The 288358-nt window shown below is 42.3% G+C and overlaps 1 protein-coding gene across 2 annotated transcripts; it reads left to right on the top strand.

Moving 5' to 3' along the window:
- Positions 1-34345: 34345 nt before the first annotated feature.
- SMOC2 (SPARC related modular calcium binding 2) lies at positions 34346-168846 on the top strand. Of its 2 annotated transcripts, XM_081855869.1 has the most exons (13): positions 34346-35329; positions 78484-78655; positions 95495-95601; positions 96359-96458; positions 100128-100175; positions 106882-106932; positions 107672-107746; positions 128343-128532; positions 134064-134146; positions 159455-159548; positions 162299-162573; positions 163300-163340; positions 165859-168846. In XM_081855869.1, the coding sequence occupies exons 1-13, from the start codon at positions 35252-35254 to the stop codon at positions 165880-165882; spliced, it is 1338 nt and encodes a 445-aa protein (XP_081711995.1). In that variant the 5' UTR covers positions 34346-35251; the 3' UTR covers positions 165883-168846. The 2 variants fall into 2 exon arrangements, with proteins under 2 accessions (XP_081711995.1, XP_081711996.1); XM_081855870.1 differs by lacking the exons at positions 34346-35329; positions 78484-78655 and adding an exon at positions 92374-92786.
- The last annotated feature ends 119512 nt before the right edge of the window (positions 168847-288358 follow it).

The raw sequence follows: 288358 nt of genomic DNA on the forward strand, positions 1-288358 counted from the left end.
GGTAGGGGTGGAGACGCTCCTTCAGATATACTGGGCCAAGGCCATTTAGGGTTTTAAAGTATGGTTACCAGATTTTTTTCAATGAATTCGGGGCACTTTTTTTTTTTTTTTTTTGAAGCTGAGTAGCAACAGGGAGTCAGTAGTGGGGATGGTGAAGCAAAAGACCCTGGGCCCAAGCACACATGCATATTGTATAAAGGTGCAAAGCCCTTCTTTTGCACCCCATAAAACATAAATGTGCAGAGTTTTTTTAAAAAAAACTGGGCAATGGCACGCTGCTCGCCCATGACTCCCAAGCCTTCCCCTATCCCCTTCCCCCTTCCCCCTTCCCCCTTTGTTTTGACAGATCAGGGGAGGCTCAGGAGTCACGGGTGGGTGGCCGTTGCCCAGGAGGGGCCAGCCTGCTAGTACAGTTGGCTCTGGCTGGATCAGGAGCTGCTCACTGCCATGGCACAGGAAAAATGACGGGCACTATGGCAGCGAGCAGCTCCTGGAGCCAGCCAGAGCCAACTGTGCTAACAGGCTGGCTCCGGGCTGCTGAGGCTGCCGCTGCCACGTTTCCGTGGACAGATTTGCAAATCTGGGGACATTCCGGGAATGGAATTTGTCCAGGGACAGATTTGCAAATCCGGGGACTGTCCCCGGGAACCAGGGATGTCTGGCAACCTTATTTTAAAGATCAGAACTAACACTTTATATTGTGCTCGTAAACGTACTGGGAGCCAATGTAGGTCTTTCAAGACTGGTGTTATGTGGTCTTGGTGGCTGCTCCCAGTCACCAGTCTAGCTGCCGCGTTCTGGATTAGTTGTAGTTTCTGGGTCACCTTCAAAGGCAGCCCCACACAGAGCACATTGCAGTAGTCCAGGCGAGAGATAATCAGAGCATGCACCACTCTGGTGAGACAGTCCATGGGCAGGTAGGGTCTCACCATGGTGTTTCCCCTCTCTGTGTGCCTCCTAACGGTCATTTCACCTCTTGAAAAGAAAAAAAAGACATAAAATTTAAAAAGAAGACACATTCATAGTAATAGGGCCAGAATTCAAAGATTCTGCATGTTGGCCTAGTTTGCTTGACTCGGTAAGCCAGATTTACCAGGACAATGCCAACATACAAACTTCCAGGGAGATGCTCACAATGGCTCAGTTCCCTCCTGGTTTTGTCTATTTCCTCAGAAATAACACATGCAAAAGTGACAAGAACCATGCTGTTTTATTCTAATTATATTTATGTTATTCAATAGGTTGTTTAAATTTGTTTATGATTTAATTCTATTAATGTTTTTTTTTTAATGATTGCTTTCCACACCCCCATGTTTTTAGCTGTTGCTATTTTATCAGGGAGCCACCCTGAGTTCCTATCAGGGGAAAATGTGGAGTGTAAATAAATAAATGAAGAAGACGAAGAAGAAGAAGAAAAAGAGAACCATAAATAAACTGATTAAAATACCCATCTTTTTAAACCCCCTGGAATCAACAGACTCTTTTCCAGGCCTTCCGGGAGATGCAAGGGAATGAAAATGGGACCTTCTGAATGCAAATCTGTAGTCCAGCATTAAGTTCTGGCCCCTTAATATAACAGTTGCAAACAAGAAACAAATTAAAATAGCAACAGAAAAAAATATTCAAAAAATCAGTATTGACTCTACATTGACTGTCAGTCCACCAGGGGGAATATGGAATATGTACAATCATAAGCAAAGCCACCAGGTGTCGCCCTTTCACACTGTATGACTAATGGGTGTCCTTTCAAACTTCTTTTTCTGTAAAAGCCAACGAATTAATGGCTTCGGTGTTTCATTTTGTTTTAAAGAGGCAACTCCTCCCAAAAACTCCAGGGACATGTCCAGAATCTAAAATTAGTCTACCTTTTCCGTAGACTGCTAATAGGAAGAGTGAAAACAATTTGAAATAATTTTTACTCCTGTCAAGAATTGCCCAGCATCATATGATGGGCACACAAACTCTCTATTGCTATTCTGCCAGTGCAATGGAATGCAGCAAAAAGGGAAAACAGAACGGCATTGGTCTTGCTGGAGGAACAGCATTATAGTAACTGGGACAAGGAAGCCCCTTCCACTGCTTTTAGGCAGCGTCCAAATTCACAAGGAAACCAGGGTCTCTCGAAGCCTCTGCAATAAATGCCTTTAAAATGCCGACAGGAATAAATTTGCTCCTTCTGCAATGCTGATTGTGTGTGCAAGTAAGTGTGTTAGATATGGACTAAGCTGTCCCCTTTAAGTTTTTCTCAGTTTTTCATTTTCCCACTTAAATTTTATTCATCATTGTATCATCAGTTTGCAATTTTTCTTTTAAGTCCTCGAAAACATTCTCCAGCATTTTAGCACTCATAATCACATTTTGGGTTGGGATTTTGCCTAATATACAGATATTTCTGCATGCATTTCTCCCTAGTATTGTGCATTTTTGTATGTAATTTCCACAAATATATGCATTTTAATGCACACTTCTCCCTACTGTACACTTTGGGGGGGGGGATTTGATTGGAGACCTGCATCACAAAATCCAGGGAAGTGTAAATGGGGAAGTATACCGTGTGTATTATTCTGGGTTGGTTCTCATCAGCATGCAGACCAAACTGAATTTCTTCTGTATCTCACACTTGTGTGTGCATGTAGGTGGATGCGTGTGTTTGTAATCTCAAAATAACTTGGAAAGCTAAGTTGCTCCTGATTAGTCCTATTGTAGTTTTAAAGCACAGCTTGCCACGGTTTGGTGGAGAAAAGAGTGTTCCAAGTTGCTTGGAGGACTGAAGCTGGCAAAAGAGAAATAGACTGATAGGGGGAGGAATGTGGTCTCATGGTAGGAAAAAGACCATGTATACATTGGCTGGTACAAATCTGTCATAACTATTTGCATTCTTTATGGGAGCTGAAGATAGAGGGGGGAGAAATTCCCTGGTCACTAGCAGCTCCCTTCTACTGTAATCTGATTTTTTTTTTTTTTAATGGACCTCCCAAGGAAGGATTCTTTGTTTTGAAACAAGCCACCCACAATGGGAATTTTTGGCAAATGCTCTGAATACTATGCAGGCAGCTGCTTTGCATTTGGCATTCCCTGCCACCAAGGGCTTCAGCATGTAAAGTGGTTGCAGGATGTGGCTCGTGCCATTCCTTCCAGTTTTCAGTCCCTCAATCCCATCTCCAGACCAGGATCAGACCTTAGACAAATGGCATGTATAGGACCAAAGCCCACAATCCGTCACCTAAGCAGATACATGCAGATACACCCTCACAGCTGTGTGAGTGGAGAAGGAGGAGTGGGGCTTCCTTCAGCTCAGAATAAAGTGAGACCACAGTACCATTCATCTTGCACATGTTGAACATGGTGTCAAGGAACAGCTCCCAGTGAGAGCCAGTGTGGTGTAGTGGTTAAGAGCGGTAGTCTCGTAATCTGGGGAACCGGGTTCGCATCTCCACTTCTCCACATGCAGCTGCTGGGTGACCTTGGGCCAGTCACACTTCTCTGAAGTCTCTCAGCCCCACTCACCTTACAGAGTGTTTGTTGTAGGGGAGGAAGGGAAAGGAGAATGTTAGCCGCTTTGAGACTCCATAGGGTAGTGATAAAGCGGGATATCAAATCCAAACTCTTCTTCTTCTCCCAACATCCTGGAAGAAAGCCCTTGTTGGTTTAGCAGCACCCAAATGACCAAGGTCAAAAATCGACCCTGCAAGGTAGACGACTGCCACCACTCCAATCAGTCTGGGCCAGGAGACTCCCAGAACCTGAGTGGATGTCATCAGGCTCTTTGTTCTCTGATCCTCAAGGCCACCAAGTTAGTCAGTAGCAGGAACCAATATGTTAGGAACTAGATTCAGCACTCCAGGCTTTAGCCAAATAAAGACGACAAAAATAGATGAGGTGGATTTACAGCGGTACCTTAGGTTACATACGCTTCAGGTTACAGACACTGCTAACCCAGAAATAGTACCTCGGGTTAAGAACTTTGCTTCAGGGTGAGAACAGAAAGCGTGCTCCGGCTGCACGGCAGCAGTAGGAGGCCCCATTAGCTAAAGTGGTGCTTCAGGTTAAGAACAGTTTCAGGTTAAGAACAGACCTCCGGAACGAATTAAGTACTTAATCCGAGGTACCACTGTATTGATTTTCAAAAATAGCAGTATGAAAGAGAACCTCAATACCAGTGAGAAATACAAGGAAGAAGTAGAGTTAAGAAATCTATTTGGGAATTATCAAACAGAACCAAAACAAGAAAGCTAACTTGCTAGCTTTATTACAAACCAGAAGAGGAACTGAGCTCACAGAAACACCCAGAAGCCCAGAGGTGTTGTACAGGTGTCAGGAACAAAGGTATGTGGCAAAGGACAGATGATGGCTTTACCTGAGCAGCACAAATCCTGCCATACTCCAGAGCACGTACAGGCAAACTTGGCCCTCCAGATGTTTTGGGCTACAACTCCCATCATCCCTGACCACTGGTCCTGTTAGCTAGGGATGATGGGAGTTGTAGTCCCAAAACATCTGGAGGGTCGACTTTGCCTATGCCTGCTCCAGAGGAATAGCTGCAGAGGTTTTTGTGCAAGGGTGGCTTCCACAGTTCTGGGGTGGATGAAGACGGAATCACATTTGACAGCAAATCAAGGGAAGGAATAAGGTTGTTTTGGGATTTCAACCTGTTGAAAGGCATGGAAGAAGCCTTGAAGCATCACCCAGATATCAGAGAACCATCCCTGAGCGTTAACTGATGGAACAGAGAGAAGGCTAGACAATATGTTCTGCAGTTACAACATGGATGTCTTCCAGGTCCATTTCAATAGCGGCCAGCATTTAACTTTCCCCACAATGCCCTTGATGCCTCAGGGCATTGTGGGAAATGTAAACTGAAATCCTCAATGTGGGGCAACCATTTTATTTTCCCACAATGCCTTGGAGCATTGTTTCTGTATATTGAGGGAAATTAAAATGATGCTGGGTGCTGGATTTTATTTTATTTTTAAAGGGAGGCCCAGGGCAGGCCTTGGCTGGGGACATATACTTGCACTATACCCAATATTGGGGCACTGGAGCCCTGACAACCCCCCAAGGATGCCAATTACTGACACCTGACCTGAGGCAGGACCATGTTTGAGGAACTGATTAAGAAAATATATGCCTTTTATTCAGAGTGTAAGATTGGAGCCTCATGCATCAAAATTTGGGAAGCCCTCCCTAAGCAATCTAAAGAAAGCTGTGTGGTATGCTGAATGAATCCATATGCGTACGAACTTTTACAGTTGCTGTTGCTTAAGAGTCACCCACAAACGTATATCAGATTTTCCGCAAGATTGTCCTCATCTGTTTGAGTAGAAGTGACCTGTTCGCTGGTAGCCCCACAGGACAAAGAGACAGTCTTCTGCTAGGATGTAGTGCCACCAACAGATTCCTTTCCCCCCAAAGGAATGCTATTCTTCCCGTTTTTCCCTTAAGTAGTGGCAGGATGAAAACAGTAACAGGAGAAAAGTATTAGATTTGAACAGATGGTCCCAGGTGACTGATTGCTACACTCCAGACTGAAGAGGGAAATCACATTTTGCTATGTGTGTGGTATTCCCTTTCATAGGTAAACTAAACACACAATTTAGTGCAGAGAAATTTCACTGTTTGACCAATTCACTGGTATTCATCTGTTACCTACATTTCACACTACTGGACTTAAAAAACAACAACCCCATAGGGCTTTGTATTTGAAAGATTGTAAAATTTTGCACCATATGCAGGGGAGTGTCTTGTACTAAAATCCAATTCCAAATATTGTAAATTTTAAGAATCTGGAATAATGCAGCTTGGGAAGTTGATGTTTAAAATTTCAGTTTTGTGAAGCATGTTTAGACAACGAAATCTTAAGTCTTGTTGATACTTTTAAAGGGAATTGTTTTAAGCAGCAGCTGGCCAAGACGCTGCTCTACAAGACTCTGCTTGTAGACACAAATAGCATCTATAACTGAAAATGTTATCAAAAGAACATGCACACATCCCTGGCTTCTCTGTAGCAGACCTTGAAGAGACTGGCTTGGATCCATTCAAAGTTAGCAGCACTTAGTTTCCCCTGAAATTAACGTGACTTCAGTCATGGTGAACTTGCTCTTAAGATTTCAGCAAGATCCACGTTCAATTAAAATAAGCTGCAATTGTATACTTACTGACTTTCCTAGGATAAGCCCATTGAGCTCAGTGGAACTTGTTTATAAGCAGACGTGTGTAGGATTCTGCTGTTATAATATTAAATGTGTAAAGTTCATTAGGCCTGATTTATATTTAAAGAAAGCATTTCACCATATCTCTACTACATAGGTATGTCTTCCTTCGCTCAGCAAATCCACAGTGTTGCCTTTTGGCTGCCACCAGAGGGCAAACATTCCATTCTGCAGAGATCTCAAAAACCGGCAAGACATCAGGAGGTCGAGCCGTTCAAGTGCCCTCTGCCCAGGTGCAAGCCCCGTAGCAGGTGTTTTGGATTAGGCTGAAATAAAATGCTAGGGCCAGTTTGGGCAAACACACTTTCCACAGCTCTGTTGCTGTGGGCTTCTTTTGTGCTGTCAGTTTGAAAGCTTTTGCCCCCCACTCCTAGCTAAACTCAAACCAGATGGTACCTCCCAAAGTGAACAAATGAGTCTTTCTTTAGGAAGAGAAGAATAGCCCACATGAATTTTTTTTAGGGGGAAAAAATCCTGAATACAAAAGCAAGAAGATAAACACTGGATTATGGGAAATACTTCTCCCCGAGAGATTGTGCTAAGAAAGGAGGTAGTAGTTCTAGGTACCTATGTACTGAAAAAGAAATAAAATAAATTATGGTAGGTAGGCAATTTTAACTATCAAATGCTACACAACCCAGTTTCATTGCATTCATTTCTCTTTCATATGTCTTTCTTTTGTACAGCTTTGATAACTGTTTTTACAGGTTTCTCTTGGGACAAAAAGTATATTGTGCCAGAGTTTCTCTGGCAATGTGTAACAGAAGAGTCATGGGGTTTTCCTGAAGTCTTCGTTTTCACACAGAATGTCGTATCTTGCAATTGGGCAGCAGAACTTCCCTTCCTTCTCCTTCACTCCCCCCCCCCCAAATCTGTTCTGGGGTTTTCCCCAACTTTCAGAAGAAGATATGGGGGAAGGCATGGAGGGCAGGAAGAGAAGAGGGAGGGGAACTTCTGCTGCCCAAGTAGAAGTCCTTACCTGAGTGGGACCACTTCATTGGATGCAACCCATTTAGATGGGAAAACTTACAATGAATTTTGCAGTCAGGGAGTCAGGTTTGGTAAAAAGAATTCTGTGTTAAATGGAGAAAGTCACATTGTTTTTTTCATTGTTAGTGTTATGATGTAAATGTAACACTGATTTAAAGAAGGTAAACAAGAGAGTAAGTGAGCAAGCAAGCAAGGAAGACAAGTACAACACCCAGGAAAATGCATGGCTTCTTCATCATGGGAGCAATCACTAGATGTCACTGTGAGACAACACAAATATCTCTGTTATATGCATGACATAGAATGGTTTAATTTTGTTGAGACAGATTTAAGGAAACCACCATTCCTACAAGAGGAATGTTGAGCTCAGTCAATTTCTACATTCACCAATGGCAATTGCTCCTATGAATATTCTCTCTCTTACCAACTTCGTCTTGCTTAGCTGGAAAAGCAGTTTTGCATTCAAAAATAAACATTAGAGAAGATGGTAGCATATTTGGTCATGGTATTGGGAGACGCATAGCATAAACAGTGAACTTTTATGCATTTCTACTCAGAAATAGGCTCAGTGGGATTCGCTCCTCTTGGGAACCCTTCCATGAGTCAACTCATGACTTCTCCAGCTGTATAATAATAATAATAATAATAAATTTTATTTATATCCCGCCCTCCCCAGCCGAAGCCGGGCTCAGGGCGGCTAACAACACTAAAACAATACAACATTATAAAACATTATAAAAATGAGTTAAAAACAAAATTAATGGCAACCATAAGCTAAAGTCTTGAAAAGATTGCCAAAGGAGGGAGTCAGGCTGCGCCCTAACAAAAGGCCAGGTGGAACAGCTCTGTCTTGCAGGCCCTGCGGAAAGATGTCAAGTCCTGCAGGGCCCTTGTCTCTTGTGACAGAGCGTTCCACCAGGTTGGAGCCGCAGCCGAAAAAGCCCTGGCTCTGGTTGAGGCCAGCCTAACCTCTCTGTGGCTTGGGACCTTCAAGGTGTTTTTATTTGAAGACCGTAAGTTCCTCTGTGGGGCATACCAGGAGAGGCGGTCCCGTAGGTACGAGGGCCCTAGGCCGTATAGGGCTTTGAAGGTTAAAACCAGCACCTTAAACCTGATCCTGTACTCCACCGGGAGCCAGTGCAGCTTGTATAGCACCGGATGAATGTGATCTCTAAGCGAAGACCCCGTAAGGAGTCTCGCTGCGGCATTCTGCACCCGTTGGAGTTTCTGGGTCAGTCTCAAGGGCAGCCCCACGTAGAGCGAGTTACAATAATCCAGTCTGGAGGTGACCGTCGCGTGGATCACAGTGGCTAGGTCAGGGCGAGAGAGGTAAGGAGCCAACTGCTTAGCTTGGCGGAGATGAAAAAATGCCGCCTTTGTTATAGCTGCAATCTGCGCCTCCATAGAGAGGGAGGTATCGAAGATTACACCCAAACTCTTAACGGATGGTGCTGGCACTAATTGCACCCCCGCAAGAGATGGGAGTTGCCCCCTCAGTCCCAAGTCGTCCCGTCCCAGCCAGAGGACCTCTGTCTTCGAAGGATTTAACTTCAACCGGCTCCCACGAAACCATCCAGCCACAGCCTCCAAGCATCTGATCAGTGTGTCTGGGGCCGAGTCCGGGTGGCCGTCCATCAACAGATAGAGTTGGGTGTCATCAGCATACTGATGGCAGCCCAGCCCAAAACTCCGGACAAGCTGGGCGAGGGGGCGCATAAAGATGTTAAAAAGCATCGGGGAGAGTATTGCACCCTGGGGCACACCACACACCAAGGAGTGGCGGGATGACAATTCCCCCCCAAGCGCCACCCTCTGTCCCCGACCAGAGAGAAACGAGCGCAGCCATTGAAGGACTGTGCCCTGGATCCCCACGTCGGCAAGGCGATGGTCTAGGAGTTCGTGATCGACCATGTCGAAGGCTGCTGACAGGTCTAGAAGAATCAGCAGCCCCGACCCGCCTCGATCCAGCTGCCTGCGGAGATCATCTGTTAGGGCGACCAGAGCCGTCTCGGTCCCATGACCAGCGCGGAAGCCGGACTGGAATGGATCCAGAGCTGATGTTTCATCCAGAAACCTACCAAGCTGTTCAGCAACCGCTCTCTCAATCACCTTACCCAGGAATGGAAGATTCGAAACCGGGCGGTAATTGGATAGATCTAAAGGATCTAATGATGTTTTCTTTAAGAGCGGGCGCACCACTGCCTCCTTCAGTTCCCCTGGGAATGTCCCAGCGCCAAGAGACAGATTGATGATATCCCCCAGGGGGCCCCGCACCTCGTCTGGACACGCTCTAATCAGCCAGGACGGGCACGGGTCGAGAGGACAGGTGGTGGGCTTTCCAGCTCGGAGGAGTCTGTCCACATCAGCTGGGGATATCCAGTCAAAGTGGTCTAATACTGAACCCGAGGACAGTCGAGGGGCCTCCAGTTCCTTTATTGTATCCAAATTGGCAGGGAGGTCATGGCGGAGCAACAAGACCTTCTCCGCAAAAAAGCTCGCGAATGCCTCACAGCTGTGTGTCGAATTGTTATTTAAATTTGGCTGTCCTTCAAGGGACGTTAAAGACCGAATTATACTAAATAATTGCGCCGGGCGAGAGCTAGCGGATGCAATGGAGGCCGAGAAGTAGGACTTCTTAGCGGCCTTCACTGCCATCTCATAGGTTTTCATAAAAACCCTATAAGATGTTCTTGAAGCTCCGTCACGGGCACCCCGCCATACTCGCTCTAGCCGTCTGAGGTCCCGCTTCATTTTCCGGAGCTCCTCGGTAAACCAGGGAGCCCGGTTTCTGCGGGGTCGCAGAGGGCGCTTAGGTGCGATCTCATCGATGGCTGCCAGGAGCTGGGTATTCCAGGCCTCAACAAGCTCAGTCAATGAGTCGCCAGGGGGAGAAAGGTCCCGCAAGGCTTGACGGAATCTATCAGGGTCCATCAGCCTCTGCGGGCGAGCCCAAATTGGCTCGCCACCCAAGCAGGGTGGGGGTGGAACGTCAATCCTGGCTTTCAGAGCATAGTGATCAGACCATGGCACCTTCATTGAAGGAAACATGATCACATCTATACCGATGCCAAAGATCAAATCCAGCGTGTGGCCTGCTTGATGTGTGGGGCCCGAAACAAACTGGGAGAGCCCTAGTGTCGCCATGGAAGACACCAGGTCCAGAGCCTGTGAGGAGGGAGTGGCATCAGCATGGATGTTGAAGTCCCCCAATACCAATAGGTTAGGGAACTCCAAGGCCCAGCCAGCCACCGCCTCCAGCAGGCCTGACAGGGTGGCTGCTGGTGTGCTAGGTGGCCGGTACACCAGCCAGACAGCCAAGCTCACCTCGGAGCCCCACACTAGGCCAACACATTCAATGCCGGGGATCGATGGCGATGGTAGAGCCCTGAAAGAACAATCTTCCCGGATTAATAACGCCACCCCTCCCCCCCGGCCCACAGTCCGCGACTGGTGAAGGACGGAGAAACCCGGGGGCGCCATCTCTCGTAAGGGAACAGTATCCCCTTCACGCACCCAGGTCTCAGTCACACATGCCAGGTCAACCCCCTGCGAGGTGAAGAAATCTCGCAGGGTGGCGGTTTTGTTGCCTATAGACCTGGCATTGCACAACACCAGTGACGGAGGTGAGTAATCCTTGCTCACCCTACCCTCGTCTCTCGGGATGGGGCGCAGATTGGAAGGGGTACGAGCATATCCGTATCTCGATCCCCTTCGCCTATGACATCTGCCCCCACCGCCATACCTCCCTCGCCCCTGCACAGTAGGAATCCCAAGCCTAATATTCGCCCCCATTTACAGAATATAAAAACAAACAAATAAAAAAACAATTACATGAAAACAAAACCAATCCCCACCCCACCCCACTCCACAACCACCCAACCCTGACCCAAAATAAACCAAAACAAAAAAACCCTGACCCAAAATAAACCAAAACAAAATAAAAATACATAGATAAAAACCACCGCTTATGGTGGTACAACTAAGCAAAAAATAAAAACCGTTTAAAACATATAAAAACACTTCAAACAACCACTGCAGCAGCACTAGTGTCCCCCAAAGCTGCGGCAGTGGTAAGCGTGGGCCCCGCCCCCTGGCCTGATGGAAAGTGGGCCTGCAGGGGGGAAGAGCCCTCCCCACAGATGCACGGCAAAGCGGCAGCAGCAATGATTCCAAGGGCTCCAATGCTGAGATGGAGTCTGGGGCCCGCCCCCAGGCCCAAGGTGGAGAATGGGCTTGCAGGGGGAGCGGTCCTCCCCAAGACTCACCGGCAAAGCGGCAGCAGCAGTGTTCCGGGCCTCCTTGGAGTCTTTTATAAAGGATAAAGGATGCTTTCACACACAGAGTTTGCATTGCAGTGCAGGTTGAATTTATCAGCGCTTATCATGGTGACATGAATTTATTGATTCATGTTACCACTACTGGGGCACTTTTCATCCATGGCATGCTTTTTGTTTCAGCTAGGATACAACATATCAATGTTAAAATGGTTGTCTTTGAGCTTCACCTATTGATCCAGTTTACTGCTTCACTTAGAAAAGACAATTTGAGATCAGAGGCACAGGAATTTAACAAAACAAGAAGAGCTCTGCTGTATCAGACCAAAGACCCATGTACCCAGGATCATGGTGGCCAGCCAAATGTCTTTGGGAAGCCCATGAGCAGAATAGGAGGGCCATCTGTGTACCTAGAAAATAGCACATAGCCATCATGACTAGTAGCCATTAGTCCCACGAAGCAGAGGTCTGTGCTGGAGTACTCAGAAGTTCCCGTGAATCGGCCCAAGTAATTCCTAGTGAAGGCATTTTGTGTTTAGTTCAGTGGGCACTTGATTATATATTGCAGCATGAAGGGAGGAAGTCCAATGAACATCTTCCCATTTTCCTCTTTCCAGAAACCTTTTCAGTTTAATCATTTTCCTTAACCTTTACTTGTCGGGTCACAATAATTATTTTAACCTGCACTGTACATGGTGTGTGAGAAAGTGTTCTTAGTGCATTATATCCATCTCTGTAGGATTCGGTTCTTAGCTGCTAAATGACATTGTCTCTAAGAAGTGTCACTATTTTAAATATGTACAGTGGTACCTCGGGTTAAGTACTTAATTCGTTCCGGAGGTCTGTTCTTAACCTGAAGCACCACTTTAGCTAATGGGGCCTCCTGCTGCCACCGTGCCACTGGAGCACGATTTCTGTTCTCATCCTGAAGCAAAGTTCTTAACCTGAGGTACTATTTCTGGGTTAGCGGAGTCTGTAACCTGAAGCGTATGTAACCTGAAGCATATGTAACCTGAGGTACCACTGTACACGTTTTGAAAATAACATTCTCGTTTTTGCTGCTTCATAGCTGTTTCCCCTCTACACGTTTCAGATTCCCAATGGACTCCACAGCATGTTTGGTTTTAAAAGGACTCATGTCTGTGACACAAAGTAAATGAAGATGATGCATAAAATCAACACTTCTGGAATGTCATGGGTAAAATCCTTCCCTGCAGGTGCAATATCCATGTGCAGAGGGACCCTCCCTGTTTCTGATTCCCCCTCACTGGTGCACACTAAGGACTGCTGGCACGCTGCCCATGCATCTACTCAAAGGTGAAGAGAGACAGGATTCTGATGGCCTCGCAGGGATACCGTTGTGCGCAGGTGCTGTGTCACCCAGGGAGGGATCATCCCCTCAGTATATTTGTCTTTGCGAGTTCTTCAGAAAGAAAAAACAACAACTCCTCTGGTATAAAGTAGACATTATCCACGGCCGCCTCCGCAGGCCAAAGCATGAGTAAACAGATGAGCCATTGCTGTGCCCATAAGGTCAACAAATGTGGATTTTGTCAGACCATAGAAGGAAGCACATTTCAGACCTGACAGCTGTCTACTGACCATCAGGCTATATATGTGCACAATCTAGGCCTGTGAGTCAAAATGCCCTGCACTTACACTGTGGCAAACTGAAAGAGAGGAGTCATTTTGTATGTACAGGGCCCATTTCAAGCATGACCAAACCAAAACAAGCATTCACTTCAACCAGAACCACATAAATTAGCATGTATGTTGTAAAATAGGAAAGAAAAGGGAGAGAACTACTTCCACAGTAGAATTAATTAGCAGTTAATGTTGTTGTTGTTTGTAAGCACCTGGGGGTGTAGAGTGAGGCCCTTCAGGCAGTGTAATCCTTTGTATTGGCCCTGGTCATCAAGCTCTCTATGTGATAGATTATGTTGAATATTTGTATTGATTGTAAAATAAATAAATTAATAATGATAATGATGCAATCTTATATTGGTGGTGGTTTTGTTTTAACTGCTATGCACTTGATTGTTTTGAATCTTGCGTGAGTCACCCATGGAACATTGTTAATGGGCAGGCAATACATGTGAAAAGAATGTAAAAATAAATCGAATAGTGAGGGGAGACACCTCAAAAAATGACACCAAGAAGCAGCAGAGATGGAGAAACTTCATCTTTGAGTTACCAGAAACAACATCAAAATAAAAAAAATGTGTGGGGAGTACCAGACCAATGTATATGCCTCACTTCACCTCAGAAATGATTGCATACAACAGTCCAGCACAGGCCTAAATGGGTGTTCACATACTACATTCAGCCAGTATGCAATCTGTGTACCTGTGTAAACAGCTGAGCTATACACTCTTATAGTTATTCATATGTAATGATCAGTAAGTTTACAGTTGGTGTCCCTGTGACTGAGCAAACCAACAAGTGTACACCCTTTCACACAAACACATGCACATGTGTAAAATCGAAGTGTGTAATATCAACAAACACATTGGCTGTGTTCATATACATTTAAAACACACAATATCCCCCAAAGAATCCTGGGAGCTGTAGTTTGTTAAGGGTGTTACACTTCTCAGGAATCTTTGGGAATGCTTTAAATGTCGGGTGTATTCCTCCAGGTTCCCGAAGGGAAAGACAGTGACATCATCCCTTCCTTTGAAGATTCCATTACTGGTGCTAGAAAATACTTAATGGGATCTGCATGCCACAGAATCCAATAGAGCTTGATGCTCTTTAATTAATGGCCTCTTTAATAGCTGGTGACAGTGGGAGAGTGAACTTCCACAGTTCACAGCCTTTTCCAAGACCTCTTCTGGAATATTTCTTTCTACTATCATCAGCCAGACTCCCCTTTTGACCCTTTTATCGGTCTGTGAGTGGTACCGGAATCTTAACGGTCTTCTAGCCACAGCAATTCACCATAGCCCCTTCTGACAGCACACCATCGTGGAGTGAAAGAGATGAATTTTGGTGAGCTTGTAACAGATCAGTCCATTCATCTTTCTGAAAAGACGTCTGGGACTCTTTCACTTACAGAGGTACCAATATTGCTAAGCAGCTTTCTCAAAAGATATAGTACAGTGAAACTGGCTGTGTACATAGCCCAACACTCCAAGTTTGAGTTGTGTGAGAGATACACATCATAGCTGTCAACGTTTTCCTTTTTTTTAAAGGGAAATTCCCTTATTCCGAATAGGATTCCTCCCAAGAAAAGGGAAAAGTTGACAGCTATGATACGCAAACACACACACACATACAAAGCTGGGATATGAAATTGGCCTCATAACAGAAGCTGGTATGTCATTCCGGGCCTGGGCCAGTCCTACCATTGGACAGTGTGAGAAGGCCATCTCAGGAAGTTGATTTTTGATGCATGTCATGAAAAGGCAGCAAACTGTCTATTATTGCTGTATTTTTCCTGCCAGCAAAAGGGGTGGTTCTTAAGGACTTTTCTGCCTCAGAAGCCAAAATATCTTGGCAGGTCTTCATTTCTGGTGTGGTGCCATTTGCTGCTCTGCCTTGGGCAGAAAAATGTCTTGGGCTGGCTCTGGGGAACACACAGATTCAATGAGATGCCAGATTGTCTCAGAACTGGATAAGGCATATTTGCAGCAGCAGCCAGGAACATAATCAGAATATGGGGCTAGTTTCACAAAACATCTTCCTTTCACACATTTTAACTATTCCCTAAGCAGAGAAGAGGAAATATAAATGGCAAGAAGGATCGTGCCTCTGTTGGAAGAATGCAAGTTTGTGAATAAAATAGTAACATCACTCACCAGTTTCACATTTTCCATCTCATGACTGCTAGTATGCTTTCTTCTGCCTTTATAGCTTGCAATGTATCCCTATGTATGTTGTATTGTCAGGACTGTCATACCCTAACAGCTTGTACACTAAAACATTTATTCATTCACTCATTTTGTCCATTCATCAGGGTTCTTTATTAGTACAGCCTTCCTCAGTGAGATAAACACAGCCAGCCCACCATGTCTTTTAAATAGCAGGGCATCCCATTATTTGATTATTTGAGCAAAGAAACACCTCAGTTTACGCAAAGGTAAACTCTTGACAGTATTGAAATCAACAGAAATTCTGGATGAAAACAAATACAGTCACACAAGTTTTAAACTAGATAGGGATAGTGCAATCATTTTTTGTGAAAAACTTTTATTTTAACTTACATTTGGATGGTAATAGATTTGTGGCTTGTTTGATGTCACCCATAAAAACCCCCACAAAAGGTGAGAGATCTCTTGCTGACACTAGCTTCTCACTAATAGATTGAATGCAATGGTGCCTACTTGGCAACATTGCTACATAAGCATGAAAAGATTATTTACTTGACTATACATCATAATATTGGATTCCGTGAACATGTGTCTGAGCCTTGCAATTTGACTTCGGCATGGCGTTTTCTGAATTACATCCTTAGAGGCACCAAGGGGGAGGAAGGCACTAATTTATTAATTTATTATATTACAACCTGCCTTTCTTCCAAAGACCTTTCCCCTCACAACAACACTGTGAGGCTGAGTGATAGTGACTGGCCCCAAGTTCATCTAGTGAACTTCATGGCCAAGTGCAGATTTGATCATATGCCTTTCCATTTCTAATTCAACACTTTAACTACTATATCATTGCTTCCCAACCCTGATGAAACCTATGTGAATATGACAGCCATGTAGGAAGGGACAATACATGGATTGTGATGTTTCAATTTACTAGCACAGAACCACATTAGGCTACATAATATCATCAAATATTAGTCTTATGTGCAAACCAAGCCCATAAGAAATTCTCTTTTCTTTGAAGACTTGCTTCCTATTTTGTTAAAGTACGCATTCAGAACATTTCACCGATTATTTTTCCTCCAGCCCTAGGATGTGAAGTACGTTTAACAGCTGAAGCTCATCATGCAGAAAACAGTTAAGTCCTGTTGCATAAATCCATCATACGAATCAGTCCTGAAGCTCTTTTAAAACTCCTGTTACGACAGATTATTAGATCGTAAAAAGCTGGTCAGAATTTTAGCTGAATGAGAACTTTTCTCAACAGGTGGATAACAGCAGAATCCTATATATGTCTCCTCAGATGTTTAGTGGGGCTTAATCCCAGGTCAGTACATAGAGGCTTGCTGCCCAAGACACTCTCTTCAAAGAGCTATTGCTTCCGAAACTATTGGAGGAGGAAAGAGCCAGATTTTCACAAGGACTGAGTTCTTTCCTCAGCATCATGACAGCTGGTATTTCCAAAGCACTCAGCACTTACTGACCACTCAACACATTTGTAAGTTCAGCACTTAAGAACATCAGTACCAGAGAGTAGAATGATCAGGACCTGAAACAAGTGAGGGGCTCCTTGTCTGAGGCGAGGCTGAAAAGATGGGGAGGCTTCACAGCCCTTGATTCTAAACTGTAAGAATTATGGATTATATCATTCCAGGCCTTGTTAGAACCGAAGGGTGGGGGACCTACATCACCCCAGGGTGGCAGCAGTGAAGCCTTTCCTGTGCTATCACCTGAAATATGGAGGATAGGAGGTACAAAACTATTAAAATGCAGAAAGCTTATACAAACTCATTTCTATCATAGGTGTGGTAAGAGATTGCTCAGACTGCTCTGCCCCTTCCCTCTAATTTTCCCCAGTATATTGCAGCAATCGACAGAAGAGACTCAGCTGGCATCAAATTGCCTTTCAGTCTTAAACCTCTGTGGGTGTCCTTGGGAATGTCTATCCCTTGGCTTAAAATGCCTCATGGACTCAACATTCCAGCTGAAATGTGTGAATGAGCCCCCTCTCCTTGTAACCTACTTCACAGGGTTCTTGGGAGGCTAAATGAGGTAAAAGCTATTCATTTATTTTGCCAATTTCTAAACTGGTCTTCATCAGGTTAAAAAACCCCAGGGTGGTTTATCACAATGAAATAAAAACATTCCCATGTTAAAAACAATTATTTAAACCCCAAACAACAGTAAACACAGCAAGCAGACAACATCCATAATATATCAGTTTCCCCCAAAGAGGTGCATTTTAAGAAGCACTGAAAGTCAGAAAACAACAGCACTGTATGAACCTTCAAGGGGAGGGAATTCCACAAATGAGGGGCCACCACACAGAAGGCCCTATCTTGAGTCACCACACAGTGGGATATACTGTACTCCTTGACAAGTTGAGAAGAAGGCCATGCACATTTCACAGCTTGGGCAGGCTGATATAAGGTAAGGTAAAGGACCCCTGGACAGTTAAGTCCACTCAAAGGTGACTATGGGGTAGGGCACTCATATCACTTTTCAGGCCAAGGGAGCCGGTGTTTGCCAACAGACAGCTTTCTGCATCATGTGGCCAGCATGACTAAACTGCTACTGGCGCAACGGGACACCATGTGCCATGTGCCAGAGCACACAGAAACACTGTTTACCTTCCCGCTGCAGCAGTACCTATTTATCTACTTGCACTGGTATGCTTTTGAATTGCTAGGTTGGCAGAAGCTGAGACAGAGCAATGGGAGCTCACTCTGTCACGTGTTTTCAAACTGACGACCATCTGATCGGCAAGCACAAGACGCTCAGCTTTTGTACTGTTTCCCCACATAGAGTGCATTGCAATAACCTAATCAAGTGCATGGATTATTGTGCCCAGATTATCCCAACCCAGGACTGGCCACAGAGGGTGAATCAACCATACCTGAAACTAGGTACATCTCATCATTAATACCACCTGGGCCAAATACCAGTGCTTCAATGAGGTAAAGTGGTGAGGGTGTCAGAACCACACCTGAGGCAAACTGCTTCACCTCGCCGCACTGAAAATCTGGGAGAACCTCTTTGTGGAATCCAACCCATTGTGAAGCATGTGGAAGGGTCGCTTTAGATTCCACTGACTGTGCTAAATTATTGCAGTCGGAGCACTACTTTCCTGCCCAAAATTAAGCACACACCTCATTTTTTGGAATTGTGTTTATCTGTTGTGGTGATAAATGCCCCCTCTGCTGCATCCCCAGAAGAAATGGGTTAGGCAGTGGTCTCATTTCCCCAGGGATGAGAATCGAAGAAGTGACTAGATAATGTGACCCAGCATCTGGCCTTTGCCTGAAGTGTTAAGAGGAAGAGCTTTGGAGTAGTTTGTTATGCTCTTCCTTATCAGCATTAGATGTTATCACCTTCGATAAGGTCAAGCTCTAGGTTGTGTCTCAATTGTCTAGAAGAATGTAATTGAAGAGATACCAAAATGTAGATTGTAGGTGGTAAAAGGGGAATCTTGCTCTCTGTTAGTCTTCTCATTTACTCTGTAAATACATGAATACACACACACACACACACACACACACACACGTTCAAATGCAACATTTTGAGTTGATTTTTTAAAATGATCAATGAATTTTGTTAATTGACCAATATTGCATCCCCTTTAAAACTTATCCACTTCATCATCGCACTCCTCCACACTCCAGGTTTTGGTCTTTATGAGCTCTGAACCTTTTCATGTTTGTTTTGTCGAATGGATTTCTTTTGGCTAGCAACAAGCTCAGCATTAAACAGATGGCTGCATCGTGTGCCTGAGGCAAGTAGGGCAGGAAACAAAGAAAACATCTCCAAGGGTGTGTTTTCAGAAATGGAGAGAGCTGCTACTTAGGTCATATTTGGATAACCACATCCATCGAACATTCTGTTGCACCTTTTGAGACTTCTGGGCAATTATTTGATATGAAAGAGCAACAAAGAGCTGCATTTATGTAGCATCAGATTCTAGCCTTTTTCCATTTTGCCAAATCGCATGTTCCTGGCTTGCTCAACAGGTGCTCAAAAATAAACCCATATTAATGACAAGAAAACAAGACAGGAGCAAAGGGGAGGGAGGAGAAAAGAAAACAGCCCAAAGACAGGGAAAAGGTGGGTAAAGGAGAATAGGGAGGGTCATGGGATGAGAGTAGACGCATAGTGTGTTTGCACAGCTCTGTTTGCAGGCAGAAAAAGTGGAGCAGTGCTTTCAGCCAATTCTCTTGGGAGCAGGACAATCTTTTGTAGGCAGTGGCGATGGAGCTGCAATTGGCAGCCCAGTGGGCCACCTTGTTTTCTTATCATGACTCTGTTTGAATGATGCTATGTTGTAACATAGCATTTCTGTAGGATGATTGCTGGAAGCCCATTGGGCATTGGCTTTGTGTGTACCCCAACTAATGAGGTGAATTGGGGTGATTTGAGATAGTCTTTCATGTCACCATCTGCTGAGGCAGATCAGGGAGTGACCAACCTCCTTGGTTCATTTCCCCCCATAGAATTAAATACACAGTATTTCCCTCACCTTTTCTGACAAATGAAACCCAGCTGACTGGGGAAATGCCCAGAGCTTGAGGGGTGGGATCTTCTGTTTTGACAGACAGGTAGAACCTTTAATCACAGTGAGTTATTTCCCAGTGCACTCCAACCATAGTGATTTGGGGAAGGGGAGGGTGTAAGTGGTGGAGTAGACTACTGAGGTGGTCTGCTTCTTTCTTTCTTTCTTTCTTTCTTTCTTTCTTTCTTTCTTTCTTTCTGACTTTTAAGAAATACAGCAATCAACAGCATTAAAACCACAATGTTAAATACAAATAAATTAAAAGCACTAATAGGGTTGCAATCCCATCCACACTTACCTGGAAATAAAGGCCAGTGAACACCATTGGACTTGCTTCTCGGGAAATAAGCAAAGGATTCTGTTGCACATCAGTAAACAAATCTTCCTGGTGTCTCAGCAAAACCTCTGACAAATGAAACTTCCTCAGCAGACTCACTAATAAGCCTTAGGCAAACCACTATAATATTGCTATTTCCACTTTGGGCTATTGTTTGCTTTCTCGTGCCCATACATCTATTTTGATGGTTATAAACTTGGTCTAGTCTCTCCTCAATGCACAAAGTTTGTGAATCTTATTTCCCCCTTGAAAAAATCATGCCAAACCTGCATTTAGTTAGTGACACTAGATACCTTTTATTTAAACAAGCATTCATGATGCTGTCTTCATTTTAATTGGGTAGCTATCTCACTATAATCCCCTTCATGGATCACTGCCTTGTCGTGGCAAAGGGGCTTGAATAACTCAGAGAAGCTATGAGCTATGCCGTGCAGGGCCACCCAAGATGGACAGGTCATAGTGGAGAGTTTTGACCAAACGTGATCCACCTGGAGCAGGAACCAGCAAGCCACTCCAGTATCCCTGCCAAGAAAACTCCATGGACAAAAGCAACAGACATATAAAAGTTATGACGCTGGAAGATGAGCCCCTCAGGTCGGAAGGCGTCCAACATGCTACTGAGGAAGAGCGGAGGACAAGTACAAGTAGATTCAGAGCTGATGAAGCAGTTGGGCCAAAGCCGAAAGGACGCTCAGTTGCGGATATGCCTGGAAGTGAAAGGAAAGTCCAATGCTGTAAAGAAAAATATTGCATAGGAACCTGGAATGTAAGAACCATGAACCTGGGTAAGTTGGAGGTGGTCAAAAATGAGATGGCAAGAATAAATATTGACATCCTGGGCATCAGTGAACTAAAATGGACGGGAATGGGCGAATTCAGTTCGGACGACCATCATATCTACTACTGTGGGCAAGAAACCCGTAAAAGAAATGGTGTGGCCCTCATAGTCAACAAAAGAGTGGCGAAAGCTGTACTGGGATGCAATCTCAAAAATGATAGAATGATCTCGATACGAATCCAAGGCAGACCTTTTAACATCACAGTAATCCAAGTTTATGTACCAACCACTGGTGCTGAAGAAACTGAAATTGACCAATTCTATGAAGACTTACAACACCTTATAGAAATGACACCAAAGAAGGATGTTCTTCTCATTATAGGGGATTGGAATGCTAAAGTAGGGAGTCAAGAGATAAAAGGAACAACTGGCAAGTTTGGCCTTGGAGTTCAAAACGAAGCAGGGCAAAGGCTAATAGAGTTCTGCCAAGAGAACAAGCTGGTCATCACAAACACTCTTTTCCAACAACACAAGAGACGACTCTACACATGGACATCACCACATGGGCAGCATCGAAATCAGATTGATTATATTCTCTGCAGCCAAAGATGGAGAAGCTCTATACAGTCAGCAAAAACAAGACCTGGAGCTGACTGTGGCTCAGATCATCAGCTTCTTATAGCAAAATTCAAGCTTAAACTGAAGAAAGTAGGAAAAACCACTGGGTCAGTAAGATACAATCTAAGTCAAATCCCTTATGAATACACAGTGGAAGTGAGGAACAGGTTTAAGGATTTAGATTTGCTGGACAGAGTGCCTGAAGAACTATGGATGGAGGCTCGTAACATTATACAGGAGGCAGCAACTAAAACCATCCCAATGAAAAGGAAATGCAAGAAAGCAAAGTGGCTGTCCAACGAGGCCTTACAAATAGCGGAGGAGAGAAGGCAAGCAAAATGCGAGGGAGATAGTGAAAGATACAGGAAATTGAATGCAGAATTCCAAAAAATAGCAAGGAGAGACAAGAAGGCCTTCTTAAACGAGCAATGCAAAGAAATAGAGGAAAACAACAGAATGGGAAAAACCAGAGATCTGTTCAAGAAAATTGGAGATATGAAAGGAACATTTCGTACAAAGATTACCATAATAAAACACAAAAGTGGAAAGGACCTAACAGAAGCAGAAGACATCAAGAAGAGGTGGCAAGAATACACAGAGGAACTATACCAGAAAGAAATGGATGTCTCGTATACCCCAGGTAGTGTGGTTGCTGACCTTGAGCCAGACATCCTGGAGAGTGAAGTCAAATGGGCCTTAGAAAGCACTGCTAATAACAAGGCCAGTGGAAGTGATGATATTCCAAGTTGAACTATTTAAAATTTTAAAAGATGATGCTATTAAGGTGCTACACTCAATATGCCAGCAAATTTGGAAAACTCAGCAGTGGCCAGAAGATTGGAGATCAGTCTACATCCCAATCCCAAAGAAGGGCAATGCCAAAGAATGCTCCAACTACTGCACAATTGCACTCATTTCACACGCTAGCAAGGTTATGCTTAAAATTCTACAAGGCAGGCTTAAGCAGTACGTGGACTGAGAACTCCCAGAAGTGCAAGCTGGATTTCGAAGGGGCAGAGGAACCAGAGACCAAATTGCAAACATGCGCTGGATTATGGAGAAAGCTAGAGAGTTCCAGAAAGACATCTACTTCTGCTTCATTGACTATGCAAAAGCCTTTGACTGTGTCGACCACAGCAAACTATGGCAAGTTCTTAAAGAAATGGGAGTGCCTGACCACCTCATATGTCTCCTGAGAAATCTCTATGTGGGACAAGAAGCTACAGTTAGAACTGGATATGGAACAACTGATTGGTTCAAAATTGGGAAAGGAGTACGGCAATTGTATATTGTCTCCCTGCTTATTTAACTTATATGCAGAATTCATCATGCGAAAGGCTGGGCTGGATGAATCCCAAGCCGGAATTAAGATCACCGGAAGGAATATCAACAACCTCAGATATGCAGATGACACAACCTTGATGGCAGAAAGTGAGGAGGAATTAAAGAACCTTTTAATGAGGGTGAAAGAGGAGAGCGCAAAATATGGTCTGAAGCTTAACATCAAAAAAACGAAGATCATGGCCACTGGGCCCATCACCTCCTGGCAAATAGAAGGGGAAGAAATGGAGGCAGTGAGAGATTTTACTTTCTTGGGCTCCATGATCACTGCAGATGGTGACAGCAGTCACGAAATTAAAAGACGCCTGCTTCTTGGGAGAAAGGCGATGGCAAACCTAGACAACATCTTAAAAAGCAGAGACATCACCTTGCCAACAAAGGTCCGTATAGTAAAAGCCATGGTTTTCCCAGCAGTGATGTATAGAAGTGAGAGCTGGACCATAAAGAAGTCTGATCGCTGAAGAATTGATGCTTTTGAATTATGGTGCTGGAGGAGACTCTTGAGAGTCCCATGGACTGCAAGAAGATCAAACGTATCCATTCTTAAGGAAATCAGCCCTGAGTGCTCACTGGAAGGACAGATCGTGAAGCTGAGGCTCCAATACTTTGGCCACCTCATGAGAAGAGAAGACTCCCTGGAAAAGACCCTGATGTTGGGAAAGATTGAGGGCACAAGAAGAAGGGGACGACAGAGGATGAGATGGTTAGACAGTGTTCTCGAAGCTACGAACATGAGTCTGACCAAACTGCGGGAGGCAGTGGAAGACAGAAGTGCCTGGCGTGCTCTGGTCCATGGGGTCACAAAGAGTCGGACACGACTAAACGACTAAACAACAACAAACAATCTCACTATAATAATGTGGGAAAGGGATGAGGATTTACATTCTGGGGATCACCAAAAATGCCTGGAGAAAGCTGATCTACAAATCAGCAAACCAAGCCAAACATACGAAGATTTGTTGAGTTGATGCCCCTCACCTCCATGAGATGAAATAAGCTTAAATCAAATCACTCTTATCCAGCAAGGACAAAGTGTAGGCATAAATCAAGCTTCATTGTGTGTGCCGTGCTTTGCAGAAAAGGGTAGGTGCATGGATACAACTTATTTCCATTGTATACATGCACTTGTAACCTGTTGACCAGACCACTATATTGTACTATATATGGGGCTGGCCATGAATACATTGGTGGAGAATTTGGCAACCGGATTGGTGACTGAGTTTAGCTACCAGGAACATTTTACTCCAATACTGCATTGGATACCTATTTGCTTCTCTGCTGAGTTCAAGGTGACATTTTGATCTTGAAAGCCCTATGTACTCTAAGCCTGGAATACTTGTGAGAGTGGCTACTGCCAAATGTACCTCCCTGATCACAAAGGCATGGTAATAAATCTCTGCTGAGGGTGCCAAGTCTTTGGAGGGTAGCTTGCCTCCAGCCATAAACAGACTTGTCTATTGCTGCCCCACAGTTTGAGAATTCATTACTGCTTGAAATTTGCCAGATTTGAGAGCTTGGCCCATTTAGACAGGCATTCCCCTCTGTTTTAAAGCAGACTGTTAACCTCTTAGTTTAGTTTGGTATATATTATCCACTCACCACTGCTGTTAAGACAACACTGCTGATTCATTTGGCATTTCTTCCTTGAATGTTTTTGTATATCTTTTGGTTAAAATATTGTTGCCTGCATCAAGAACTCATTAAGTTGTTAAGTGATTAGTTGATAAATCCTCAAACCAATCAATAAAAACATGCTTCAAAAAGAAGAAAGGGAAAAAAGCCAAGATTCTCAGATAGCTGATTCAGTGCCACATTGTACACAGTTTTTAGAATGCCACACAGTGGCCTGATTTGCACTTAACACTAAGTTCATTTAGCTGAAATTGGGTTTGTTGGACTGTCCAGCAAACTAATCATGGTTTATTTCTTGGCTAGAAAGCACCATGTGAAGTCACATTGCTGTTAGCCTACAAATCTTGGTTTGTTTTAACAATGGTTTGGCATTAGGTCTGGACCTAACAGCCTTGTTTAACCATAGTTTGGGGTTTTTTGGCCATGCAGCCCCAGACACTTGGCAAACCACAGAGGCAAGAACAGCTGGAAAACAAGCCAAACTCAACTGTGGCTGCACAGATGTTATTGGCCCAAAGATGGAAAGAAGATATAGTTCCTACCAGAGAAGAATGGCAGATGAAGTTGATGGATTATGCTGAAATGACCAAAATGACCAGAAAAAATCAGAAATCAGGAAGACCAAAATTTTAATAAGGAAGGGGGAAAATTTACAACTTATCTTAAAGAACATTGTCAATAGTTAAACTTGTTAGTAGGATTGGAATATCACTTGTAGTTTAAGGGTGAATTCTTTTACATAAATTTTGGATCATCATAAATGATGCAGGAGGAAATGATTAATCATAGGACCCATAAAGGGGAGGATGGAAGTCCAGGAGATTCCTTGGAATCTTGTTTTTATTATTTATGTTTGATATATCTCTGTAAAATTTTAATTTGAAAAATCAAATAAATATTTTTTTAAAAAAGAACTGTGACTTTCTTGTTCATCTGTGAGATGTCTCATGGTTGTGTTCAACAAATCATGTTTACAACAAACCATGGCTTAGATTAATATGTGAATGCAGCCATTGGGATGGATGCTAACAGGAATAGTTACTAAAACAGTGATCATAATATACACAAAATTAAAAAAAAATTCTTTCCAGTAGCACCTTAAAGACCAACTGAGTTAGTTCTAGGTATGAGCTTTCGTGTGCATGCACACTTCTTCAGATACCTAGAACTAACTCAGTTGGTCTTTAAGGTGCTACTGGAAAGAATTTTTTTTTTATTTTGTTTTGACCATGGCAGACCAACACGGCTACCTATCTGTAACATAATATACACAGGTTATGTTTGCCCCTTGTTTGTTTCCACCCTAGAATCCTAAGTAAACTTAAATTTGATTTTCGCTGCAGAAGGAGAATCTCTTGAGTATTAGTGTATCCTTGTTACTGGAATTCATTGAAGACATCGGACCAGGGTAGTGGTGAGGAAAAAGCAGCTGAGAGACAGTGGACAGTTCTGTCTCCCAAACAATGAGAGCTTGAAACTCTGTCAAGAATTCCACAACTCCCAAACATCATTTCTTTCCATTGGATCAGCACCTGGTGAAACCATTCTTGGTCCATCTCCAGCTCATGTGTTTTTCAACCACTTGTTGATTTATTATCTTCATTTTGAGCCTAGGATTTCTTAGCTATTATATAATGACTCCTATTCAGCTCCTTTCCATGATATCATCACTTAATTGAAGCAGAATTTTAAATTCCAGCAAATCCCCTCATAAGCAGTCAGTGTGGAAAGGTCTTCCTGCGATCGAAACCATGTTTTCAACTGGGTAGTCCACAAGGGGCTTTAAAATATACAATTTATTTGGCTTGACGGTATAAAAGGGCTTGCTTAGACATGCCAAGAAATTAATTTGCTCCTTGTTTAATAGAAGCATTTCATATTCCAGTGCCTTCCTACATTAGGAGCCAACATTTCATGTTAGACATTAAACATGCACCAGTTCCTAGAGGTATGCCAGGGAGTTCCATAAAAGAGACAGATATATATTTGTACGTAAAGCTAGTTATAAGCAAGGTTTGTGATTCTTCTCTATACTCAAAGGGCAGATACATGTGTGCAATTTGGATGATCACTTCTCCAAAACACCGAACTCCCCCCATTCCAGGTTGTTGTTGTTGTTTTTAAGTCAGGCTTTTCAAGAGATGTTAGATGTTAGCCAGAGGGTTTTAGAAGTCTCTGGAAGCTTGAATGTGTGCATTTTCTGCAAGGCATTGGGACAAGGTGGGTGGTGGGTGGAGGAAAACACCTGCACTGCCCTAATTAAAGAATCACCTTTGTTGATAGAGAATGAAAGGGGTTGAAGCCAGACCCAAACGCCTCTCCCTGCTCCAAAATCTGTTTACTCTCTGACCTGCAATGTATGTGGGGCTGTGATGGGGAAAACTGCATATACATTACTGGAAAAGCAAAAGCATTTTTTGAACCATTTCCCCACCCCCTTCCTTTTAAAATGTATTTCTTTTTGTTAGGCTGGAAAAATGGGCATTTTTGGTAATGTTTTGGAACAATAAGTTTAATTATAGTGTTCAACCATATGCTGCTTTCAGCCTGCTCTGACTTTTTGAGTATTTTTTTATGCTCTTTATTTTTTGGATTCCCCCCCCCCCCGTTTATTAATAAATAAATTCTTGGGGGGGATATTTATATATTTACATACATTAATATGCCTGTCATAAAACCATCAACTGAACAAGGCTTTTCCATGGAAAGTTTTACCCCATCTGCATTGTGTTTGAGATTGTTTTGGTATGGAAAATTGTTTTACATATGTTTGTATTGTTGTTGCTTTTATCATTACATTGCTATGAGATGCTTCAGAGGGAGCAATTCAAAAATAGTATAGCATAGAATTAGTTCATCAATTGGGGGAAAATAGGAAAAATCAATTGCAAAATGCAATGCAGGACCTATCATAAGCACCAGCTGCCCACTACCATGTTCCTCTGCAAGACACCACCAGCCCTACACCATTGGCAATAAGTGAATCTAACTCACAGCCAAGCACTTCGGAGTACTGGTCTACCCCGTTTGTTGTTCTTTGCAAACTGTCCTCCAGCTATGAGGAAGACTGAGAGCCACGATTGCCACCTTTCATGCCTGTCTGGTAAGGGCTGCTGGTTTTTTAAAAAAGGTTTTTTCAAGAGTTTCCAGAGGTTTAGAGGGTGTTTGCAGGCTTTTCCAATGGTGTTCAAAATATACTCTATTCTACTGACACATGCAGTGCCTCAGAATATAGGTAAAAGGTAAAGGTAAAGGACCCCTGGACAGTTAAGTCCAGTCAAAGGCGACTATGGGGTTGTGGCACTCATCTCGCTTTTCAGGCCAAGGGAGCCAGCATTGGGACACCATGATGGAAGCCAGAGTGCACGGAAGCACCGTTTACCTTCCCGCTGCAGTGGTACCTATTTGTCTACTTGTGCTGGTGTGCTTTCGAACTGCTAGGTTGGCAGGAGCTGGGACAAAGCAATGGGAGCTCATCCCATTGTGGGGATTCAAACCACCGACTTTCTGATCAGCAAGCCCAAGAGGCTCAGTTGTTAAGACCACAGCGCCACCCACGTCCCTGCCTTGGAACGTAACCCCTGGGAGTTGCCTATATGCACAGATTCAGACTGAGAAACTGTAACGACTGGATCCAACATGTAAGCAGAACAGAAGCTCTACTCAAGCATTTGAAGCATGTGCAAGGGCTTAAGCTGAGGAAGAGGAGCAGGTGCACCTACATTGAGAGCCCCTGCACCCTGAACCTTACCACAGTGAGCAGAGTCAGGACTCTGATCAGACTTCCCAGTCACAAGGGGACTTGTAGGAGCATTTAGCACAATATGAATATAAGTTCTCTTCATAGCTTCTGGAATTGAGTGTGGAGGAGCAGGTCACATGGCACACTCAGGAAGATTGGGGGTGCCATGCACCAGCTGCCCCCCTCCTCAGATTAAGCCCCCATGCATTTTTTCTTTAAACCCTTGAATAAGGCTAATATTTCCCTGGTTTCACTTAAACCGCTGCAGTCATGTATTCTCTCATATCTCTTATGGCACTTCCAGATGATCTGTTTGTTGCGCATCTATTCGGATTTGTTGCTGGGGAGGTTATATGATGCTGCTCCAAAGCAAATGTTATCCCACACTTTCTGGTGCACATTCTCATCACTTTCCTTACTGCAAACAGTCTGATCTTAGGGAAAGTGGGTTTTCATCAATCAAGTATATTTGTGCGACCTAAATTTGGTGGTGTGTAACTGAATCCCACCCAAAAAAGAACAATAGGCTGGAAGTGCTTTTGGAGTTAGAAATCACTCAAGACATGTTGGTGCCTGAGGCAGAAAATCTAAATGGTCCCCCAACCACACAAAGTGTGAGGAAAATCTCACAATAACGTACATACTTGGCATTTTGCTGACCTTTAAGAGTGCCCCAAGTTGGGGTGCCTCATGCAAACCAACCATTTGCCAAATATTTAGGATAGCACACATCTCGCTCCTTCAAATGAACTTGAGTTTACACTTTTAACAGCAAGAATCTCTCTTCTCCTTACTCAAGACCCTCCAAAGAAATAAATAGAATCCACAGATCCCACACAAACCCTTGCCATGGGAGAAGAGTTTTAAACGCCTTATGGATTAGTGTTTATATAACCTGTCAGAGATTTAAACCCACAAAGATGAAGGTTTTCTTTAGCTGTGCGAAACCAACCTTTCGTCTAGCGTCAACCTAGCCAGAGAGGAAATCTTGGCAGGTTGTTTATCTTAGCAGACAATTCCCCATTCAATTGTTCCTGACTTTGTTTCCACTTGTTGTTAACCATAAATTCTGCCCTGTGCCTCCTTTTCCTACACTTTTTGATGGTATGCCACAGAAAAGCAGACAGCCATCTCCTCCTCGCCACAAATGCACCCAATGGGAGAAAGCAAGAAAAAAAGCAGTTGTGTGTGCCAAAACACATGAGCACTTCCTAGATTTGCTTGACTGTAAAAGAAGAATTCAACGAAGGCCTTGGTCTCGTGTGGCAAAACATTACCATCCTAAATTATTTTGACGTCGTGTCATGGTCCTGTTGTGGTTTGAAAAATGACAGCTTGGAGCCATATCCACTTGACTATTATTATTCCTTAATCAATGAAATGGTCTCATGCCAGACTGATAGTGCCGCAGGATGAAATGATCCACTCATGTAAAGTACCAGGAACGTTCAGGAAGTACAATGAGAAACTGTGAAACAAGAAGTATGGACTTCTATGCCAGATGCTTAAATCTGTGAAATGTTACCAACTGATGTATCTAGATCTAGATCTTTGTCCAGGGAATGCATTTAAGTTGGTTATTAAGTCACAAGATGAAAGATGTATCGTCAACTCTCTTTACTCCCCACTTCTCTGTTGCTCCAGCTCCTTTTATGGACTCCTTGAATTGCCATGAGGCAAGATACACTGGCAAGAACCAAATGGGTGCAGAGAGAGGGAACCTATTGCCTCCAGTTGCTGTTGGATTCCAATTTCCATCACCACCAGAGAGCATAGCCAGTGCTCAGAGATTATGAGGATTATAGTCTAACAACCCCTTGAGTGACACGGGTTCCCACTCCCTCAGGACTTGGAAGACCTGAGATCAAGCCCGGCTCACCCACAATTAGTAACTTTGGGTAGTAGCCCCTATCTCTCAGGTTATTGTAAGGGATAAAATGGGCTGCCTCCCAAATACACCAGCACGAGGTCCTTCGGGTTGGTCATTGTGGGAACAGGATGCTGGACTGAATGAGCCATTGGCCTGATCCAGCAGGGCTAGTCTTGCGTTCTTGTATTTTTAATACCACAAACCTTCCAGTTGATTCTTTCAGAAACACCTTCATTGTGACATAGGGCAAGAGTGCCCCTCCAGACAGCAATAATGCAGCAACATTGGGGAAGTGCCACAGCACAGCTCACAAAGTGGTATGATCCAGTATACTGCAAATCCACCACTACTGCACTATTATTGTGTCAATGATGTGTAGCAGAATACAGCTGCTTTTTTGCAGGGTTTCTTCCTCGCCTTGTGCCAAAAGAAAAAGAAAGCAAATGTACAAGCAACTATAATCTAAAATTTATTTTCTAAACAAAGCTATCCTCAATAGGTTTGGGCCTATTTGTGGATTGTTGTTGATGACATTAAGAAAGCCTTCAAGGGAATTTAGTAAGTAAAACAGCTATTCATGAAAAAGAATTAAATTCTCTGTGGTTTACCATTGGCCCCAGACCTTGAAAATCAGCCACGGAATGGTTTAAAAGCACCTGTGATAAAAGGGGGGGGGAGCCCTTTGAAACATTCCAAACCCAAATAGTTTCCTGCCAAGCTGAAAAGGAATACCTTCATTTCCAAGAGGCTTTAACCCTTTGCTCTGAATAAATCACATTGTTGCTGTGCTTAGATGTGTCCTTAGCAATTTCTCTCTCTTTTAGAAAAATTGGGGAAGAAGGTACAATCAAGTTGCTACGAGCAGCTTGGCACACAAGGCAAATTCAGAGAGCCAGAAAAATAATGAAAAGAAATGTGGTAAAAAAGAAAAGAAAAAAACACCTTGCAGTCATATTGCATTTTCTTATGCACTCCTCACACATATAGATAATCCACAAATTTATGAAATGATCTGTCTTGGTTTAGGTATGCAGAGTAATCATTGCTAATACTTCATTACTTTTAGTGCCTTTTAATTAAAAGATGTGATAATGTGGGATACTGTTTCTGCTGGGGTGGATTAGCCATATAGGTTTCAGATATTCACCAGCAGCAGACGCAGCTGATATGTTGCATGTGGACCTTAATTTCAGCTGGGGTTGCTTTATGGAATCCATCAAAACAGGTCAAATGCCACTCCAGCGAAACATCCCTAGCTTGGCTTAAGGTCTGGATACTGGTCAAGTAACCGAGCAGATGATGAGAAGTAGGAGAAGGTGGAGGCAGCAGATGGACCCAACATACAAAATGGCTCTTATCCAAATTGAAATTAATGGACAAGGCTAATTTACATCCATTAATTTTAGTAGATCTGCTCTGGGTACAATTTCCTTAGATACATCCCAATATCTTTATATAAATCTATGGTGCGGATGGATTTCCAATATTATGTGCAGCCCTGGTTGGCTCCATCTCAATAAGCATCAGAAGCCGGAGTCAGGAGCAGGTCAGCAATAAGGAGTGTCAATGAAGTTAACTCTTTATTCAAAAAACCCCCAAAGCAGCTCAGGCATAGTGATCATGGCTACTCTTCCCAAGAAGTCTTGCTCCAATGAGGCAGTTAGTCTCCACCTCCCACCACTCTCTAAGGCTCTTCCTCCCTCAGTTCTTTCCCCAGCCACTGCCATTGGTCAGGACAGAGCTCTGGTTGTGCATACATGTTGGGAAACCTGTGGCCTCCACATGTTGTTGGAGTTCAAGGCCCATCAGTTCAAGCCAGCATGACCAGTGGTCAAGAATGATGGGAGCAACATCTGGAGGTTCTCAAACTGAGCCTTAAGCAAATTGCTCCTTCTCAGCCTCAGTTCCCTCATCCAAAATATGGGGATAAAAATATGGACCTATTTATATGGTTATTCCAAAGATTATTAAGATCAACACACATAGAACAGTCTGAATGACCATGCTAAGTATTATACTAGCTGAGCAAATTCAGACCTTGGTTTAACTCATCGGTTTGGTATTGTTTGTAAGCTGGTAACACCATCTTTTCCTCCAGCACATTGATATCAGAATAAAATATGATATGCATATTCAGGATTCAATTCTAAGTTTCAAGTTCAAATAACAGCTGAATCCCTCTACTTGTTTTCAAGGTCAGGAAAGATGTAAAAGACACTGTAATGCAGTATCTGCCATGAAGACTGAGGTATCAGCACAAGACTTGGTATGTATGTTGATGTCTGAATTCTCCAACTGAAGTTCAAATCCCAGCTTCAGCCTGCTCCCTCTTTTGGAGGGAGCAGGTGCAAAGATGCCAGGGGCATTGTTTATGTGAAAGGCTACAGCTTGGTGATAGAGCATATATTCTGCATCCAGGAGATTCCAAGGTTAAACCTTCACATCTCCAGGTAAGGCGGGGAGAAAATTCCACCTGAATGAAGAATATTGACAAGCCGGAACATGTGCAGAAGGAAGGAGACAAAGATGATCAAGGGTCTGGAAACCAAACCTAATGAGGAACAGTTGAGGGAGTTGGGTAGGTTTAACCTGGAAAAGAGGAGACTGAGAGGAGATATGATAGCCATCTTCAATTATCTAAAGGGCTTCCACATGGAGGATGGAACAAGCTTGTTTTCTCCTGCTCTGGAGGGAAGGACTCGAACCAATGGCCTCAAGTTGCAAGAAAGGAGATTCTGTCAGGAAGAACTTTCTGCCAGTAAGAGCTGTTCAGCAGTGGAACAGATTCCCATGAGAGGTGGTGGATTCTCCTTCCTTGGAGGTTTTTAAGCAGAGGTTGGATGGCCACCTGCCATGCATGGTCTGGTTGAGATTCCTGCATTGCAGGGAAGGGGATTGGACTAGATGTCCCTTGGGATCCCTTCCAACTCTACAATTCTGTGAAATCCTGGACAGCCACATCCACTCAGTGTAGAAAACAGAGTTAGAAGAACCAATGGTCTGATTTGGGGCATGTTCACATTAGTGGCCTAAAATGTAGCAAGGTCAACCGCTGCTCCTGCTATGTTTCAAGCTGTGTTTCCAGTGTGTTGTTGTTCATGCCAGAAAGTGGGCAGGGATAACCTGCAGGACCTTTTTGGTTTCCCTGCTGTTGCAACCCCCGCCCCAAACTTGTGAAGCTGTAATTTGTGCATGCACAATGGCTGTTAGGGTATCTTCATTTTACTGCTTCACAATCAGCTTTCTAGTTTGATTGAAGCCGGTTTGACAAAGAAACACATCCAACGGCAATATTTGTCAAGAAGCCTCAGGGTCCATATGGGCTTGTGGCCCTGGCTGCATATACACTACAGTAGAGCATTAAACATTAAAAACTTCCCTAGACAGGGCTGCCTTTTAAAAGTAGGATAGTTGCTTATTTCCTTGACATCTGATGGGAGGGCGTTCTACAGGGTGGGCGCCACTACCGAGAAGGCCCTCTGCCTGATTCCCTGTAACCTCACTTCCTGCAGTGAGGGAACCGCCAGAAGGCCCTCAGAGCTGGACCTCAGTGTTGGGGCTGAACGATGGGGCTGGAGACACTCCTTCAGGTATACAGGACTGAGGCAGTTTATATAGTATGTATATACATATATATATAGTATATATATGTACACAGCCTGTTAGTGTGAATCTAGCTGGAAAATTAGCAGTGGAAGGGCAGTGAATGCAGAATAGGCAGTAACACGAACATGCCTTCAGTATAAGGCAGAATCCTGTGTGATGCAAAACAAGGTTTTTGGAATACTAGGATTTACTAGTTGCACTTGATTCGACAAATTAATCCAAAGCTAATTCTCAAGGCAGACTCTTATTTCTCTGGCGCTTCCCGACCCTTGATAAATTCATCTGAGTCTGCTTTGCTTTCAGAAATATTGTAATCCTTCAGTTTTGTGTCAGCAGCGTTGTGCCAAGTGACCGGCCAAGGCTGAAATATTCCAACAATGCCGCGTTTGAAAGAGAGAGCGAAAAGACACTCTTTAGCGTCAAGGCACACGCACGCACCAAATCCTCTTGCTTATCCTTAAAAGCTAGAGTTACCGAGCAACTGCCCCAAAATGTCACCAGAGCTGGAAGGCGAACAACGCCGAGGGAACACACCAACTGCCCGGCGCTCACCTTTTAAACCCTCTTTTGCAACGCAATCTGCAACAACCCCCAGCAGCGGGACTAGAAGCAAACTCACGCTTGCCTCTTTGCGCACGCTGACCTCTTGCAAACGGTTGCAGGCGGCACGCTGGTGATCGCCTCAAATGGTCCAGTTTGCCCCCTTTTTTGGGTCTCTCGCGCTCTCTCACTCTTGCTGGTTATTCTGCTTTCCAAAAGAATCTGCTAGGAATCTCAGCGATGGGGGCGAGCAAAAACTGGTGTCAGGAGGGTTAATCAATCAATCAGCGGAGGATCTGCAGGTCTGGGAGGAGGCATTGGAGGCCGGGCTCAGAGGGAAGCGCAGAGAGGGGTGTGTATATAAGACATTGGGAGGTTCATACTGCACCTTCCCCATCTCTCCGGCCGCCTCCTTCCAAACCATCCCGAATTCCTGCAGAGCCAGAGACAAGGCTGCTGCCTGGTGCAGGACGACAGAAGAGAGGATTAGGGAAGTCCCCCGCTCTTTAACTGCTATTATTTAAAGTCCCCCCTCCCGTGCGCTCTCTCTCTCGCTCGCTCCCCGGGCGAGCATCAGATGACAGCTCCACACCGAGGGAGGGCAAAGCAAGCTGCTTGGCCACCAGCAGACAGTATCTGATTCGGGGATCCGCAGCAGGCAGCTCCTGTACAACGAGAAAGGCATCGTCGCTCCACAGGCGGAGAGCCGGAGTGGAGCGAGCGACGAGTTCGGGACCCGCGAGCCTGCGGAGGGGGATCCCCAACCCGTGCAGCCCCAGGGGCGCAGCGGAGAGCGGCTTCGTCTCCCGTGCGCGCTCCCCTCTCCAAACCTGAGGAGGGAATTGGCGCGGAAGAAGACCCACCAGGGGAAATCCTCCGCAGGAAGGAGGGCTTGAGCCCCACTAGGGACTGACAGACGGACACCGCACGAGGGCCTGATCCGGCGGCGCCCGAGAATGCTGCTGCTGCCGCTGTGGCTGCTGCTGCCGGAGCTGGCGCTCCTCGCGCCGGCTCAGAAGTTCTCTGCGCTCACGGTAAGGCAGGCGCGGCTCCTTCTTCTTTCCTTCCCCAGCGTCGCCGCGCCGGGGCAGCAAAGCGCCCTCCTGCGTCTCTTCCCCGAGGCCGCTCGTCTCCGCTTGCCATTGTCTTCCCACCCACAAAGGCACTTGCTGAGCGTGCTGTGCCAAGCGCGAATGGGCAGCCAGGAACGAGCAAAAAGTTGGCCTCGTTGTATTCTAGGGATAAGAGGTGTCTTGACCTGGCAAAGCGAGGTTCCAGACCTAGGTAGATTCCCACCCACCCCTACTACCCTCACAGACACACGTGTCACAAACACACAAACACACGCACGCACCTTGATGAAATGTTGACGGGGCGAAATTTCTAAGCCCTCAAGTAAAAGCGAGGAAATGCCACTTTTGCTTTTTTTAAAAGCGAGGCAATCTTCTAGTCCTCAGTATTGCACTAAATATGTGCAGTCAAGTCTCCATCCTCCTTAGCCGCGTTTCTGAAACAGCCAACTGTGTATGTCTTGCTTGAGACTTCCTATAGTTTTAATGCAAAAATCCATGAGAACTTATCTGGAGTTGGAGTGCGTGGGTCTCCTATCAGGAAGGATTTATTTTCAAATGTGTGAGTGCATATTTGAAGACCAGGTAAGATGACAGTCTCCACAAAATTGGTACAACTGAGCTCACACAACATTTTGTTGTTGATACAATCAAGCAGAAATTGTTGTAGGCATACCTGTGCGTAATGAAATCTTTTATTCACAGTGACGACTCTAGACTGATAGTGAGAAGAGCTCTCACTGGATGGACTAATTCCATTAATGAATTTGGAGTAACGTTTTGTCCTGTGTGTGTACATGCCCTAGGACACATGAAGTAACTGAAGCCAATGCAGGTTACAGCTGTATGCACCAAATACCTGAGTTACCAAATCTTCACTTGATCCAGTTTTGGTCTGCTGAGGGTGCTTGGGCTGAGCAAGTTTGAATGCAAGTTTGGTGGTTTAAGTGGTTTGTGTTTGGCAGCCTACGAATTGCTGGCAGTCAGTGGCGGATTAGACTCCTAAATGCTTTCAGGAAAAGGGAGAGTGTGAGCCACTGTGTTAAGAGTTTTGCACATTGATCCTAAATAAGGCTTACTTGAAACAGAAGCCAGTCTGAGAGATTCTGATGCAGTTTACTCCCCTCTAAGTGAGCTTGGAATTTCAGCCTAACAGCAAATGTGAATGTACAGAACTACTTGGAAGTAAAGTTCACACAAATGAATGGGACTCACTCTCAGTTTGGAGGTCTATCTGAAGTCCCGATTGATTCTACTAGAGGAAGTTCTCTATGCATGTATAGGAATCCCTAGTTTCGTGCAGTGTGTGTTTCCCTGCCCATGGAAGAGAACAAGTAAACCTGCACACAACACTAAGCGTTTCAGAACAGTTGGATCACTGCCAGTGGGCAATATCCAATGAAGTCTGGTGACACTTAAACATATTCCATTCAAATCAATGGAACTTAAGCATTAACGGTGAGCTCAGTTCCTACTGAATTTAATGTGACTAAAGCAATTTATGCCTAACTTTCTCTGGATTGCATCCAGTGTGTTATTTATGACCCCTTCAGCCTCATTTTCTCTGCTTCATTCCTTTAAATGCCAACTCTCCAGACATCTTACCTAGTTTCATTGAATTCACTGGTCCTGGAATTCAACAAATGGTCTGAAGAGTTGCCCTTTTGACCAGGACTGCAGGCAGAAACCTTGGTTTTCCCAAGTAGGTGCCCTTAAGAGAGCATAGACTCACTCCTGATTGCTGCATTTTCTCAAATGACTTTTCAGTGATGTTTTAGGCCCAATTCCTTCTTTAAGTGGGCAGTAGCTGTGCCACCAAGAAACAGAATTTTGTAGGCACCCAGCTGTCCTTTGTTGGCCAACATTTCCTATAATGAAAGCCTCCCTTGGTTTTACAATTGGCTTAAACTACTTGGTTAGCTCTTCATACGAACAGCATGAATGTGTTGTAGGGAGGGATGATTGACACACTTCCAACTTGCCTCCAGAACTGACTATGCTTTCCTAGTTCAAGTGTTCAGGTCAAACACTAGAACAAATCTTGGTCATGATGGTCTCTCTCCTCATGTCAATAACCACTAATGCCCAGTGCTATACATTTATTTTTTTTAAAATGATATTTATTAAGTTTTACAAAAGGTAAAAAGACAACAAACAACAAACATCAAAAATACAAACAACATCAAAAATCATAAAGAGAAAAAAAAAAAGAAAACATAAAAAAGATTCAACCTAATAATAAAAATTAAAAAGAAAACTCTGGTTCATTTTAATAGTCTTCGAAACCTTATTTTCCTTACTTCCTCCCACCTTCCCTTCTTGTATTCCACTTTAAAAGTTTTTCCAGCAAGCTCATTCATATTCATTTTCATCCTTTATCTTTCCCTTTGTACTCTTACTTATCTTAATCGCTAGAACCCCATCATTTCATTTACACTGCCCTTAGCACTCATAGATTTTACAATAATTTTGTAGATAAACTTTAAACTTCTTCCAATCTTCTTCCATCAACTCTTCTCCTTGATCTCGGATTCTGCCGGTCATTTCTTCCAGTTCCATATAGTCTATTACTTGTATCTGCCACTCTTCCAAGGTGGGTAGATCTTGTGTCTTCCAGTGTTTTGCGATGAGTATTCTTGCTGCTGCTGTAGCATACATAAAAAAAGTTCTATCCTTCTTTGACACCAATTGGCCAACCATACCCAGAAGAAAGGCCTCTGGTTTCTTTAGAAAAGTATATTTAAATACTTTTTTCAATTCATTATATATCATTTCCCAGAAAGCCTTAATCCTCGGGCAGGCCCACCAAAGGTGAAAGAAAGTTCCTTCCGTTTCTTTACATTTCCAACATTTGTTATCAGGCAAATGATGGATTTTTGCTAGCTTGACTGGGGTCATGTACCACCTGTAAATCATTTTCATAATATTCTCTCTTATGGCACTGCATGCCGTCAGTGCTATACATTTAGAGTACATGGCTTCCCCAAATAATCATGGGGACTGTAGTTTTGTTAAAAGCACTGGGAATTGTAGCTCTGTAAGGATTCCCAAGGTTCTTTGGGGGAAACCATGTACTATTAAATATATGGTGTGGCTGGGACCCTTGAGGAGTTCCCCCGCCTAGCATGAATTCATAAAAAATGCAAGCTGCTCCCCTTCTCCAAGCTTTCTAGCTTCTGCTGCTCTGCCCTCTATCACCAGCCCACATTTTCCAAGGAAGAAGCCTTACCTTGGGAAAGAGGGAAATAGGTGATGACATCATTTCCTGCTGGACACCATATTTGACAGGAAATGGTGCATGGAGTGGCCTTTTGATCCCTATTTGACTTTGGAGCCAGCTCAAAATAGGCCGGATGAAACTGAAAAAATAGACCAGTCTATTCAGTCAAGGGAGACAGTTCCTCCTGAGGTTCTCCCCCTTACAAATACTCACCCCATTTCTAAATTTGGCTCCCTGGCACCAGCCTTGTTGCTTGGATAAGGTATATGAACCTGATTAAAATATAATCTCAGTGAAGTCTGATGGAAGCAGCCACAATTTATTTTGGTAGCTTACCTGTTTGCGCATTGTTACTGTTTCATGACCAAAAAGAGAAAACGGAACCAACTTTAGTTGTGCTTCTCTGTCGTAAGGAAATTTCATTCTATGGCTACAATGCTCTGCCCATCTACATGGAAATAAATCCCATTGAATTTAGTGGGACTTGCTTCTGAGTGAATGTACATAGGCGTGTATGTACTGCTGTACTTGATATTAAGTGTGCTAGTTTACTTCTTTTACATCGTAGCCTGACTCATGTTTTCCTTTTCCCTCAGTGTAAAGAGCCTGTGCTTTTGTGGGGTTGAATTAAGCAAATATATCTTGAACAATCTACCTGATCTCATTTACCTCTTAAATCATATTAAAGTGCTGGAAGAATAGCAAAGTGCAGATGGCTCAGGATTGAGGGGTGTAGCAATTAGTTTCTCAGAACATGAGTCAGGTCTTCGTTCCTTCAGGAGAAGCTTCCCTGAATCCTTATCCCACTCCAAAGAGTGTGTATATTATAGTGAAATAAAAAACACACACAACACCACTAGTTTATTTTGTCAAAGAGTGACTAATGTCTATAATAATGGGTATCCCTCAGTGCTTTTGTTATATTTCACTTTTATTTTACACATTTATAGTCTTGCCCCCATATTACACTCATTCAGACTTCCCCCCAGGAAAACCCAATCTTTACTGCTGAACTGGATTGACTTGCGGCTCAGTCAGTAAAGCATGAGTCTCTTAATCCCAGGGTTGTGGGTTTGAGCCCCATGTCGGACAAAAGATTCCTGCATTGCAGATGACTTTCACAGTCCCTTCCAATTCTATGAAATGTCAGTTGGGTGTACCACAGATGGATGTTTGCTCTGATTCAGCATTAAAGAGCGAGTTTTCCTGGGGAAAGCAGCAGGGCAAACAGAATATGGAAAACTGCTTGGACCCATGCTTTCCAGGTGAGCAGAAGTGTGAACAAGCCCTGAAACACAAATGGGAAACTGGGGCCCTCCAGAGATTGCTGGACTAAACTCCTATCATCCCCGAGCATTTGCCATGCTGGCTGGGACTGATGGGACTTGTAGTCCAATAGCATCTGGAGTGTCATAGCAGCTTCCCCATCCCTGCGGCAGAGGAGAACTGTACTTGCTCCTCAGCAGATTCTTGTCTACCTCTTCAAGCAATTCCCAGCCGCTGGAGAAACGCAGAAGGGCAGCTGCCCAGAAGTAAAAACAGGGAGGTCATTTGGTCAGTAATGCATGTTGTACACCTGGATAAAGGGATCTGCGGGGGGGGGGGCAATATAGTGTGTGTTTACTGGGTTTTGTTTTAATTCATGTGGTTTTGTTGTGAATTGCCTAACGCTTGCAGAACAGCAGGATATAAATGTCTTAAGTAAATACACAAATAAATAAGATCAAGCAGTGACCCTTGTTTACATTTCACAGGCCAGATATCCACACATTGGGTTCTGTGTATGAAGGGCAGCTGAGCCCATTCATTAGGAAAACCAAATAAGCCATAACCACTTTCCTAGCCAAATCTTGCAATGGAAAAGTTCAGCACAGTCTTCTCAGTGACTTTGAATGATTTGAAAATGATAATTGAAGACTCAAACATTTTCCTTGCAGCTAGGTTTAAGCAATAGCTAAAACTCTCACAAGGCCCCTCAGTGCTGGTTTGTTTGAAGTATTTGAGGTGGAGGGTTGTGCTCTTAGGTCGAGCTTTATGACACACATGCAGCTTATGGAAGCAGTAAAGTGGGACATATTTATCTTAGCCGTTCAGCAAATGAACATTTCTATGGCATAGTAAATGTTCCCTCTGCGATAAGTTTGGTGGGGGTGAAAGTGAGAGCGGCTGGGTCACTCATACCTGACATTCTTCAGAAGGGGTCCTGTTCCCCCCATGCCATTTCCTGGAAATAATTTGCTGATTAAAAGCTACTAATTGAAAACCTTAAAAGAAACCATTCACTTCCAAGAACTTTTGTAGTGTGTGACTTCTGCAAGTGCAGATCACATTAAGTCAAGTGTATTTTATCCCTAGCAAGCTGTAACACTACCTTTAAAGCTCAGCTTTAAAGCAGAGGTGCTTAAAATAATAATAATAATAATAATAATAATAATAATAATAATAATAATATAATGTTTCTAGCACAAACTTAATTCTCTCCCTGAATTATCTACTTGCTCTTGCAGTCATACCACAGTCATTTTTCACTACTACATTACTTTAGTAGTTTCTTTTAACTTTCTGTGTTACTTTCTGACACACACACACATTGTCATTAACCAATATTTAGCTGTTTTATGCTAGCCATATCATCTTACAGCTCCTAACACCTTACTTTCCAAATGGTCCGGAGCATTTTACAGCTATCTATATCTATCTATATCTAACAAACTTTGAATCCAGCCTCTTCTGGCCTGGGGGAATAGCAGCAAACATGATGTTTGGTAGTAACTGTGGGGCAGGGGAGAAGTATTGGCCAAGGATTGAGAACAAAACATCATTTTGCAAAAGAGAACAATAAAGGGATACATAGTGACCTTGCACGCCAGGCCTGTTGTGATACAAAATCAAGTAAAAAAAAGGGTGGTGAATGAAGCATGTTGCACAATAGAAGTTCAGCATACATCAATTGCTATAAATAAGATTGTTTACTAATCAGTTGCGGAACACGCAGTTGGAAAGAGCACTAGCTGGAAGAAATGCTCAGCTTTGTGGGTTTGAGCTTGAAGGTTCTGGGTCAACACTTTTTGGATGGGTTTGATGGCCAACAAAAAATGTGTCATCACTAGGACTTGACCTTAAGGGATGAGGGAGCGGGTGGTGCTGTGGTCTAAACCACCGAGCTTCTTGGGCTTGCTGATCGGAAGGTCGGCGGTTTGAATCCGCATGACATTGTGAGCTCCCATTGCTCTATCCCAGCTTCTGCCAACCTAGCAGTTTGAAAGCACACTAGTCATAGAATCATAGAATCATAGAATCATAGAGTTGGAAGAGACCACAAGGGCCATCGAGTCCAACCCCCTGCCAAGCAGGAAACACCATCAGAGCACTCCATCAGAGATAAATAGCTACCGCTATGGTGGGAAGGTAAACAGTGTTTCTGTGCTCTATGGATTCTGTCATGGTCCTCTGTGTGCCAGCAGCGGTTTAGTTATGCATGCCACATGACTCGGAAAGCTGTCTGTGGACAAACGACCTGAAAGCGAGATGACCACTGCACCCCATAGTCGCCTTTAACTGGACTTAAAAGGGGTCCTTTACCTTTACCTTGTTTGTGACCTCTTGTTGCCTCTTTGAAATGCAGCTTGAAGTTATGAACCACACTGGTACAGAGCCACTGAAGTGTGTGGTAGGAGGGTGGGCGCTCTCTGCCTTGGTACCCGAGCTCCAGTGTTCTAGCAGGTGCAGAGGCAAGCCAACCCTTCACTGCTGCTCCCTTCCTGCTCAGAGGGGCAATGAAGGCATGTGGCCTTTCCTGCCTGATGGGTGCTTGGAGTTCTAAATGCCAGGAGACCCAGAGACAATCTTCTCTCCAGGTTTTAGATTGGGGAAGGTGCAAGGATCATTCTGGTGTGGAGCCTTGGGTGTGTGCATGTGAGTGCCGGCCCGGGGAATGTGAGCGCCGGCCTGTGGAACGTCTCTGACTACTGTGGCGCGGGGACGGCGAGCGGCGAGAAGAGCGGCTGCTGGACGGCGAACGGTACCGGCGGCCTCGCGGGGAAACCTCCGCCATTCCAAAAGCATTCCTCCGTGCTTTCAAAAAGCACACAGACACAGCCTGTCAGTTGAGCTGTGTCTCTCAGCGTCTCTCGGTAGAACTGAAAGTAACTCTCACAGACAAAGCCTGTGACGTAAGGCCCTGCTTCCGGCCCCTCCCAGATGCAGGGCACCACGGAGTTTTGACCCTGTCTGTTCCTAACTCCACAGTGCAGTGGGTGCCAAAACTATGATGCAGAATGGAAGGCGAGAGGCAAGGGGTGCTGAACTTTGGCATTGCATGGGGCACCGCTGAGATTTGAGACCCCAGCGCCCACCACTGCCTCTCCCATCTGTGGCTCCAGCAGCCACAGAAGGGAATCCTCAATCTTGTCTCACTCACCAGAGCTCGGTTAACTTCTCATGATGGTGAAGGCGGTAGAGTGATGATGGAATTCTTCTAAAGTTAAATGTAGAAGACACTTCTCATGCTCTGCTACAGTGCACACGCCACATATGAACCAGACATATTATGGTATCCTCATGTACACGCTTTGCATGTTCCTCGTTATGTGCTGTGTTTGTTTCATTTCATCACACAGGTATAGTGTGATGGAGGTAGGGCCTTTTCTGGTTCTTCTTGAAGCATGTATGCTAGGTGCACACATGATAAAAATGATATTTGCCTTACATTTTATGGGACACTCTGAATATTCATGGTGCACCTATAGTGTACCTAGATGCTTTCTGGGGCTGATGAGAGTTGTAGTCTAAAACATCTGGAGGGTGCCAGGTTGGGAAGCCTGGTGTAGATGGTAATATGTGTTGCTATGTATACTACTGGTTGGGAAAGGGGTCCACATCAGACACTTCCTGTCTAAATGTACCTGTGTGTGCAGTCTCCAGTCATCTGACAATGGAATTCTTACATAGGAGCTGCTTTTATAGACATCACTGCTTAGCTGGAGTGGATATCCCTTTGTACAGCATGAAGCTACACTTAGCATTTTGAAATTGTGTGTGTGTGTGTTTTTTAAAAAGCAACAATTTAAGAGCAGAAGAATACTTTATTTGGGGAAAGCTCAACATTTTCTCGCTGAAACATAGATCTTAGTGCTTGGATTTTTGGTGCCATGAAACAGCTTTGTTTCCCAAATTTATTTCAACACATTCCTTTTGAACGCTAGAAAATGACGTATGATGACAAACAGGACTCATATTGATGATTATGACCCCCTTCTCCCTAATAATTAATTTTCTGCGAGATTAGAGGGTGTAGGAGAAGGATGGATATCCCCTCTCTACTAATCCTTCCTCTGACTTCCCAGTGCTTTATGCAGGAAATAAGATGGATCAAAACAACTTACCCCCTGCTTTGCTGTTAATGGATATTGCAGGTAGGCGGAAAGGGAGAAAGAAGCTTAGTTCAGTAGGAGCTGGCGAGGCTGAGCTTCTCTCTCATTTTCAAAATGTGGCACATTGCTTTGCTTACCAAGAGGGGTGGGCAAGGGCAAATAAGAAGAAGAAGAAGAGCTTGGATTTGATATCCCACTTTATCACGACCTGAAGGAGTCTCAAAGCGGCTAACATTCTCCTTTCCCTTCCTCCCCCACAACAAACACTCTGTGAGGTGAGTGGGGCTGAGAGACTTCAGAGAAGTGTGGCTGGCCCAAGGTCACCCAGCAGCTGCATGTGGAGGAGCGGAGACGCTAACCCGGTTCCCCAGATTACGAGACTATCGCTCTTAACCACTACACCACACTGGTGTAGAACGAGCTCAGCATGGGGTGGGCACAGCTAAAAACACAGTGATGGGAGGGTCAGATTAGCTCACCACCAGCCAGTACTGCGTCAGTCCATCATATTCAGAGTGGCATGACATTTCATTTGAGTTATATTTAGCAGTCTTTTGTTGGCATTCCAAAGTCTTGTTGGAAAACATGCAGGTTCCTATGGGAGATTGGTTCCGGCCCATCCAGTAAGGGCATCTCTTATGACTGGCCTGAAACCTTTCCCTAGTTTATGCACGCACCTAATTTTCTAATGGAAATCATTTCAATGGCTCTGATAGAATTGGAAATGTAGAAGTGGCTGTAGACTGTTCTTCTTGAACCTTTGTTGAATGAGCTTTAAACACTGATTTTACAGCTTTTAAAAAATGAAGTAGGCTCGATCACTTCCAATTGATCCAATCCCAAAGCTTTCTTTGAGCATGTATGGCAAATCAGGGGCGACCCAAGGCCCATTCTAGGAATCCTGCTCTATGGATATGACTGTGTTGTACTTCTTTAGGTACAGTCAGAAAACAGTGTGTGGCCTGTTAGGACTCAATATCGAGTTCAGCACAGAACAATGGTTCTCAAGCTGAAGCCACAGAACATGCCTCTTGAATGCAGATGCGGTTTCTCTCCACCTTTCCCCTTTTTCTAGAAAAGGCAAATACTGCTCCACTGACTTGTGTGAAGAAGGTGGAGGAACCTGCCGTTATGGAAAGCAATGTGTAGGATCTGCTGTTGCCAGGGTTAAAGATAAAGGGCAGTTATCAATAGGGATGGATGAATCTGTCAGTTTCCCTCAGTTTCTCATTTTTCCAGTCTTCAGTTCTCCACAAGAATTTATGATCTTTTCCCCATGATAAGACCTTATGAAAATTCATCGGCATTTCAGCACAAATTTCTCCTGACAATACACATTTTTGTTTGCAATTTTTGCTAGTGTACACACTTTTGCAAAGCAATTTCCCCTTTTGTAAAGCATTTTTGCATTTCACTGCTACATGCATTTTTATGCATATTACTTGGCCGGACAACAGCAGTGTAAAATTTGGAGAAGCATGTATTTGGAAGGACTGCTGTGGTTCAGTTCATGTCCTGTTTTGGAAATTGCAGGGGTTAAACCACAGAGCCTAGGACTTGCCAATCAGAAGGTCGGCGGTTCGAATCCCTGTGATGGGGTGAGCTCCCATTGCTCGGTCCCTGCTGCTGCCAACCTAGCAGTTCGAAAGCACATCAAAGTGCAAGTAGATAAATAGGTACTGCTCTGGCGGGAAGGTAAACAGCATTTCTGTGCACTGCTCTGGTTCACCAGAAGTGGCTTAGTCATGTTGGCCACATGACCTGGAAGCTGTACGCTGGCTCCCTCGGCCAATAAAGCGAGATGAGCGCTGCAACCCCAGAGTTGGTCACGACTGGACCTAATGGTCAGGGGTCCCTTTACCTTTACCTTTACATTTAAATGTGAACTAGATTGAATATCTCCCCCGTCCCTGAATGAAACTATGTTTCTGGTTCTCTACCACTGTCTTCTTTTTACTCTGGCTGCATCTTCCCTCTGCAGCCCACAGCCTCAGTGAAAACATCCTGGTGGAAAAATCACACTATTGAACAGCTTCATGTTTTTACCCAGTCTTGCTTTCTTAACTTAAAGAGTACTTTTCTAACTTTATCTTGGCATAGTATTTCACTGCAGAATGAGCAACCTATCTGAGAGAGGGAAAGAGGGAGAAGGGAGAGATCTAAAACTAAAGTGAATTCCCAGAAGACTGCTGGGCCACAGGAAAGCTTGGGAAGAAACTTTGGCAGCATAATTTGTATTTGGAGGGGAAATGAAGCTGGACCTATCACAGACTTACTTTATCTCAAAAGTCTGTCCAGATAAGGAGCCTCTAGATTTGAAGATACCCTAGCTGTTTATCTTCCAATTGGTTTTTCTTCCTCTTCTCCATGTCAAAACATTTGCGCATGCACACACACACACTCACCACAAGATCTTAACTTCAGAAAGAAATTTGCCAAGGTCTCTTACAAGTCCATTTACAGCCTTGGAAGCAACCTCATAGTATGAGATATAATATTCTATAACTCTTGGCATAAATGGTTGGAATATTTTCATGCTGTATTACTTTGTTATGGCATAGGATACTTTTTTAGCATTACAAATCTGCTGTGTATAATTCTTTGTAAATGTAGGGACAGCGTTCAACTGGCCTCCTTCCAGTCAAGGCAATGACATATTCACTAGAGATAAAGATAGAGCTGGCGATAGAAGCTAGGGGTACACCGCTAGCAGCAGGGGTTGCTGTCAAGGCCTAGCAGGACCTGGAGGGGCCGTAGCAAATGTTCACATTTTATATATAATGTGGCCATTGCAATTTGAAAATTAGGCACATTCACGTAATGAACACCAGACTAAAAAATTCAAATCAAGAGCCATCTTTCAAGGCTTGGATCCTGATTAGTTTTGTGAGATCTCAGCTACTTCACGGTGACCCATGAGCAGTTGAGAACCACTCATCTTCTAAACAGGCAGGATGCTTAATCCTGCTGACTCAGCATTCTTTAAAAGCATGAATTGGCTTCTCAGACTCATGAGATTAGCTCAAGAATGACAAGATGGGGAAAGCAAGATGTTTTGAGTTATTTTTCTTCGCTTTCTGAAGCATAGGAGTATAAGAGGCTGCTTCATAACAAATCAGGCTATTACTCTGTCTCTCTCAGTATTGCCTATACCAGTGTTTTTTAAACTTGGGTCACTGGCTGTTGTTGGACTACAACTCCCATCATCCCTGACCACAGCAGGCAAGGAACGCTAGCCTGTGCTGGCTGGCTGCAGCTCTCTGGGGTTTCTACTGTTGAGCTGTGGCCCTTCTCCTGGCAAGTCCTCTTGAGTTCATTGTGGCCTACTGTTAGGTACGTAGGTATAAGATTGCAGCCTAAGCTGTTGAGTCTGTTACATTGGGTTGCTACTGCTCAGTTCTGGACACATCACAGTGTAGAGCGTAGGAAGCTGTGTTATATTGACTCAATGCTTTGGTCCATGTAGGTCAGTATAGACTCCACCGAGACAAGGGGTTTCAAATCACAGTTCTTTCCCAAGATCATGGGCTGAACTTGGGACCTTTTGCTTGCAAAGAACATGCTCTGTCCTGGAGCTGTGGCTCTTCCTTCGTGAACAGGTAACACATTTTGTTTTTAAATGGCCACCATATCTGAAACAAAATGAAGCTTGGGAATGTCTGTGGAAGCTCATGGTCTTCACCATTTTGTTTACTTTTGTGTGATGGCTTAAACCAACAACAGCATACATGTGCAGTATTGTGAAGAGAAGGTGGTGGCAGCGGGAGAAGTAAAGAAGGATCAAGGACAAAAAAACAGGCCAAGAAGCTGTTCAGAGATGTTTAGGACAGGAATGATGAACCCGTGGTCCTCCAGATGTTGCTGGACTCCAACTCCCATGAAGCCCAGCCAGCATGGCCAATGATCAAGGATGATGAGAGCTGTAGTCAAATGACATCTAGGGGACCACATGCTCCACATCCCTGGTTTATAGGGGGCTTGATGTGGTCTGTTGAGAAACAGATGTTGGCTGTTTTTCTGTCAGAGACAACTCATAAACAGCACAAGTAAATCCCTAAATATTATAAATAAGCACAAATAAATATTACAAATACGCAGAATCATCTGTTCCTCAACTTTCTGTGCAACCGCAGAGACCTGGAATGTTTTAAGAAGTGAAAGCTGAGGGCTGTTGTTCACATTGCAAGGCGAGAGATATGGGTGCATTCTTGTGAGCTGGGGGTGGGAAGCAAGATGCACATAACAACATTTGTATCAGCTTTAGAGATACAGCACACACAGGGCAAGCCCAAACTCTTGTCCTTGTTTCAAAGGCAGCCCTGAGTCCTCTAACTACAACATTACATTTTCACATCTCTTCAAACATGCTTGCAATGCCCTTTCGCCTGCCAAGAATTCTGCTTTTGTCTTTCAAATGGGAGATTAGAACCAGCTTGAGAATGTAAGGCAGCGCTTTCCAAACACTTCAACTTAGGGTCCTCTTCTAAGCTTACTTTACCTTGCCCCCCCCCACCTCAATATATTAGTTAGCCAATTCTTCAGAGGAGGATGCACAGATTTTCACATGTATTTCAGCTTCTGCAGCCAGCTTCCGTATGTAAATATTTGTAGTTCATGGCATGAATTTGGAAAAGGGCCCTAGCACATATTTTACTCAGAGAATGCCCTGGGTTCAATCCCTACCATCTCTAGTCAGGGCTGGTGAAAACCTTATCGGAAACTGCAGAGAGCTGCTGCCAAACAGTGGAAAGAATACTGAGGTAGAAGGGCGAACCATTTGACTTGGTATAACCAATGGCCTATTTTTACTACTACTGCTACAACTGCTGCTGCTACTACTAGCAGGGCTTTTTTTTTTTCAGCTGGAACTCAGCAGACTTCCAGAACCTCTCTGTTGAGTGTCATTGCCATTATAAGAGAATGAGGGAAGCATTTATGGTGAATTCTGGCACCTTTTTTCTAGAAAAAAATGTGTGTTTTGGGGTGCCATGCAAGATCGTGGCCCCGAAAAGTGCTATTTTCAGGGCAAGATCTTGTCGCAAAATCATGGCACCCAAAATGGCCACCGTGCTCTTGCATGAGAAAATGGCATGCTCCCCTTTTTTCTGGGACACTTGTGGGGTATGGGCCATCTTCTCCATTAGGTAGAGTGAGATGTTGGTTCTTGCAAGTGGAAGACCTGAAGCTTTCCTGAAGGGGGGCAAATGGTCCCTCATGGAATTTCTTTATTTTTAAACTGCCTTGGGTGCTTAAATGTCCTCTTCCACCCTGCCTGCCTCCTTATTCTGCTCGCACTGTGTAAGAAGGCTGAGCAATTTGCGCTTGGCACTGGAGATTTTTCAACCACAAAAAGAAGTAAAAAATCAGATGCTGTTTATATGACTTTGCTTTTTGTTCTGGTTTCCTCTAAGATGATGGACTGGCGACCCTAGCAAAAAGGGGAAAGTTCTCTTTCACAGCTGAAGAAATTAAAAGAGCACCTCTTTCTCCGTTAGGCATTTCTGCTGCTAGCTACTGAACATTTTGGGGAGCCTTACTGTGTCTGTGTGTTCATTCCCACCCCTAGCACATAACTTTTGTGTCCCTTTTAATACCTTGGATGGGTTCCACAACACACAACAGTTAAGATGGACCACTGAGGTAGCTGAACAGAGGGAAACAAAGCACAATCAAAGCCTTGCAACTTGAGGGACACATTTGGATGGCGCCTACAAACCCAAACATTCGGAAAAGCTCACTTTAATTGTGATTCAAACCAAGGCCATAAATAAAGCTCTAAGTGGCTCCAGATCCTTGAATCAACAGGATTGTTAGAACAAATGGGCATTGGTGTGACCAAGGGCACTTGGGCCTTGAAAATGAAACATTCACAATGAGGCTTTTTGGTGTTGAACTTCCAAGAAACTTTTCATTGGGCGGGGGGGAAGCATTGTGGTTTGCTATTAAGGAATCCAGTTGACTTTTCCACTACAGTGGTACCTCGGGTTAAGTACTTAATTCGTTCTGAAGGTCTATTCTTAACCTGAAACTGTTCTTAACCTGAAGCACCACTTTAGCTAATGGGGCCTCCCACTGCTGCCATGCTGCCAGAGCCCAATTTCTGTTCTTATCCTGAAGCAAAGTTCTTAACCTGAAGCACTATTTCTGGGTTAGCAGAGTGTGTAATCTGAAGCGTATGTAACCTGAAGTGTATGTAATCCGAGGTACCACTGTACAGCTAAACAGTCACCTGCACTAATATGAGAAGGACAATCTTGATGTGAAATGGAGAATTTTGAAACTGGAACTGAATTTTGAAAAATCTCCAGTGCCAAGTACAAATTGCTCTCTAAATGCTTTGACTATGTTTTAGGCCACAGCTTACATTTAAAGCTGTATCATACCACTTTAACATTCATGGCTTCCCCCAAAGAATCCTTGAAACTGTAGTTTAAGGGTACTGAACATTGCTATGAGACCCCTATTACTTTCACAAGGCTACAATTCCCACAGCGGTTTAATGGCCAACTCCTCTTTCCAAGGGACTCTGAGGAAAAATTGGAACTGAACCCTGAAAAAACAGAGGTATTATGTGTTCCAGGTTCTCAAATCCAGGAGGTGGGAAGATGGCCTGTTCCGGATGAGGTTGTATTCCCCTTGAATGAGCAAGTTGGGGTTTCTCCTGGACCCAACATTGTCACTTGAGGCCCAGGTGGCATCAGTGGCTAGGAGTGCCTATTTCCACTTACATTTGATTTGCCAGCTCTGGCCCCTTTGGGGCAGAGATGACTTGGCCACGGAAGTCCATGCTCCAGTAATTTCCAGATTGGATTACTGCAGTGCGCTCTATGTAGGGCTGTAACTAATTTCTTGGTAGTTATACCACTCTCAGAAGTTCAGGGTGGTGGTGGTCCAAGAAAGGATATTCTCTGTGGCCGCCCCTAAGTTGTGGAATTCCCTTCGCTCAGAGGTATGTCTGGTACCTTCATCATACAGATTCTGGTGAATGCAGAAGACCTACCTCTTTACCTCAGCCTTTGACACATGTGTTTTCAGGACCCATTCTACTCCTGTTATTTGTTTTAACTGTTTTAATGCTGAATTCCTAATGGTTGTAATCGACACTGGGACATGCTGAAAGATGGCAGGTGGTGGTGTCGATGATCATGATAAATATGATTTTGAGCTCCATTTTGGTTATTCTTCCACATTGCAGTTCCCCTTGGTCATCAGAAAACCTTCTTAGCTACATACAGATTCTCAGCTACTACCCCCATAAACTGCTTATATTTTACTAGCTATATTTTATTTCCAATACCACACAATTTCTGAAATGACTGGTTGAGGGACATCCTTTCATAGCCAGCTAACCAGCTAGCCTGCTTCCCTGGGCCCAAACTCCATTTCACCTAACCAATTTCCAGTGGATTTACATGAGCTCAGCTCATTTTGTAAACGATAAAAAAAAAAAAATCTGAATTCAAACCATATTTTGAAGGCTTTTCGGGATACGTTCTCTCAACATCTGTACGCAGGCTGAAACATTTACAAGACTGTCTCAACACAGTCAGTTCTGCACAAGTTGACCTCATCCATGAAATGAGATCATGTGAACGAGCACAGTCACTTTACAATGCTTCTGCTGGCATATTGGTCAATGAGTGAACGACAGTACGAGGGCATGGGTTGGCGATGGATAGCTTTTGTTGAGTAAATTTGTCTCATGTTGATATCTGAGATTATATCCACTGTTATTCAACAGTGGCAAAGTATGATGTTATGTCCTGTTTGGCTAGAACTTGGCTCAGGGGGACAGGTTCAATTTGAAGGTTAGATATTTACTTAAACTTTATCTTAATCACATTGGTTTGGAAATATTGATGGAAATCTCCCTAGGATCTGGCTGCATCATGAATGTCCTCACATTCCCAGTGGTTGGGCTGGAAAAGAACTACCGCAGAAGCAACCATTTTTAGTCTCTTGGTTTTTCTTGCTTCCAGTTCTATCTGAGGACAGGAAGAGCAGAAGTGCTTGGAAAACCTGAAACCTACAAGACCATTCGGCCAACAAGCCTAGCTAAGATCAATGGGTCCTTATCTCAACTTGTTCACACATTCTTAATCATTAGCCTTGCCTTGCAGTCTTCTCTCTCTCCATCTCTATCTCTCTCTCTCTCCCTACCTGAGGCAGTAAAAGTCACCTTCTAAGCAGATGGCAGTGATTAACTTTTAAGGAGAAGCTTTCAGAAGAACAAAGTGGGCTCGTGGGATGCTGACACAACCTGCACTAATTTAGGAAAGGAGACTTTATTGAGGATGCAGCAGAAAGCGGAGAGGTGCTTTGTGTGGATTATGCAGAGCAGTAAATACTTCTGGCTGGGACTTCTTGGTGGGATCTGGACAAAGTAGCTTCAACAAAGCTAAGATAAGCTTCACTGAGTGCCAGGGCATTTCCTGTGTTGACTTTTCTGTACACCTCAAACCTGAAAGTGAAATGAAGATCTCCCCTGAATCAAATGATTTTGCTGGCCTCTGCATCTTAAGCTTTAAAAGCCTAGAATGCTTTGCAGAGAAAACAGAGCAGGATTTTACCATTCTATCCTAAAGCAGACAACATCCTTATAATATTAAATGGCTATTGAGGAATAGTCCTCATGGGAGTTTTAATGTTGCAGAATAGACTTCAGCATGTCTGCTAAAAATAAAAATAAAAAGGCCATTTGAGGACTGTTGGTTATAAGCAATGAAGTCTGTAGTTTAATCTGTGCAATGGTGTCTGGAGTGGCTTATTATCCACATATTACTATCAGCACACTGCACCAGAATGCTGGATTTTCCCTGGGTCAAGGCCTGAGTGTGTCCTTCCATGCTTCAGGGTTGGAGACATGTTGTTGCTTATATATAATCATAAAAATTATCTATGAACCCTATGCAATGCCAGGTTGAATGCATAAAATAAGGACTTGAATGTGTCCAACAACAAATGTGTTGCTGTTAATGGTTGAAGGACTATTTCTTTACATGTGATCTGCATTATTTTTCATTGCCTCTCCTACGTTTTGTGATGGGACTGTTCTTGGGGTTTGAACGTCCGAGGTCCATCTTCACTCAGTACTTCTAAGCAGTTTTTCACAGCACCATTTAGTAAGGACAGTAAAATGTTGTTGATTCAACTTCTGAAAGGGTGTGAATTGTGACTGACATCTGCGATATTGCCTAAATCAGCCACTGGAGGGAGCCCGAGAACAACATGATTTCCTACTCACAGGTGGGGTCTGCAAGCATCTGTATCCCATTCTCAGTCACCCACCACCAAACCTGGCAAACACTAGACTTTGAACTAAAGCTCAGTGACCTAAGAAGCTGAAATACAAAATGGAATTCTTTATCGCCAGAACCACAGAACAGTTGGCACCAGCATAATTTTGCTGAAGACTTTGGAAAACATCCAGCTGTGCAGAAGAGCAGCAAAATACCTGAAAGATCCACAGAGGTGGAGCATCACAGATCAAACATCTCTAATGCGGTAGACACCATAGGGGAATCTTCTGTGTCCATTGGATGCACCTAACTCCCGTGTGGTTTTCTCAGACATCCTAGGCTACTCTCGTACACCCACATTAAACTAGGCTCACACTAGAAACACCCAAAACCAGTTGTCACCCTGTAAGGAAGGAGAGCGGTGCAGTGGCACAGTCAGGTGACACAAAACAAGCCAAAAACTAAGGCTTGGAATTTGCCTAGGCTGGGAAAAGCAGCAGAGATGTAAAGTAAGACCAGGAACAGCTAAAGCCCAAGAGGCAGCAGTGGGCTTGGCAGATGCCTGGGAAAAATCTACTCCCTTCCATCCATGGCTGGCTGAGGGAACACATGCCTGGGCAATGCCACCAGGATTTGTGTATGTGGTGGTATGCTGAGCATCATCAGTCTAAAATGTTTCAGGTCATGAGAGCTTGGGGGAAGGTAGAGAAAGCACACTGGAAAAAGCTGGAGGCCTTTGAGAGAGAATCCAAGCATTCGAGTACCAGAGAGGTTTCACAGTGATAAACAATTGTACCTTTTGCTGTTTGTTTATTCCTTTTTCTTTCATATGTGAAAGCATTTCCATGTTGCCTTTTCAGCAGTGAAGTCCAAGGTGGCTGAATTTATTTAAAAAAGAAAGAAAGAAACAGAAATAAAGAACAAATTCAATACAGCAAAAAAGTTACTAAACAAGAGGCAGCCTGACAGGATTAGGCTCCGTTCAGCTTGAAAGCTTGCTGGAATGTGAGAGACAAGTTTCCAAGAAATAGAAACTACATCAGAGAAGGAGCCTGCAGGATCTCTAGCGAGAGGGAATTCCTCTGCTTGGGCATGTGAGCAGAGAGCGGCTCCTTTGTCAAGCCTGTTTTCAAGAAGGGAGGCACGATAATGTAGAAAGGATCTAGTAGGAAGGCACAGGTAACTTAGCAAAGCTAAGGAGGTGCTGGTCAGCACTTGAATAAATATGTGACTGCCTGGGAATCATCTTCACTGCTTTGGGTTCCATGGCAAAAGAAAAATGGGATATTATTACATAATATATTATTACATATTACATATTATTACATTTTATTACACACACACACACATATAGGTGGGTGTGTATGCAATAAAATGAAAAAAAGTTAACATATTTTCTGAATCTTGCTTCATGCCTGCACATGGAAATGGGTGGGGGGAGACATGGGGTGAGTTTAGCTTCAGTAAGAGTATCATGTTTTTACTATTCTGCTGTGAGCCACCCAGAGTGGCTGAGGAAATCCAGCCAGATGGGTGGGGTATAAATAATAAAATTATTCTTATTATTATCATCAACTAGTCTTGAGAGATGCATGCTTGGCTAAAACTAAGAAGGTATTTATTTACCCAGGGATATAAACCAGTAAGGCAGATTATTACCCCCCTTGAATTAACCTAACAGAGTTCTGTTTTGAACAGTAGCCTCATGGGAATAGCTGTTCAAGCTTGTCAGTCATTTTGATGGATTCCACCCAGATGATATTTTTTCTTTAATTTTAGCTGCAAATATGAACTCTGCACAGGAAGTCTGATCTTCAAATAATGCATTTTCTCTTCATAAATCACATTTCTTACAGTAATGAAGTTTTGAGAGAGGGAGTATGTTAAAGAAGTATGGGACCATTTCTTTAGTTAAGCAGAGTAGCCAAAGAAAAAGAGAAAAGTCTTCATTACGATAAGTCTCAAACTTCTATGGAGAATTAAAATGGTACCTGTTGAGCTAATAACTTGTAATTTGGTGTAGGTGATCTACTTGATGAGGTCTACAAATGTACCGACGTGCTAATCTTTAAACTTCTACAATAAAATGTACAATTGTATTTTTTCCCTAGACCGTTTTTTAAAATATAGAGGATAGTTGTTGGGTCACAGGTTCTATGAGGAAAAAAGTCACAATATTTTCATTAGGTTAACTGCAAACCTCAATTTCCTAGTGAAACAAATCCAGATTATGAACCCCAGATCAACTCACATCTTCAATGATATTTAGTGTGCACATTCAGGACATATTTCATTTCAAGCATGGCACTCACCTCAACCCCCATTTCTATTTTCAGACAAGGTAGGAAAGATGTGGAGATGCCATGTCACCTTCTTTGAAGGTAATAACCGAATGTAAGTTGCTGTGCACATTCAAGACCCAGTTCTATATTTCAAGTTAAAACCTGAGCTCAAGCCTCCCTTTCTCCTGTTTATTTAATTCTACTTTTATGGGGTATTGTTGAGTCCCTTTCTCAAATCATTTGTGGATCTAGAAGCCAAGGAACAGTTGGGCATCTCCACCACTGTTGCTACCTTTGAAAGCTTTACTGGTGACACTGCACTTTAGTCCCTTTCCCCAATCCTATCTAGTGGGCTAGGAGAGCTGTAAAAAGATTCACATCTGGTAACCAATGCGTCACTTTGGTTTCAGATAGTACATGGGTAGACAAGTCTAAAAAGCCTGGGACACAAATTTTCTTGGCCCTCTGGTAGCTCATTTACGAGAAGTAATGTATTTAGCATCAACTCTGGAAGTGTATAAAGTGGTACCTTGGTTTTCAGACATAATACATTCAAGCCATGTGGCATGTTTGATGTCTGAGGCATGTTTGAAAACCAAAGCATTTACTTCTGGGTTTACAGCGTTCGAAAACCGAAATGTTTGTCAATGGAGATGTTCGAAAACCGAGGTACCACTGTATTTGATTCTGACCAAACTAAGCTGCCTGGTGTATATTGACCCTCTTCCTGGTTCAGATCTAGCCTTGCATGAAGTGATGAGAAGCCACCTCAGATTCTGGAGCTCTGCCTTAATATGGTCTCAGCAGCCAAATTAACTTTATCTTCTGAGAACACTTTCAAATTAGTGTACTGTATTGACGTGTTTAGATATGAGGGATAGTTGCTGGGATAGGATCTCTGAGAAAAGGTCACAGTATTTTCATTAGTGTTATTGCAAACCTCTGTTTTGTTTGTGAATGTGAAGGCCTGGGAATATCCCTGAGCTGTGACCAGTTCACGCAAAACATTTTCTAGCCATGTGAACAATCCATTTCCCATTGTCCCCAGATATGCTCTCAGATGTACAAACCCTGTCACAATTACAGATACAGCTGTAATTAGCCAATTCACACCTAGGGGTGATTAGAACAGCTCAAAATGTTTTGTGTGAAGTACTTTTGAGTGACTCATTGGTATAGCAGAGTATTCATATCATTAGTTTGGGAGATACTCAATTGTATTAAACAGTTCCCATCTTTAATAGAAATCATATTTCATGCAGCTTTTCACGTTCCAGAAAAAATAGCAGAAAATGCGAGTGGAGCATAGTCTCAGATTTCGAAAACAAGGAATCGTATTTTAAGTCAGCCTTGATGTTTTTGGTTCCTATATCCAGATTTCCAGATGCTTGACGGATACAATATTTCGAATGCATTATCTCAAGGGTTCTTTAAACTGTTTCCAGGGTGTACGTGAGATCTAAATGCAACATGAACTTTGCTTTGCCCTGCGCACTGACCCTTATGGTATTTCCTGATTTTCAGAGAGTTTGATTCTCCACTCAGTCAGTGATCAGTATTTGGTCATCCTTACACAGCAACTAATATTAAAAACCATATCTTTTTGGTTCGTGCAATGCTTCAAAACAATGCCAGACATATTTTGTCATAAATCACAGTAAAGATCTGACTATATTCTTTCCTTGCCAAAACATGGGGCCAGAAATGAAGATCCAAACAACCTGTGTGGTGGTCCAAAATCAAGATTTAAACAACCCCTGGGTAAAGGCCCAGTCTCAGGTAGCCTTGTGGGAGGAAAAAACTATATTCCAATTTCTCACAAGTTTCCTCCTTGTGTAAAAGAGGCTTCTGTTATTGCTCTTCCTTCTCTGTTCCTTATCACTGTAACATGGTTGAGGGATGGTGGGCACATTTTTCCAGCACTTTGGTGCACATCTTAGTTTTGTTTTTAAGGGAAGTTCATCCTTTTGCCATTTAAAAAATAATTCCACACTGATTTCTTCACTGATTTTTTAAAAGTTGAGTTTATATCCCTCTCTTCCTCCTAAACAAGCCAAAGGTGGCAGACTCATTAAAATGAAGAAGCATTTAAAAGCCTTCTAAAAACAATGAGAAACATTCTCTCATCCAGTGATCCTAGGCTTTCCAGGAACAGTGTCCTTCAGCCACCAAATGCACCTGGGTTAACTGGAATGTTTTCAAATTCTGATTGACACCACCAACAAGGCCTGACCTGCTGATCATGGGATGGTGCGCATTTGGGAATGTGCTCTTTTAGGTACTTGGGTCCCAAGCCATTTAATGACCTAGCAATGGAGGATGGTTGGAAAAAGGTGGAAGAAATTTTCTATACATCACAAATTCTGGCTAATCAAAAAAGTAGATGAACAAATTTTAAAAACAGCAATGACCATATTTAGATAAGATACTAAAATATTTCCACTTAAAATTCATCCAAGTGAGCTAAGCTTTTTATAAAAAGAAGGCTGCCTGGAAATGTCATTATCAATGTCTCCCAAGATAGCCAAGATATCTTACTTCAAGTCTGGCAAACTAAATTTGAGGAATCTTGAACTTAGATGGCAATAAATTTGGGAAATTCTTTATGCAATGCATTCTGTTGTATTGCCTAGTCTATAGACACAGCAGAATGACACCTACACCGGTCACTCTGAAGAAATATGCATTGGTCTCATGAGGTTGCACAGGCCAGGCCAGCTCTCTGTCCCCTGTGCACCACTTTCCCAGTGAATGCCCATTTGATGTTCTTCATGTGTGCAGATGTATGTGTGAAAGCTCCTACATATGAAGAGGAACCCTGGTTGGTAGAAGATGGTAGAATTCTGAGGTACAGTCATACCTCGGGTTATGATAATTGCAGGTTGCGTGTTTTCGGGTTGCATACTGCGCCGAACCCGAAAGTACCAGAACGGGTTACTTCCGGGTTTCGGCGCTTGTGCTTCAGGCTGCGAACGCTGCGGGTTGCGAACGTGTCTCCCACACGGATTCCATTCACAACCAGAGGTATGACTGTATTATTACATTCAAGTAGAACGAACTACCATGCCAGACTGTGATTGGAGGGAGGGTGCCACATTTTAATGCTTTTCAGTATTTCAAGGTATATGATAAGCAGAAAACTATATGATAAATAGAAAACAATTCCAGAACTTTTCTCCCAGTTCTGTAATTATTATTATTATTATTATTATTATTATTATTATTATTATTATTATTATTATTTTATTATTTATACCCTGCCCATCTGGCTGGGTTTCCCCAGCCACTCTGGGCGGCTCCCAACAGAATATTAAAAACACAATAAAACATCAAACGTTAAAAATTCCCTAAAAAGGACTGCCCTCAGATGTCTTCTAAAAGTAAGATAGTTGTTTATTGCCTTGACATCTGCTGGGAGGGCATTCCACAGGGCGGGTGCCACTACCAAGAAGGCCCTCTGCCTAGTTCCATGTAACCTCACTTCTCGCACTGAGGGAGCCGCCAGAAGGCCCTCGGAGCTGGACCTCAGTGCTAGCACCCCCCCCTTCAATAAAAACACTTTGGGCAGTGGGACAGTGTTTTAAAGCATATATTCTACATCCTTAATACATCTTCTACCTGCAGCTTGAAGTGGCAGGGCCCACTCTACCATCCCATTTCACTGAATGTGTAGACTCGACCTGAGGCTTATGTTTCTACCTAAGAGAAGGAAATACCAGGTTCTTCAAGTATTAAATCCACATCAAGAGTTTTAGAGTCTTTTATCCCGGTGGCCTGAGGCAAAATCTACAAAGCGAAATTCCTTTGTATGCATCAGTTCCAAAACACTTGGCTATTGGTTGAGTGGAGCAATGAGTAACTGAAAGCCTTCCATGTCCTAATCATATGGACAGTAAAGTTTCATTTCTTTTTATTTGACAGCAATTAAATCAGTGTCAAATAGAGAATTTAAAAGTCCACCCTGGGGCACTTTCCTTTGCAGAGAGACAAACAAAAAAGAAGAGCCTGATTGCTGGAAGGTGTACAGAGAAATGCTAAATTCATTTGTTTAAAAGGCCGTGGTGACCATATGTAACCTGTTGCTCAGCAGATTGGAGGATGTAATGCTTGGAAGAACTTTAAGACATCAGCATTAGGAAAAGGCAAATCAAGGATAACTATAAGACATGACCAAAGGATATAGGACATAATATTGAAATGGCAGCATGGGAACGATTGTGGAAAGTGGATTTGAAATTTACAGCGTATTATGTGATAACAGAAAATTATATGAAAACGATGTATCGATGGTATTTGACTCCCAGTAAATTAACAAAAATATATAAGTTGGAATCAGATACCAGTAGAAGGAGGGTATCTGGGAAATGACTCATAATGAAAAAAATGTTGAAGATAACTTTTCTTATAAAGCTAGAAGCTTTTATTATAGGTATAATTGGTGGAGAGGTACTAAAAGAACAGAAAAAAATATTTATGTGCACTACTACAGCTGCCCAAATGATTTATGCCCAGAGATGTAAAAATATTTTTGTAAAAATATTTGTAAAATGAGAAAATGAAATTTATTTATTTTTTTAAAAGGATGACTATAAGACATACCAGCCTTCAAACCATTACCTGTGGATAGTCTCATTGATGTCACTAGTTCATGATTATTACCAGAACATGTTTTAGAATTATAGAATTTTAGAGTTGAAAGGGATCACAAGGTCATCTAGTCCAACCCCCTGCAATGCAGGAATCTTTTGCCCAATGTGGGGTTCGAACCCCTGAGATTAAGAGTCTCATGCACTTGAGCCATCCTCCAAATTCACAGTCAGTCAGTCAATTTATTGTATATATCCTTTTCCACAAATGCATTGTGCTCAAAATGGTTTACAAAGACAGGTAATTTACAGGACAGACAAAAGCCATGATTGTAGTATATTACAAACTAACATTACCAGTTGAAGCATTCATGTTCATTTAAATTTGAAAAGGGGAATCCATTTGCTTCTTGGAAGGCATGTCGTACCAACTGTTAGAATCTTACATCTAATCCTGCAATCATGAAGGCAAAACCTCAAGAGGAAAATTAAGGCTAAATGGGAAAACAGACACATACATCTTATACAATTTTATTTGTTATTTAAAATACTTTTTTGCCACTTGATAGCCCCAAGAGGCTCTCAAATCGGCTTACAAAAGATTTGCACAATACAATCAATTTGTAACTGCATTAAACATTTTCTGCCCACAAATGGTGGGGCAAGAAGGCAGCTCAAGATCTTGAAACATATACATGGAAATACATAACCAGTCACTAGGGAAACCTAATATGTATAATAGAGTCAAAGACTGAATTTTGTTAACCTCAGGGTGACGCTCATTGAGCAGTGTTCTTGCCAACATCATCTTTATGTGACATGGAGGTTTATCTACCAAAATCAAACAAGGAAATCCCACTTCTTAAGGGGAAAGTACTCAATTTTCCACAGCACTATCTTCAGTTTTGTTTTATGTTAATCTTTTGTTCTAAGGAACATTTAATGTGGAAGAGATTTTTAACTGAGCACATTTTAACTATTGGTGCACATTATGGCTAGTTTCCGACTGCCTTGAAAAGCAGAAACAAGATAGAAAATAGAAGCATGGTCTAGTTTCTGGAATGCTACAAAGGATAGATGAAATTTAGCCATGCATGATTACTGGACTTCTGATGAGCTTTTTGAAACACTCTTGCTAGAATCTCTTTACTGGGCTATAAATGTGTATTTCCTGCTTCCTTCTTCACCTGGAGTCTTAACATGTAAGATGAAGAGAAAAGCCATGAGAGCCCCCCTCAGATTATCTTGCTAGATATTGCTTGATTCCAATGCTAACTGCAGTCTTTGTAGCACAGATTTCTTTGGTGGGGCAATCTCAAATTGTCCTTAGCATGGAGCACCATGTGTTCCCTCATCGACTGGGATTACTCCGGAAAGGAGACCTAACAAGGAAAAATGTGTGGCAAAGAGGCAGCAACAGATAGATGAGAGAATGGCAGGGAACAGTTTAAAAAACAAAAGTGAAGAGAACCTTTCCCAGAACATAGGAGGCAATGCCGCCTGTATTTGAATATACAGCACATATATGTGGTTAAGGTAGCCAGATGAAAAGGCTGATGGAATTTTTGCAGGTAAAGTGTGATGTGTAGAGGTGAGGAGATATGTTCTTTCTGGAATGTCGTCTTATACACAATTGTTAAAGGTACAGGAACCCTGACCTCCTTTGTTTCTGGCCACCTTGCTTATGTTAATCCTACAGGGTCTTGCTTTGTGCCTTTAACAAAAACCACTGACATCTAGAAACTAAGCCAAGTGAAGCCTCTCCTGGCATGGAATAAGTTCATGGGTAATGTTTCCTCTACTGTGTGTCAGACACAGGAACCGGGCCAGTAAACATTGGCAATCCAAAAGTTGAACATGCCGCCACTTTCCACATACCCAGATGTATCCCTCCTTTTCAGCCATTCGTTGGAGCTGCTTGCTACTTGTGGCATTTCCTGCAAAGAGGAAACCCTTGATGACTGGAAAGAAAATACAGACTCATGCATGACTTCCAAGGAACAAAGAGAACTCATCTCCTGGCTCCCTGTTCTCTGCTACCCTTCACTATGAACTGTGGCATCATGATCACCCGGCTTCCAAATCTTTCCATCTCCAAGAGTTTGCGATCTCTGATTTCACCCATCCCATCAGCTGCCACATACCTAATAAAAAATGCATATGTGCTACAGATGGGAACAAAGATAAGGATGTGGTGTGTCCAATGTGTTCCTAAAGCATAAGCTACAATCCAGCTGGTTAGAGTTGTTGGTTCTATTTTATATTGCTTGTGACTTCTTGGAAGCCAAAACTGAAACAAAGTTCTCCCCACAGTCTTGCATCAGCCAGAGAATCCAAAGGGTTTCTCTTCTTGGCATGAATGTGACGTTTTTGTGGTATAGGATCTTCCATCTGCATATGAGGTAGATTTTATTATTTCAGTGCCCAGTGATTGTGGCTAGTGAACATTGGCCATGAACTGTGGGACACATGCTATCACTAACAGATTGATTAAGGCTCCAGGTGTTTTTGAAGGTTGACTGAAGAATACCATTTTATTGTTTAATAAAAACATAAACCTTCTTACTTTTCAAGGCATTGCCTTCAAATGATGCAGACTTAAACTTTGTGGCTATTCGAAGCATGGTGGGGGGAGGAAATCCATTCCCTCTCCTCTGGTTACAGCAGCTATTTGATACAGCAACCATCAAATCAGGAGTGATTAAAGCTGGTAAAAGATCAATATCCACCCTGTTGGCTCCATGAGTCACATAAGCCTCCCCCTTTGTCTTCAAAAGGCTTGAGAGGGAGAGAGAGTTAATTTATAACTGTTTTAATGTACAGTGGTACCTCGGGTTACAGATGCTTCAGGTTACAGACTCCGCTAACCCAGAAATAGTACCTCGGGTTAAGAACTTTGCTTCAGGATGAGAACAGAAATCGTGCAGCGGTAGTGGGAGGCCCCATTAGCTAAAGTGGTGCTTCAGGTTAAGAACAGTTTCAGGTCAAGTATGGACCTCCAGGACGAATTAAGTTCTTAACCCGAGGTATAGAGTTTGGGGGCAGAATTTTATGGGATTTTATCCAGCTTAGGTCGCCCCTTCTGAGGGCACAGATCTTGCCAAATTTCAGAGCAATAGGTGCAGTTGTTTTCCCATAAGGTCAGCCGTTACACTTTTAGGTGGCATTCATAAAAGATTAATCTCCCTATACGTCTTGTGGTGGGCAATTGGTCTGAAAACTTCAGACAAGAGAAAGGCAAGAAAGCTGCCAAGTCTCAAATAGGGCCAGGGGCTTTTGTGCCAGTCTCCTTTCAAGTTGATTTGAGACAGGGGAAGAATGGAAAGGGATTTGCTTTCTGAGTAGAAACTATTCCCTCTCAGTGCCGGCCCGCTCATGAGGTAAACTGAAGCAGCCACCTTGGATGATGGAATCTTGTGGCGTGGGGCCCTGTCTGCCCCTGCCACCACCGGCAGCTGCATCTTCTGGCATGGCCTTACGGGAGGAGGGGAAGCACGACCTCTTTTCGCCTCAGGTGGGCTGGGCTGGGCCACCTGTGTTCCCTCTGGTAACAAACTTGGCTTATCAGTCACAATGAAGCTCTCCCTCATCCCATCGAGACATTGCTTTTGTTTTTAACAGATGCCTGTCTGCAGCATTTTGGGGTGTCTGAATTGCCAAGCCAACACTAAGTGTTTCAGGGGTCCCTGCTTTGATTTGTGCTTTCTCATAAGGAACTTGCTCCACTTATGTCAAGCCCCAAATCTCCCTGAAACATCCAGTTCTGGCTCTGAATCTGATGCACACCCCTACTTAAAAGCCATTGGGATTGTGCATGCATCCATCGCCTGGATAAACCATAAGAAAAAAGGCCTCTAGATGGGCTTGCAATGTGAGTACACCAACATGTGCTTTCCATTTCTTATTAAAATCAATGTACCATGCACCATTAGTGCTTCGGTTTCTGATGTGACTTCTTGGAAGGAGGATTATTTGTAAAGTTTAAGGTTATTCACTGGAACCTTAAGAAGGCTGAGGTCAATAACAGGATTCTGTGGGCCACTGAAGAGTTACCAGATGAGGGAGGTTTTTAGACATTGACTGGCATTAGAAAATATGAGTATGCCTTGAAAGGAAAGATTTTGGCGCTATTAAGCAGCTGAAATAGGATATTTCATGTGTGTATTTATCTTGGGACATCCAACCTTTATTGTATCATACAATATAATTGCTTGCAATTATTTTACCATAAAATATAAAACTGTTTTTCCTACTGTGTGTGGATACGCACACACCTATTTGTGCCTAATAATTTCCAAACCACTTTATGTATCAAATATCTTACAAAGCGGACTCTTGCTTAAACGGCCTTTTGCCACAATACATTTGTTAGCTTTTAAGATGCCATTGGATTCTTTGATATCTTGCATCATTTGAAGCACAGCTTCTGGCAGGTGGCACCGTGTTTTGCTTAGCACTGGGATGAAAGAGGGGAGGGGAGGATGCTCTTAGCAAGTGGTTTGTTAAGACAAAAACAACACATGGATGACTCACACTGGCCCATTCCATGGGGTTGGTTTTTCCTCTTCACCAGTCCTGTTCAGTGCTTGTTGACTGAGAAGGGAGGAGCCAACAAGGATGGACTGAAGCCCCACTACCATTCATAGACTGAGATGTTTAAGTAAGGCTAGATTCAAGAGAGGGCTCAGTGTCTTTTTGCCTTGTTATTCCATGTTAGGGCCCCTCCAGACATCCTCTTTATTCTGCGTTCATGATTACTTGTGCTCATGACATCAAGGCTGTTATGTGCGATCCCGCTTTCAGCAATTTTGTACCTGAAAAAGTTTTGGGGAAGACATACTGCTTCATTCCCAGTCAGTGCATGTCCTGTAACTTCCTGCTGAAATCCTGTAAGTTTTTATAATACCACAAATATTGTGGGATCAGGGGTTTTGTTGTTGTTCTCTTGCTTTGGTTGTGGGATATTGCAAGAGTGCCCCAGCAGGTGGCAATAATCTGATAAAGCTGAATGATGTGTAGGTCCAGTATACTGTAAATCTACCACTTATGCACTATTATGGCATCATATGGCATGTTGCAGAAAGCACCTGCAAAAAAAACCAAGCAACACCTGCAAAAAAAACCCCAAGCAGCACCAGTCTTAAGGGGCCCATAGTAAAATCCTGTATCCAGTATTTTTAGACAAACAACTGCAGGGCATACACACAAACAAACACACACTCACGTATACATGAATGAACAGCATGTGCTACTTCCCTAATCCAAAACAGTCTCCTTGACTGTAATTGGAATTTATATCTGATGTGTTAATGATCATGAGCAACTATCTGGGAAACTGCCTATCCTTACTATTCCAGCATTTCATTGGTCAGTGTGGCTGTATGCATCTGTCCCCAAACTTTTGCCAAATAACCTTTTTCTCTCCTATATTTGTACAGCCTTATTTGCTTTAGGAGATGATTGGCTCATTCCCCAGATCCTCAGATTTCCGTCAAATGTTTATGTGCAAGGAACGTTTCGTCAACATAATCACCCAGAGAGCAGTAGCTGCATATTTCCAAATAAAGAATGCTTTCAATTAGAAGCAGTAGATATGAATTGTTCCACTTCATTATAGTAGTTTGTATACACAGGATAATTATCAGCTGAGCTCTTTATATCATTCAGGTCATACACATGAATGTGTCTGGGTAGGCAGTAGATAGGAGTTTTTCATTTACCCTGCAAATCTGTCACTTATAGTTTACCAGAGCATGGTGCCAAGATTGCAGGTTCAAATCTCATATGGGACAGCTGCATACAAACTTGCTCCATCTTCCATGTGACAGCCCTTTAGATATTTTAAGATGGCTATCATATCTCCTCTCAGTCTCTTCTTCTCCAGGCTAAACATATTCAATTCCCTCAACCGTTCCTCATAAGGCTTGGTTTCCCATTGCTTTATCATTTTGGCTCCTCTCCTCTGCTCATGTTCCACCTTTTCAATATCTGTCTTAAATTGTGGCACCCAGAAAGTACTCCAGGTGTGGTCTGACCAAGGCAGAATAGAGCAGCACTATTAACTCCCTTGATCTGGACACTATACAGTGGTGTCCCGCAAGACGAATGCCTCGCAAGACGAAAAACCCGCTAGACGAAAGGGTTTTCCATTTTTCGAGGCGCTTCGCAAGACGAATTTCCCTATGGGCTTGCTTCGCAAGATGAAAACGTCTTGCGAGTCTTGCGAGTTTTTCCCCTTCCCCCCTTTTCTAAGCCGCTAAGCCGCTAATAGCCGCTTAGCCGCTAAGCCGCTAATAGCGCTAATCCGCTAAGCCACTAATAGGGATGCTTCGCAAGACGAAAAAACCGCTAGACAAAGAGACTCGCGGAATGGATTATTTTCGTCTTGCGAGGCACCACTGTACTTCTGTTGATGCAGCCTAGAATAGCAATGGTAGAAATGTCTAATGAATACCTGGAAACAGTATGTTGATATTCTTCTTGCAGCAAACCTAAGAGAAATTCAGCAGTTATATATTACACCCTGTCAGTTTACAAAATGGGCACAATAAGTCTCATTGGATTAGTAAGAAAAGAAGGGCACTAGATGAACCTCTCTGGAAGGATTAGACCAAAACTACCTTGAGGTTCCTATTCTTTCCCAGACATTGGTCATCCTGATACTTCTAGGGAACGGAAGCAACCTCCCCTTTATGATTATTTTCCCCAGTGACTTTCATTGCAGAGGTATACTACCAGTAAACATGTACGTTCCATTTAGCTGTCATGGCTAACAGACCACTGACAGACCTAGTCCTCTGGGAATTGGTCCAATCCCCCTTTATAGTAGGGCTGGTGAAAAATTGTTCTTCAGCAACAGTTGTTTCTAAGGAAGTAGGGTCGCCACTTACCTATCATAAAAAAGGAAATGCAATATGGAAAAGTATGAAAACGAGCATAGATTTGCAGCGGGAAATTGCTTGTACAAAATGATATGAATATATGCAAATTTAGAGATGATTACTATAAATAGAAGTATAATACATGTCACCACAGTGTGACGCAGTGTGAATCTGCTGTTCAGCTACTGATAGTAGATGGGAAGCTTCAAATCCCCTTCTCTACTTTCTTAGGATTCTTTATCCTTAACCTAGACAGAACAGCTCCCCCTCAAATAGAGGACTGTGCTCTGTAAAGTGGGACGCATTCCAGGGGGTAAAATGCTTGTTGAATTTCAGTCCATCCTTCCTTTAAACTCAGTAATCTTGTTCTTGTAACTAATACCATTGTTGCAATTTTAAACATGTTGTCTACAGCTTTCTGAAACTGAGAAGGAACGTGATGAATACGCAGAAGGAACAAGTTTGCTCATGGAGGGGGGGGGAACCCCCCACTAGGGCTGCAATCCTGTGCATACCTAGTTAGGAGTAAATTCAATGAACTAAGTGGCACTTACTTTTTAATAACTATATGTTTAGGGTGGACAGTTTAATCCAACTAGTTGGGGAATGAATATTGAAGTCCTCTGTTCACAACCGATAGATTACAAAATGTGAACATTTCAGTTTAACTCCAAGCTATTGATCTGATGGTAAAACAATATTTTAAGCAGGGATCAAATAGTCAAGCCTTCCAGTTTCAACGCTCAGTAAATTCTGCTGCTGTCATAGCAGTTTACAGTCCAAATGGGTACAGATCACCATTGTTCCTTAGGATTTTGTTCCTTCTATCCATTGTTCCTTCTATCCCTAAAGATTGCGATAGAAGCACATTCCTAACCCCAGTTCATCTGATTTTATGTGTGTTTTGATGAACCAGGAGATGAAATTCCACCAGATCTATTCCAAATGCTGTCATATCTCTGTGGGAGATTGTGTTGCTGGAATCATTCATTCATTTATACAGACAGCAGAGTGCAATCCCATAAATGTAATTATACCTAGAGATCTCGAATGACCTGCCCCTGTGATTTTGATGGCTGCCCAAGCTGAGGAAATACACAGATGAAGATTTCCATGGTATAAAAATAATGTTTATCATGCCATGTTTGCAGATCATGGTTCTGGTAAAAGCACATGGCTGCGGTGGCCAGGGAGGAAGGGAAGCCTCTTACTTTGTAGCCAGAAAAGAAGCCAAGTGAGCTGGTGGAGAAGGGGCAGCTCAATCTTTCTGTTCCTCCTCTAGCAGCCTGCTGCATTGTTATGTTGGCCAGAGGGGAAAGGGCTTCACTCTTTCTACAGCCAGCATGGAAGCAGAGCCAACCACTCTCTCTCTTGGTTAGAGATGGAATCCCATGCGGTCTCCTGCGTGGAATTCCTAGCCACCTGTGGTGAACAGTGGAGAGGTCAAAGGCATGGCTGGTGACTTGCCTTCCTTTTTCTTATCAGATCCTGCCAGGAGGCCAGTTGACAAGTCTGCATTATCGCTCACCTTCTGCCTCCCTCTCAATGTGGAATTCAGCAGCTTTGCATCACTGAACAAACACAAAATGCACACCTGTTCATTTCGATGAACTGACGTTGGAGCTGTGTGTGCCATGGAGGGCTTTTTGGTCTGTTGTGGGCCTTGGGAACATTCCCTCCTTTTTATTGTATGATATAGCCACAGACAGTGTGGTTTCATTTAAAGCCTCAGCCCAATATGTGTGGCAGCAGCAAGTGTACTGCCATAGTATTTTCACAAAGCTTGACAGGTTTATTATAAGAATAGTGTTTGCAGAGCCATGTGTACTTCAGTGTAACTTATCTACCTAACTTAACGAAAACATACACACACACACCTACACACCTGTTTTCATACCATAAGACAGCACAAATTTATTTATTTAGAAAATGTGTAGACCACTTGCTTAAAAAAAAAATCTCGAAGAGGCATACAAGTTGAATTACATACAAAACAAGACTAAAATACATAAATTCAATGAAAAAGGGACAGGGGGGTGGCACTGTGTTCTAAACCACAGAGCCTAGGACTTGCCGATCAGAAGGTTGACAGTCCGAATCCCCGCAATGGGGTGAGCTCCCGTTGCTCAGTCCCTGCTCCTGCCAACCTAGCAGTTCAAAAGCACGTCAAAGTGCAAGTAGATAAATAGGTACCGCTCCGGTGGGAAGGTAAATGGCATTTCTGTGCGCTGCTCTGGTTCTCCAGAAGTGGCTTCGTCATGCTGGCCACATGACCCGGAAGCTGTACGCCAGCTCCCTCGGCCAATAAAGCGAGATGAGCGCCGCAGCCCCAGAGTTGGTCACAACTGGACCTAATGGTCAGGGGTCCCTTTACCTTTACAATGAAAAACAGCAGCAGCAGCAGCAACAATGTTATTATTTGTACCCTGCCCATCTGACTGTATAACATGATCATTAAAAACAATGATAGATGTGATGGAACATTTAAGACAAATCTAAGTGAATCATGTGTCTGGACTGGTTTGTCAAAACAAGAAAGTTTTCGGCAGGCATCTAAGAACAGTATAGTGAAGGTTCCTGCCTAATGTCCATAAGGCAGGCATTCCAGAGCAGAGGTGCTGCCACACTAATGGAATGACTCTTTGCAAATGTGGGATAAATGTGGCACTAGTTGAAGTGCAAACTCTGGGACTGAATAGTCACATGCGTGGCAGCGCAGTGGCTTATGCAAATTGGTCCCAAGCCATCTACCAACAGCCACACCTTGAACTTGGTCCAGTAACCAATTGGCAGCCAGCTCCAATCCTTAAGCACAGGTCAAAGTGCTCAACAGATCAAATACCATTCTTTGCTGCCTCTACAGGTTCTCCCTGTGGGTTTTAAATCACACTTCCCTTTGTGGGTTCACAAAGTGGTGATGTTTCACTTTTCTTCTCTTTTTTGGTAAACAACCAAGTATGAAGCTGTAGAAACCTGAACCCTCTTCTTTGCCTTGAGAAGATCATTTCTGCACGTTCATTTCTTATCTTTCTTTATCTCTCCATTTCCCCCTTTTAACTGGTACTTCTCACTACTTGCACATCTGGTCTTCCAAAGATTGGCGTGTGCTCTTCCTCAGCCACAAGCCACGTTCCACCCCATTAGAAAGATTTTCCAGTGTCTCAAGTACAGGCATGAAATTATTACCTGACTGTGCTATTATTATAGTCACCAGGGAGAAGAAATATTGTTTATAGTAACTCACTGGACATGCTCAGCGTGTCATAATTTGTATACTTGACACACATCTGATATTTTCTTTATTTGTGCTGAGATCTTTATAACCATCTTAGACCACAGGCTCTAAACCACTTATTTTTTAGTAGTCCCATTGAAACACTTATAGCCCTAATTAAGGGATATAGGACTCATCAAACATAATTGGTTTGGCTCCTGCCGACAGGTGCAAGACCACATCCTGCCTATGACTCTGCCTCCTCTTTTAAACTATCAACCACCCTCAAATAAAGCCATTCTACTGAACAAGGCAGGCAGTAGTATCAGCTTCTGCTTCCAAGTTATTTTAGGATAAACCAAGTTTTCAATCTAGACACATCTTCTATTAAGGGGAAAGTCAATTGCTCTTAATGAGAGCAGGGTGTTATTAATAAGTGTATTTAGGGCAGAGGTGGGCCTCTGGATGTTGATGGACACTGACTGCCATCAGCCTCAGCCAAATGAAGTTGAGGAACTTGTGTAGCTGCAGTTGCGGAATTCAAGTCAAATGATAATAATAATAATGATGATGAATTTTGTGATGTAATGTAGGAAAGTGACAGTTAAAAACTTTGTTCAGGTAAAATATGGATGTAGAGTAAGATTTCCTTGGAGTTCTCTGAGCAGTTAAAATTATAGAGTTGTGGGACGGAAAGGCTCTTCTGGGCATGTTTACTCTCACAGAATTTCTGTAAAGATATTCATGGATGTGAGAACAGCTCAGGGTGTCATGATCTATTGCAGTAATTGCTAGATGTGTTTTTGAGTGCTCAAGGCTTCCTTGAAACTTTTGGAGTTCTGCAGTGAGATTAGTAATGATAGACTGACTGCCCCAAAGGCAGCTCCCCGTCCCTTACCAATCTTCTTCTGTGAAGCATAGCTACAAAGGATTGCTACATTGTTCTCTAGGGTGCAGCAGGTTGTGGAATACAACTAGTTGTGTTGGCAGTTAAACACCAGCAGCACTGATCATGTTTATGGGATGCAGGTTGTGTTCACACATTACACATTAGTGTTAGGGCTGCCAGAGTGTTCACATCAAAAAGATGAAGATAGATTCAACAAATGTGGACATGTCTTGGCGGACTTCCCATCTGCCCCATTTTGCTACTGCAAAACCTGTCCCAAGTGGCAGTTGGGAAGTCTGGCAAGACATGTCCACATTTGTTGAATCTATCTCCATCTTTTTGATATGAACACTCTGGCAGCCCTAACACTATAGAAGAGTACATGGTTCCCATTGCTACATGCTTTAATCATTGATGCCCTCTGTACCTTATCAAGAGGAACTTCCTGACTTACAAATATTGGGGAGAGGGTCAGTGATAATTCATTGACAGTGTTAGCTCCAGGTTTGATTGGGTCCTCACCAAAGTGGACCCCTCCTTCATCAGAAGGCCCCTTCTTCCAGTAGGCTTACCTTGTTATGGTGACAGCCTGCAGTGACCATGCACCTGCCAGGTGGCAGGGTCTACCCACCATTTTAATTTCCTACAATTCCTCTGATGTAGCAGCACTAACAAGGCAGTATGAGGAAAACCTAGATCCAGCTACCTTGGAGTACCAGGTTGTGATTTTTTTGAAAGGAGAAGGGCTAGGATAAATAACAGTGGTAGCCTGTCAGGGACTGAGCAGAGGAGGAATGGTGGAGAGACCGCCTCTCCAGCCTGACCCTTCCAGAGAAGAAGACAGTTCAGAATTATAACAGGGATTTGAGGGAGGTTACAGCTCAGAGGAAGATGAAGGGGAAAGTTGAGAAAGAATGGGAGAGGAGGAGGAGGAGGAGGCAGAGCAGGAGCAGCTGGCTGACATGTTATCATTAGAAAGCATTCCAGACCCACCATCTACCACAACCCGGTGAGCCTTAAAAGTAGGAGAGCAAAGAGCTCAGAGACAGATGGCCCTGAGCAGCCACCGTAAGGGGTGAGTGCTGTTGATGAATGAGGAAGTGGAAGAAAACAGGGTGGAGATTTACTTGGGACAGCACCATTATTCCAAGAGGCTGCATTTCCAGGCCTCTCTCTGTAAATATTGAATAAAAAGCAGATGGTAAGAACATTTCCTTGTCTTATCTGTTCCTGGCAACCTGCCATGGGGGTTGTTTCCCTGCCACCTGACATAGCCCTACCAAAGTATTGGTACCCTACTAGCTGCCGAAGGAGGTCATATGCTGATATCAGCTATAGTCATAGATAAAGCTGGGGGAAATCTTCAGATAACCATGTCTCCTGTTTCATGCCACCCCTCCAAGTGCGACTCCCTGCCTCCAGCTGAACTGCAGTATGGCTGAAGAATCAGCTGCAAAATGCAGAACACCTTTGCATTTGTTCCCAAGGTCAATTCCAAATTGCCTGTCAATTAGACTTTATTTTGCTTTGTTCCCTCAGTGCTGGAGGTTCAACTCGGTTGCTTTCAGCTGGATTTGAGACTGTGTTAAAACTGCAGGATACAGGCACAGAAAATTGATTGTTAAATACGACTCTGCTTTGACTGATATGTTTTACATTGGTGTGTTATTTCTTGAAAGGTTTATTGCTTTAACTGGCTTTTGCTTAAGCGAATTCTGTTATTCTATAATGATGGATACACGACTAGTCTAAACATCAGTGAACCCACTACTTCCCTGGTTTTCTATTCCACAACTGTGCAGAAAAGAGGCAAACTTTACCTAGAAAAAGAAGAAATAAGAACTTTTATTTATGGGATCTGGTACATGAACTCCAGCTTATTGATGCTAGCTTTTCTAGCTTGCTACAAGATGTACAAAATCCCCCAGGTAAGATTGGTTCACAGTTAAGTGTTTTGGGGAAGGACTTTATACTGACATTGTGGGAAATTTGAGGCACACATGCATGTACACACACACACAGTGAATTTTTTTGAGTGAGGAAGAGGCAACAATTGCAATTTTACTCAGGGTATAGATCAAAATCCACCCTGTACACTAATAGCATACTCAGTCTCTGAGGACGGATTCTTATGCTGCCGAAACAGCACTAACAACACATAAGACAATATCAGCAGACTTGAGGGAACCCCAAGGTTTGCAGAACAATGAAATGTTTTAGGAAGCAACCTGCAAGGGTTGTGAATTCCAAGAAGAACACGAGGACGACCGAGCATGCTAGGCATCCACAGAATGCTGAGTGTCTCTTAGGGGAAAAGCTTGAGAGGGGGCATGGAATGGGCTATCCTGGAAACGGCCAGAGCTAGCTGGATGGAACCCCAAACAGGAGCACTCCACACAACAACATATTAAAACAATATGTAAAATATGTTGTGAGCATAGCTTTTCCAGAACCCAATCTATACTTAAATAATGTAGGATCCTGCTCATGGGCCTATCAGGAAAATTTGTTTAACAGCCAGATCCTATAAAATGTTTCCAGGTGTGCATGCTGTAACAAGGCCTTTAAAAAGTGAACCAGTGAGAGTAAAAAGATACATATGAGTGGGATTTTTTCCCTAAAGAATAACACATGGTCATTTTACAGACCAAAATCTTGCCATATAATTCTTTTCTGCTTCAGAAATATAAAAGGTTTGAGCCCTTTAAAAAGCAAACTTTTTTTTTAAGTGTAACAACCCAACCTGATCCTGTTGTGATAGAATAACTCTGAAGAGTTATTGTGTGGATTAGGATAAAAAGCTTTAAAGGACTCAATTATACTAGTGAAGTGTAACAGAGATGCAGATGTGTGTAAATAGAAGCAGAAGGGCCACTTTTCTAATGGTAACTAGGGGCTTGTCAAGATTGATGGGCTGGAGAGGAAGAGGGGTTCAGACCTTTCCCCACCTTTCCCCGTCACTGAGGCTATCACCTCAGGCAGAGCAAGAGGAAGGGTGACGCCAGCTTTTCCAAACCTTTCCTTGTTTTTTGTTTCCTCAAAGCAATCATGGCCCCTAGGAATGCTACCCCTTCCCATCCAAAAGCTACATTTAGTTTTGGAAAGTTTTGGTGGTCTTCATTGGCTCCTGCTCCGCCACCCAAAGCAAATCTTCCTTGTGGTTCAAGTGTGTGAGGAGAAAATTTATCAGAAATATATTCCCTTCCCCTTCCCTTGGAACTTCAGGAAAGGCATTTGTAGTGTCTCTACATTGCAGAGGACAGTCCTATATTTAAAGGACTGTGTAGTCTAAAAAAGGTAAAGGACCCCTGACAGTTAAGTCCAGTCACAGATGACTCTGGGATTGCAGCACTCATCTCGCTTTAAAGGCCGAGGGAGCCGGCACTTGTCTGCAGACAGTTTTTCTGGGTCAGGTGGCCAGCATAAGTAAGCCGCTTCTGGCGAAACCAGAGTAGCGCCTATAGACACTGTTTACCTTCCCGCCAGACTAGGACCTATTTATCTACTTACACTTGATGTGCTTTCGAACTGCTAGGTTGGCAGGAACTGGGACAGAGCAACGGGAGCTCACCCTGTCATGGGGATTCGAACCGGTGACCTTCTGATTGGCAATCCCCAGAGGCTCAGTGGTTTAGTCATGTTTAAAGGTGAGGACCTTGAGAAGGAAGAGTTGTCCATCATTAACAAGTAACTGGCGTAGTGGGGCAGTGCCATGGAGCTATCCTCTCAACACTAGTTTCATGGCTACTTACTGGGATGAGATGGAGATGGAGCAGGTAAGCAGCAAGGTCAGGGTTGTCTGGGTGCACTTTCAGGAGTGTCATACTGGCTCTGCCTGTACACACACACAGCCACAACCAAGCTGTCACCCTGCTCCGTCCTGGCAAGAAGCTGTGACACCACTGTTGGAAGGACATCTCTACTGTACCACACCGCCATGCTGGCTGCTCCTAATCAGCAGTTAGCACCTGTTACCTGGTCTCTGTCTTCCTCATTTTGCTGAGATGTACTGTATTTCTGTTTATAGGATAGTAACTGTTTCTAAATGTGCACGTGCAAATCCTTATGTGAAAACTGAATGCAAATCTGCATCCTCTTTTTTGCGACACAGTTCCTCTTTTTGGACAATGTGTTAGTGGCCACCCTATGCCTGTAAGATCTCTTCAGAAATTACAGTAAAGGTGTGCAGAGAGCATTCTAGAACAAAATCACGATTGTTGACTTGTGTGCTATTTGGGGTTTTTTCAATTTTTGTTTTGACTATGTATATCTATTTGCATTTTGACCAAATGTTCACTTGAGGTTAGAAAGTCGTTATAACAATAGTTTAATAAATAACAATCCTGCACCTTGAATTGTAATTACTGGAAGGGAACAGAAAGCTAGTGCAGACCTTGGTGCATTGGGATAATGTATTCCCCTGTCAGATGAAACTCTGGAACAGTCTTCAGAAGGCAACCACACATGGAGAGGACTTCTGCCTTGAGGAAATAAAGGCATATATCATGGTTGCCAGATCCTCGCCTCTTCATATGAAGTTGGTGGAACTCTGGAAGCAGATTAACAAATAAATTTTTAAAAGTAATTAATTTTGCTATAATGTGTCATTTTTCATTTGGCACATCTGCATTGTGGGGTCAGAAGCCTTCAAAACAACTTGCCAATAGACAAACGAAAACTCATTTTTCAATAAACATTCACTGTATGAAATGATGGTGATATAATTGGTATTGTAATTATATGGTGTGTGCTTCTTGTTGTTTTTAGCTATTTTGGACTGAGAATGAAAGCGTAGGGTCAATGGAGTAGCTGTTCAGGTGTGTATCAAGGAGCAGGCACTGCTTTCAGACTTCTTGAAATTGCCCCAAGCCAGTTCCATTAGCTTGGGTCCAGTTTGTAAATCTTAATGTCAGCTCTGCACTAAATGTTTAACTTGGAGAACGGGGCTGAACAGTCCTGGAGTAGAGATTATTTGTTTTTGCAAAATATTGTTGAGTCACACTAGGATGCAGGCAGGCTATGTCTGGAGTTTAGATGTTTTCATGCAGGCACCAAAATATTTTGTAACCAAATCATTAGTACATGTCTGGAACAGGATCATAACCAGGAAGCGTTGGCTTTGAAAGGAAGCAGGGGATGGAGCCAGCACTGAAATTAATGACAAAGAGATTTTCACTCTAAATAAGGCTGATCGGGTTTCTAATCTCCTTTACAGCAATTTTCTTCTTCCTATGAAATACTTTGATGAAACGTGTATTTTATTGTTACAAATAAATCATAACAAATTGTGCCTGGACTTGGTTGCAAACAATTATTTTCTGGTAGCCAGATATGAAGTCACCAGTTCCACCATGATAGCGCATGGAAACTTAACTTCTAGGTCATTGTTCCTCCACTGGTGGGCCTCAGTACCACAGCCTGCCCTCGCTTACCTGTTGTGCCTTCCAGCTGGGCAGTAGCCTTTTGGTTGGACCAGTGCCAGCCCCAGCATCTCCTTGCATGTGGAGTACAGGTGGATGGAAAACAGAGAATTGTGAAAAGAAGGTCTCCCTCCTCTCAGGGAAAAGGGCTAGAGGAGGTGTTGGAGGTAATTAGAAAGTGAGATAAAAGGTGGTGGTGGTGAATAGTAGTAATAGTAATAAAAAGATGACCTGGGAATAGAAATGAGTGTGCTTTTCGGGTTTGGCCCAGTATTATGTCCGGCTGTTCTCAAAACTGTTTTTATGTGTTAGGCACATCTTGGTTCCTTTCTGAAATGACCACCTTTTATCATGAGTTTTTGTATTGCCATTTCCCCCAAGAACGTCCGTATTTACTTCTATAACTTTATAAGTGCTAGAAGAAGAGAGGGACCTACAACAAAGGTGAAAATGCAATTGAAGGCTGTGATGTTGCTAAAGAGAAGAAGAATGAAGTTCAGCTCAAAGATACTGTAGTTTGGCAGGTGGATGTTGGGGTTTGTTTTGCTTTCGGTGAGCGTTCCGTTCCCATCATGCACTGGCAAAACATGGAAGTCTTTTGTAAGCACTCAAAATGATTGTCCTCTCTCCCCAAATAGAATTGTTTCCTCCCCCAAACTAAAGGACAGTTTATGGGACAACATAATGGATTGGAAAATTATCCCCTTTTGGGAATCTTTATGCGCCAGGTTTCGTCTGTGGATGGGTGATTTCTTTCTTCCTTTGTGACCAGCATCTCAATAATATTTCCCACCATGAATTGACCTTCAAGTCATCCCCTATGCAAACCAGTGGAGACATCTTCTCTACCTGGGCTGTAATATACCAGCAGTATTGAGGAAGGGTATGTGTGCTCTAGGTGCTGCAGCACTTTAACTGGGGATGCTTACAAAGTTGAGCACCCCTACAATGGACTATCACTCCATCCTTAATTGTCCAGTACTGTATTAACTTGAAGTTAAGCCTCAGACAATCCACGGTGGTGTTCAAAAAGTGCTAAACAAAGTAGGAAGTGTCAAAAAAGAATGTTCTTATTGTTTGTTACTGTTCCTTTATATTTTTAAACTTGTGCTAGGATTCCAAGGATATGAATATTGTGCCTATAATGAATTCTGTGATTTTTATTGCACCGTTTACAGAAAATTATAATTATCATGTCTTACTGTAACGCTTTTATATTTGTTTATAATAAAGTGTGATGAAATGCAAGGAGAGCACAGTTGAAGCTCAAAAATTAAGTGGCTTTATTACAGATGCATATTCTTTTTCATTTAAAAAAATGCACACAGGGAGTTAGATATAATTCACAGACTCTGTATGCTTACTTTGGAAAACACTCACATTTAACAAAAATCTGGTGACTGTTTGCCATAGATGGCAATGATTAAGTCTCCTGCTTTTATGCCAGTCCCTCAAGAGTATTTCTGCACTGGCTTCAATTCATAACTTCAGAAATTCCTATGCTCCAGTTCATTGTCATTATTAATGTGTCTGTAAAATACTTAAAAGGGTACCAGGCACTGCACATAATGAAAAGGAAACTAATCTATGTCAAGAGGATCATGATCTAAAAGCTGAAATAGAATTGTGACATAGCAGACTTATCTAAGTAGGAAAGCCACTCCAGAGGGCTGTTTCACCTGCATCACTTCTGCAGAGAGGCAGGACTTGCAGAGATACCCATCTCCCCTATGACTAGACTGGGGAAGAAAGGCCATGGTTCTGTGGCCTGTTCCTGAACCCCTAACTCAGAGTAGTCCAGCTGGTGCTGGGATTCTCACCAGGCTCAGCATTGTGCAGTGCTAATTTGCTGTTTTCTCTCCTTGAAAAATAAATTCACAACCAGGGTTTGCGTTTTGGGGGGAGTGGAGGAGGTAAGGTAGAGATCAGATGGCTGCATGACAGGCCAAATATTATTGGAGAGTTTTAATGCTTGACCAAATTTCAGCCTCTTACACCACTTTGTTTTGTTAAAGTTTTTAAGAGTGGAGCAAGACAAGGACAAAGAATGCAGCCTGGAATGCACGGGGTCCCCCCAAAAGTCGCTGTGCGCCTCAGATGGCAGGACTTTCCTGTCCCGGTGTGAATTCCAACGGGCAAAATGCAAAGATCCTCAACTAGAAATCTCTCACAAGGGCAACTGCAAAGGTAATAAATCTCTTTCTCTTTCTATGGGCATAACAAAGCCTGTTATGAATTAATGCTTTAAGCACACTGCTTAATGTGTCTTCATTTAAAAAGAAGTGGAACCTATCATGAAATGTTGCAGTGCTGAGTGCTCCTCTTGGGGCATTCTGTTCCATTCTTCATCCCCCAAGTTTTCAACCTCCTGCTCCTCCAAAAAAGAAGTCAGCCAATAGTTCATGACCATTGAGCATGAGTACTGCATCTTAAATGGTTTGTGTGTTGAACTACTTGCATATCAGTGGAAGTGGTTAAACAGCACCATATCTATAATTTCTCTTCAACAACCTTGCTCAGGGCTCCCCCAATCCTGCTGATTCTTCCATTTCAGGCATCACTGTTTTGGCTGCATAAGGACCAGCTCTCAGAGAGCCGGGAGTGCGGTTAGTGTATATGGACACTGTAAGGACCGTTGAGGTCCATCAAATATTTGCTGATCCTGAGTATACACATCCTGAGTATGATCTGCCAAAAGCACTGAGCCCATACAGTCCAAATTTACCAAGCTGCTGCCATGTTTTTCATTTAAGAGTATTCACACTCCAGATAACCTTGTCCGTCTGTACAAACCTGCCAAGTGATGAGTAGAATTTGCCACACATTTCTTTAAAATCGCATACCAGAGAACATGTGGCAAAGTAGTTCTACAGGCTGTGGTGTGGGATGGGATAGTGTGATTAGACTGAGAAGATATTAACACTATACACTCTAATGGCTGGCATTGAAAAGCATGTTGTTGGATGGGATTCAGTGCTTGTACACCAGTTCCAATGACTTCAATCAGCAGCTATTCTACACTGCAGCCCTTTAATGTTGTTGATGTATTGCTTTTCTGTAATTAGCTGGAACTTGTAGAAATAGAATATAGTTTCAGCATATACTCATTATGGCACTATATCATCCAGAAATGCCTTCCTCCCTGGTCAAAATTCCCTCATAAAGTTTACTTGTAAGAAGATGTCAGTCGGACTTCCATCTGAGAAGACATGTCTAGAATATTGCACTGTTGGAAAGGTCCAATGAAATGTTCATTAAAAGTGTCGTGTTTGCAGATCCTTAATGATTAAGAGCCTCCTGTTCACCAGGGCTTAGAGATTAGTAATTAATAGCCTCTTAATGAATGATTTTCTTGTACTACTATTTTTTATTATTTCTCTATAAAAATGAGAAGAAAAACATGAGAAGAAATCAGTGATCAGAGACTTCCACCATTGTGGAAACAAAAACTGGCATTTGGGTGATTAAAAGTAGTTGTTCATGACTGATCCCATAATTGGAATCAACAAGAAGCAATAAAACAAGGAGGCCAATCAAACAGGCCTTTTAATTAATTTAATTAATTAAAGACACAAGAGTGCTGAAAAGCCTTGTTAGTGCTTTGGCCAACCACATTGGATAGATTAGTGCTCCAATTATGTTTTATTGCTGGGGTGGGGGGGAAATCACCTCATAGTGTGTGTGAGGAAAAATATCAGAAGACAACACAGAAAACACTGGACTGCAACAATTTGGCAACAGCAAAAATTCTCCATAAAATACGAGTGAATGAAGAACAGTAATTCTATAGAAAGGCACTAGAGCAGGCTTCCTCAAACTTGGCCCTCCAGATGTTTTGAGACTTCAATTCCCATCATCCCTGACCACTGGTCCTGCTAGCTAGGGATCATGGGAGTTGTAGGCCAAAAACATCTGGAGGGCCGAGGTTGAGGAAGCCTGCACTAGAGTGAAAGCAGATTAAATGATATGACTAATGCATCTTTATTTTATTTTTTTTTATTAAATTTTTTCACGATAACATTGAGCAACAATGAAACATTAAAAAAAAAACAGAAAAGAAATGCACAACGACAATATTGAAAGACATAAGCAAGAAAAAGAAGAAAAAAGAAGAAAATTAAAACGAAGAGAAAAAAGAACAAAAAAGAACAAAATACAATCACATCATTTCACACACATTTACAAACTATGCATCTTAAATGGTTTCTATGCTGAACTATTTTCAGATTGGTGAAAGGGATTGAAACAGCACTAGAGAGCCAGTGTGGTGTAGTGGTTAAGAGCGGTAGACTTGTAATCTGGTGAACCAGGTTCGCGTCTCCGCTCCTCCACCTGCAGCTGCTGGGTGACCTTGGGCTAGTCACACTTCTTTGAAGTCTCTCAGCCCCATTCCCCTCACAGAGTGTTTGTTGTGGGGGAGGAAGGGAAAGGAGAATGTTAGCCGCTTTGAGACTCCTTCGGGTAGTGATAAAGCGGGATATCAAATCCAAACTCTTCTTCTATATCTATCATTTCTCGTCAACATCCCATCTTCTACCCACCCTACTATCTTACTTCTTCCCTGTCCAGTTCTGATATTTAGTGTTCTGCTTCTCATTTCTGATTAATCTGAAAGTCATTTGGGCTAACTGGTGCAGAACTATTCAGGTTTTTGTGTTGCCAGCTTGAGGGAAAAATCTTGATACGCTTCCCAGCTTAAATGCAGGGTTTGATTTTCAGCACAATGCTATCCTTTATGCATAAATACCGATGATCACAAAAGGTTTACCTTTGCTCACTCTCTATCCAAAACAAGAGACCACACAGAGACATCCTCCAGGAGACAATTTTCCACGCCATGCATTCCTCATCTCTGTTAGCTCCAAAAAGCTCCTAAAGCACCAAGAATTCGTTAAAGAGACATTCTGTCTCATCCCTGTTCAGTCCTAAATGAAACAATTTGCTTGTTCTCTTAGTCTCTTTCATAATGCTCTGTTGTATTGTCTAATTGGCTCTACCTCCATATTTGTTCAAGGGTGACAAAGAAAACTTAATTGAGTTTTGAAATCCAAGCTCCTGTTGTATCTGTTGACAACACAAAGGAGACCTTTTCATACACTGGAAGTTCTGTAGACCACAATGTACTTGTGGGATTCTTCCTGCTCCTAGAATACAAAGTTAAATAGAAAGTCAGCAAAAGAAGAAAGGAAGTCACACCATAGTTCTAAGGAAATTTTTATTTGCTAGTTGCACTGACTTTTCTCCTTGTTTCCCCAAGGAGCTGAAAGCCAGACCTAAGTGCAATTAATTCATTAATAGTGATTTAATTGTAGTATTCAGAGCCTTCTGTGGAAAGGAAGCATGCATGTGGTTCATATAGTCAGCAAACCTTTTCAGCAGGGGGCTGGTCCACTGTCCCTCAGACCTTGTGGGGTGCCCGGCGATATTTTGAAGAGAAAAAAAAGAAATAACCCAGAGATGCATTTTACATAAAAGCACACATTCTACTTATGTAAAAACATGCTGATTCCCAGACCGTCCGCGGGCTGGATTTAGAAGGCGATTAGGCCTGATCCGGCCCCTGGGCCTTAGTGTGCCTACCCATGATATAGCCCATCCAGGCAGTATACAGAGCCAGATTGTGTTAGCTTCAGCAGTAGAGTTGCATGAAGTGCCTTCAGATCATTCTTAGGGTCTCTTGGTTTTAAAATCATAGTTCACAATTCTCCTAAGGCAAAGATGAAAGCAGTTAAGGGTAATAATAATAATAATAATAATAATAATAATAATAATAATTTATTTATACCCTGCCCATCTGGCTGGGTCTCCCCAGCCACTCTGGGCGGCTTCCAACAAAATATTAAAATACAATAGTCCACCAAACATTAAAAGCTTCCCTAAGCAGGGCTGCCTTCAGATGTCTTCTAAAAGTCTGGTAGTTGTTTTTCTCTTTGACATCTGGTGGGAGGGCGTTCCACAGGGCGGGTGCCACTACCGAGAAGACCCTCTGCCTGGTTCCCTGTAACTTGGCTTCTTGCAGCAAGGGAACCTCCAGAAGGCCCTTGGCTGGGCTGAACGATGGGGGTGGAGATGCTCCTTCAGATATACTGGACTGAGGCCATTTAGGGCTTTAATGGCCAGCACCAACACTTTGAATTGTGTTCGGAAACATACTGGGAGCCAATGTAGGTCTTTCAAGACCAGTGTTCTGTGGTCTCAGTGGCTGCTCCCAGTTACCCGTCTAGCTGCCGCATTAGTTGTAGTTTCCGGGTCACCTTCAAAGGTAGCCCCACATAGAACACATTGCAGTAGTCCAAGCGAGAGATAACTAGAGCATGCACCACTCTGGCAAGACAGTCTGCTGGCAGGTAGGGTCTGAGCCTGCGTACCAGATGGAGCTGGTAAACAGCTGTCCTGGACACAGAAGGTAGGACCCATGAGCCGCAGTCAGCATGGCTAATGATCATGGATGATGGGAGTTGGAGTCTCAACACCATCTAGAGCAGTGTTCCCCAACCTTGGGCCTCCAGCTGTTTTTGGACTACAACTCCCATCATCCCTCGCTAGCAAGACCAGTGGTCAAGGATGATGGGAGTTGTAGTCCAAAAACAGCTGGAGGCCCAAAGTTGGGGAACACTGATCTAGAGGACCACAGATTCCCCACCCCGTATGAGAACATTGAGCCTGGTTTTGAAACTCCTTCACTGTGATCAATCCAAATGGATCTTTCCTTTCCAGAATTTGGGTTTGGGTTTTCAGGGAGCATGTTACAGTGGAAGCATAACTGTCCCATGACATCACCTTGAGGTTCGACTGGCATGAACATAGCCAGCTACACGTGCCAGCTGAAGACCAGATGAAAACTCTTTTGGCAAGCCTTTTAATGCTGTGGGATGCCTAGATCCCAGGAACTGACAGGCTGTTTTTATTTTTATGAGAACTGATATTTTATTGTCATAATTTTTATAGTTTTGTGCAGCTGTTGTTGTAACCTGCCATGGGATTTTAGGATGAAGGGCGGACCATAAGAATTCAAAATAAATAACTAAACAACTTTTTTCTGGGTCCCCCTCCCTTCCTTTTGGCACACATTATGGCCCTCACAGGCACACACAAAACACACTCACAGAGTTTTGTTGAGGGGTTTTCTCACATTCTGCCTTTTCTTTCAGCATGGAAAAGGTAGTCTTCTTCCAAACCCTGAGTAAGCATAGGACACAGAGTCTGTTTAAAAGTAATAATTAAATATGTGCAATAAGGTCAAAATAATAAAAATATGGCACCCCACCCCCCCAAAAATATGAGCATTAGATGCAAAAGCCAAGATTTCAGTGTTACCCACTTCATTTTCTGCTCTGTTTTCCATATTTAGCTAAAATCAGTCAGAGAGCGTTTAGGTTTAGTGACGCCTGCCACAAAGCAATGGGTGGTTCCTAAAGGCCAAGGGAGTCCCAGCCAGCTCTGTTATTCTTTTGTTTTCTTCAGAATATTTATTCCCTTAACCACCAGATGACTAGAATGTCAGATACAGTTCCAGGAAGGGAAATTACTTCTGTTCTTTTTGTTAATTATATTCCTTAAGAAGAAGAAGAAGGTGTGGGTGTGTATATTTGAATAGAATTCCACAAGGTTATGAGGGAAGTGTTATTAAGGCCTGGGTAAAAACTAAAAACAATGAAAATTATTTGCAGGATATCTTTGTTCTTTCTATGTTTCTCAGACCAACCGCTCCTAGCAGATGACCATAAGGGACAGCTTTCAATAACTATCCTTAAAAAAAATTATACAGTCGGGGGAGCATTAAAGGGTTTTGCAGAAAGGAATGACAGAAGGTGTTCCTAGCACAAACCCCCTCCCTGAAAAAACGATTCAGACTAAAACAATAGAAAAACTTGCTCTTTGATTATCCTAAATTATTATTAGTTTCCTCCCTAATATTTTCTGCTTTGGGGGATGATTTCACTTCCTCGCAAGCCTGGAACCAGATGTCACAGTACTAGAGACCACCCCAGAATGCACTTTCTAGCCTAATTTTGTAGATTTAAGAAGTGTAGAGACCAAATTTTCAATTGATAAGAAATACATTGAAAAATGAAACAAAACAACTCCCAGCAGTGTTTGATTTATAACATAGAACACAACTACTTTATAACATGATCACGGGACATCTAGAAAGTATAAAACAATGCAGCTTCATAAGAACAAGAATCATTCGCAAAATAGAATATTGATTGTCCTTGAATTTTCCCACCACACTTGCCATCCTCTTCTGCCACACCAGTGTGGTCTGCCACACTCTTTGACAACCACAGGTTTAATCCATAAAGTAAGGAATAGGGATGGGAGCATCTGATAATTTTCATTCTATCAGCTTCTCATTTTTTTCAATCTTAAATTCAGCCCTCTAGATTTTTGCAGCAATTAGTGATTCAATTTTTAAAAAACAGAATGAAACTAACCCTCATGAAAATTCACCAGCATTGTGAATGTCTCATAATGAACACATATACAATGTGTTCATTAAGAGACATATGGAGTTTTGACTAATGTACATATTTATGCAAGCAATTTCTCCCAGTTTAATGCATTTCTGTAAGCTATCTTCGCTAATCACTTCATTTTAATGCAAACTCCCCCCTAATATATGCCTTTTTATAAACATTGGTTGGCTGGAGAACTACATTGGAAAATTCAGTTAAGTGTGAATTTTGAAGGCTAGCTTTGTTTGGGTTTGCAGATAGTTTCAGAAAGTGAAAATTTAATAAATGTAGCTTTAAATAGGAACTGAATCAAACTTCTCCTCCAGCCCTAGTGAGGAGTCTGTTGCTGAAGCCTTCTACACAAGCCTTCCCTGCTTCTAACTCCATTCCTTCACATTGTGAAGTTTATGGAAAGGGCTGTGATCAGTAGAGAAAGCTGGCAGAGAGCACTCTCAGGCTTTATTTTATTTTATTTTATTTTATTTTTTAAAGGCTCTCGGATAACCCTTGGTAAGATCCCAATATTTCTCCAAAAGTTTTCTGGGAAAGCTTGGAAAAACCTTGCTAATTATGAGGTTAGCCGGAGAGAACTTGCAAACCACAGATTGTGCCTAACTTAAATCTTATTTCTAGGTTGCTGCTTATCCACTGGATCCCACTAGTTCTTTCTGTGTCCATTATATTATAATTAATTAATTTTTATTTCATTTTTACAGCCATTGACTTCTCTTTTCAAAGCACTGGAATAGTTGTGCAGTGATCATGTCCTCAGAGACTAGTGGAAGGCACCTCATAGAATCTGGCATGTAGGCTGTATGAATAAATAAACCACATCTAGATCTGGCCATATATTTTCCCCAAACGTCTCCAGCTGTTGGAAGCTGATGCCATCATATAGCAGTTAGCCTTTAGTTTAATTTTATTTATTTACTTCTTGTATTTTCAGATTTATAAACCATTTCACAGCCGAAATCTGCTGAAGTGGTATACAATAATATAAAAATAAGATAAAATACAAAACAAAACAAAACCCTGAACTCATAAATGAAAAACAATAAAATTGTTTCAATGACTGGATGGGAATATTGCATAGAATGGATGGGTTACATTTCATGGATAGCCTTCTTACACAAAAATGTCTCCAGTTGCTGCTATCAAGGTGCAAGGCACTTGCCTAATTTCAGGTGGTGGTTGAGCTACCTGTCTCTCTAGCATTTACCTCCATTTTGGCAGCTATCTAATAATAATGAAGCAAGAACCCTAATGCAAGGGTAGCGAACAAGGTGTCCCCTAGACATTGCAGACTACAAGGCTCATGTGTCTCTGCCAATATGGGCAATGGTAATGGATGATGGAAGTTTGGCTTTAGCTGTGCACACCTGTTGTTGTTCAACTCCCATCAGCCCTAGCCAGCATGGTCAATGGTCAGTGATGTTGGGAACTGCAGTCCAACACCATCTGAAGGGCCACAGATTCCCCTTACCTTCTGTACAATTTTATTGTGGAATCAAGAGAAGAATTAGATTGTTTTGTGTAGCATTCTATATATGCAAGCAAGAGGCCCGTTTTCTCTCTCCAGGGTCTCACAACTGTTAGCTGTTAATTGAGGTGGAGGGTTTTAGTGCTTGAGTGGCATCTCTTCACCTCACACCTCAGCATCTTCAAATCCCGAGTCTGCAATCGCTGCCAGCTTACTGTGTCTTGTCTCCATGTGCGCAATATCTATAACAGACGTGTCTACTGGAGGAAAAACAGATTTCTCTTTCTGGGGCACTGTCAAGAGAACAATGTTCTGTTGCCAGCGGCTCATTTCCCAACTGAACAGATCCAGTGGGTGGATTGGAAGAAGTGGCATTTTAAGTTGGATCCATTTTAACTTTTTTCTCTCTCCCTAAGATATTTTGGCCTTTCTGCCCATAAATTTGTTTTTTTGGTGGTTCGGAGAGCTCAAATGCAGAACAGTCTATGCCAAGTTTACTTTCAGATTCTGGGCAAAAAATGGAACTTTCAGCTTGGGCTTTCTGCAAGGCCAGTAAATTCCCAAGTGATGCCAACGACTACATATTTCTCGACAACTTTTCGTGTCAGGGACCAGATCTCAAAGCAGCCTTTGTTTGTCAATAATCATGGCCATAAATGTTTCCCTGTTAATTGCACTTCAGTGTTGCTTATGGACACGGAGGTGCTGAATACTACATTTAGCTCTAATGTTCTAGACTAAACGACATCTATTTACGCCTTGTTGGCTTGCTATGTTCCAAAATAAGGAACAGCCTTTTAAAATAAAGAATAAATCTGGCAACCATAAGGTATACCCTAACAAATATGTTCAGTGTTGGTCTCTGAAAAGGGATCTTCATTGTATGCACTGGCCAACGTGGTTCCGTTTTGTTCTGAAATACCATATATCTCACTGGTGTTGGTAAAGCAGTTTCAGTCTGTTCAGGTTTTCAGTTCTCTACAGTGGTGCTGAGGGAACTTTCACCATAACCTGGAAAGTGTTTTGTTAGAAGATTGTTGTTATTGTTTCGTCGTTTAGTCGTGTCCGACTCTTCGTGACCCCATGGACCAGAGCACACCAGGCACTCCTGTCTTCCACTGCCTCCCGCAGTTTGGTCAAACTCATGATGGTATTTTCGAGAACACTATCCAACCATCTCATCTTCTGTCATCCCCTTCTCCTTGTGCCCTCCATCTTACCCAACATCAGCGTCTTTTCCAGGGAGTCTTCTCTTCTCATGAGGTGGCCAGAGTATTGCAGTCTCAGCTTCAGGATCTGTCCTTCCAGTGAGCACTCAGGGCTGATTTCCTTAAGAAATGGATAGATTTGATCTTCTTGCAGTCCATGGGACTCTCAAGAGTCTCCTCCAGCACCATAATTCAAAAGCATCAATTCTTCGGTGATCAGCCTTCTTTATGGTCCAGCTCTCACTTCCATACATCACTACTGGGGAAACCATAGCTTTAACTACACAGACCTTTGTTGGCAAGGTGATGTCTCTGTAAGAAGATTAGCTACAAACAAAGGAATACTTTCACCTGCCTGTGTGCTTGAATTAAGTATTCATACAACTATACCTGAGATAGTTCCTATTTGCGAAGGTACTTGGGTCCAAGGCCATTTTGGGTGTTTATGCCAAACCTTGAATTGGGCCTGGCATTTTCAGCACTTTCAGGACCTGTGACACTTTACGACCAAACCATTGCCATCCTCACAATAGTTGCAGATTCTGAACAGCTTCAAAGGCAACCACTTGTAGAGCCCATTGCAGTATTTCAGGTGGGAAATGTCTAGAGCTCAGACAATTGGGGCCCAGCTATCCAGGGCAAGGAATGGCCATAGCTGGCAAACTAGCCTAAGCTGGGCATAAGCACTGCTAGCCACAGAAGCCAATTGGAACTTCAGAAACAGATTGGAATCCAAGGGTACTCCCAGGCTATGAACTGGTTCCTTCAGGGGCAGCATACCCACTCACAGCACCACCATCTTATCAGGATTCTGCCTCAGTTTATTGGCCTCCATCAAGCCAATAAACTTCCAGTCACCAGTCCAAGACCTGCACAGACTCTCTTGTTTTAGACAGAATTGTGACCCCATCACAAAGCAGAGAGGAATAAACAGAAGGAACTGTGGCTTTCAGGCAGAATTAGAAAAAGCAACAGTCAAACTGTTGGTGCTGAAAGAAGGTGAAAAATATTTTCTCACCGAGCAAGATTCCAGTGGAGCATTCCTTATTTTATCACAAAGATTTAGTAAATATCTAAATTGCTGAGTGGTTGCAAATGGGAATTGCTCAGAGGTAGGCTCTGTTTAGGTGCCAATGGAAGAACACTCCAACTTAGATAACTTTGTCTCTTTGCAGAGATCCAGAATGCACCATTTTGCTTTTTTAAAATAGGTAGAAATGGTCTGTTGCTTCTGGCACTATACACCAGCCCTTCTGTGTATGCATGTGTGTGAAAATGCTGTACTTTTCTGTGAGTGCTGAACACCCCTAGTTTTAATATATGAACGTTTTGGGGTTGTGTGTGTGTTTTAAAATAGCACCTGAAAGTCTAAGGCCAAACTTAACCTCTCTGTAGATGTATAGCTGTTCTCTCCTCATTAGGAGTTCCCTTGCATGTTCAGTGAGTACATGAAAGGGGTGTGTGATTGTTCCTGCTGAGTGTGACACCCCACCTGGTGGCCATTTGTTCATTTTTAGTGAGAGAAGGCCTTACTCAGACATAGAAGACACATACTTCCAGTTCTGCAGTTCTGCCAAAGGTATGAGGGCATGGATGGGCAAATTTGTCAATTTCATTTCCTCTCATTCAGCTTTCCATTGCTCCAAGTCTAGTTCTTCACATTTACACATCAGTTTGCTTGCTTGCTTGCTTTCATTCAAATAAAATCCTCTTAAAAATTGATCAGTCTTTCAGTGTGAATTTTTCCTAACAGACACATTTTTGTATGCAAAAATTGTGCTTAATGCACATATTTTTGTAAAGCAATTTCCTGTGAGATGAGTTTTGGTAAGTTATTTTTGTTAATATATGCATCTTTCTGCAAAGTTTACCCCATTGCCTGCATTTTTGCGCACATTACTTGACCGAAAAACAGCATTGCAAAATTCAGAAAAGTGCACATTTTTCATGTCATGGCTATATTTTAATCTGCATGATGTTTCAGAAAGTGTGAATTACGCAGGTTCATATTGAAATGCAAACTGAATCAAATTTATTTCCCATCTGCGGAAGAGGGGGTGTTGCTAGTGGGTGCATCTGTATTTGGAAATGGCTAAGAGGCAAAATCCTATTTCCCCCTCATGTTCAATGAACACATCAGGGGGTCCATATGAACACTTCTATGAATGTCTCTCTTGCTCAGTTTCTCATTGAGAAAATCAATCCATCAATTCAAGTGTATTGCTTAAAACCACCAATCATCATATTATAAAGTAAAATGAGGAAGGCAGGAAGGAGAGAATAAATGCAACAAAAGCCAATAGTCACCACAAATCAACAAAACAGGGGGAGGAATATATATAATAGAACAAAAGTTATGAAAAATAAAACAGAATTAAGCATAATCAATGCAAAGTGACTAAATAAAAGCTGGTAGTTGACTAGCAAAAGTCCGTCTCAGCCAGTTATCTGCTGAGGTTTAAATTTCCATCATATCTGTTTTTAATTTTAGCTTGCAGGTAACTTTTGGTCAGTATGAAACTTGCAAAAATAAAATTGAGATAGCTGAAACAATCAATCAAGCTTTTATATCAGTATATTTTACCTTGTAAAAATTGGCTCATCCCTTGGCTAGTGCCATTTAAAATTGGCTACTCTTCTCAGTATCTTAATATCCCTGTTAAAAAGCAGGAAGTCTGTGTTTTGACACATTGAGGAATGGGTAAAGAATTTCCACAGGTCAGCAAGCTAGTTCTTGCTAATGTCAGCTAAAAAGTGAACCGGTGTACTTCTCTTATATTTTAAATCCACAAGGGCACTAAGGTAAGCTGCCCCACCCCCAAGACCTGAATTTTTGTGTGAGCATCGTATGTGGATGGTGAAATGTACTTTGAAGAACAGACCACTGAATGCTGAAATGTTGTTACTGTCATTTATGGATCATCTTGCCAGGCTTGTTGCATCCTTCACATTTTGCAATTGCCTGTCTTTTAAAATATGGAAATGGCTCAGCAGTGTGGGGGAGCATCTCTATAAAATTATCTATTTATTATTACATTTATACCTCACCTTTACTCAAGAGACCATTAGCCATGATGGCTGATTGGAACTGGAGGGCCACAGGTCCCTTATCCCTGGTTTAACTGGTATAAAACCAACTTAAAGCTTGTGCGGATGCTTCCACAAGATGTCACTGAAATTCGGCATTCTGAAAACTGGGGTGGCAGGGCGGTGGGGGGAGGAGGAGAAGCCGGAAAATGGAAACATCCATATAAAGTGGGTGAGTGGGTGCAGAGGGAAATCTTAGAAGTATCCAAATGGTGTGACTTAATATTAGTCCCATCTGTTCAAATCTTTACAGATTTAAGAAAATCTCTCCGTTTGGTTCAAGAACAACTAAGCATCTGTAGCTTGCCCTTAGGGTATATTTTACTTCAAACATTTCACTTTAGTCACTTTCTAAGTAGTCTTTTCTCAGTGATAAGTATTATTTTGATCCGTTGAGTAGAAATTTCTGTTTATAAAATAAAAAGATAGATAACTGCAGAAATGAGTATAATATCTTGTACATGAATACTCACTGGCCTAGAGAAAACAGAGTAAGCTTGCTTTGCCCCATTTAAATGGGGCCTGGCCTGTATGGAATTTTTTTGCTGAGGGAAAAAATACCCATCTTTGAAACAAGTCCATTTGTAAAAACATGTATTTTCACCTTTGCCATTCAATTAGATACCTAGGATTAAATGCACAAATCCAACCAGACTGTGACAACAACAACAACAACAACAACAACAACAACAACAACAACAACAACAACAACAACAACAACAACTTATTATTTATGCCCTGCCCATCTGGCTGGGTTTCCCCAGCCACTCTGGGAGGCTCCCAACAGAATAGTAAAAACACGATAAAACAGCAAACATTAAAAACTTCCCTAAACAGGGATACCTTCAGATGTCTTCTAAAAGTCAGATAGTTGTCTATTTCCTTGACATCTGATGGGAGGACATTCCACAGGGTGGGCGCCACTACTGAGAAGGTCCTCTGCCTGGTTCCCTGTAGCTTCACTTCTTGCCGTGAGGGAACCACGAGAAGGCCCTCAGAGGTGGAACTCACTGCAAAGCTAAGGCATATGATCCAGCTCACGGTTGGTTCATGAAGAGGACAAGATGTGGAACTTTCCATATAGCTAAATGTGAGGAAATCTGATGAACCTTTAATAAACACCTGCATTTGAAAACCAGTGCCCTAAACTATGAATAGGAAAGTTATGGCCCTCTAGATGTTGTTGGACTCCCATCATCCCCAGGCAACATGGCCAATGGTCCCAGATAGTGGGAACTGTTGTACGACAGCATCTGGAGGGCCACAGGTTCTCCACCCCTGCCCTAAACAGGCAGAAGAGCAACATTGAAACATTCTTTGTCTTGAGGTAGAAACACGCACTTTAGCTCCATGACAGTAGGAGGCAGCTTCCTGTGTGAAATATCCTTGGGGTTGAGTGTTGATTTCATGCTCTTTATTTCAGCTCATGGTAAACAGTGAGTGAGTGCTTTCCCCCAAAACCTCTGGCTATATATACATTATTTACACAATGAGTCCTGTGTGATTGACTGTTCCTGCAGGCCAATCAGGTTGTTGATTCACTTCCTCCTGGAGCCGGATTGGGCGGCTCCTACAGACCAGTCAGGTTGCTGCCTTCTAAGATCCTACCTGCCTATTGTCCTAGGATCCAAGCTCAGTACATAACACTGTGCTTGAATAATTCCAGAAACTTTAGACTGCAGGTGTCATGTTCCATCAGATTTAACTTTCTGTAAACTCCTGGAATATTAGATAGACTGCAAAGAAGGATGTTTCAGTCAGGGGAAATCTATAGGAATTCATCTCTCTGGCACCCTTCAGTGATAATTCCTATATAAGAACTGATTTATAATACTATCAGCCTTGTATGAGAGAGCTTGGATGCAATCGTTCACACATTCTTTGGGAGAATAGGCGAAATGCATCTCAGTGGGGCTTGCTCCTGACAAAGTGCGTTGAGGATTGGAGCCCTCGCGTCCTGGAATTTAGATCACTTTTCCTTTTGACATTTAAACCACATGCTGCACTAAAAATGAAGACAGAAGTCCACCAAAGGAGAGATTTATTTTCAGTTGAAACACTCTCTCCATTAAAACCACATGCTAGTAAGTAATGTATAAGCAAACTTATAAGCTTAGGATAAGGCGTACGGTATGAAAGCTGGGCAAAGCAGTTGTATTTTATTCTTACTTTTTAAAACATTGGCAGTTGACTACCACAGCACAGCCCAACTACAGCAAGAGCCTTTGGTGTGAATTTAAGAAACTGGCCTTTATAGGGGGAAAAAGTGTCTCATGGCACCTTAAAGATGAATGGATTTATTGTGGCAGATGCTTTGATGGACTAGGGCCCACTTCATCAGATGCCTCAGATATGAGGGATTTTTTTCTTCCAAAAACCAAAATGTACTTCTAATGAGAGTAGGAAGTTTCGCTTTTTGGAAAGCAGAAATTTGTCATTAAATGTTGTCCATATTTAAACTGAATTTTTAAAAATTCCCCCAGTGTTGCAGTTTCAAGCACAGGAGTGCTAAGCCTTTGAACTTCCATATATGCAGTGCTTTTTTCTGGGGGAATGCAGAGGTATGCATACCCCTAAACATTTTGTGATTCTTTGTACTTTTGTCCATTTACTGTATTTATTTTCCCCGATTTGAGCTATAAAATGGTGATTTTCTTGAGTCGAAATGAAAGTACCCCTAAACATTTTATTTTTTAAAGAAAAAAAAACATTGCATATATGTGTATGTAATAAGCCCTCCCAAATATCTTTAAAAGGACTCATGGAGTCTGGGGAGTCCAAGAAAACGAAATGCACTTTTTATTACAGATATTAATGTTGCAGTTTGAAGTGACTAGATGCACAGTAACTGAGTCCTTTTGGAAGAAAAACATTACCAAGGCCATAGGTTTAATTAAATATTTACTTGCAGAACTCCCTTCAAAAACAAAACCATCAAAGACACATAAAAAATATCCATACAATAACTTGAGGTGTCCAGCACAGGCTCAGCATATTAGAAATAACTTTAACGTAATCAGAGCTGATAAACATAGCAGCCTCGCTCTTGCTCTGTCCCTGTCTGTCTGTCTGTGTCTCTTCATTTCCTGCATTCCAGCCCCTTTAGCTTGGAGCTGTTTACCTGGAGAGCTTCATTTACATCCCTACTCCATGGAGCCTCGCCATCTTGAGAGGATGGTGGCTCTTTTCTTTGTTCTCACATGATCTAAGGTTAATCACTCACATGTTAGCTGCTAGAGAACAACAATTAATTAATTATCAACTCAGTTAAAGCTGAGAGAGAGAGCTCTTCTTGTTGTACTTTAGCTTCAGTGGAATATACCAGTTAAACCCTTTCACCAATACAGATAAACATTCCCATTTTAGTGTCAATTAAACCAATTATACTCAACAGTTTTAACAGAAGCAAGTATTGAAAGAAAACACCTAGTCCTGTTGGGGCAGGGGTGGGGGGTGGGGTGGAGAATGATGGGGTAAGGATTTCAGGATAGGCTTCATAGGATTTCAAAGTAAGTTGAACTGTGAATCCAGGGGAGCAGGGAACTCATCACAGAATCAGATATTTTTATAGCATTAATTAAGTATGTATGCTAGTTAATGAATCCATTTGATTTCTACTTGGTGTTCAGATCTTATATTCATAACGGACTTTAATAGTTCAGTACTTAATTACAGTAACAGGAATTGGCTATAGAAGTCTTTACAATATTAAATATGATGCTTGCAAAAGTGCATAGTTTTTTTCTTTCCTTTTGGGCAAATTCCTGTGGTCCTGGTGCTGGTAAAGTCAACTATTTTCCTGGAAGACTGGAAATACAGCTTTGATTTTTCATGCCTAGATCAAAATTCAGGAATTCTGCTGTCCTTCTGATGACATCATCAGGAGCACACCATGGTTCCCTAATCCTTCCCCCACTCCATGCCTAAGTACTGCCCTTTCTGGTTACCATATTTCTTTGTCATTTTCCCAGTCTAGTGGCAGTTACAGAAGTAGCAACAGCAGAAGTACTGAAGGCCAAGCCATTTTTCTCCTTTTCCTTCTTCCTGGAATCTTAGTGTCTCAGTGACCCTGGAAGATGTAGAAAACTGCATTTGCCAGTGTCTCTGGCATCGGGGTGTGAGTGGGAGGCATTTTATAGCTCCTTCGCTGCTACTACTCTTGTTGCAGTTTCCATGGTCAGAGCAGATATGTGAATAGGGGACAGAGAATCAAGGTCAGGGGGCCCTTTTCTGGCTCAGATTAAGACCCAAGCCAGAGAAAAACTTAATGGGATGAGGGGGACTGCTGCTTGATTCAATAGATGCCTGAGCATTACAAGACGAACACATTTCTATTCCAACCCCCCCTCCAAATGTATGAAACTTGGCATGACAGAGAAATATTAACCACAAATGAGATATGTGTTGTTGTTTTTTCAAGCAAGCTGTATTTCAGAGGCATAGTTATATTCAGTACCCCCCCCCCAAAAAAGGCCTTCTGGTACGTTAAGGCCGATCAGACAGCATGTGTGGCTGTTGTTATTGCAAAAATGGAGCAAGGATCCATACAATTTTTCAAAGTATACTTCATGGTCATCTGGATCAAAGGATGAGTATTATATTCCTTTTGGGTGTTTCCTCAATTTCCCTGGCTGAAGACTTGCTCTGAATATTCAAGGAGAAAACTGACAACCCAAAGGAAGCTGTGCAGAGCCAGCCTATGGACTCGGCATCACTCACACCTATTTTATTTTATGGTATTCTGATGTACACAGCACTAACATTGTATTGCTTTCCCCCTCCCTTTCTTTAGATCTTTCAAGATGTGTGGCAGAGAGGAAGTACACTCAGGAACAAGCACGCAAGGAGTTCCAGCAAGTGTTTATTCCAGAATGCAACGATGATGGCACTTACAGCCAGGTTGGCTGAAAACTCTTGACTCTTTATCTGGCATGTCTATCAATTCAGATTTATGTCTGTTGCATTTGGTTGCAACAGCTCATTTTTCTGACTTAGAGTAACTATGGGTTGGCTCTGATGTCACAGTTCATATTTTAAAACAGCTAAAAGGAATATATATGCCTTTATAAACTTGGGAAAGTCAGACCTGAAGTCTTAGCTTAAGGCCACTGAACTGTGTGACGTGTGGGTCTCACACTTGACTATAGTCAACAACATTATGAAGCAATATTTCTTCAGCTCTTTCCTGTCCATCTGGGAGAAAGTACATGATTATGCTTTGAAAGTACAGTTAAAGACTCAATGTGTCCTTGTTGATTTCCAAAGTCTGGGGTGAACATCAGGTTTTGTCCCCTCTCAGCTGAGTCCCAGATTGCATCCCATGTCCTATAGGGGGGGAAAGGAGGTCATTGACACTAGATAAAACTCTGGGTATTAGGACTGAAGCGGCTTAGTCATGCTGGCCACATGACCCGGAAAAACTGTCTGCGGAAGCGGACGAACGCCGGCTCCCTTGGCCTGTAAAGTGAGATGAGCACCACAACCCCAGAGTTGTTCGTGACTGGACTTAATTGTCAGGGGTCCCTTTACCTTTAATAGCAATATAGAGGATTATGGCAGAGTATAGCAGCTAATTGATAAAACTGTTTTTAATGAAAATTTGAAACACTAAACTGTGCATGTTCCGTTACATATACTTTGTGTTGTTTTCTGACAGGTTCAGTGCCACAGCTACACAGGCTACTGCTGGTGTGTCACTTCCAATGGTCGTCCCATCAGTGGTACAGCTGTAGCACATAAAACTCCACGTTGCCCAGGTAAAAACATATATCATGTCTAAAAGAATCTGTTCAACTTTTCATTTGACTGTTTTAATCCGGCTATAAACATATTGTTTACCGGGAAAGAAAAGATCCTACATCTGGTGCAGTAATGGAAATTTCCTACACTCATAGATAGACATTTCAGCTTTCCTGAAAAGCTCAACTAATTCTCTGTTAAGGTTGGCTTTTAAGCCTCACACTGGATTAGATGATTTTTCTTCCTTCTTGGATTCCATGTGGTTTGGTTTCCCATCATTTGAGTGGAGTTATGAACTTTGGATTTGGATGAACCTCATGTCCCAACATAATAGCCAACAGTACTTCAAACAGCAAACTAACTTCCTATTGAAGTCATTCAAAGAAGATTGTAGTTTTATAGATCTTCCGTGCAAAACTTAAATGACCTCAGACCAATATTTAGGGCAGGCCCACATGGGATCAAATCCAATCCCAAATTCAACCCACCATTTGGTCCGCAGTCTTGCAAGCCAAACAGCCAATTCCATGTTTCACCTCTAAGTCCTAAGATGCCCCAAACACCACTTCATGGGGGCATTTGGAGATCCAACACACTGTCAAGGTTTATGAAGGTTTAAGGTGGCCCTACAAACAAACCTGCATTTCTTTTCCCCCACTGCCCCACCTCACTTCCCCCCACTCTTGCCTATGGTAGCTTCTTGGGCTGGATATCTGGAAACTGGGGCAAAGAACATCTCTGAATGAGAGGCATGTTCCATTGATACTGAAAGAGGTGGTGGTACATGCCTTATGGAAAAACCTATTGTTGGATCACTTAGATTTGGATGATTATCATCCAAGCAGTATCAAATACTGCTCTCTCCCCCAAGTGGCTAGTGCCTAGTCAACTCCAGGCTTTCTTAGATTATACTGATAGATCCCTTCTAGTTTGGTTTTGGCTTTTGGGGGGGGGGCAGAAACTGCCTTGGTTACTCTAGTAGATAATTTGCCTAGAATTGCCTTTTGATAAGCAAATAAAATTGGTTCCCAGATCTTAGCCCCCGCCTCTCACAAAGACAATAATGGTCAGATCAATGGGCTCAGGGACTGTGGGCAACAGTGATAAAAAACATATGTGGATGAAGGTTTTCCAATAAATCCAGTGCATTTTTAAATCCTTAAGTGGGCACAATCTAGTCAAAGTTCACCCCTTTTAACTGTGGAGAGCATTGAACTTCTGAGTTAACTCAAAGCCTTGAATCTTCACAAAAAGCTCAAACTGATGGGTTTACTATTGGATGCTTTACGAGACAGAATTCAGTCTGTTTTATATTTATATTTGGTCATCCATGATACTTACTTGGGCGGTAGGGTGGATTGTGTTTCTTGCACAAAACATGGACATGATCCATGTTTAAAAATAAGCTTTATTTGTGTAATACTCATTTAAAATTCATTACCTTATGGAGTTGGGGAAAACATCCCATATTCTTCCTCTGCAAGGATCCTAGAAGATAAATTACTGTATTTTTTGCTCTATAAGACTCACTTTTTCCCTCCTAAAAAGTAAGGGGAAATGTGTGTGCATCTTATGGAGTGAATGCAGGCTGCGCAGCTATCCCAGAAGCCAGAACAGCAAGAGGGATTGCTGCTTTCACTGTGCAGCGATCCCTCTTGCTGTTCTGGCTTCTGAGATTCAGAATATTTTTTTTCTTGTTTTCCTCCTCCAAAAACTAGGTGCGTCTTGTGGTCTGGTGCGTCTTATAGAGCGAAAAATAAGGTAATTACTTGGTTTGGTGTGATACAATAGACTGTAGGTAGAATTCTACATTGCTGAACAATCCTTCCTCTCCCCCTACCACTATTCTAAGGGTTCTCCCCCAATTTAAGCCAATTTCAGTGCACCTGGATCATGGGGAGAGGGGGGGAGGAACCCATTGCACAGGTGAAAGACCTCATGCTGGGCTTGCACTAATAGGACTCATTAGGTAGAGTTGCCATCTTTCAAAAAGTGAAAATCTGTACAGAAAAGTCATTGAGCTTGCAAAATTGCAAATAAAGTGGACGTTTTTGAGCTTTTTTGAGGGAAATCAGCAAAAATAACTTTGCAGACATTGGTTGCCATAAATCCGGATTATCCCTGATAATCTGCCTGGACACTGATTTTGGCTGCAGTATTCCAGGTACGACCAGGAAATTCTGGACATAGGGCAGCCCTACATAAGGTGAATCCTGCTTTCAGTTCTCATACATTTTGGTCCTTCAGTGGGTTTTTTCATAGCCTTGGATGTACCCCTAGAAATTGCCTGTAGCTAAACTACACACCCTGTTGGTATTTCCCCTGAATCCTCACTAGATTCACTGAAGTCTATCTGCATTATGCCACCCACTGAACTCTTTCCACACTGTTCTTGCAGATTAACTGAAATCCCAGTTATTTGTTATCTAACTCATTGCCTTCCACATGAGCTCATGTAGGTCACAGTGTAACTCTATGGATGCAACATTCCTGTGCATCTGAACTCCTGCTTATCTGCATGTTCCCACTGTTTCCTGGACAAGGCTGTTTGGATAAATGAGGCTATGCTGTGTTTGCTACAGTTGATCCATCTTTGAAAAACAGTTAGGCCACCAATATTAAAATCAACTTTGCACACTCCAGTCTTAGACGATGGGCACTAAGCATTATTACAGTTCACAGGTTCTCCAGTGCTCCCCCTGCCCCCATTAGTCTACTATTGTAAGAAAACCAGTCAACTTGAGAGGTACAGAGTAATCAAATGTGCTCTCCTGGCAGCATAAAGACAGCATAAAGATAAATACTCCCATCCCCCACAAACTGTCTGCTGAAAAGTACCAGATGCAACACAGACATTTTTACTGCTCCCTAAGTCAAGATATCAACATTTAGGGAACTGAAAGAAATTCCAGAGCCACTGAGCCCTTGGGAGACGGAACGGAAATTTAGAAACAGGTGTTAAATGGTTGCAGGGAAATGTGATGTTAGCTAACATTTGGTTAGCTAGCAATGGTTGTTAGCTAACATTTCCCCTGAAGTTGTGTTCAAAAATCTTTGCTTCTGCATAGTTTTTTCCTCATGCACTTAGCACTATAGGAGTTGAGAACGGCATCCTGTAAGTGCTTCACAGAATCATTTGTTTTACTTTCCCTCCTCAGTTCTTATATATTACCACAACCTTGCCAAGGTTGCCAACTCGCTCTTGCTCTCGCTCTCCTTGGGGCAGATTGACAGTGTGCATTTTGCGAACACATGGCTTCTGACAAGAATCCTGGGAACTGTAGTTCACTAAGAGTGCTGGGAATGGTAGCTCCGCAAGGGGAAAACTCTAGGTCCCAGGATTCTCTGAAGGAAGTCATGTCCTTTAGAAGTGTGCTGACTGTGATTTAAAAGTCTAAGGTGGAAATCAATGGTCACGCTATGATGAATGCTCTGTCTGCATAAGTATTTCAGCTTGCCAGACAGAATGATCTCCCTCTCCTCCCCCATGCACTGTTCTGGGGGAGTCAGTTTCGGGAGCAAGAGGGAAGAGGGTGGGAAGCATCATTGTACAAATGGCAATCTTTGCACAGAGCTTCCACTGGCGGGGCTTGTTAAGTGAATCCCACCCACTGTGTGGATCTTGATCACACATCTGCTTTCCCCTCCTCTAATTCACCTCCCCCCCCCCTCCTCCAACCTTTTAGGTTCCCTAAATGAGAAGCTGCCACAACGTGAAGGTACAGGAAAAACAGGTAAATATCTTATAATGAAATAGGGAATTTCCTCTCCATTGACTATGGACACATCTTTTGCCTAATAGAAGCAGCACAGGATAAGCCTGGGCACAGACATGATTGTGTTAGATCCGACACCATTCATTCCTAGAAAATTAAGCAGCCATTGCTTTAATGATAGGTCTGCACGAACGGCTTTTCCCTGGCTATATATCCACTGCACGCAGGGAACAATTGGCACAGTCTGCCCTGATTAAGGTGATATACATTTGCCTTCAATGCTTTTTGCCATGTCTAGTTAAACATGACAAAGACATGTTTCCGCTTGATATGGTAGACTCGGGGCTTACTTGTATGTTCCCCCACTTTATCCTTCCAACAACCCTGTGAGGTAGGTTAGGATAGGAGATAATACTGGGCTGAATATTACCCTGGGAGCTTGATGGATTGGTGGTGATTTGACCCTGGGTCTCCCTAGTTCAATGCCAAAACTCTAACCAGCCTGTTGTTTCAAGCAGGTAACTTGATTTAGTTTTGGGTGTAAACCTGCTGGCAAGTAGAGGCCATGTCCTGGTGGATTTCCGTAGATATAAATCTCCTGAAAAATATTCCTGCCTGACATTCTAAACAGCAAGCTGGAGCACATTCCTGTGGGGTAATCTACTGCAAAGAAAAATAAGGTTGGATGCCTACGGACAAGCAGATGTACCGGTATTAACGTTATCTTAGCAGTATTCATATTTTTGTTTTCACTCAGCCTGGAACAGAAGAGTCTCAGAGCTATCAAACATTATTGCCCTGAGACATGACTGTCACATTTCCCCACAACCTTGAAGCACAGTTGTCCTGTGACTATCTAAGGGATGTAGCGAAGGTTCACACATCTGAATATAAAGCTACAAGCATTTGTGCAAAAGAAATCACCCTGCATGAATGTTTGTGAGCATGATTGAGGCAAGCAGGACCTGCGCTAGCCATGTCCTGTGATCGCTGCTGCTTTTTTCCCCTGCCTCAAGGCGCAGTAAATTATTTCCCAAGTTGGAGAGAGATATCCCACCTGGGACAAGACTGTTCCCTGATCTTCTTGTTCTAACTGGACATTCAAAAAGGTATTGAAGCCTTTCAGGGCAGGCATCAGGATGCTCACATGTATCCCTATGCAGCCACATATAGGGGCATCCTAAATGCTTCCAGACAACAGGATTAGTTACCTAATGAGGTAGGTAAGTCATACCCCAGTTTAAAAATGCATTATCCTCTACTTTAATATTTCCCCTTTGTAGACTTCCATTGTGTACTCTGACATTTCATCCTTTGGAATTAATTATTTTTTACATCCAACCTAATTATTTCAGTTCTAGACACATGGAATTAGTCATGTATAAGTGACTTACCGTATGACCATATTCCCAGGGCTTCCCCACCCCCCGCAACCAGAACTTGCTGGAACTCAGTTCCTGCACCTCTCAGGTGGGAGCCATTGAAATTATAAGACAACAAGGAAGGAATTCCGACACCACTTTTTCTAGAAAAACAGCCTTCCATATTCCTGTCTAAGTTATTGGCCTCAGCCATCATTTCAGTAGACCAGCCCAAATAAGTATTGCTATGCAAATGGGAATGGAAATCTGTGGATTTTCCTCCTTGAACTAAGACAATTGTTTCTAACTCAACTGAGATTAAACCTTTTCTAGTTTCAAAATATCAGTTGTATCAAAAGTAGAGTCTCTATTAAATTGTTGCATTGCTGGGTTGTTGTTTTTTTAAATGTCTCTATTAACCCTCATCCTAGTGCATCAGACCATTCTGCACCTTTTTGTAAGGCCAATTTTGGTTTAGGATCAAAATGTCAGTGCCATTATTTCATCCATCACTGTGGCAACTGAGGTTAAATTCTCTTACAATGAGTTATTGTAATGATTTAAACTGATGGATCATATTCAGAGCCAAGCAGTTGCTGTTATTATTAATGATATATCCTTATAGCTTTTTATGTGCTGGTGCTAAAATTATTCATATGTCTGGACCAGTTTACCTCCCACTGTAGTCGGTGGCATTAGCGCCAAGATTAATGGTAATGCATATTCAACTATATTTAATATGTGTGGGGTTTTTCCCTCCCTCTAAGTGCCCAAGCTAAGGATATGTGACAGATGGGAAATTATGTAACTATCCTTAATTTATGATGCTGCACAGGATCCTTAGGAATAATTGCCATTTTATGTTTTACTCCTATGAAAAGAATCAGTAGCTGTTTAAACTGAGTAATATAAATTATGCATATATTACTCGAGGACAATCTTTCTTTGATACATTTGCCAGGCAAATGCGTAGGCTCCAGGTGTTCATAACTTTCTGAAGAAACTCAATACAGATCATAAATTTTGTTGTTTTGGCACTTTGTGTAGCCAGCATGCGCTGTGCCCATCTTTAAAAGTTTCCTGGATTTTGAGGCTGGGCAGCAATGAATAAGTTTTATCACCTGCCCCCAGCTACAAACAGTGCCTGATATATATGGAACAAAACCAGGTGTGAATCTGGAAACTTTATAAAGCCAACTCCTGCCACGGAGGCCAATCAGCTGCCAGACCCTATTTACCTAAACATGGCAGAATTACTGTTAGGCTTAATACTTTGCAATGTTCACCATTCAAACATCTTGAATGATGTTTAAGGGGTGTCTTGGGATCCCAGTTGCCAGTCAGAGCCAACATGTGTTTTGTATGATCAGCATGTTTTGCAATGAAAGTTTTTGCAGGGATCAGCTATACATATTCCATGTAATGTTATCAGACCTTTAAAAGGCACTCAGTTAAAAAAAATGACACTATATTTTTAGTGTCAAACTAAAGTTGGACATAGGATTAGAATTAGTAATATTTGCATTTAGGATTTTGTGGGCCTCTTCTCCCAGCAATGTCTCGCACCCCCCCCCAAAAAAAACCCACCCTCATCTTATAGTCCACAAATATAAAACATGATGCTTTGTTGCCTCCATTTTAAAAATGTTCATATTCATGTAATTTGTGCATCTGTGTTTCATAGAAGCATAGAATTGTAGAGTCGGAAGTGACCCCAAATGTTGTCTAGTCGAACCCCCTGAATGCAGGAATTTCAGCAGGTCAAGGGAGCCTTTTTGTGCATTTCCATGTATGTTTCTTTAGACATGGCCAATATACTTTTGTGCATACAATGACCACTCCCCACATCAAATGAGGGGCGGTTTTTGTGTTGTCATGTGCAGCCCCCCGATCCTACGTGGCTCCCTAAAATACAACCTGGCTTTGCCCCCTCCCATGCTGGGTACCTGGAGGTTCCCGCCTAACCTCAGAGTCATTCTTCCACTAATTTTCACCAGTCAGATGGAGATTCCTTGGAATCTCCCAACATCCTCCCCCTTTCCATGGCATGGGGTTGGGGGGTGGTCTCTGCCTGTCCATGCAAATATATGGTTGCATGCCACCCTAATGTCCAAGCAGTGTGAGGTTCCAGACGCTTGCACAGAGTTCAATTTCCTTGGAATGAGGGACAAAGGAGACTGTGGTGTCTTAGGATATATGGTTGATTTGCACATATATACAACCTGAGTCTATGATGGAGGGGCTTATAGCATTATCACTCCAAAAGGAATGATAATGCCCAGCCTGCTTCTTGCTTTTTGCTAACACACCTCAACTCTGGCTTTTGTCTTTCTAACTACCAGACTGTTGAGGGAGTTGGGCCCACCCATTTCACCTCTGGCAGAGAGACACTTCCTTTGTTACCTTAACAACCCATACTTAGTGGGCCATTGCCAATAAGCTGGCTTGGCTATTCCAGCTATTGGATCCTTGTTGGATCTAGGAATTGGAAGGGACTTGGGCACACAGCCAACCCGTCCCAAACTCACAACTCTATGAACAACCAGCAGCAGAACTTGCAGTGGGATGGAGACACTCTCCTGACACCTGGATAGGAATGGGGATGGGGTGAGTCAGTAGCAAGTTGGGGGCCAGATGGTTGCATCAGTGAGACTTGCCACTGCCACTCTTGTGCTTCTTCTGGTGCAACCTCACAACCCCTAACCCAACAGCCACCGTGTCCAGCAGCAATGATGTCAGGATTTCACCCCACCACATGCACAGCTGAGCAGCTGCCAAGGAAGTAATGCTGGCAGAAGCAACTACATAGGCTGCCGGGGTGTTAGGTGACAATGGGGGTGTTGGACACAGCAAAGAAGGGCAGCAGCTCTCTTAGTGCTAGTCATCTGCTCAGAAGTGCAGGACTAAATTCAAGTTTCCTTCCCTCCACCGACTACTTCATCATTATTATTTTTGGCATTCTTGAAAAAAATCGTGCTCTCTCCGATGAGCATTAATCCTAGCAAACACCTCTGTGATTCTTACCTGAGAAATGTTTGCTGGCAAGCGGAGTCTGTGGGAGATGCCAGTAACTCAGCTAAATATCTAAAACCAGCCATGAAATAATGATTTACGAAGTTGCTTGCATGATGTAAAAAGGCCCTGTGGCACCCTTTTAGGAATCTGATGCAAACAGAAGGGTATTTGTTTCGACAAATTCAAACAAATTTCTCAGCAGCGCAGCCACCGTACACACAAAAAGAGACTAGCTGTCCTCTCTCCAAAAAATCTTGGCTTCCTCTTGTCAGCTTCTTGCCTTTTCTCTCTCATCTGCCAGATACTGTGTTCCTCTCATTTTGTGCAATATTGCTTGAACATTATGAGAGAAAGAAGTCTCTCTCTCTCTCTCTCTCTCTCTCTCTCTCTCTCTCTCTCACACACACACACACACACACACACACACACCAGGCTCTTTCTAGACTCTTCAGAGGCAGCTGTTTCCTTGAGAGGTTACTTGAGTTACCCACAAGCTAGCCTCACACAGAATGCTGTCGGTATTCTCATGGCATCTTTGAATGTTCTCTGGCAGTGGCCACTATTGATGACAAGCCAGTGCAGTTGCAGTGTATACTATTGCTGTACAGGACTGTGACTTGATGATGGCAAGGTTCTGGAGAGACTCACCTGCTCTACACTGGAAAGGCCTTTTAAACATCATTTAGTTAGCTGCATCAGTGCGTTCCTTTTGTTTGGGGAGCATCATCATTATTTTAGTTGGTTAGTTATCAAAATTTATATACCACTTGATTGTAAAAGAAAAACTCTAATAATATTATTATATTCTTCAAAAGAATAAAAAAATCAGAAGAATATAAAATAAAGCACTGAAATTATCTGTAAAAACAGATTAGAACAGTGGTGTTTTTGTAAAGATTAAAATCCACACCAGCTTTGGTTTTGACTACTATCCGGCATCCAAGCAAACTACAGCTTGCAAAAAACACAGTCCACAGGCAACAGCCCTGGTCATTTCAGTAAGGTTTCAAGAGTCTTATTCCAGTTATTCCAGTCTTTCTTCCAAGACTGGAGAACTTGTAGGTTTCTGAAGTGCCATCTTGCATCAGCCCTAGCCATCATGGCTCACAGTAAGATTCTCAATCCTTGCTTATGTGAAAAGATGAATTTCAGACAAACTGCCCCCCCCCCCGATGTAAATAACGAAAGCATTGTTTTCCCAAAGTGCTTTGATTTTGCAAAGGTTTTGTGGCATTTGGTCTTAACTTGAACCAACACATCAATCTCTTTCTATTTTTACTATACTGTATTTTCCTTTGTTGGGCAGCATGAGTATAGGAAATATGCAGGAAGAAAGCAAATCAAAACTTGTCTAGAGAACTTGTTTGTGTAATCTGCAGAAGAATTAGCAGCATTTTGCTGTGCCAAACTCTGCTTTTGTTTCAGGTTTCTGTAAATCCAGTTGCCTGCTGCATACAGGCCATTTCTTTCAGACTGTACACAGACAAAATGGATGGTCTGTATTGCTTGGTCTGAGCACAGAGAAAACGGATGGTCGGCATTGTGTGGTCAGAGCACAGACTGAAGAAGTGCATTTCCCCAACACTTGTGATTTCACAAAAAAAGCACTTTGTGCTCTTGACAGACTATTCAGACAACCTGTTTGCCATGTGAACTCTTATAAAACTCTTTCCTGTGTAGGTGTCTCTCTTTATTATTTGGCAAATGGCTTTTTGTATGGATCTGCCCACATGAACCTTTGTAAAAGAAAACCCTCAAAGCAGTTTTGAATCAAGGAGTGTATAAATGATAAGAAATAAAATAAATGAGTTTTCTCTGACACAGCAGGAATCTCTGCAAATGCATTTTGGATTTAGTGACTAAACTGGCCAGAGCATCAAGAAACGTTACCTCAGCACCATCTCTGAAATCTTTTAATGAAGGGTGGTATATAAATCTAATAAATAAATGAAAAAGAAAAATATTGGCGTGTTTCAGAAGACCCTTCTAAATGAGTGGAGATCCACCCCACCTCCCAACAGCCCAATGAGGGCTGAGTGTGCTCAGGGGCACAGAATGCTGATTGGAAGTCTTGGCGGGGCAGGGGAGACACAGCCAATGACGGGAGAGGAAAAGGATTCCTATACAGGCAGGGCAAAAATTTGTTGAAGGTCCCACTTGTACCATTCAAATGTGAAAGGTTTTTTTTAAAAAAAAAAATTGTATATGATAACACTGATATTATTTGCTTATGTATTGGATGGCTTGGGCTACATGCATTTTTTTTAGTCTCAATCAAGGATGTCCCCTTATTTAGCTTACTCTCATAATTGTAGTCTCCTTGCAAATCTTTTCCATTCTGAATTCAGATGATGCTTCAGTTCCTGCACTGGAGACTCAGCCCCAAGGTGATGAAGAAGGTGAGCATTTCTGGAAATGGGATGGGGAGACTACGGAAACAATGGCTATACTATATATATACCATTTGGTCACAGTATTATGTTGCAGAAAAGATGCCTATTTTTTGTGCATGCAGTGAAGTGGAATCTTTCATGGAGAACTGGGCTATCAGCAGCTACTAGCCACAGTGGTTGTGTTCTTCCTCCACTGTCAAAAGGCAATGTGCCTCAGTCTCTTGGAATCCAAGTAGGGAGAATGTTGTTGAAATTTGGGTCCTGCCTGCTTTTGGCTACTGTGAGAACAGGGTGCTGGACTAGATGGGCCTTTGGCCTGATCCAGCAAGGCTTTTCTTCTCTTTGTATGCCATCAGTGAAAGCTTATGCTACAATACATACACTTTCAGCCTTTAAGGCGGTACAAGAATTTTTGTTGGTCTCCAAAGCTCACATAGCTCAATAAGGAACTGCAATGGACCTCGTAAGCACAGCAGGGTTTATGACTGAAGAATATGAACTGCACTGACTATCCCATTAAATCTTCAATTTATAGTGTCATTTAATATGGACATGATTTCTATTCATAACATGCACTTCATCTCCTCTTAAATACCACTATTTAACCTTTTCTAAACTTGTTTCTCAATAAGAAATCAGCCTTGCTGTGTTTATTAGATTACTTAATATTTTCTTGCAATAAATCTAGTCTGTCATCACTTATACTTTCCATTATAATGATCTCATTTTGTTCTTAATTTTCTAGATATAGCTTCGCGTTACCCTACTTTATGGACTGAGCAAGTAAAGAGCCGACAGAATAAGACCAATAAAAATTCTGGTAAGATGATAGAGCATAATTATTTTGATGCAGTTAATAAAGCTAAAATTAAAACAGAGTCTAAGTTTCATACTTAGATATTACCCCCTCCCCCTTATAATCCTTTCAAGTTAACCAGGATCTCATTTTTGTAGTTTTCCTTCTTTAACACTTGGTGAAGGACATGAATGGCTTGGTACTCATATTTGTTATCAAACAGGTGGCCACTTATGTGTCCCCCCCAAAAAAGGAAATTCATCACCAAACCAAAGGGGGAAATGGGGTACAGATTTGCATAAAATTTGCATATGATTATTCTAATTTAAATTGAAATAAAATATATCTCACCATACTGGAATAGACTGTGACCCTGTGACCCATATGCCTGCTCAGTCTGCTGTAAAGGTGTTGATGGTTGATGGGCAGCTTCACAGCTGATGCTTTTTCTTATTAGGGTTCTTTAAACTGGGCAGTTCTTCAAACGGAAGATGCCTTCAAATAAAGGATTCTTCTATGAAAGATAGAGAAACAGAGTACAGTCCTTTGCAAAGTATGAGTACGGGAGGGTTGAGGAAGCAAAAAATTATTCTGCAGGTTGGGTTTTGATCTGAAGAGAATTCACTTGAGGCAGGCATTGATGAGCCCCCAAAGACTGTATATGAGCCCGCCTCTGAAGAATGTCACAAGTATCTCTAAGCTCTATAAAGTGAAAAAGAAAGACAAAAATGCATGACGTTAGGATAAATTGGGAAACTTGAGAGAAAGTAAAATGGGCAGATTTTTCTAGCCCTCTTGTGAGCATAGAACTTCCATTGCTGAAGCACATTATTTAAGATGGTGATGGTGCGGAGCATCCCTCCATTCTGGAATATCCTCTAATGCCATCTTTTTTTTATTCCCCTTTTCTTGGCACAGAGAGTCAGAAGGAGAATACAAAAGGACTGTTTAGACAAAGTGTAATTGGTGTATTGGAAATTTAGATTGTTATTTTTCTGCCTGATATGCAAGGGAACACAGCATCCTTGAGAGAGTAAAACAAAATGAAACAAAGCCTAGAAATGCTTCATTTGAAGTGGTATTTATTTCATTTTTATTGCACTGGAGATTAGTTAGGGCCAAAAGCAAAGGAGTTATTGTGTTTGGAACCAACTTTACTTATTCAAGAGTCTCACGTGTGCAAATGCAAGAGACCACAAACGAAAACAAAATTGCAACCAGTATTCACCCTAGTGTAGCACTTTGTGGGCTGTAAAAGCCAGCTTAACAGTCCAATCCTATTAATATAGTATAGAGCAGAGCAGTTCCTAGGATCTGGCAGGAATGTTTCAGTTCCTATCTGGGGCATAATAGATGTACTTGATCCAGCCAGGGTGGAGGGCTGTTCCAGTCCTATTGCTGGCATAACTGTTTGCCAGTGCGTTCTCAGCGTAAAGGCTTAAAAGATTTGAGGGGTGAGGAGAAGTGAAGAGAGGTCAGGGCCACCAGCAATCTGGAAGAAATGTCTGGAGATCACAAATGCAGGTGGAAAAAGAAAGAAATTCTCAGGTGCATCAGGAAGTAATTTATTAGACTTAACAGAGCAGCACAGCTGTCTGCATGTTTGGACTCCCCTTAGGGGCGTGGCTGTGGAATCTGTCATGATGAGCTCCTGAACTTTAACATTTGTCACCAGACCCAACATGTTTTGACATAGGGCTTCTTCAAGGGCAGTGTGAATACATTCCCTTTAAAAGAGGGAGTGCAAAAAGCACAGTGGTTTGGCTGTATCTGCAGTTTTGGTCACATCCATGTCATCTATTTAAAGGACCAAAGATTCATGGGAACTGTAGTTTGCTAAGGATGCTGGGAATTGTACCTGTGTGAGGGATAAACTACCATTCCCAGGATTCTTTGGGGGAAGCTGTGTCCTTGAAATGCATGGTGTGGATGTGACCCTCATCTCACAGCATCCTTGAAGACCTTTGTTGAAAAGCACTGGCCTATAAGTCACTTCCCTGGGCACCTGAAGATTGCTCTTTCCTTTTCCCTCATAAAAACTCTGCAATGTGGCAACAGGAAAGCTACCCAGCCAGCCCGGAAGCCAACATTTTTGTTGCTGTCCCGGGGTATGGAGGAGGGTGAGAGACAAGTGTGTTCTCCCTTCACTAACTTTTCTCATGGCATTCTCTGTCCCCTATTAGTTAAAGGAGTAACTGTACCTCACCGAGTTGTTAAGATAACGAAGAAAGGTTCTTGAGCTGTTTCTGAGGACAAAGAAATACTCAGCTGTTTTTACAATTGCAGCCTTTTCTCTTGTCTCTAACAGAGCAAAGGCATCCTATTGTTTCATACAGGACATGGGAAACTTGTTCAAGTAGCCACATCAAACATCATAGACATTCAGTTTTGAAAGGTTGTGTATTTTTATTCAGAAATATCAGAGCTGTCACAGATTTGCCACCAGCAGTGGAAAATCACAGTGGTAGTCAGTGTGAGGCCCTGAAACCATTCCCTTTTTGAAACCAACAAGATAACTGCAGGGAGACCACAGTGTGTCTGTGGAGGGAGAAGAGTAAGTTTGCCCCCCACCTTGCACCCAAGGTGACAGGGGTTTGGAAGCAGCAGATTGTCCACCTCTTCACTTCCTTCCCCAGTTAGAATTGTCCTCAAGGTCTCACTGTGTTCAGTCAGACTTACTTCCAGATCAGTGTGTGTAGGATTGCAGTCAAAGATACCCAGTTACCAGGGGGTAAGTCCCATTGAACGCAGCAGGGCTTACTCCTGAGAAGATATGTATAGGGTGTTCCCATTTGATAAGAAGAAGATATGTACAGGATGGCATCTTCTGTCTATGTCTTTTTCTTGGCCAGGTAGGCAATGGTTCAGTTTGTGGGTTACTCTTGTTTATTTTGTTCTTTGAAAGCCGGAACTGGTAAAATGAATTCTTTGTTCTTTATGTCTTCCTCTCCTTGCCTTTTCTGAGGGGAGATAAGCTTCCTCAGACCTCCCTGGAGCAACTTGTATATATTGCTTCTTTACACAGCCAGTCTGCTGGAATATATGTATGGCAGTATTCGCCCTATCTTCAAAAATCCTGTTTTACGAGCATTTTCATTTATCCTTTAATTTTACATATTAGTTTGAAATACTTATAAGCTCTGGCTTCCAGCATCTCTAGCCTTTGCCTCCCACCAGGGTTAAAGACCCTCCCACCCTAAAACATTTTTTAAAAGTGCTCTGTTTAACATCTAAGAGATACCGTTTGTGTTCAGGATGTTCCACTATTTTATGGAACCTCTACCGTGGAAACATTGGCCGGCTTTCCCCTTTTTGCAAGGCTGGTCATTTTATTTTATAGCGTATGTTAATTTCATGCCAAAAAAGATAGTAATCTTCACTGTAGTATTTTTAATTATGTTATATGACTTCTCTGCAACTCCAGAATGAAACTCCAGTCATTTTTTATTTTCATATGTAGGATCTGCTTGTCCTCCATACTTTATTAAGAGCAACCAGGAAAGCATCATAAATCTGAGGCTTGCATTTCAACAGTTGGAAGTACAGGAATGGCAAATGAATTAATTTACATGGATTTACATGGATTTATTCAGATATGATTGCATTTTTACATTGTGTATCTTAGCGTAAACTAATGAGCTCTCTCATTTGGAAGATAACCTTGTACCTGCATAAAACTTGCATGGTTTGCTTGAATAAAACACACCTAACTTCTAACGCCATCTTAACCATGTCTGAATACCCTATTGAATTCATTGGTTACTTGCTCTGAGATAAGTTGGGTGAAGGTTGCAGTCCAACTCATCAACTGCAGCCCTTCATGACAAAGTCTGACCTTGCCACAGCCATCCATGCCCTTTTGACTTCCAGATTACACTACTGTATTGTACTGTACTGTGCTGTACTGTACTGTGCTGTCTGTGGGGCAGGCCTTGAAAACTATTCCAAAACTGCAAATAGTGGGAAATATGGCAGTCGGAATGCTGACAGGTGCTAGGCGTTTTGTCCCCATAACACCAGCTTTATATCATTTACTCTGTCTGCTAGTTTCTTTCTGAGCTCAGTTCAAGGTACTGTTGCTGACCTTCAAATTCCTAAATAACATGATACCTGAGGATTGTTTTCTTCTGTAGGTTTCTCCTCACTGGTAGACAGCATAATAATAATAACTTTATTTATTTATTTATTTATACATACATACATACATACATACATACATACATACCCTGCCTATCTGACTGGGTTTACCTAGCCACTATGGGCAGCCCCCAACAGAAAATTAAAAACATGATAAAACATCAAATATACAAACTTCCCTAAACAGGGTTGCCTTCAGATATTGTCTAAAAGTCAGATAGTTGTTTATTTCTTTGACATCTGATGGGAGAGCATTCCACAGGGTGGACGCCACTACCGAGAAGGCCCTCTGCCTGGTTCCCTGTAGCTTCACTTCTCGCAATGAGAGAACTACCAGAAGGCCCTCGGTGCTGGACCTCAGTGTCTGGTTTGAATGATGTCAGGGAGGTCAACACAATGTAAATGTAATGGGAGAAGCACCAGATTGACTCCACCAGTGCAAACCCCCTCACCTTGAATATTAGGCAGACGTCATCCTTGTTGCATTTCAGCACCTGCTAAGACCTTCCTCTTTCAAGAAACCTTTTTAAGTCTGCACCTGTATTTGAATTGTTTTAAAGGTTTTTAAAATTGTTTTAGCCATTATTGCATATAAGTTTTTGAAATAAATAATTGCCCTCCATGTAGAGCTATCTCAACTGGTTGCTGGTAAAGCTGGATAATGGAGCAAATCCCATTGACCTAAATGCGGCTTCTATAGGATTGCACTGGGAGCAGGTTAGTTGCATGAACGAGTTTCAAGACACAAAACTGGCTCTGCGTGCCATGCGGTAGGGAAGCAGCAGAGTCAATACTCACTTGTTGAATAACTCGCGCCTGTTTGTTTGAAAGTTAACAGGGATGAATGATGCCCATTACAGTAATCACATATCACTTTGTTTATGGCCTTTAAATAAATCGTTTAATATAGCAACCCACCAGGGAGTCTTAAAGGGGACAGTGCAGATTTCATGAGGTTGAATCATTCTGGGTTTTCTTACACTGGTAGCAGCTTTCTCCTGATAATTAGTTCCTGAAACCTATCTCAAAAAAGTCATGTGGTTTAGGAGAGGCATGTTCACCATGTTTCATTTTTCTTCTTCCAAATAATGGGGAGAACCTTCCCATCTGCTCAAATAACAAAAAAGGGAGGAAAAGAAATGTCTAGGCAGAGCATCAGGGCTGAATTAATGTAAACTGTAATAAAAAATATTGCCTTATTAGGTGACTGAATGCCAGCCCCACTGTTTCTTGAGACACTGCTTGTCTGAAGAAGTTAAACATTTAGAATCTGTTTTGTTTGAACCATCTTGCCAAAACATAGGCCTCGGGATTTTTCCTCCTTGTCACAAATGACTTTAGACATGTGGTGTGAGACTAACAGCAAGACAAGGTGAGGGCCAGAATCAACAAATATTTGTAGCAAGTATGCTAAAATGTATTGCAAAAAGAAGAAAGCCTAGGAAAACACGTTTGTTACGATACATGCCATAGCATCCAGCACAATGGATCAATTAGTGTTTATTTATTCAGCGTGCTTTCCATTGGTATAAGTTGTTTTTGTGGCCAGAAAAACATGCACAATTGTCTGTGTTGCTTCCAAGTTAGATAATGGAATTGTATCAGATACTTGGACTGTGAGTGTAAAGGGAAGCAGATATACTTTGTATAATGGGATTTTACAAACAACAGCAACAGCCCTTTGTTTTGCCTAGCTGCAGTTGGAGTGAAATAAGTAAAGATAGAAATAATCTAAGATTTAAATGAAGCCAGATCCTGATGTTTCCTAGATAAATAAATGTTGTTTATCTATAACAGAGGATGGCCAAACCTTGTTTCGTGGGCTGCCTGCAGTTTGTGAGCATGACTCCCAGTCAATTCAAGAAAGCTGCTGGAAGTTAGTGAAGAAGCATGAGATTGGGGACTACAATACAGTAGAGATATATGTACTTGTTTCTTTCCACACCCAGTTCACAGCCACACCTTGGAGCACAGAGCTGGAGCACAAGAGTCCAGTTCAGATGTGTACAGGGAAATTGGGGTCATTTCCACTAATGGGAGCACGTGTGTTTGGGAGGTCTAAAATAGCCTAGGCTACAAAGTGCATTGGATTAGAATTTAAAGTGTTCGTGCTGACCTTTAAAACCCTACATGGCCTCAGCCCAGAATACCTGAAGGAGTGTCTCTGCCACCATCGTTCAGCCCAGACACTGAGGTCCAGCTCCGAAGGCCTTCTGGCAGTTCTCTCACTGCGAGGTGTGAAGTTACAGGGAACCAGGCAGAGGGCCTTCTCGGTAGTGGTGCCAGCCTGTGGAACGTCCTCCCATCAGATGTCAAGGAAATAGACTACTATATGACTTTTAGAAGACATCTGAAGGCAGCCCTGTTTAGGGAAGTTTTTAATGTTTGATCGCATTTTTAACATTCTGTTGGGAGCCGCCCAGAGTGACTGGGGAAACCCAGCCAGATGGGCGGGGTATTAATAATAATAATAATAATAATAATAATAATAATACCAGAAAAAGCCAGTTCATATACAGTACATAGGCTCTTTTAGACTTTCAACACCATGGGATGGGGGTGGGTCCAATGGCCATGAGCAAAGATGATTCTCCCCACCACCCCACGATAGTCTGAACAGTGCTTTGGTTTGAGAAATGTTGTGGATATGCTAAAATGAGGAAGTTTAGATGGGGAGGCTACTAGAGGAGGAAGTGTTTTCGGCTTAGTGTTTTGTTTCTTTTTGAATTGTGATGTCTTAAGAATGCTGATTGTTGTGACTCCCATAGTGCTTTGTTTTATATAAAAGTGGTATATAAAGAACATATCACTCAATCAACTAGTGGTCAAGAAAGGCAGTAAGCTGGAGAATTCCAAAATTCCCAGCCAGCTTGCCACCCTCCACCATATAATCGGCAACTCCATAATATAATGAACCAGGGATCCTGCTGGCAAGGCCAGTTGTAGGAGGCTCCATTTGTCTGAGACACTGTTGAAAGAGGAAGGCTTGTTGAGGTGAAAGTGATGAACCACATTATTGCCATCTGGAGGGACACTTTTGCTCCACAGAGCCACCAAAGCAGAACAAAAGAACGAACAAACTCTAGAGCATTTGTGCTATATAGAAAGTTACAGGACTGCGATGCAGCAGCAAATTACAAGGTATGTACCGATTGGAAACGGAGCAGTCTGTCTGCTCTAAGCCCTTGACAGGTGCAGTATTGAAAGCAGGATTGCCTGTAACCACCCTGATGCCATCCTGAACACAAATCACAATGAACAGACAAAAGAAAAGAGATGTTGTAGCAGAGGGAGAGCTCCAAGGGAAGGGAAGGGAAGGGAAGGAGGCTGGGAGACGTGGGCCCCCTTGGCCATATGAAAATACTAGTACACAGTTTTTAAGCTTAAGGATGTTGTTGGTCATAGGCATACATTCCTTTCAGAGTAGTTGCATCCATATATGTCATCACAGGATTTGGGCCAAAGTCACTGCCACCACAAAAACCTTCCTGGCTTCAAGAGGAAGTGTGAGGGTTTTTGTTTTTTAAAAAAATTGATAGATCATGTGGAACATTGCCCAAAATGTAGGAGAATGTTTCTTTCTTTCCCCACAATGGCTCCAGGGGAAGGTGGGGTAGAGATGTGTTTTTCATTCATGCCGCCCTTGTTTTGCTCACAGGCCTATGGCAGAGCCAAGCCTTGGGCTTGCCTTTACTGCGGGAGCCAAAATAAAAGCTGAGCCACTGGAGCTGACTATAAACATATGAAAAGTAAACTTTGTGGAAGTATATTTTTTTTAAAAATTGCTGGCGCTGTAAGGAAATAATCCTATGGTATTCTTATTTGGCTTTTTTGCCTTCCTGGAGCATCCTTATTTCTGGATCCGGGTATGATGCCAGAACCAGCCACCCATTTCAGTTGAGGTTTCAGCTTTTTGAAATTAATTTTCTTGCTTCTTCAGGAAAGACAATTCTGTGCGATTTGGGTAAATAAATCCCTGTGCAGAGAGGGCCAGCAGAAGGGTGGTGCACCAACTTGTTCTTTCAAAGTAAGGCTGAAATTGGGTTGTTGTTTTTCCCTGAGCCTAAAGAAAAGGCTGAAAACTGACTTGATAAATAGTGTCTCTGATAGAACAAACAAAAGCCACCGTGACTCAGAAGAAACTTCTTTTGATAATGAAGGGCACCATTGCATTTGTTTTATGTTCTAGACCACCACTCCAGGCCCACAAGTGAAGCCACCTTAACTTTCTGCATGGAAGGGGTTCCTTAACAACTCTCAGCACCCTTAGCAAACTACAGCTCCCAAGATTCTTTGCAAGGAACCCATGATTGTTTAAAGTGGTCTAAGAGTGCTTGAAATGTACAGTGTGGATACGCTCTACAGCAGGCACGTCCAACTCTATAGAGACTGCGATCTACTCCCAGTAGAATAAAACTGGCAGTGATCTACCCATTGTCATTGCCCAAAGTTGTTAAGTGTTGTTTTTTTTGGGGGGGGGAGGCCTGAGTTATTGAGCTTTTGGGGCGAGGGTTGCATTAAATTGCTCACCCAACAGTCCACACTCCTCCCTTCTTCCCCCCACTCTGCTGCAGATAAAGGGGATAAAACATTTAACAGCACTGCCAACGGCGCTGATGGGATATAGCGCCAGGGACGGGGTGCGTCATGATCACTCAGGAGAAACTGGGCGATCTCTTCTTTAACTCCTGCAATCGACCTGGAGAACGCTGCCGATCTACCTGTTGATCGTGGTCGACGGGTTGGACATTGCTGCTCTACAGTATCGCCACACCATTAAGAACATAAGAGAAGCCCTGTGAGATCAGGCCAAAGGCCCACTTAGTGAAACCACCTGTTCTCAGATCAGCCAACTAGAAGTCTGTGGGAAGCCCGTAAGCAGGACATACAACAGCACTCTCTGCCCATTTGTGATTCCCATCAACTGTTATTCAGAGAGTTACTGCTTCTGACACTAGCAGCCACTGGTAGCCTTATCTGCGATGAATTTGTCCAATTTCCTTTTAAAGCCATCAAGTTGGTGGCCATCACTACTTCCTTTGATTATTTGATTTCTGTACCACTAAATATATAAAAATATCTTTATAAGCAGTGTAAAAAAAACCCCAGAAAACTTAAACAAAATATTATGCAGTGACATTAATACAAAGTTGTACTAATATATATAAACAGATATCAATTAATTTTCCTTCCGACATGCTCTCACTTCAATAAGAACTTGCTTATTTGTTTTATATCTAAAATACATTTAAACATGGAAATATGTGGGCTTTGGGCTTGAAATACATCATGTATAATCCTTGAAAATGAAACATTTTAAAAACATTTAATTTTAAAAACATTTCAAGAATTCAGATTTTCTTTTTTAAAAAAATCTGCTTGGATTTTTTTTAAAAAAGAAAATCTGAATTCTTGAAATGTTTTTAAAATTAAATAATTAAAAAAAAATGCAAGAGTCTAACTCAGTGAACAGCTTGTCCAGAAGAGTTATGCCGAAGGCACTTGTAACTTCTGGTTAGATAAGTTAGTTTTATGCAGAATGCTGTCTTCTAGAATGGAAAGCATCTCATCTGCAAGGCATCTGAAAAAAAATATTGAACTGTGCCAGAAACTTTAGCTGTGTAGAGTGACGGAACTGTTACAGCAGAGTGCACTGCAATTGATGCTTCTTGGCACTTCTGCCAGTAAAGTAACTAAGGCCAGATTTCTCAACCTTGTGGCCATATATCTAAATAGTTACTCGGTCAGAATGACCAATTGAAATGATCAAGAGAAACCCCAAATATTTGCATTCACTTCTACCACAGAATTCAGCTCAATTTTAATCACAAGCAGCTGATTGACAATTCTCTCCCTAGCACTGTACAGAAGTTCCCCTTCATGTGTTCCAAGAATGCGGGACGGGGGAAACACAAATGCATACACTGCCCCCCCTTTATCATTCCCACCAGATCCACCCCTAGATCTTTCCGTATTGGTTGGAAATTCTGGAGATGGGATCTATGTGTTTTGGGTTGAACGTGTGCAGGCTTGTCTATGCAACTGGGAGCTGGAATGATCAAGCAGTGAATGTACAGTGGTACCTCTGGTTACGAACTTAATTTGTTTCAGAGGTCTGTTCTTAACCTGAAACCGTTCTTAACCTGAGGTACCACTTTAGCTAATGGGGCCTCCCACTGCCACCCCACGTTTTCTCTTCTCATCCTGGGGCAAAGTTCTTAACCCGAGGTACTACTCCCGAGTTAGTGGAGTCTGTAACCAGAAGTGTTTGTAACCCGAGGTGTTTGTAACCTGAGGTACCACTGTATATTAACTTCTGTATAGGTCTACTTTAAAGGAAAGATCTTCAGAAGTTTGGAGGCCTAGGAAATACCAATAGAATATCTTCTTGCTATAGTCGATTTCCTAACCATCAGTTATGGTCATGCTTATCAAGCTCAAGCTCAAGTTTATTAAATTTGTGAGGTCCATGCCTTTACACAAAATACCATAAAACATTATTAAAAAGATAAACAGTAAAATTATAAAAATAAGCTAAAATTCATGCCATGCTGTCCCAGCAAAGGAAACTACCCAAAAAACACCACCATTCAGGAAAGAAGATACAGCAACAGGTTAGGAGAGCAATGGGAGGGACCTCACCATTTCATCCAGGAACCATACCCTAGTTTTCATAGCCTTCACCACAAAGACCGCTACCACGTGAGAAATCCATGGATCAGCATCCACCAGTAAAAACTTTACCTGGTCCTCAGAGTTGACTATTGATTTGGGAATAGTTTGTAACATTACATCCCTGAAGGCCGAATAGATGGGACAATACAACATGTAATGTGTGAGATCCTCTTTGGTTCTCATATGACAAGGACATATACGCTGCTCTACTGGGATTTTTGCATATCTGCCTGACAGATAGGCCGTAGGAATGGTTTGAAAACGGGCCATGGTGAAAGCTCTCCGAAGGGTGGGATTGGTGATATTCGCCAAGTAATTGGCACAGGTTTTGACTGTTTTCAGTCGGGGAAATGAGTGGGAGGACCCTGGGTTCTGTATTTTTGTGATGTCTAACAGGGCGTCTCTCTCCAGGATCCATTCCCGAACTTTGTCCGGGCTCCACAGTTTGAGAGTATTAAACTCCGGTAGGGTGTATCTAACCAGGATCTCAGATAGGTTTTGACGCCAAGTGGTGTTCTTTTGAAGAGATACAAAGGCTTGTTTGGCCAATAAGGTGTTTGAAGTGTTTGCAAGGTTGATGTAAAATCGTAGGAATCTTAAGTGGGCCCTGGCAGACACAGAGGGTAATCCAACCTCCACCCTCAAGAAAGCTGCCGGGGTTCCTTGAGGAAGGCCTAGAATCCTCTTGAGATAATAATTTTGCAAAAATTCAAGCCGTTCCAACAGCCTCTGTTTCCACCCCCAGAGTTCTATCCCATATAACATCTGGGGAATAGCTTTCCCAACAAAAGCTCTTAATGCCGGGATCACCAATTGTCCTCCCCGGGTATGGAAGAAACTAAGCAGGACACCAATTGTTCTTCGTGTTAGGATGGTTACAGCCTTAAAGTGGGCTAGCCAACTAGATGTAGCCTGGAATGTAACACCCAGATATTTAAAAAAAGGGCACTGTTCAATCACATGTTCGTCTAAAGACCATCTAAAAGTGTGGCGAGCTCTAGTGAACACCACAATTTTTGTTTTGTCATAGTTTATCTTTAGTGAGTTATGGGAACAGTAGGCTGCGATCCCCTCCAACATGCTGCGTAAGCCTCTTCGGGTGAGTGCCATTAAAGCCATGTCATCGGCATATAACAATATATTCAAACGTTTACCTTCGAGGGCTGGAGCTGATGACTTGTACTTTGCCATGTACTGGACAATGTCATTTATATAAAAGTTAAAAAGAAATGGGGCTAGCAGGCATCCCTGTTTGACCCCTTTCCTCAATGGCAGTGGGTCCGTAAGAGTTCCCGATGGCCCAGTTCTGATTTTAACTGTAGTATCTGTGTGTAACTCTCTGAGAATTTTTAAAAGTCGTCTATCAATGTCCGTTTCATATAATTTTTTCCATAGTCTATCTCTACAGATTGAGTCAAAGGCAGATGTCAAGTCTACGAAGGCCACAAAGAGTCTGCTCTTATACGCTTTTGAATATTTAGCTACCAGGGTCTGTAGTACCATACAGTGACCTATCGTATTGTGGCCCTTTCTAAATCCTGCCTGTTCCTGGTTGAACAGGTTAGTGTGGTCCGCCCAGTCTACCAACTTGTTTAATAAGTACCGGGTATAAAGTTTGTATGCGATGTCCAGAAGGCTTACAGGGCGGTAGTTTGCTGGATCTTGAATATCTCCCTTCTTGTAGATAGGGGCTACCACACTTAGTTTCCAGTTTGCTGGAATTTTACATGTGTTGTTTATTGCCGTAAAAAGTTTGGCCAAAAAGATGGCCCACCATTGGGCATTTGATTTAAATACCTCAGGGGGGAGCTTTGCCATTTTTTAATGTTTTAATTAGCTGTAGGCACTCTGATTCCGTAACAGGATCCCAACTAGCTAGATGATCATTCTTCAATTAGCAGGAATTAGCAGTATTTGAGGGTGTGTATAGCTGGGAAAAGTGTTGAAGCCACACATCAGATGAAATACTGTTGTTTACAATTTTTTCTTTTTCTTTTTTTTTTTTATTATGTGATTACTTTATTCCAGCATCAGTTTCCCCTTTTCTAGGTGTGACATTTAGTCCTTGCAGGAAAACAATATAGGCACAGTTACCTTTGGCTTGGTTCAGCCATCCCTGGCCAGCATCTCATTTGCACTGTGCTGCTCAGGATCACCTTGTCAAGATTCTATTTTTTTTTTTTAAATAATTTTTATTAATTTTGCAACATAAACAAAAAACAAACAAACATAACACGACTTCCCCATACCTCCCCTTCACTGCATCCTTGTTTTAAAATTTTTTAGCAATCCTTCATCCATTTTTATATTTAATTCTCTTTAAAATTTTCTTAAGCATAAATTTTTGCAGCTGTAATTCTTTATATCAAATCCCTTGACATCTTAACATTCCGAAATTTTACAACAATTTTTAAGGTAAATTTTAAATTTTTTCCAGTCCTCTTCCACTGTCTCTCTCCTCTGGTCACGAATTCTGCCGGTCATCTCTGCCAGTCCCATAAATTCAGTCACCTTGGTCTGCCATTCTTCCAGAGTAGGTAGTTCTTTAGTCTGTTTACAATTTTTTCCTTTGGATGAGACTTGCCTTTGCAAGTCAGTTATGGTCATGCTTATCAGATATGGTCAACTACACAATGACAAGTTCCACACAAAGTCACGTTCCTTGTCTGGATAGTGTGGCTTCCAAAGGGAAACTCGTTTTCTCATTTATATTTCCTGCTTGGTGTTAAATATCAGCAGATGTTGTCAGTATCAATAGATGATGATTTTCATGCATTCTTAGTAAATACAAGGCTTGCTTCGGCTGGTGCTTGATGTGGCATGTCTTAGAAAACAAAGCCAATTCTGTCATTGCCAAAGCCTCTGTGAGGGTTTAAGTTCAGCTAATATTTGTTTCAAACAATTGTCCAATAAGAATTCTGTGCACCTTTAGGCAGAGGTGAGTCCGACTATGTTCATTCAGGCTTTCTCTTGGGTAAGTATGAGTAACACTGTAGACACAGTCACATTTTGAAAAGTGTATAGAGACCATGCAATATTTTTTTTAAAAAAAAAATCCATCTTTTAAGGTCTAATAACACTTGAAAATGAAACATATTATCAATGGAGAGAATGCTGTTCTTTCATAAAATTGAAATTGTAAGTCTGTACAGCTGTGATTCATTTACTATTACATAGAAATAGATAATATAGATGTGTGTGTATTTATATATTCATTCTCTGTACTGGCATCCCATTTATGGAATGCCCTCCTTTTTGAGATAGGGCTGCTGCCAGAACTTCTGAGCCAGCTTTCATCGCCAGCGAAAGAGATATAAAAATAAACACATAAATGCAACACACATGCACAGGCCATTGTAGAGTTTTAGTACTGGGCCAGTTGCTAGGTCAGCTTATATCATATTGGTTTGATTTTATATTGGCTGATGATGTTACCGTCTTAGCTGCCCTGTTTTATGACTCATTAAACTTTTCTGAAAATATCAATTAAAAAATAAACCAAACCAGACAGATACTAAGGATAAGTTATTAACGTAACCAGGTTAAGTCAGGCCAACAACTATACACAATGATAATCTTAATACTTTTTTCTGTTTTAGATTTTCTTTACAGGGTTTTCTTTGCAAAGTTTTTCTTTACAGGGTTTAGTGAGGAAGATTCAACTCAAAAGGTCCACAGTTTATATTGAGGGAAGGAGGCAGGCATTATCTTTTACACTTGTACAGTCACTAGCACTTTCCATATTTTCTAAAACAGGTATTTTTAGAAAGGGACCTATTTTAGAAAATCCATGCTTTCTAGGCACAGGGGAAAGGCACTCTGAGTGTGCTCAGTGGTTCTTAGCTTCTGTAACATGCATATTCTAAAACCAAGTTGAAAACTGAAAACAGTTTCTGGGGACTGAGCCCTGGTGAGTGTTCACTTACATTACATTTTGCTGTGTGTGTGTACACAAAATGGTATATACAAAATAGTAGAACTAAGCCTGTCCTGTAAAAGAATCAACCATACTAATATATTTATTTATTGTTAATCATGTTTTATAAATACACTGACAGTTCATGTAGAGGACTTAAGAAATACTGTGGTGAACTTTAATCTAGATGAAGAACCTTTCATAAAAAGAGATGCTATCATGAAAAATACAGTTTTCTAATGCTTACTTCAATAAAGCCACTTTTCTTTAAAAAAGGAAATTTTGCGGAAATTTTTTTTTTTTTGATAATATTTATTAAAGTTTTCCAATTAATTACAAATTAATAAAACATCCAATTTCAAATCTTTTTCCAATTACATCCTTTCAGGACTTCCCCTTCCCTCCCCCCCTTGTATTCCCAATCTCTCAAATGATCTCAACAAGTTCTTCTCCTCAATTCAAACTTGTTATCCTTAACCCAAATTTTTTTTTTTTTAAAAAACATTATTTTCCATTCCCCTAAAATCGGCTTATTCCCACCACGAGTTCCCCCCTTTAGAATACCATGTAGATGTATATAGCCTAAATAAAACGTAGTTTACGCCTTTAAGGATTCCACATTTCCCACCCCCCCTTTTCCCGGTTGCGTTCCCAATGTTCCTCAATGTCCGATATTTCCACGTCTCTCTGAATCATAGTCCTTTGCCAGTCCTCTTTAGTTTCGAATGTCCAATCATGGAAGGATTCTGTCTCAAAGAGAGGCCCATTTTTTCCATCCAGATTTTTATATCCAGGAGTGAAAAACTCCAAATTATAATCCTTAAGCTTGTCAAATCTGGATGTCCCAAATGTCCCCACTTTTAACTTGGTCCAATTCTTGTTATTTTGTTGTTCTTATTGATCACACTCCTCTTTCTATTTCTTTCTGTCCCTGTTTTCCTGCACAAATGTCCTAATTCCAAAAGTTAGTTCCTTTACAGAGGCTTGTTATTCAGAAACAAAACATTACGTCAAGTTCCTTTCATTCCACAACAGATGATTCCATTGTCTTCTTCGGTGTAGTGGCCTCTGTAGTCATAATAATGTTCCATTTCTGCAGTTTCCCAGGAGATAAACAGTTCAGTTCCAATTTCCAGCTAAAACTTGTAATGTCCCTCGGCTCCTCTAGGTGGATTGCAAAAGCTGAGTTCTCTTCCAGATCGCATCCATTAGCCCTAGTAACTTTGTAATCCTTATTTAAAACAATTTGTATCCAATTTATAACAAATATAACCAGCAAAGTCCTTGTAACATAGTCTCTATCTTATTTTCCGCTTTGACAGCTCTTTGACAGCTGTCAAAACTTGCCTTTCTCCTCTCCAAACTCCGTCATCGATCGCTCCCGGGGTTCCAGGGGGGGTTGTTTTTAAGTCCGAATTCTACTTTCCTCCTCCAGCTCAATCTCATATTCTTCACTCGTGAGGTTAAAAACTTGCCAAAATGATGTTACTCCGATCTTAGTTATCAGATCCTTTGCTTTGACCCTTCTACAATGGAGGGGGTGGCTGACTTCCTTTTTTGCGCCTCCCCCGCTCGCTCCGAAATTTTTAAAATTTTTGTCCCTCTTTTTAATCCAAGTTCCAATTACTTACAGGTTGTTCTTTTAGGTCCGAATTTTCAAAGGAAGAAGCCAGCGCTCTCCGCCGAATGGCATGCGGCTTCGCACGGCAGGGATAGCAGAGGACTCAAAACACCACGCTTCTCCCCGGCACCCGATCCGTAGCCTTTAAAAAGGCTCCTTCACGAGTCGGGAGGGCGCTAACGGTGTCAGCCGAGTCTCCATGTCCACGGCCCCCGTGGCCGTGGTTTTTAAGGGTCCCCGCATCGCCGGTGCGGTAGGACCCAGCCCCTGCCGTGCAGGCTCCCTCCGGAGCTCGGAGGGAGTCCGCCATTCGGCGATGGCGCCGACCCGGAAATTTGCGGAAATTAAGGGTGACAGACGAGTGGAAAAGAAAAGAAAAGAGAGACTTTAACATTCCCAGAGTTGTGTGAACAGGTTGCATAGCTCTGGTAAAAGTTAATCTAATTTACTTTCAATGATTGTGGCTTAAGTGGCAAATTTCTGATGACACGGTATAGAAGAAGTTTATATTGAGTCTGTTTTTTTAAAAAATAACCTAATTCAAAACTGTGCTAAATATAGATATGGCGAGATGTTACAGGAAGATAAGATTGTGATTGCATTCCTGATGAACCAGAAGTAAACATGTGTTTGGAGTATTCCGTTTCTAGTGTGCATTTTCTTCAAAATGCACTTCCAAAAGGCCAACTCCTATAAACAGCGTGATAGTCCCATAGGAAACCGCAGAGCTAAATGATTGCATCTGCTAGATGCAGCTTCTTTTACTCAGCTGAGCTAGAAAGCATATGCAAATGAAGGCAGGCTGGAGCCCTGAGAATTTTGTTAGGCCACAAGAATGTACCTAAATTCCAAGAGTGCTAAATATCCAACAAGCAGCTGTACATTAGGCATTCTCTGCAAGCTCAAACACAGAAAAGCTCCTGGGTCTCTGATTCTCATGTTTTGATTCACAATAGTCAACATGGGTATAGGAAAGTACCTTCCAGGCTTGAACTGAAATTTCCGATAATGAGGTCTATGCAATTTCAGTCAATTCTTTGCTCATCTGACCTCTTGTGCTACATCCTACACCATTCAGGGGAACCGGTTTCTTGACACCCCCAGAGAGACTTTAGGAGGTGCAGGAGAAGGAAGAAAAGGAAATCTTAACTTTTGTGTGCATTTTTGTAGTTATGTACTTTGAACTTTGTACATAAGTCAACATATACTTTAGAATCCAATCCATAGCCTTTTTTAGGAGAGCAGCAAAAGGGACTCTATTTTATAATGCCTTACAAATATATGGAGAACAAAGATTTATGGAAATGTTTTTTATGTCACTTTCCATTACAGTGGTACCTCGGGTTACATACGCTTCAGGTTACATACGCTTCAGGTTACAGACCCCGCTAACCCAGAATAGTATCTCAGGTTAAGAACTTTGCTTCAGGATGAGAACAGAAATCGTGCTCCGATGGCGCGGCAGCAGCAGGAGGCCCCATTAGCTAAAGTAGTGCTTCAGGTTAAGAACGGAACTCCGGAATGAATTAAGTACTTAACCTGAGGTACCACTGTATGTACATCAAGGGTAATAAACCCTTCTCAGCCAGAGGGTTATATTCCAGTGGTGGGCAGAGCCAGAGGCCAAAAATGGGCAATGCAAAGAATGTAATACTATAGGCTAGTTCCTACACCCACTTATGCATCCCTCTCTATCCAGGCAAGCAAGAGGCCCTATGCAACTGAGCAAAAACATTCACGGAGGGTGTGAAGCAGGCAAAACACTTTCATGGTCCAAACCTAGGCCAGTGAGAGGTCTGGCCTCAGGAGAGTTCTGAGGGCCAGAGAAAGAGGTTTGGGGGCCATATTTGTCCCCTTGGCCTGTTCCCACTTCTGGTGTATATGCACAAATGCAATATATTTTACCATCAATGCCAAATGCCAAGTCTTATGAACCAATCTTTCATGGTTAGTGAAACCTGATGGAAGAATTCTGCCTGCTGCAGCTTGTACTGTCCCTGCTGCCTCAGCATGTGCTAACTCTCAGGGGGCAATGGAACCCAAAGAGCCAGTGGTAGGGTAGAAGGTGGGATGACCAAGGAAAAATATAGGAAGGACCATTGATGTGTGAAGCCAACTAATTATAGTTGTGTCCAGAAGGGGAAACTGACAGCTGTGCCCTCGACTGGTTATAAGAAGGAAAGCAGGTAGAACAGGATGAGGTTGGTGGGGCAGTGCCCCATTGATGCTAATGGACCAGCCTTCCCTGAAGTAGGGCTGTTTGTGAGGCAAATTTTAGAACTAGACTGTCTATCTATCTTCTGAGAGATACACTAACCATTTTCTTACTTTGCTTAGTTGAGCATTTGCTTTAAGTTTGGGAAGTTTAGGATGCTAAGCTGAAATTACTTGAAATGGAAGGGTCACAGTAAAGAACTACAGTTTTGTGATATTTGTGAACCAAATTTAACCACTACAGGGAATTTTTCTTTTTCTTAAATGCTGGACATACTTACATTACTTCACAGTGGTTGACATGTCTCACTTTGCAGGACTCGTTTTTTGTTTTTTTAAAGTCACTGGTGTCTTGTTACTGGGTTTCTGTGGAGCAACTGCATTGAATGTCAAAGCTTAATTAAAGCTCTGGAAAGTAGCCTTTTCAAATTGTCCATTTGTGGCTCATTATATTAATGAGAAAAGGAGAACTATCAGCAAGGGGATGTTATTGTTAATGTTTGTCGTGTGCATGTTCCTGGGATTTAGGCAACTGAGAGGAAATATGTGTATAGCAGTTGGATACGTTAAAGGTGGGTACAGGTGCCCTTGTAATTTTCTGCAGTATTAGGGTTATGATTATTATGACTATGATTATTATGATTTATTGGTCACTTGGTACCTAAGAAGTTCTCCAAGCGACTTACATTTTAAAACAAAAAGATAATTATATTATACCATAAAGGAAAAAGAAAGAAGAAAAGTCCCATTTATGTATGTATGTACAGTATGTATGTATGTATGTATGTATGTATGTATGTATGTATGTATTAAATGTATATCCTGCTCTTCCTCCCAAAGGAAGGAAAGGCAGCAAATAAAACATTAAAATCTTTATAATTCAAAAGAACCCTTCCCAACTGCAACATAAAGCTTTGGCAGCACATTAACAACACAATGTAATCAGCTCAGTCCATCAAAGGGCTGGGGAAGGAAAACATATTTTACCTGAGGCCAAAAAGATGTCCGTGAAGCTGCCAGGCAGACCTTACTGGGGAGAGTGTTCTGCAGTTGGTGAGCCACAACTGGAAAGGCCTTTAGGTTAAGGTTACCAGACATCCCCGTTTCCCAGGGACAGTCCCTGGATTTACAAATCAGTCCCTAGACAAAATCCATCTATTTAGTAGGAAGTTGAAAAGTGCCCCTGGATTCATTGAAAAAAAATCTGGTAACCTTACTTTAGGTTGCAAGCCTATACCCACTTAACTGGGAGTAAGTCCTATTGAACTAGGCAGGGCATACTTCTAAGCGGACTGGTGCAGAATCACGCTTATTGTAGAAGCTGCTAATCTCTAGGAATATGGGTGTTCAACATATGCAGTGAACCAAAGGGAAAACATTTATAATTCAAATGAAGACCTAGTTAAAGGTAAAGGGACCCCTGACCATTAAGTCCAGTTGTGACCGACTCTGGGGTTGCAGCGCTCATCTCGCTCTATAGGCCGAGGGATCTGCCATTTGTCCACAGACAGATTCCAGTTCATGTGGCCAGCATGACTAAGCCGCTTCTGGCGAACCAGAGCAGCGCACGGAAACATTGTTTACCTTCCAGCCGGAGTGGTACCTATTTATCTACTTGCAGTTTGACGTGCTTTCGAACTGCTAGGTTGGCAGGAGCTGGGACCGAGGAACGGGAGCTCAGCCCATTGCGGGGATTCGAACCACCGACCTTCTGATCAGCAAGTCCTAGGCCCTGTGGTTTAACCCACAGCACCACCCACGTCCCTTTCAAATGAAGACCTAGTCATCCCAAAAAACTGACAAAGTGATGCACCTTAAATGAATTGCATTATTGTGAAATACCTTGCAATTTTTTAAAATGAAAGGTGGTGTGCAAATATTTTAAATAAATGAAGGGAGACTTTTGACTGAGCTCACCCTATCAGACTGCCAGTGAAGGTTCATGTGACTGGTGCCATACCTCCAGACTCTATTTTAATTTGGCTGCTTGGCTAATCTACCAGCTAGTTGATCAGTCTATAGGCGATTCCATAGCTTTATTGTTCTTTTCTTTCCAGCCGCGGCATCATGCGATCAAGAGCTTCAGTCAGCATTAGAAGAAGCTAAACAACCTCAGAAAGACAATGTGTTCATTCCAGAGTGTGCCAGTGGTGGTCTTTACAAGCCAGTGCAGTGTCACCCTTCTACGGGTTACTGCTGGTGTGTTCTTGTTGATACAGGACGCCCCATACCTGGTACATCAACAAGGTAAGGGATTTTGGAGGGAGATTATCATTGGCATTTATTCCTTGTTCTATTTCCTAGGGAATAGAGATAAATTGGGGAAGGGGAGGTAAGATTGTGAATGGTGTGACAGACCATATGACACTCATTTATGTGAACCCATGTATAGCATGCTATATTGAGAAGCAATCATGTTAAACAACTATTATGTTCATTGTTGTTGTTGTTTAGTCGTTTAGTCATGTCCGACTCTTCGTGACCCCATAGACCAGAGCATGCCAGTCACTCCTGTCTTCCACTGCCTCCTGCAGTTTGGTCAAACTCCTGTTGGTAGCTTCTATAACACTGTCCAACCATCTCGTCCTCTGTCGCCCCCTTCTCCTTGTGCCCTCAATCTTTCCCAGTATCAGGGTCTTTTCCAGGGAGTCTTCTTTTCTCATGAGGTGGCCAAAGTATTGGAGCCTCAGCTTCAGGATCTGTCCTTCCAGTGAGCACTCAGGGCTGGTTTCCTTAAGAATGGATAGGTTTGATCTTCTTGCAGTCCATGGGACTCTCAAGAGTCTCCTCCAGCACCATAATTCAAAATGTTCATACAACTGCCAATTTAATTGCCTTACAATAAAATGTCAAGAGGCATTCTTATGCTGCTATCCTACATACTTGGGTGTAATTTCCATTAAGCTCAATGGGGCTTACTTATAAGTAGGCATGTATAGAATTGCACAGTTAAAGTGACAGTAACATCACACAATATAGACTAAATAATGGTACTACAAAACAGCATCCCAACAATTCAATACACATCCAAAATATGATGATCCCAAATTTAATTGGTGCATTCAGTTTTTCACCCTAAACTAAATCTTAACCTTGCAATCTAGACTTTTTAAAAATGTTGAAATGCAACATAGAAGTGTGTGTGTGTGTGTGTGTGTGTGTGTGTATAAAATTTTGATTGCACTAACAATACCTTGATTGGTAAGAGGTGAAGACTGAGGGTTACAATCACGATCCATTAAAAACAATGGAAAAATTGTTGCTGACTTTGGTACAATGTAGATTGCATTCTTGTTGCCCAACTGTGGATTCTGATTGCAGCATCATTCTTTTTATTGATCTCCTTCATTAATTACCACCATTTTCATTGATTTCCCTCTTACTTCAAATGGAAAAGTGGCAGCTGTGATTACATCTTGATATTGCATGTAATAACATGAGGCCCTCCCAGCACATATATTAACGTCAGACCCTTGTGCTGTGGCAATGCAAAACTATGCTTGGGCATTAGTAAAAATCTCAGCTTACTTATGGACTCTGTGTATGGCCTTGGGCCAGTCACCATCTCTCAACTTCAGTCCCCTACTGTGAAATTGAAACAACATTCGTGAACCTCACATGGTTAACACAAGAAGCTACAAGACTGTAAAGCAATCTGAGTAGGAAAAAAGTGGCCTGTAAATGATAAAATAAGATTATAAAGCACTTTGGGTAGCAAAATGTGGCATATATATGAGAAAATGCAATCACTTGCTGTCTGGTAGTAAAGGAAAGAAAAATCAGACCTGCCAGGATCCCTGTAAGAAAAGAAATATAACCTCAGAAACATTTCCATTATTTCCCAGAAACAGTCCCCTCAGCCTATTTTCACATGATTAACTTCAATGGAGCAACAGTGCTGGAAGCAGTAGAAAGAAGAAATGTATTTTTAACATGTTGTTAAATAGTAAGTTGAAGTTCATGAATTTCAGCAGAGCCAGAAATGCGGGGAAGAGTTGTGGGCCATGTTTAGCAGATGCAGGCAAGCAAAGTATCGCTTTCCAAAGGAAACAATGTGGGCTTGGGCTTCTTTAGGAATGCTTGTATGGAAGCCCACCAAAAGCCAAGGCAGCATGTTTCACTTGATGCAAGCACAAGTGGTTTTAAAGACCGATCTTTTTCTTCTTCCTATGCAAAACAATGTTTTTGAGAGAATCAGTTTTAGAAGGCCAGACTAGGCATTCATTGTTCAAAATGAATTTCAAACTCTCAGTTGGAGGAGGACTTTATTGCCCCTTAGTAGAGCGCATGCTTTGGATGCAAAAGACTCCCAAGTTCAGTTCCTCCCATCACCAGAAAGGGCTATAAAAATATCCCTGGGAAATCGCTGCTCATCATTGTAGTCCCTACAGAACTAGATGGGCCCAATGGTCTGACTTGGGATAAAGCAGTTTTTTCCTGAAAGTTGTCATTTCTTCCTGCAGATGAAAGCCTACACTCATGACTGAAATATGAAGAGTCTTGTGTACCTCAAAACTATTTTTTGAAAGCTTTGAGGTACTACAAAACTCTTTGGCAGCTTTGTTGAAATAGATTAAATGACAACCCCTCTGGAATTTTATCTTATGACTGAGCAGCAGTCTTTTGAAGCTCTGAAACTGGTAGGGTCTGGGCCATGGATATTTCTATTGTCAGAGAGGGAGAGCCAATGTAGCCTATGGGCCCTCGGACACCCTCCCATGGGTCATAGGATTGTAGTCTTAAACTTTAGGGTTGCCACATTTCTGACTGCCATATTCTGGGAAATTCCAGACGTATGGCAACGCTGTGAAGTTTGAATTTAAAAGGTAGCTCTGCTATCCCTCTTTTCATTTTCTAGGCCCCGAGTGGCTGGGGAAGCCCAGCCAGATGGGTGGGGTATAAATAGTAAATTATTATTATTATTATTATTATTATTATTATTATTATTATTATTATTATTATTGGCCTCCTCTCCCCTCCTTCACATCTCTTCATGGGATGTATGTCTTGTGTAGCCTTTGCACTCTTGTCTGAATTTTGATTACATCAGCTTTACTTTCTAAAAAAAATACAGTCTTCAGCCCTCCAGGTTGGGAGAGCTACCATTATAAATATTGCAGTTTGTTCTCTTCCTACAACTGCTGGTGCAGCCACCATTAACCCTATTTACAAAGAGAATGCATAGAAGGATCTGATGGTGCAGGATAGGGCTCAATAGCAGATGCTAAGCAGGCCTGAGCATTGCTTGGATGGGAGCCGTATGTGTGCCAATCTAAGTCCCTAGATAGAAGAAATAGTGGGGTTTATAATAAATAAATATAATGTGCGCCTCTCTCTCCTCTTCTTGCAAACTGATTTATTTGCCAACAGTGTGCTATTCTGTATAAGACATAGGCAGTTGCTGAGTACAATCCCTCATAAATCTGGACTTGGTAAAAAAAAGAGAGAGAGAGAGAGAGCACAAAGTCTAAGCATGAAATGCCCGTTGCTGTGGGGAATCTGGAGGCAGAGAGAGAAAGAGAAGGGAAGAATGCAGGATGGGGTATCAGATTAATCTGCGTTCAGGCCAATTGCCAGATGCTACATTAGTGCACCCAGTTCAAAGATTTCTCTTTCATTCTTTACTTGGCTGGTTAAAAGAGGTCATGTATCAGCAATTACCATCTACTCCATCGAAAGCTTGCCATCAAAACAGCTTCTGTTCTCCTTACTCTAAAGGTGTCTTTTTCACCCACAGGACACACACTCATCTGAGCATGAAATTGCATTGCACCTTCCTGGAGCAATCTGTATCTGATGGGCTATAGGCCAGTTTCAGAAATGGCTAGTTTCTCACTGACAATGAGAAGATAAATTAAACAATGAAGGCGGGGACTATTTCATTCCAACCAGTCATTTTTCTCATGGCTAGCATGGCGCCCAAGCACTCTATGATTTGTTACGATGGCTTTGAAAGGAGTTTTCAATTTGAGTGTAGTGGAAAATCTACACTCTCTACCATGACTGGGTAAAAAGCTCAATTGCCTGGGTGGTACCAAATCAAACAATGGAGAAACCAGATCAAGCATGTTCAAGCACTAGGTTCTTTAGATTATTGAGTTCAATAGCACAGGAAATGTAACAAAGCCAAGCAGGAACACAAACACCCCAAAACTTTATATTGACACATCAGTCTACAAAATCTTTGCCTAGGAGGAGTCCATCATACAATGGGACTTTTCTAAAAAGACTGCTCCATTTTGAATCCTTCTTGTGGTAAATCTGGAAGTCACTACACAACAGGAAAAAGTGCCTGTCTGAATCCATAGTTCATTTTTCACTCACCTTTCACAGACAACATTCAGTTACATTACTCTTGAAAACTGGAGGGAATCTTCAAAGAAAGTACATCACAGATAAATCTGAGTATTATTTGTTGGTGGTTTTCTAGTGCCTGAGGTATATTCGAACTCCTTTCTCCTTCGATGTAGCTCATATGAATCATCAAACCATTGTAAATTCATCACCATATAGTTTGTGTTAGTTTAACAGCAAACTTCCCGCTCCACTCTCATTGTGCATTTGAGAGAAACACACACACACACACACACACACACACACACACACACACACATATATGCACAGTGGGTCTTAGTTGTTTGGCATCATTCCTTCCAGATAATTAATTAATAATCAGATGAGGATTAAAGCATCTGTCATTTCCTTTGCAAATCTTGTTTTCTCAACACTGACATTTTTAAAGGAGAAGTAAATCTCACAGCAACTGCAAGTGGATCAGCTGTAACACTGTCACCCAAATCACAGCCAATGGCTGGCTTAAATTCCCATTTCCTTTCATTGCTTATGAATTTCTTACAATTCCTTGAGCTCTTCAAGTGATAAAGATGCATAACACAGAACCATAGAAAGCATATTTCAAACTGTTATATCTCAGCTTTTATCTGTGAGCAATACAGATTAAATCCCACAATAAAATACAGCGGTAGAGTTCCAGATTCTTGGTATCTGCCTTTCCTTTGCATGGCCATATATGCCTATAAAGACAGAAGGCTTATATTTTAGCACAATCTCAATTATTACCATTACCATTTATTAAATTTATATACCACCCTTCATCCGAGCATCACAGAGAGGTTTACAGTATAAAAACACAAAAATACATAATAATATAATAACAAGCAACACAATAACCCCCCTGCCCATTGTTTAAAAGTTATCTATAGATAACTAATGAAATAAATTCCAGAATAGCAGCCAACAAAGGATTTTGGGACACTTTAAAGACCACAAAAAGAGTACACTTGTATCAAAGCCTCAGCAAGGGGCTTGCTGAGAATTGTGAAGGAACTGGGCATATTAAGAAGAAAGGGCCATTTTAAATGGGAGATAGCAGCAGATTCATAGCACACTGCAAGCCCAGTTTCTTATAGATGCACAAGGAAAAATGGTTGTACCAGAGATTTACCTAAGAGAGAGGAAACTGCTATACAGTCTCGTGAGATCAGGCACAAGCATTTTCTAGACCCATTTTTGAAATGTCCCCCCCCCCCCACTGAAATTGCTCGGCAGTGCTTATCTCAGGGAATGGCATGAGTCTTAATTAATGGTTTTCTAGCATGTGCTTTATTTGGCATTTGTGCAGATGTGTGGTAGAGGAACGCCTGAGTCTGAGCACTCTGCCAAACTTCAGTGTGACTACATCATTTATGATGTGATAGATTTTGCAAATTAAATTGACTTTACCTTGTTGTCTTTTCTTCTTCCCGTTCTCCCTTCAGATATGAGCAACCCAAATGTGATAACAGTGCCAGAGCTCATCCAAGCAAAACAAAAGATTTGTTCAAAGGGCGCCAGCTTCAAGGTCAGTGTATAATAAATGGTGTTTAGCTAGGGTGTTTGTTCACTGAATTAACCTGGGGAGAGAGACTTCGCTATCTTGAGTCCCAAAGCAAAAGGAGGTGGAATAATTGCTATGCCAGGTTTCCAGTTTGGACATCACTTGTTAAGGTGAGTGTAAGAGAAGTTGTACTGATATTTGCTGTGTTGGATCTTGCTTCTACTGTCATGGAAATCAGATGAAATCTGCTATTAGTAGCAATGGAGCGTAATCCAATTTTTACTGTACGTATGAAACTCAGCATCTAGGTCAGTAATTCCCAAAATGGATCCCTGAACACAAACAGTATATTTGGAAGTTACAAAGCTAAATATTCCACAGCATAATGCGCATCCCTTTGTCTTCTCCAGCACAAGAAATGATTTACGCCATCATTACGATGCCAAACTCAGTTTACGCTCAAAGGAAGTAGATAAAATCTCTGCATTTATTGTTTCAAAGGAGACAAGCACATGACTGACCTTTGGATATTTTAACAATGTTTCTACTGTGCCACCTATTTTGAACAAAGCGCTCTTTGGAATTCAGGCTTCATCTTATGAATTTATTTATTTTATTAGATGGGCTTGTCTTAAAAATAATTTGGGGCTTCGGGGATTTTTTTTAAAAAAAGTTTTCATTGAGAACATTTTCTCTGTCAGAACCTCCCTTCCCCAAACAAAAAACCTTGCATTTGAGAATGGGGAGGGAACATCCCCAGTAGCAATGAGGAGAATTCACCAGTGACAAGAGAAGTGTGGCCAATCTCTCCTGAACAAGGAAATGACAATTTAAAAGAAGCTCCATGTCAGGAGCTAGTATAGTGCAAATTTCACATTTGAAAACTCACCAATAATTGTGCTGGTATACTGCCCCTGCTCTGTAGAGTACTCAGGACAATGTTAAATTAGACTTTGCTCATAGAAACAAAGGAAGCTGCCTTAAATGAGTCAGACCGTTGGTTCTCCTAGACCTGTATTGTCTACATGGGCTGGCAGTGGTGGTTGGTTGACATTCAAGGGAAGTGATTTCCATTTTCCTGCTGCTCAGATTACCTAACTCACTATTGTCTACACTGACTGGCAGTGGGTTTCCAGGGATTCAGACTATATTCATTTCAGTCCTTGATTTAGTTAAGTGAAACATAAATGGTGAGCAGGCCTGGACTGACCTTCATTGGAAAATGCGAACCACGGTCCCAACTTCATCTTAAACATCTTACTACTGACTTTTGTAAGATGCCATGAGAAGCTGCCAAATTTCACACTTCCTTTCACCCTTCCTGATACTACTTTACCAGAAGCGTCCCCCTATTATAGCAGCAGTAATGTTGTAACCACATTCAGATTTTTTATTTTTATTTTTGCCAAAGGCATGATTAACAAAAGTTTTCCAACCTCTCTGTTCCTACCTGGTAATTTCTTTGGGGTTTAGGTTCTGAACTTTAGAAGGACAATGCTTGTTTAAATTCTACCCTTCTGGGCTTGCACTACAATTATTATCAGACCATTCCCTAACCACTGCTGCAACATGAACTCATAATTGCTATGAAGTGGTGAATGGAACATGGATCTGAGTTCTCCTTCATTGAAGTTGCTTACCCTTGGCAACCTCTGGCTTGTAAGTACTTGGTTATTGATGTTATTGTAGGACAATGTACCCACTAGTTACATACTTTCTATTTATATGTAACCTTTTATAAAATTGAGAGCATGAGCATCGTACCTATTACACAGATAGACCTTGAGGTTTTCCTGAGTAAATTATAAGAAGTGCCAAGTTCCTAATCATTCTTCCACCCCTGAGTGGTTTACTGCCTACCTACAAAAGCAGCAAGCATGAAATCATTTGTTCCAGGATAAGTTGCATCAAAGAGGTCACTAGATTAAATATCTCCTGACTGCAGCCAAAGGCTGCTAGGCTCATTGTTCCACCAGGGCAAAGCCTGGTCAAGTCAAGCTGAACTTGGAATGGCATAATAGTTTTGAAAACTCAGTTGTGAAAAATGCTTCTCTCTTACTCTCCTTTTCATTCACTGTCCAATAGTAGGATATAATCATTATGAAATCTTTCCCCCTGACTTCATAAGTGCACACTAACTCTTAAGTCCTTCAGTCTGGGCAGTTTCAAATATTAACATTTGCAGTCGCTGGACATGCCAGTTTTACAATTTACTTTTCTGAGGAGAAGTCTGCACACATGATTTTATGGGCTTGATTCAGCCCTCCACTCCCCACAATTTACAAGGCACACCTCGGCACCAGCCACATAGAATGTGCCAACCACATTAAATATTACTAATGAGGTCATCATTCTTCATTTAGGCATTGGTAAAAGTATTTGCATACTACACCAGTTGCTTACCAGAGAGATGAATAACAATTTAAATATATTATGTGATAGGCTAAATGAATTAATGTGCTCATGTCTTGCATACGAGTTTCCTGTAGGCATCTATGAGAAAAAAATGCTGGATTAAACAGGACTCTTGCTATAGTCCGAAATAGTGTTGGTCAAGGAGAATGCAAAATTCAGGGAGAATTATGTGTTTGTAACTTGCAGTGATTATTCCTTTATGAACAAAGGTTGCACTATGAACATGTAATTGTAACACTTATCTCTTCTGGGGATTGCTGACAACACTGCCTTGCGGCTATTGACCATTCTTCCACTCCCTCCTCTATGCGTGTGATTACAAGATGAGATATTAATGGTGCAATGCTAAGGCCCCCGGAAGAGCATTGTAGGGGGTCATTGGATATATTGGACATCCCTCTCTGATGTTGGAGACAGGACTCAAATGTTGGAGATCTTACTGATGTAAGATCTCTCGCCCCCCCCCCCCCCCGCTACTACTGAAGTCTCCTATGCCCCAGCCCAACCAATGTCAGTGCCCCATTGTCAGCAGGACCAATGTGGGGCTCCAGCAGGTGTCCTCTGGGGCTAGGGTCCCAGTCCTAGGAGGTATAAGCCTCTTACCAAACACTCACAAATGAGGGCAGGATGGCAGGTGCAGTATATACCAAACAAACTTAAGGTCAAACCCAGAAAATCAGTCTATGTCCAAAACAAGATTCAGAGGCAAAGTCAGGCTACATGCCAGGGTCCATACCATAGTGAGTTCAGGGAAGGTACCAAGAAGGGGAAACTAGAATAAGGAACAATGAGTGCAGACTGTGTTGTTTCCAACAACTGGGAGACTCAAGAATAATACTTTATATACTCTGGCCCAGTGTTAGAAACCGAGATATGAAAGCTAGGAGTTAAATGGCACCTTAAACCTAGGTTATGGGCACAACAACGGAATGTCTAGCTGCACTTTTTAACAACAAGAATACAAAGCTGTAAATGAATCAACTGCAGCTAAAATATTATGTTCATTTTTCACATAGTCTAGTCCTTCCCCCCACCCCCCTGATATTCTTAAGAGGGCCTCTTCTCCAGTCTTCAGAGAGTAGCTGGAAGTGGGGAGGCAGAAAAAGGTCCTCCTTTCCTTCCACTCTGCAGTTGTAATCTGAAATTTTAGGCGCAGTACTGCACCCAGAGCTGAGAAACTGCTTACGCTAATGAAATTCCCTGTTGCAAAATGCACCTAGCACAATGGGAGTTTCGAACACTGCTCTGGCCTCCTAGACCACACTCTAACTATAGCTCCAGCTCCTACTCTGACATCTTCAGGGGTTTTTCCGCAGGTGTCCCCCTGCAAAGCCCCTTAAGAAAATCCTCAGCACCAGTTCTGCCTGCTGTTCAAGGTCCTTGACCTGTGAAGTTCCTAGTTTGTTCTCTGAGAACTCAGTATCTGGTACCAAGTCAGGACTAAGTAGGAGAGCCAAAGGGAAGATGTGTTGGGACAGTTTGGGAGCGTACCAGCGAAATCTGGGATACGATTGGACGCCAAAGAACCCAAAGTTGTCCTGGTCCTCTGATATGCCCACAAACAGGGGATAAATTTAGACATGCCCCATAGTTTCTCAGCTGCAATCCTAACCCATTTACTTGGGATTAAACCCCATTGAATTCAGTAGGACTTAGTTCTGAGTCAACCTGGGTAGGTGGTTGCTGTCAATCTCTCTTTCCCCCTTTCCTCCTATTGTTTTCAGCAGAAGCAGTTTTAGGGTAGTAAACCAGTTTGGCCACACAGGGTGATGTCACCACAGGGGGCGCTACAACAGTGATGCTGAATGGAACACGAAAGGGAGAGCTCCAGTTTTTTAGCATCACACAGGGTGCTGATGAAATTTGGGGACCCAAAGTTCGCCACTGTTTCCAGTGGAAGCAATGGGAACCTTTTCCTAAGCCTTGCGGCCACATGGGAAAAAATAGCTTTGTCCAGAACATGATTGCAGAATGAAGGGATTAATATAAATTTTGTGAATAGATACTTGCCCGTTTGTCACCTTTGAAAGAATGTAACAAAAACTGCATTATAAGTTATGAACCATTGAAGAAATTGTATCACCAAATTACAGAATCTAACCTTTGCTAGTCACGTCGTTGAGAATGCTTCATAACATAGTTGAGAATGTGTTCGTTTGACATGCTACAATTTCTATCCTAGTCCAAATGGAAAGGCTAATATTGTTTGCATAGCAGGGACCTGAGCCCTGAGTGGCAGCCAGACTTGAAATCCGCAAGAATCTGCCTGAATATTTCACTTACTTTTAAAGTCATTAAGTACGTGCTATTTCCGAGCGTAACAGAGCATCTGCTTGAGCCGTTGAACGTCAGAGCGACTGCTTCCTTGTCACGTTGCACATTTTTTCCTCCCTGTTAAGATGTGTGAAAGTAAGAGGATTACATCTTTTATGATGCAACCAATTAGTTACAACCAGCGAACAATCACATGTTTAAATTACTGGTTGTGTTACGGAGTTTTAAGTATTACTTTTCATAGTTTCAAAAGGGGAAAAAATAGTTTATTATGCAGGCGAGTTTGTACGCAAATGGGCCTTAAAGGTTTCCCTTCGAGCCTGAGTTGACCTTTTTTGGAAATATTATGTATAGTATTAAATTCAGAGATTAGCAAGCTTAAAAGCTGGCTTTGCATGAATACTTGGGTGAAATTATCAATATATGAATTTTATTTCTATTCAGTAAGCAAATGAGGCCGAAAGCATAGATGGTGTCTTAGACCATGAGGTGGGGAAGGGAAGGAACAAGCATCATTCCAAGAGACATGCTTGTTTTTTTCAGGCTGGATGCAATTAAACACATCAGATAAAGGCCTACTGTGCTATTAAACTAATGCACTAATAAAAAATGGTTTGCAGAAGTTTCTCTTCTCTGCAGCTGTATTCTTTTATGAGTTACCATGGGAAATGGAAGGGAGAAAAAGATGAATGCCTTTTTGTTCTTCTGTATTTATAGGGTAACCTCCTGAGCAAAAGAGAAATAAAAAGGGGTTTCCCATCCCTCTAAAAAACTGGTGGTTCCAGAAAAGAAACCTAACTCATAGTTTTGTTCATGTTATCCCTATGACAACATTCATTGAACATTTCCCTGCATCTACATGGTTCCATTGATTTCAATGAGAAATATATAAACATATGTTTAAATCTCCTGTTGAAATTGGGGAACTCAAAAAACCCTCACTTTTGAAGTTGGGCCAAGTCTATAGTTAATATCTGGCAAAAGATCCATAAAGTGCTTAAAGTAACATATCCAAAAAGTATTTATTATTCATCATGTATAAATATACTACCATTAAAAACACAAGCAATCTCCTGGCCAAAGATTGTTCTCAACCGTGGCCAACCAGATACCTGTGGGAAGCATGCAAGTAACACATAAATGCAGAACTGACTAAATAGCATTCATTTCCATGTTTCACCTATGGCAGCTTACATCAGCTAAATTAGCAACTTAAAGCAAGTCAGTCCAACAAATGATACCATAAACAAGGACACACTAGCCAAGCCTAACAGTAGCAAGAATGCAGGCCAGGATACGTTCTGGCAGCTCATTAGTGATGGGAATTAAGTATGTCAAGTGCTCAGGGTTTCAAAATTCATCCCTTCTTTTCAACAGCTGTCAAAATTGGTCAGCTGTGTGGCTGTGTGTATGTGTATGTATGTATGTATGTATGTATGTATATTTTCTAGGCAAGTTCCTTGAGAAAGCCATTCTTCTCAGAACTTTCTCACTGACTTCATAAGGCACAAGGCCTATAAGATCCTAGTGCATATGCAGGGTTATAGACTAAACTTAATGCAGCTGTTTAATTGAGCACTTTTAGTAGTTGACGAATCCCATATCTATAAAGCACTAATAGAGATTTCTCTCTGAAGTACAAGAGTATACCTGCAAATCTTTGAAAGGGCATTTTTTTCCACATTAGGGATAGGAGAGGAAATGATGAGAAATGGCTCCAGAGTACCATTTAATATAATGAGGTCTTGGATTCCATTCAACCACAGTGCCCTTGGCATGGTTTTCCAGGGAGCAATACTGTGTGTCAGCTCATGAGGAATGGCCAAAGACTGCCAAAGATCCTTGGTTGTCAGTAGTCAGTTTCCTGAAGGCCCATTGTATTTCCATTTCTTTGGTGGTTTTTAATGAATAGGATCTAGGATTTCAGGACAAATAACTTTTGTTTTTCTTACGCACTGTGTTTGTTCATAGTTACTTGCAAAAAGTATTTCTATAGTGAAATCTAAAAATGCCTATGGATGCTAAAAGGGGAGGGTACAAAGTATGTGTATGTGTAAAAAAAATGTAAAAAAAACCCTGGTCATTACGTAATTGGAGGGTACAAAGTATGTGTGTGTATTTTTTTTTTGTAAAGAAAGTAAATCTGGTCATTATGTAATTTGATACCTGGTTGCTAGTTTTCCTCTTCCCTCCCTATACCTTTTTCTTTTGTGATATGTCTTTCACAATTGCAGGGCTGGTGTTATTTTTTAAATCTGTGTATAGCAACTAGAAAATGCTAGGCACTATATAAATTAACATCAATTTGTTTCAGTTTTGTTTGGTTGGTTTTGTCAAAGGAATTTAGTTGTTTAAAATAACAACAACAACAACAACAGTAATGACAACTCTCCTGCCCACAATTATTAGTCATTTGGGTGAAGGAAGAATTGGTGTCCTAGAAGGAAAAAAATGAGTCAACTGCCTTCCATCTTATGAAAGCTTCTGTGCCTGTGTGCAATTCTCTCTTGCCAGGGTGGGCAGACAAATGGGCATTTGCAAGCCTGACTTTAAAATATTGTGTGGGACATTTCCTACCATTACGAAGAGTGAGGAGGGTGTCTTGGGTGACAGATAGGAAATGGGAACAGCAGCAAAACACACACACACACACACACACACCCCAGGTGTTGTAGGATGTGCTGTCCCATCTTCAGTGTTGAAGTGAGGCTGCCTATACATCTGGCTTCTGTATGTGGAATGAGGAGGTACTAAACCATCCTTTGCCTGAGGTAGTGAGGTACTGTGCATATCACTCCTAGAAAATGGTTGTGGATATGGAAACTCATGAGACCAAAAATTAAGATGATTCCAGAGCTGAGAGGGCACAGTAGGGAGTCCCGCCACAATGATGTAGAATGGAAGGTGAGAGGGAAGGGAGGAGGGCACCAAATTTTGGATTCGCACAGTGTGCTGCTGAAATTTGAAAGCCCAAAGTCTGCCACTGACCCCATCAAATGCAGTGAGACTTGTGTATGACTGTGCTGTAAATGAATTAGTGTCTACAACCTATTGCTAAGATCCAAAGATAATAGAAATCTACATTAGCCAGAAATCCACTGCACGTGTAAAGGTAACCTTGCCTTCATTTGCACTGAGAGTTCCTGAAAGTTCTTCAAATGCTCTAGTTTGCCAGTAAGTGTCACCTCTGTTTTATCCTAGCTAAAACTTAAGCCAACTGGCTCTGAGCCAGATCCTGCCAAGCAGGCAGATTATTTTGCATACTTGTGCTTAGTGAGGTGGTGCTGGTTTCTGTTGGTGGCACCAGAATCTGAAGCCTCACAAACTCTCCTTCTCCATGGTTGGTTCTCTTGTTGAAATCTATTTATCAAAATGTTCTGAAAAGCTCAACAATAGGGTGCCCTGAAGGAAGAGGAGAAACGGCTTGAAAAGGGAAACATCAGAAACATTCAGGAATGTTTCCTTGTACATTGGCAAAAAGCTTGCATTTCTAGTTGAAAAATAAACTAGTTGTTTGGTGCCACCTATACTTAATCTTTTATAACCCTCGGAGTATGTGGCCATTTCTCGGGGTGGGGGGATAGCGTGCCAATTACTCAAAAAGCCTGAAAGGGCAATTCTGGGTGATCAATATTATATGCGCGTATTTACATAAAGTGGCATAAAATACTTAACATCTAAAGAGTGATGCACCATAATCAATGCAGTCTGCATTGCATCAATGCAGTCTGCATCAGATAAACCCCGTGTAAATGGGAGAGAGATAGAAATAGGCGTCAGAAGCAATGTACAAAAGGAGTTCGCTTAATTGTAATGGGTAAGATGTTCCACAACCTAAGCCCAAGCATGCAAAATGCCCTCTGCTTTGTAGAAGCAAAGGAAGCATCATGTGGAACCCTTAATAATGACGCTTCAGGTGCGTGTAAAAATCAGGCAGGCCTGTGGCCTTTCCACTCGAAAATGCCAGTTTTTGCAGCTGGCGCTAGCTCTGTACTACTGCCCCTTTGCCCTTGCTCATGAGAGGGAGCTGTGCTCACCTTGAACTGGGGCTGCTCTAATTCAAGCACAGATGTGCACCTATTCAACCCTCCTGTATCACAGCTACATACTGCTCACTAGTGCTCAGCATATTGTATTTCCCACTTCTGTGGTGATGTGCAGCATATATCGCTCAAGTTCCAGTGCTGGCATTGCCAGTCAAAAGGACCTCAGGGAGAGACCTCAGTCTGATACCTTGAAGAGGCACCATCAATCAGACCCAGTATAAAGTTGCTTTGTTATGTTGAAACTTAAGTGCACGACTCCCTCCTTAGCCCCTGCCTGGACTAAACCCAACTTGCTAGGCATTAATTTACAGCTGATCAGGCAGCTTCAACAAAGCTTTCCATTTCATGCCATCTGCCACAACAATGCAAGAACAAAAGTCTAGAAATAAGGAGCAATGTATTACTGACACCAAAGAGCAATAGGCACTCAACTTTTCCGTACATTTTTTTAAAAAAATATTGAAATGTTTGATAAAATCAGTGCCTTCACTGATGAATTTATGTGGAGATGAATTTATGCAACAATCCATTTAAAACTGGCTACTGTCACACAAATAATCTGTGCAGCCAAAGAGGTTTCATGAGGGCCAAAAGGCATTTAGGGTAGGGTTGCCATACCTGGTTTTGGGGGCCAGTATGCCCATCTGGGCAGATTTTTGAATAAAATGTCTGTTTTTTTGGGGGGGGGTATTATTATGGGGGGTTTAGGGGCATGCACATACCACCAAAGGGTAGGAGAGGGCAGACTCTCTTCAGAGTCAGCCACTCTCTGCCACCTTCATGTGCCGCATCTGTGCCGCGGAAACAGAAGTGCCACAGCAGAGTCCGGAGCGCTGCCGCCGCCCCCCTTTTCAGTGCCCGCTCCTGGCTGTGCTGTTTCCCGGAACCCTGTTTGCATGAGGCTCCAAATTGCTGGTGCCGGGGGTGACTCCGGGCCGCTGAGCCACTCAGCAATGGAGCCACCTCTCCCATCCAGGCCTTTGGCCTCCAAGTGGCCAGTGGCAAGGTCGTATCCAGGATCAGGCTCGTCTCTCCATGGCCTCTCTGGTCCTGCCTGGGCCTTCCCCAGCAGCAGTGGCAGCAGCCCCCAACAGCTGCTCAAGCTGTGTTGGATGGGACCTGGCTGGTGGTTGCAGCAGCAGCAGTGGTTCCATGGCCTCTCCAATCCTGCCTGCAGCTTCCTCTTTGACGTTGCTTGAGCAGCCATTGGGGACTGCTGCCACTGCTGCTGATGGGAAAGGCCCAAGCAGGATTGGAGAGGCTCCCTGCCCCGACCTGACACCGGATACAGCCTTGCTGGTGGCCACTTGGAGGCTGAAGGCCTGAAAAGGAGAGGCAGAGCCCATAGTGGAGCCTGTTCAGTGGCCTGGAGTCACGCCGGCACCAGCAAGTGGGAGCCTCCGTGTGAAGGTTAAGTCTGTCAATATGGCCACCCTAAGAGAGGGGAAGGATGGAGGGGGAGAGCAGGTGGGTGAGGAAGGGGTTAGTGGCAGGGAGGGGGCAAGCGACGGAGATGTAGGGTGATGGTAGGGTGCAGGTCCGTCTTACTCATAGAGGCTAGTGGTGCAGGGCGCCATGACACCAAGTCCTGGAGGGCGCCAGGCGAGAGTCCGGGGAACACTGAACGAGCGCGCTGAGTGAGCGAGGGGCGCGTGCAGCGCTCCTGCCGAGCGGCACACATGCCCTCACTCGCTCAGCGCAGGCCCGCTCGCTCAGTGTGCTGCCTGCCATGGCCACCGTGGCATGAAGCAGCCAGCTGAGCCGGGAGGTGCCGCGTCCAGCCTCTGCCTGTTCCCCACCAGAGAGCTGCTGCCTGCCTCCTCCAGCCCTAAAAAAAGGTTGAAAACTCTGGAAATGTGGGGGGGGGCACTGGAGTGATCTTTGCACCACGGTGCCGGATGTGCTTAAGACAGCACCGGATATGCTTAAATTGGGTTTGTGCCCTTCAGAATGTGGCAACCCTAATTTAGGGTGACGTGTGAGTTATTCCTGTTTCTGCTTCTGTGCAGCTCCTATTGCTCATCTTTTCCATTTGTTTATTTATTAATACACCAGGTAAATAACCTGTCATGATGTTGGCTAAGTACAGCAGTCACTGAGCCCCATCCTAAATGCTCCTCGGTGGGTGTAGCAGGGTCTGCCTCTTCCACTCAGCAGCCCTCTCTTTTCTGCAGCATCCAAACTGATAAGCTGACTCTCTTAAGCAGGTGCCCAGCTTGAATTCCTGGATCGATTGAAACCATACAGGAACAGTCCTTCTAAGGTCTAGAAACTGCTTTAAAAGGAAAGGGGGGGGGGGGCAACCTAGAGCTGCTTTGGAAAAATATGCTCCATTGTGGAGTTAGCATTTCTAGTGTTTATAAAACCCAAACTTGCTGTTGGTTTCAAGTCGTGTTTACTTTTGAAGGTCATTAATTTCCCAGAGACAGACAGGTAGATTGATGAAACCAAGGTCATTTGGGAAGAACGAGTGTGCTGGGAGATTAAAAACTCGCCACTTACTCCACAGTGAAAACCTTGTTTTGTAGAATTCCTCAGCTGCCTGGGCTCTGGCCTTGGAGATTTTTGCAGGCACTTGGGTGAATGCTTCATTGTTGCTAACTTGCGTCCATCTGTAACTGTGGGGTGTCATGGGGCAGACTTCACTTAATAGTCACTTCTTGTTAAAGGCTGGAGCTGGGAGAGGGAATGCAAGCAGATGCCCAATGGTCAAATTCTCTTAAGGGTGGAAACGGTGAGGGAGGATGTAGCTCTCGCAAAATACTCCTGCAAAGCAGAGAATAGAACCCAATGTACTTTTTTTCACGCACAACCCCCCCAAAAAAACACAGAGAAGCATATATTTCTTACCACAATATTTTCATTCAAATGAATGTGTCCATTTAAAATGAGAGTATTATGGTAAGAAATGAATGCATTTCTTCATTTCTTTTTAAACTGAGCCAAGGACACTCGTTTTCACATAAAAACTGTGGTGTTTTGAATCTGGGTTTATGAACCTGAACAAAATGATTGACCAAGGAGAGTAGGGGTTGGCCGTGGAGTGAGCATACTTTAGTCCTGTACTAATAATTAAACAGAAATTGTTTAACACTTTCCCCCATACCACTGAGTGCATCCTTGAAAAAAGAAAGAGGCCCCAAATCCATTCATTTTAATACTATCTAGCTTGTGGAAAGAGATTCCTGTTAGAGAAACACTATCAGTCAAAATCTAAAAGCACAATCCAATACATTTTTACTTGGAAGTTAGTCCTACTGTGTTCAGTGCAACCTGGGTTGCAATCCTTGCATACTTAAACTGGAACTAATAGACATTGATATTAGAGACACTGTTCTCTAATATCATGCCACTAACTGTCCCAGAGAACTACATGGCCCAGTGGTTGACCTTACACCCAACAATGCAGACATCTCTCTTTAGGGTTTTGTGGATCTCAGGTGAGATGATCTACTGTACCTTGTAGGGCTAAATAACTGGTAGATTGTCTCTTTGCATATTGCTGGGACTTACTTCTTGTGACTCATTTTTGAAAGAATTCACTTCTGTCTTCTGGGACAGCCCACCTGAAAGAGAAGATTCCTTCCTCTATGCTTTCCTTGTTCAGTTCGACACACTCTTCCTGCTGCACGCTGCATTTCTATCTTTCCATTCCTCCCCTCAATCCCCTATTTTCCCCCATTGCCTCCTAACCCTCTCACCCAAGCAATGCTGGGAACTTCTCATAAAGTTCATGTTTGAGAGGCAGAGGGCTGGTTCATATACTTAACAGCTCTAGTGATTCCATATGTTACCCTACACCCCCACTGTTCATATGACTGAAGGTGGAAGGATTGTACAGATCAGATATACACTTCAGATCACAGGTTGTTTCTTATGTGGGGGGAGCAAGTCCCTTTGTTGCTTAGAGACCATGAAAACAGGCCTGATCTGGAAATCCTTACGGAGCAATACCTTGCTATATGATGGTTTTGGCCTATTCGATGTTCTGGTGGCTTTTACATGCAGCAGGTATGGCTTGGCCAACTGTTCCCTTCTGGGCATAACTCATTAATGGTATGCAAGCTGAGCGCATAAACATGCGCATAAACAGACACACACGATTTCTTATTTGACTTTAACTGACCCATCCCTTTTACCAAACATAATTTGTTGTATTTCTCTCTCCCGCCACACTATCCAAGTTGCAGCACAACAAAGTGAGATGGATTTTCTCTATCTCTGTTTTGTGGAGAGACTCACAGAGACTTTTCTAGAAGGAATACTCTCAGGAATGTTTGATAATTGTCATTGTCAGGGCTTTTTTTTCAGCCGGAACTCACCGGAACTCAGTTCCGGCACCTCTCAGATAGACGCCATTGCCATTATAAGAGAACAAGAGAGGCATTCATGGTGAGTTCCAGCACCTCTTTTTCTAATAAAATAGAAATGTAAAATGGCCATTGTTATAGGCCAGAATATGTGAAGTAGGGGATGCAGCCCTGCTTCCTTCTAAAGCTTGACTGTGAGGCATGGAGTCAGGGAAGAAGCTGCAGCTATCTTGGAAGCCATGGAGATACACCTTGATGGTCAAGAGCATACTGCAAAGGGGAGTGGAAATTTTCCAGCAGAAGGTTCTAGGCTTTATATCTGATGGTTATTTTGCAACCCAGAGATAAAGCTATCAATGGCTAGACATGATGAATAACCTTTCCCTCCACCATTGGTAGTAATGCTTCTGAATACCAGCCACTGGAAGCTGCAGGAAGGGAGAGTGTTCTTGTGCTCAAATCCTGTTTGTTGGTTTCCTGCAGGCCACTTTGAGAACAGGATGTTGGACTAGACGGGCCATTGGCCTGATCCAGCAGGCTCTTCTTGTGTTCTTGTGTGTAGAAAGAAGCTCCGCTTGATTGCAAAGAATGCATAGGCGGCATCAGTGAATTTGAGACGCTCACCACCTTGTGCTCAATTAACCTAACATCCAACGTTGTGGCTCTATGGAGAAACCATCCAACTAATCCATAATGGGTTGCTATCATGTAACTGAATCTCAATGCTGTAAGTGGACCCAAGACTATTAGTAATCAAACTGCACTCAGTAAAGTAGTTTATATGAAGTCTGCTGCACTCCATCCTTTCTGGCAGACACTTTAGAACCATAATTACCATCATCTCTCTCTTTAATACAATCATTGTGCTTCTGTCATTGCAGGATATTCTAGAAGCTAAGGAGGGACTGCTCATTTCCTAGATACTTACTGTGCAGTGCACAAATTAAGGACAGTGTCAGATGTACGTCTCAATTTCCCTACTTCTTGTGGGTTTAACAGAGACTCTTAAAGCTACTCGAGCATTAGCTTATTGTGGTTTAATAAAGTACACTATATTATATTTGGCTCAAGGGACCCATTCCACACAGATGCCAATTTCCAAAGGCAGTTTTGAAAGCACAGCCCAGTTACACAGACCTCTCTGTTAGTGGCTTAGAGGAGCGATTCAGATGCGGGTGGGTCGGCAGTTTTAATAAAAATAACTCCTGCCTGGTAATTATGGCCCCACTTGCACGAGGTGCTGAAGTACCCTCAGCAAGAAATTCCACAAAGCCTTCCCAAGGGAACTGGGGGATATTAAGTATCCTGCAAATTTTCTCCACTGAGGGCAGTGATGTGAGGGGGGCGGGCAAGAATCATAAAGACACTTCACTGAACAATTATAGGTTTGGGGTTTTTCTTCTTCTTGGTGGTAGCTATTTCACAGCTTCTTATCAACCACCCAATGTGGATGGCAATTCACAGTGGTTAGTGCCAGCCTCTCACTTTTTGTGGAAGATGTGGAAAGGCCATGTCAAGATTAACCCACAGCCAGCCAATATAGGGGTACATTTTTGTCATGCTAGGTTCCATTCCACGGTGGTAAAGTAATGTCCCCTCCAGCTATCACTGTAGTGCAGTTTCTGTCAGCGTTTCCATTTATAAACCTCTATTTTAAGCACTGTTGTAAATGCATACTTTGGGTTGCAATTCAGTCCGTAATATATTTGACCAGCTTTAGGTTGTTTTTTTATTATTATGTTAAACTCCTATGAACGATGGGAAAAGGCTGCCTTCCTAATTTTAGCATTTGCCAGCTATGGCCCAGATTCAGAGGCCTGACCTACTCAATGGACACATTTCGTGGTGGTTTTTCTTGAAGAGCACCACTGTGCCCATCCTCATCCTGTGCCACATGGCAATCTGCTTTTCAGAACAAAGTGTCAGGAGAAATACAGCAGGCGAGCAGAAGCACATTCTACAATTGAAGAAGATGAAAAATGACTGGATTTTCATAAGACTTCAGCCCTCTCCAGATGTAATAATAATAATAATAATAATAATAATAATAATACTCTGCCCATTTGGTTGGGTTCCCCCAGTCACTCTGGGCAGCTTCCAAAAGAATATTAAAGACATGATAGAACATAAAACATTTAAAACTTCCCTAAACAGATGTCTTCTAAAAGTCAGATAGTTGTCTATTTCCTTGACATGGAGGGCGTTCCACAGGGCAGGCGCCACTACCGAGAAGGCCCTCTGCCCTGTAAACTCACTTCTTGCAGTGAGGGAACCGCCAGAAGGCCCTCGGCGCTGGATCTCAGTGTCCGGGCTGAACGATGTGGGTGGAGGCACTCCTTCGGGTATACAGTTACTAAACAGGAGCAATAAACATGGAACAATAGAACTCCCTGCTCCTCTCTCTGGCATGCACTGTGCCCTACAGAAATCTGGAAACCCCAGAATAGAGTTTGGGGGTCTGCAAGGAGAGAAGAGTGGGGAAGTTCCTTGCACTGACAGAACAAGTTACTTAGTGCTGCACTGGATGCAACACTATATTTGTAACCTATTTTTAAAAGCCTTCAAAACTTAATAACAGAAACAACATTCTTCGCAAATAGTAATGTCTTTTTTTAAGCAAACTTCAAAGATAAAATACAAACTTGGGAAAATTACAGAGACAATTAGATATTCACAGTGATGAGGCATTTTATAAGACTTCATCAATTTTTCTTGTGGTTAATACCAAATTAATATAAATTTCAGTTGCGTAACAGAAGTGTAGCTTGGCAAAAAAAAAGTAATAAAAGAATGTGCTTACAGTGGTTCCAGTCCTCACTATTTTACTAGTGCTCCAAACCTGAGCACCAAATAACAAGTGAAGTGCTTCAGGAACTATTAGAGCAACGTAAGTCAAACTATTTATGGAAAGGTAGATGATTGCCAATGCTGGTGGTAGTCTTAAACCTAATAAATTTTTCCTCCAGTTGCTGTTGGCAGAAAAATAAATGACCAAATATTTGAATGAGTCGGTCTGATCAATTGAGTGGCCATCTATCATCTAGCTATAACTTTGAAGTTTATGTCTGAAAAACCGTAATCTTCATTTTTGACATCATTAATGGCTAGATGTTCTGCCAAGGGGTAATTGCTAAATAAAAAATAAAAAATAGTAGTCTAGGTCTTCGTAACCCTAATCAATGCTGTGCCAATAGGATTTTGTCATCTGCATACAGCAGAATTATTGTTCTTGGGTAAGAGGCACTTCCTCTTCATTGAAACCATGCCACCAATGTAGAGCTTGACAAAAAGAGAAGCCAGAAGATGCCCTTACCAGACTATTTATTGGACCAGTAATTTAAGCACTGGAATGAATGCAATTTTGGACCTCTGTGTTACAATTTCCTACCTAGCAATAGATGCTTACCTTTGTTTGTCATCCCCAATTTCTGTCACAAGTAGTCTCAATTAATATGATGGACAGCTACCTAAAAATTGGCAGAGAAGGCAAAAAGAAATTGCTTCCCACCTTCAGTTTTATATCTCTGGATGCTTACTCATTCAGCAGAGCATTGTCCATTTTCCCTTGACACCCCAGTTGCTTGGCATTTGCTGTCTCTGCACCGCACTTTGTCAGTAAGTATTTAAATATTTTCTGAAAATGCATCTCTTTTCCTGAGCCAATTTAAACCTTAAACTCAGCCTCTAATATTTAAACTGAAACTTTTCCTGGTCAAACAGTTATATGGGATCATAAGTAGTAAACATTTTCAGGTGGCTTTTCTAGGTTTTGTAGGAAACGGGTTCATTTTTAAGAAGAAGGTTTATCCAGAATATGAACACTCTTTTATTTGGCTATTTTTATGCTGTGATGCTATACCTTGGAGGAAGCTTCTTTGAACCCAATGAGCGTTACTACTGAATAGATGTGTATATTGTGTTGTCAAACTTTTAACAGTGCAATCCCATGCATGTCTACTCAGAAGTAAGCCCCACTGGATCCTTTTCCTCTTGTGGAAAAACATTCAGCTGTGTGGGGCTGCACCTGAAATCTTAAAAATAAAAAAAATACCACTGTTTTAATGATTTTATGATGCTCATATATTTATGAAAGTGCAGATTATAAATATTATAATCTTTATTATATATTTATAAAGTGAAATAAGCAGTCTGATCCAAATATTATAAATATTTCAATAAATAAATAAATAAGCAGTCTGAGCCGCACTTTCAAAGGCTCTCCCTTCTAGGACAGAGAAAAGCAGACACACAAACTCTACCCCAATAGATCATCCTGCTCTCAGCCTGCCTTCCAATTGTTCTCTTCAACCATTGTGATTGCTCACCCCTTGCCCACTAAACAGCTGAGAAGAGTGCAATTTACAATAATCCCACCTGCCGCCCGACAGCAAAATTTGTAGGGACACATGAAAACATGAGTTAGAGGTTTCTCAGTGTACACACACATACCTTGGTGCTGATAGGTAGCCTATGGGTTGCACAGCCCATTTGACACTGGAGAACTTTATGCTATTTAGCTCCTCGCTGAGGTGAAGTGTTTGTGTATATCCTTGTCACACGAGGTATGCATTCATTGGCCTAATTTCTCCATGGTTCATTTTGTGTTTGAATGGAAAACATACTTGTGGGCAAAACTATTTCTAAAGTAAACACTTAATTCTGTGTTACATCTTTGAACCTGCAGGCTAACATCGTGTGGTTTCAACTTCAACCCTTTACAAGAAATTATTAATGTAATCTGTCAAAGCCACACAATATAGGTGGCTGTTCAAAAAAGAAAGAGACAGAGAGAGAGAGAGAGAGAGAGAGAGAGAGAGAGAGAGAGAAGCTGAGGCATGAAAGTTTTGCTCGAAACATTCCTTGACAAGCTCTCTCGCTGCCCTTTTTCTTGTCTGCATAGAGGAATTCACTGAGGGTGAATTATTCCTGACATCCAGCTAGACCTTCCTCAGGTCAACCATTTTATTCCCAAGTCTGTTGAAATTAAGCACAGCACGAAGCTCAGGAGAATTTTTCAGTGTTTGATAACACCTGTGTGGAACAGAGATTCCACTGTGCAAATGTTAAAGCACACTTACTCACCAACACTGTAAGTCAGGGAAGTCGAACATTCACCCTGTGTTTGCTCTAAAAGCTTGGCCTTTCTGTGCTTTCACATTAGGTTAAGCAACAGAGTTATAAAATTCACAGTGACAAGTTCAGTGTTTTGATTGAATATCAGGCTCCCCCCCCCCAATAAAGAGAGTTCTGTTACTTAAATACCATCTCAGTTTTATGTGACAGGCGTTTTCAGGAAACCATAGATAATTCAGTGGAAAGTTCCTTGTCATTCTGAGGTGCATTTTATTTATTGATTTGGTCAAAATAGGAAGACTGCTGTATAAGAAACCTGATCCTAAAGCCACAGGCAGGGTCTTTATGCTGGTATAGTGCACCCACCCTGGGATCAACATATAGGGATTCTTGTGAAATTTGACCTCTAGGAATTCTATAAGGAATTACCTGGTTCATAAATTTCATACCCAGGTGAGGATCCAAATCTTGGCTACTTATAGGATTTTACGCTCTTTCCTAAAGTTGCAACACAACTCAGGGTTTAAATTATTAAAATATGGATTGGAATGCAAATTTTGTGAAAACACACACACTTAAAGACATGTTTTAAGAGGTTTTTTTTAAAATAGCAAAATACAGATTGATGCAGAAAGAGGATTAATCAGAACTGCGGTAAAAACTTGTGAAAGTGATGTTGACATCGTGATCAAGCAAAGCACTTTCATAAAGAAAACAGATAGCCTTTAATTTCATTTTGAGAGCAGTTATTATGTTTTCAATGCACTTCATGTGCTTCATCTCAGGGATGATAATACAGAAGTCACAGATGCTGGAACAGATACCCAAAAGCAGTTTAAGCCTGCAGTTCAGTATTAGTCCAACAATGTTACACACAGCTGGGACTAGGCGGGGTGAGGAACAAATGGGGTGGAGGGTAGGAATTGAGCGGAAAAGTAGTGGGCAGGGGAGGGATTAAGCAGCTTCTCCTCCCTCCAGTCTTGTGTTCTGAATTTCTCACTTGTGGCAATGCGGTGTTCACAAGTAAGTCCCTGTGAGATCAGCTAATGTCCTTGGGAATCCTTCTATCTTCCATTCTGTGGACAGGACCAAGCCAGTATAGATGTCGATGAGACAGGAGTCTAAACACGCTGGAAATGTGGGCTTGGGAGAGAGCACATCACTGTTTGAGATTCTGTCCTGCCGTGTGATGCCCAAAACCTTCCTGACACACCACATGTGGAAGGTGTTGAGGCATCACTCCTGCCAGTTGTAAGTTGCCCACAACCCACTTCCATAAAGCAGTGTGCTCAACACACAAGCCTAGTAGACTTTCATCTTGGTACTGGACGTTAACGTCACATTCTTCCATACCCTTTTGGAAAGACAAGCCATTGCTGTAGCTGCCTTGCCGTGGCACTTGTCCAGCTCTGCATCAATGGAGAGATTGCTGGTTATGGTGGAACCCTGGAAAACAAAATAGTCTACCACCTCAAGTGTGTGATCACCAGTGCTGCTATGTGGAGTGTTGGTGACTTGCTGACCCAAGATGTTGGTCTTTGTAAGGTGGTAAGGCCGAACTCCCTGCCGGCTTGGACGGTTGGTGAATCTCCATAGAACTTCATTTGAGTATGCTGTCAAGACTGTGTCATCTGCAAACAGCATCTCTCGAATAAGGAAAGACAAAGTCCAATTTCCACTGCCACACCCTACTGTAGCTTCATCGATTCCTCACTTAATAATTCCTGATCTACACAATCTGGAAATATTTAAATTGCCCAGAGACTCAGTAAACACCCCAGAGCAGAAGGAAGGAAACAATATCCTTCTGTCCTCTTTAAAAATGATCTATATATCGGGCGGTGAGGGTGGGAATATTAGCAAGACTTTCCAAAGCTTGACCAAACCCCAGAAAGTTCTGGCTCATTCCCATATTTTATTTCTTGCATATTACCAGATGTGAAATGATTAGGAACTAGACTTGTCTGGTTTACATTTGTGCCTATGATATACATAAAAAAATCTATGGTTTCAGTTGTGTTCACAGAAATGTCAGGAGTCACAGGCATAGAGTTAATGTGGTATCATGATCTCAGAAGGGGAGGGAGAAACTGCTAGATTTACTCTAGGCAATTTAAAAAATCTTTTCAGATTTTTAAAGGGTTAGCATGGGGGTGGGATAGTACTCACTTTTAACAATAACCCCTTGACTATGTTTCTTCAAATAGTCTCAGCAATTTGCTTGAGGCTCTAAGTGATTCTGATAAGTACTGTTGTCTTTTCACATACTTGCCTTTTCACACACTGATTTCTGTTGATCTGTCTTCAGCCTGTCACTGTCAACTCCAAGGCAGCCTTCACCAATCCGATGCCCTCCAGAAGTTTTGGACTACAACTTCTGCCCGCCCCAGCAAGCCCTGTCTGAACTGGCTGAGGCTGTTTGGAGCTGTAGTCCCAAACATCTAAATGATACTAGGTTGCTGAAGGCTGTCCCAATGGAACTTGTGGGCCCTTGTGGAGAGAGAGTGAGACAGGGTGCAGAGTATAGGGGGTGGAGGGGGCATCAGCCCCCTCAATATTTGGGGGCATGGGGCTCAGGCCCCAATATTGAGGGAGCTGACACACCCCCACCGGCCTGCCACTGGGTGAGTGCTCAGCAGCCAGGTGGGACACACAAGGGTGAACATCACCCTATGCGTGAGGCCCAGTTGCATGTGATGTCATGCACACATGATGTGGCCCCCCCCCCAATGTTGGGCGCAACTCAGTGCACCTTGGGTGGGATGAAAAGTAGAAGAAGCTTGGGTGACAGTCCTTGAGAAACAGGAACAGTTTGCCCTCCCCCCTCATAGCACCACAAAATATTTTGCTGTGATAGTCCAAAGAAGAGAGGAAAAATAGGAGTTCAATATATTAAAAGAAGCATGTCAGTTTCATTCCCTCACCCCCAAACCTCAGGGTTGTACCCAATCTGTGTATATGAATTTACAGTAAACAATTCTGTACCCTGACTAGATTGTGGCAGCGAGGGCTGCAGAGTATACTGCATACAGGAATGGCAGGTTTCCAGGTAGAAGAGGAGAAACAGATCACTCAGATATGGCTTGTACCTCTTGCCTGGGAAAAACCCAAACTAGATTCTATAGGTGATCACTGCATCAGCTGTAACAAGGTGTATGAGAACTTGGCAGAAGAATACTATGGGTTTTCCTCTAGGTTCAGTGGTGCAAGCCATTACTTGTGCAACTGCAGTTCAGTTCCACTCCTCTCTCTGGCAAGACGGGCAGAGCTGGCTGCCGCCACCCTACTTGCCAGAAAACTTTCACCACGCCTTTGGAAATGTCAAAATTCTGCTGTAGAGAGGAAAATTTTGGCGCCATGAATCCAATCTGTACAGAGATCTTAGCAAGGGATTCAGAGACGACTGTGTACTGTAGATCAGGCTGGATCCCTGCCATAGTTGCTCCTGGAACTGGCCGATTCCCCAAACATGAGGTGTCAGAACATCTGTCACATCCCAACATTTTGTTTTCCTCAGTCCCAGCCCACTCAGTATGGGGGATTTCCTCCTATCACTCAGATCCAACAGCCTTGGAAAGCCAAAACACTAAACAGGTAGCCATTGTGATGAGTGACTGTCTGGATAATCTGTAACGGAATGGGTCTGGACCTGAATATTACAACTGCATCGGTATGGCCAATCCTTTAAAATGTAAAACCTAAATCTCATCCTGATTCTTGCAGCTCATTCTGATTCTTGCAGCCTGGACAGTTTTCTCTAATCCTTATCTACTTCATTATTATCTTAGATCTTTTCTAGTGCTGGTTATTAAGTTCTTCAGCCTTATTTCTATTAACATAACTATTTGTCATTCATTTGTAATTTAGCAAACTCTGCAGATTCTCATGCAATATCTTGGTTGCAAGAAGCAACCCATCTTTTATCATCACTGCGAAAATGTAAAAACTCATATAACCCCTGTTTTGGTTTTGTTTATTAAAAAATAAAAGCTCTACAGGTTGCTCCAAGGAGTATTTAAAACTCCAAATGATGTGAGCCTCAAAATACCTAAAATAAAGCCTTTTTCTCTGTAGGCCGGCCCAGGAAATTCTGATCACTAGAGGAGGTCCTTCTGTTGGTTCAGCTACATTCAGAGGTTCAGGGAGGGGGGTGGCACATGAGAAGGCCTTCTCAGTGATACTCCTAAGAATATGGCTCTCCCCACAGAGGCTCATCTGGCACTATCTCTTTACAGCTTCTGTCGATGGCTGATTTTGGTGCCTTCCTTTTAACATGTTGTATGGATTATAATTCAGAGCTTATCTCCTGTGTTTCTTTTTACTATTTTCATCATGTTTAATTACACACCCTGAAGGACTGTTGTTACTAATACTAATAAGAATAATTATGTAATTGGCATGTTTCAAAAACAAGCAAATTATAGAGCTGGAATGGATCCCAAATGTCATCTAGTCCAACACTAAATGTCATGAACCTGGTTCAACTCTGAAGTTGATTTTAAAGAGCTGACTTTTGCCTATGCTGGAAAAGTGGGTAGTTTCTACATACATGTATTTGAGCTTAGAAAGTAGAGATCATAGAAGAGATCATGGATTCAGAGTTGGAAGGGACCCTGAGGATCATCTAGGCCAACCCCCTGCAGTGCAGGAATATGCAGCTGTCTCTTATGGGGATTGAACCTAAAACCTTGGCGCTATCAGCACCATGCTTTAACCAACTGAGCTGTCAGAGGCCCCAAGAATAATTCCTATACAGCCATCTTTGTGGTGCCACCGCTAGAAGCAACCATGACTGTGGTCATTGATTTTTTTTACAGTGCAGGATTGATGTTTTTGAACAGAAACAGATAATTCAGATAGATTGATGTACTTGTTGTTTCTGCGTAAATAGTAGGGATACAATTGTGTTGGTGCACCAGATAATCCATAGCATCAGCACCTTTCAAAATGCTGTCTGATAAACAACAACATTTCTAGGCAGTCCTAATGTTATCCTTATTTTTGTGGATTGAACTTTCCCCTGCAACATCAGTACTTCACAGAATATCACGTCATGTTTCTGTGGCCATAAATCCAGAATGTTCCCTTTTGTATAATTTTGATATGAGCACCATCCACGATTTTTAGATAATAAATGTTTAGTTGTGTCATTGGTTGGAGATTAATTAGATTCTGTCAAATATAAAATATTCATTGGAAAATGTTTCTTCTTGCCTAAGCATCCTTTAGTGTATTATTTAAAGGTGTATATCATGAATGGTATCATTTGGAAATAGGTCCCATTAAATCACTGGGACTTACTTCCAAATAAACATGCTTGGTGTTGAGGTACCTATTTGTTTGTTTCCCATGTTGTGCATAAACAACTTTCTAAATGATTCTAATAGGCAGCAAATATTATTTGGGGTGCACATACACAATGACTTAATTTATGCCATGGTGAGAGGAGTGTCTGCCACCAACCACCACTGGGGCAAATTTCAAATCCAAATAGATATTTTGAATATTTCAGCTGACATGAACAGGAAAATATTACAGTCCCACAGTTCTGTCGTCATTATACCCAGTAGAAGGCTTTGGGGGGAGAAAGCATGGGGGCTGATTAAACATTTTCAACACCTCACAGTGCCTATTAAACAGTGGGAGAAATGACTTGAAATTGAAAAGTCTTGCATTATCTGGGAAAGTAATATTATATAATTCATCCTTTATAAAAGCCACAAGCTGCTGTGTAGAAAGAAGGGGTTACATTTCTGGTAAATTCTGTGTCAAAACAGCAATCACAAGGCACTCCTTTTTCTTACAATGTGCGAAATTGGCACCAGACATTTTTCATTATTGTAACATTCCTCTAACAGGAATCCATTTGGGTAAATTCCCCTGCACTAAAGAAATGTATCTAAAAACCAACGTAACTGTTTCAGAAATCATTCTTAGCTCTGTAGCCATGCTCCTCCCGATAATTATCTCAACCACATAGCCATAACTGAATTGTTTTAAAAGCGGCAAAGTCTCCAGATAATATCTGAAGCCTAGAGCATAAATTGGCAGTATGAAGGCTGGGCTTCTCTGAGATTAAAAGGAGTCAGATGGAGATTCTGAATGAACAGAACATAGATTCTAGCCCTGTTCAGGCAATGCACATTCCTGAACAGGGAATGTAAACACCAGTAAGGGGAACAAGGGGTATGCCTGAGAGTCCCACTTACAATATCACGGCATGCGCTGGTCACCACTGGCTCCACCTCTGATCTTTCTATATTGGTTACATGGGGTTCTTGATCACACAGATCAATTGATCATGCAAAGATCATGCCTTTCCACTCAGTACAGAAAAGTCAGGCTGACGTATGTGGGACCTGGCATAAGAATGCTGGGTACAGGCCTGACATACATGTCCCACATCTAGGGATGAGGTAGGGGGTGTGATTCAGTTTGCATCTAAAGGCAAACTTACCTGATTGCACTTTCCAAAATGATACACAAACCAAAACCCAGCAATCCTTCAAAATTTGCTCATTATAAATTTTGTATTGCTGTTCTCCAGCCAAACAGCATGTAGGTGCTCTAGAAAAATGTTTGTGTAAATGCATATATTAGTGAAAAGAACATTAAAATGCACTCTATTGGGGAATATTGCATTGCAAAAATGTGTATCTTAGGAACGCATTGCGAAAAAATGTGTAACTGGAAAAATTGCGTACAAAAATGTGTGTAGAAGGAGGAAATTCACAATAAGACTCTGCTGAAATATCTTCAGGATGAACCTGAGAATGGGAAAATAATAAGAAGAAAAAGAATGGGAAAATAAGAACCTGAAAGAAACCAAAATTGAGACATCCACTCAACCCTACCAACACTCTTGTTCACGCTTACATTCCCTGTTCAGCCATAACAATAGAAAAGGACTGGGAATTAGTATGAATTCAAGTACTGGATATAACTCTTCCATTGAAATAATGGAGTTTACAAGTGCTTGACTTTGGCGTGATTGCCAAAAGAATCTGAACATGTAAGACATATGAAGCTCTGTTCAGAACTTGTGCTCTGTGCTATGAAGACAGCTCTGAACGCCACATGATTTGGCCTACATCTGACCCTCAACATTCCTGAAATGTAAATGTAGCGTTGTATCCCACGTTTTAGTGCAGATGTACCCTCCCCCTCCTCCCAACATGGATTTAAATAATGCAAGCAATCTGTTTCCATTTTAGGTTGTCCAGGACCCAAGAAGAATGAGTTCTTGACAAGTGTTTTGGATGCGCTCTCCACAGACATGGTGCATGCAGTCTCTGATCCTTCCAGCAGGTGAGTTAGTTTGGCTCCAGTCCCCTGTGTGCTTTAGGAAGTAATTCTGGTTGTCACTTTCCCTCTCTCTTTACTTTTGTGGAAGACAGCTAGAGCTTAATGAGAGTTATCAAATATAATTTAAACCACAGCTCAACACTGATCTTTTAAATGAAAAAGGGATCAAGTAGAATATGAGCAGGGTGAATTCCCCCACTTCTGAGTAACTACAGCCTGCTCCCATACATTGGGGATTAAGAGGAAGGGCTTCCTTATAAAAGGGCATGACTTCTGCAGGTAGGCTTGAGCCAAGTAATTTCCTTCCACCTTAGAAATTAATCACTGGTTCTTCTGAAATTTTTCCATTTAGAAAAGTAACAAGATGCAATGAATCCACAACACAGAGACTATTGAAAGGGGTTAGACTGAGAGTGTGCAATGAGTGCTCTGAAATGATCTGATGCTGTCACATAGGTAAATCATGAAGGAGGTGTGCCCTAGGGATGGGAGAGGGATATGATTTGGTCCACGTTTTAACATGAACCTACCTAGTTCGCACTTCCTGAAACAATGCATGAGCCGTCCTTCGAAATTCACACATCTCCAAATTTTGCAATGGCGTTTGCCAACAAAGAAAGAGTTTGCAATGCATACATCATGAGAAAGCGTGCATAAAGATGCATACATTTGTGAAAATAATATACAAAAGTTCATTGCTTTAGGGGGCATTGCTTGCAAAAATAAACCAGGGAGAAATGCACACTCAAATGCTGATGGATATTCTTGGTTCAAAACATAGCAAACATGTGGCAAACTGAACATAAGATCAGTTTTTAATTGTGCAGGCTGAATATCACCCCAAAAAAGCACCCTTAGATCAAATTACTATATTGGTTAGGATCATATAAACTCACTGTCAGATTTCCCTTTATCAGGTCACTGAATTTTGGCAACGCTGCAAACAGTAGTGGGCGGTGAATTGTCATGGGTGGGACATATTGTTCTCCTGGCTTCTCAACACAGCAGAACACTACCACCTTCCAATAGAGTGAGGGATGAAGCTGGGGGAAGATTGGTGCATGACAGTGGAGCCACACACACTAAACCTGAGCCTTGCCCCTCTTTCTCTTAGTAAGCAGCAGCAACCCACCATGTTGGGAAGCTGAGAGAGCAACAAAGCCCCACCCGCGTCATCTCGCTGACTGCTGCTGGTTGCAAGAATGTTTAAGAGCAAGGCTTCATCTTCCAAAGGTAGCAGACTGCAGCCCCAGCCTAGCTAAAGTTAGTTTTGACTAAATCCTATTGAAAGCAGTGGGAGTTGAGTTGGTCATGATTAACCTGGGACTAAGTCATAACTAGCTTTAGCTGGACGATAGCCAGCATGCTGAAATAAAAGACACCAAGCCATTAGTCAAAGGCAGTGAAGTCATCCAAGAAAGCATTTCATTTCGTTTTCTGCAGTGGGCAGTTTTACACTTCGCATGGAAAAGAAAATAGCCTCTGTTTCTCCCAGTAAAATTTATAAATTCATAAAAATATATTACATGCAATTTAGGCACATTGGAAGTTGCTGGCTCTGGGCCAAGTGGAACACTCTTTCCTTTCTTTTAATGCAACGTGATGCCATAAGAGCCATGATATAATTTTGAGCAACACACTTTGCTCATGTTATGACTATTACTTTTGCCGTTGGGAAAGGTATTTCAGGGTCATTTTAGTTTTTAGCCTCATGTTGTTGCAGCTCAGTCACTAGACGTTCATGTTCCTCACCTGTTTGGACTTTCATCATATCAGTAAAATGTATTTTAGAAACTTGTCCCTTTTTAGCAGTAGCGAGGTCATGATCCACCCAAAATGGAGCATTAAATCCACTTAATATTTTGTCCATTGAAACCAAATACAATATCCACAGCAGTGGCTGGATTGTGCCCAGTTATTTAAATTTAGTGGTGCATTTTCGAACTGAAGAGGCAGAATTCTGAGCTAGCTGAGAAATCTGATTAAGTTCTGAACATGTTTCGTTCTGAACATGCCTCCACTGTGTAAATCAGCTGCACTGATGTATTTGGCAATTCATTTGCTTTAAGAGCGCTGACTATGTAATCCTATATGTGTCTTCTCTGAGTCTCATGTAATTCAGTGGGTATATAAGCAGTCTGATTAGTGGGACATAAAACTATCCATTTCATCTTAAATTTCATAATCATCCTACCAAATGCATACAGTGAGCCTATGCTTAGCTGTTAATCTTCCTATCTTGGTACAAGATTGTCAATTGCACTCTAGTCTTGCTTTTGCAGCTTTGAGAGCATCTCCTCTCAATAGGCTGATTGCAGCACAACGATAGGCTGAACCAAACAGAACCAAACCCAGCAGTGTCTTCACTGGCAAAGACAATGTTTACTCAGCCGCTATGCTGCACCTCAGACCCAGGCTGGCTACATCGAATGGAAAGTGGGGGAAAGAGAGGCAAGCTGATGTCTATGAGAAGCTCACAAGCAAGAAATTAAGGGTAGAAATCCTCTCTTGGTGTATTGCCTCTGTGATACTGGAAGATCAGTTGCAAGGAAGAGGTCAAACAAAATAAGTTGTGTGCGTGGTGTTTTTATCAGACACAAATCTGAGTATTCAGGGGGCTTCACAATTGATTCCTCATCCTGTTATTTCAGTAGCACAAGCACCTCAAATATGATGAAGGAATTGGGAGGGTCCAAGAGGGGAAACTGATAGTGAAGGTTTTATGCTCGCTTAATGGCCTCTGTTTTTTGCAGGCTTTCAGAACCAGATCCTAATCACACTCTGGAGGAAAGAGTTGTCCACTGGTATTTTAAACAACTGGATAAGAATGCTAGTGGTGATATCGGCAAAAAAGAAATCAAGCCGTTTAAGAGATTCCTGAGGAAAAAGTCCAAGCCCAAGAAATGTGTGAAAAAGTTTGTGGAATACTGTGACGTGAATAATGACAAATCCTTAACGGTTGCAGAACTAATGGGATGCCTGGGGGTTACGAAAGAAGATAACAAGGCAGACACAAAGAAACGTCATAGTAAGAAGATCTCCTAACTAGCTCTTTTATCACAGCTTTATGAGAAAGATATTGCATCTGCAGTTTCATAAGTTACTTGTGGCTTATATGGAGAACTGGTTTTTACAAAAGCCAGCAGACTAAACCACCCCTTCCAGCAATGCTTTTTCAGAGGTGACCTGCAACAAAATGTTGCAGCGTGGAGGGCTGCTTGTTCAGATCCACACCGTTTCCTCCATTTCCCCACTCCACCCCACTGACTTGGGTCAGTATTCCATTGCCACTGAGCATGCTCAGTTCCCAATGGACTATTTGGAATAGGAGGTGTTCCACAGCCATTAGATTTTTTGTTTTTTTAACCCTCTCTGAAGATTTTCTTGTACTTCTGCAAAGCTCAGGATTCGTCCTGGCCTGCTGATACCTTCTTGTGTGGGGATGTCATTGTTTTGGCTATATGAAAAACAACACTCACAGCCAGAACATCACAAATAGAGGAAATGATAAAACCAGATGCCACAACTGGGTTATGGAGTCCAATAAAAATCTGAAAGCTGCTGCTATCTTGTTTCAGATTTTGTGGTCTCTGGAGATTTAGGAAGGGGGAGAACCCCCCCCCCACACACACACATATTTAATTGTAAAGCAATATCCTCATTTATCACATAGAAGTTTCCAAGATTTGTTTAAGGTCTTGCACAGAAACGATTCTTATGGTCAACTAACATACCATGTTTTCTTCCTTGACAGCTCCAAAAAATAATGGTGAAAGTACTCCTTCCAACAGGCAGGTAAGTGTAGAGAAGACACCTTTCCATTCTCCCAATACTGTTTTTAGTCTTATCTAGTCTGCTTGTCTTGGCAGTCACATTCAGGACTAGCCCAAAATATTTCACTGCCTTTGTTAGATTCCCCACCCCAAGTCAAGGTACTGTATGCTTCTGAAACGAGGATGACTTATAAACGCCATCTCCAACTCCTCAAAAGATTCCATCAATGGTGCCTCTGAAAATTTTTACACATCACCTGGGAAGATAGGCAAACTAACGCCAGTGTACTGGAAGAAGCAAAGATCACCAGTGTCAAAGCAATGATTCTTCAACATCAACTCTGTTGGACTGGTCATGTTGTGAGGATGCCTGATTATCGTCCTCCAAAGCAATTACTCTATTCTGAACTTAAAAATGGTAAGTGTAATGCTGGTAGTCAACAAAAGAGGTTTAAAGTCTGTCTCAAGGCAAATCTAAAGAAATGTAGTATAAACACCGACAACGGAAAACACTGGCCTGCGAGCGCTCCAGTTGGAGAACAGCCTTTACCAAAGGTGCCATGGGCTTTGAAGATGCTCGAACTCAGGACGAAAGGGAGAAATGGGATAAGAGAAAGGCATGCTTGGCAAACCTTCACCGTGATCAACTCCTGCCTGGAAGCCCATGTCCCCACTGTGGAAGGACATGTAGTTCCAGAACTGGCCTCCACAGTCACTTACGGACTCACTTTTAGAACCGTGTTTATGGAAGACAATCTTACTCAACTACGAGTGATCGCCAAAGAAGAAGAAGAAGAAGACATAGTACTCAAGGCTGTGAAGTTAATACCACAAGCAACACTCCCCTACCCTGGAAGTAAAAATACGAGAAAAAATTAAATAACTAGCCATCTTATGTCCTTTCATGACATCCAGAATCATCTTACAGAAAAGCCACCTCTCAAAGGGATTTTTTTAAAATTTAGAAATAGTCATATGGTGTCATCCTTCCTTGATGCTACATAGTCATATGATGTCAGTCATTTGCTTGATGCTACATTGACACGTCCAAAAGCCAGCAATTAATTTAATGTAGGCTTTCACACCTTTGGTAGAACCTCACAGCTAAGAAAATGTTCTTATTTCTCCTCTGCTGAAGAAAGGGCCCAGAGGCTTAACTCCCCTCATATCCCTCAAGTTTGAAACAAGGCAGTCTGAAAACAATTACTGTGGTAGAAGTCCAAACTATTCAAAAGTTTATTTCAAGTATATAATAGCTGTTGCTGCCCCATGTGCTGCACACAGCTCTCAACGCATAATATATACCTCTCTCTCTCTCTCTCTCTCTCTCTCCTCCTGCTTTCCTGTAATCTGATAACAACATGTAACTTATATAGTGAAACAGTTCTGTCATTTCGGGGTTTCTGCTCCCCCCTCCCCCTTTATTTGATTTGATTTCTTTAAATATTTTTGCTGACTCAGTCTCAATTATTTTAAAAGCTGGTGCTGTGAAATGATAGCCTTGAAATGGTCCTCGTTGTGCAAACCATCTGTTGGCAGTTAACTGCTGCAGCCAAGTGAGGCTATGAAGGTACCTCACAGATGCCAAAGGTGGCTTTCATCACGAGGCCTCGCGCTTGAAAGGAAGGCATTGGAAATGAATATGCCTGACAAGGAACGGTTTTAAAAGAAACCACCCACCTCAAAAGAGAACAATCAGCTCCATTTCCATCGGGGAATGGGCAATAGGGGGTGATAATAAGTGCTCCAGCATTTTCTATTTCACCAAGAGCTGATCTACACGTTGTGGGGAATTAGGTGGTAAACTGAAGTGACAGAATTCTGGGCTGGAACACTTTTAAACTGTAGGTGAGAGGTTGTATTTTTGAATGCTCCCTCGTGGAAAAAGCTCACTACATGTGGAAAACTAAAACATCAGAGAGAGGACAAAGCTAAGCCCCACACTCTAGTATATTGCATAGAGAGTTTGGTTTAAAAACACACATCAGGAATAAGGAAACTGTGGTTTTTCAAATGTTGTTGGACTATAAATATCGTCATCCCTAATCATACTGGCAGAGGTTGATAGGAGTTGGGAGTCCAGCAACATCAGGGAGTTTACATGTTCACAATCCCAATTTTACCTGTAGGAATATTCAGGCCTCTGATATCCCACCTGTGGTCTCAAGAGGACTGTACCACGGAGCATGTTCTAGACTGACTGTGATATACAGTGGTACCTCAGGTTACATACGCTTCAGGTTACAGACTCTGCTAACCCAGAAATAGTGCTCCAGGTTAAGAACTTTGCTTCAGGATGAGAACAGAAATCGTGTTCTGGCAGCGTGGCGGCAGCAGGAGGCCCCATTAGCTGAAGTGGTGCTTTAGGTTAAGAACAGTTTCAGGTTAAGAACGGACCTCCGGAACGAATTAAGTACTTAACCCAAGGTACCACTGTATTTTTATTTTTGTCTATGATATCAGCATATCAATTGTTTATTGCTATAATGTATATGATAGCAACATATATGTGACTCTGTTTTTCAAAATTTCTTTGGCAGCAAACCTCAAAGAAACAAGGCTGAACACTTCATGTCCAAGGCAGATCTCTCAGATGCATGGGAGACTCCCTCACCAAAAGGCAATTAAAAAAAGAAAGAAAGAAACCCAACAACCGTAGTATTTGCACTTTGTACTTTAAATGTAAATTCACTTTGTAGAAATGAGATATTTAACAGACATTTAAGAGAATCTGTGAAAATGTAGTAACAGCTTGTTTTTAAACAATTATCACATACAATGTATGTGCCTTTTATTGTCTGAAATCTGTACGTGTTGGAGGTGTAAAAGTTTGCATTTAATCTTTTTTTGAAAGAAGAATGTTCAGTTGGACATTAACATAGAAACTAGTCTTGTAGTATTTTTCTGTTCAGTAATTTTGCTTGTTTTCTACATAGCTATTGATTTTTTATGAAGTTATACTGAAAACCTGCTCATTTCAAAGTCTACTGTACTCATAATTTTAATTAATCTCTGTGTTAAGGTTGCATGTTCCTTAGGCTTAAACCAAGAATTGGAAATTGTTGTTGACTTCTCGTGCACCTTATATAAGCAGAGGAACCTTTTCTCTGTTGGTGTTTAGAGGGTTAAAAAAAATGGCGTTGACTTTCTCCAGAGCACAGTTGCACAACAAGAATGCAACCACTAATTGATTGGAAATAAATCTTTTGTAGATTTTCCTTTGTATTCCCCCCCCCCCTTTAGAGGACTTCAGTATAATATATATTTTTCTTCCCCATTCTTCCTGCTTTTGGGTAGGTTTAGTCAGCCTTTAAACTGGCAAGTATGTGGTGTCACTCAAAACAAGATCTGCCAAGCCCCAGAATAGACATAATAAGGCAATAAAGGGGCACAATTGTTCAGTATTGTAAATCTAATTATAAGGAGACAAAGAAGGTAGAACAGGCTTGTCAGTCTTTTCTTTTCCTTACACTTGGCTGAGCTGTGATATGCAACTTGCGGTGCCCCGGGATCTACAAAAAGGTAAAACTATCACTTGAACAAATTATGAACAGTTATTTTAGGGAGGTGCAGTCAGCACAAGCTGCCCCTTAGGGCATCATTCTTGCCATCTGGGAGATGTTCTTACAAGTTTTCATACCTTTCCTATCATTTGGAGGGAGTTTTCTTTTTTCACCCCTTTCCTGGAATGCCTGAAGGAAAGAGAACTTGCAGATGTGAACTTGATGGCAAAACATTTGAAAGAACAAAAAATAACAATAAAGAACTTTCGCTTCAGACCTTGGACAGCAATAAAATATACAGTAAGCAGCCAGAGACAACAGCGTGTAGAGTAGGGAGAGTATGAGCATATAGATATCTTAGAGTTGAAAGGGATTCAAGGGTCATCTAGTCCAACCCCCTGCATTGCAGGAATCTCAGCTAAAGCAGAGGGCCATCCAATCTCTGTTTAAAAACCGCCAATGGAGGAGAGACCACCACCTCTCATGGGAGTCTGTTCCACTGTCAGAAAATTTCCCCCCAAAATGGTCAGAATCTCCTTTCTTGCAACTTGAAGCCATTGGTTCGCATCCTACCTTCCAGAGCAGGAGAAAACAAGCATGCTCCCTCCTCCATGTGACAGCCCTTAAGATATTTGAAGATGGCTATCATATCTCTTCTCAGTCTCCTCTTTTCCAGGCTAAACATACCCAGCTCCTTCAAGTGTTCCTCATAAGGCTTAGTTTCCAGACCCTTGATCATCTGGGTTGCCCTCTTCTGCACACGTTCCAGCTTGTCAACATCCTTCTTAAACTGTGGTGCCCAGAATTGGACACAGTATTCCAAGTATGGTCTGACTAAGGCAGAATAGAGTGGTACTATTACTTCCCTTGATCTGGACACTATACTTCTGTTGATGCAGCCTAGAATAGCATTAGCATTTTTTGCTGCTGCATCACATTGTTGACTCATGTTAAGCTTGTGGTCCACCAAGACCACTAGATCCTTTTCACATGTACTCCTAGTAAGCCAGGTGTCCCCCATCCTATATTTGTGCATCTGGTTCTTCCTGCCTTAGTGCAGAACCTTACATTTGTCCCTACTGAAATTCATTTTGTTAACTTGCGCCCAGTTCTCCAATCTGTTAAGGTCCTTTTGAATTCTGATTTTGTCTTCTGCGGCTTTAGCTACCCTTCCCAATTTGGTGTCATCTGCAGATTTGATGTGCATCCCATCAATTCCTTTATCCAAGTTGTTTATAAAGATGTTGAACAACAACATGTCCAGGACAGAACCCTGTGGCTTCCCTCTTGCCACCTTTTCCCAGGATGATGAGGAACGACTAATGAGTACCCTTTAGGTTTAGTCAGTCAACCAGCTACAAATCCACCCAACAGTTATCTCATTCAACCCACAGTTTACCAGCTTCCTCATGAGAATTTCATGGGGGGCTTTGTCAAAAGCCTTATTGAAATCAAAATACACTATGTCCACAGCATTTCCCTGATCCACCAAGTTTGTAATTCTATCAAGAAAAGAAAACAGATTGGTCTGGCATGACTTATTTTTGAGAAACCCATGCTGGGTCTTCGTAATCATAGCATCCTTTTCTAAACACTCACAGGCCATCTGTTGAATTATCAGTTGAGGGTGTGTGTGTGTGAAGTGGATTGTTGCAATTGTAACAATGAGCAGAAATCTCTTTAGTGGTTGTTTTTTTTAAAAGAACAAGATACATTTGAACAATGTGTAGAATAGCTGTTGGCTAATTTTGTTCTGACTCAGCCTCTGTTACATTTATATCTGCATCTATAGCTACATGATAATATACTGCTGGGTGACTTTGTACTCATTGGAATTGGGCAAAAGAATATGGATCTTGTGGCCGGAGGCTTGAAGAGTAAAGAGGAGGGAACAAAAATGCTATTGTATGTTTATCTTTGTGTAAAGAAGCAAACATTTTTACTCGGAATTTATTTGATATCTTTTTTATAATGCTAAACTCTGAATTTAATCTGTTTAGATTAAACATGTAGTATGCTCTGAAACTTACTCGGTTTGGTTATTATCCTAGGGCATATAAATAACCACAACATTTGGTTCCTCTTACCATTCGCACATGCTTTTCCAGGAACATCCACAGAATGATCAAGGTCCTGTGAAAGAGAACAGGCATGTACTAAGGGTCACACCATACTATTGGCTGAATACACAGTAACAAGCTGAGACACTTACTGCATAATGAACTTGCTTCCTTTGACAAGTCATGTTCTCACACCATACCAGAGCTAGCAGATAGGTGATTTCACACCAACAAGCTGTCACTGGATAGTCATAATTGCCACATATGGCTGTGTGAACAATAAGCAGAATTTTTTCCACTTCATTAAAATGAGACATGCAGAAAAACACATGGAAGAGATGGTGGTTATAATCAGATCCTAGCTTACATTTGAAAACTCTTCGTTGCAAATCAAAATTTAAAAGGAATTTTTAACAATTAATTTTCAGCAAGAGAATGATTCTGTTCAATGATTTTGTTGAGATATGGCAGCCTTTTATAAGATACACAAATTAACATTCAGAAGACTCACATCCACAGAACTCCACAGAACTCACAAACAAGATCATGGCAAAATTTGATCAGTTAATCTTCTGTTAGCAAAATCATCCACATCTCTTGGACTGTTCCAAGCAAGCATCCTCGGGGTTAGTTTTTCAGATAAGCCAATTGTCCAGACATTCTGTCACCAACGTGTGATGTGCAGGTGCTCAAGGGCCTTCCTGTTCTGTGCAATGAGTAGTTGTGCAGCCACCTGTAAATAAGTGATAAGTTCCTTATATTGCAGATTAAGCTGATATTCTTTTAATATTGTTAAACCCAGATTTGGAGTATGGTGTACATGCTGATTTGTAATATAGCTTATATTTCCACAAATACTCATTCCCAGAATGGCTGCACAAGTTCCAAATTGTTGCATCGATAGCTGTATGTAGAGTTGTAGGATGATATCTGTTTGGAAGACTGAAAAGTATAGGAAAATGCGAAAAGGAAAAAAACTCTTAAAGATGGCTACGTCACCCAAAATCATGCAGCTTGGCTTATCTCAGTAGTAAAGCATGGATTAATTGAGGTTATTGAGCTCTTCCTTAACAAAGACAATTAAGATGTACACCTGACATATTTACAATAAGGTATTATGTAACTGCTTTTCTTATATGAGAAACCAGTGTCAAAAAAAAGCCCCTTTAATGCAGAAAATGAAAGGTTTATTGCTTTGGATTTGTTTGCTTTTTTTAAAAAAAGGGCAAATTGATGTAATTAGGGGGTAATTTCTTTGACATGAAATACAAACCAGTTAAATTTATTGATGCCTGAAATGTTAGACTGATTACAGTAAATAACTGATGCAAACTGTGCACACTGTCCTAACTATTTTATTGCATTTTTGTTAAGCAAAAGCACATGTGTAAAGCATTCAACAAACAGAACTTTTTTTTCTTCTCTGCTGAAAGCCCCCCATCCTGCAGATCTGCGTGATCTAGGAGTCCCTAAGTAAGTATCAGAAACTGCCAGTGGATGGAACCCCAGCTACTAACTACTGATTTATGTTTCCTGGGCTATGATATGCAAGAGTATATCTTCTTTTCTACCTCTCACCTCACTAAACCTCAGAACTGGCTCAAGGTTTTTTGCCATCCCTGACAAATAATATTAAATTGCCCTTGTCGGGTTTTTTGTATAATGAGCAGCGTAACAGAAGCAAAATAGGGATATGCTATTGTCTCATTATTTACTTACATTTCTAAACCACCAACATACATGCCAATGTACTACAGAAGCATCAAAAACCGTGAAATTATATCCTTAGACTCAAATTTAAATAATAACCTTAAATGCAGAGACAGTATTTCCCCCCCCTGTTATCAGAAGCCCAATTAGCAATAGCCCAGTATTGGGAAAAACCTATGTAAATCCCTATTGAAACCTGGATAAACAATATTTGGAATGTGGCTCTGTCGGAACGCCTTACTTGCCATAGAAGGGTAATTAAAGGCACTTCAAAGGTAGATATCATCATCAACATCACCAATTTTAATTTGTATACCATCATTCTATCTTTCAATACCCAAGGCAGTTTCCAAGCTGAAGAAACAAAGAATGTACACCTTATAACAATCTAATGCAATGCAAAAATGTTATAATAAAACATAACTTTAAAATAAGCAACCTACATCAAATAAAGTAACATTCAACAGTCACTAGAATAGTATAGCATAATAATATCAGCATATACAAATTAAAGAGAAATCCATTCTTAACAATTACAATAAATAATTTCTAAACTACAATCAATAAAACAACGGCAAGCCACAGAGCATAAAATAATACAATACAAATTGCAGGGGCTGGAGGGTGGGGCAAGGCAGGTAGAAGGAGGCCTTGCCTGATGGTCTCTCCCCTCACAGTTCTTCCTCCTACCTTTGGCAAGACTTGGTTTCCATTCTTTTCCATTACAAATGAAACAGAATACACTTTTATTCCACCCACAACACAAGAAGCTCTGTGGAGAGGATACTTGAACTGACAACGCATAAATAAACATCTTGCTTGTGTACTGTGTACTGCATATGAAACTTAATAAGAATGTACCACTGGGCAAGTTACTGTAGTTATATGCTTTTACAAGAAAATCAATAAAAATTATTTGGATTGAAAAACAAACAAACATGAAATCATAAAAGCACAAAGCACAAATGACTGACATTGAATCAAATTAATTCTCCAAAAATGCTCCAAAAATGCTTTCCGAAGCAGAAACATTTTCAGCAGGTGCCAAAAGGTCTAAATTGTTTGACTTTGGTAGGAAGCGCTCCAAAGGGATGATGCAACAATATAGGAAGCCATCAACATTACTACTTCTTCTTTGGCGATCACTCGTAGCCGAGTAAAATTGTCTTCCATAAACACGGTTTTAAGAATACATGATAACTGGAACAGTAAAGGAGGGCTTCTCTAGATAATCTCAGGGACCAGGCCAATGTATAAGAAACAAGGTGGTCTTTCAGGTAACCTGGTCCTAGGCTGTTCAGGACTTTATACACCAAACAGCTAATATCTTGAATTTATCTGGGTACTGTACAGGCAGCCAGTTTAGAGTTTTCAGAACTGGTATGGAGTTGCTTCAGCCAATACCTCAGCCTCAACATTTTGCACTACCTGCAATTTCCAAACCAAACTCAAGGGGACTTTATTATCATTTCATTTTTCATGTTACCCAGCCAATAGGCTGCTAATAGGCTTCACTCTGAAATATATTCACTGGGACAATTTTCCAAATATCCAGCCCTGAATTTGAAGGTTCACAATGGAAGAGAGGGGTGACATTGCTCTTGCTTTCCCTCTTTCAAGTTTTAAAGAGCAGAGGCTAATTTAGAGGTTGAAGTGACAAGACTCACAGTCACTCCCTCATGACCTCACTGCTGTCAGCTGCCCAGAATGATGCGGCATTTTTCTAGTGATTATGCAGAATTTAGCTTGGTGGTCAGCAGCAGCCAGGAGGCAGGAGGGTGGCGTGTGTCAACCCTGCCAGTAACTAACATGCCACCCCACTTTCCATGTCTGCAAATGAGCACCATATTGGCTCCGTTCTAATTTACCTAGCTAAGGTACGCATCCTCTGATGGCTGCTTCTCTTGTCCCTGTGCCTTGGACCAGTCCCACTGAGACTCCCTTAATCTAACACACCCCTTCTATTGTGATGTATAAAAGACGGGCTCCCTTGTTTGAAACATTTTTTGTAGTTAGAGCAGGTCTGTCCAGCATCTCTTCTTTGTGATATGTTGTGGTCAGGACTGCATTGGTTGATGCTTGGGGGAGAAAATGGTCCCACTGAGTTTCAGTTAAATGGCCTTTCCTCATACCCAGCTCTGTAATTCTGTTCAATCTCTCTGTGTGTGGTTTTTAAAAATCCCTTTCCCTTCATGTACACACAGTGACCTTTCTAGGCAGTCTGTCTGCATCGCTAGCAAAATTAGGCAGCAGACTGGAGGGCACAATTAAAGTATTTGTATAAAACATTTTGTTGCCAGATGAAGAAAATACCAATGGTACGGTCTATGTTGGTATAAAATGAATTCAATAATGATAACAAATAACTGACAGGGGAAATCAGCATCTTGTCTGATATCTGATATAATTATTGCTGTATTTATAATATACTCGCATTGGTGGTGCCATTTGCATTTTCTGCATCAGGTGGGTCTCTGTTTTCACTTCTCCTTTTCAATCTGTTCTTGAAATCTGGCTTCAACCCTTATCAATTGACCTACTTACTTCTTTCCCTTCCGAATCCCATTATCATTTAAATAAATGCATTCTGATTGAAACAATGTAAATACACACGACAACATCCCAGCACAAATTATAAGGGTGCTTCAACTTTCAATTATTTCAGTGGCACTTGTACACAACACTATGTACACAAAACATTTGGTTATGGTTATCTATTTCCAGATAGTCTTTCCAGATCACACTTCCTTTGTCTTCTTTTATGATTTCATAATCCCATTTATCTCCCCGAGTCTTTGAGGCTGGGGCGGGGATATAAATCAATAAAGCAGCTTATGTGTCATTGTCATTCCCCACCCCATAGAGCTCGGAAAGGAGGGAAATCATGTTGAATTTTCAGGAAACACCCCCCCCATCTAATATCAAAGCTATACTATGAAACAAGATTAAGAACCATTGCCTTGATGCATACACAACAATGTTAAACCTTTATGGCATCTTTCTGCATTTCAGTTCAAAGCAAAAGTGCATGAGCTGAGAGGAATGAGACTAAAAAAACACAGAGATGTGTCTGGGAGTTACATGCCAAGAGGAGTACCACCCTTCCACCACCTACTGTCAATTCACATAGCAGAAAATCATAGTTACTCTCTCGGCAGCAATACATGATAGTACATCATCTGTAAAGAACGCCTGCTGTTTAATCTGCTGCAGCTGTGAGCCACAGTGTTTTCTCCTTTGCACCTGAGCTTTAGCAAAGGATCCCTGAAAACAAAACAAAGTAGACCCCTTTCTCTGATACATCTGCATAAGATACCCCATCTGCAGCTGCTGCTTTGGTGATCACCCACCAATCAGCGATCCCAGCCAATCAGGGATGATGTACTGAGTTTAATGATGGCATATTACTACCTATTCAAAAAAAATTAGTGGATGCCACTAAGGGCAAATGAAACCCTCTAGAGCAGTGGTTCCCAACTTTCCCATCTCTAAAACCCTGATCCCGCCCCCCCTGGTGGCATATAATTCTTATTATTCAGAAAAGTGGAGAAACCCTAAAAGGCCATTGACTTGGTCTGACTCATTCTTCAATTGCCCCCCTTAAAAATCAAATTGCCCCCCTGTGGGGGGGGTGCCCCACGGTGGGAACCACGGCTCTAGAGTGAGGGCAATGCTTCCTGTAATGGTCGCTTAGACAACCCTGGCAAATTAGTGCCCATGCCAAGAATTTAACAGTTCCTCAGACTAACTCTCACAGACATTTTTTCCAAAACTCTCACCTCCCCATTTTAGCTCAGGGCTAAGGGCACACCTTGCCTTAAATGTCCCATGCGTGACTTCAGCACAATGTGAGGGCCAACCAGCAGGAACGTTGAAGTGATATCCAAAGAAGCTTTTGAAGCCAGCAGTCTCAAACCAGGTGTCATTTATCTTATTTATTTAACAAGATTTACATACTGCTTAACCATTAAAACTCCCGATAGAACCATATGTTAAAAACCAATTGACCTAATTCCCCCCCCCAAAAAAGGAAGTAGAATCAGCAGTTTAATAAAATACACATAATAAAATAAAACTACAAAATTCATGTCAAAATGACATGTCTAGGCTTGCCTAAACAAAAAAGTATTTAGCAGGCGCCACAAACAATATAGTGAAGCTGCCTGTCTAATGCCAATGTATTATTCATTTCCTTACAGTTTCTCTCATCAAGGATGCATGGCAGGGAAAGTTGAGGGAACTTGGAAGATGATTATCAGGGCTGGGCAATCAGCAGCACTTGGGTGAGCTCAGGGCAAACTAGGAGGTAGGACTGAGTATCAATCCATGAGTCAGGTCTGTAGACATGCAGCCGCACTTAGATTTTGTAAAAAGCACAGGATTGCCTTCAAACTGTTATTTTGTGGAGAGGATTTGATTGCATTATTTGAACTGGGTGATAGAATAAAATTAGGCCAGCATGCTATGAAAATGGATGGTGGAAAATTAATCGCCCCTATGTTTGAAAACACATATGATTTTTTCATCAGCGGTATCTGAACAAAACGAAAATTAATCTCCCCTATGTTTGAGACCATATATGATGTTTTCATCAGCAATATCTATACAACCTTGGTTGTCAAACGGAATCCGTTCTGGAGGTCTGTTCAACTTCCGAAAATGTTCAACAACCAAGGCACGGCTTCCGATTGGCTGCAGGAGCTTCCTGCAGCCAATCGGAAGCCACGCCAGACATTCGGCTTCCAAAGAATGTTCACAAACCAGAACACTCACTTCCGGGTTTGCGGCGTTCGAGAGCCAAAACGTTCAAGTCACAAGGCGTTCAGGATCCAAGGTACGACTGTATATCCGTAATGTGAGGTTGGAAAAATAAGCACAAGAAATGCTGTTAAGATATACAACTTTTTTGCTATTTCATATTAAACATATTTAAGAGGAAGCCTTTGAATATTGCTTTGAATCCTGGGATCTCATCTAGGCTGGTAAAGCAAAAGCGCTGTGTGTGTGTGATATAACATTGTGCCACCACATGGCGATGTAGAGTCCTGTTTTTCTCTACCTGTTTTCCCTGTTTAAATTTACAACACTTTAAACTGAAAAGCTTCTTTGATGTGTCTGGATCCAGCCCTGGTCTCTCCACCCTCCTGTAACAGAATCTCAGATGCTAAATACGATTTGTGAAAGAGCAATTTTAAAAAGTGGTAGAATATATGAGAGAGATCAAATGTATGAAAAAGCTTCCTCCCTGAATGCAGAGAATTTAAATTGTTCTTTGGGAGACAAGAAGCAGGTGCTGACTCAGGTTCAGAGGTTGCTGATTTCATTGTGGTCATTGTTCAACTTGGTTCACACAAGTCAGAAAGAAGGGAATCCATCCAACCTGTCAAAGCATTGAACCTGCCCAAAGGTTTGTGGTTGTAATTAGGAAACTGGCCCCCTAGCCAGAGACAAATCCCCAGCGCTGCAGTCAAATCAAGATTTCCAACAACAACTCACAGGCCAAGGCAGACTTCACATAGCCATACCTAGTGGCTCAGATTTTCTTTTTCTTTTACGTATTTTTATTAAAGATTTCTTGGTTCACAAAAGTATATGCAATGTCTCTTTTTTCAAGTTACATTATCTACAGATCAGTTTCATTTGTTGAGACATTAGTATTACATTAGGAAGAAAAGGCGGAAAGAGGTGGAGGGGGCCATGGTGAGTGGGGTTGGGGTCGGGTGGCGATGTTTCTATTCTACTTAGCGTATGTGTGGGGTTTTGTGTCAGCGTCGCTTGTGCGGGTTCTCTTAACTATTCGCTTATATTCCTTTGGTGGTGAGAGACATTGGGGGTGCCCCAGGGTGTGGTTGGTTGTCTTTGATTGGCTGTTGTGAACTTTGTGAGTGGGGTGGGTGGGTGTTTTTGGATCAGGTTAGCCATATTGATTCATATGCTGTTGGCGAATTCTTGTTGTCTTGTTGGGCTGTGTATGTGATAAAGAGGAGCCATACTGGGGTGAAGGCATCTTCTTCCATTTGTCCTGGTGTCAGTTTCAGTTTATTGGTTAGTTTTTCTAATAATGCTGTTTCCCATACTATTTGATACCATTGGTCCATGCTTATTCCAGACAGGTCTCTCCAGTGTCTGGCTATGATGTTTCTGGCTTCTGAGAATAGGTGGGTTATGAGCTCTTCATGATGTGAGTGGGCATTTTTATCTTGGAAGATGTTTAGTAGGGCCAGTTCTGGGATAACTTCTAATACTTGCTTAGTTATTTTGCGTATACCTAGTGGCTCAAATGAACCTTAGCTGATTTCACTGTCAAAATGGAGAGGCAATAAATTCTACCCAATGTGTTCCAATGGCTGTGCGTTTCCAGCCATTTCACTGCATGGCCAGTGCAGAAGCCTTTGCTGAATCCAAGGAGGCAAATAATATTTAATGAAATTTTGAGAGCAGAAACCATCATATATTCCTAAATTGGGAGCAGATTTGTACAGGATGAGGAAATCCGAACCACAACAAAGATGGGTTTCCTTTTGTATTTCTCTTTTATGCAGCAAAGCTGTGAGCAAAAATATAATTAGACTTTTTGAAAAACTCATTGCATCAATAGATCCACATACGACTTGGCTGATACTCTGCCGTATAATATTTACTTTAATCAACACATTAGTGACAAAAGATTATAAGTATTTGGGGAGGATTCGTTGCCTTTCTTGTGGTTTGCCTTTATGTTTGCTCTTATGATGAGTTGAAAATAATAATTTAAAATACAGTCATCCAAGGATTGTGTGTACATATAATATGTTCAAGAACACCAAACACAAACTCTAAAATGATGGAACTGGAAGTTTGGGGGGAAGTAATGATTATTGTGATGGTCCATCTGCACCAGCTTTTTTCCATTAGACAATCCTTGTGTGCTGGAAGAATGGAAATATACATTAGGATAAGTGAGGCCAGGAAATGCCTCCTGTTTTGAGCCTGTAATAGTACTTTGGAAGGGCAGCATGATCTGTGGCACTTTTTAAAATACTGTATTTTTAATTGATAAGATCTTTGTTTGTTGTGGGGAGGAAGGGAAAGGAGAATGTTAGCCGCTTTGAGACTCCTTTGGGTAGTGATAAAGTGGGATATCAAATACAAACGCTTCTTCTTCTTCTTCTTCTTGGTTTAGATCATAGGTGACCAGGAACTGCAAGCAGAGGAGCAAGCAGGTTGGGAGAGAAGGGATGGATTGTTCTACGTCTCTCCTCTTCTCCATCCCAAATACAGTCAAACCTCAGTTCCCAAATGGCTCTGTTTTGGAACGCTTTGATTCCCGAATGCCGGAAGTAAATGCTCTGACTTTCGAACATTTTTCGGAAGCCGAATGTCTGACGTCACTTCCGCTTGAGTGCAGGAAGCTCCTGCAACCAATCAGAAGCTGTGCCTCAGTTATTGAACATTTCGGAAGCAGAACAGGCTTCCGGAATGGATTACGCTCGACAAACTGAGGTTTGAGTGTAGAAACCAAGTGAGAAGCATCATCTGCTATGCCCAACATAGAAATAAAGCTACCTGCTCCTCCTCTCTGGGGCTTGTTGTTGTTGTTACTGCAGGCTAGTAACTTTTGCAGGCTTATTTACAAGGCTAGTATTGATGATCATAGCAGAGCAGTTGTTCTACATGTGCCATTATTATTAAAACCATTTAAATAATAGACAGCATATAGTATAATAACAGAGGAGTGAATGTGTGATGGGATAATGAGCTGCTTGTGCGTAAAAGCTTGATCCCTCTGGGGTTTGGCTGGTCATCCAAACCGAGGCACTAACGGAGCCCCCAAAGCATGACTCCGTCAGTCGCTGGTAGAATCTGACAGTGGGCGTCTACGGAATTTACGCCAACATAAAAGCTGTTTGACGGACATGCGCCTTCGTGACTCTCTGCGTGACAGTTTCCGGCGAAGGGTGGGAGTTCCCAACGGGGGTCCCGTTACCTCTCCACTACTCTCACTGAAAGCATCCCAGAGCCTCCCCTCCGCTGTGACTCCTGCACTCCCCCTGCTGGTTCCCTCTTCTGCTGCAGATTCTCTCCTATTCTCCTGGAGCCTGTCCACCACCTGTCTCTCCGATGGCAGTTCCCTGACAGAATGTTTTGAAACCAAATAACATATCAATTAAATCAGCTTTACTGGTTCTAACTCTGGTTGAAAGACTTTTGCCAGTTTATCAAAGAGCTGTCATTTAGAATTGCAATACAGAAGCAGATCATTAATGTCAGTTGCACACTAGTTTGTTGCATATTTTTATAGAAAAACATCTAAAAAGCAATTCACAATTGTGACCTAATCCGTTGTAACCAAAAGGGAATGACTTTTGTGCTGTTGACAATGCCTAAGAGAAAGATTATCAGCTTTAAAAAAAGTGTTCCAAAAACAATTGGTAGCTTTTGTTGTTGCAGTTCACTGGCTTGAAACTGCCTCATCTCTGCAACAAGATCATATGTTTTGTGTATCTAGGGCCCTGGGCTTATTGCAGCTGAGCAAATTATGAATGACATCATGTACCAGAACTAAGAAACCACACTTAACAATTTAAATTGAAAAACCCATGGAGGCGGACAGAAAACACAAATCGGCATCCAGTGGGTGAAAGAGGGGATGAAACACAGGAAATTTAATAAACTTCAGGACTGACTGCTTTAACTGGCTCCCAAAATGGAGTTTTGCCCCTTTAATAGGGAAGCCAGTAATGTCAAGCTCGTCAAACTTTAACCGTCCTGGCCAATATCTCACATTCATCATCACACCCATTTCCTAGCAATACCGTCCCTCCCCCTATACATTGCATGTTCTCTACAACCATGTTAGAGTACAGAAGTTGCCTTTTACTCCAATTTGTGCACAGGTTAGCACAAGACCCCTTGCTTCACCCAGTCATAGAGGGTTATACACAGCAGTGCTGCAAGAGTGTGCAACATAGACTTTTAAAAAAAAGCAAAATCAGTGGATAGTTTGGGTAAGTGCTGGGAAAATGTCGTTGGGACTTTATTTGTATGTTTGTTTATTGTTATTTATCACATTTATAGCCCACCATTTTTTTCTCCAAGGGGCCCACTTTCCTGTCCTTTGGTAGAAGCCAAGACTCTGAAGTGGTAGGATAGTTCTTTAAATATATAGTGCAGATTGGGGCCTTAAACTCGGGTATCTTCTATGACCCAGATGAAAGCCAATGGGCACATGGCTATTTTTCTGGGGGATAATTTTTACATTTTCTTTAGCCTGGTTTGCAGTTTTCTCATGGCCAATAATAGGCAACTGAAACCTTGTCTGTTTCACCCAGATTGTGACTCCTAGATCCTAAAGGATCTAGAGTGCTCTCTGTTTGCAAAGGCCAATTGAAACCCAGTTATTTGTAGAATGTTTCTTATTGGCTTATTGATCTACCATTGTTGATGAGATACTCAGAGGTCTAAGGGAAACAACAGGTTGGTGGGTGGGCAGAACAGGGACAAAAACTAATGCAAACTTTTCCAGTGCATTTTTTACCACTTCCCCTGAACAATGGAAAGGGACTGGCAACTTGAGTCTTCCAGATGTTTTGTAAGAAGACTGAAGGGGAAAGTAGTCCAAAACCACAAGTTGGAAGAAACTGAAGCTCACCTTAACAATCCTATAAGCACTACAATAGAAACATTTAGCTGACTTTGAGAATTGAACTTTTAGAAGCAGAATCAAATATCCAAGTGGTAGATCTGCTGACAAATTAACTGGCTCTACTTCAAAGTGGGGATGCTGGAGAAGGAATTATATGCACTAGATGTGCATGAAATTCACATTTTAAACACCCCAGAACAACTACCCTACTGAAAAGGATAACTGCTGGCTAAAGTTCAGAACCATGACTGCTTTGAGTATTCATCCAGACAAGCCAAAGATGAGAAGAGAACACTCTCTTCATACTGGGATGACAACATAAATTAAGATTTCACAGCCTCACCCACAACCTAGACAAGGTTGTATCTTGCTTTTTGGCTCCAGATGCCTACATTAACAGAGCACAGCCTTTGCATTCCCATTCATGACAGCAAATCTGAGAGAATATTACACTTGATTAGTCTGTCAGAATGACTCAAGTTTCAAATACACTTTACTTTCACTTATCGTCTTGATTCGGCATGACCCCAGCGACTCCCTGATGTAAACATAGGATCCTAAGTAGCGCTTTAGAAATCAGGAGCAACAGGCTTCTTCTGCTCTAGCCGGCAAGCCTGCAGATGAATGCATCTTTTTGTAGCAGTGTTGGCTGAATGACATCCTGAGGACATCACCTCTCATTGGACTCCTTAGTTTTCAAGGAGATGGTTTTTATTTGGAACTATTATGAGAACACTGCTCCTTCTCAGTCCTGCCAAATGAGAACCACATGCTGGTAACATGGGGATCATTCAGAGAACAGGCACTTGCAGTTTCTTGTTTCTTGTGCACTGACAGCTATCTTAGGGGGGCCCTGTAAAGCAGCAAAAAAGGCAAATGACCCAAGCATCGCAACTGCTGAGCCACAAATATGGAACTTCTGGAGCAGGAGAGGATAGAGAGAACTGGAGTACCAGGGGAATATTAGGTAGGTTTAATATATATATATTTATTTTTAAAAAGCTTTTTGATTTCAAACCATTGTATGCCATCAAAATACATTATGCAGACAAAACCCAAAACAATAATTTACATTCCAACTGTGCAGAGCATTCAGGCAGAGGTGAAAGCTCCTTTGTTCAAGAGACAGAGAGGAAAGATTGGCTGGCAGGATGTCTAGAGCTATCCTACTCTTGGTTTGATGTACAGAGGGTAAAGTTAATGGACAAGACCTTTTTAGTCTTTTTAGCATTTAATCAATTTAACTTCATACGTAAGTTATAAAGCAAAACACTTAAGACTATGAATGCTACAGACAAAAAATCTTTTTAGGGTAACTCTTACCCATGCCATTCAGTAATACAGTGGTGCCTTGGTTCTCGAACTTAATCCGTTCCGGGAGTCCTTTCAACTCCCAAAACATTCGAAAACCAAAGTGTGACATCTGATTGGCTGCAGGAGCTTCCTGAATTCAAGCAGAAGCTGCATCAGACATTCGGCTTCCAAAAAACGTTCAAAAACCGGAACACTTACTTCCAGGTTTTCGGCGTTTGGGAACCGATTTTTTCGACAACTAAGCCATTCGTGAACCAAGGTATGACTGTAGCTGGATCCTATTGGCCAGCAAGAAAGGCAATGGGATCCAGCTCTTAAGCAAGGCCATAACTGGTACTCCTTTGCTACAGCAGGAACAGGAACATTGAACTGCAGCTGACATTGACTTCCTGTGTCTGCAAAAGAGATGGATTAGTCTTCAAAGAGCCACAAGACTCTTGTCATTTTTGCTGTGACAAGCTAACATGGCCGTTTTTCTGTCCCTACACTTTCTGTCCAATGAACGCACAACAATGAGTCAAATGAAATAGTACACTATGGTGCAATTCACTTAATAATGAGCTCATTTGCAGATATGAAACAGAAGTTCAAAGTTCCAGTTACAGATAGGTAGCCGTGTTGGTCTGCCATAGTCAAAACAAAATAAAAAAATTCCTTCCAGTAGCACCTTAAAGACCAACTAAGTTAGTTCTTGGTATGAGCTTTCGTGTGCATGCACACTTCTTCAGATACTTCAGATACTTCAGAAGTTCATAGTGTGAGGGACAAATTGTAAAGAGCATTTCCTTTTTTGATGGAAAAACAAACACAACAGGAGAAACAGATTGTAAATTTTCACTGGCACCAGCCAATGAGAAAGATTGAAAAACTCCAAAGTTGCTTTCAAACCGCCACAGTAGCTGTCTGAGCACTCTGTAAGGCAACTGAGAACTGAAGATGGAGTTACAAATGTTCAGAAAGAACAGGACAACTATGTTGCCATGGTCTTTCCAGTTTCCCCACAGCTGATGTGGAAATTTTGACTTTGTAGGCTAAGAAGTATAGATTTGGAGTTTTCAGTAGCACAGATAAATAACTAATCTAACAAGGGAGTTACAGGTCAAAATGAGTTTTAGTGGCTTGGTGGGTAAATGCCAACAAATATCCATAGAAACGAGCACAATCTTAATCCCTTCTGCTTCGGCAGCATATTCCCCAATAACCTTCAGTGGACTGAAGGAACAGAACCTTCTGGAAACAGTACTGAACAGAGACATAGCTCAATAAAATGTTTGCTCTGTGAAAGAGTCATAAGAAAGAACAAATTTTCAATGGAATGTAAACAGTGCACAGGGAGTTCAGCTCACATCACATTTTAAAACAATGGAATAAAACAAACAAGCAAAAACGGGGATTCTGGAGAAATGGAAGAAGCCGGCAAAAGAAAAAATGGCTGTTGACTTTCTAGATGAGTTGGCCTGGCTTGTGCCTCAGAAAAAAGTCTTGTGTGAAGAAATCGGGAGACATTCTTGTTGCAGGCCACCCCAATCCCCGAGCAGTGTAAGTCTTGGCACTTAACCAGGGTTTGTGTTTCCTTTGGAATGAGACACAGCATAAAGACATCATACAGACTATGGTATCTTTATGATATATGGTTTTATTCACTCGTATATACAACCTGAGTGTAGAGTGGAGGGGTGTACAACATTCACAGTACAAGCAAGAGGAGCCAGCTTCTGCCACAAACACAGCAGCAACCTATCCAAACAGGCAGCTGCACGGCATTGCCCTGAACCTTGGATTCAAAGCAGCAGCCAGCACGGTTCAGAGTTTCTTTGTAACAGACAGCTCCAGTCAGCCCTTAATGGCTTCTGCCCTTCAGTCCCCACATAGAGTTTTGCCCACATCTGCCTTCTGCTTCCCAGCAGCAATTGCAGAAAACAACTCCTCCCACTTCCAGCATCAATCCCCCCTGTGGTCACCCTGGCAACCTCTGTTTCTCAAGTCCATTGACTTTCCACCCTGTTGCTTACATTAGGCCAGGCATGCTCAAAGTCCGTTTCAGGGACCTAATCCGGCAGGCCGGTGGATTTAAACCGGCTCCTGTGCCAGTATATGTCCTGGGGTAAAATCCTAAAAAAAGCCCTCATGCATGTTCACTCCATCAAATCTGGCCCTCTTTGAAAAAAAGTTTGGGCACCCTTGCATGATTAGGCCAATGGTAATCCTATCCCCAAAACTACTAGGCAGAGGGTCTTATGTTTTGCTGATGGCTTAACATTATCAAACAAACCAGGCCTTTACCAGGCTTTTGTTTCTTCCATGAGCCACCCCCAGAGAGCCATTGCCAGGCTGGTCTCATGAGGAAGCTAGGCAGTATTATTTGCAGCCCTTGCTAAATTTGTGAATTTATGAGTTTGCTCAAATTCTAATCCTTCACTGAATGTAGTTGTTATTGGGGGGCCTCCCTCCCCCCCAAAAAACTCATAACATCATAATGCCCATTGCAAAACTGAGAAACAACAGTTACAGAATTACTTCCATACACCGTCATCTCAATCCACACCAGGGACCTGCCTGGCTACTTCTTGTGTCTGGAAAAAGAGATTATATTTTACCTGTGTTTTCTTGGCAGTGTTCCCACTGGTTACTTTAATGCCAGATTTCACACCTGAAACTCTCATAGAAACCGTTCTGAGGCGTTCAGAAAGGTTACATGAAGCTCAGACTGCTAAATGTATCTGTCTTAAGCCACCTCCATCCCCACTCCAGCCTACTGCCTTACTTACAAGCCCTCCTCCTTAGTCTCACTGTCCCCTTTGTAGAACTCAGCAGGAGGGAGGTAATAGACAAAAATGTAATCTGTTGGCTCAATATTGGCTCTAGCTCCACCAGCCTTTTGCTCTGGCTTCCCTTATTATTAGTAGTAGTAGTAGAAGAAGAAGAAGAAGTAGTAAAATCTATATATCACTCTTCATCTGAAGATCTCAGGGCGGATCACAAGATAAAAATACAGGATAGAAGCACAAAACAAATACCGTATTTTTCGCTCTATAAGATGCACCTTTTCCCTCCTAAAAAGTAAGGGGAAATGTGTGTGCATCTTATGGAGTGAATGCAGGCTGCGCGGCTATCCCAGAAGCCAGAACAGCAAGAGGGATCACTGCGCAGCGCTCCCTCTTGCTGTTCTAGTTTCTGGGATAGCCCCTCAGTCCCTTCCCCCACCTCCCGGAAAAGCCCGCAAGCTCAGCGCTCCCTTTAAAGAGCCGTGCGGAACATGTGTGCGGCTCTTGGGAGCTTTTCTCTGAGGAGGGAGAAGGGCTGCCCGTCACTGAAGGGCTGACCTTCTCCCTCCTCAGGGAAAAGCCTGCAAGCGCCGCACACAAGCTCCACGCAGCTCGTGAAAGGGAGCACTGAGCAGAGCCTAGGATGCATACAGGCTCTGCTCAGCGCTCCCTTTAAAGAGTATTTTTTATCTTGCATTCCCCCTCTAAGAACTAGGTGCGTCTTATGGTCAGGTGCATCTTATGGAGCAAAAAATACGGATTTTTTTTTTTTAAAAAAAACCTCTTGTTCCAGAAAACCATTTAAAAGGCCATAGAATATTAATCAGCCAAAGGTCTGGTTGAAGAGGAACATATAATAATAAAATTATTATATGTATTTATATCCCACCTTCCTCCCAAGTTGAAATTCAAGGCAGCTCACAACATTTAAAAACAATACTGTATTAAATGCAAAATAATACATACAAACTAGTTAAAAACAAGCTCAGATATGCAGATGACACAACTTTGATGACAGAAAGTGAGGAGGAATTTAAAAACCTCTTAATGAGGGTGAAAGAGGAGAGCGCAAAATATGGCCTGAAGCTCAACATAAAAAAAAACTAAGATCATGGCCACTGGTCCCATCACCTCCTGGCAAATAGAAGGGGAAGAAATGGAGGCAGTGAGAGATTTTACTTTATTGGGCTCCATGATCACTGCAGTTGGTGAAAGCAGTCAGGAAATTAAAAGACGCCTGCTTCTTGGGAGAAAAGCAATGACAAACCTAGACAGCATCTTAAAAAGCAGAGACATCACCTTGCCGACAAAGGTCCGTATATTTATAGCTATGGTTTTCCCAGCAGTGATGTATGGAAGTCAGAGCTGGACCATAAAGAAGGCTGATCGCTGAAGAGTTGATGCTTTTGAATTATGGTGCTGGAGGAGACTCTTGAGAGTCCCATGGACTGCAAGAAGATCAAACCTATCCATTCTGAAGGAAATCAGCCCTGAGTGCTCACTAGAAGGACAGATCGTGAAGCTGAGGCTCCAATACTTTGGCCACCTCATGAGAAGAGAAGACTCCCTGGAAAAGACCCTGATGTTGGGAAAGATTGAGGGCACAAAGTAGAAGGGGACGACATAGGACGAGATGGTTGGAGAGTGTTCTCGAAGCTACCAGCATGAGTTTGACCAAACTGCAGGAGGCAGTAGAAGACAGGAGTGCCTGGCGTGCTCTGGTCCATGGGGTCACGAAGAGTCGGACATGACTAAACGACTAAACAACAACAACAAAGTTAAAAACAACAATTAAAATACATAAGAACCCAGCAGTTAAAATGCAATTGGCCTTGACAGCAGTCCAGTGATCAACATCATCTGCACCTTAGTTTTCAAAGTGTTTCTGAATAGGAAGATTTTAGTGTGACTACAAGAGTTTAAACAAAAAACAACACAACAGTCTTGAGAATATTAATACAAGGAAATTTTCTGTAGAGCATAAAACAAAAAAATTGCCAAAGCAGGGGATTGGACTTACATGAGGTACTTGAATCTAATTGATTAGATTTCCTATTGCTCCAGCCTCTTTTATTGACAGGGTTTTTTTGGGGGGAGGGGGGTTGTGTGTGTGTGTGTGTGTGTGTGTGTGTGTGTTTGTGTTTTGGAATTTCAGACCTAGTTAGGGCAGGCTGACATTTGAGTTGCACAGACTGTTTCTTGTTCTGTCTGAACCAATTTACCTGTGCTGCACCTGGCTTCAATCAATTAAAGAAGCGATTATTGGATGTGTTATCCCAAGTTCCGCTTCCAAAATGCTGTCAAGGCAAAACATTCTTGTATATATTATTTCTTTGCATCCCTCTCCCTATTTCCACAATCACAGGTGCAGGCAGGGAAACAGCTGTGACTGGGCATGGTGGAGTATAGATATCAAGGGCCTGCAGGGTGCTCAGCCTCCTTAGCCATTAAATGAGCCCAGTTCTGGGGATCAAAAACTCCTATTGCCAGATGACTGTATGGAAACAAGAGCAGACATGTGAGGAGACTAGCTAAAGGCACGAAAGAGAAAAGTCAGCCAGGGATGGGGGTATACAGTTATCAATTGGTAAAAACAACTTCTTTTAAAAGCATGGATGAAGGTTGTTTTAACACGTGATGGTGTTAAAACGCATCACATTTACATTATTACCATCACTCCTGGAATGAACCTCGTAACCCCAGTGGCAAAACAACAACACCCACTCCTGTTGCCATTCATAGAAAGTTTCCATCTTCCACTGCACTCATTTGGTGTCTTCTCTTTTAATTAGATGCATACCAATATGAGAAAATGGTATTTCCCTAAAAATGCAATAAATAAAACCTTAAATTTGGAAGAGAAAGGAGCACTGAATATGTTTCTGTTTTATCCTCTCTCCGACTCTGATCTTAAGTGTTCCACATATACTTTAATACATGGACTTTGTGTACTGGGAACCTCTCCAGATCACCAGAATTGCCTGGGAAAATTCCACTGAGAATTAAAAACCTGGGCCAGCACAGTGGCTTGATACAAAATGTTGCTGGCACATCTGACCATTTCGCTAAGTTGAAGAGGCAGCCATTTGACATGTCAAAATCCCCCTTGGTCCAAGATACAGGGGGAAGGGAGCCATAGTGTGGAACACTCTTCTGGACTTCTGAAAACAAACAGAAGTCAGTTATGTGTACATTACTCTGCCACTGGATTTATCTGGGGAAACTATACAAACTAAACTTGTACAAAAAAAGGGGGGGGGGAATCAAATCTTGGCCAAGGAAGTTCTAGTCTATTTATATTCAGCAGTTGCCTTTTGGATTTCACATTTCTCCAAATTTTGTGATGCAGTTCTTGGTTTGTTGATGTGTTAAAAAAATGCATTTAAGGGTTACATGTTAGGATAATACACCTTTTTTAAAAAATATGAAGACTGATATGGAACAAGAACAAGAACAGATTTAGGAATGAACACCTGCTAAAGTGACGCGCAGCAAAAATAGGCTTATCTGCCCACCCTGACTGCCAAATGCCACACATGACTGATGGATTCCATTCAGCTTAGTGAAGCATGAGTTATATAAGACTGGTTAGATCAGATAGACCATATGGGTGGCTGCTTTCCCATTCCCATTCCTTCTGTTGCAACTGTCTTTAATTTTAAGAAGAAGCTTAATCAGTGGAAACCTGACTCCCTTTTCAATGATTGATTGTATACTGTTGTGAGAAAGGTGCAACGTTAGTTGCAAGGTGGGAGTGTTGGGGAGAAGAGGGAACACATCTCTGTTGTGGAGGTAACCAGGCAGATGTTTCCTTCACACGTCCCATCATACATAGCTTCTGAGGTCCTCCTTCATGTGCCTCCTCCTTGAGAGGTGTGGCGGGTGGCAACACGAGAACGGGCCTTCTCTGCAGTGGCTCCCCTTCTGCGGAATGCTCTCCCCAGGGAAGTTTACCTGGTGCCTTCATTTCACACCTTTAGGCACCAGGCAAAAAAGTTCCTTTTTAACCAGGCCTTTGGTTGATCTGTTTGACATCCTATACCCCCTTAAAATGTGGCTCTTTTCCGGTGTGTGTGTGTGTGTGTGTGTTATTGGGCTGTTGTTTTTATTCTGATTATATATGTGTTGTGATCTTTTCTGTGAACTGCCCTGAGACCTCTGGGTATAGGGAGGTATATAAACTCGAAGAAGAAGAAGAAGAAGAAGAAGAAGAAGAAGAAGAAGAAGCAGCAGCAGCAGCAGCAGCAGCAGCAGCAGCAGCAGGGGGCCAGATTGGGAATGATGGGGACACACATTCAGATGTGTATTTGAACATTCTGTGTTATTGCAAATAATGCAGCATGGATGAGCCATTAATCCACCTGTCTCAGTATCATCTACACATGTCAGGGAGTGAAGTTGGGACCTCCTACATACAAAACAGAGGCTATATTACTGAGTTACGGCTCTGCGTTCAGATGCACACCTGAATGTGAGTGTCATCCATCTGCACGTAGATTTTGATACATAACAGTACATGCCAATATCAAGATCATCACAAAAGCCTTCCTTTGCAGCACTCAACAAAAAAAGGAGACAACCAGCAACGCAGCCAGCGCCATACAATTGCCAGGTCAATACAAACATGTTCTCTTCTGATACTGAACTTAGTGTGGACCCCTGATCAGTTAATTAAAACCCATTCTGTGGTTTTATTTAAAGGTACATTTTCCTACCTGGACAAGAACAAGTCACATAGAAGCAAATTCTTACCACACTTCCACCCACGCCGGCTATTGGCAATAGGGGTGAGTCGACAGAGAAATTTGATTTTGTTTTCATTTTAATGTGAAACAATTCAATTTGCACTTGAGCCAATCAGGATATGGCTATCCCCAATTTGCTTATCTCCAAATTTTGCAATGTGGTTTTCCAACCAAACAGTCGGTACAGAAATGCCTCTATTAGGGGGAGATGTGCATCAAGATTAAAATACTGCTGCAAATAACATACAAAATTGCATTCTGTTAGAGAAAATTGCTTGTGTGTATTCGTCAAAGCTGCAGACAAAAACATGCGTATTAGGGGAAAATGCTGCAGAAATGTGGAGAACTGAATTTAAGGCTGGAGAACTGAGAAACTTAATGGACAAGTTTGTCCATCTAAAGAATTAAGTCAATGAGAGGGTTACATGACACCATGATTGGGAAGGTATTGCCGTTAATCATCAAATTTTGTACATGGCATAGAACAAACAGAAATGAGAATAATATGAAAGACCAAATAAGATAGTATGTGTATGTTTGTTTTTTTTTTTAAAAAAATAATTTTTATTGGGTTTTTACATTTTATAACAACAAACACATACACAAAGACAAAGACAAACAAACACACAAATACAATTACATACCCTAAGTTTCTTTACCCACTTTCATTGACTTCCCCCCACCCCCTCCTCTTACATCCCAATTCCAAAGTTAATTCAGCAAGTTCTTACCTAACCTCTTAAAGATATTCACATTGCTTTTGAAAATTAAAATCTTTTGTTTATCTGTATTCAACTATCCAATTCTCTTATAATCATTAATTTCTTTTTTTTTTTAAGGTCGATCTAACTTCCCCTTCACAAATTTTCCCTTTATTATATTAATTATAGGTCACATTGACCAAGTAAAACAAAACATAACATTTTATAATTCTATTCTCTCCCCCCCCTGCCCCGGTTTCTGTCCCTTCCTAGACAAATGTCCAGAAAACAAACAAAAAATATTTCTAGCCCGGATTCCTCACGTCCGAGGCGTCTGATTCTCTGTCAGTCCCTCTCTGCCAGCTATATTGGTAGTCCTCTTTGATGGTCCTAAGACCCCGAAGGAGTTCAGTCAGAGTCAGATCATATTTTCTTTCATTCAGAATGTTGAAGAGTGTTTGCTGCGAAAGACCATCTAGTTTTCCATACTCAAGAGAAAAGTCCCAATCATATTGCTTTGTTCTTTCTAGTTTTAATATTCCAAGTACTCCAGGAGCTTCTCTCTTCTTCTTTCTCATCTTTCGCAGGTCTGTAATCCAGAGGTCTTCTTGCTCATACTCTGACGCTGCAGATTTCTGGTTGATATTTTCCACTTGTAGTGTCTGAACTCCTTCTTTTTTCTCTGTCAATTCCAAAGGCATCTCTTCCTGCTCAGCTGCAGAATTTTTATCGTACATCTCCTTTGTGCATTCAGCAGAGTTGTTTGTTTCAGGATTCAAGGTCATAAAAACTTTACTCAGAGCCATACTCTGCTCCTGCAGGATTCCCACGAGAAAAAACATTTTTTCTATCTCCGCCAGTAATTTTCCCTCTGCAGCCATTGTAATGTCACTAATTCCCCCTAGGGGGCTTTCAGTTATTTAGTAGTCCTTTTCCAATAATCTGTTACTTTGTTATTATCAATACTTTGTTTCCAATCGCCTCAGTCCAAATGTATCAACTTTAATTCCAAGAGTTATTAAATAGCAAAATTCTTTACTTTGTCCGCCCGTTTGACAGCTTCTTTGACAGCTGTCAAACTCCTTTCACTTCTTCCTCCGGGACCCAAATAGGACACTCCCGGGTTTTTTGGGGGGGATACACACAAAGTTCCAAATTCCCTTTCTCTCCAGCACAAAAATCTTGTTCTATCAAATTTGTGAGAAACTTTTAAATCCTCAAAACAGTATTCATTCCGCCTTAATTCTCCGTTCCTTGCTTTGAAACGTCTATAAGTAGAGGGGGTGCGGACTTCCCTTTAACACATCCCCCGATCGTGCCGAATTCACAGGATAAAATTTTTAAAGTCCAAATTCCATTACTCACGGGTCCTTTGTTATCCAGTCCAAATTTGGGAAGAAAGTCAGCGCTCTCCGGCCATGGCTTAGTATGTGTATGTTTGTAAAGGGTAGCTAGTAGCCTCCTCCCCCCGCCCTCATTTTTTTTGCATTGGAAATCAAACTTCATGAAATTTGGTACAGCACTTATTAATTCAGATTGTTACTGTTGAAAACTGTATGTTTAGGCTGAAGTCCTATACATACTCATCTAGGGGTGAGTCCTCTTAGACTCAATTGGTCTAACTTCGAAGTAAACATGTACTGTACAGTGGTACCTCAGGTTAAGTACTTAATTCATTCCGGAGGTCCGTTCTTAACCTGAAACTGTTCTTAACATGAAGCACCACTTTAGCTAATGGGGCCTCCTGCTGCCGCCGCGCTGCCGGAGCACGATTTCTGTTCTCATCCTGAAGCAAAGTTCTTAACCTGAAGCACTATTTCTGGGTTAGCGGAGTCTGTAACCTGAAGCGTATGTAACCTGAAGCGTATGTAACCCGAGGTACCACTGTATAGGATTGTGCTATGAATCCAACTAGAAAGCGAAGTGGCCATACTTTATTGTAGAGGAGGGATTCAAATATGGAAATAGCTTGTTAAAACTTTGCCTACAAACATGAAAATCCAAATTGAGCAAATTCATATGCAGACATTTATAAGAGCGGGGGGAAACCATGTCAATATGGGTACAATTAGTAGGCTGCTTTTTCAGTTTGTCCGTCATAATATATATTTTTTTAAAAAAACAACAACAGCCTGCCCCTTTATAGCATGTCTCTCAAGTCTCTCCTCAGCCCTGTACTAAACTCATTTTATACGAAAGGAGGATTAGGAGACTTCTAGCCTCCTGGAATGCACTTTAGGATATTCCGCTGACAAATTTGTTATGGCCATCTGGTCTCTCGACAGGTGCGATGAGTTTGTTTTTTTTTTTAAAAAAAAAAGTCTATTCATTGCTCGCCCTGATTTAAAAAAGAAAGCAAGAAAGCAATCGGCTTTGAAATAATAGATTGACAAGTGGATAAAAGCGAATGCTCTTCTAACTTGTTTCATACCGTGAGGAATTCCCCCCTCCCAGTCTTCCTGCAGAGAACATTTTAAGGTAGAAACAGAAGCAATGGCAGACATCAAGAACACCTGGAAAAATAAATTAGCTGTTTGGAGGGATTTATTCATCTACAGACTTAATGCAGCCTCTGAGATTCTGCATCTATTGGCATTTTGAGGTGAAGCGTAAGGGGAGAGGCCAAAAATATCTATGCAAATGATAAGGGTTTGGGGTCTAGAATCCATTAGTTCAAACTTAAACAAATTTACATGGTCCTAAATAACTCCCCGCAAGCTCAGCTTCCAGCACTCAATCAGTCTGATAGGCTTCAAACTTAATCTAATTAACTGAAACACATGTTATGAACCTCATGTCTTCTCGACGCTGCAGGCCCACACCAATACCACAGGATGAACCCAAAGTCTGGCCTAAAATAGCAGCCCATATCAACAGAAAGCTTTTTATTCTATACCTGGGAACTCTCCAGATTTGGCTATCTTTGTGTGAAAGAGCTTCCCTCAGGGAAAGAGGAGTGGTGATTCACAAGCCTATTTTTAAGGTACTACATAAGACATAGCCTACTACTGGGTGAATGATGAGTGGAGAATCTTTCCAGGAAACCATCCTCTGTTACTTTACAGTGTGCCCAGATGCTGGTTCATCATCCAACCCCTTTTGCAAGAACTGTATTAGCTGTTTTCTTGGTCTGCGGAGAAGCAATCAGGCGGGCATTCGACTGGCATTTGGCAATTAGATTATCAAAATGTAGCAGTGCCTTGGAGGCCGAGCAAGATTCCAAAAATGTAGCCATGGGGGTTTAGTTAGTTCTGGACTATATACTTCAGTTTTATTAGACATTTTCCATAGCAGGATTAAGGTCTTTTTCCTCACACTTTCGTAAACCACCCTGGAATCTTCTGAGGCGGAAGGTTAAGAAATATTTTAAAGAAATAATTCCCAAAATAAATAAACCACCTTGCTGACATGTGTTTCAGGTGTCAGGGGCCCACGGCACATGATATTATATGAGCATCAGGCACCTTGGGAAAATTACATTTCCCAGGATGCTGTTGCAGCATTCCAGGCACCATAAAGAGAGAAGGCTCCCTTTTTTCCTGGTGCCATCACTGCCAGAGCAAGCATTGCAGCAGCCAAGGGTGCGAGAGAGACACCCAGTCCCCTCCTGTGTTAATCCACAGAAGCTGCCAGTGCCAGTTGCAGGGGGCAGCAACTGTAATGATTTTAGAACTCTTTGGTGGGGGGTGTTATGTACTGAAGTTCTCACCCTGGGCCAGCAGGGGGATACTGTAGATAGCTATGCAAATGAAGGATCGAAAGTGACGTTCAGTGATTGGATAGTTTTAGAAAGTTGCTACAGTTACATTGTTCTGGAGCTCTATATAAGCAGGCTGACTGAGCTCCTCAGTTCAGTTCTGTTCTGGCCTTTGAATAAACAAGAGCTGTTTGAAGAATCACTGTGTCGTCTGATATGTTTGCCCACAACTTAACAGGAGGACTTTTTCTGAGCATTCCCCAATATCCATTGTAATTGCTGGACCTATTCTGAACTGAGCCTGGGGAGTTTACATGCATCACTCGACAGCCCGCCCTCACAATCTGAAGTGAGACAGTCTGAGGTGCTGGACCATGTGATACTGCTGCTTGTGTGGCTAGGCTTTTCAAGGCCCAACGGCGAGCAGTTGTAGTCCTGCAGATGTTACATACAAACAGGTACATACACACATATTTGTTTAAGAAGGCTAACCTGTTCTTCTGAAAAGCATGATCTGAAAAGCCTGAAATAATCAGACTTTTGGAAGCTGCAGGTAAATCAGCATATGCACATAGGAAAATTCAATTTTATGCATAAGTTATGCAGAATGTTTGGAACCAATCAGAAATAGTGGGGCGAGGGGACTGGGCATAGACCACCCTCACTTTTAGCAGCTTCTATAATTTCTGTGGTTTCTGTTCATACTCAGGAACAGGGGGAAAGTGTTTTGATGGATCATAGGAACCGCTGCCCCCTGAGAGTTTATTCCTTTTCCTTCTTACTGTACCATAATTGCCCTGACATTATTGCTCCTGACGTGATTGTTTTAAAACAAACAGAATTGTTTCAACTGGCTTCCTGTTTCAGCTTCTTAACATCTCTCTCTCTCTCTCTCTCTCTCTCTCTCTCTCTCTCTCTCGTGTGTGTGTGTGTGTGTGTGTGTGTTATAAGCACTTCTGCCACATCCAGCCAGCAAACTAAATTGTCCCAAGTTTTTTGCCTTTTTTTGTTGTTGATGAATTTTAGAAGCTGAATTCTTACCGTGGTGAATGAGGATTTGACCTGCTGTTACTCTTAGAGCAGGAAAAGTCAAGACTCCTTTTTACAGACTTCAAGCACAACTCAAGGCTTTTCTACACTTGCTACACTTGCTTTTTGGAGTTTCTGTTTGTTTTCAGGTTTGGAGGCATGCTGCCACATGACGTTGCCATTCTTCCACAAGTATTCCAGAATAATGCACTTGGGAAATCACTTTTTCTTCTACCTTAAGGAATCCAACTTTTGTGAAACACCTGAAAAGGACCCTTAGCATAGGGTGTGCAGGCACAAACCCCAGCTGATTGGGGAAATGTCTCCTCTGTTTCTACTGCACATCATTCCTCAATGCATTTCTTGGAAGACTGTAAAACATTTTTCACAGTACATGTGTGTGTCATGGTTGTAGCTACAAAAGCTGGTTTAGATTTCATATGATGGTGCTCAGATTGTGACTATACCTGCTTAAGGGAAACAATGACAAGGGCAGTTCATCCAGCATCAGGTATATATTTGGCATTCACTTGTCATCTCTGCTGACAGTCTAATACCACTGGCACTTCCAAGATTAGCATCAGAGCCCTCAATATCTTATTTGAATGGTATAGGAAACACTGCCACTTTGTCACTCAGCTTTACTTTGTGCTGCCCTTTCATCTTCCTTGCAGTTGTACTTTGAAAATTAAACTTAATACCCCTTTCATGATTCATAGAAATAGATTATCTTTGCTGTGGCAATGACTATTAGATGAATTGGTCAATTGAGTCCCAATACCTGAATGAAATCGTGGGATTAAAAAGCACATCCCCTGCCATCTATGCTTATTTATTTTCACTATACCCAGTATCCTTAGGATTGCATCTTTAATTAATCATAATCTTTCACCCACTTACTCTAACATGCTCTAAATTAACTTAATTTAATCCACTCCAAAAGGAAGGCTAAATTAATAATCTGTAATAGATAGAAGATATAGTTAACAATATATAATGAGCAATATTTAAAGAAAAACTCTTGAAAAATACTTGAAACAATTCACAGGAAAAGTCAACATCTCACTAAGCTTTTATCTAAATATTTGAAATTCTCTCATGACATTGATATAACTTGCTCTAGTAGGAAGCAAAGAAACGTCTATGGCTTAGCAAGCCTCACCCCACCCCATGAAGGCTACCAATACAGGTAAATCACAATTTACGCGCATTTAACTTGTGCGTATTCAGTTTTACGACCCTGGTGATTTAAATAATAATAATTAAAAAGGGAGCAGGCATCTGGGGAAAAAGACTTTGGCAATCCCACCAACCATTGACCCCAATGTGTTAGTATTCACAGCATCCTTTTCTAAATACTCACAGACTGTTGAATTATCTGTTTTCAGACCTTCCCTGGTATCGAAGTCAAGCTCACTGGTCAGTAGTTACCTGGGTCTTCCTTCCCCCCTTTTTGAAGATGGGGACAACATTTGCCCATCTTCAGCCTGTTCTCCTCCAAGATTTCTCCAAGATCATAGACAAAGTCTCTGAAATTACATCCGCAAGCTCCTTTAGTACCCTTGGGTGCAGCTCATCAGGCCCTGGAGATTTGAATTCATTTAAAGTAGCTAGATGTTCCCTTACTACCTCTCTTCCTGTCTTGGGCTGAAGCTCCCTTCTTACATCATTTATTCTGTTCTCACCAGGTCCTGTTCTCACAGTGGCCAGCAAGAACATAACAGGCAAGACATGAACATAAAACCACTTTCCCCACTTGGACTCTCATCCTCCATGAGTTTATCTAATCCGCCTTTAAGCCATCCAAGTTGGTGGCCATCACTACATCTCACAGTCAGTCAGGACCTTGCCCTTTCAGGCCAGATGGAAATAGACCACATGCACTTCTCCAATGTCACTTGTAAGATGTGGGAAGACCCCTTCAGGGAGGCTTTTTGGGTTGGCCTCTTCCTTGGCAAAAAAAGGCAAGTCACTGTCTGGCTCTCAGTTCCAGGAGATCTCCTTCCCCTCAGAGGTAAACTCCTGTCCTTATTGCTCTCTCCTTGACAGTCCTCAAGACGCTGCTTAATGTCTTCCAGGGCTCCTACCTGGCTTTCACCTCCTCAGTTATGGCTCTCTTGTTCTTCATTGCTTCCTTAATGGGGACATACCTTTCTCTGCCTCCCTTTCTCTTTTAACGCTCCCTGCCCATTCCCACATTGATGTGCTGGAACTTCCCTTACCCATCAGACTGACAAATGAAGTTTTATATCCTCTCCTATCATTCACTGACATCCTGGTGCAGCCATCATCATCTAGGCCAACAAGTTTGTGCAGCATTGGCTCTCCATCTATGGAATGCTCTCCCCAGGGAAGTTCGCCTGGTGCCTTCATTATACACTTTTAGGCACCAGGCAAAAACCTTCCTTTTTAACGAGGCCTTTGGTTGATCTTATTGACATCCAACACCCTTTTAGAATGTGTTTCTTGTTGGGGGGGTTATTGTGTTATTGTTTTTGGTTTGATTTTATACGTTGTGGTCATGCTTGTGAACCGCCCTGAGACCTCTGGGTATAGGGCTGTGTATAAATTGAATGAATGTGCTCAGGGAGATGGCAGCATGGACACAGAAGACCTTCATAATCACAAACTCCAAAGCAATCAAAATCAGTAGTCTTGCAGTGCTCAGAAATGAGATCTGAACCTAATTCATTTGCACAATATAAAGTAACACTTCTAAAACTCTCTAAACATGACTGAAATGCTAAATGAGTCATGCAAAGTTTTGGACCACCTTGTAGTCACTGCAGTATGTTCCTCAGCCACCAGTGTGGCCTGCTCTCAACCACAACACTGTAATTATATTGCTAGGGTACAAGCAGAATACATGGAGAACAAGCCTCGTTGTTCTTTTTTCCTATTCTTCATTAAAGGAGCCCAATGTAATCCTGCTTGCCACAACAAGGTGAAAATTGTGCTTTCTTGGCTAGCTTTATCGCTGTGTTGTGAGATGAGAGACAGATTTAGTAATCACAAGATTAAAAATGGCAACAGTGAGGCACCCTGGGCTTTTTTCTTTTTAGAATTTAGAGGGGGACCTACCAACTTGCAATGTGCATGCTATTATTCCCTCTCTCTCTCTCTCTCTCTCTCTCTCTCTCTCTCTCTCAGACACACGCAGCTATAACAAGTCTGGTTTGGGAAGTAGAAATGTGAAAACACCCTTCCCCATCACAGAGATTTTCTAAGAAATTTTACTAGCATGGGTTGCTTTCCATGCCTTCAAAGATTATGCATGTAGTAGCCAAAGAGTGGGAGCTTTGAGTTGGGGTGTTCACATTTCAAACCCAACCTCAGCTGCAAGCTCACACAAGGCGACATTAGCAAAGTCACTCTTCTCTCCATCTCATCCCACCTACCCCTGCATCTGCAATGCAAGGATGTTAATATCAGCCTTCTTTATGCACATCATTATAAGGATTGTGAAGATCCTTATAATGCAGATGGCCCCATCTGCACAATATATTTAAAGCAGTATCATGTCACTTTAAACAGTCCTGGCTTCCCACAAGTACAGTGCAGTGTACTGTCATCCAAAAATAAGAAGAGAACAGTATTTGGGAGACTGTATTCCTCACGTTGATTATGTCTGCTGATGTTGCTTCAGCTTCACTAAGCTGTTCAGTAGCTTCTCCCTTTTGCTCTTCAGCTGGTGCACACTTTGGACACTGGATATTGTTGATGGCCTTCAAAGCCAACCTACATCTACCAAAGAAATTAAACAAATATTTGTACAAGATGCAGCAGCTCTCAGACTTCATGGTGTAGCTTTGGAGGCCATTTCCAAGATTCCAATTTTTAAAAAACGTGGGAGATCCAACCACAATTTCCTATTTAACATATCGTTTTGCCTGTTGATCAACAGACGCTAGTGACATCAGTTGAGGAAGATAGTTAAAGGGTCTGGTGTGTGTGTGGTGCTGGAGCAGAGGGAGTACTCTTTTTTCTTGACTGCCAAGCACAAATCATAATTTGTATTTGAAAGGAAGGGTGTAGTTCAGCAGAAGAGCATGCAGAAGATCCCAGGTTCTTCTGGGCTGGGATGGACTTCTGTCTGGAGAGTCACTACCAGTCAGTGTGTTCACAAGTGCGGACAGTATCAAGCTAGATGGAACAATGGCCTGACTTGGTATAAGGAAGCTTCCTGTATTCCTATAAGAATACAGACATTTTATGTTCTTCACTGCCTCTCTGAGAATGCTCAGTTACCCAGGGTGTCAAATTCTGACAAAGGTAAATATGCCACTGTGGTCCACCCTCATTCATTACACAGTCTGATGCCTTTCCTGATCCTCTTGGGCTGGCCAGCTGTCAGACCGGAGACAACCACAGTCTCAGCTGGTCCTAATTTCCATGTTATCCAATGCAGATGTAATATACAAAGTGAAGAAGCAGCCATTAGCACCCTCATGACGCCTGACATAGCTTGGGAATGTCACTGTGGGTATCGTTCTGTAATAACTGCTGCACCAGAAGAGACGATGAATCTCCTTGTCTGGTATCCTCACTCTGATGGTAGCCAACACTAAAGCATCAAACAAAGGAAGAACACCCTCTATGAAAAAATACATTTTTCAGTGCTGTGCTATGAGGGAAAAGGGGGAGTCTTCCTGACTCCAAGTCTTGCTCAATTGTGACTTCAAGTACGAACATGAATAACCATTGTGTGTTTTTCTAATCCTAGCTGAGTAAGTACAGATGTTGTTCTTCCATTAACTGACCATTTCTTCTTTGAACTGTGGCACACATTTATTCACCTCACTTGTATGATGTAGCCTTCAGTTCACCAAATGAACTTCATACCATGGGTGTTTTAAAATGGCCCACCATTTCCCAGGCTTGAATAAAAAAATATATTTTTAAAAAAGCTTTAGACATTTATGAAGAGCTTGGGAATACCACTAGCAATTCATTCATCCACACCATACGGGATTTGAATATATTATTGGCATTGGCTTAACACTACTCCACCACCTAAAGTTAAAGGTAAAGGGACCCCTGACCATTAGGTCCAGTTGCAGACGACTCTGGGGTTGCGGCGCTCATCTTGCTTTATTGGCCGAGGGAGCCAACGTACAGCTTCCGGGTGATGTGGCCAGCATGATGAAGCCACTTCTGGCAAACCAGAGCAGCGCATGGAAATGCCGTTTACCTTCCCACCGGAGCGGTACCTATTTATCTACTTGTACTTTGGCATGCTTTCGAACTCAACCACCTAGAGGAATCCTAAATGACACAACTGTGTTCCCTGTGAAAAGAGTTTGGTCTTTTGCAATTGCTTTGCAAACTGGCACTCATCCTGAAATATTATTTGTTTTGTCTTTGGGAACAAAGTCTCCTCTGCTACACTGGTGCAATGCCACAAGAGCCAGTAATGTCTAATAAGATAATCCTCCAACCAGCTATTCCAGAGCAACTCATTTAAGCTTCACAGAATTGCTCCAAAGACTGAAGGCTGTGGACCAATGGTCCCCACCCTACCCCAGTCTCCCTCTAAGGAACTCTTTCACCATCAACACTTCGGCATTGCAAGGAAACAAACAAACAAACAAAAAAAACACGTTGGGGTATTCTGCAGTTCCCACATACATAGTTCATGCTTGACACTGGTATGGCCTGGTTTCTTGGGTCCTGAACTGATTGTGTGACCTAGAATATATCTCACACATTCCCATGGCTGCGTATTGTAGGGGAAGACAGGGGATGGAGAACCAAATGTCTCTCCAATAGGATTGTGTTGTATTTCTATTCTGCTCATTGAGAACCAATCCGTGGTTTGTCAGAACACATTCTAAAAACCAAGGGGATACACAAATTGCAGATAGAAAGCCAGTTCAGACGTTTTGAGTCACAGCTGAATGTGTGAACCTATGCTATTAAAAAGCATTGTGCTGGAGGTGATATAGAAATGTGGAGTTTAGTCTTCGATAGATGGCTCACACACATGCGGGGTCTTTCGGACATCAAGAGAGGCTCGAGCTACTTCCAGGTTTTGAGAGGTCCCCTAGCCATAACACAAACTACACATAATACAAAGGGCACATTCATCACAGTCTAATCTTGTGTCATCATAACCGATACATTTTTATTAATACTTTACTTTTACTTGTTAATACTTAGGAACATTTTAGTATTTTTATTAGGATATTAAATATTTTAATAGAACAAAGTCTATATCAGTAAACAAACAAAAAAAGTCTTTTACCAAATCACATATCTCAGTTGCTTAAATCTGCAGCTCTAAGCTGAGGCCATGCTTATGAAAACAAGTTGTGAAACTGATTAACCCTTCTTTACTGTGTGAAGTTTTATACCTGATCCCATTCAAGAGGCATTGTCTGAAAAATAGCTGTTTGGTTTGAAATGGCTTCCCCTTGCTGAGAGTGCTCAACACATGCAGTTAGTTGGAAACAATCCAAAAAGGGCTGGGGAAATAACTCTAGTGCATAGCACATAGTATAGTCCCTTGTGCATTTCGTTTCCAATCAATGCACATTCTGTTTGTGAAGAACAAAGCCCTAATAGTGTTAAGTGAAATTTCTTGTTCATTCACACTGTTGGTATGTGATCTCCTGACAACATGTGGGCGTTCTTCTAGCCACAGCCAAACCCCAGACATTTGATTTTTGTTGCTGTGCGGTCAGATGCAGAAGAAGGTTGCTGCCATTTGCAGCCTTTAAGCCACCCCCCCCAAGCAGTTAACAAATGATTTGGGGAGACACAGGGGGGGGGAGCAGATAAATTATAGCTTCCTCAAATAGTTTATAGAGATGTGTATCAGCACACCATGTGTGTCTTTGGCCTAATTCTCACTTTACAGGAACAGTAACATAACACGACTATACTTCTGCCAAACTACTGATTGCACTGGTTTCCTCTCTGATTGCACTGGGGTCCTCTCTGATGTCTCCGTACAAGTTTGTGTGTCCACCATACCATTAATAAGTGATTCATGGTTCTCAATGGTCTCCTGCTGTACCAGCTCCCTGTTGTTGGTGACTCTAAGTCCTTTTCCCTTCCAGCATTATGACTAGTTCCTCAGGAAGGGCAGAAGCACATGGACCAATATAACTGATGGAAGGGAATGTCCTTTCCATCAGTTGTTTGGGTTTTTCCTAGGGTTACAGCCAGGCTCATTTACTTCTCCACCAATCCACACAAGTCACATGACTCCTGGGATAACCTTGGACTTGTCCTCTGAGACTTGAGACTTGGGGAAACTGTGGGTGGCAGAGCCCAGATGGCAAGAAGATCTCATAAACCCTCACTAAGCCAAAGCTATATATCCATTAGCACTTAAACCATAGGGAGGTCATCCCATTTCTGTGTTTCAAAGCACATTTGCATGTTGCTGTGCATGCCAGAGATGTAGGATGTCTTAATCCAGTTTGCATGACCTCTTTGGTTTCCTCACACCTGCAGACCACCCTCAACTCCTGTTCATAAAGCTGTCATCTGCGTATGCACAACGGGCATCTCAAATCATAGAATTGTAAAAAGAAAAAGTAAAGGACCCCTGGATGGCTAAGTCGAGTCAAAGGCGACTATGGGGTTGCGGTGCTCATCTCGCTTTCAGGCTGAGGGAGCCAGAGTTTGTCCACAGGCAGCTTTCCAGGCCATGCGGCCAGCATGACTAAACCGCTTCTGGCGCAACGGAACACTGTGATGGAAACCAGAGCGCATGGAAACGCCTCTTACCTTCATACCACAGCGGTACCTATTTATCTACTTGCAGTGGTGTGCTTTTGAACTGCTAGGTTGGCGGGAGCTGGGACAGAGCAATGGGAGCTCACCGCGGGGATTCGAACCGCCAACCTTCTGATTGGCAAGCCCAAGGGGCTCAGTGGTTTAGACTACAGCGCCACCTGCGTCCCCATAGAATTGTAGAGCTGGAAGGGACCACAAGAGTCATCTACCATAGTTGGCACCTCAGCTTAACTCAGCTTAAGTGAATGTGGGTTACATTTTCAAATCAGGTAGAAGATGGCTTGAGGCAAAAGGGATCAAACAGCAGTATTTTTCATGCAACTACAGAATAGATATGGATGGCTAACATCGTGCATACATAGCATGGTGGGAGCATACTGGAGGCAGAGTAATGTAAACAGTAATGTATTCACAGCATCCCCTACAGATGTAGACTGAGCTTGCACATAGGAGCTGTGTGTGAGAGAAAAAGATTAAGGAAACACAGAAGGCACAGAGCTATCCATTCTAATCATTTTTTTTAAAAAAAATCACCCTAAAAATGAAATCTGCATCCTGCACCATACATGCAATTTAAACATAATTGCACATAGATTGCCTTGTGCAATTTATTCTGGTTCTGGTCTTCTGTTCATTGGGGGGGGGGGAGGTGAGCAGCATGCAAAATCCTTGGAAATCCTCCACAAGGCTTATAATCACAGCCTTAGGGGACTGAAAATTATTTTGAAGAGAAAAAGAAAACTAAGATTCTCGGGAGGATATGGAATTTATTTATTTATCTAATTTTTTTGCACAGTACCAGCACTCACATGGGACGCGGGTGGCGCTGTGGGTTAAACCTCAGCGCCTAGGACTTGCCGATCGCATGGTCGGCGGTTCGAATCCCCGCGGCGGGGTGCGCTCCCGTTGCTCGGTCCCAGCACCTGCCAACCTAGTAGTTTGCAAGCACCCCCGGGTGCAAGTAGATAAATAGGGACCGCTTACTAGCGGGAAGGTAAACGGCGTTTCCGTGTGCGGCTCTGGCTCGCCAGAGTAGCTTTGTCACCCTGGACATGTGACCTGGAAGTGTCTGCGGACAGCGCTGGCTCCCGGCCTCCAGAGTGAGATGAGTGAAAGGCGAAAGATTTATACGATCTGAAGAGAAACTGGTTTGGAAATTACTAAAAAGGTAAAATATCTGGGGGTGAATTTAACATCTAAGAATGTGAACCTATTTAAAGACAATTATGAGAAATGCTGGGCCGAAGTGAAGAAAGATTTCGATATATGGTCAAGATTGAGACTTTCCTTGTTAGGCCGAATTGCTGTTATCAAGATGAATGTATTGCCGGGATTGTTGTTTCTGTTCCAGACATTGCAAATTTTAGATAAGATGGACTGTTTCAAGAAGTGGCAGAAAGATATATCTAAATTTGTCTGGCAGGGCAAAAAACCCAGAATAAAATTTAAGATTTTGACTGATGCAAAGGATAGAGGGGGCTTTGCCCTGCCGGACTTAAAACTTTATTATGAAGCAGCGGCTTTTTGCTGGCTGAAACCATGGCTACTTCTTGAGAATACAGACATTCTGGACCTGGAAGGTTATGATAATAGTTTTGGTTGGCATGCATATTTATGGTATGACAAGGTAAAGGTACATAGAAATTTTAAAAACCATATTGTTAGGAAAGCATTGTATAATGTATGGAATCGATATAAAGATTTGCTTGAAAGTAAAACCCCCAGGTGGTTGTCACCAATGGAAGCCAAGGCGGTAAAAAGACTGAACATGGATACAGAGTGGCCAAAATATTGTGAAATTATAGAATATGATGGTGAAAAGTTGAAACTACAGAGTTTTGAGAAATTGAAACCTAAAGTTCGAGATTGGTTACATTATTTCCAGATCAATGAAACTTTTAAGCAGGACAGAAAACTAGGATTTCAGAAGGAGAGGTCAAAGTTAGAAACAGAACTGCTAGAACCCAATACCAAGAATTTGTCTAGAATGTATAATCTGCTGCTAAAATGGAATACACAGGATGAAACGGTTAAATCAGCTATGATTAAGTGGGCACAGGATATTGGTCATGATATTATGTTTGCTGACTGGGAGCAGTTATGGACCACAGGTATTAAATTTACGGCATGCAGTGCCCTGAAAGAGAACATAATGAAAATGATCTATAGGTGGTACATGACTCCAGTCAAGCTTGCAAAGATATATCATTTGCCCAATAACAATTGTTGGAAGTGCAATGAATGTGAAGGAACTTTTTATCACCTTTGGTGGACCTGCCCAAAGATTAAGGCCTACTGGGAAATGATCTATAATGAAATTAAGAAAATCCTTAAGTGGACATTTGTAAAGAAACCGGAGGCTTTTCTCCTGGGCATGGTCGGCCAATTGGTACCAAAGAAAGATAGGACCTTTTTTATGTATGCAACAACAGCAGCAAGAATCCTTTTGGCGAAGTATTGGAAGACTAAAGAATTACCTACTCTGGAAGAATGGCAGACCAAGGTGACTGAATTTATGGGACTGGCAGAGATGACCGGCAGAATTCGTGACCAGAGGAAAGAGACAGTGGAGGAGGACTGGAAAAAATTTAAAATCTATCTTAAAAATTGTTGTAAAATTTCGGAATGTTAAGATGTCAAGGGATTGGATACAAAGAATTACAGCTATAAATTGAAATTTATAAAATAGAATTTTTTTAAAGAGAATTAAATATAAAAATGGGATGAAGAATTGCTAAAAATTTTTAAAATATGGATGCAGGGAAGGGGAGGTTTGGGGAAGTCGTGTTATGTTTATTTGTTTTTTGTTTATGTTGTAAAATCAATAAAAATTATTAAAAAAAAAAAAAAAACAGAGTGAGATGAGTGCACAACCCTAGAGTCTGTCAAGACTGGCCCGTACGGGCAGGGGTACCTTTACCAGCACTCACACTTACACCATGCCGTCACAGAATAATGGGATATGCAAAACCTAGCCCAACAGCAAGTGAACCTTTGGGGTGAGTTATTTTCTTTCTGCCGCTTCGGCTCTTTCTCGTATTGACAAAAATTGCTGCTGTCAGTTGGGTTCAGTACATTTCTTGATTTCAATGCATTTAGTATTGGCTGATGTTTCGTCTGAGTAAACAATCCAAAGTGTTTACACTGGGGAGAGCTTGTTTAAGCAAAGCAGCAGCAGCAACAGCAGCAGTAGCATGAATGCTCTTTGGATTTCAAGCAAACCCTGTGCATCTAAAAAAGTACGCTTGCTTTTCTACGCCTGATGCAAACAATGAAGGAAACACAGAGGATAAAAGAAACCGTGAGATTTCAGCCAAAATTCAAATGAAAACCTCTTTACAGTTCATTTTAAAAAATAAACATAAAAACAATCTGGAGTTCATTCCCCCACCCCTATAACATTTATTTTATTTACCACATTTCCATATAACCATTCAACAATGTTTCCAGGGCCCTATACAAAGGCACACATGTTCCTGCAATTTGTATAGGGTTGGGCAAAGACCAAATCAGCTGCAATTAGGTCCCACTGAAATGAAAGAAACTGACATCACAAAAAAAATCCCTCCACAGATTGTACACCTAATCCCATGGAATTCAGTGGCTGCATCAATAAATAAGGATTGGCTCCAATCAGATCTAGGTAGCCATTTAGGCTACTGTGAATGAAGGTGTCTCCATGGAAAGGTTTCAAGAACATAGCAGGAAATTTAGGTTTGCACATTTATAGTGGATTAAAGCACCCTGTCAGCCCAGTGCAACAAATTCATTTTTAAAATAAATAACCAGACTGTTCAGGGTTATTTATAATACCACACCATCAATGGCCAAGGTATTGGACACGAATTCCCTTTCTGGAACTTCCCCATCAAAAAGGAACAAAACCAGGTCAGCCAGTCTGAAAGGGAATGGTCTTGTGCCATGGTTGTTGGTATTGAAAGCAGTCGAGAGTTACAGCAGAACCAATAGGGACACTCCCCTTGCCCCACCCCTTTTGGAACCTGCTCCCTGTGGCAAATGATTGATGTCTCTTTGTGGCAAGGCAGACTCTCACTGTAATAAGAAAAAGAAAATAATGAGATAACTTTGCCCACTGAATAAGTACTATGGGAAGGAACCAATTAAAGGATGAAGACATATAATATAAATCTTGGGAACATTAAAGGAGGTCTTTAATTCTGACATGATTCCTCATTATTGAGTCATCTGGAAGTATTTGCTCTGGAGCCTGTGGTATGTTTCTGTAGAGAGGGCACCTGTTCTTTGTTTCAGGTACAGAGGGGGTTTGGGATTGCAAATACCTGCCAGGAAGCAGTTGAGTGGACGGTCCCGCCTTTGGATCAGGGACTAAGATGGATGGGAATTGGCTATTACCACTCCTGAAATTCTCAGTGATTCCATGACTTTGCCAGATGTGTTGTGATGTTTGCATCATTTGTATATTATAGTTCTACTGCATTACGACTGAAGAATTGCTAGACAACAATACACTCATGGCATTTTATGGAGGAATGATGCTCAAGAACCATTATTTAGTCATCCATGGTGGTTTTATAACCCTCAATAAATCAGCACGACCAAAGGAGAAGATGTCCTTTCCAAACTGTACTTTCTACTATGGCCTGGTTCTCATTACTGCAATATGTATCCAGTTTTATTTGCTTTTATTATGAGCATCCTAACATGTGTACATTATATGGAGAAACATTTGATAGTGTTACAGAATGCTGAGTTTTATAGCTAATGCTTCAAAACATGAGGCCCTTGTGCAGGAAATGCTTTGCTGATTGCATAGCCCATTGGTATATTGGCTATGCTGAGTCACAGTTTTTCTGCATCTGCTTAACATAGCCCTTCTGAGCACACAGAGGCATATGCCAGAAAAAAAAATTGGGTTGCTTTAATGAAAATATAAATATGGCGCTCTTTTGAAGTTGGAACAAGATGTTATGGTACACAAAGAGTTGCCATATTTCAAAAAGTAAAAACCAGGACCCCCCAAAAGTTGTTGCTTTTTTAAAAAAATGAAGACCCCAGAATTGTTGAACTTTATTCAGGCAAACCCCAAAGATGTTGGGCTTCTTCTTTTTTTTACAAAAAATGCCGGGGAAAAAATGTGATTTTTCGATTGACTTGCCTAAGATCCAGAACAAAGCACTGCCTTTCGGAAACATCCCCCGGACGTCAATTCTCCCTTTGAAATCCCGGTAATGACTAGATGTATGGCATCCCTAGGTACATAAGCAGTGGCCACCCAAAATAAGAGCCATGTTTCTCATCCACCGCTGCCTCTCAGATGTCCACCACTGAGGCATCTAATCATAAGCCTGCATTTTTATCAAAGCTTCTATATATTTCAATCAAGGCTTGTATTTAAAAATGAGCTTAAAAAAAGGATTTTCAAATGTTTCATGCCAGGCAAAAGACCAGCTGCCTAAAAGAACCTTGGCAAGATGTTTTTCCTCCTAAGACAAGAAGGGCCCCATTGATTTATAGTAGAAAAACAATTCTCAAAGTCATAAAAAGGGAGAATTACATATGCTGCCCCAAGGCTGAGAAAACACCATTAGGAATGGGGAAGATAATACCAATGTGCCTCCCAGTAAAATGAGCCAGATCTTCTTTCTAAGGTTAAAAGGCCAGGAGCAATGGGGAGAAACATTTAGCTGGAAAGAGAACATTTTTGGGGGAAGTCTTTTTCTAAAGCTGTTTCTTAAACTAAGAGAGTTAAAAAAGGTTAAAATGTGTTAAATGTTGGAAAGGCAACTGGCTTGGCAGAAGAAGCAGCTTCTTCCTATTTTATTTTGAGGCTGGAGAGGAGGGGGAAAGGGGGAGGTGCAAACTGAAGAGGCTTCTTTTAAAAGCTGTGTTTTATTGAGTTCCTTCCTTTTCACTTTGAGAAGCTTTATTCTTTTAAGAGGCTACCTATGATAAATGTATGAAATATATTAGCTTAAATATATTGGCTTAAATGTAATTATGCAAAGGATTTAAGGAATGCTAGATTCTTATTTCATATGGTTGTAAGAGTTGTATTTATCCTGAAATTAAGTCAGCCACCAGCCTAGCCCCCCTGCCGGACAGAGGACGCCATCCGGGCAGTCTTGATATATGGTTGTCAGGCATTTGTTTAGAAACATTAAATGAAGGAAATCTTTCAATGTTGATGTGAAACTCAAGATCCTTGACATCTGTTGAACATAAAATGTAAGATTAAACCATTTGTTTTAGAAGGCAATAGGGCAAGAAGGGCAAGAGGTGAGCTGGTAATTAAGATTCCATGTAAGATATATTATTACTTATTTGTCATTTATATATAGCTCTTTGTCTCCCATATAAGGGCAAGGAAATGGGTGTATCTTTTGTGGGTGTATCTTTTGTGATTGGCTCTAGCAAACAGCCAATAGGAATTTCAACTAGGCTGATTGGACAGAGGCAGCCACAGGAGGAGCAAAGGGGGCTGGATTAAGGGAATATAAGTGCTGGCCAGAATGGCAGGAGGCCAGGCCAGAGCTTGGTAACCACGTACCACTGAGCCTCTTATTTATTTGTCTGACAAATAAATTACTATTTTAATTTCTCTATTGCTGCGTTGAATATTTCATTCCAGCTAAGCGTTAACCACAAGCAGGGTGCTACACCACAACTTACCCAAATCCTGACATACTGTCAGATTGGTCTGCATTTCCCTGCCCTCTTAGTCATTGCATGTGTTCAGATTTTTAGATTTCTGTGGAGAAACATGTGCTTTGCATAGCCTTGCCAAGGAATATAGGTGTAGTAGGTATTCTCACATAATTGTCCACAGGATTGAAGGTGTAGAATGTAATCCTGCACATCTCTACTCAGAAGAAAGTTCCATTTTAGATGAACCTTGGTCTCATGTAAGTGTGTGTAGGGTTGCGGCCTGAAAGTAGGCCTCTCTTCTGCACAATATTTTTTTGTATGAATTCTGTTCCTTCACAGAACAGATGACATAAAATGGGCCTGGGGGGGGGGGGAGAACAACAGCCTCTTTATTTGGACTCAAAACTATTCCCCAGAGCTGAACTTTTTAAAATAAATAAATAAATATAAACAAACAATAGTTCTCCTGGTTCGCTTACTGGAACTAAGACGCTGGTAAATTCCCAGAGAGAAAAACTTGGTAGATTCAGGTAACTGTAGAAACAGATGCCAAGTACAAGTCTGTGTGGCTTAAAAAAACAACACCAACCCTAAAAAAACTGGTTGACCCAAATAAACAATTACGAAACAGAGCTTCATTTATATTGTTTTCTCTGGCACCAGCAACACTGGCCAAATGTTACAGATCAGCATTCATTCCCTCATTCTTCAAACCACCTAAAGAATGGGAGCACCCTGGAATGAGAAGATGTGGGCCTTGCTTCTGTTCCTGTGCCTCGGGACAACACTCAGTGCTGTAGACCTTCCATCAGCATTTGATTTCTCTGGCACTGATGCAATTTTGAATGTGAATGGAACTCACATGGCAGATGGTACATAAATGCTTGTGGGACTGTTGGGTAGTCCTGATTCCTGGAAGGCTCTAGACTCCTGGAGGCAATGGCAGTTCTCCTGTGATAACTGAAAATCACAAAATAAATGTTGGGCTTTTTTTTTTTTTTTTAAAGCCAGTTGGCAAACGTAACTCTGCCCTCCACCCCCAAGTCATTTTGGAAGCTCCTTTGCACCTGTACTGCAGTGGTATTTCTAAAACCCAAGTGAAGACTCTTTTATTTATATGTTTTAAAACAAATATTTCTTCAGAAAGCACTTTCTATTTGGTTGTATGGATGGCCAGACCTCAAAAAAATGAGTTAAGTGTTTTTTCTAAAAACAAGCCAAATATTTTCAATGCAACTGTTTTTTTCTATTATTTATTTAGTGAGAACACACTGGCCTTGTAGAAAATGTATATAGACATTAATAATTTTCATAGATTTTATAGGAAAATATTTGTACTGTGGTTTTCTAATATAACAACATTAAGTATGTAAATAATTGCACATGCTTTTTTTTTACAAGAAATCTTAAACGCTGTAAACTCTTATTTCTGAAAATATTGCAATTTATAACAGATTAAAAACTTACCCAACCAGAATGGTCACCATGCTGTAGAAGCCCCATATACTCTTATGCTGCAGCTGTTTGTCAGGACCCAAGATGCCTACAATGAGTTCGGCATCAACTTGTAAGGAAAAGGTCCAACTGAAAAAACAGCACCCCACACAGAAGCACCAGAAGCAGAGATCCCCAAACCTGAGACCTTTGAGCCAGGACTCCCAAAGTGGAACTGAACCCAAGGGCCTCATGTGCCAAACCTGCTTACCACCTTAGGCGGAGTACCCTGCAATCAATAACGGAGAAATGACAAGAGTGCCAGACTCTAGTCCAGTGTTCCCAAGCTTGGATCTCCAGTTCTTTTTGGACTATAACTTCCATAATCCCTGTCCACTGGTCCTGCTTTCTAGGGATGATGGGAGTTGCAGTCCAAAAACAGCTAGAGACCCAAATTTGGGAAAGGTAAAAGGTAAAGGACCCCTGGACAGTTAAGTCCAGTCAAAGGTGACTATGGGGTTGTGGTGCTCATCTCACTTTCAGGGAGCCAGCGTTTGTCCACAGACGGCTTTCCGGGTCATATGGCCAGCATGACTAAACTGCTTCTGGTGCAACGGAACACCGTGACAGAAACCAGAGTGCACAGAAATTCCCACCACAGCGGTACCTATTTATCTACTCACAGTGGTGTGCTTTTGAACTGCTAGGTTGGCAGAAGCTGTGACAGAGCAATGGGAACTCACTCTGTCATGGGGATTTGAACTGCTGACCATCCAATCAGCAAGCCCAAGAGGCTCAGTGGTTTAGACCACAGTGCCACCCGCTGCTCTAGACCAGGCATAGGCAAACTCCGGCCCTCCAAAAGTTTGGGACTACAATTCCCATCATCCCTAGCTAACAGGACCTGTGGTCAGGGATGATGGGAACTGTAGTCCCAAACATCTGGAGGCCCGCAGTTTGCCTATGCCTTCTCTAGACCAGTGTTTCCCAACCTTGGGTCTCCAGCTGTTTTTGGACTACAACTCCCATCATCCCTTGCTAGCAAGACCAATGGTCAGGGATGATGGGAATTGTAGTCCAACAGCAGCTGGAGACCCAAGGTTGGGAAACACTGCTCTAGACCAAAGGGCTGGCCATTTAAGAATCTCCATGCAATGGGACAGGCCCTGGAATAAATAATCATGCTCAGAACTCTGTGAGGAAATGTTTTCAATCAGAGAGCCACATTCCCTCATTTGGGGGATGCATGCTAGTGGTGGGGAAAACTGGGTCAAAATCGGATAGAGTAACTGGTGTACAAAGAAGGATGCATTCAAGCCACACCAAAGCCAGGGGTCTGTGCGTGCACACCCACCCACCCACACCCTTCCCTCTAAGGAAGCAAGAAGCCTTATCTTTGTTCAAGGACACATTTCAGCCAGGCCAAAGGACTCAAAGGGAGCATGAAGCAGGGCAGTAAGGGGTGTGGTCTAGGGAGAGTTTTGAGAGCCAGCTGAAGAGGCCTGGAGGACTACATTCAACCAAGACTGGGGTTCCCCACTCCTTCTGGAAGGGATCAACTAGCCCTCAGCACTTGTCAGAACGTCATCTTTTCCCTGGGACCTGTCCAGGGTTCTGAAGGATTATCTCTGACTCCTCTTGCCTCCTAATCCTGTCTCTTGACCTTTAAGTGGGTGGCAGCCCAGACTGTCAGATCCCTGCTCCGACGGTCTGATCCAGATCACGGCTTAACATACTTCTCTTGATTCCTGTGAAGTGATCCTTGCCAGGACAGGACACAGTTACTACCAAACGAACTCAATGTAGTTTTCCCTGTGTGGAGCAAAATTTTCCATACATCAGGTGCATGGTCATGGAACTCCTCTGAATGATGGGGATAAGCCAACAGCTTTCAGCTGCCATGTGAATCATATAATGTGCTATGTCATCTGGCAGCTATCATATCTATCTCTCTAATTTGACTTGCTAGTCACATGTCACACACATGTCACATGTTACACTGTGGGATCCATACCCTTCACTTCCATAGCTCTTAGAAGTAGCATTTCAGTCCTTAGTGAAGAAGGCCTGAGTGGTTGTGTGCTGATATTAACCCTCAATCACTGATGCAACCGATATTTTTAAATGTGTTCGTGATCGCCGAAAAATTGATGCTTTTGAATTATGGTGTTGGAGGAGACTCTTGAGAGTCCCATGGACTGCAAGAAGATCAAACCTCACCATTCTTAAGGAAATCAGCCCTGAGTGCTCACTGGCACTTGTTTTTATTAGGCATTTTGTGTTTTTATCTAGTATTTTTATGCTGTGAACCATGCTGAGATCTTTGGATGAAGGGCAGTATACAATTTTAATCAAATAATAAAAATAAAAATAAAGCTAAGGTAACAATGCTGGGAGGAACACGGTCATACAAACATTGTTTATTTATTTTATTGCATAAAATTTATACAGCACTTGATTGTCAAAAAACAAACCTCAAAATGGTCAAACCTGAAAACATGCCAGAGCTCCATGAAGGAGAGTTAACTGACCCTTCCTGCCATCAGCTTCACCTGGAATAAGCCCTGAGCCACAACACAGCTTCTGGTGTGCAAGAATGAAGCTTTGGGTAAAAGACCTTCAACTTTCACAATACAGTGTGTGCGGGGGAGGGGCAGTTTCCACATCTTTTCTAGGATACTTCATTGTTAGCAGGATTCTGATAGTTTTGGTCTTGTCCAGCTCCAAGATCTTGGAATAGTCTTAGATTTACTTATTATTTTCCCAAGAGATGTTGCTCTTTTATGCATGGCCTGCCTAACAAGCTAAAGAACCAGCAAGACCCGTACAAAACATTTTTCTGCTGAAGGTGTAGTACAAGGTCAGGGGTAGGCAACCTAAGGCCCGTGGGCCACAAGCGGCCCAGAGGGGTCATTTAACCGGCCCATGAGCCACCCCGGAACCGAACTGCCTGCTCAGTGAGTCCCCGCGTGCAGCGCTAAACCGGCACAGCATGGCACGGGGACTTGCTTCCACGGTGCTGGAAATCGTGCCTGCGCATGCTCAGGTACCGAAAATTGTGTCTGAACAGATGCAGACTCCGGAAATTGCGGCCGTGCACACTCATGCATGCACGTGGTCCAGCCCACAGAGGGATCTCCGCTGGAGTGAGCCAGCCCAGGCAAGGTAAACACAAGATGATGCTCCCCCACCCCCAGTTTCAAGTACAAAAGCCCATTGAATTTTATTTCAACTCTAGCAGTGATGTGGCATCCTCCACTGCACTTGGGATTACATGGCTAGCTTAGGGAGTGTGGAACTGCGTGGTATGCATATCTCTGCCTCCACCAGTATCCCCTCACTCAGTCACTGACACCCAATGTTAGGACTGGCCCTGAGAACCACAGTGCAAGGGCATTCTGGGAAAGCATAGCTTTGTGGAATAGAGCTAAACCTTGACAAACCTACGTACATACTGTTAGGAAATACTGCATGGCAGAGTCTGGGTATGAGGCCTAAGGAGCTTTTGCCACAGTTTCTATGATGCTCTTCAGGCCCTCCAATTTCCATGACAATTTAGGAATCACATTGAACCTTGCTCCTCGCCCCACAACTTTGACAGTATTTCCATCTGCTTTCTGGTGATGGCATGCCAGAGCAGAGGCCTCTCTTCAGGAATGAATTAAGTATACCTTTGAACAATAGGGAAGTGTGTGTATACAACGGAGTAGCCTCAGATTTCTGGTTTGAACCCTGACATCTTCCAGACATGTTCTGATAATACTTTGCCAAAAACATATAATATATAGAATAAAGCCACAATGCTTGAAAGTTGGAGAAATAAATGCTGTATCTAGGCTGATTTTCCCACCATATATGTGCATGGCTGCAGTGGTTAAGACAATGGTCAGATAAATATAGTCCTTTTAAAAGACAAAGCAATGATAGAAACTGTTGCTACTGCTAATTTTTATTGCCAGATTCCTCAGTCTACTCTGGAGTTTGAACTGAGGGAAGTAAATTTATTTCACACTCAGTATGTTTCTATGAGCAAAAACAAGCTGTTCTGCTCATCCCTCATTATTGGCCATAAATATATATATATCAACAAATATGAAGCAAAGAAGCATCTATCTGACAGCTTAGTGAACCCACTGAAACAAAGACATACTACAGGTTCCACTGCCATCGCACACACATAAATTTACAAACCACAAAATACCAGTCAGAGTTCAGGAAGCTGTCATCGTCCTAATACAAATGCTCTAACATATGATCTGTGAGAAAACGGTTATGTCTCTCCAGAGGATCGGCATGTGTTGCAATAAATAACCCAGTTTTATCCAAGCAGCATCACAGCACACACTTGATTTGGCTCTAGATCAAGAAAGCACATTACCTCAGCAGGCCCCCATCCCACATTCTTGACTGCTTTCCCAAGTTAGATTCAATAATGCACTATGCTTAGCAGGGTCCAAAGGAGTTTTTCTTCAGCAAACAGCAATGCATACAGGTAAGAACTTTTCTGCACAAAATACAAACTAAGATCTAGTTCTCACTGAGAACTAGGCTGGCCTTTACTCCTTCTCACTGGGCTGTACTGCTTGAGAGTTTAGGTTGGGTCTCACATGAACAGATGCTCTTCCGTTAAAAACAAAACAAAACACTGCCTCAAGGTGTAACAGGGTCCCCTTCAGGAACACCCTCAGAAAGAAGCCTCTGAGCACATGGATAGAGAAGGTAATCTCTAAGTGCTTGCACAGGGGCTCCTTTCCAGAGTTGCACCCCCTGTTGGGTGCAAAAGACCCCCTTCAGAGGGGACCCTCTGGCTCCAAGGGTCACCTGTAGGGAGAGGCTTTACACCCTGTTTCAGCAGCAGTTCTTGCAGGTATCGTCTCAGAAAGCAGCCTATTAGAAACCAGATGATTTTAGTGATCCATTGGTACAGAGGCTGTTTTCTATTGCTGTACCGGGGGGGGGGGACTGTAGCTGAAGGGCAGAAGCTGCCCCCAGAGATTCTTGGGCTGAAACAGACCCCTGAGGAGGGAGAGAGCGGTCTACCACAGTTTCTCCATGTGTAGGGATAAAGCAAAAGTCTTCTCCAGCTCAGATTTTAACCTAAGCCAAAGAAGAATCCAGGGGCTTCTAATACTCTTGTCTCCTCTGTGATGAACATTACCAAGTCTCTGAAACATTTTTCCATGCCTGATCCTGGCAATCTCTATCCCATACAATGAGATATGAGCCCAGGCGCAATTTTTGAGCAGTCTAACCTAGCCATATATTTTGATGAGGCACAGTGAGCTGTGGGAGTTCACAGTTTAATCTCCCTTCCACCCCACCCCACCCCCACCCCCCCGTTCAAATCCCTCCATCCTTAGTCAGAAGCCCAGATGCAGATGAGAATTTGGCCTTGGAGGCTTTGTTGTCTATTTTTCCCAACATTGCACCCTAAAGCAGCATGTCCAGTTCTTCTCTTTAACATTTTGGACAGACTTCTACACTTTGAGGGGGCGTTTACAGGCAGTTAACCACAGTTAACTCACCTGAGTGCTATAACCATTAATGTGGTTCCCAGAACTGTGCATAAAAAGCTGGTGAGTTTTTCTAGTATCCATTATTATTGTACTGCACATTACTGAATTTCACCAGCTACTTCCTTTTAACTGGCGGTGCCAGAGAGTCAACCTGGGACTTTCGACATGCAAAGCATGAGCTACATTGCTCAGCTACGGCAAGGCCCTCCCCCCATCAGCCCAGGTGCCACAAGCAAAGAACAAATACAGAAAGTGGTGGCTCCACCTCTCCTTAGCCCTTCCCTGAGAACAACTAGCAAAACAAAATTCCTCATGCACTCTGTTTCTCCACTTGTTTTGATTTTTTGTAGGGGAGGGGAAAGTCAGGCCATGGTTGGGTCACATGCTCCTCATTTTTTGTTTTACTAGGATGCTGAGACCTGGGCTGTTGTATTTTCCATGGCAGCCACATGTTTCCCATAATGTCCAGCACCAGCCTTATGCAAGCAAACAGGCATGTTTGTGTGTTGCTGTTGTTTCTAGAGACCGCACTTGTTTCCTAATCGTGTTGGCTTTCCCTTACCTCCCACAAACTTGTGGGTAGGTTGGGTCATGCTGACCCATCCAAATTAAGGAGCTTCTAGTCTACACCAAGCCAGGCTCTGGTGCACACAGTGGACCCTCTTCTTTCTTTCTTTCTTTCTTTCTTTCTTTCTTTCTTTCCCTAGACCCAATGCAAAGGGGGCTCCTTTCACAAGCATCAGGTAGTTGTCATGATCTGGAACGCGGGTGGTGCTGTGGTCTAAATCACTGAGCATCTTGTGCTTGCCGTTCAGAAGGTTGGCAGTTCAAATCTTTGCAATGGGGTGAGCTCCCATTGCTCTGTCCCAGCTCCTGGCAACCCACAGTTCGAAAGCATGCCAGTGCAAGTAGATAGATAAGTAAATGGGAAGGTAAACAGTGTTTCTGTGCACTCTGGTTTCCGTTAGAAGCAGCATGTCATTAGACATGACTGGCTGTGTTGTTGATATGCAGTGTCCCGTGCACAGCGGAATGATGAGGAATACGTGCACATACTCTAAGTTGCTTTATTTACTTTTCAAAGCTGGTAGATTACAGAAAAACATCTTGCCTCTGCCGGAGCAGAGAAAAGCATCCTCTCTCCTCTAAAGCACGGAGAGAACAACCCACACTGAACTGCAAAGAACAGTGAAAAACAGGAAACCAGTGTACGTCACATCCAGTCTCCTTTCCCGTGGGAAAACCCAACAGCACAGACTGTGGAATGTAAACATTGTCTTGTGACAAGCATTTCGCTGCACAGTGAAGAGAGCAGAAACCAACATCCTCCCCCTTTCTGTGAACATCACTGGGCAGCGTGTTCGTACAATATCAGTACAAACCCAACTTCTGCACATAGGTACAGTGTTGATTCCTTGATACAATCTTGGACAATACATCAGCAGGAATTTCATTACCTGGCATATAGGACACCGTTACGAGTCCCTTCTGAATACGTTCCCTAGCATGTTGCAACTTCAATTGCAAGTGCTTCGTGCTTTGCTTACAACCTTCAGAATTCAGCAAAGTCAAACATGCTTTGTTGTCCTGGTAAACCTGGATTGGACATTTGACAGGAATTTTCATGTCTTTGCACAACTGTAACAACCATTCACAATCTTTAAGTGAATAAGACAGTGCATTCAGTTCAGCTTCACAAGTACTTAAGCTAACTGTTGTTTGCTTCTTGCATGACCAATCAAATAGACCCTGATTGTACATATAGCAAACTCCAGACGTACTTTTCCTGTCTGTAGTGTCACTTCCAAAACTTGCATCTGCAAATATTTCAAGACCACTAGACTTCTGATTGTTAAATCTCAGTCTGTAATGCATAGTGCCTTTCAAATACCGCGCTATGCGTTTCAGAGCTTTCCAATCCTTAACAGTAGGATTGTTGACTTGTCTGCTTAGCAAATTACAGCTAACAGCAATGTCTGGTCTTGAACATCTGGCAATGAAGTTTAGCTTGCCTAGCACACTTCTGTACAGTGTAGTGTCAGAAAATGCTTCTTCAGTGTCATCTACCTGATAACCTGTTGTCATCGGTGTGTCTACAGGGTTAGCATCCATCAGGTTTAGTTTGCTTAACACATCAGCAATTTTCCGTGACTGGTGTACTAGAATGTTACCATCTTGATCTCTCTCTATTTCCAGAGATAGGTAGTTGTTTACCTCACCAAGATCTTTCATGTCAAAGTGCTCTTTCAGTTGAGCTAGGGCATTATTGTACATTGTGACATCCTTCCAAAAGAATAAAAGATCATCAACATAAAACAAACAATACAGTTTCTTTTGCCCCTCCTCTTTGACAAATACACATGGATCAGCTTTCCCTTGTTTAAAACCTAGAGAAAACAATACTTCAGTGAGTTTTGTGTGCCAACACCGTGCACTTTGTTTGAGACCATAAAGGGACTTCTTCAGAGCACAAACAAATCCCTGTTTTACCTGTACGCCATCAGGTGGAAGCATATAAAGTGATTCATCTAGAGATCCGTACAGAAAAGCTGTATTTACATCATGGTGACTAATGTGTAGATTCTCCTCTGCAGCTAGCTTGAGCATAAGCCTAATGCTCTCATACCTCACTGTGGGTGAGTAGGTCTCGTGATAGTCTTCACCTGGTACTTGTGCAAAACCTCTGGCTACCAATCTGGCTTTGTGTCTGACTATCTTGCCATTTTGATCAGTCTTCGCTTTGAAGACCCATTTGCTTCCAAGCAGTTTCATTCCTGGTACTACTGGAACTAGGTCCCATGTTTTGTTCCTTTCCAAGGAATCAAGCTCAGCCTTCATTGCATTTAACCATGGCTCAGCTTCCTTTGAATCCAAATCCTGGATTTCTTGGAAACTTGAAGGTTCAAATACCTTCTTGGAGCTTTTAACAGCTGTTACTGCTATCTTAGCAAATTCATCAGCAAATCTCTTTGGAGGTCTGCCTTTTGTGGCTCTTTGTGATCTGCGAATTAGCCGTAGATCTTCAACACTCTCCTCCCTTCTTAGGAGAAAAGTGACCTATTGTGAACAATGGTTCCTCCAATTCTTGATCAGAGCTTTCAGAGGGTCGCATAGAGGCTTTCGCACTCTCGAAATCCTCTGAATCACCCGATTCAGTTTCAGACTCAGAATCAGAACCTTCATCAGTGGGTGTGGGTTGTTGCGGTTGCTTTTGACTATCCTCAGTCTCATCACTGTCGTCAGGATAACATTGGAAAATTCCCACATTCTCCCCCCACTTGGCATTGTACTCAACACTTCTTGTGAGCTTAATTGCCTTTGAGTCAGTCATCATTATTCTGTAAGACCCTTTCTGATAACCTAGAAAGATACCATGCAATCCACGCTTGTCTAACTTGGAGTTTTGTGGTGATTGAACCCACATGTCAGAACCAAAAATTTTCATGTGTTTGATGTATGGCTTCTTGCCAAACATCTTCTCATAGGGGGTACAACCAATCGCTGAAGATAACCTGCGATTATAACTGTAAGTGAAACATGAGAGAGCTTCGGCCCAATAACTCTCTGGAAGATTAGCATCATGCAGCAAGGTTTTTAACCCTTGAAGCAAAGTCTGCAGTTGCAGAGATAAACCTGATAGCAACAGATCTAACACAGTGCGTAAGGGACAGTAACAAATTACCATCTAAGAAGGAAACCATCCCTATGACAACCACAACGTGCTCTTGGACCAGCATGAGATACCTAGATGAGGACGAACTTGGTACTAGACAAATAGAACACCTCAAGGTAGATTCGCCAAAAAAAGGAGTACTGATCACTAATGTTAGCACGTTGCACCCTTCATTCGATTCCATTGAGTACTTGGGCGATAATACATCTATGGACATTGCCAAAATGAACGAAACTCAATCAATAGATAAAAAGATAGGCCCTAAAAATATTTTAAAGGCAAATTGACTAAGATCAACTTTTGGCAAGACAACGTGCAACCTTACCTTGCTAACTTGGAATATTGCAGGTTGGCAAAAGAGGGCTTCTGACCAATCCTTTACTAAATATATCCAGAGACATGACATTGTGTTTCTCCAGGAGACCTGGAGCACAAGCGAAGTGGAGTTAAATGGCTTTTCTGCGTTCTCCCTCCCAGGTCTTTTGAGTACTAGAGGGGGGCGAGTTAAAGGTGGGTTAGTTACTTTAATCTCAACAAGGCTAAGGGCCATATTTAAAAAACTAGACCCACTAGACCATCTGGCCACAGCTGTGCAAGTACAGTGGAGAACCCACAGCTTGCTGCTGATTAACGTATACCTACCCCCACAAAGAGAGAAAAGACTGATAAGAAATACCTGGGCTCAGTTAGAACAGTATCTTGACAAACTATCAAATCAATTTCCTGATGCCTCTGTAGTGGTGGCTGGCGACCTAAATGCCAGAACTGGACAATCTGATGAGGCTTTGTATGCCCATTTCCATGAAACAGCCCCCATTATAGAGGAAGCCCACTCAATACCAGCTAGAATCTCAAAGGATAAAGGCTGTAATTATGCTGGCTTATGCCTATTACACCTGGTCAATAAGTTGGACTTGGTTATACTGAATGGCCGTACTGAGGGGGAGAAGGTCGGAGAATTCACATTTATATCTAACAATGGCGCCTCCACAATTGATTATATAATCGTGTCGTATGATCTTCAAAACAAAGTTCTGGAATGCAAAGTGGAGGAGCGCTTAGATAGTGACCATCTGCCATTAAGTGCACTTGTAGTTGCGGGAAAGGATTTATCCTGCGCTGAGAAAATCGAATATTCGAGCCCTACAGCTTTGGAGCTCAGATATTCTGGTATTAGATGGACAGATGAACTGCATAAGGAAATTTCAAGTAGGCTATGCTCAAAGGAATTCCTCACTAAGAGAGATAACCTTATAACTTCCTCAAGCCATGAATTAAGAATAAATTTATTTCAGGAGTTAATTTCACTCCTTCAAGATTCCCTGAAGGAAAAAAGGAACAGGTCAAATAGGCAATCCTCAGTATATAAAAACTCCAAACCCTGGTTTGATCAAGAATGCCAGGACATGAAGCTAAACTTACTGAAAAAATACAAGAATTATAGATCTGCCAATTTACCCCAACTCCCCACGGTCTGGTTTGAAGATAAACGAAATTATAAAATCCTGATTAAAAACAAAAAACTCCTGGCACAGAAAAGAGAATGGAAATGCCTAATAGATGCATCCAGAGAGAGAGACTCGGCCACCTTCTGGAGAATGGTAGCGAATGGAGTGCGATCTACCTCCTCAGAAGTGGAGTATACTATACCTGCAGGGACTTGGGAGGCATTCTTCCAATCATATTCAGCTCTGCCTTTGACACAGCCACTAACACAGTGTGCAGCAGGTGATGAGTGGCCTCCGGTGTCGGTTGCGGAGGTCAGGAGGCTTATTCAGGCACTCAAATACAGAAAAGCCCCGGGAGCAGATAATATCTCCCCTGAGCTTCTCAAAGCCAATATTGACTGGTGGGCCCCAGTCCTTGCCACCCTATTCACCAGCATAGATCAAACAGCAATAATACCAGAGGACGGGGGATTGGCAATCATCGTTCCCATTTTCAAGAAAGGCTGTAAACTTGATCCAGCCAATTATAGACCAATCAGTCTCTTAAGCATTATTAGCAAACTTTACGCAACTCACTTACGTGAAAAGTTTGCGGACTGGCTGGAATGGGAGCACATCCTTAAGGAAGCCCAGGCTGGTTTCAGGGCACATAGATCAACTTTAGACCAAGGACTGGTATTGCAACATCTAGTGGAGAAATACACCTCAAAGAAAGGAGGCTCCCTCTATGTAGCCTTTATAGATTTCAAATCAGCTTTCGATTTGATACCCCGGCACAGACTTTGGGAAAAATTAAGTGCCACAAACATCGATAGACGTCTTTTGCTTCTCATCCGTAGACTACATGAAAATACTCGGATCCGTGTTAGATGTGACCGTTATGGGAACCTATCAAAGGAAATCCAAAGTTTCCATGGTGTCAAGCAAGGCTGCGTTCTTGCCCCTATTCTATTTAATTTCTACATAAACTCCTTAGTTAGAAAGATGGAGGATGCAAGTACTCATCCCCCAAACCTAAATAATATACCAATCCCAGTCCTTTTGTACGCAGATGATGCGGCACTTATTTCCTTCTCTTGTGTGGGACTAAGAAAACTTTTACGAGCTCTTACAGAATATTGCGAAGCTGAACACCTAATAATAAATTACACTAAATCAAAAATTATGGTGTTCTCCAAGAGAAAACTCCGACATAAATGGAAAATTAATAACCAACCTATTGAGCAAGTAACATCCTTTAGATATCTTGGAATAATCTTTGATGAGAAGGGATCCTGGTGCCATCAGATTAAGAATTCCATTGCAAATGCGCAAAGATCTTCCAGAGCTATCATAAGTTTCTTTTATAGAAAAGGAGGTCAATATGTTCCTGCTGCCTCCCAGGTCTTTGTCGCAAAAATACTTCCACAACTGATGTATGGCACCCAGATATTTAATTGTCAAAAACTCAAGTCCCTGGAATCTGTACAAACTAAATTTTACCGCTCCCTACTAGGGTTACCTACCTGTGTTTCCAACACAGCCATTAGGCTGGAGGTAGGTCAACTCCCTATCAATGCCAGGATATGGATCCTGAAGATTCACTTCTGGCTAAAACTCATATTTTTTCCAGTGGGAGTGGCTCCTTTGACTCTATTAGACCCGTTCCAGTCTAAATGGAGATTGTTGCTCTATGAAAAATTGAAGGGCCTGGGGCTTTCCCCACAAGAACTTATAGCCTCAGGTTTTGAAAAGGCTAAAAGGATGGTGAGCCAGCGAATAGGAGATGTAGAGCTTCAGGACCATATGAGCAAGATAGATAAATATCCAGCTATCCAAGATTATGGAAAAGGGTTCAATCTAACACCATATTTGCTGGATTTACAAATCGCAAAATACAGGCGGGCGTTTACCCTTACCAGATTTGATGTACTGCCATCTGCCTTACTAAAGGGCAGATACGTGGGCAAACCCTATGCTGAACGAGTCTGCCCATGTGGTCTGAAAGAGGTGGAAACGGCTTCACATGTGTTGCTACACTGCGACCTCTATGGGGATATCAGGTCACTGTTTATTTCCCCTATCGTTCAGAAATTTCCAGGTTTATCTGAATCTCAGCGGCTGAAAATCCTACTAGGAGATAAAAACCCAGAAGTAACACTGAAAGTGGCCAAATTTTCTGCGGCTGCGATCAAGCGGAGGGCATTAGCTGTAAAAAAGTAAAAGACTTGACCCCTGGACAAGCCCACTCTTTTTTTAAGTCTATACATATATTGTAGCGCGTGTGTGCGTGTGTGTGTGTGTGTGTGCATATGTGTATTGCTTTTATGTATAATTTTTTTAATTGACACCATTACTCCCCTTGTAAACTACCGTTGTTTTTTGTTTTTTCTTTCTGGTCTATGACCGTAATAAATTAATTTCATTTCATTTTCATTTCAACCCTTGAAGCAAAGTCTGGTTTGCTCGTTCCGCAAGTCCATTCTGCCATGGCGAGCGAGGACTAGACAAATCGTGTTGAATTCCTTTCTCAGACAGAAAAGCTTCAAACTGCTGAGAAGTGAATTCTCCCCCGCGATCACTGAAAAGAGTCTTTACCTTCTTACCATGCACATTTTCCAACCAAGCACAGAATTCCTTGAACCTAGGAAAAGCCTCTGATTTCTGCTTGAGATTGTACACATAAATATACCTGGAAAATGCATCAATGAGAACCATGAAGTACCTGTTTCCACCCAAAGAGGGCGCTAGTGGTCCAACCAAATCAGCATGAACAATTTGGTATGGTTCTGTAGCTTGCCTACTAGACACTTTACCTTTCGCAGCCATTTTCACCTTGTTTGCTGTGCATGCCTTGCACTTCATGTGGTACCTGCAGGGTTTAATAGTCATACCTTCAACCAAGGCAGGCATTTTAGATACTGCCTCAAAATGCAAATGACCAAATTTTCGATGAAAATCATGAATACATTCTGCATGCAAACCTTTGTTAGAACCTGCAATGCAACAAGTGTCATCCTGCACAACATCATCATAATACAAAACATACAAACGATCAACATATTCAGCATACAATACATAATCATTTTTCTTTGTGATGATGCACATTTTGTTCTTAAAGGAAACGTCAATATTCTGCTCATTCAGCTGTCCAACGCTGAGCAGATTATGTTTGGCATCCGGCACATAAAGCACATTCTGTATCGATAAGTCCAAACTGTGAAGAACAACAGTTCCGTAGCCTTTACTGGGGATTGTGTGGTCATCCGCCTGGTGAATCGCACCTTCCTGCGGTGTAAAAGACACGAACAGTCGCTTATCGCTGCACATGTGGTGCGTTGCCGCTGAATCAACAACGAAGAAAGATCTAGACGTCTTCTGGACCTCTGCAACCTTTGGAGTGAAGCGTGAGACCATTGCCTTGTGCTGCGTTGTCCTGGACACTGGACCTTTGCCTTTGCTCTGGCCTCTTCCACGTGATGAGCTTCCGCTGCGCTGCTCTGTCTTGGCCCTGGGATATTTGCATTCCCTCTTCATATGGCCTAGACGTCCACACGAGTAGCATTTCACTGCCTTCAAAGCTTTGGCGCCATCTGGTGGTTCCACTGCACTATGGGATGACGTCTGTGAAGTCTCCCCCTTGCCCATGCAGCTAGCACCCTGGCGATCTGCTTCATTCTGAATCATGGCAGTATCACAGGCTACTGTGAGTTGAGCATTTGGCTGATTGGGATCAAATTCCCCACTTGCCTCAGCCAGCCTTCTGCAGCTAGCCATCATGACTCTGGCATTAGCCTTCTGCGTCATCTCTGCTGCTTTAAATCAAGCTGCTTTATACATGCTGCTTCAAAACCTCATTCCAAAGGCAAGTTCAAAAGTGCATTGTCTCTGCTGCCTTAAATCATGCTGCGTCATTATTTTCTGCAGCTGCTTTAGTCCAAAAGCACTTTTAAAAAGTTACTTTCGATTTCCCCAGCATAGGAACTTGATCCTTTGAGCCCTTGCCTATGCCCGGCAAATGGCTTTAAAAGTTCAAAGTCAAGCCATAAAGCCATTGATTAGAAGCTGGCAGGCTGCCCGGAGCAGTAGCACATACCTCATCAATCATCTTGACGCGCAGAGCAGATTCCGTTCCAATCTGTCCCTCTGCATTCCGATCCTTTGCCGGCACTCCGATTCGACTTCTGGAGCCCATAACCATGTGTTGTTGATATGCAGTGTCCCGTGCACAGCGGAATGATGAGGAATACGTGCATATACTCTAAGTTGCTTTATTTACGTTTCAAAGCTGGTAGATTACAGAAAAACATCTTGCCTCTGCTGGAGCAGAGAAAAGCATCCTCTCTCCTCTAAAGCACGGAGAGAACAACCCACACTGAACTGCAAAGAACAGTGAAAAACAGGAAACCAGTGTACGTCACATCCAGTCTCCTTTCCCGTGGGAAAACCCAACAGCACAGACTGTGGAATGTAAACATTGTCTTGTGACAAGCATTTCGCTGCACAGTGAAGAGAGCAGAAACCAACAGGCTCTACAGTGAGTTCAGCATCAACTTATAGGGAAAGGGTCCAGCTGAGAGAACAGCATCCCACCCAGAAGCACCAGAAGCAGAGATCCCCAAACCTGAGACCTTTGAGCCAGAACTCCGAAAGTGGAACTGAACCCAAGGGCCTCATGTGCCAAACCTGCTCACCACCATAGGCGGAGTACCCTGCAACCAATAACGGAGAAAGGACAAGAGTGCCAGACTCTAGCTGTCTGTGGACAAACGCCGGCTCCCTCGGCCTGAAAGCGAGATGAGCACCACAACCCCATAGTTGCCTTTGAATGGACTTAACTGTCCAGTGGTCCTTTACCTTTTACCTGTCATGAACTGAGAAGAGAAAGGGTGGAAAGCAAGAAAGCTGCCTTCACAAACAGAGTGGTCAAACCAGTTTACTCTTCCACTGAGCTACAGCACCTGTTTGGGGGCAGAACATCTGCTTTGCAGGTTACATCCCCCAGCATCTCCAGGAAGGGCTGAGAAAGGAAACTGAAATGCTGGAGAGCTACAGCCAATGTAGACAATACTGAATTAGATGGACCAATGTCCTGGCCCAGTATGAGGCAGCTTCCTGTGTTCTTAATGTCATCAGCATTGCACTTACATTGGCTGTAATTATTATTGTTATTAATTTGCCTCATCATCTATATTTTTGTTTCTTTTTCATGAACTGAGAAGTAAGCATTCTACAAAATAGTTTTCCATGGATGAGTTATACATCCATTAATGCAGGGACCTGCTCCTGAACATTTTATTCATTTATTTAGCCAAGCGTTTATACTGCTTTCTCAATGCCGGCAACCCTTTACATAGAATTTACACAGAATTATTTAAGTGGGACATCTTTGGGAGGAGAAAAAGCTATGGAGTAAGCCCTGCACAAATCCAGAGTGGTGTCCCTAAAACTGTTGAATGGTGTCTTGTATGGCTCCTCCCAGCAACTCCTGCAAGCACGCTGGTGCCAACCGTATTGCTCTGCTTTCCTTTGGACCACATCTGTGAGGCTGAGAGGGTGTCTTGTTGTCTGGGCAGCCCAGTACTTTCATACACACTGCCCAGGCTTGTGCCCCAGAGAGGTCACTTTGGTGCTGCTAACACAGCAAAAACAACATGGGAAGCAGCAGTTTTGAGTAACCAGTCTCTGCAGCCCCAGCAAATGCTGTGATTCTTCAGCAGTTAGATTTCACCTCCATAGGTGCACTCCATAGGTGCACTCCATAGGTGCACTCTCTCTCTCTCTCTCTCTCTCTCTCTGGATGGCAACCATTCTTTTTAAAAAGCTATGAATGTATTCAAGCATTGAAAACAAGCCAACATGCATTTTAATCCAAATACAAATAAAAATCAGCAGTTTTAAAACAATTATGTGTAATAAAATACCCATTTTAAGAATCACATGTTAGGGTTATATGTAAAAATAACTTGTTTGAGATAATAATCTATTTAATGCAGGAAACTTCCTTTGATTCTTTTATTTACTTAACAAAGTGTATATACTTTTGTGGTGGTGACAACCCTAAAGGGATTTACATAGAACAATCTAAAATATCCTTTAAAAAAATATTAGTGAATGTAATGTTAAAAACAAGTCAATATAACTTTTTATCCAAATACAAATAAAAATAAGCAGTTTCAAAACTATAACCTGTAGTAAAACTACATGTTGAAAATTGCATGATAAAATCACATGTCTGGAAAGGCTTGACAAAACAAAAAAGTTTTTAGCAGGGACTGAAAACAATAGAGTGAAGGTGCCGGACTAATATTAATGGGCAGGGGGTCCCAAATTGCTAGTTCTGGATACAATAGAGACTGTATACATGAAAATGCAATTTGTAGGTGTCATAATCTCTAGACAATGTCAGATCACAGTCACATGGAGTTTTTGGAGCAGCATTTATAACTTCAGGAGATTTGTATTTCAGAAATGAACAAGATGGAACCCTGCTTCTAACATTTACATTGTAGCTATGCTTGTAAAACTGGTGCAAAGTCCCAGCAAGGCATTACTAGGCTGCTAATGCCACAATTTCTCACCTTGGGGTGGTGGAACATACAGAATTGAACTGGTGATGAATTAAGGCTTTTGCACTTTTTGCACAAACTTGCACTTTTAAGAACTTCTGGGCTGATTTCAAGCTGAGCTGAAACCTCTCCAAAGGTCAGACCCAATTTGTGATTAGCCCACCTGGAAAACTAGCACCACTCCTCCACATTGCCACCATTGCCCCCTTCTGTTTCTCATGGAAAGTAGACTTCAGTAGGTCACAGCATCATTGTGAGCCTCTTCCTGATATTTACTGGGAGTCCCAGGAAACTATTGTATCAAGAAATTGTGGTACCCACTGTGCTGCTGACTAAGGAAGGCAGTCGCTACTACTGATGCCACATACATTTTGGGGGAAAGGATGGGACAGTTGGGGGGGGGAGACCCACAGGCTCCATGGTGTTTCCCTGTTGGGGCTATTCTGAAGTCTTACTATCAATTCACACATTATCTTTCAAGGAAATATAATCACCAGATGTGGTTTTGCCACCTCAGGTTTGTTCACTGCAGGCACATTCATTCAGAAGTCTAAGTCTGCCTTTGTCAATGGCGTGGTTCTCGCATCACAGTAAGCCAAAGTATGGCTTCCCATGAGTGTGTGAATGGGTTGGCCCCCAGAGAGGAGCTCTCACCCACTTTGCGCTTCCTGTGGGTTTTTAAGTCTGTGCAGGATGGCAGCTGAGCTGAAGTTTGGCTTAGTGCATTGTCCAAACCTACGCGCATCGTTCAGATCTATCATCATATACTCTTAGAGCTGGAAGGGACCCAAGTGTCATCTAGACCCTTGCAATACATCCTTAACCACAACCTGTAACCATAGGCCAAATTTTGGCTACAGATCATGGTTACGGAAGAGCAACCTTAAGCATGACCCCATGTTTGGATGACATGCTAAGTCAACTTTTTTTCTGAGCTACCGTGCAGACAGAAAAAGTCCAGGGAGGAGCAAAGAGTTTCTCCATGGGAAACAGGACTTCACCTTAGTGTAATGTGTAAACACAGCCACTGTCAATACTTATTCTTGCCACATGAGTATGTAGTATACAGCTGAGCAACATACACATATATGCATGTCGAATTCTTATGCTAAAAACATCTCAGGATGACTTTACCATATCCACAAGTGTGAAACAGGCCAAAGGACTGAATCATAAAGCTGTCTCAGGTGAGCAAGTGAAAATATACTTCTTGCAAGGTGATGCAAAATTCTGTCTTCCAGATCTGACAAAGTGGAAAAAAATCCCATTTCCACGGAGGAGCTCTGCTTAATCCATTTGTCTAATCAAAGATGTTTTGCAAGGACCGGAAACTTTGTCACTCCAGGAGCACAACCTGCTTGGCAAAAAGGAGAGACAGCAATGGAAGCAAATCATCATCAGGAATGATGGCTGTGCTTAACGGTTGTTCTTAAAGTGCATAACAGATGCACAGTTAATCCTTCAGTGAAGGGTTAACCTGCTGGCCTGTTTCTAAGCCATGAGAAATGATTCAACCGGGAGTTTCCTCACTCATCATTCAGACTGACAACTTGCCCTAATGAGTTCATATTAAAAGTCCAGCCAGAATCTCTAACGGGTCTCTCCCCTCACTGCACCACTATTGGTTTTCCTTCCCCCTTTTCAGTTTACAGTGCTTTAGAAGGTTTTAAATATATAATGAATATATTTTTAAGAGCAAATTTTTACAAAAGTAGTTTACAAAGCTATTTGTGTGGTTCTTCAGATCAAGGCGCTTTTGTAAATAAAAAAAAATCATAGCAGCAAAACCTTGAGGAGCCAACCCAATCTCTCCTTTGTGGCAGTCAGTCAGTCCAAGGCAATGCTGTGTCAAAATAGGGGAAGGTGAAATCTGAATAAGATCCTGGAAATAGAGGCAGCATTGAGCAAGCAACCCCAGTTGGTTCTCACCTTCCATTCTGTTCCCAGCTACTGTGAATCTCCTGCTTAAACTCCAGGGGAGGGGCAGACTGCATGTAATCATTTTAGTGTTTGGCTTATGGGCCTTTCAAGGGCCTTCTTTTTCAGACAGTAATGCCCATTACAGTGGTACCTCGGGTTACATACCCTTCAGGTTGCATACACTTCAGGTTACAGATTCCACTAACCCAGAAATAGTGCTTCAGGTTAAGAACTTTGCTTCAGGATTAGAACAGAAATCGTGCTCCGGTGGCATGGTGGCAGCAGGAGGCCCCATTAGCTAAAGTGGTGCTTCAGGTTAAGAACAGTTTCAGGTTAAGAACGGACCTCCGGAACGAATTAAGTCCTTAACCTGAGGTACCACTGTATTTCAAGGTGTGATGAGTCAGCCTTGCTTCATTAGGGGCCCCTCCTGCTCCCCCCCCCCCGCTCTATAAAGAAATACCATATTTTCCCATGTATAGTGGTACCTCTGGTTATGTACTTAATTTGTTCCAGAGATCCGTTCTTAACCTGAAACTGTTCTTAACCTGAAGCACCACTTTAGCTAATGGGGCCTCCTGCTGCTGCCACCACATGGTTTCTGTTCTCATCCTGAGGTAAAGTTCTTAGCCCAAGGTACTACTTCCAGGTTAGCTGAGTCTGTAACCCACACGCAGCAGCATGGGGGAAGGTGGCCTCTGGTCAGCCGGCTGGCTGGCTGGAGCGCAACTTCCCTCAATGCTGCTGCACAAGGGAAACAATGATCTTGGGAGTGTTTCCTGCCCACAGCTGCGTGGGGGGAGAGGTTCAACAACTTTGGGCTATCTCCCCTCAATTTCTTAAAATTGAGTCCCCCAAAGTAGGGGGGTTCTTATACATGGGGAGGGGGTCTAATAGACAGAAAAGTACGGTACATTTGTTGTTAAATATCCTTACATGTTGTTTGTTTGTTTATTAATAATTTTAATATTACTTCTAAACGGCTCAGAGGTTTTACTACAACCAAGCAATATAGAAAGGTTGCTAAATAAATAGTTCTATTAAATAATTTCTGTCCCAAATTCCTGCCCAGATGGTACCGTTGCAAGATTGTGATTGCATGATGTTTTTAGCTAAGGTTGCCATTTCAGTGATTTCAGGGTTAAGATGCTCATCAAGGTTTAATGATCCACTCTTAAATATAGTCAAGATGCAACTGCATGAAACCCTGTTAAATGTTCAGAACCATTTTTGTGGTTACTTTTTTGTGCCTCTTAATAAGTATAGCAGTGTTATCAGCACAGCACAATCACACACACACACTTTTGTATGCAAAGAGATGTTTTCCTTTGGAATGCTTGCATAGCGCAAAGCCTGCATTTCCTTGTAGGCAACAATAGCCACTCAACATGAGTTGGCAGGAAGAAGCAATGGAATATATTAAATATATTTTCCTGACCAAAGAAAAATGAAACCTTTGGGAAAGTGGGTTTTTAGAATATTGCTTGAGACTGAAAATTTGCCATTTTCAAGGGATTGCACTAGCCGAAAAGAACAGCAGGCCAATATAAATGCCATAGTGGATGAAAAAGATTGCACAGAATCACTGGAGCTCCTAGCAAGAAAAGTGATTTTTTTTCTGGCGGGGGAGGGGGGGAATTGATGGCAAGGTAGGCTTTCTATTCTCCCACTTTTAATCTACATCGTACCATAAATCTTTCAGCATATTGACAACCAAATGTTTTCTGACCTATGCCAAACAGAGTCATATAAATTATTAACTCCTTTGATGCAAAAAAAGAGTACCCAAATGAAAGCAGATGTTAACACAGGTGACCTGAAAGAATACCACTATTTCCCAACGGCCATAAATAAAATGCAAAGCTGTCATGAGAATTGAACAAAGGTACGGTCTTCCAGGATTCTTAAACACTTAACCCTTTCTATGCCATCCTGTAGTAAACATCTGAAATGCTTACTTTATTTTGTATTTTTTATTAGGTTTAAGGGGGATTACAGAGCACCATGTGAATCTAGTGCAATTTACCATGCTTTTTCAGGACACATGTCTCTAAATGCATCTGAAACTTATTTTTACATCTTCCAGAAATAAGTCCCTGCAGAAATTGAATGACTCCAGAGGATGGAATTTCACTTCTATGTTATGGGAAATCTGTCCCCTTGTGGCCCTAGCTTTCTTCAAGCAGGCTGCTGTTGGTCTGGGGCAGCTGACCCAGAAACCAGTACATTTACCAAATACATAATTAGGGATGCAGTGGGTTCCATCAAATGTTAGCCATTGCCATGGAGTGGCTGGATGCAGAGGGGTACTGGAAGGTACCAGCTGGGGAAACTCCTAGGGAACCGCCAGGGGAAGAAGATGCAAAACCAGGGGATTGGTGGTGGGATGACAATGAGTGGTCAGAAGGAGAAGGAGCAGATTGGGAGAAGGAGGTGTCAGAAGCAGAAGAGGTAACAGAGTTTAGTGAGTGGGGAGAGGCTGCAGAGGCAGGGATTAGAGAGGAGTGGGGCCAGGAGACAGAAGCAGGCCACTGAAGAAGCCAGGGAGTCTTCCCCTCTTTCTGCAACCAGCTCCTCTCCACCTTGGTTTCCTGGAACCCACAGAGAAATGGAACAGGCAGAGCAGAGGGTGGTTGCATGCAGATGTAGCCTTAGACTGCATCAATGTGCAATTTTTTCTTTTGAAAAGTCAATCTGAAAATCTGTATGCATTGCCATACCCAAACGGCTCCCATGAATATATTGGGCATGGTGCACAACAGAGAGCTTCAAGTGTAAGGAAAGAAGGGACAGACAAATTAGCAATCATGTAAAAAGGTTAGCAATAATTTGTTCCTTTAAAAACCACCCCCAAAAAACCACCCAAGAAAGTGGGTTCTCTCAAGCTGCAATCCCATACAGACATACCTGGGACTTAGACATGCATGGTCATTCTTCTTAGATTGACAGCTTGGTAGCTATAAAGCCAAAGAAAGTAACATTCAAGATTTTAGAATCAAAGCACTGTTTTGTCAATGTGGCTTACTCCCAAATAAGTGAGTATGGGATTGCCTTAGTCTACTTTCTCATCCTTACATTGTAAAAAAGTAGAAGATATTTGTGGGGACAAAGTGATGATTCTGCACACCTAAAAGCAGACACAGACTCTGGGTTACTTAACAATATAATTTGATTGGCCTGTAAAATCCCGCTATAGTGTCTGGCAGTGGGATAATTGGAGTCAGCTAAGAAGAACACTTGGGCCAAGTCATGGAAATCAAACACATCCTCTGATTTCTGAGGGATGGTTTTTATGACTCAATTGTGCAAAGACTGTCTCTTGTATGTCTGGGAAAGGACTAGCCCACAGCAAATGCTATTGTATGCTGCCCAAGTGATGAAAGAAGCAAACAATGAAAAATGACAGCATTAGCATACAGGGAGCACTTAGATGTGTAGGTCTACCAGCACCCCCACTGACCATGTGTAGACATATAATCTCAGAGGCTACCAATAAAGTCTTGGGTCCAACTCACATTAGAATTCATGACATCAGGACACAGAGGAACTGTGTATGCAGGAACAGCTGTGTATGACAAGCAAAGTGCTATCAGGAATGGTTCTGTGATAGCCAACAGTGATGGTGGGCATATTTCATGGAAGTTAATCCCATAAATTTACAATCCCCAGTGGAGCCCAATTACTTCCTAAATACACCAGCTGGAAGCAATTGTAATGCAAAACATGAGCTAACATATTTTTTGCATTAATTTTTAAGTTGTCAAAAGGAGGGGCGGGAAAGAAATAACCTCAGCTTCTTCTGGAGTCAATGCCAAAGTCAGAAACATTCCCCTGAAGGGAAAGCAAATACAATGTTGCAATTATTTGAAAGAAGGGGAAAGTAATAGAATAGTAAAATTGGATTTGTTTGGTAAACGGAACAACCTTCTTCTTGGATATGGTTTAGTGGGAGAAAGAAAGAAAGAGAGGTGAATACCAAAACATAAATGAAGGGGAAATTCGCCAAGTGGGCACGGCTCAGTTTAATTATTAATTTGTCATGTTCCATTTTGTAACAAATTCATGAGCTGACCACAGGGAGACACAATGGCTGTGAGCTAAGCCACACACATGTGACATCCAGGACGGAATCCAGGAACACGGAGTCTCAAAAGTGCAGATTTTGACAGCTAAGACAAGACACCAGAGAGGAATGGCATGGTTGTGATCCTGCTAGAATCCTTCTTTCTGTGCTGATGCATCTGCGAAATAAGCAAGCAAGGAAACAAAAGCTGTTCAGCCAAAACAGTATGATAGCCATCCAAAAGAAGTGATAGTGAAGACGTAGATCACTTATAAGTCAGAAAAGGGAGGGGAGCATATACTGTATAGCCAAATCTTGATTTACTGCAGGAATGGGGAACCGTTTTAGAATCCCAGGGTGCATTTCATAGAAGGCAGCCTTTTGTGGGAAGCATGCCGGTGGTGGCTGGGGGGCAGAGGGAAAAGCAGGCAGGGCCAGAGGCAAAAAAAGTGGTGGAACGAGGAATGTGGCTGTTGCCCTTCTACAGGAGGCTACATTCCAGCCTTGGGGGGGGGGGGGATATTGAAAAATCAGCTGAAATCAGCCTAGACAGAATGTAGGTCCATAGCCAAATCCAGTTATCAATACTTATTCCTTAGCCAGGGTCTCACATTTGCTCATAAAAGAACTAGCTGTTCTTTTCCCAAAATGAAATCAAAACATTCACTTAAAACCCCTTTACCTTCATTACAGGTAAATATAATTTCTAGTTTATTTTATTTTCTTAATGTTCGTTATCAAATAAGTAATTGTTCCTCTATTTTGAGGGGGTGGGAATGAAACAAACGAGGCCTCATTCTCCCCATAAGCTTTGCAGCTTCTTCAAAAGTTAACATGTTCTGTATGTGGAACGGGGATGAGGGCACTTTCTTGCTCTTCACCCCAAGCAGCAAAATGTTTTGTGCCCTAGTAGTTGGGCCATTTCCCCCAGCAGTGATGTATGGAAGTCAGAGCTGGACCATAATGAAGGCTGATCGCCGAAGAATTGATGCTTTTGAATTAGGGTGCTGGAAGAGACTCTTGAGAGTCCCATGGACTGCAAGAAGATCAAACCTATCCATTCTTAAGGAAATCAGCCCTGAGTGCTCATTGGAAGGACAGATCCTGAAGCTGAGACTCCAATACTTTGGCCACCTCAAGAGAAGAGAAGTCCCATGGAAAAGACCCTGATGTTGGGAAAGATTGAGGGCACAAGGATAAGGGGATGACAGAGGATGAGATGGTTGGACAGTGTTCTCGAAGATACCAACATGAGTTTGACCAAACTGCGAGAGGCAGTGGAAGGCAGGAGTGCCTGGAGTGCTCAGGTCCATGGGGTCACAAAGAGTCGGACACAACTAAACGACTAAACAGCAACAGTTGGGCCATGTACATTGCAACCTGGGATGTTGAACTCTCCAGCCTGCCATGGCCTCTGTATCAGGATTAGGACTGCATCTGCACTACATATCTAAAGCAGTATTATAACACTTTAAGCACTGAGAGCTTCCCACAAAGAATCATGAGAACGGTGGTAACTTGGTTGTTCCTGGTCCCCTCACAGAGGTTCAAGTCCTGGAGAAGAGGGATTGATCATTAAACCTCTACAATTCCTGGGATTATTTGGAGGAAACCATAACTGTTAAAAAGGTATAAGTGCAGGTGGGGCCTTAGCGTCTGTGATTTTTTCATGTTCTCTCTATAGACGGACTGCAAAACTCTGCTTTCTTAAGCTTTTCAGAAAATGGTTGTTGAAACCAATGCGAGTCTTGAAAAGGAAAACGACCTTTCTGCTATATATAGACTGCATAGGTTCAAGTCAATGGGAGATTCTGCTGAAGTAAAGAATGAACTCCGTTGGATGCTTGACCAGAAATCTGTAGCAAATAAAAGATGGGGGAAATAATAATTCCATAACTGATAGTTCCCAAAATATTAGAATTTGTTTCTAGCCGTAAGGCATTAGAAAAGGCAAGTGAAGTGACTCCAACAATTGTTCGGAAAATAGACAAATACCAGTGTTTTCTAAAGTAAAATAAACAATTTCATACTTAAAAGGGCTTGTGGGTCAAGTAATGATTGTTTTTGTTTGTTTTTAAATTCCACCTGATTTTACTTATAACAAAATCAGGAAATAAAGAAACTTTGCTCAAGACACACTTCCGCTACATTATTTTTTAAAAACAGTTGGTGTTTAAAGGTGCGTGTGACATTTTAATTATTTTTTCTCCAAAAAACAATTGTACCCATATACAGAATAGTCTATTCACTCAGACTGTGTTTTGGCACTGAAGATTCCAGCCAAACATTTAACAATGTGGCACAGAGAACTCTCATATTGATATTACACCTAGGGTGGTACAGATTGTGGTACTTGCAGTAACCTTGCAGTGTTGAAGGGGAGCGGGGAGAAGGACCACAGCCTGCAATACTTGCGTTGTGTGATTTGTGGGGATTGGGTACACTGAAAATACAAACACACACAAAAAACATGCAGATTTGCCATATGAATGCTAATGATCAGCCACTTTCTCAGCTTCATGTACATCACAGGGTTGTTGTGACTATAAAATGAGATAATCTCACCTTGCCGAGTCCCTTGGAGGAAGGGTGAAATATAAATGTGATCATGAATTAACAACAATAGTGGTGACCTCCAGACTATCACTATTTCATGGGAGGGATTCATGTGCATATTGGAAATTTAGGTTTGTGCAATTAAAGTAGGTCTGGGTACTGGTTTTGGCCAAATCCCGAACTGAATTGAACAGATGTATGTTGATATTCCTGCATTGCAGGGGGTTGGACTAGATGACCCTAGGGTTCCTTCCAATTCTAAGATTCTATGATTTGTGCCCTGTCCAGATTAGGTCGAAGCAGCTACAGATCACTACAGCATGGATCAGGTTGTCTTGAATTCATTTGTATCTATTTGTTCTGATCTGTAGCTCACAGTGTTCTCTCAGAAAGCCAGACAGACTGTCTTCAAACTGCTGCAATTTTTAATTACAATGCCATACAAGGAGAACACCAGGGTGGAGGGAGCTGGAGGAGGGCTAGAATGTTCTCACCCCACCCAGTATTCTGCAGTCACAATGCTTGGCGGGAGAATAAGTCTTAAATTGCAGAACTCTTTTGTAAGTTCTATTTCTTAGAAAGTGATTGGTGAGGTTGGGTGGCATTTGTTCAGCTTGTGTTTCTTTTCTGTCCTTTCTTAAATAATCCCAGTCCCATTTTTATTTCATTTTTTAATAAAATGTTTGTCTTCTGGGTCTTATAACCCCCTCCCATTTTGGCTCTAGTTTTTAGGTAAGGTTTATTTACAGCTGTGTTAAGTTTTCTACATATGTCTTTACTAGTACATTATCTTGTGAGTACATTGTACACACCCCAGCACATTATAATAACAGTTTTCTGATTATTATTATTATTTCCAATTCCAAACCACAGTGAATATTATTAATATTTGTATTTTTCCTCTCAGTCACTGCTGTTGCTGGGAATTTGCCCTCTACATAGCAGAATTTCTTCTATGATTCCAGCGAATATATTACTTTTTCTCATTTCTGACAAGCCGCCCCTCAAGAACTCCTGTAATTGTATAATCCACCCCTTGTATATCTTCATGTTGCTGCCCACCAGTTGCTGCCTTCCACTGCCTTCTCATGCCTAGCATCTCAAACCTAATTTAAAATATCCCTCAAATATTTTCAAAATATTGATGGAAGGAACACAGCAAACACAGGAATTTGACAATAGGCATGACTGAGCACTCAGTCTTAGAAAGAAAGGAAGGAAGGAAGGAAGGAAGGAAGGAAGGAAGGAAGGAAGGAAGGAAGGAAGGGTGGAAAAAGTGTAATTTAAAGGTAGCTAGCATGAAGATCTCTGGAACTTCTCATCTGAAACATGGCATGGTTAATCCACTCTGTAGAGGCTACCAGGTCTCCAAATATCATCCCCCTATGTTAAAAAACCAAAAGCTTATGTTCATTTCTTATTGGTTCCATAGAATTTTGTTGCATTGTGCAGAACTCATTGGACAATGTTCTAGATTTCAGAGCCCACTTTAGTTCAACCTACAGTGGTTTTCCTCTGTGCAAAAATACAAAGCAAACAAAGAAGGAGAGAGATCTTTTACACAAACTCATTTTGACCACAACCTTAGGATCTACAGCTAACTCTTCTCAGCTGTAAACAGCAAAGTGACAATATGCCGCTTTCAGCTGCACCACTGTTTGGTTAAACCTAAATCTAAAAATATGATTTAAATCTGGCTTCTATTCAACAATTTGCTATGGTATGTAAAGCTCCACTACCATGGCTTGAATCACAAATTATTTATCTACTTTGAGGTTTTTGCTATGTTGTCAAACATTTTCCCCTCTTCAATTATTTTAGAACCATTTAGTAAAGGCATGTTCAAAGTAGAGTTGTGGGTAGCTCACTCATGAAACCTAAAACCACACTTAAACACGATCCCTGATAAATAAGCTGTGGATCTCAAAACTCTTCAGTGAGTTTCAAAGAGGCTGCAGGAGTTTGGTAAAAGGTCACTGCAAATGGGATGGAAAAAAGAAAATTGAAAGAGTTTCAGGATCTGCAAACTCTGATCACACACAAAGTGTTGCTGAACTACAACTCCCATCATCCTTGGGGCTGAAGGGATTTCTATTTTAGTAACATCTGGAGGGCCACAGGTTTCCCACACCTGCCCTAGTAGGAAGGGGAAAGAAATTTGATTCTGTTTGCATTTAATGGTGAGCCCATCACCAGTGCCGGATTTATGTAAAAGCTAAACAAGCTATAGCTTAGGGCCCCACTCTCTTGGAGGCCCCAAAAATATTAAAGAGGAAAAAACCTGGATGTACATTTCCAAAATATGAGATAAAAAACAAATAAAATAAAACCTACAAAGAGCAACAGTGTTTTGTGTTGTGTAGGCTCCTATGATGTAAGTAATGGGCCCCGCCTGCTAGCCTGCTCCCTAAAATATCACAGTTCAACAATTACTTTGATAAAATACATATTTTGTTATGTGCAAATGGTTTTAGATACCTATTAGGTCTATAAATTACCATATAGGATACATTCGACACAAAGAAACAGCAACAATTTGTTGTTGACAAAGGACAGCTGGACATATAAAGGGTCCCATTACCTTCAGTGGCTTCGGGCCTCATCATACCTAAATCCAGCCCTGCCCATCACACTTTGCAAAACAAAGCATGAATGAAAACATAACCTTCCTTTGAAAGCCACACTTCTCTGAATTCTGCTGTCTAGTTCTCCAGCCAAGTAATGTGTACCAAAGTTCAAATATTAGTGTGCATAAAATGCATGTGTTAGTGAAAATGACATGGAAAAATGTGTCATATTAGAGGAAAGTGCTCTGCAAAAATGCATACATTATGATAAATTCACATTTAAAAGCTGATGAAATTTTCATAAAGACTTTTAAAAAAATGCAAACTGATGTGGAAAACTGAATTTAACATTGGAAAAATGAGAGATCGAGGGCTCACACACATTTACACTTGTCCTGCAGCTTTCCCCCAGGAAAACTCACTGTTTGCCACTGTATCGGAACAAACAAACATCAGATTTTCTGCATTTTGACATTCTGATTCAGTAATAAACAGTGGGTTTTCCTAGGGAAAGCGGCAGGACAAATGAAAAAGTGGTTGAACCTGTGCCTAGAAGGCATGGGACAAGCAGAAAACCTCTTGGACCCATGCTTTCTATGCATGGAACAAGCAGAAGTGTGGACAAGTCCTGAGAAAAACAAAATTGACAGATTTCTCTACCCCTACCTAGTAATACTGGCAAAAAGAGGGTGGAACTGAAGGATACAGCTCATGAAGCCATGGGATGTGTTGATCAGATGGAGGCCATATTGAAAAGGTAGCAAGGCACCTGGTGGGCCACTAATGGACAACCTCTTTAATCCTAACTATTCAGAAAGGTGTGTGAAATTTCCATTTCTCAGAGAGATCCTTTCCCCTAAAAGACCCATCAAAAAGTATCCTAATAAATCTGCTGAAAGGCAGATCAGGGCGGAAATTGGATCAGAAGGTTCCAAAGCTTTCTCCTTCCCCCAGCACACACTCACAATGAGAGGAAGTTAAACAAAGTAAAATAAAAAACTACCCAGATATTGCTTCACACACCTTCCTCCACAGCACCACGAAAGAAAAACAAAAATACTATCCCCCCCTTCTGATCTGCGACCATGAACCTCACATTTAGTCCTTCTCAGATGCACCAATAGGATTGCTCTGACCGTATTCCGTTTCAGATCCACAATCCACTCCAGCATTTGAGTGGAACAGAATGGATTCATTCCACACACCACCTAGCTTGAATGGCCAGACCCTCCAACAAAATGGATGCCACCTAGCAGTGAGAGCATCAAGATACGGCACAGACATGCTCAGGCATAACATTGTTCAGAAATATGTACATTCACCTATTGAACACACATTAGAGTCAAACAAACGTGCCAACAAGAGATGTTAAGATTAAAGTCTCTTTCTTACATCTTGAAACAATTTCTCTTTTGCTTCCAAGTGAACTATGGGCAACTTTTCTTAATATAACTTGATTAAAATCTGGAAGGACTTCCAGGAGCCAGATAAAAATTGCTTCAGGGACTGAAGCCAGTTGGCCATCCTTGGCATAAGGCAACTAGGCTGCTGGAAAAGGCTCTTGAGAGGCTAGCTAATGAACAGAACATACCATGTCTAAGGGTGCGTTCAGACGTGGATATTATTGTGTGTCTTAGCTAGCACTTCTGTCCCAGATTCTGATGTTCCTTTTACACTGCGCCACCTGTTGTGTAATGGAACTGAGGATATATCTCCCACCATGTCATACTACATTTTAATTGTCAGGAAAGAACAGTATGTCAGAATACCACACCAAATTTCAACTCATGAAATTTCCACAGGTTTCCAGGTTTTCCAGGGTAATGAGGTTGCAAACTAATTACTTTAGAAAACAAATCACATGGACATGAATGCTAAACATTTACTAGAGTTCACTAGTTGTTGATATTTTAATAAGCTAATTTGCTTATAATTCTGGATCAATATTCTCCCTGCATCAGGGTCAAAGGAGCTATGATTTTAACCAAGAACATTTTTTAAATCAGGCGCTTCTTGCGACTGGCAACAGATCTCATCCTGGCTCGAAGCACCAGCCTCCCTATACTGGGTAAATGGATGCTTATGCTCATTGGAGAAGATTGAGCAGGCAGGCATTTGAAATAGGGGCTTTTCAGCAGTGCCTCCAATATCTGGAGTTTGATTCCTGTCAGAGATTCAGCAAGGCCCATCCACTGCCTTTAATGGCGCTACATCAGAGTACTGTGCACTGTTGTGAATTAAAAGGGCAAGTTGTTCACAGCCACTTACCCCAGAACACAGCACTGCTGGTAAGCCATCAAAAAGTAAGCATTGTAAAAGTGAGCACTTTGTGGGGTACAAGCAGGTGCCTCTCACCAGTCGTGATGCCTGTCTTGTTTGCAGTAACAGATGGTCCTCGTCAACCAATTGGAGGAATACAGGGGTGGAGGAAGGGGGTGCAGTGGGGGGGTCTGCCCTGGGTGTCATCACTGAGGGGGGTGGCATTCAGCGCACCACCCACCCACGACTCCCAAGCCTACCCTAAGTAGTCGGGGGAAGGGGTGAGGCTGCACCACCTTGCTGGCGGCCTTCCCCCTTTCCCCCTTCATTTTGACAGCTCAGGGGAGGCTTGGGAGTCACAGGTGAGTGGCACGCCGATGCCCCCCACTCCCGGGCTGCTTCCTGGGGGGGGGGAGCCTCCCCCGAGCTGTCAAAAGGAAGAGGGAAGGGAGGAAGGCTGCTGGCAAAGTGGCACGGCTCCTCCTCCCCCCCCCCCCGCCCAGGAAGCAGCCCACCATGGGTGCCTTACTCCACCCCCCATGGGAGGCTCGTTCCCCCCCCATGGACATCCCACCCCCTGGGACTCTTGCCCCACCCCCTGGGATGCTCACCCTGCCACTGTGGCTCCACCCCCAGGTGCACAGCATATGCGCCGCTCCGAGTGCCAGAGCAGCTAGCTCCGCCTCTGCAGGAATACCACAGCATGTACCTGGAATTTATTATCTAGATCAATCTAGGTCATAATGGTAACAAGTACAGGACAGAAATCAGCTGTTACATAGCAACAGAGGTATGTTTACCTGAACGAAATTATTCCGAGCGCTAATTCTGCAGGTGAAGCACAATTGTCAGATTCTTGGTATGCCTTTTAAAGAAAGCGTTACCTTAACTGGATAAACCATCCCCCAGTGAGTGTTTATTTTAATACTTCTTGTTGCTGATGCTGTTGAAACTGCACACAGAGAGTATGCTAAAAATGTCCATTGGTATTTTAATCACATTAAGCTAGAGGGTAAAAAAACTCCCCCTCTGGACATGTAAATGACTTAGCAGCCTGGGGCTGGAATTAGTCCTCCTTTGGCATCAGGACTGCAATCTGAGTCCTGCCACTGACAGGAATGTTTAGATTGGGGGTGGGGGAAGAGACTTAGTCATGCTTAATTTCCAGGTCTTGATTATGCCAAACAGGAGAGCCACGCTGGTGCCAAGACACAGTGGTTGTTGCCAGCCACTCCCCACACCCTCTCCCCAGAGGGGAGGAAAATGCATAGGCTGCTCCCGGCCCACACACATTCTGTTTTTCCCATGGCCTTATGAGACTGGATGGATGGCTTCAAGAAGTATAAGGTGCACATCTGTGTAGAAGTCCTTAGCTTCCACTCTTCCTGTGTGACTAGAGGAAGAGTGGGACATGGAGAGCTCTTGCGCAGAGAAAGAGAAGGCAGCCCACTGACATTATATGACCTGAGAGCAGAATGGTGGCTGGTGTGGAGGGGCAGAGTAGCCCTACTGATGCTGGCATTTTTTCAGCTCACCTGGATGGTGCCAGGGTGGGGCAGGTAGCAGCAAGGGCAGAGTTGTGCAGATGCACCAGTAGAGCCAATATTGTTGTTGTTTAGTCGTTTAGTCGTGTCCGACTCTTTGTGACCCCATGGACCAGAGCACGCCAGGCACTCCTGTCTTCCACTGCCTCCCGCAGTTTGGTCAAACTCATGCTGGTAGCTTCAAGAACACTGTCCAACCATATCGTCCTCTGTTGTCCCCTTCTCCTTTGTGCCCTCAATCTTTCTCAACATCAGGGTCTTTTCCAGGGAGTCTTCTCCTCTCATGAAGTGGCCAAAGTACTGGAGCCTCAGCTTCAGGATCTGTCCTTCCAGTGAGCACTCAGGGCTGATTTCCTTCAGAATGGATAGGTTTGATCTTCTTGCAGTCCATGGGACCCTCAAGAGTCTCCTCCAGCTCTATTAGCTCCTCCAGCACCGAGGAGAGCCAATGTGGCATTCTGCTAATAGAGCAACACAGCTCCTACCCCAACCCAGCACCCTCAAGGTAAGGTGTGGTGACACTGGTGTCCATAGGACATCTCCACAGCTCTGCCCCACCACCTGCTAGCGGGTGGGGCATAGGAGTTGTAAGTAAGGGTGAGGGAGGAACAAGATATGATGCCAAGCATAATCTCTTGCTAAAACCAGCAGCCCCATGTTAAGTGTGCCCTCGTTCACCAATATGGGAATGTGGAATGTGACATCATCACACTGTGTCTTTCCTTATCCCCTGCAGCAGCAGCAGCAGCAGCAGTCATGAATTGGAAATGGGGAAATGCACAATATGTTGGTGGCACATTGCATCTTTCCAGTAAGGGAACATCATTAAAAGAAGAGGGGGAATTCAGCACAGAATAAATTAAAACCACATACAGCTTGGAACCCTGTGACGGGGAGGGCCAATGCACAACTGAGAAACCTCTCCGGGCATCTTGCCTCTGGATGCAGCATGGGATGTTCCATAACTCTTCAGTCCCAGTGCGCAGCAGCGACCCATATCCGAAGACATGTGCACACTCAAACAGCAGAGTAAAGCTGGAAGCTGAGGTTGTGAGGTGTGGCGTATGGATTTATTAAGTAATATATACAGGACAGAGCAATCATGGCGTCCCTCTCACATCTTCTCCAAGAGAGAGAGAGTACAAAAGTACAATACAACAGAAGAGATAGGACTGTAAACATAGACACATCCAGCAATGGGAGAGAATGAAAATACTGACACCCTGGAGAGCTGCTGCCACTCAGTGGGGACAAAGCTGTGCTGGGTGGACCCAATATAGGGCAGCTTCCCATGTGTGCAGCTTGGATCTGCTCGCTGGGTATTGAGAGTTGGGAGAGAGTCAATGTACATCGCCAGTGATCGACCATCACAAGCAAGGCTGCAGAGTATGCTGCAGATAGTTGGATTTTCCTTAGCCCTCCATGCAGCACTTCCCTGTGGATGTGTGAGAAGTTCAAATTGCAAATGGAAACTCCTTTCTAAGTATTCATGGTCCCTCGCTAGATTAAGGCCACAGAGCACACACAGCTCCAAGGGAGCAGCCTATTGTGTTTTCACGAAAAGAAAAACCAACTTGCATTTGAAAATTTCCGCACCACACACACACACACACATACACACACACACACACAAACTTGCTCACCACTTTTGACAATGAAAAGCAAATCATTTCCAAGTATCCAAAATAAATAAATATATCATCAGTCCAGGAATGTTGCGGACGTTCAAACTGTTTGTATTACAAACCACGACAAATCAGACTCAGCCACTAAAAGAAAACATTCTTCCCATCACCTGAATGGAAACTTTCATTTATCTAGTTTCTAAGCTACTCATATTTCTGCCTTGCATAGCATACAATTACCACAATGGTGGTGGAGGAGGAGGGGGAGACATCCTACTGTAGCTTTATCATAGCCTTTGTCATGATATGACTATAGTGCCCATCTTGGTCATTAGGACATGTTAACTTTGAGGCAGAAGCAATGAGAGAAAGCCCAGGGCATGCCAAATTCTCTACTGAATAAATAACCACAACACTCTTGACTTCAGCAGAGAATTATGGACTGATATAATACCACAAGTCCTAGATCCAGTGTTTGGGGGCGAAAGCTAGGTATTATTATTGGAATATATATTCACCATACAATTTTGTTCTGTAGCATTTTATGATCCTGGAACATAATTTATTGGATGATAAAACCGTGCAGTATAAGGGAACACTTACACTACGGTATTCAGCTGATGAAGACATGGAGGGAAATGCTGTTCTAAAAGAGGCCAAAGAGAGTGGCGAAAGGCCAAGGAAACCTATCCAACAAGATTTCCATAATCAATGAGCTCTGGAAAGGGCTTGTTTGACAAGGACGCATTTGAGACTCCACGAAGAGTGAGGAAATGGTTTAAGAAGTGATTTAACATGAGAAGTGTGGGGTCAAGGACCTGTCTCCTCCCTTTGCCATACTCTGTTCCACATTAAGGTTGTTCACACACTACGTTCAATGAATGTATAATCTGTGTGCACAAATAGTTGAGCTGTATACTTATGTCCTTATCCATATTTAACAGTCAACAAGTGTACAGTCTGTGTACAGGTAAATGTAAAGGACCCCTGGACAGTTAAGTCCAGTCAAAGGTGACTATGGGGTTGCGGCACTCATCTCCCTTTCAGGCCGAGGGACTCGGCGTTTATCATGGGACCAGCATGATGGGTCATGGGACCAGCATAACTAAACCGCTTTTGGTGCAATGGAACACCATGACAGAAACCAGAGCACATGGAAACACCGTTTACCTTCCCACCGCAGCAGTACCTATTTATCTACTTGCACTGGTATGCTTTTGAACTGCTAGGTTGGCAGGAACTGGGACAGAGCAACAGGAGTTCACCCCGTCACAGGGATTTGAACCACCGACCTTCCAATTGGCAAGCCCAAGAGGCTTAGTGGGTTAGACCACAGCACTACCCGGATCCCTGTGTACTGGTATATACAAAACTAAACAGATCAACAGGTGCATAAACTTTGCATAGAATGCTTGTTCATAGGAAGAGAATAAGCCCTGTGTGAATAAACCTATTGTCACTTCTCAAGAGTGAATGGGGGAGAATGATCTATACATTGTTTGTTTGTCCTGTCTCATTCTCATTCTTACAGACCTAAATCTGTAAGGCCCCACAGAACTATGTGGTGTAGTGGTTAGAGTGTCAGACTATGACCTGGTAGACAAGGTTTCAAATCTCCACTTGACCATGTAGCTGTCTGGGTGACCTTGCACCAGTCACTGCCTCTTAGCTTAACTTACCTCAGAGGGTTGCTGTAAGGATTAAATGAGGGGGAAGAACCATGTATGCCACCTTGAGGGCTGTGGAGAAAATGGAGGGGTATAAATGCAGCCAACCAACCAATCAACATTTTCTTCACCTGTTCTTTGCCTGGTCAGTTTCAAGGGAAGTGGGAGATAGCTCTACTTCCTAGCTCGGACGACAAGGAAGGAGCTGTGATAATGCAAACATTATGTTGGCCCCTACAGAACTCACAGTAAGAGTCCCACTAGGGGGAAGGGGAGGTGAAGAGGTGAAGGAAGTTGTAGGGACCCATCCATGTTGCCAATCCCAGGGCTGAGAATATCATTCATGGGGCTTGGCTTTTCAACGCTGGACCAAGAACTTAGAACACGTATGTGGGAATTGTTGTGTGAGAGATGGAGAGACTGTTTAATACTCTGTGTGTTTTAATTTGCTGCTCGAACAGTTTAGAAGCACAAGGATGGCTGAAGTTGTAATGTTAACCCTAATCCTTAGGAATGTATAAACCAACATTTCAGCAAAAGGATTTATTTGAGTGGGAGAATACTGGATTTGTTAGGTGCAGACAGATGTAGATGACACCTGTAGAGCTTTAATACTCCGATGATGGTAACTGTAAACCGACGTGTAGTCAGGAAATATGCAAACCACAACACCAGTGAGTCTTACTGCAGCTCTTGAGCTCAGCAGGCAACAGTGCCACCGTTATCCCATTGGTTTTTGGAGCACAATTTCCCCCTTGTATCCCCTGGCAGCTTAGTCATGCTTGAGACCAATTGCTAAACCAGTTGCTGACAGCCATGCTGAGTAGGGGTGTAAATTTTATAGTATGTGTATAGGGCCTATGAAGCCAGGAAGGGTAAAAGCAGGTTTTGTCCGAAGGAGTTCAGCCTTAACCCACGCCACTCACACAGCCATGCAGATAGTGGGGTACAGCCAATTGGGACCCCCGGTGTTCACCCCATATACCTGACACTGATCGTGAATTAATATACAGTGCCCTCCCATAAAATCCCCACAACACCACTGATTTTTCTAGAGCTGGAGACTGCAATTGCCACTGACAGCCTTCCCTGAGATGGCCACTCCATTGTAGTCTTTGTGGTACCTGCCACAACATACGAAAGAATCATTGATCCTATATGCTAATAGGCTCAGTTTTCCAAATGTGGCTCCCTACTGTAGGAAAAGTGGCACCTCATAAGAGAGACATAAACTGGGGAGGAAATAGAATATCCTGGAAGAGGACATGGCACTCAGAACAGGAGAACTCTTATGTTGCAACATTTTGTGGCAGGTCCCACTTGTATGTGCTAGTTTGCCAAGTGAACATTAAGGGACTGGTATCTGTGATGGGAATCACAGGGTGAATGACATTGACCACATAGACACAGCCACAACGAGGAAGGATTTAAAGTGATCTTTGTGCAGCAAGCCTTTTGTGGGCAAGGACCCTTTTGCCCTCCAGATCTTTTGGACTATGGTTTCTAGGCATTGGCCCCGCTGTCTGGGGCTAGTGGTAGTTATAGCCCACCACCTCTGGAAGGTGCCATGTTGGTTAACCTTGAACAAAGTGATGGAGCAAGGATTTACCATACTCTCCAATGGTCCCATTGGATCTATCAGTTTCAGTTTCTCTCCATTTCCAGTCTTAAATTCAGTTTAGCACATTCCTGCATCAGTTTAGCAAAGAGACTCCTATTAAACACATTGTTGCAAGCAATTTCCCTAACACAATACTATGTTATTTTCATTAATCTGTTACTTTTTTTGTACATACAGTGGTACCTCAGTTTACAAACTTAATCTGTTCCTAAAGTCTGTTCTTAAACCAAATCTGTTCTTAAACCGAGGCGCGCTTTCCCTAATGAGGCCTCCCGCTGCCAGTGCCCTTCCACCGTTCTGCTTCCATTCATAGACTGAGGTAAAGTTTGCAAACCAGAACACTACTTATGGTTTTGCAGAGTTCATAAACCGAATAGTTCATCAACAGGACTGTTCATAAACCAAGGTAAAGGACCCCTGAAAATTAAGTCCAGTCGCGGACGACTCTGGGGTTGTGGAGCTCATCTCGCTTTACTGGCCGAGGGAGCTGGCATTTTGTCTGCAGTCAGCTTCTGGGTCATGTGGCCAGCATGACTAAGCTGCTTCTGGCGAACCAGAGCAGCGCACGGAAACGCCGTTTACCTTCCCGCTGGAGCGGTACCTATTTATCTACTTGCACTTTTTGGCGTGCTTTCGAACTGCTAGGTTGGCAGGAGCAGGGACCGAGCAACTGGAGCTCACCCCGTCGCAGGGATTTGAACCGCCGAGCTTCTGATCAGCAAGTCCTAGGCTCTGTGGTTTAGACCACAGCACCACCCATGAGATACCACTGTATTTTTGTGTTGGAGAGCACAAAATTTCAAAATTTGGAGAAGTGCAAATCTCAAAGAATAACTTCATTTCAAATAGCATATTGTTGTAGTAAGTGGGAACTAGACACATTTTAATATGAACCAAATGGAAATTCTCTCCCAGCTACTAACATCTAATTAATACTTACCTTGACCCAGGCTGTCACAGCCTCTTCTCCTAGGAGGAAACTGCACAGATGCCAATGGAGCTCACAGTGGACTGGCTGGATGCAGAGGAGTGGTGGAAGGCACTAGCTGGGGAACCCCCAGGGGAAGAAAGCTGAGAGCCAGGAGATTGGTAATTGGATGATGATGAGTGATCAGAGGGAGAAGAGGAAGCAGACTGGGAGGAAGAGGTGTCAGAAGCTGACGAGGCAACAAGGCTTAGTGAGCAGGAAGAGATTGGGGCAGAGCACAGTCCAGACTGTAAGGCAGGAGAGGAGGTGGGCTAGGAAACGGAGATGAGGCAGACTGCTGAAGAAGCCAGGGAGTCTCCTTCTGCTGCTGTGACCAGCTCCCCTCTCCCTGGACTCCCAGAACACACAGAGAAAAGAAGAGGGCGGGGTAATGAGAGCCAAGACGACGAAGCCTTAAACTGGTGGAGGAGGAACTTTAGAGAGTGGTGGGAAAGCAGAGACCTTCAGACCTCCTCACAACTGCTTCGTTAGAATAAGACCTACTGGGTAGAGTTGCTTTGATCACTAGGCCTGTGCTGTTTTAGTTTCTATGAATAAAGAGTTCACTGATACCAGGTGTTTTATTACTGACCTATTCCTGACTCTGACTTCTGACACACAACTGGTTGTTTTCAAACATTTAAAAGTTTTAATTATACACTCTGTTAATAGGCAGGATATTTTAGAAGTGTAACAAGACTAACATAGGAGAGTAAGAATACAAGACACACTATTTCAATGTTGATTGACGCAAGGACGTAAAGCTCCGCATGCCAGGTGGAAATGTGTGTGGTAAAATAGCTGCTTTTGAGATTTACTTCCTAATGAAGCAGTGGGACACAGCTGGCTTAAGTGCACACGCTCCTCTTTCTATCCAGTATACAAATCATGCTGCATCTTATACGGTTTCTAAGTATGATAAACTTCTCATATTTCTTGCTTATTTCTAGCATCACTTGGTAAGGCAGAAATGTTAACCTTGAATCATCTGTTGGCACAATATCACAGTATCCAAATGGATCCAAACTTAAAAAAAAAAAAGTCGTGCCATTTTCAGTTATGAACGTAGATTCTGATCAGTGTTTCTTTTCAACTTCTGATCTGCAGCATATAAATATGAACTTCTTACCCCCGACTTCAAAGGAAACCCTTATTGTTATCATATCTGGAAGTCATTTTTATCTCTAACACATTTGGTATCTTCATCAGGACTAGTGTAGGAATTCATTGATCAGTGTAACATTCAGACCCACCCCCTCCTTATTAGAATACATTTGTTGCAGTTGTGAAAACAGGAAGGCGACTAACCAGAAAGGGGGACAAAGAAATCCAGTGCTTTGTTTAAATGGATATTATTTGGCTAAATGAGAAAGTATACTGTGTGATGTGCAATTTAAGCTAAGCTTCTAAGGAATTGGAAATCCAGATGTGGCCACAGAAACCGCTTCTGCATATAGAAAAGCTCCCCTTGGGGCAACAGCAGGTCTCTGATCTACTCTGAAGTCATAGATCTCAAGTAGGTACTTGATTTTTGATTTGGATCAGAAAACGGACACCACTGCAGATGGTAATGCTACTGACATACAGAACTGTGGTTGTTCAAAGGATAATTTCTTCTGCTTTGTAGTGCTCAAAGCAATAAAGGAGTACCAAGAGTGATTGATGGCTGAAGTGAACTGGGGGTATTTAATCAAGTTCCCAGACAATTTGCTGGAGCTCGGCAAGAGGAATTGTTTCTCATAGAACGAATCTCAGCGGATGAAAGTTATACCTGGGCAGATGGTCAAGAGAAGGATCCATGCATCACTTATGACCACCATGTTTAGGCAGCACTTGAGAGGTACATCAGCCTCGAGCTGGGATTCTCTAGAGGGCTGAATTTCATTATGTCTGATGCTCCTTTGTGGGGGTCTAGCGAATGGAAAAAGGGATGAATTATACTGTGTGTACCCTTTAATCTCCTGACTAGATGAATCTAGTCCAAATTTCCAGGCAGTGAGATTTGTTATTATTTGATGGCCTTTGAGACGCTGGCTTGAAAAGATGATTCTATGTGGCCAGAATGAAAAACCAGACCAAAAAATGTAATTAGACACTTTTTTCTTTTGCTGAGTATTTAAGTAAGGTAGAGTGTGCTTGCAGACTGCCTCCCAGAAGTCATGGGAAGTAAAGGATATGGTGTCACCTTTAAAATCCTTAGCACCATCCCTAAAGCAACATAATATCTGTGATGTGTATTAAATAATGTTCAGAGGGTATGTGAGACTCAAGGAGATGAACATGGATGATTCAAGGTGGCAAACAGTATGGGCATGGACAGGGTTGTGCAAGGAAGGCCCTCCTGCAGTGTCCTTGTGTCTGTTAATAGCTGTGAATGTCCTAAATGGGTGCCAGAATTCACTCATAGTCTGATAAAATACTTAGAAATTGATGTTTAATCCAGATATGGCAGGGGCGCTGCACATAAGTGTTTATGGTGTTCATCTTGTTCTGGATGGGGCTTATCCTACCCCTTAGATTGAAGTTTGTGGCTTGGGAGTGTTTCTAGATCCAGGTTTCCTGATCATCATTCCCATCATTTATTTTTATGCTGCTTTTCCACAGTAAGCCATGCTCAAAGCAAGTCACAACATCAGAGGACATCAGAGGGAAAAACCTAACAGACGATAACATTGCAAGATAATGCAGTAACAGAGTTACAACATTGTAGCAAAATTTAAACAGGTACACAAATAACAAGCTAATAAAAGCATTATCTTTAAGCTGCCTTATCTCGAGTCTTCAAAATTCATAAAAAGGCCCAACAACATAAATGCAGGAACAGAATTCAAAATATCAGCCAAAAAAGCCCCCATCTTCCCCAACACCAAATGTTGTCTCCTAAACAATACCTCATCCTGATAACCTCTAGGCACTTTGCCCAGCAGGAACTGATTTTGTCTGTGTGGCACATCCACAACTGCACCAAGCAATGTGATGTGGATTCAGCAGGTACATCATTTGCATCAGCCCATAGCACACATATGGAAACACGTGGATCTTCCTCGTTCAGTCAGGGCATATATTTTTTCCAGACTTCTTTCTCAGATATTTTTACCAGCAGCCACAGTCCCACTAGTAGAGAGATTGCCATATCCGATTTAGAAATACAAAGGAACCTGGCCATTTCCTCAGCTTCACACACAAAAAGTGAATGCAGCACTACTGGAAATTAATGGAAACAAAGGCACACTAAGCAGTTTTGTGCACCTTTTCCTCATGTATCACTCACCCCATCTTGCAATTCTGATATGGACTACTGGGGATCTGCATGAGATCTGCACATGTCTCACATGCTCCACATCAGAGGTAAAGAACCAACTCCGCCATTCTATGTTTCTAACCTTTTCCAGGCTGAGGGCTGGATCATGGGCATGATTTGGGGGAGGAGCACATGGCTGTGGTGGTTGGGGACAGAGACAATGAGTGGGCAGAGCAGATGTGACTCTTAACCTTTGCTCAGTAGGGTATATTCCAGCCCCCCACCTCCCAGATTTCTCTACACATGCATGCTCAACTTCTCTCCATCCTCCCTACAGGCCATCAAAAGGAATTATCAGAGTTCAAGAACACTTTCCAGCCAGGCAAAAGCACTTGAGGAGGGTGCAGAGCAGGGCCAGTAAAGGGTGTTCAGGAAGAGTTCAGGGAACCAGATACAGAGGCCCAGGGGCTTCATTCAGCCCCTAGATCTGAGGTTTCCCCATCTTTGGCTTACAGTAACTCACAGGAACAGCTTACAGACTCAGTCAGTGTGGCTTGAGTGAACTCAAAGCCGACAGAATAGTGCATCCAGGACCTAGTTGAGGAAGGGAGATGCGGGTGGCAGAGGGAAAATGTCCTTTGTCTTGTTTTTATGTCTTAGACCAACATGAAAGCTTTTGAAGAACAGACCCATTAAAACAGGGGCTGAGACAAAGAGTTGACTTGTCCACTGGTAGAGCTCTACCAGGAAATTTGTTCACTTCATTACTGGCTTTTCTTGTGGGAAATAATGTTTGGCTTTTTTGGGTTCTGGTTGACTCAAAGTCTCCTTATATGTAAGCCATTACTCTTCAGTTACAACATTTGTTACTTCCTGTTAGTCAGAATAAACTGCCCAAGACTAAACAGCATGGACGGATTATGTAGTCCATGAATTTATTACAGACACCTACAAACAAGCAGAACATTATTCTGAACTGCCAAAGAATCCTTGTTTTTTCAGCAAGGGATACAAATATCTCTTCTGCTCTCAGCTAGCTTTCCTTCTTGCTGGAACAGTACATTCTCTCTCTCTCTCTCTCTCTCCATGCAATGACTACCAGCATGTAAACATGAAAATGCGAGGTGCAGCATAATGCTCTGAATTCTTGGCTGTGTTTGATTTGCTGAGCTTATTGATTTGTGAGGCAAATGTGACTCTGTGTTGCTGATGTGATTACTAGAATCCACAGTCCAGTGAAGAGAAAAATAGGGATTGAAGCCCATTTACAGCCCATTCCTGTGAGTCACTGTGCTGTGTGGCAGGAATGTCCACGTATTGCCAGGATTAGCCCTGAGTGCTGCTGCGCTGACACTTACCATTCACTCCTGTGCAGCCCAGGTGAACTTCACAACAAGCTGACACATTTATCCCAGAGGAGAGCATTTGGACCAGTGAAGGCTTCCTGTGTGCTGCCAAATCCTGTGTACTCTTTAGTAGCCCAGGGGCTGAGAAAATCCTTTCCTTGGCTGAACATTCGGGAGAGGAGAGAAAACGACAGTAATTTCTGCCTATCACTCCCCAGAGAAGGGCAGGAAGTTTGTGTGACCTGCCTGGAAGAATCGCTACAACGATGACATATGTGCTTGAGAACTAACCTAATAGCCTGGCATTCATCACTATTTATCTGAGATGATGACCCGATTTGAACTTTGTCCATTTCAGGTTGGGGACATCTTGAATAGATTTACTATGTTTCTGCAGGCCCAGACTATAAGCTTCTTTAGAGGTCCATGTATATAGTAGGGCGTTGGGTTCCAAGTGAAAGGTAAAGGAGTGCACATGTGGGGGTGTTAAATCTTCCCCCCATGATTCTATAGCAGGGGTCAGCAAACATTTTCAGCAGGGGACTGGTCCACTGTCCTTCAGACCTTGTGGGGGGCCGGACTATATTTTTTTTTTGGGGGGGGAATGAATGAATTCCTATGCCCCACAAATAACCCAGAGATGCATTTAAATAAAAGGACACATTCTACTCATGTAAAAACACGCTGATTCCCAGACTGTCCGTGGGCTGGATTTAGAAGGCGATTGGGCTGGATCTGGCCCCCGGGCCTTAGTTTGCCCACCCATGATCTATAGCATGTTATTGGCCCCAAGACTCTGATACAAGAAGTTGTTATCATAACCATCACTGTTTATTTGTGTGCCGTTTTCCCACGGTGTTCCACACTCAAAATGGCTCCCATCACAATGTTTACAGACCAGAAGGTTCTGAAGCCGTCTGGTGAACAAATGTCAACCATCACCCACACCTTGCTAAGCATGAGTTTATCTGGAAATACCTCTGGCTTTTACCCTGACTACTTACCTTTTCTCTGTGTAGAGAAATGCTTTCATTCTCTATCAGGTTTGTTAAAAACATGGTTTATGTTCCTGTTGATTATTGTAAACCCTGTACACATTGCTCTATCGCCTTCATAGGTCCTTCATGCTCATGGCGTTCTTTTCTTTGGTTGCAGCAATTTGGCTACCAGGCCATCAGGTGTGCTGTAGCATCTCTCCTCCCTGGTTGTTCCTGCTGTGTGTGTCTAAAAGTAGATTGAGGGTATGGATTCAATGAGGTCCACGGCAAAACTCTACTGGTCAGAGTTGGGTGTCTTTGAGGTGGGACAAGGCTTTGATAGAGAATGCCTCAGCTCAGACTATTACAGCTATGGCAGCACCCCACTTCACCACCACCCCTGGCACAACATTTCTACATTTTGTAAACCACTTAGATGATTTATTATAATCAAGCGGTGTACAAGTTTTGTAAAATGAATAATAATGATCTAGGCAGTAACATTATCTTACTCCTCAACGTATGTTGACTCACTGTGCAGGAGGCAGATGTGAAGTTTGCATGGTTCATATTTGAATCAGAACCTGCCTAATTCACACTTCCTGACACAATTCACAAAGCACAGCTACCTTTGAAAATTTGCACTTCTCCAGATTTTCGGGATGGAGCTGTCCCACCAAAATTTTGCATATTGTATATAGGAATTGAAAATTTCCTATACAGTAGGGAAAACTGCTGGCACAAATTAGTTTACTAGGAGAAATGTGCCCTCAAACTAGGATTTATTTTCATTAGAACTCTGTACAACAAATGTGGCAAGCTGAGCTTGGAAAAGTGAGAAACTGAGAGAAACCTAAACTGATAGATATGTCAGACTTCTTCCTCTTTTGGTCCCTCCCTCTTAAAATTTGAAGGATGCCATTATCTCAGTTTCCCAGATTCTTTGAATCCACCCCACTTTGGATCCTATTCACAACTGAGGGAAAACAGCCCATCCAATGCTACTTCTCATGACTTACAGCCCACTCCCCAGAAGTAACGCTTCTGAGTTCAGTGGGGCTTACTTTCAAATAAGTGTGCTACCTACAGTATACTGTCTGCAGTCCTACTCATAACTGGCTCAGAAGGAAGTTCCTATGAATCCAGCAGGACTTCTGAGTAAATAAGCTTACGAGTGTATTGCTCATGTCATTTGAGAACCCCTGAAGAGCAAGATACATAATGATTTACTCTGTTCTACTGTGAACTCTGAGCAAGAACATCTCTTCCAATATATTTAATAGCGCCAAACAAGAAAAAATAATAATGTGGTGACTCTTGGATGACAGCATTTTCAAAACATACCAAAATCATCTAACTCTTGTGATGTTTAGGGAACAGGTTGTTATAACCTTCAGGGGAGAAAAAATATTTCGCATCCTAAATATAGCTATATTTAAAACCTTAGTTGCCATGTAGTCGCATTCCATTTAATAGAAGTAAGACAACACAGTGTAACTTTAAAAGGGTGAATACATGCACAGTTTAGCTTGTTTTAATCTTCTACAGTTTTGTTGCTTTTCAGCATTTATATATTTATACAAAATAGAAAGTTTTGGGCGCTTTTAAAACAAAACATTTCACAACTTGATGGTGCCCTCTGGTGTTTTAATGGAGTAAAAAATAGGGATGAAGAAATCTGTCAATTTTTGGCTTCTCTCGGTTTCTAATTTTTCTAATCTTAAATAGGGTTCAACCCATTTCCACACACATATGAGTGTTTTTTTTAAGTCTGCATGAAAATTCATATACATCAGATATGCACTTTTGTCCTAATGCATGCAATTTTGTATGCATTTTTTCCTAGCATATGCATTTTTGCAAGTAATTCCCCTCTAATAAAATGTGTTTTTGTACATTGTTTTCACTAATAAACACCTTTTTGCACACACTTTATGCCAATGCATACAATCTCAGAACCACTGGCAGTCATCTTTGAGAATTCCTGGAGAACAGGCGAAGTCCCGGCAGACTGGAGGAGGGCAAATGTCCCTATTTTCAAAAAGGGGAAAAGAGAGGACCCAAATAATTACCGCCCAGTCAGTCCGACATCAATACCAGGGAAGATTCTGGAGCAGATCATTAAGCAAACAGTCTGTGACCACCTAGAAAGGAATGCTATGATCACCAATAGTCAGCATGGATTTCTGAAAAATAAGTCATGTCAGACTAACCTGATCTCGTTTTTTGACAGAATTACAACCCTGGTAGATGGAGGGAATGCAGTGGATGTAGCCTACCTTGATTTCAGCAAGGCATTTGACAAGGTGCCCCATGATATTCTTGTAAAGAAGCTGGTAAAATGCAGTCTTGACTGTGCTACCACTCAGTGGATTTGTAACTGGCTGACTGACCGAAACCAAAGGGTGCTCATCAATGGTTCCTCTTCATCCTGGAGAAGAGTGACTAGTGGGGTGCCACAGGGTTCTGTCTTGGGCCCGGTCTTATTCAACATCTTTATCAATGACTTGGGTGATGGACTCAAGGGCATCCTGATCAAATTTGCAGATGACACCAAACTGGGAGGGGTGGCTAACACCCCAGAGGACAGGATCACACTTCAAAACGACCTTGACAGATTAGATAACTGGGCCAAAACAAACAAGATGAATTTTAACAGGGAGAAATGTAAAGTATTGCACTTGGGCAAAAAAAATGAGAGGCACAAATACAAGATGGGTGACACCTGGCTTGAGAGCAGTACATGTGAAAAGGATCTAGGAGTCTTGGTTCACCACAAACTTGACATGAGCCAACAGTGTGACGCGGCAGCTAAAAAAGCCAATGCAATTCTGGGCTGCATCAATAGGAGTATAGCATCTAGATCAAGGGAAGTAATAGTGCCACTGTATTCTGCTCTGGTCAGACCTCACCTGGAGTACTGTGTCCAGTTCTGGGCACCACAGTTCAAGAAGGACACTGACAAACTGGAACGTGTCCAGAGGAGGGCAACCAAAATGGTCAAAGGCCTGGAAACGATGCCTTATGAGGAACGGCTAAGGGAGCTGGGCATGTTTAGCCTGGAGAAGAGGAGGTTAAGGGGTGATATGATAGCCATGTTCAAATATATAAAAGGATGTCATATAGAGGAGGGAGAAAGGTTGTTTTCTGCTGCTCCAGAGAAGCGGACACGGAGCAATGGATCCAAACTACAAGAAAGAAGATTCCACCTAAACATTAGGAAGAACTTCCTGACAGTAAGAGCTGTTCGACAGTGGAATTTGCTGCCAAGGAGTGTGGTGGAGTCTCCTTCTTTGGAGGTCTTTAAGCAGAGGCTTGACAACCATATGTCAGGAGTGCTCTGATGGTGTTTCCTGCTTGGCAGGGGGTTGGACTCGATGGCCCTTGTGGTCTCTTCCAACTCTATGATTCTATGATTCAATATTGTACATATGCTTTAGTTGGAGATCTGCATCAGAGGATTTCTGTTCTCCAAGAGCTCTTCTCAAAGAGAACTATTTTGGTATGTGAATTGTTTTAAGAAGTGCAAATTAGTTAGGTTTGCACTTAAGAAATTTTGCCCCCAACTTTAGGGGTTTTATTTTAGAAATGCTGTGTTTGTACCCTTCTTCCAGGGAAAGTGAAAAATTGGGCAACTCACAGGTTTATCCTGATCCCCTTAGCATACACTATCCAGCTTTCTCTCAATAGTTTACACTTTATATATATATATATATATATTCTGTAATAGAATAGCAATTGTCAACATGCAGAGTTAGCAGTCATTTTGCTCTTAATGCCTGAAACAGACCTGTACAATGGTACCTTGGGTTATATATGCTTCAGGTTACAGACTCCGCTAACCCAGAAATAGTACCTCAGGTTAAGAACTTTGCTTCAGGATGAGAACAGAAATTGTGTCGTGGCGGCAGTGAGAGGCCCCATTAGCTAAAGTGGTGCTTCAGGTTAAGAACAGTTTCAGGTTAAGAACAGACCTCCAGAACGAATTAAGTTCTTAACCTGAGGTACCACTGTAATGTGGAAGTGTACCATAAGATAGCTTGGAATCTTGTCTTTCTTTTAATTCCTATCTTCTTTTTAGAACTCTTTTAATTATTTTAATACCTGTCTTTCATTTCCTTCATTTGAAGACAAAGTCGCTGTCCACCTCTTTATCTGGGTGTTGTTCTTGCTGATGAACCCTTGGACAACCCACCTTTCAAAATGACAACGCCACTTGACATTCTTGGTGCGGCAAACAACAACTTTTCAGTTAAGAAGAACCTCACTGATGTCACTGAAGAGGTATTTTTCAGCCATTTGGTCTGCTGAAGCCCTGTTTTTGTATGTGTTTAATAGCATTATATTTAGGGTCGTTTATTACATTGCTTTACATGACGACGCTGACTTCATCCTGAACTTGGGTCGCTGAGTAACAAAGATGCTGTTGACTGGAACGGCTGGATTTATCATTTTGCGGGGGGAAATATCATTGACTGTAAATAGCAAAGCACATTTATGGTGACCATTATTTATACGTTGCTCTGTAATTGACCTATGTGGCTGTCAAATTTCCAGGATGTGTTTGCTGGGGATACAGGCAAGGTCATATTCACAAGGTGTTTGCTGGCACCTCATCAATTAGTGGTTAAAACAGGGTAACCCCATTGCTAGTGAATCATGACTGCTGACATTTGTTTGTGGCAACAGCTCAGCTTCTCCATACATTGCGCCACCTCGGTCAATCTACCTGTTCTTTTTTGAGATTTACTGTCAGGGCCATTCCTGTGGAATATAAATGGAGCCAGTTCTGCCTTCCCCCTCCCCCGCCTCACAGACTTCACCACATGGCATTACAGTAGATCCATAAATAACCTGAATACATTATGATTCAAGATTGGTTTTCCAGCAACTAATGACAGGTTAGTTTAGTCACACTGTCAACATTTCCTTTTTTGCGCCTTCAAAAATGTAAATGCCAGGGAAAAACACACACACGTGGCATTACACACATATCCCTCATCCCTTGATATTCCCTTTAAAAATGGGGGTGGGAAGCATGGTACAGGACATTGCTAGGTTTATAGTAGGGGTATGCACAGACCCCAAGTTCCACCTTATATCTGTGTGCCTTCTAAAATTCTGATCTGCTTCTGAGTTCCTCTGTGCATACGACACTTCAATCCGCAATTTAGTTGCCGGACAGCTGCATATGAAACAAAGCTTTGTGTTCACTATAATGGGGAATCCAAAAATGGCCATAACTTTTTCCCTTTTGGCCAAAGTGGATGAAATTTACAGGCACTCTAGCCTCTTCCAAGTGGGTTAGGTCGGCCAAATTGCAGAAAAATAGGTGCAGGAACCTTTTATGGGGGAAGTTGAAGGATATGTGTGTGCAGGTTTGTCTCTTTCATAGCTTAAAGCTTCACAATGGTATTTCTTCCTGATGGTTGCTTATATCCTCTGATGAGCTTTAGAGGATATTACAGGTCTCCAATAGGCCTGACAACATGAGACTATCTAGAACATGAGACTAACTTCACTGCCTGTGAAGTTTTGAAGAGCTCTAGGTTTTGTTTTTCTTAAGGCAGATCAATATGATTTTTTAAATAGTTTAAATGAAAGTTTACTTTTTTAATATATAAAAAATCCCCTGCTGTGCTTTAACAAACAAACAAACAAACAAACAAACAAACAAACAAACAAACACAAACTCTTCCATGCTTCACTGGCAACATTTGTGACATTCCCACTTTTTGCAAATAAACTAGAGACTCATAAAGATATTATATGGGGAAAACAGAGCTGTATCAGCACACACACAAACACACACACGCACACACACACACACACACAGAGAGAGAGAGAGAGAGAGAGAGAGAGAGAGAGAGAACACTCTGTGGCTTTGTGGTGGCCCTGACCAAATTGAGGGATTTATTGACAGCACACTTTGACATGGGAGGACCTCCCCCACTACTCCTAGTTTTCAGTTAGATTTTATGGGGTTTAAAAAACAGAAAAGCTTAGATATTTCAAGTTTTTCTAGGTTTTTTTATCCCATAAAATCTAACTGAAAACTATCTAGTTAACTGATCTGTTTTCAGAGATTTCAGTATCCCCCAGTTAGAAGTGTTCACATTACAATGGATCGTAGATTCATAGCACAGGTGAAGAAGCCATTCAGTGTCTCCAAACAGGTTTAATTGGATAGTCCAGATCAATCAAGATTCCCCCATACATGTCACAGAGCACACTATGTAGCTGGTTGTTTTTGCTTACATATGAGCTGCTACAGTGATGATCTCCCCAGGCATGTTTACCTAAGCTGCTCATTCTGCCAGACTGTTGTCCTTTGACCCATTTTTGGCGGAAGATAGCGCTGTGAATATTGCCTTGCCTCAGTGAGTCATGGCTATTGTTTTGGTGTAACTGCATTCTCTTCTTGGCAAACTGAACTCTGAATTACAATCTGGACATAAATCAGAGGTGGACAGCCTAGGGAGTAAGGTCTGTGTTGGAACTGGGGCCTGATCTATATGGATATTTTATTTCTCTTTGATGCTAAATAGATATGGATTTATAATAAGTGTTCATTTAAATTGTGTTATCATGCAGTTGAGACCTACTGCGTACAGTACAGTAACAAGGACAAAAGACATATTCAGGAGAGAATACTTTACACAAACAACCACATCTTTCTCTCTGTGTGCACATGCACACACACACACACTTTTTGACACCCCTCAAAAAATGTCATCCCATTTCGAAAATTTGCTTCTGTTGGCATTTCCTATTATTACCTCTGCTTTTTCTGTTCTCTGGTTCTGTGAACATAATCCTGGCATGGATCCCTATGGCACTTATAGAACTGAGAGAGACATCTTTCCCCTGCCAGCCCTGCAGGGAAGCCAACGCTTTCTGACAATGCAGACCTCAAGCAACAGGCTTCTTGGGAGTTTTTCACAGGAATTCGAGAGCAGCCAATGGACACATGAGAAGTCTGGCTGATTTATAGAATCTGCTAAAGAGCTTCTTCTCTTTCTGGCTGTCATGGGAATCTTCCTTCAGCATCCGACACCCTCTCTCTCTCTCTCTCTCTCTCTCTCTCTCTTTTACTTCACCAGGATTTCTACTATTGCTAGGTGGCCTGTGGCCAGATCTCCACACTGATGTGGATATTCCTGTACTCATCTTAAAGGGGAGAAGAGCAATTCCTAAACACATGTGCCTTCATAATATCTGAACATGCATTGAAATACATATCCTCTGTCCAAATATTGATTGATCGTTTAATTTCTAGACCTGAAGCAACACCCATCTTAAACAAAATATTACAAAAATATACATTTATGTATAAAGTTATAACAATTTTAAGGTTATATATATATATATGAAATAGATGTTCATAAATGTACCAAGCAAACACATACAAATATGTAAACTAAGGTTACCAGATTCTTTTCAATAAATCCAGGGACACTTTTCAACTTCAATGGATTTTGTATGGGGACTGATTTGTAAATCCGGGGACTGTCCCTGGGAAATGGGGACGTCTGGTAACCTTAATGTAAACCACATGTCTGAAACCCACAGAAAAGTCCTGAAACCATTTTCTCTCTCCCAAAATGACCTCAAATATTTCTCTGCAAGGTCAAAGGAAATGGGAAATCTCCCAATTGTCTCTTTCACAAATCCTGTCTTAAGGGCACATTTAAGATATGAATAGGGTGAGCCTGTGACCTGGACTCAGGAACTGAGTATTTACCATTACAAAGGAATCGCCAAACTGCCCAAATAATGTAATCAGTTATCATTCTCAGGTAACCGGGCAGACAGGTTTTCTGCTGTATACCGCCTCTTCTGTGATGTATCTATGATGTATTGGGGGGGTGGTCTTGGGCTCCAGGGCAGGCCATTAAAAATGTCTATATAAGGGCTTGCGCGCCATTGTTCTGGGTGCCTCCCCACCCTGCCTGTGTGGGGGGTGGAGCACCCTGTTGCAACAGCTTTAATAAAGATCAGGCTTACTAGCTGCTTTGCTTCTCAATATTCCCTGGTTGGTCTCTGTTATTTTCTCCTACCGATAGAGAACCTACAAAAGGACTCTATATGGGCTCTTGGGTACCCCATAAGGGAAAAAGAGCAGGTTTTTTCCTCATAACATATAAACACATTATATTAATACAAAGTTTCTAATATATATAAATGAATATAAATTCATTTTCCTTCTGACACACCCTCCCTCTCAGCCTCCAGGGCCCAACTAAACACTCAGCAGACCAACAAAAGTCCCGCAACAAGAAGAATCCCAGGAAACAGCTGACATTACCCTCATCTCTCACTCTAGACTTGCTTTTTAAGGGCAAGCCCAAGGTGGATGGTACTTCCTTAGGCTGCCCACAGCTGAGTCCCATCCAGCTGCCCTCTCCACACTTAGTTCCAGGAGCAGCAGGTTTGTTGAGTTCCCCAAGGAGTCCGGAGGATGGGGAAAGAATCCCCTCCCCCCACAGCTCTTTCTTTACTTTCTGTCTTCTCCTCCCCATAGATATGCACTGCACATTTTTCACTTCATAGGTGTTTGAGCCTGGCTTGGGCAAATTTCACCAGCATCCTTGGTGGGGGTTGGAGATGTTTCAAAGTGACTGGCAAAGGGAAAGGTTCGCTCACAGATACCAGTTATCACCCGACATTGCCATCCAAGGTAAGTTCCACTTTGCAGAATTTTGGAGACACCTCCTTTTATTTCCAGAGCACGCCGTGTACATGCCGGAAAGCAGCAGATGCTAAGTCCTCTCCAGAAATTCTTTCATCCTGTTGGAAGCCCTAGTTCCATCACTGATTCCAGCAAGCCCCATCTCTTGAAGCAAGCAGTGCCAGATTTATGTATAAACTAAACAAGCTGTAGCTGTAGGGCCCCACTCTCTTGGGGGGCACCCAAAAATGTAAAGGAAAAAAAATCTGGATGCACATTTCCAAAATATAAGATAAAAATAAAATAAAATAAAACCTACATACAGCAACAATGCTTTATGTTGTGTAGGCTCCTATGATGTAAGTCGTGGGCCCAGCCTGCTAGCCTGCTCCCTAAAATGCCACTGGTTTGCTCATTTCTATATATAGGATGCCTACATTCTGCATGGACTGGTCGCATGGCAACAATGTGCAAATGGCTTTAGATACCTATTAGGTCCATAAATTACCATATAGCATATATTCAACACCAAAAAGCAGCAATTTGTTGTCGACAAAGGACAGCTGGACATATCAATGGCCCTGTTACCTTCAGTAGCAAGTGATGTAATGAATTGGTTCCAAGAGTACAGTAATGAAGTTTAGAGAAATCTTATGCATCTCTGTGTCATATGCATTTCATCTCTCTCTCTCTCTCTCTCTCTCTCTCTCTCTCTCTCTCTCAAGATAGTTTATATGCACACCTGACTGAGTCAGTCCTTTGCTTTCTTGTGGTGTGTTCTGACACCTACTGGCCATTCTGAACACCCAAATCGGCTTGTTTTCTGATGCTTCCTGCTTTCCTGACTGCCAAAAGAGATGTTTCTAATGGTGTTTTAACCGATAACTGCATTTACAGCAAACCCATTGCAACCTGCTTGCTGATTTAAGATCTGGCACACCCTGACCTTTCAGTTTATGGTTTGAGAAGGAAGGTTACGTTTTCCATGTGCTGCTGACAGCTAGTGAACTCTCTCCCCAAATCTTCACCCCAATTTTTATTTTCCTTTCAGGGATAAGAATTATAATATATAAAAAACCTTTGTAGATCTGCATGTTATTTGCTCCTGAGACTTATGAGCTCTTATGAATGAACAAAAGTCGTATCTGCTTGTGCCAGGAAAATAAATTTTAGTAGAAAAAGAGTGGGGGGGGAGCGGGCAGGTAGGGAAGACTTTGCCAATAAGAAGTCAGCATTTTAGTCAGTTCAAAACCACAAAGGTTCTGCTGGTGGTCTAAGGTTGGAACAGTTCTGCTCCACCCCTGTGTCTTTGCAGTCTATTTTTCTTCATTTTAATGGACCTTCAAAATTGGCCTTTGGAGTAGTACTAGCTGGAAAGAATAGGATTTCTCCTGCCTTGAGCACACAAAGGGAATGGCAGAATTCCATGACACTTTTCGGCCCCATAATAATTTATATTGGTCAACACAAATAACTGATGGGTTTAAAGCTTTGTGCTTTGAACAAATAATGTTTGCTGCTCAGCTGCACAAGTAGTATTGTAACTGGAAGTGCAGTCTAAAATTAAACAACCTCCATGTGTGACCATTATCAAAAGTCTTGGGAGCAGCTCACAGTGTCCAGGGATTCAGAGGGGTAGTTCCAGTGCTTATTGCAAGCCTTCAGAACAACTTTAAAATAGAAAATCATTTGAATTTAGAAACTCAACCTACCAGTTTTGTTTTGTTTTTACAAGCGGCAGGATAATACGTATAACCAGATTCACATTTGTGATATGTACAATTACATATTTAAAACATCTCTAATTATTCAGGTCATAGTTACTCTTAATTTGTTGGCCCAGTTCTCATGATATAAAGAGAATATATAAGTCACCTTATCAAGGGTCATAGCTAAGTGGTGGGGTATCTCCCTCACATGCAGATAGTCCCACATTCCATCTCTGACACCTCCAGCTGTATGGCTGGGAGTCAACTCAGCCTGAACCCCCAGATGTGTCGCCGCAGGACAGTGTAGGCGAAACACCTCCCTTTTTCCAGAAGGCTGGGCTAGACTCCATTTCCTGATCTCCCATCCATTCTCGAGGCTTCTGTGACATCACTGCAGCATGACCAATAGCTTGCACACAAACCTGTTGCCCAGGAAGTTGTCAATATTTTTCTACTTTTCAAACTTCCTGTGACTTTTTTCAAATCTTAAAACAACTTAATACCAAACGTCCAATACAGTTTTATCTTACTTGGGTGTGTGTGTGTGTAATTTATCTCTAGATGCTGGCTTGTACCATCTTACTCATGCCTCTATAGCCATGGCATGTGGCCTAAAAAGCCTTTTGATATTTAGCTTGTAGTATTTTAATTAATCACTGAAGACTTGTTCACATGCACACGAGGCTTTTAAAGGCACGTTTTGGCTTTATGTAAAGTTAGTCAGGCAGGTTAGCGATTAGTGGTACATGCACATTCAAACATCCACAAATATTAAAAAGAAAAAAACCCCAGAATTGCCACCCAAATTTTAATAATATACACAAAAATATGCCGAAAATGAAAAACAGCAACATTGAATCAATCCATTTTTTAAAATAAAAAACCAGAATCTTCTTTAATGCTTACATCATTCCACCAGAGGGTGGTAGTCACCAACTTTATGACATTAGAATGTAATGGCACATTTTCCAGATATTAATGTATGTTGTAATTCTCATGTTCACCAGTTAGAAACTTCATCTCTGTGGCCCAGCGTACCTTCCAGGAACTTAGACAGAGATGGTCTGGCCACAGCTATCCATGTGCTTACAACCTGCAGGTTGGACTAAAGTTGTGTGCTATATGTCATCTGCTGTTCTGCATGTCCTGTGGGGAGGAAACCACCTTAGAAAATAGTTAACACTGCAAACCTGTATATGTCTACTCAGAAGGAAGTCTACTCAGAAGAAAGTCCTATTAAGTTCAGTGGGGCTTTCTCCCAGGAAAGTGGGTTGTGGCCGTAATCCTCTTTTAGTGAGGGAAAGTTCAGAATTTTTAGGATTGTGTCAATAAAGGCCAATGGTGGCTGACGTTCACTAAACTGACAGGGTTAATAATAACAATAACAATAACAATAACAATAACAATAACAACAACAACAACAACAACAACAATTTATTTATTACTTCTCACAGTGAGGGAGCGCCAGAACACCCCCTTAGGGCCATGCTAGGAAGCCATGGGGGCACTGTGAGTTGTCCTGGGTTTTCCCTCCTCCTCCCCCCTTACAAAGACACCATGAATGCTTCAGCACTGAACTTGTAGAGATACATAGCACCCAACAAAACTGAAAAGTGTTGTGCATTGATTCAGAAGAGGTCTGTACTGTCACAGTTGCTCCAGTGCTGAGGGCAGTAGGAAGCTTAGCAAAGAGGTTGACCTACAGAAATTCCAAACTGTACGCCTAAGCCTTTCAGTGCTTATATTTCCATTTTCTCCCGTTGGTCATACTAAGGAAGCGGGATGGGGAAATGGTTTGAGGTTGTTCCAAAATGTAAGACACATTAATCATATCCCTAAATAGAAACGCAGGCTGTTATTACACCTGTTAAGATGCTAATGTCTTTTCAAGTCAGCCTTATTTTCATAAAAAAGAAGCCCAACAATCCCACTCATTATATTCCTCCAGCAAGAAGCCAAAGGAAAGTTAATTTTGTCTTTGCAAGATATGGTATTGCAATATTTTATATTCGCCTATTCCACAGTAAACTAATTCCCACTTATTTTGTCATCTGTGTGCACCTCATAATGCTAGTGGTTTGCTGGTGGTATTGCTTCCTTTGGAAAATGCCTGCAGAGTATCTCCTTCTCATATTCCTAGTTGAATTTTTTTTCTTAATACCATAGGGGTAATATCAGGGTCAGAATGCAAGTATTCCCTGTATGAATAATTATATTCCCTGTACGTTAAAGCAGCAGGAAGAATGACTGCCATGGAACAACAAGACAAGATGCCACAGCATTTTTTTCCTATAAATGAAAAGAAGAGGGGAAGATAGTCAGAGTTTCTTGGCATAAACCAATTCAAGAGGATGAAGGCAAGACTTCTTCACACAGTGCATATTTAAACTGGAAACCGAGGTGGTGCTACAGAAACCTGCTAAAGACAGGAAACTACAAGTAGAAAGCAGCTGGAGGGAATGACTTGCAGTTTCATTTGTCTCTATACTAATACACAGAGTATGGGGAACAAGTAAGATGAAATTGAGCTCTTAATACCGGCAAATACTGGCAAATAACAGGCGTTACTGAAAACTAGTGGGTTGAGACTCATGACTGGAATGCAGAAACTGAGGGGTATAACCTGTTCAAAAGGTCTACCAAACAAGAAGAGAGGAGCAGCATTGTATGTAAAGGATGTGTACACTTGTGAAGAGATCCATGGCCTGGAGCAAGGAAGGCAAATTGAGAGTATATGGGTAAAAATTGTAGAAGAGGGAATCAACATTCCAATAAACCCCTCAGTTGCCTCATTGACAATTTCATTTCCCAGAAGGTCGAAGAAACAGCAAGGAGATCATTACTTTGGACTTGATCCTCACCAAGAGGGAATAACTGATCAATGAAGTGGAAGTACTGGGAACCCTGGGAAGTGATATTAATGCAGTGTCTAGTACAGATAATAATAATAATAATAATTTATTATTTATACCCCGCCCATCTGGCTGGGCCTCCCCAGCCACTCTGGGCGGCTTCCAAAAGAATATTAAAATACTATGATACATCAGACCGCTGATGTACAGACCGCTGAGAGTTAAAATTTCTATTTTTTTGTTGTTCTTTCTATCTGGAAATTAAACTGTCTTTGTTTCTTTGCCTTTTCCGAACTTTTTTTTTTGCCCTAGACACAACCTTTCTGAACTTTTTTTTTTTTTTGCCCTAACACAACATTTCCATGACAAAGTATCTGTCAGAATATACTTATTTTATTTCATCACATTTTTCTCCAAGAAGCTCAAGGTGGTATGCATGGTTCTTCACCTTCTCGTTTAATCCCCACAAGAACCCTGTGAGGTAGGTTAAGCTGAGAAGCATTCAGCTTCATGGCTGAATGGAGATTTGAACCCTGGTCTCCCTGTCCCTAGTCAAGCACTCTAACCACCACACCACACTGGCTGCAACAGAAAGCAGTCACAGAATTAGAGTAACAAGAGCAGAATGCACAAAAAATAGAAATGAGGTGGCATTTTAGACCCTCCAGAGACCTGTCACTCTTTCTCTTGTATACAGTTAATTTTACAGAGCAGTATCTCCAATAAAGACATCAGTGTATTTTTAGGGTGAAATCTAATGAAAAATTAAATGGGAGCAGAATTTCCAGTGTTCATTTATTTCTTCTATGTCTGGAGTGCAAATCAATTTCACAGATATGATCGGTTTTTACTGTTGTTATTGCTCTCAATTGCAAACAATATGGTATGGCTGACTAGCATTGCTGGCAGCCTCCTTTTCTGGTCCAAGCTCCGCCCCTAGGGCTGCAGCCGATTGGCTGATGGTGTCCGTCACCTGGATAACCTACAGCCTATGGGGACGGCTCAGGGGTTGAAGCAACGGGTGGCGTGACCCCGTGGGTCAGGGAAGCTGCTCTGGGTCACAAAAGCCGCCCACATCATGACTGGTGAGCGGTCATTTCCTGTTTGTAGAAAATAATATAATAAAGTGTAATTTATTACATAAATTGCCTAAGTTATGTAATTTTGCCACCGAGGACAGTGAAACGAACAACATAACTTTTGCCAAGAACAGGAACTGCAGCAGAACGGAAACAGTTCTGCATGCAACAAATGCAGAGCACCTTCTTACATCCAGTGGCGTAGCGTGGGTTGTCAGCACCCGGGGCAAGGCAAGTAATTTGCACCCCCTAACCCGTGGATTTGTGCCCCCTAACCCTAACCCCCAGATGTTGCGCCCGGTGCGGCCGGCCCCCCCTGCACCCCCCACGCTACGCCACTGCTTACATCTCTCGTATCTGGTTTCCCACCCTTCCTCTTAAACTCTGCCTCTGCCATGCTAGAGTTCATCAACTGACTTCTCACTGCAACAAGGCAACAGAAAAGCCCCATGCTTCATTCTGAAAACAAGAAGTAAAACTCCTTGATGGGTAATGGAGGCTTCATCCTGGCAGGCAAATGTGTTGCTTTATAGTGACAGGCAAAAAGGAGTATGTGCCAAAGTCTACTTTAAAAGCCTGATTTGCAGACAGCTTCTTGGTCACCATGGTGGGGCTTGAACCAGTAATTCTGGATCACTTGCAAAAAATATTATCACATGAGCTCAAGGAAATTGGATCTTCAAGCTAGACAAGTAGCCTAGGCAGGAGCCTATTTGAAGCCCACCAAGGACAGTGGAAGGAGCCACTGTAGGGCCCCTGCCTGCTCCCATGCGGAGAGATCAATGCCTTTCTATTTTTAAACTTAAGTAACAGATAAAGGTTCTTTTTTTAAAAAAAAAAGTGCAGCTTTTGTGTTTCATTGCATCTTATTTCAGAGTTAAATTATTGTGGCTACGCCACGAATTTCGTAACACACATGGAAAAGTCATCAGTTTCTCTTTACTCTGAGATCATCAGGCCTCTGTTGTTTCAAACCCATATAAATTACTCTGGCAGCAGGACACAGCCTAATGGAATAAACCCGAAAGTGACACAGAATTATATATACTAGAGATGACTAAATCAGGAAAAGACAAATCTTAGGCAACTGTGGTTACTACTTGACAAATGAGGTTTGAGGTAGCTGCAAACGTAATGCCAATATTGCTACCTAGATTTTCTTTCTTTCTTTCTTTCTTTCTTTCTTTCTTTCTTTCTTTCTTTCTTTCTTCTTTCTTTAACAGAGTAATTGGACTACCACCCAATATCTGAGCAAGACTATGAACATGCAGCAGCCTTGATGCTGGATGGGATCTGGAACCCTGTGTTAAGTGCTTGGATGGGGAAAAGATTTGTGCAGTTCAGATTTTGATGTGTACCTACCAAATCAGCCTTTCCCAAACCAATACAGGAACCAAAACGCAGCTCTCCTTTGACATTTATACTTCATTGAATTTTGCAGCGCTGTTGTCCAATCAAAGAACACAGAGATCCACGACAAATATGTACAAAATGAAGTCTTTTAGGGAAAAATTACTTGGGAAAAATACATATTTATACTAGGCAAACATGCAATAATGTGTGCATGCAAATGCATACAAATTTTTCATGCGGCCTTCAAAAGGTTTGCAAAAATGGAATGGAATGCCTAAAGAGGAAGTATTCACAAGTTTGTCACAGACTATCTTCTTTCCAAATATGATTTGATCTGGGTAAGAGGACAACCTTATTTGGTTGTTTTCTGGAAAAGCTCTCAAGATGACTAACCAGCTATATCCTCAAGTGCACTTTCTCAATAAAAATGAACCCCATCTTGATCCTTGCTTGTGTATAATATGTTTATTTATTCCAACTTGCTGGAATAAATGTGTGCCCTTAGTCAACTCCCCCCCGCCCCCATGATCTATTTTGTTTGAATCAAATAAGTATGTCTGGGCTGCTGGTGTTTTCCAAGCATCATCTGGTAATTTATTGCAGTTAAATATTAAAGACAATGCACCCGGTATATACTAGTGATATTTTGAGCCTAAGTATGTGGGGGGGGGATTAAAAGAACATCTTGTTGGTTTAAAGCAAGAATGTCTCTTAAGCAACACATGGAGAGGAAGTTGCACTGTGCAAAAGATTTCATTAGATTTCCCCCCTAAAAATATGTAACGGGAACAAACCAAACCAGATCTACATTATATCATTATCCATAATCCACAAGACCAGAACCATTAATTAAAGTACCATAAATTCACAATCTTTTTGTCTGATCACACTTTGATCATGTATGACAAAACTCTCCTATCTCCTTGTTAACATTTCCAGCAGATCTTTGATTAGCTTTTATTAATTCTGTGTATTTAAACTGGTGCCATATACCACCTGCTCATTAATTTGCAACCATTTCCCCTCATAGGCATATTTAGTGAGAATATATGTCATGTTGGCACCAATATTCCCATATATACATTCCCATACTCTGGGTTCTCTTCAAACTGTATAAATATTTCATCTTTTATTGTATAAAGATTTCATATTTTAGTTCATTAGCTTTAATATGATATCCAGATTATTCCTTGTTACTGTTAGGATGGTCCCATGGCTGATGTAGAGCTCTAAGAGTTGGGATGCATGGAGTGGCTGTCATGTGGAAAAAGGTATAAAATTCTCACCCGTCATGGCTGACTCCTTGAAGTTCCATGTGTAGAAATGCTTGCAATTCTTCTCACCACTGCAACATTTTGTTTCAGTAGGTCATGAGTGTTGTGGAGGGGCCACCACAAACCATGGAGAATTCTCACAAGGAGCATCGTATCATGTGAAAACAAAAACAGCTACCGTAGGGACAAGTGTCAAGGCCCCCATCATAGATGTGCTCTCTCGCGCCCTCAAAACCATGCGTGCCAGATTGCAAGCCATTCCATTCTGCCTCAGATTTCTTTTATGACCTAGAACAAACACCAAGAGCCAGTTTCAGCTCTGGATTTAATCCATAAATCAGGGATTAATTTAGCCTTTTAGTAAATGTCTGTCATTATCACTTACTTCCTAAGTGTGGGGGCAGGGAATCTTAAGAATATGTGAGCTGACATACTAATATTTGCAAAACACTCAGGAGTTCTGTGGGAAAAGAAGCATGAGAGGAATAAAAAAAATGGTTGTGTTTATTGTACATGGACCGGGATGGACCAGTGGGATTACTCAGAGATGGCCCATCCCCCACACTCTGGACCTGCTCCTTCAGGTAACCCCTGAAGAACAACCAACCTCCCAATCATTATAGGGAACCACCCACTAACAATGCCTCCATCTTATCTGGACTGAGTTTCAATTTGTTGGCTCTCATCCAGGCTTTTGCTGAGACAAGACAACAGTCCAGCACCCCCACTGGCACATCTGCGGGTGTGAAGGAAAAGTAGACCTGTGTGTCATCAGCATATCACTGACAACATACTCCAAACCGCCAGATAACTCCATTCATCTGTTTCACATAGATGTTAAATGGCATAGGGGATAAAATTAAACCCCGGGGAACCCCACATGAAGGCACCCTGGGGTAGAAGAACATTTTCCAAGCATCACCCTCTGGAAACAACCATCCAAGTAGGACTGGAACCACTGCAAAGCAGTGTCACCTACCCCCAACTCAGACAGCTACTCCAGAAGGATGCCATTGTCAATGGTATCAAACACTGCTGAGACATCGAGGAGAATTAACAGGGGCACATTTCCCCTGTCTCTCCTGACAAAGAAAGGTCATCATACAGGACAACCAAAGCAGTTTCTGTGCCAAAACCGGGCCTAACTCCCGACTGAAGTGAATATAGAAAATTAGTTTCCTCCAAGAACACTTGGATCTGATCTGTGACCACCCACTCAAGAACCATGCCCAAGGAGGGGAGAGTGGTAGCTGGCCAGGAATTACTTAGATCTTCTGAATACAGTGGTACCTCGGGTTACATATGCTTCAGGTTACAGACTCCGCTAAGCCAGAAATAGTACTTCAGGTTAAGAACTTTGCTTCAGGATGAGAACATACGGTAAATCCTGCAGCAGCGGCGCAGCGGCTAAAGTGGTGCTTCAGGTTAAGAACAGTTTCAGGTTAAGTACGGACCTCCGGAACGAATTAAGTACTTAACCCGAGGTACCACTGTACAGAGTTTCTTGAGGACTGAGTTTCCTTCAAGCAGGCAGTGACCGCTCCCTCTCATAGAGAGGCATTTCAGGGTGTACTTCTTCTAATTTATTTATTTATAAAACTGGTTGCTGGCCCTTTGTAAAAAGGCCTCAGGACAGATAGAATTTTCAAAATGCAATTTCAATTGGAATTTTGCCTAATATACACTGTTTTGCACAGCGATTTCCCTCAACGCAATGCATTTTTAATGCTGTTTTCACTTATGCATTTGATGTAACCAGTATGTACATGCTCATACACATCTTTTGGGTTGGAAAACTGCACCACAAGATTTCAAGAAGCGCAAATTTCAAACGATATCTGCATTTTGGTTCGTGCATTGTTTTGTGAAGTGCGAATTAGGCAGGTTCTCATTAAAATAATAATAATAATAATAATAATAATAATAATAATAATAATAATAATAATTTTTTATTTATACCCTGCCCTCCCCAGCCAAGGCCGGGCTCAGAGCGGCTTACAAGCAATAATAAAAACAAGATGAATGATTACAACTTAAAAACAAAAATAAAATACAACATTAAAATAATGGAACATTAAAATATTAAAATGTAGCCTCATCGCAGGAGGAGAAGGAAAAGATAAAAAAAAAGAGGGAGGGAGGGAGGGAATCAAATTGGCTCCAAGCCAAAGGCCAGGTGGAACAACTCTGTCTTACAGGCCCTGCGGAAAGAAATCAGATCCTGCAGGGCCCTGGTCTCATGAGGCAGAGCGTTCCACCAGGCCGGAGCCAGAGTTGAAAAGGCCCTGCATGGGAAGCATACAAAATTTCTCTCCTATTCCTGCCACCCCTTATATGCGAACATGCAGAACTAAGTTGAGCTGGATTGGGGCTCTTGCTTGTCACCTAGTGCATGCGAAGGGCACCAGTGGCAGACAGTATAGCTAAGACTATAGGGAGCTACCTTATACTGAGTGAGATCAGTGGTGTATCTAGGTCGGTCTTGTCTACTCTGACTGGCAGTGGCTCTCCAGGGTTACACTCAGGGTTTTCCACCAGATCTACTTGGAGACACCTGGGACCAAACATGAGACCTTTCATCTGTGAGGCTGCAAAGCAGCTGCTCTGTCATTGGGCTATGGTCCTTCCCCTATGCTGAGATGACAAAGGGATGGAAGGACGATCCATTCTGAGTTAAATGACCCTGCTGCATGCATCTTGCTGCTCTGTGCCTGCACAGAGCAAGCAGGATTGTGTCCAAAGAACTGTGATGTATGGTCAAGGCAGTGCCAGGCACTGAAAGAAAAGATATTACTAAATCATTTACAAAGCTCTGGGAGAAAAAAACCCCCAAATGAAAGTATTAGTTTCTAGGAGCTGTTCTTTGAAGGAGGAAAATTATGAAGCCGCAATGTCATATGGATTTTGTTTACCATCCAGTCAAAATAATAATTATAATAATTCACATCTACATGCTACAGTCTGCGTGCTAAAACCTGAAGAAGTCTTTCTTGAAATCCTGATATATACTTTCCCCTAGAAAAATCTTGATGTTTACTTAGTGGTGTAACAAATGCAGTGGTATATTTTTTTAAAAAAAAAACAATCCTCCCCCCCAAGTGCTTTACTTCCTCCTTGTTTTTCTTGGCTCCAGAAAGAAGAACAAAAAAACTGAGCTGGGGGCAGGACGGGAGGCGTTGAATGAAAACAAAAAGCGCTGGTGCCAAATGGAGGACGGGACCTGTCAAAATATGGATCTCTGGAGGGAGCTGCAAGAATCTCAGCCCAGTTGGCAGCTACTGTTTGCAAGCTTACTCCACCCGTGTTAAAAAGCAAATTGGAGATGTGAGAAAGAGCCTGGGATTCTTTTTGTTGGAAGCGAAATGAATGGCCTTCGTCGGGATTCTTTTCCAAGGGGTGCCTTTTTCAACCCTTTCCAGGCAAAACCTGTATTCCGTGGCATAGCACCATGAAGTCTGCCTTGCAGCTTAGCTTTTTCTGTCCCACTTCCCTCTTTCTGACTTAATAGGAGTCTGGATTCTGACTCCTGGTGGCCCGTCCGTCTTTAAATATTGAGCATCGTTTGGAAGTCCAGTAGCAGCTTATTGTGTCGGTGCCTTAGAGACAGGGAACCTGTAAGACCACTAAGTCTAGAGTCTAAAATTACCTAAGCACCGGTAGAACACAGGAAAGTGCTTTACATAGCTCAATATTTCACACACAATATTGGACTATGCAGAACTGGCAAAACTGACATATAAGCTACAGGACAAGGATAACTGTGACTTTAAGGATGAATGGGAACCCTTCACAAAGTATCTGAAGACACAACAAAGCAAACTGGACTCCTTGGCAGGTTTTGAATAAATATTCACAAACTTTTTATTGATAATAATCAGCTAAATAGTTTGAGGATCTATACAACTTTGTAACATGCAGAAAACAGCATTCTTAGAGAAACCAAAGACTGGAACTGAGAGAAGTCGGGGGGTGGGGTGGGGTTTTGTGTGGGAGGAAAAATAGGGGGGGGGGGACAAGGGTGATATGTTTTTGGATAATATGTCTTGTTATAATTTTGAATTAAAAAAAATTAAAAAATATACCGGTATATTGCACACACAGACTGGCAGAGGCTCTCTAGGGTATCTCTCCCAGTCCTACCTAGAGATGCCAGGAATGGGACCTGGAATCTTCCCAAGCCAATGATGGCTATGCTTTGTCCCCAGCAATGCTACCCAATACCAGTGGCTGGGTACCACAGGAGCTCTGGTGCTCAAAATCTGCTTGCTCACAGGTCTGTTTGCAAATACAGGATGCTGGACTCAGTAGACCACTGGCCTGATCCAGCAGGCTCTTCTTATGTTCTTCTGCATGCCAAGCAGATGCTCTAGCACTGAGCTTGTGGCCCTTCCGCAAATGTTATTTGCTGCTTCACAACCATCCAAATTGTTAGGGGTGGTGTTTGAAGAACACCAAGCACTGAAGCTGTTATTCAATAACTTTTTCCAGTCTCATGCTCTCGGCAGGGCCAATTTATTAGGTACAAGGCATATTTATATATATATATATATATATATATATATATATATATATATATATTTTCAGGTAGCTGCCTCTGTTTCATTTTGGTTTTGGCAAAGCTTTTCCATGAAAGCAAAGCATTTGAAGTTCATAACCTTTGATGATGCCCAAGAGGCCAATAACTATATTAAGACCAAAACGATGGAGTCGCCAATTTTCAGTTAAAGGATGTTGAATGTTTTCCAGTGCAGCAAATATAAAATGGAAACAGTAAAAAATATTTAATAGCCGGCGCGTTTTCGTTGAACATTTGTGGAATAAAAGGAAAGCCTTTTAAATAAATAAATAAATAAATAAATAAATAATGAAAAAGATCCAGACTCCATAAACGTAAGTTGTAATCAAAAAGACTTTATGTAAGCCTAATAAAAAAGCAACCCTGACAATATCTATATATAGGTAGAAGTGGTTTTATGTATGGAAACATAGCGAAAGGCTGCTTATATAAATAGGCTCGAATCCCTTCATTAAGTTGAATGGCACCTTTTCCTGCTAAAGACAAGACGGTGAGCCACTGATCTGCAGTCACATGGGGAGGCTGCGGCAGCCACAAGACTCTCCAAGAGGAGCTGCTGCTGCCTCTGAACAGAACTGGACTGGGATAGGATCAGGGCCGGATTTAGGTTTGATGAGGCCCTAAGCTACTGACGGTAACTGGGCCCTTTATATGTCCAGCTGCCCTTTGTCAACAACAAATTGTCACTATTTTTTGTGTTGAATAAAGGCCCTTCTCAGTAGTGGCGCCTGCCCTGTGGAACGCTCTCCAAGCAGATGCCAAGGCAATAAACAACTATTTTACTTTTAACAGACAACTGAAGGTGGCCCTGTTTAGGGAGGTTTTTAATGTCTAATGCTGTATTGTTTTTAATATTCGGTTGGAAGCCGCCCAGAATGGCTGGAGAAGCCCAGCCAGATGGGCGGGGTATAAATAAATTATTATTATTATTATTATTATTATTATTATTATTAATAAATGTTATATGATAATTTATAATAGGTATTTGCACATAACAAAATATGTATTTTATCAAAGTACAGGAGAACCTCGGCTTGCGTTACCCTTGGGTAACGTAAACTTTGGGTTGCGAAAGTGGCAAACCCAGAAGTATTTTTCCGGGTTTTGCCGCTTGAGCATGCGCAGAAGTGCTCTATCGTGCCGCACGCATGTGCAGAACAGGCACCTCTGGTTGCGGAAACCTTGGGATCCAACTGGAGCTCCGGAATGGATCCCATCCACAACCGGAGGTACCACTTTAATTGTTGAAAAGTCCATGCAAAATGCAAAGTCCATGAAGAATGTAGGCACCCTATATATAGAAATGTGCAAACCAGTGATGTTTTAGGGAGCAGGTTAGCAGGCAGGGCCCATTAGTTACATCATAGAGCCTACAAAACACAAAACACTGTTGCTGTATGTAGGTTTTATTTTATTTGTTTTTTATCTTATATTTTGGAAATGTACATTCAGGTTTTTTCTCCTTTACATTTTTTGGGGCCCCCAAGAGAGTGAAGTCTTGACAGAGCTTCCAAGACCTTGCTGCTGTCTCACTCCAGCTTTGTCCTGGTGAGCAATAACTCCGAGCCTGAGGAGAGCCAGGGTGAAGGACTTAGTTGACATAGGCCCGACTCTATGATGAAAATAGGGACGCCCTCTTCTACTGCTGCTACTGCTACTATTATTATTTAATTACTTCTACTACTATTTTACTATATATACCCTACTCATCTGACTGGGTTGCCCCAGCCACTCTGGGCAGCTTCCAACATATATAAAGTATAATAAAACATTAAAAAGCTTCCCTATACAGGGCTGCTTTCAGATGGCTGGGGGGGGGGGGGTCACATAGCTCCATGCCCTCCAACATTTCTCCAGTGAAAATAGGGACATCCTAAGGAAAAGCGGGACATTCTGGGATCAAATCAGAAACCAGGATGGCTTCTGTAAATCCAGGACTGTCCCTGGAAAATAGGGACACTTGGAGGGTCTGGACCTGTGAAAGCCCAAGATCGGCTGAATTCAAACCCTCCCAACCCAGCCGCACTTGGGACTCAGATTGCACTGTAAATCTCTGATGCTTCCAGTTTTAAAAAGCACCAGACAGCTGCTGATGTAAAAATCCTTCCTCTGGGGAGCCACTGCCAGTCACCGCTGGCAAAACTTAATTAAAGGGCAAATCCCATCCAAGTAAAAGGCAGCTTCCTATGTCCATATGTCATGGATGCTTTAGCTGAGATTCCTGCATTGCAGGGGGTTGGACTAGATGACCCTTGGGTTCCTTCCAACTCTGCAATTCTATGATTCTATGTCCCTATATCCTTGTAATATATTCATCTCCTTCCCCCTGCCCTGGCTCACAAGATCTCTTCGTTTCATCTTCTTAGACTAAGTAGGCAAATTATAATCTGCACTGACGTCCAAAAAATGTTTGTTCCATCCAATTAATTCCAACAAACTAAAAGTAAGCAGTCCCTCAGTTTTAACGGGTATGATAGTGACTGGCCACAAGGTGGCAGAACAGTAGCACCCTGACGCAGTCTATTTGCATTGCCTCCAGCTATAGATTTGACTGGTTTTTTCAGAGAGAGAACATACACAGCACAAAGTATTAATTTAATGATGTCTTACCCGACTCTTTTGGCTTGGCAAGTATATTTTTGTATGACACAGTCATCTCCCCAAGCCTTACGCACGTTTGTCACCGTGCTTTTTGTAAAGTAAGGATGAACAGCTCAGGTGAGCTGTAAGTGAGGGTGCCGGGTTTCCCCCCAGTTATTTTTTGATACACCTGGGTGAGGTTAGAACCTGAGGCCTGCCCCACAGTACACATCATGGCAGCAGAAGACACCCATCTCCTTTAATTCATATGTGTTCCAACCACATACAAAGCAGGAATTCGAAAGACCAGCTTTAAACTGCAGAAAGTGTCCTGAGGACCCCTCTAGACTGGGGGGGGGGGGGGGTTGGTGGCTGCATTATGGCATTGGTGCAATAACAGTACATTAGTGGTAGATTTGTACTGTACTGTCTTTGTTAGTTGTTCTGTGATGCTTCCCAAATGAAACCACCTTATTGCTGTCTGGAGGGGCATTCTTGTGCTATAGTTCAACGCAGGCCTCTTGGGCTTGCCGATCAGAAGTTCAGCAGTTCGAATCCCCGCGATGGAATGAGCTCCATTGCTCTGTCTCAGCTCCCATCAACCCAGCAGTTCAAAAGCACACCAATGCAAGTAGATAAATAGGTACCGCTGCAGCAGGAAGTTAAACGGCATTTCTGTGCATTCTGGCTTCAGTCACAGTGTTCTGTTGCACCAGTAGCGGTTTAGTCCTCCTGACCACATGACCCAGTAAGCTGTCTGTGGACAAACGCCGGTTCCCTCGGCCTGAAAGCAAGATGAGCACCGCAACCCCATAGTCGCCTTTCACTGGACATACGGTAACTGTCTAGGGGTCCTTTACCTTTACCTTTTATAGTTTAGCTAAGGGATACGGGGGCGGGGGGGTCATTTGCGGTATGAGCAGGAAGTGGAGGAACATGCACCATGTAAATGGAACAGTATTTCTGCCCCAAAACCACCCCAATACCATCATAAGCAAAAATCACCATGAGTTCACAAAAGGAAATCTGAGAGGCCCTGAGTAGGTGCTATGTCTGGCATTGTTCATGGCTTTCCCCTGTGAAATTTGCCCTCCCAGCCTTCTTACTGGGTAACCTTGAGCATGCCACTATCTCTCAGTGCAACTGACCTCTGCCATTCAGTAGGTGGAGAAGTTGACATTTTTAGCATTTTTCCACATTGCTTTTGCAACCTGGAATTTTATTTATTAAAACTTAACACAATCTTAACACAATCTACAATGGGCAGATTATTATTTTTTAAGGCTAGATTTGACTGCACTGTGAGTTTTTTCAGTTGGGTCGATAACTCATATGTAGTAGGTACATTAATGCTCCATTGTCATTACTGTTGTGGTCATATGGTGAGAAAAAGGCAGCCGGACTCAGCACACACACTGCGCAGCCCTTTTTCTTCCTTCAGTCTCTTCTGGGACTGAACCTTGGTACTGACCTTGGTTTGCACAGCTGAGGCCTCGCTCATGGATTCAGCCCTTTCAGAGTTTTCTTCCAGCTCCATCTGCTGAGATTGTGGAACTCGGCAAGTGAATCCAATTGCTCCCCAGAGCCCACTGAACACACAAAAAGCGAAAATGCAAGCAGAAAGGTTTGCATTGCGGTGACATTCTTAACACTAGGAAGAACTGTGTAAGCCACTTTTAATGAGAGTGTATGAACATGATATGACTGCCATTCAAGGTCCTTTCTTTCTCGGGAAGAGCTTCATGCATGGAACACTTCGGTTCTCCATACTTGTAATTATACAATAGCAAAGGCTCATAATTCAATTTATGTTCAGCAAAGTAGCTGACTGCAAAAAAAAAAGACATACAAAAAGGCAGATAGATATATAATCTTTCGTTTCATCCTGTGTTTCCATATAATCATTTCAACTTATTTTAAGAAACTCAACCAGTTCTCTATTAAACGTATTTATGCTCTTGGTAATGCATTCCATATGTTCAGAACTATGTAGTTTGAAGTCTTGCATGAACTGCATCCTTGCCTTCAGTGATTAAAAAAGAATCATCTGTCCATGTGTAAACTTTTGCTCCAGTTCTATAAGATGCTGCACGAGCAAAGAGGGATAAAGTGAAATAACTACTGCATCCCAAGCAGCTTTTAAGGTTTGCAAAATTGAGAAGCATTCTGAGTTAACCCAGGACCTTGTGCTAGTGGTGCAGTGTGACAATGGCATTCCCCACTATGCAGAACTGCCGTTGAACAGAGAAACAATCAGTAGGCAAGGGCTAAGGGTCCCACAGATTAGTGCTGAGCTTTATTTGTATTTAATATGCAAGTAGTGGTACTTCCTGGTGAAACTAGAGAACTTTCAGTAAGCTCAGAAAGAATGGGATCATATGGATTTAATTCTCAATTTTGAATGCTAGAAAAGTTGGATGTTTTCTTAAACTTGTATCCTACTATAGAAGATTTCATCCAGATTACACAGCGATTGCCAGGGCTTTATAATTTATTATCTGGAGAAGTAATGGCTCAGAAAGAAGACACTAGCATTCCTAAAGTAAGTCCCCCAAAAATTTAAATTTTGGATCCAGAAACCGAGGTTGCCTTGCCTTATGACAAAATAGGTCTGAAATGGGTTGATACAGATAAATCACGAGAACAGAAGCACTGGAGAGGAGCAGGGTGAGGAAGACAGTCAAAGAGACCCTAGCAAAATATGTAAACACTGCAGGCAGCCATGTTTCCCTTCCATACAATTCCCCCCAAGAGCAATGGAGCATAATCAAGTCCCATCGCTCCTTCTGCACATCCAAGGCACAGTGGCAAGGTGCCCACAAAATTAAGGTTTTTGGGCTGCAGGCAGCTGGATGCAGTATTTTTACGTTTTACAATGGGGATAGGGTTGTCGTCCATCCCTAGAAAAATGTGGTCATCCTTTTTGGGGGCGAAAAGTGTATCCTGCCCTGCCCTGCCTTTTTTCCTCTTCCTGAAATCTGTGCATACACAGAGTGGATCCAATGGGAGGAGGAGAGCAAGAGCCTGAGTGGGAGTTTGTGCAGGCAGAGGGTGGGTCCATGAGGAGGCGAGCTGAGAGTGAAATTTATTGTGGGACATGGGGTGGGGCCAAGAGGAGGTGTTTGAGAGAGAGAGTTTTTGTGCGGGCAGAGGGCGGGTCGCAATGAGCCAGAGAGGGGGTCTGCAGTGCTCCACCTGCTATGGTGGAGTCTCAGGTTTGACGAGGGCAGATGCATATCTAACCAAGTTTAAATGTGCTTGGAGCAATCTCCATTGTGCTTACTCTGCTACTGGAGGGCACGGATCTCTCTTCCATAGCTCTCTAACAGACTCCTCCTCCACCCCTGCTTTGAAAAGAGTTGGGGGCGGGGGAGTGATGGTTCTACAATGTAATCCAGTCATATTGAAAGCCATCATACTCTTTGCTACTTGCCACTGAGGAAGCTGTGAACTCATTTCTTTTTACAAGGTTTAGGACTGTTCATCATCAGAAGGCACTCAGAAATCCAGAGCAGATGAGACAACTGGCTGCATGGACTTCAACAAGGCTGTAATACCATGGTTCTTAACAGAGAAGCAGAGAAACAGTGAGTGTAGAGCTATGGTATCCATGAAAGCTATATGCACAACATATATCTCAATTTACCAAAGGTATATATCTATCTTTGCAAACCCTACCTAGTTAAAATGCTGCATTTTTCAGATGCCTCGGGCTTCTCAGTCATGTGCAATTGATTCCTAAATGAGGAAAACTACCAATATGAAATTTCCAAAAGTTCAAATATCAAAGGCAGAGATGATCGACATGGAAAATGGAGTTGGCTTTAATTCTTCACCTTAAAAAAAAATAAAAATCTGTTTCTTAGCTCAGTGTGCGAATTAGCTGGGGGCCGCTGCTGAATATTTGTATTGGATTAGAATTGGAATAGAGAGCTGCAGATTCCAATGTAAATATTATATACAGAGCTTCTTCAGAATTGATCTCCTTGTTGAGGCCTCTCTTCTGGCAGCTATGGTTTTTTCAAAAACGCCTGCCGTCTTACCCAGTCTCCATAAATAGCTGTATCAGCATATTTGGAGGGGGAAGTCTCGTGCCAGGCCCAACAAGACTCTGGGATGGACTTAGCAGGGGAGGCTTCATGTTGGCTCTAGATTTGGGGAGGCTCTCGTGCAAGTGCTTTCCTCTCCTTCCCATTGCCCATCACTGCCTATTCACTTGTCCCCTCCCTCTGGGTCCGCTTGCCCAGGAGATCAAGTCAAGAGATTGCTGGTCCTCCATCTCTATTATCTTGTCCCTTGCCACATTCTTGGAGAGGGCAGGTGGACAGGCGGCAAGGGAAAGGAGGGTTTTGTGCTCTGGAGATGAATGGTGGGTCCTTGTGTGGATTCAGCAAGTTCACTCCCAATAGGAGTCCTAAAAAGGCTACCCAGAGACAGTGTCTCTTGTAACACGAACACTCCTTGGCCTGCTACAGAGTGAAGAAGCATGGAAGCAGAAAGAGCCTTTCCTCTTCCAATGTGGAAGAGTGGGGAATCAATTACCACATCATCCCCACTGATCCCGGGTACCAGCAGTTACTACCAATACATCAAAGCAGGATTGGGGGACTAGTGGCTCTCCAAATATTAGAGAACTACAACTGTTGGCATACAACCAAGGAAACAGGGGCAGTTGGCAGGCCCCCAGCTGGCTCCAGCCCACTGGCCGGTGTGCCAGGCAATCTCCAGTCCTTGTTGCAGCATCTGCGACTCACAGCTTCAAAAGCTGGAACACGCAACTCAGCAGAGATAATGCGCAAACAGAAGTGGCAGGAGAGGTTGTGTCAGCATATTTACAAGCAGTTTATTCAGCATACATCAGGACAAAAGGAAAACATGTCTGATCCCTTTCGCGTCCAAAGCAAGGAGCAAAAAGCGAAAGCTATACACAAACGGAAGTTCCCAGCAAGCTGTGCTGGAGTGTAAACAGACATGTGACACACAACAGTCTCATGCCTGTCCCTTAAGGTGGAACCAGTTACTACCAATACATTAAAGCAGGATCGGGGGACTGGTGGCTCTCCAAATATGAGAGGACTACAACAACCGCCATCTGTTACCATTGGCCATGCTGATTGGGGTTGATGGGCATTGAAGTCCAACAAGATCTGGAGGGCCACAGATTCCCCAGCCTTGTGTGAAATGAATGAGCTCACAATGAGCCTTCCTTCCAGCAGCTGAATAGGTACCAGATTCCTTTTAGAGAGTCAAAAAATAACACACATCCTACTTTGGGAGTAGGGAGGAGAAGGGCCCAACATGGATATTAGAATTGGTTTTAGAATGAATTGATTTAAAATGCTGTGTTATTTTTATTGTTGTTATCCGCTCTGAGCCCGGCTTTGGCTGGGGAGGGCAGGATATAAATAAATTATTATTATTATTATTATTATTATTATTATTATTATTATTATTATTACCACTACTACTACTACTACTACATTGTTCACAGCAAAAGAACAGGGGCGTGAAAAAGAAATGAACAATGAAGTGGGAAACCATGTTTGGTTCTGCAAATGAAATTGGAAAGAAGGACCTCTAAAGGAAGGTGGAGATGAAAAAGAAGCATTCGAAGTACTAAGAGAATGGCTTATTTCTTGACCATATCGCATCTTAACCTGGCATTTTGCCATTCAGGATTATGCAATTGGATGGGAACAATTCAGGAGTTAAAATTAATACATTTTCAGTTATGTGTGAAAATGACGGCTTAAGCAGCATGGATAAGAAAAGTAAAAGAAAGGATTTACTGTATATATAGTTTGCATGTGCATATAAAATTCTCAAAATCTGGAATGAAGAGTTCATCCAAAATTGACTTGCTTAAATAAATAAATGACTTGAATAATTTTCATATTTTTGGTCTGGCGATAAAAGGTGCTACTGAAGTAGCTTAAAGTATAATAAAAAAAATATGAGTCGGTCTACAGCTGTAGAAACAAATGTACCTTTGACAGCATGATTATTACTATCATTTGCTAACTTGAATTTATTATTTTAATGGTCTCATTTTTCATTCAATGAAATTCAAAGGCTCCCTGAAAAATCTAAGCTTTAAGTAAAAGCACATTAAATTCCCCACTACCTTCAACTTCTGGAGTCTTGTACCCTTAGGCCCAACAGAGAACTGAAAGACCACCCCGTAGTGATTTGATATTCAGTTGTTTTGTTTTTGAAACTGCTTTATGGTACCTTCTTTAATGCAGATGTTGTTATTAGTGTTTCAATGTGCTGGCCATTTCTGACATGGACTTTGCGACTGCCATATACTCAAATTACAGAACCTACATTCTGATGACAACAAGCACATATGCTTGAATTTCTGTCTTGCACGCCATGGCCATTCAGCTAGTATCTAAATCTGTTACGGCCTCAGGTTCAGAGACATATACTCCAGGAATACTCCAAGATATGAACAGAGGTTCCACTGCACATGTGGAACTCTGGAATGAGCAGAGGTTTCCTCATATCCCCCATGGTCAATGAATGTGCCGTGCTTGTTGAATTCTATTCGCTGAGCATTGTCCAGCACTGAAGTTAATAGGGCAGAGTTTCAAAAGTGCATTGGCAATTGGCGATGTATTGGTGACACCACAAAACTTTTCACCAGAGTTCTAGAGTTCACAATTCTTTATATTACCCATGTACAGTGATTTTCCTGGAGAAGGAACTGGCAATCCACTCCAGTATTTTGCCAAGAAAACTCCATGGACATAAAAAAGGAGAAGCTTTGAGAAAAAAGTGAGAGTTTCCAAGGCATGCTCTGGTTCATGGGGTCACAGAGAGTCGAACGCAACTAAGATGACTAAACAACAACAGTGACTTTCACAAAACATTTGTCATTGTATTGTGTAACATTTTAAAAATCACCATTGTTCTTGTTGTTGTTTAGTCATTTAGTCATGTCTGACTCTTCGTGACCCCATGGACCAGAGCACACCAGGCACTTCTGTCTTCCACTGCCTCCCACAGTTTGGTCAAATTCATGCTGGTAGCTTCGAGAACACTGTCCAACCATCTCGTCCTCTGTCGTCCCCTTCTCCTTGTGCCCTCCATTTTTCCCAACATCAGGGTCTTTTCCAGGGAGTCTTCTCTTCTCATGAGGTGGCCAAAGTATTGGAGCCTCAGCTTCACAATCTGTCCTTCCAGTGAGCACTCAGGGCTGATTTCCTTAAGAATGGAGAGGTTTGATCTTCTTGCAGTCCATGGGACTCTCAAGAGTCTCCTCCAGCACCATAATTCAAAAGCATCAAATCACCATTACAATGCTGCAATTGACTGACCACCGTTCCATTTTGTGACAACTTATGGTGACATCAGGTGACTATCAGTTTGAGCCATCATTTTTAAAACCGCAGGATTGTAGAATAAGTATGAATATCACTGGGTGGTTTCAGTGTATGTTCATATTATGGAATAATATTTGGGAAATGTGGTCTTTCAAAGATGGATATGCCCTTTGGGATTATCAGCAGGAAAAGATCTGGATAAGTGTTTGATGAGAGCAGCCCCTGTCTATGGCTTTAATAAATGAAATCTCAATTCATAATCAAAACCCTTTTGTGCTGGTCCCGGGGGGAAGGTTACCGTTGGCGTAGTCAAAGTCCGGTCCTGGGTCAATAGCCTGGAAACAGTTCCGAAGGAGCGGGGCGAGGTCCGAAGCAGGAAGCCGGGCGGGGACAGGAACACTGGAGGAACAGGACTGGATGCTGGCCGAAACAGCTCTTCAACGACGTTGCTCCCGCAACCTGGGACCGGGCTGACTGGCCTTTATCTTCTCTGAGCCCAGGGGTGGCCCCAGCCCCCAGCCTCTCCTGGCCTTAAGGCGAGCACTCCTCCTGGGAGAAACCAGTTCCCTTCGCCTCTCTGCCCTGAGCCTCTGCAGTTCAGGAGAGGCTGAGGGTTACTGGGCCCAGGGGGAGACTCACCTGCAGGCACTGAGTCCTCAACCACCTCTGGAGCCAGAGTGGAATCACCTGGCGCCTGCTCCTGAGGATCCGGCACAGGTGCAGGTGCTTCAGAATCAAGGCCCTGCCCCAGTTCAGCCGGCCCTGGAGGCGGGGACTCCTGTGCAGGCTGGGATTCCTCTGGTTCAGCCTCTGAATCGGAATTCCAGGCCATCACACCTTTAGGACAAATATGAGATAAGAAAAGATGTTAGGGAGGAATTCGGAAAGAAGCTGAGACACATTCTGAAGGGCCTCTGGATTGTCTTCAGCCTGTTACATTTCTAGAAAAAGGATTATTCCCCCCTCTGTCATCCCTGAAGAACATAATAAAAAATGCAATAGATTTTCAAGTGTTCAGATCTGTTGCCTTGTTAGGATGCTACTTTGGCAACCCTACTGCTGCAGCTCCTCTCAACGAGCAGGTGCAAAATTATTTACAGCCAATCCAGTAAGTTAAGGAAAGAATGGTGACATTCACTGAATGTTCTGTTGGACGGGGCATAGCTTTACAAGTGAAAATGCTGCAGCCCAACAAAATGAAACGGTAGAGATTGCCAGTGATGGCTGCTTCTCTGAAATCCAGCTCTGGCTTCATTCTGAGGGATGATATGCATGGTCATTGAAACATAGTGGCATGTCTTTTTCTCCAGCTTGAATGGCATATTATCATTATTACTATTTTTTTCTGAGCTGGGATAGCTCAGTCAGTAGAGCATGGGATTCTTAATCTCAGGGTCAAGCCTCACATTGGGTGAAAAGGGGGTTGGACTAGATGGCCCTTGGGGTCCCTTCCAACTCTACAATTCTTTGATTCTATCATCATCATTTATTTTATCTCATCTTTCCTCCCAAAGGAGGCCAGGATAGTAAACAAGAAAAACAATACAAATGAAAACAAACAAGTTGTCACCACAACTATCATTTCAAAGTTGCCAGAATCAATGCCTTTCAGGTGCCAAATGCCTGGTGAACAGGGAGGTTTGCTCAATTAGGGATGGGGAGAAATTCAGTTCAGTTAATTTAAATGTGAATCTACAGATTTGCAGTTTCTGAAACAATATGTGACCTGAAACACAGTCATCCTTTGTAATTCACACTTCTCTGACTTTTCCAACGCATTTCTACAACCAAGTAATGTACAGTGGTACCTCTGGTTACAAACTTAATTTGTTCCGGAGGTCTGTTCTTAAGCTGAAACCGTTCTTATCCTGAGGCGCGCTTTCGCTAATGGGGCCTCCCACTATGCGCGCCTCTGGCGTGCGATTTCCGTTCACATCCTGGGGCAAAGTTTGCAACCAGGAGCAGCTACTTCTGGGTTAGCGAAGCTCGTAACCTGAAGTGTTCATAACCAGAAGCATTCGTAACCAGAAGCGTTTGTAACCAGACATACCACTGTATACAGAAATGCATGTGCTAAGGTAAAGTGTGTATAAAAGTATATGCATTTGTGAAACTAGCTTACAAAATGTTAGTGGAAATATAAATATTAGGGGAAATGTGCTTTTCAAAAATGGGTATCTTGGGCAAAATGGCATACAAACGATGGGTATGTTAGGCAATAAATTGCAGTAAGATGCTGGTGAATTTTCCTGAACATTATTCTCAAACGGCTGTGGAAATTTGGAGAACTGGACTTAAGAATGAGAGAAACCAAAACGGACAGATTTGCTTGTGCCTTCCTGTGCTTCAATTAAAACCCAAGAGAAGGTCCCAACTTCCATGGGACCTTCTCAGGTCAGGATCCACAGGCAGTCAGGCAGGCTGAGGGGGCCACCTTGCAACAATAAAGTAAAGTCAAAAACCCACACCTTCCGAAATTCTAAAAAATGCTAAAGTGCCTTGAGAATGAGGCTGAAAAATGGAAGCCACTTCCACAGAGGAAGAAAAAAAACCTGAAGAAAAGTGTTTCAGTAAAACACCAGCACTAAGGAAACTTTAATAACTCTTAGTAGCCATAAGGCATAGTTAGAAATGTTATCCAAACTAGGTTCTTTAAAGACCCAAACGCTTAAAAGTCTGCCATAGAATGGTTTCGAGCACAGCGGCTGTTTTTATTGGGTTGTGTTCTCCCACCCCCAGTCTTTTCACCTTTGTGGGTGGCTGAAAAGTGAAACTTCACTTCAGGTGTTATAATCCGCTCTGGTGAGCCACCGGTGTCTGGAAAGGGCCGCATGGTTAAGGTAATTGCAGGAGCATTTGGAAAGGCTTTAGAGAAAGGTAGATTAAAACAAAGCCTATACCATCTCGTGTTTCCATCAGGAGATGGAAGGGTCATTTGCACACCCCACACCCCCAAATATGACATAAAAACTGAGGTATGCCACAAATAGAGTTGCCAGTTATTCGAAGTGAGAAGGAGACTGGAGGGCGGGGGTGCTGCTCTTTGCTGCCTGTGGTCATTCACCTAAGATGTGATTCCACTGAAGCTGAGCTAACCATGAGTGAATTATACTTCAGTGGTGTT

Source organism: Podarcis erhardii (genome assembly GCF_964252035.2).
Source record: "Podarcis erhardii genome assembly, chromosome: 3".
NCBI classification, from domain to species: Eukaryota; Metazoa; Chordata; class Lepidosauria; order Squamata; family Lacertidae; genus Podarcis; species Podarcis erhardii.

Coding starts and splice junctions, on each gene's coding strand:
- SMOC2 (XM_081855869.1), top strand. CDS start 35,252: ATGCTGCTGCTGCCGCTGTGGCTGCTGCTGCCGGAGCTGGCGCTCCTC. Junction 95,602..96,358: donor ATGATGGCACTTACAGCCAG/GTTGGCTGAAAA, acceptor GTTTTCTGACAG/GTTCAGTGCCACAGCTACAC. Junction 163,341..165,858: donor GTACTCCTTCCAACAGGCAG/GTAAGTGTAGAG, acceptor TTTCTTTGGCAG/CAAACCTCAAAGAAACAAGG.